The sequence below is a fragment of the Microcaecilia unicolor genome, chromosome 3 (genome assembly GCF_901765095.1).
Source record: "Microcaecilia unicolor chromosome 3, aMicUni1.1, whole genome shotgun sequence".
In the NCBI taxonomy this organism is placed as follows: domain Eukaryota; kingdom Metazoa; phylum Chordata; class Amphibia; order Gymnophiona; family Siphonopidae; genus Microcaecilia; species Microcaecilia unicolor.
The window spans coordinates 150,918,906-151,132,808 of record NC_044033.1 but is presented as its reverse complement, the minus strand read 5'-3'; the positions used below and the strand labels follow the sequence as shown (position 1 = coordinate 151,132,808).

The following is a 213,903-nucleotide window of genomic DNA, read 5'->3' as shown; positions in this document are numbered from 1 at the left end:
AGAAAATGGAAGAAGGAACCGACTGAAAATAATAATAAAAAACAGTCGAATGCAAAGCGCTGATTAGGAAGGCTAAGAGGGACTTCGAAAAAAAAGATTGCGTTAGAGGCAAAAACACATAGTAAAATTTTTTTTTAGGTATATTAAAAGCAGGAATCTGGCAAAAGAATCGGTTGGACCGCTAGATGACCGAGGAGTAAAAGGGGCGATCAGGGAAGACAAAGCCGTAGTGGAGAGATTAAATGAATTCTTTACCAAGGAAGATTTGGGTGGGATACTGGTGCCAGAAATGGTATTCGAAGCTGACGAGTCGGAGAAACTTAATGAATTCTCTGTAAACCTAGAGGATGTAATGGGGCAGTTCTACAAACTGAAGAGTAGCAAATCTCCTGGACCGGATGGTATTCATCCCAGAGTACTGATAGAACTGAAAAATGAGCTTGCGGAGCTATTGTTAGTAATATGTCATTTATCCTTAAAATCGAGCATGGTACCGGAAGATTGGAGGGTGTCCAATGTAACGATTTTTTAAAAAGGTTCCAGAGAAGATCTAGGAAAGTTATGGACCAGTGAGTCTGACGTCAGTGCCGGGCAAAATGGTAGAGACTATTATTAAGAACAAAATTACAGAGCATATTCAAAAGCATGGATTAATGAGACCAAGTCAACATGGATTTAGTGAAGAGAAATCTTGCCTTATCAACCTACTACATTTCTTTGAAGGGGTGAACAAACATGTGGATAAAGGTGAGTCGGTTGATATTGTATATCTGGATTTTCAGAAGGCGTTTGACAAAGTACCTCATGAAGGACTCCAGAGGAAATTGGGGAGTCAGAGGATAGGAGGTAGTGTCCTACTGTGGATTAAAAACTGGTTAAAAGATAGAAAATAGATAGTAGGGTTAAATGGTCAGTATTCTCAATGGAGAAGGGTAGTTAGTGAAGTTCCCCAGGGGTCTTTGCTGGGACCGCTGCTTTTTAACATATTTATGAATGACGACCTAGAGATGGGAGTAACTAGTGAGATAATTAAATTTGCTGACACAAAGTTACATTAAATCGCGGGAGGATTGTGAAAAATTACAAGAGGACCTTACGAGACTGGGCGTCTAAATGGCAGATGTTTAATGCGAGCAAGTGCAAAGTGATGCATGTGGAAAAGAGGAACCCGAATTATAGCTACGTCTTGCAAGGTTCCACGTTAGGAGTCACAGACCAAGAAATGGATCTAGGTGTTGTCATTGATGGTACATTGAAAACTTCTGCTCAGTGTGCTGCTGCAGCTAAGAAAGCAAATAGAATGTTAGGTATTATTAGGAAAGGAATGGAAAATAAAAATAAGGATGTTATGCCTTTGTATCGCACCATGGTGTGACCACACCTTGAATATTGTGTTCAATTCTGGTCACCGTATCTCAAAAAAGATATAGTGGAATTAGAAAAGGTGCAGAGAAGGGCGACGAAAATGATAAAGGGGATGGGATGACTTCCCTATGAGGAAAGGCTAAAGCGGCTAGGGCTCTTCAGCTTGGAGAAAAGGCAGCAGAGGGAAGATATGATAGAGGTCTATAAAATAGTGAGTGGAGTGGAATGGGTAGATTTGAAGCGTCTGTTTACGCTTTCTAAAAATACTAGGACTAGGGGCATGTGATGAAGCTACAATGTAGTAAATTTAAAACTAATCGGAGAAAATGTTTCTTCACTCAACGTGTAATTAAACTCTGGAATTTGTTGTCAGAGAATGTGGTAAAGCCAGTTAGCTTAGCGGAGTTTAAAAAAAGGTTTGGATGGCTTCCTAAAGAAAAAGCCCATAGACCATTATTAAATGAACTTGGGGAAAATCCACTATTTCTGGGATAAGCAGTATAGAATGTTTTGAACTTTTTTGGGATCTTGCCAGGTATTTGCGACCTGGCTTGGCCACTATTGGAAACAGGATGCTGGGCTTGATGGACCTTTGATCTGTCCCAGTATGGCAATACTTATGTACGATATAATTTCTATCCTGGTATGACAGTGTCCCACTGGTTATCCTCCTTCCACCAGTCTCAGAGATGCCTATTATACCTAATTTTTAATTTAGTGCAATATATTCTAACTTATCTTATTTCTTAGGCTTCTGGGATTCGCATATAGACATTTCAAACTCTGTTTGTTCTTATTTATATCTTGCTCAGCAGCTGACAGTGTTAATTTGCCATCTTTTGTCTGCTGTTTATTTAAAGACACCTGGTCTACTACGGTCTCTATTGCAAGCTCGCTATCAGGATATCCTATCTTCCCTGTTTTGGTGATATCTTTGAAAGATACCTTGTTCCCAAACCATGCGCTTTAGAATGACTGTCTGTCTTCCCCCAGGTTCTATTTTAAAAGCTGCTCTATCTCCTTTTTAAATGACGATGCTATCAGCCTGGTCCAACCCTGGTTAAAGCCCATCATTCCGGATTAGGCTCCCCCCTTCCCCAGAATGTTGATCAGTTCCTTACAAATCTAAACAACTCCTCTAAAAGCCTAAATTTAGCTTCCAGATCTGCACTCCCACATTTTCCTATGTCATTGGTACTCACATGTAGCAAGACAGCCAGCTCCTCCCCAGCACTATCTAAAATCCTATCTAGGTGACGCATGAAGTCCGCTACCTTCGCACCAGGCAGTCAAATGACCAGGCGATCACATCCACCAGCCACCCAGCTATCTACATGCCTAATAAGCAGTAACTCCTGGAGAGACATCCTCGGTGCAAGAAGATATTGCATCTCATGGTGGGCTGGTCCTGGCTACAGAATTACTTCCAGATTCACCAGAGTGATGCTCTCCTTTTATAAGATCTCCCACCCGTCCTCCAAGGCAGCACAGGGGCTGCCAGACTGGAGGTGGGACTTCTCTACAACATCCCTGTGAGCCTCCTCTATGTACCTCTCTGTTTTCCTAAAGCTCCTCCAAGTCTGCTACTCTAGCCTCAAAAGAACGGACTTGTTCACAGAGAGCTATGAGCTCTTTAAGTACATAAGTAGTGCCATACTGGGAAAGACCAAAGGTCCATCTAGCCCAGCATCCTGTCACCGACAGTGGCCAATCCAGGTCAAGGGCACCTGGCACGCTCCCCAAACGTAAAAACATTCCAGACAAGTTATACCTAAAAATGCGGAATTTTTCCAAGTCCATTTAATAGCGGTCTATGGACTTGTCCTTTAGGAATCTATCTAACCCCTTTTTAAAACTCCGTCAAGCTAACCGCCCGTACCACGTTCTCCGGCAACAAATTCCAGAGTCTAATTACACGTTGGGTGAAGAAAAATTTTCTCCGATTCGTTTTAAATTTACCACACTGTAGCTTCAACTCATGCCCTCTAGTCCTAGTATTTTTGGATAGCGTGAACAGTCGCTTCACATCCACCCGATCCATTCCACTCATTATTTTATACACTTCTATCATATCTCCCCTCAGCCGTCTCTTCTCCAAGCTGAAAAGCCCTAGCCTTCTCAGCCTCTCTTCATAGGAAAGTCGTCCCATCCCCACTATCATTTTCGTCGCCCTTCGCTGTACCTTTTCCAATTCTACTATATCTTTTTTGAGATACGGAGACCAGTACTGAACACAATACTCCAGGTGCGGTCGCACCATGGAGCGATACAACGGCATTATAACATCCGCACACCTGGACTCCATACCCTTCCTAATAACACCCAACATTCTATTCGCTTTCCTAGCCGCAGCAGCACACTGAGCAGAAGGTTTCAGCGTATCATCGACGACGACACCCAGATCCCTTTCTTGATCCGTAACTCCTAACGCGGAACCTTGCAAGACGTAGCTATAATTCGGGTTCCTCTTACCCACATGCATCACTTTGCACTTGTCAACATTGAACTTCATCTGCCACTTGCACGCCCATTCTCCCAGTCTCGCAAGGTCCTCCTGTAATCGTTCACATTCCTCCTGCGACTTGACGACCCTGAATAATTTTGTGTCATCGGCGAATTTAATTACCTCACTAGTTATTCCCATCTCTAGGTCATTTATAAATACATTAAAAAGCAACGGACCCAGCACAGACCCCTGCGGGACCCCACTAACTACCCTCCTCCACTGAGAATACTGGCCACGCAATCCTACTCTCTTTCCATCGCGCATTCACAGAAGTGGGAACCTGGCTACTCTGAGACTTGCACCCTGGCACCTCTATCAAAGAGAGGAAGCGTTCTTGGGTACCAGTGATGCCTATGCCCTGGAGCTCCCATAATCATGCATCAAAGAGGACTGATATTTTTGCTTCCTGGGCTTCCCCTGGTGCTCAGCCCCATTGTCCTTTGGTGCTGAGGATGATGTCGAACCCATATGCACCGTGTCAGGTCCATTGCTGACCTGTCCCAGGGCCTACCTTCGAATGCCCGATGTTGAGAGAGGTGGAAATCTCCTTGATGCTGGTGCAGTCCTAGTGGTTGTTGAAGTCTTAGCAGCCATTGAGGTTGATGCGTCCAGTGCGAAAGTCGATGGATTAGCCTTCGAGGAGCCAAAGTCTCTCCTGTTGGACCCTCTGTGTCCTCACTGCATTTTTAAACAGAGAGAACAAGAGATATGGTCATGGTTTGGTCTAAGGCTAAGATTTGTTTGCAATCTAAGGTGTGCAATACTCTTTTGTCAGGATGGGCATGTGGCTTTGGGAAAAATGCTGGTAGAAAGATGGGCCTGCACTCTTGGGGTCAATCAATCACCAAAATCACACGATTACATTGGGTAGACCGTTTGAATCCACTGGGGGTCTTCTTGCACACTGAGATAAGTATCATGGCCAAATTAAATTCCTCAATTTTGGACTATGAAAAGAGGCCTAAACGGGTCTAGCTAGCCACGAAAAAGAAAAAACCTGAAGGGTCAAAAACAGAGGGAAAAAATGAAAAAACAAAATTAAAAACAAAAATGAGGGAAATACTCACATGGGAAGGCCAAAAGCACAGAAAAATGCGCTGAGGGAGACCGTGAAATTTATCCTCCCTGCTCCGAATAAAATTGAAGACTGGGGGACTCGCACTCGCGCTCTGAGTGGGAAGACACCAGTGCATGATATTGCTAGAAACTTCAATCTCCTCACTAGTCAGTGCCTATACCAGACTCTCAGATGATGTCACCCAACTGTGAAGTTTTGGAAAAAGTTGGATAAACGTTTCCATGCTGGCTTCATCAGATGACATCACCCATGTCCGAGGAAGCCTATCCTGTCTTTGGAGAACATCTGTTACAAGTGAGTAACTACACATGGGGGATGTCACCTGATGAAGCCAGCATGGGAACCTTTCTCCAACACTTTTTCCAGAACTTCAGAGAAAATATCACTACCCATGCACACCTCTTCCTATCTGCTGGGACCCCCCCACCCCCCGAGTCCATTGCAAGCTTTTTATAATGCAACTTCTCAGGAAAAGGGGTGATATCTTCCTTAAGTGTCCTCGGAGAATACCTGCTAAATGTGAGTAAATGTGTTTCTCCAAAAACAAGCAGATTAGATGAATCCTCCCTAGCTACTGGTTGCCTTCAATAAGAAAAAAGGGGGAAATGTAATCAGAGGTGCTGAACTGGGCAAACACCAAAACTGTTTCTGGTAAAGGAAAACAGGAAAAATGTTCTTTTCATTTACATTTATTATCAATGTATACATTATTTTGCTAATTTTTTTCAAATCAGTATAATTTTTATTTTTTTTCTCTTGCTATTAATAAACATATATAGCCCCATTTTAGAGTCATAGAAGAAGGAATTAAGACATGCAGATTTCACCATTTTATTTTATTAAATTTTACATTTATATCTACAAACAAATGTATTAGAAAAATCAGAAATTATATTATAAGGCACTATAATACATTATATCAAAATAATATGATATAGAAATTAACATATTAATTTTGTCCAACATAAGTTGAATCAAGAAACTAAGAAATCATTTAAATGGAATACTATTATAGTAAAATTATTACAAACGGTAGAGAGAGAGACGGATGTTCACAGTCGGTTTAAACAGCATTTTTTTTTAACACAGGGAGGCACATCCGTAGGCGGAACAACCTTTTCTTTAGATTCAATAAATTCTAATTAAATTCTAATAATTTCTTGGGTGTAAAGAAAACATAATTCACCATTGCAAAGAGACATAGCATTTACAAGGAAATTTCAACAAAAAAGATCCACCTATTTTAAGGACTCTTGATTTATATATCAAGAATTCTTTTCGCCTTTTTTGTGTACTACGTGCCATATCAGGAAAAACTTGTATCTTTTGTCCCAAAAAAGAATCATTAATATGGCAAAAATATGTCCGAAGAATGTTATTCCTATCTGGTTCAAGAGCGAAGGTTACCAGTAATGTCGTTCTTTCCGTAATAAGTTCAAGAGAGCTCTCCAAGAATTCCGTCAAGTTTAAATTAGGATTAGGAACAGTTTGGGATTGATCTTTAGGCAATTTAGATATTCCAGTTATATACTGGGCCCTCGTTATAGGGGTATATCTTTCCGCATGTATCCCTAGTACATCACAGAAGTATTTCTTGAGCATATCCACAGAGGTAATCAAAGGAGATTTCGGGAAATTCAAAAATCTCAAATTGTTCCTATGTCCATTATTTTCAAGGTATTCCAATTTTCTATCTTGGATTTCTCTTTCTTTAATTAAAGCTGTAAAAAAAATTTTTAATTCTTCGATTTCTCCTGCCATCTTTGTAGTTTTTACATTCTGTTCCTGAACTTGATCAGACAGTTTCTGATTAGTCTTTTTTATTTCCATTATTTCACCTTTAACTGAGGTATTCATTAACAATAAAGTATTATTCACGCCTTGAATGGCGTCCCAAAGTATGTTCAAGTCACCACTGCAGGTCTCAATAATCCTCCGGTACTCACTGTTATGATCTCCCGAGTTGAAGGAGCAATGTCCTGCACTTGCTCCTGTTCAGATGTTTCCTTCCCTAGGGTTGAAGTGCCCATAGGTCCTCCTTCCACAGACGTCACAGGCCGTGAGGCCTCGAATTGTCGTGACCCCATAGGCATCAAATCGTCTCCGGGTCGCGGGGGAGCTGTGTAGGAAGGAGGACTTAACGTCACTCCTATGTTGTGCTCTAGGCCCAAAAAGGCTGAGTCTGCCGAAGTGGGCATCTGCTCTCCAAGGGTCCCTACTCCGAAGCTCTCCAGAGTCATCTGGCGAGTGGTGGGTGTCGGCGGCGGTACCACGGAGGAAGGGGCCGCCGTCTTTCCCTTTCTCTTCCCCATCATGCAATCGGGAAGACAAACCTCTCGCCGGAGCAGAGTCAAGTCTCGGGAGCAACAGAACCACACATCCGTTCAAGGTGCCATCTTGATTCCCCTCAGATTTCACCATTTTAGAAGAATCTGCTGATGTAGAGGCTGTTCTAAAACAGAGAAATGGATGTTTGCATAAACATCCATTTTAGAAAAATAAACATATATAATATTGATGGATTCATAGCTAGCCCATAGCCAGTTATGTTGTACAATGGCAACATAAGCCAGCACACAACTGGTTATCTTTGCAACCTTAGAAACATAACTGAGAATTATCCCAACACTATCACAATGGCCGGTTTCCCTTGCCAATTTGGCATTGTGTGTGTGTGTGTATGTGGGGGGGGGGGGGGGGGGGGGGCACAACCACCAGGGGATTAAGGGAGCAACACCTCTAATTCCTCCATAGCAGCTGTTTAGAAAATCCTAAATGTTCTTGGTAGAGGATGTAACTCCCAATGTCAATCTTTTAGGACAGATGTTTAGTTCCCTTCTAAAATAGGGTATAAACGTCTATGAAATTGCCATTTCTTTGTATTGCCCAAAACATGCTCAGACTTTGCATCCACCCCCCCAAATCTTATGCACTTCGGTTGGCTTTGTAAAATGAGGACATTTACTGAAGATAAATGTTTAAGTGCTGGTTTATATATGCATCAAATGCGAATAGAACTTGTAAAATGAGGGCCGTATTATTAGTTTGAATTTGTTTCACATAATTGTTCTACTAAAAAACTTTTAATACACACTAATCAACTTAACATGATAATTCATTGATGTGTGCTAGCAAATGCACATCCCTAATTGTCACTGGATTTCTCTCTTGCTGTGGAACGGACTCCTTAAGATCCTGATGAGGATGTTTTGAGTCATCTATGCATAGTAAGATTATGACTGCTAAATGGAAGCATGCAGTCACATTTGCACACACCACCTTTGAAGCTCCAGAAGAGGTATGGGGTACAGTGGCTACAAAGGGAAGGAAAGTGGGAGACTATGCTGGTCATGGGACCCAGAGAGGGACTGGGAGATGAAATACTAGACTCCAAGGGAGGGGAGAGGGGAGATGCTGGCCAAAGGACTTCATACAACTTATACACAAGTCATCACATTTTCTCAGTATTTAAGAGGAAAGTTAGGGATTGAGTGACTTTTATGTGGAGACAACCTATGTGAGTATCCATGGTATATCAAAATTCCCTTTCACACTTCCAAACAAAGTAACATTCAGAGCTGCACTAAATTTGATCATCAAGACATCATAACGCAGATTAGCAAAACAAACCCATTAAAAGATAAGAGAATCAAGTCAGCCTCCAATCTATCAGAATAATACTTTAATGACTGTAAATGGTCTTTATACAACATTGAGACTCAAGGGCACACCTTTTATTTGCTTTTTTCTTAAAATGCTTCAGTGTCTTCTATTAAATAATTTACAAAGAATAGTTTTCTATATGCTGTACACTTATAATTAAGGATCCAGTGCAGCGCTTTCCTGAACAGGATGTGTCACACCAATTTGAACAGCATTATAAAATCAAGCTTCTTTCTTCTTTTCTCTCACCCCCTCCCTTCCTTAATCATTAGTCAGAGAAGCAGCTGCTGTAAAGAATCCAGAGAATGAAGAGGTAAACTATCTGTGCAAAACTGCATTCATTATTTTTGAAAACCTAAAAACTCAAGAGAAATAACTCCATTAAGGGCAGGAAAGACAACAAAGAGAATTTAAAAAAAAAAAAAGGAGAACCACAGTGTTGAAGATTATTCCAAGTGAGAATGTCAGAGAATTGATTGGATATTTTCCCCATTAGGGTAACATAAAATGGCATTAGAATAGCAAGTGTCATTGTGAAAAAACATGAATGCCAACATGACCAAAGGCCTGAAATATTTTGCAAGGTATTTCATCTGTTCAAGTTTTTGTTTTTTTCAGAGCAAAATTGTTGCCACCCTTAGAGGCCAACAGTAGGTATCAGAAATCCCAGTTCTGGCATTTGCTTCTCATGCAGTGCCTCATGTATCCATCTTCTTTTCTTGGCAAGTTACTAATGATACAATTAAGAATAAGACACTTTTGAGGAGTGTGTATCTGTAATCCTTAGAACAGCTGAATCATGGACTCTCTGGATTTGCCTACGCCGATCCATTTAACTGGGGAAAGAAAAAGAAAAATTATTTTGAAGTGTTCATTGTTTGGATTAGTTATAGCATTGCTTTCTTGGAGAACAAACAAATGAATGTATAAAGGAACATATTAACACAGAGGAAGATGTGCTGCAGCAGTTCAGTGGAGGTTATCTTCATGTACAAAAAGCAGTTAATATGGGGATTATTTTATAACAGGATGCCTATGTTAAAAATGTCAAAAAGGCACCTATTTTAGGCCCCCAGATCCAGCCTCAATAGTGTGCAAATGCCAACACAGACATTTATATCTGCTCCAAAGGTGTAACGAGTGCTCTGGCCATTCCCAGAAGAAAGCAGTGTACCGCCTGCCTCTCTAAAGTCAGTTAAAAAAAAAAAAAGGAAGAAGAATAAGTAAACCTTAACAAGAGACAAGGCAGTCCTAAGCTTCAAACTGTCCTTTTTATTTTTTTTTAAACATGTCTCTGCAGTCCCACTTGTCTGGAATGGTCTAGCACAGGGGTGGGCAACCTCAGTCCTCAACCCAGTCGGGTCTTCAGGATTTTCTCCATGAATATGCAGGAGATCTATTTGCATGCACTGCTTCCATTATATGGAAATAGATCTCATGAACATTCAGTGGGGAAATCCTGGAAACCCAGCTGGGTTGCGGCCCCTCAAGGACCCAAGTTGTCCACCCTGGGTCAAAGAGGATGATAGGGAAGGAGGGTTTTTCTGAAAGGCCTGCCCATTTCTTTTTCTCCCATAAACAACTGGATACTTAAAACACTCGGGCCCCTCTACAGCCCCATGTTGATGTACACAGTTATTCATGGTATTTAATGTGTACTTTCATTGTGGCAAAGCCATAGAAACCAACCAACCCTCAAGCAAGAAAGAAAAACAAAAAAAGGATAAAAATGATAAAAACAAAGCAAGGCAAACACTGCGAGTACTAGACCACATCTATGTCAAGAGTCGAGCAGCTAAAGTGGACAAGTGGAAGACTCAAAGCACGCCAATAAACCTACTTGAACCTCATGTGCAGTGGTGTGCGGTGACATTCATAGAAGGGGATTCCGTAGATGTACTAAACATTTATGCAACAGATACGCCGTGTCTCAAAAAAGATATAGTGGAATTAGAAAAGGTTCAAAGAAGAGTGACCAAACTGATAAAGGGATGAAAACTCCACTCATATGAGGAAAGGCTAAAGAGGTTAGGGCTCTTCGGCTTGGAAAACAGACGGATAAGGGGAGATATAATTGAGGTCTACAAAATCCTGAGTGGTGTAGAATGAGTAGAAGTAAACTGATTTTTTACTTGTTCTAAAAGTACAAAGACTAGGGGACACTCAAGGAAGTTACATGGAAATACTTTTAAAACAAATAGGAGAAAGTATTTTTCACTCAATGAATAGTTAAGCTCTGGAACTCTTTGCCAGAGGACGTGGTAACAACGGTTAGTGTATCTAAGTTTAAAAAAAGGTTTGCATAAACTCCTGGAGGAAAAGTCCTTCGTCTGCTATTGAGACAAAAATAAATCTGAGGAATTGAAATTCCATTACACAAAAAATAGAATATTTTGAATTTTGGATATATGACAGCAGATACTACTACTACTATTTAGCATTTCTATAGCGCTACAAGGCGTACGCAGCGCTGCAATGCCCATTTTGCCTCCCTCCTGTAGTATTGAATATCCAGCTTGATGTGATACAATCTGTGCATCCTCACAACCAATAATACCCTGTACTGATTTCATGCCATCCCAAAACCTGTCACTGCTTTTGCATCTTCTTTCTTGCCTGCCACTACATGTCTCCATGGCCCCCTCTGCAAAACCTCTCCTGGCCTCATCCTCTCTCAGCCCCATCTCATGAATTCCTGCTCCAGATTCTTTTTTACTGAAATATTTACATTACATTATTATTTCAGAGCAATATTCAAGGAGAAATTATTCTTACCTGTTAATTTTCTTCCCTTTACTCCTACTAGCCTAGTCCAGAATCTGTGGTTTATGCATGTTAACCAGCAGATGGAAACAGAGATTAAAGACTGGTGGACTCTACTCTATAAGAGCACCATGCACCCTTAGATATTTAATTATTTCAAATGACAAACAGTGAATATAGGTGATTTGCTTTCCATTAAATTGGATAATAAACTTCAACCAATAACAACTTCAAAAACATGAGAAGATAGTTTATCCATGGAGTCAAAAGTTAAACTGTAACTTTAAGGAAAGATGTGACAGAAGTTGGGCTAGAACCCGTGGGACGTAGCAAAGCAATAAGAGTGAGATTCAGTTATACCTCTAGTAGAATGTGCCCTTAAACCTCGAAATACTGCTTGCCCATGAAGATTATAAAAAGAAAAATCACTTCATTTGAGCACAATGAGAAATAGTAGGCTTAGTCGTTTCTTCACTTTTCTTTTTCCCAACAAAGAGAATAGACAATCTATTGGATCTTCCAACCTGTTAGTCATTTCTACCATATCTGAGGACCTTAAAGCACATCCAGCAAATGTAGCATTTTCCTTACCATAATCATCTTCTATAAAAGGAAACAGAATAAAAACTTAATTAAATGGGGAAAAAAGGAGGAACTGTCTTGATGAAAATACTGGCTTCCACTAAATTGAAGACTGTGCTTTTTTAACATTTTTATAAATGATCTAGAGATGGGATAACTAGTGAGGAGCCTTAATTTCAGCTGACACAAAGTTATTCAAGTGTAAATAGGCAAGAGGACTGTGAAAATTACAAGAGAACCGTATGAGACTGGGAGACTTGGTATCCAAATGGCAGATGACGTTTAACGTGAGTGTGATGCATGTGAGAAAGAGGAACCCAAACTATAGCTACATGATACAAGGTTCCACATTAGGAGTCACAGCCCAGGAAAAGAAATGAGGTGTTGATGATGATATGTTGAAACCCTTTGTTCAGTGCAGCTCCTTCGTGTGACCTCATCTTGAATACTGTATGCACTTCTGGACATCGCATCTCAAAAAAGATACAGTGGAATTAGAAAAAGGTACAGAGAAGGGTGACGAAAATGATAAAGGGGATGGGATGACTTCCCTATAAGGAAAGACTAAAGTGGCTAGGGCTCTTCAGCTTGGAGAAGAGATGGCTGAGAGGAAATATGATAGAGGTTTATAAAATACTGAGTGAAGTGGAACAGGTAGAGGTAAATAACTTCTTTACTTTTTCCAAAAATACTAGGATTAAGGGGCACGCAATGAAGCTACTAAGTAGAACATTTAAAACAAACCAGAGTAAATATTTCTTCACAACGTGTAATTACACTCTGGAATTTGTTACCAGAGAATGTGGAAAAACCAGTTAGCTAAGCAGGGTTTAAAAAAGGTACGGATAATTTCCTAAAAGTCCATAAGCCATTATTAAGATGGACTTGGGAAAATCCCCTGCTAATTTCTAGGATAAGCAGCATAAAATCTGGTGTAATGTTCTCAAGATCTTGCCAGGTACTCGTGACCTGGACCGGCCACTGTTGGAAACAGGATACTGGGCTTGATGGACCTTTGGTCTGACCCATTATGGAAAAACTTATGTTCTTATATTCTCTGAAGAATAGGGCTAACAACTCTGAAATAAGTCTAGCTGAAGAGACAGCTAACAAAAATGCAGTTTTTTTGTGACATTATTGATTGTAACTCTTTTAGGGGGTTCAAAATAAGTGAAAATCAGCACTTTTATAACTAAATTCAAACTTCACTCTGGACAAATCCTGTGAAAGGGGAAATGAATGTGAGGAACCCCTTGAGCAAACGAATTAGATCCGAACAATCTGCTAAGGAAGACCCTTGCAATCAACCTCTAAAACAAGAGGTGTCGTGAGAGGACTTCCAGAGAGGGAGAGATCTTCACTAATAAGAATTTGCTGGGAAATTGTTTTTAAAGTTGAGGAAAGGTATACTCAGAATTAAATAGGTAACCTCGGGGACTTTACAGATATTATAGTTATCAGTATAAAGCACAGCTAATAGACACAGGCATATTGGCTGGATAAAAATAACATCACAGGATGCTAGGGAGGTAAAATTCCTTGATGAAATCAAGAAGTGCTTTATGGAGCAGCTGGTTCAGGAACTAACAAGATGGGGAACAATTCTAGACCTAGCCCTTAGTGGAGTGTATGATCTGATACAGGAGATAATGGTGCTGGGGCCACTTGGTAATAGTGATCACAACATGAGCAGATTTGATATCATCTCTGGAATAAGTACACACAAGAAATCCAATACGTTAGCATTTAATTTTCAAAGAGGAGATTATGATAAAATGAGAAGAATAAAAAAAAAATCAAAACAAAAAGACCTTAGAGGAGCAGCTGTAAAGGTCAAAAATTTAAATCAGGTGTGGATGCTATTCAAAAATACCAGCCTAGAAGCCCAAACCAGATATATTCCATGTATTAAAAAAGGAGGAAGGAAGGTCAAGCAACAGTCAGCATGGTTAAAAAGTGAGATGATGGAAGCTATTAGAGCTAAAAAAAAAAAAAAAATCCTCCAGAAAATGGAATAAGGATCCCACAGAAATTAATAGGAAACAGCATAAGGAATGACAAGTCAAATGCAAAGCGCTGATAAGGAAGGTAAAGAAAGACTTGGAAAGAAGACTGCGTTAGAGGCACACACACATTGTAAAACTTTTTTAGGTACATTAGAAGCAAGAAGCTGGTAAAAGAATCAGTTGGACCGCTAAGATGACCAAGGGATAAAAGGGACAGATCAGGGAAGACGAGGCCATAGCACAGAGATTAAATGAATTTTTTGCTTCCGTCTTCATCAAGATGTGGGAGAGATACCAGTGCCAGAAATGGTATTTAATGCTGATGAGTCAGAGAAACTAAAACAAATCTCTGTAAGCCTGGAAGATATATGTAATGGGGGCAATTTGACATATTGAAGAGTGACAAATCGCCTGGACCGGATGGTATACATCCCAGAGTACTGATAAAATTGAAAAATGAGCTTGAAGAGTTATTTCTTAGCTATATGTAATTTAACTTTAAAATCAAGCATGGTACCTGGAAGATTGGAAGGCGGTCAATGTAACACCAATTTTTAAATAGGGTTCCAGAGGTGATCTAGGAAATTATAGACTGGTGAGCCTGAGACTATTATAAAGAACAAAATTATAGAGCATATGCATAAGTATGGATTAATGAAACAAAGCCAACATGGATTGAGTCAAGGGAAATCTTGCCTCACCATCTACCACAATTCTTTGAAGGGGTGAATAAACATGTGGATAAAGGTGAGCCAGTCAATGCTGTGTATATGGATTTAAAGTACCTCATGAAAGACTCCTGAGGAAATTAGAAAGTCATGGGATAGGATATAATATCTAAATGCAGCACCACCAGCTTCAAAGGGATGACTTGTTTTACCAAACTAATTTCAAAGCAATCATTTTGGGAAATCCCAATTGTGGGAACAGCAAAAGAAGAAAGCCAATTTCATTTACCAGGAACACCAAGCTCCTCTTCTATAAACCGAACGTATCTCCGTGCGTTTTCAGGCAGCTCTTCAAATGTCCTTGCATTGGAGATATCTGTATTCCATCCTGGTAGGGTCTCATACTGCACCTCCACTTTATTTAAAACTTCCTGATTTGCTGAAAATTTAAAGTTCAAAGTTATGACTTGTGCACTTACATACAGGAGAGGTATCAACGTTGTCTCTCTGTTCCTTTACAGGGGCCAACTTTCAAAACAAGCCCTCATGGGCTCTACAGTTTTTCGAAAAGAAAGGCCACATGTACCTTCCCTTTGAAAACGGTTCATGGGTACAACTGGCCTACAAACTTTGTACTTACTTTTTGTGTGAACTAAATCTGACTGGAAAATAGCATACATACATTCCTGAATCCTGCCCAAAACACACTTCCAGAAATGCCTCCTCTTAATCTGGCTAACATGGCATGTGTTACAATACAATACAATCAGTGCTTATATACTGTCTGCAACCATTTAGTTCTAAGTGGTTTACAAAAAGGACTAAATTACATCATTAAAACAAAATGTGTGTATAACACATATATTGAGTCAGAGACTCTCTCAAACAACCAAGTTTTCAGCATCTTACAAATTTCAAATAATTTTTCAGAATGCAATACTATAGGTACAGCATTTCAGTATTCTGGTGACTTTCCCTTAAAAGATCTATTATTGTTGTCAATCTAAAATCAGAGACAGCACGTAACTATTTTATTAATGTGAATTAAACGAGTTGTACAGGAAGAAGTTCTAAATTTCAAATACGGAGATAAACTGATCCTAACCCACGCAAGAGTTTATGAGAAATTCAAAAAATTTTAAACTCTATTTTAGCTGTAATTGGCAACCAATGCAGATATACTGTCTGCAACCATTAAGTTCTAAGTGGTTTACAAAAAGGTCTACATCTAGATTACATCATTAAAACAAAATGTGTAATATATACAGTGGGGGAAATAAGTATTTGATCCCTTGCTGACAAAGACATGAGCAGCCCATAATTGAAGGGTAGGTTATTGGTAACAGTGAGAGATAGCACATCACAAATTAAATCCGGAAAATCACATTGTGGAAAGTATATGAATTTATTTGCATTCTGCAGAGGGAAATAAGTATTTGATCCCCCACCAACCAGTAAGAGATCTGGCCCCTACAGACCAGGTAGATGCTCCAAATCAACTCGTTACCTGCATGACAGACAGCTGTCGGCAATGGTCACCTGTATGAAAGACACCTGTCCACAGACTCAGTGAATCAGTCAGACTCTAACCTCTACAAAATGGCCAAGAGCAAGGAGCTGTCTAAGGATGTCAGGGACAAGATCATACACCTGCACAAGGCTGGAATGGGCTACAAAACCATCAGTAAGACGCTGGGCGAGAAGGAGACAACTGTTGGTGCCATAGTAAGAAAATGGAAGAAGTACAAAATGACTGTCAATCGACAAAGATCTGGGGCTCCACGCAAAATCTCACCTCGTGGGGTATCCTTGATTATGAGGAAGGTTAGAAATCAGCCTACAACTACAAGGGGGGAACTTGTCAATGATCTAAAGGCAGCTGGGACCACTGTCACCACGAAAACCATTGGTAACACATTACGACATAACGGATTGCAATCCTGCAGTGCCCGCAAGGTCCCCCTGCTCCGGAAGGCACATGTGACGGCCCGTCTGAAGTTTGCCAGTGAACACCTGGATGATGCCGAGAGTGATTGGGAGAAGGTGCTGTGGTCAGATGAGACAAAAATTGAGCTCTTTGGCATGAACTCAACTCGCCGTGTTTGGAGGAAGAGAAATGCTGCCTATGACCCAAAGAACACCGTCCCCACTGTCAAGCATGGAGGTGGAAATGTTATGTTTTGGGGGTGTTTCTCTGCTAAGGGCACAGGACTACTTCACCGCATCAATGGGAGAATGGATGGGGCCATGTACCGTACAATTCTGAGTGACAACCTCCTTCCCTCCGCCAGGGCCTTAAAAATGGGTCGTGGCTGGGTCTTCCAGCACGACAATGACCCAAAACATACAGCCAAGGCAACAAAGGAGTGGCTCAGGAAGAAGCACATTAGGGTCATGGAGTGGCCTAGCCAGTCACCAGACCTTAATCCCATTGAAAACTTATGGAGGGAGCTGAAGCTGCGAGTTGCCAAGCGACAGCCCAGAACTCTTAATGATTTAGAGATGATCTGCAAAGAGGAGTGGACCAAAATTCCTCCTGACATGTGTGCAAACCTCATCATCAACTACAGAAGACGTCTGACCGCTGTGCTTGCCAACAAGGGTTTTGCCACCAAGTATTAGGTCTTGTTTGCCAGAGGGATTAAATACTTATTTCCCTCTGCAGAATGCAAATAAATTCATATACTTTCCACAATGTGATTTTCCGGATTTAATTTGTGATGTGCTATCTCTCACTGTTACCAATAACCTACCCTTCAATTATGGGCTGCTCATGTCTTTGTCAGTGGGCAAACTTACAAAATCAGCAAGGGATCAAATACTTATTTCCCCCACTGTATATATACATATATATATATATATATAGCGAATGATACATACCTGTAGCAGGTGTTCTTCGAGGACAGCAGGCTGATTGTTCTCACAACTGGGTTGACGTCCACGGCAGCCCCTCCAACCGGAACAAAAATCTCGCAGGAGGTCCCACATGCAGGGCACGCCCACCGCGCATGCGCGGCCGTCTTCCCGCCCGTGCGCAACCATTCCAGCTCAGTTGAATGACAAGCAAAGGAATGAGGAAAAAACGCAACTCCAAAGGAGAGGAGGGAGGGTAGGTGAGAACAATCAGCCTGCTGTCCTCAGAGAACACCTGCTACAGGTATGTATCATTCGCTTTCTCCGAGGACAAGCAGGCTGCTTGTTCTCACGACTGGGGTATCCCTAGCTCTCAGGCTCACTCAAAACAAGAACCCAGGTCAATTGAACCTCGCAACGGCAAGGGCATAACAGAAATTGACCTACGAAGAACAACCAACTGAGAGTGCAGCCTGAACAGAATAAAATCGGGTCCTGGAGGGTGGAGTTGGATTCAAACCCCAAACAGATTCTGCAACACCGACTGCCCGGTGTATCCTGCTGGAGGCAGTAATGTGATGTGAATGTGTGGACCGATGACCACGTCGCAGCCTTGCAAATCTCTTCAATAGTGGCTGACTTCAAGTGGGCCACCGACACTGCCATGGCTCTAACACTATGAGCCGTGACATGACCCTCAAGAGCCAGCCCAGCCTGGGCGTAAGTGAAGGAAATGCAATCTGCTAGCCAATTGGAGATGGTGCGTTTCCCGACAGCAACCCCATTCCTATTGGGGTCGAAAGAAATAAACAATTGGGCGGACTGTCTGTGGGGCTGTGTCCGCTCCAGATAGAAGGCCAAAGCTCGCTTGCAGTCCAATGTGTGCAACTGACGTTCAGCAGGGCGGGTATGCGGTCTGGGAAAGAATGTTGGCAAGACAATTGACTGGTTAAGATGGAACTCCGACACCACCTGTGGCAGGAACTTAGGGTGAGTGCGGAGGACTACTCTGTTATGATGAAATTTTGTATATGGAGCATGGGCTACCAGGGCTTGAAACTCACTGACTCTACGAGCTGAAGTAACTGCCACCAAGAAAATGACTTTCCAGGTCAAGAACTTCAGATGGCATGAATTCAGTAGCTCAAAAGGAGGTTTCATCAGCTGGGTGAGAACGACATTGAGATCCCATGACACTGCAGGAGGCTTGACAGGGGGCTTTGACAAAAGCAAGCCTCTCATGAATCGAACTACTAAAGGCTCTCCAGAGATGGCTTTACCCTCTACACAATAATGGTAAGCACTAATTGCACTAAGGTGATTCCTTACTGAGTTGGTCTTGAGACCAGACTCTGATAAGTGTAGAAGGTATTCAAGCAGGTTCTGTGCAGGACAAGAACGAGGTTCTAGGGCCTTGCTCTCACACCACACGACAAACCTCCTCTATTTGAAAAGGTAACTCTTTTTAGTGGAATCCTTTCTAGAGGCAAGCAAGACACGGGAGACTCCCTCAGACAGACCCAGTGAAGCAAAATCTACGCACTCAACATCCAGGCCGTGAGAGCCAGAGACTGAAGGTTGAGGTGCAGAAGCGCTCCGTCATTCTGCGAAATGAGAGTTGGAAAACACTCCAATCTCCACGGTTCTTCGGAGGACAACTCCAGAAGAAGAGGGAACCAGATCTGACGGGGCCAAAAGGACGCGATCAGAATCATAGTGCCGCGGTCTTGCTTGAGCTTCAGTAAGGTCTTCCCTACCAAAGGTATGGGAGGATATGCATACAGGAGGCCGTTCCCCAAATGGAGGAGAAAGGCACCCGACGCCAGTCTTCCGTGTGCCTGAAATCTGGAACAGAACTGAGGCAGCTTGTGATTGGTCTGGGAGGCGAAAAGGTCCACCGAGGGAGTGCCCCACTCTTGGAAGATCTTGCGTACCACTATGGAATGGAGCGACCACTCATGCGGTTGCATGAATCTGCTCAGCCTGTCGGCCAGACTGTTGTTTAATTTTTTAAAATCATTTATTTATAATTTTTTCATTTTACAAGGATCACTTGCAAAACAGTAAAACAGAGATGATTGTACATTAAAACAATATTTGAAGAAAACAATCTCAACAAGATAAATGGATTTTGTACAATCTTTCTCTTTCTTAGACCACAAAATAAATAGGGAGAGTGAAACAAGACAAGGAGATCAATTTAAGCAACAGCAAACAAAGAAACGTGGTATTAACCCGATTATCCCCAGTTATTATTATCTAAATCATTTTTCCACATTGATCATCTGGTTGGTTTCTTCAAGACCATAACGGTGCATAGTCCATCAATTTCATTGGAAACATACTTATTGTCCAATATTAGTGAAAGTAATACACCTGATTTCATTTTTTTTCCCTTTTAAAACCAGAAATTGTTTAACAATACAAATCCTTGAATCTCCAATCCAATTCCCGCTGATTAAAGTAATCCCAGTTTCACAGGCTTCACTCCTTTTGAATTAATATATTAAGAGGAATCATTTCAGAGGAAAAAAAAACATTAGGAGTCATACCTGGAACTCTGGGAAAACAACAATCTACAACAATATTCATTTTGTTCAAATTTTTTCTGGTCTTATTATCATTTTCAAATCTTAACCGTTTCCTACTTCAGTAGAACTTCATTTGCTGTATATTCTCAAATGATTCGATTAGATTATCCATGTGGCTCATTAACAAGACTATATCTGAAGCAAAGTCATTCTCTACCACCGTCAGGTCCTGGAGCACCCTCCAGATGACATTCAATGCAACCTCCACGGGAGCCAAAAACTCCAAGCTGATAACTCTTAAGGGTTTAGGAGTAGCACCGCCGACACGGGTTCAGCTGTAAACGACTTCCGTTTCAGCATACACTCCTGACTCACTCCTCCACCCCTTTGGGCATGGTGGTTAAATGATTTTTGAGCGATGAAGTTGTTTCCAGGTCCAAGAGCATCGACGCTCCTTCGTCGGCGCTAATCAAAGGACTCATCAACCCAGTCATCTATGGGCAGCTCGTCATACAGCGGTCCCACACTTGCTGCACAGGGGACAAAACGCTGGTCATCGGCGGCTGACCCCCCATTGTCCCCTTCCTCTGTTAAGGCAACTGCAATGCAGAGAGGAAATTTTAAGTGAACAAAAACTGAACTTCAGAGGACAGCTGGGCCGTTGAATGTACGAGCTTCAGGTCACCATCTTTCCCCTCTCCCTAATTTGGGACACTCTTTGTCTGGTTTCTCCTCAGAGGCCTGTCTGATATGGGTAACCCTTCAGCATAGCCCTCTGAGTCATTGAAACATGGAAGCCCCTCCACCACTTACAAGGTGGTGTCCCTTCGGAGGGGGGCCAGACTGTTGTTTACGCCTGCCAGGTATGTGGCTTGGAGGAGCATGCCAAACTGGCATGCCCAACGCCACATCCTGACGGCTTCCTGACACAGAGGGCGAGATTCGGTGCCCCCCTGCTTGTTGATGTAATACATTGCAACCTCATTGTCTGTCCGTATTTGGATAATTTGGCAGGACAGCCGATCCCTGAAGGTCTTCAGTGTGTTCCAGACCACTCAGAGCTCCAGGAGGTTGATCTGAAGATCTTGTTCCTGGGGGGACCACACTCCCTGGGTGTGGAACCCATCGACATGAGCTCCCCACCCCAGACGAGATGCATCCGTCGTCAGCACTTTTGTGGACTGCGGAATTTGAAATGGGTGTCCCAGAGTCAAATTGGTCCAAATTGTCCACCAGTGCAGCGAATTGCGGCAACTGATGGACAGGCAGATGACATCTTCTAGATTCCCGGTGGCTTAGCACCACTGGGAAGCTAGGGTCCATTGAGCAGATCTCATGTGAAGACGAGCCATGGGAGTCACATGGACTGTAGAGGCCATATGGCCCAGGAGTCTCAACATCTGCCGAGCTGTGATCTGCTGAGACGCTCTGGTCTGGGAAGCGAGGGTCAGGAGATTCTGAGCTCTCGCCTCGGGAAGATAGGCCTGAGCCGTCTGTGAATTCAGCAGAGCTCCTATGAATTCCAGAGATTAGACTGGCTGGAGATGGGACTTCGGGTAATTTATCACAAACCCCAGCAGCTCCAGAAGTTGAATAGTGCACTGCATGGACCGAAGAGCTCCTGCCTCTGAGGTGCTCTTCACCAGCCAATCGTTGAGATACGGGAACACGTGCACCCCCAGCTTGCGTAGATACGCCACAACCACCACGAGACACTTTGTGAACACCCGTGGTGCAGAGGCGAGCCCAAAGGGCAGCACACAATACTGAAAGTGACATGTCCCCAGACGGAATCGGAGATACAGTCTGTGAGCTGGCAGTATCGGGATGTGAGTGTAAGCGTCCTTTAAATCCAGAGAACATAGCCAATCGTCTTTCTGAATCATGGGGAGAAGGGTGCCCAAGGAAAGCATCCTGAACTTTACCCGCACCAGATACTTGTTCATTTATTTATTTTATTTTTTTATTACATTTGTACCCCGCGCTTTCCCACTCATGGCAGGCTCAATGAGGCAGGCAATGGAGGGTTAAGTGACTTGCCCAGAGTCACAAGGAGCTGCCTGTGCCGGGAATCGAACTCAGTTCCTCAGGTCCCCAGGACCAAAGTCCATCAGGCCTCTCACGTCTAGGATGGGGCGCATCCCCCCTGTTTTCTTTTCTACAAGGAAGTACCTGGAATAGAATCCCTGCCCTTCCTGCCCGGGTGGTACGGGCTCGACTGCATTGGCGCTGAGAAGGGCGGAGAGTTCCTCTGCAAGTACCTGCTTGTGATGGGAGCTGAAGGATTGAGCTCCCGGTGGACAATTTGGTGGGGTGGAGACCAAATTCAGGGTGTATCCGCACCACACTATTTGAAGAACCCACTGGTCGGAGGTTACAAGAGGCCACCTTTGGTGAAAAACTCAACCTCCCCCCGACTGGCTGGCCGTCCGGCACAGCTACTTTGATGTCGGCTATGTTCCCATGGATCCAGTCAAAAGCTCGTCCCCTTGCTTTTGCTGTGGAGGTGCAGGGGGCTGCTTAGGCGCACACTGTTGACGGGAATGAGCGCGCTGGGACTCTCCATGAGCCTGAGGAGGCCTTCGGGCCGGCTGGGTGTACCTACGCTTGTTGTAGGCCTAGGGTACAGCCTGCCGGGCCCAGGAAAAACGTCCACCTGCAGAGGTGGATGCGGAAGGCGCCCGGTGGGAGAGCTTGTCGAGAGCAGTTTCCCGCTGGTGTAGTTGGTCCACCAACTGCTCGACCTTCTCGCCAAAAATGTTATCCCCCCGGCAAGGGACATCCGCCAGCCGCTGCTGGGTGCGGTTGTCCAGCTCAGAGGCACGCAGCCAGGAGAGTCTGCGCATCACTATACCTTGGGCCGCAAGCTCTGGATGTCACATCACAGGTGTCATAGATACCCCTGGACAGGAATTTTCTGCACGCCTTCAGCTGCCTGACCACCTCCTGAAATGGCCTGGACTGCTCCGGGGGGAGCTTGTCAACCAGGTCCGCCAGTTGCTGCACATTGTTCCGCATGTGGATGCTCGTGTAGAGTTGGTATGATTGTATTCTGGTCACGAGCATGGAAGACTGGTAGGCCTTCCTCCCAAACGAGTCCAGAGGGCGAGACTCCGCCCAGGGGGCACCGAGGCAGTATCCCTCGAACTCCGTGCTCTCTTGAGAGCAGAGTCCATGACCCCGCTGAGTCATGAGGCAATTGAGGCCGCATCAACTCCGGGTCTTAGTGGATTCTGTATTGGGACTCCGCTTTTTGGGGAATGGTGGGATTAGATAATGGCTTTAACCAGTTCCGAAGCAGTGTCTCTTTGAGGACATTGCGCAATGGTAATGTAGAAGACTCTCTAGGTGGTGATGGATAGTCGAGGACTTCGAGCATCTCCGCCCTCGGCTCATCCACAGTAACCACTGGGAAGGGAATGCTGATAGACATGTCCCGAACAAAAGAGGCAAAGGAGAGGCTCTCAGGAGGTGAGAGCTTCCTCTCCGGTGAAGGCCCGGGGTTGGAGGGAAGGCCCACAGACTCCTCGGAGGAGAAATATCTGGGGTCCTCCTCCTCCCCCCATGAGGCCTCCTCCTCGGTGTCGAACATGAGCTCTCTCAGCTCAGACCGCAACCGGGCCCGTCTCAACTGCGAGGAACCACGTCCTCAATGATAGCGTCGAGAGGTGGACTCCCGCGCCGGCGGGGACGAAGCTCCCTCCATCGACGTCGACAGGGATTCCACCTGAGTGGCAATCGACACCGGTGCTGCAAGCGGCGCCGAAGACCTCACCACCAGACCAGAGCCCACCGGCGTCTCCATCAACAGCACCGAGGGCGCAAACACCCCCGGTGCCGGCAGGTCCTGGCGCATCAGCCCTTCCAGGATCCCCGGAAGGATGGCTCGGAGGCACTCGTCTAGGCCTGCTGTCGGGAAAGGCAGGGGGGCCAGTGTGGGCATCGGTGCTGGAAACTGCCCGGGTCCAGGAGACGGTACCGAGGTACCCGACGACCTGCGCATCGACACCTCTTCAACAGAGGGGGAGCGCTCCTCCCGGCACTGCCGCTTCCTGGGGGTCGAGTCTTCTCTCAACGTCCCAGAGCTGCCAGCCCCTTGTGCCGTGGGCGACCGATGACGGTGTTTCTTGGCAGCTTTCTTCCTATGCCCGTCATCGGCGCTCCGCAGCATAGACGAGGAGGAGGTGGAGTCTCCACGGCCTCGAGGTATCGGATCCGACAGGGTTCGGTCCCGATGGCCCTTAGCAGTGGGAGTGGCCGGGGCGGACAGCCCACGCGGTCGCTCACCACCGCCGTCGCTGGCAGGTCATCGGGCCAAGGGAACCTGTGCTCCTGGGGCCGATGCCATAGTCAGCGCCGTCAACATCGGTACCGGTACCGAAGACCCGGCTGTCGACACCGATGCCGTCGAGGTCGACGTCGAAGGGGCGGCGCAAGTTCCAAAAAGACGGTCCCGAAGAACTTGCCTCGCCACCTGTGTCCGCTTCCGTAAGCCGAGACACAAGGTGCACGCCTTGGAATTATGCTCCAGGCCGAGGCACTGGAGGCACCAAGCGCGAGTATCGGTCTGCGAGATCTGCCGGCCGCACCAACCACACTTTTTGAATCCGCTCGGGACCTTTGAGGACATCGACGGAAAAATCGCGTCGGCGAAATCAAAATCGTCGATGGTGGCGGTGAGAAGCACACCAGAAAAAAATGAAACAACCGTGCGGCCACAAGGTCGCGACGAGGCGACCCCGCAACTAAAGAAACGAGGGGAAACAGAAATTTTTTTTTTTTTTAACGAAAGGGAAGAAAATAAAGAAATAAAGCGCGGACTAGGCTGCAAACCGGTTTTCCGGGACTGACAAGGAGAGGGACGAACACGCGTCTCTCTCCAGTGCGGAAAGCAAAAAACTGAGCGGGAACGGTCACGCATGGACGGGAAGACGGCCGCGCCCTGTGTGTGGGACCTCCCGCGAGATTTTTGCTCCGGTTGGAGGGGCTGCCGTGGACGTCAACCCAGTCATGAGAACAAGCAGCCTGCTTGTCCTCGGAGAAATATATATATATATATATATATATATATATATATATATATATATATATATATATATATAGGCACCTGATCAAAAGAAACCAGACAAAAAAGTTCCAAACAAAAACAGTTCCCGACATAAAAGTCCCTGACAAAATAGACTCCTGACAAAAGGGCCTGATGAAATAGATTTATTTTTGAATGGTATGAATTTGAAGGGTACAAAGAAGTGGAGGAGCCATAAATTACTGAGAAAGTCCATGGCTTGTCACTTGAAAGTCCTGGCACCTGCCTACGGCTTGACTTCACTTGGTATCTAGTGAGAATCATAAATCTGCTTGAAAACATAACCCAGCTTTTAAAAGTCTATTTTGTCTTGGGTTGTTTTGTTGTGGGTTTTTTTGGTTTTAGGCTGTTTTGTTGGGGTTTTTTTGTCGGTTTTTTTTTTTTGTATGGTCTATTATGTCGGGGTGCCATATACACATATCCAGAGAGAGAGAGAGAGAGAGAGAGAAAGACCCTCCCAAACAACCAAGTTTTCAGCATCTTACAACATTTCAAATTATTACTTTCAGAATGCAATGCCTTTCCCTTAAAAGATCAATTACGTTGTTTTTAATTTAAAATCAGAGACAGCAGGTAACTCTACTTTACTTTATTAATGTGAATCAAATGAGTTGCACAGGAAGAAGTTCTAAATTTCAAATACAGAGATAAATAAATTGATCCTAGCCCATGCAAGATTTTATGAGAAACTTAAAGGATTTTAAACTCCATTCCAGCTATAACTGGCAACCAATGCAGTTGCTTCAACAAAGAAGTAACCCTAATTTTGCCTTAAATAAAATAAGATTCTCAACTATATATTGAAGCATTTGTATCCTAGTTAACACATTTTTAGGGAGAATCAGATATAGTGTATTACAACAATCCAAGCGTGACAAAATGGTTGCTTGGACTATTTTTATTTTTGCAAATTATCAAATGAAAAAAAAAATACGAATTGAATGAAACATTTGCAGCATACCAAATACTGATCTCATTAACTTGGTAATCTGAAATGCTATACCTAAGTTAGAATCAATCATTATCCCAAGACTTTGTATAGAGGTTTCCAAAGGAAAAGTGTTCCCACCAATTACTGGACCAGTCTCCAGAATGGGAGATCTTCCATCACCAACCTATAACAAGATAGTTTTGTGTTTTGAAAGAGCATAGATACTTTAGCTGGTTTAAGGGTGGGCAATATTCATAACTCCTTTTTACACATGTAAATGGCTTTTGAAAATTGTTCTTATAGTTAATTAGACCTGCTCACTACTACTACTACTAATCATTTCTAAAGCGCTACTAGACGTACGCAGCGCTGTACATTTACAGTGTAAATTGATGAACATTGTGGGTCAAATTTTCAAATTTTTGTTTAGGAATTAGATTCCCAGACAGCAACTGGCATTGGTTAAAATGGTCCCATTTTTATGCTACAGTATCTTTCACATCTAACTTCAGATGGCTAAGTGGAGGAATGATTAGCAGTGGTAAAAGACCTTAATTGCATTTTCTTTGAGTGAAACTGCTAATGAACACTTTAACAGCTATTTCTCCAAAACAAGCCAATCGTCAGCAGAAATTGTGACACCCAACTCCCGCTCTCAGTTCACCCAGTGAAGAACATACAACTTAATTCTTTTAGCCAAAAAAGCATAAAGGCAAGTAGTAAGCCCATGAATGCCCTTCCTCACACAAATCCTCCAAATAACTACTACTACTACTATTTAACATTTCTAAAGCGCTACCAGGGTTACGCAGCGCTGTACAATCTAACAAAGAAAGAAGGACAGTCCCTGCTCAAAGGAGCTTACAATCTAAAGGACAAAAAAGTGCAGTCAATCAAATTGGGGGCAGTCTAGATTTCCTGGATAGAGGTACAATGGTTAGGTGCCGAAAGCGACATTGAAGAGGTGGGCTTTGAGCAAGGATTTGAAGATGGGCAGGGAGGAGGCTTGGCGTATGGGCTCATGGTGTTTATTCCAAGCATAGGGTGAGGCGAGGCAGAAAGGGCGGAGCCTGGAGTTGGCGGTGGTGGAGAAGGGTACTGAGAGGAGGGATTTGTCCTGTGAGCGGAGGTTACGAGTAGGAGCGTAAGGGGAGATGAGGGTAGAGAGGTAATAAGGGGCTGCAGATTGAGTGCATTTGTAGGTTAGTTGCAAGTCTCCTCTTGCAAAATACAAGATCTAATCGAGGGAGTAATCAAAAAATGTTTCACTTGAACATAAGTATAACTATCAGAAGGTGAGAACTGATAATCTAGGGCATCAATAAAAACAAACTCCTCCTCATCAAACAACTGACCCAAAGTAGCCAACCCTCCCCTATGCCCATAGGGCAAAAGGACTTATTCTCATCCCCGGAGGAAACATCAGATTGTGTGTGATCAAGTATGATAAGATATGGGAGAAACGAAAGGCTGTAAAATAGAGTCCCAATAATAAAAAGTTGCAGAAATAGGACACAAACCAGCAAGTAAACTCCTATACTTTCCCGGGAGCCAAATAAGATGTTTCAACAAACGACTGCCCACCAAATGCTGTTCAAGGTGGATCCACAACCAGGCTTATTTTCAAACGAGAAGGGCGCCCATCTTTCGACACAAATTGGCATAATCGAAAGCCATATAAAAGGGAAGGAAAACTGATGTGTCTCCAACAGATGAAGGGCCAGCACAACTCCCAAACCCACAGACTTAATGGCATTCAGCTGGTACCCAGAGACAACCAAATAGGCCTCAATCTCTTTCATTAAATTAGGGAGAGAGGTCAACAGGGGTGTAATAGACAAAAGAACAACATCTGCAAAACATCGCTATTTTTTATGTTTTAACATTTTTTATTGACGACAGAGACACCATTACAAAGATAAGGATAAGAATTCAAACATTCCATCAAAGAAAAGGACAAAATGTACAAAATACTCGCCCAGAACATAATCTGCCATCGAACCTTTATGCATTTATCTCCCCCCCCCCCCCCCCCCACTAACTGTTAATACACAACAAATGCTATAATGGTAGAATATTGAAACCCATAGATTAATAGTCAATAACAAAATACGTGTACAAAGCCTGACCCCCCCAACCCACATCCCCAAACCACAAAAAGAAACATCGGTGCATCCCACAAATTCCTGATTCCATAACTCCCTGCTCGCCTAAACTAACATCAATTTAAAAAAAAAAATTTTTTAAGGTGAGAGCAAGAAAACAATCAATCTCAGGCAGTAGGTATGCACCGACTATAAATGGGACAAAGCCGTCAATAAACCCCTCACCCTCTCCCCTCAACCCAAACATCGCTATTTTAAAGCCCCGATCCCCCATTAGAAACCTTCCTATATCCAGGTTAGTCCTGATAGCCAGAGCAAGGGGCTCCATAACCATATTAAATAAAAGAGGAGAAAGGTGACACCCCTGACAAGTGCCCCATGAAATGGGAAATAAACTAGAATTCCTATCATTAACATGAACATCCTGCGCACATTATCCATAGCTTGTCACCTAATCTGGATGAATCAAGGCAGGGCGCAGCCCAGCCAATCAATTGGCCAATACGTTAGCTAAAATGTTTACATCGGTATTTAAGATATAGATAGGACGGTAGGACGCACAATTCGTTTTGTCCTTATCAAGCTTTGGAATGAAAGCCAGCCCAGCCTCCATCATCGAGAGGGGCAGCGATTCTCACTCACAATTTATAATTGAGACCAATATGGGCACCAATTCTACAGCAAAAGCCTTAAAAAGCTCATTAGTGAAATCGTTCAATCCAGCAGATTTGCCAGTAGGCGAATCTATGATAACCTGTAAAAACTTCCTGCACCGTGACCTGTGCCTCCAAGACCTCCCCCCCCCCTGCTGGGACAACGGCAGCAAAACCCATGTGTTTCAAATAGCTATCAATAGCCTCCGAATTGATAGTATCATCGGCTGTATATAAAGTCTGATAAAAATGATGAAACGTTCCTGAATCTAATTCTAATTAGACAGCCTGATGCTTCCGAAGATCCGACACCAACACAAAGGGCCAAGCTGCTCAAAACATTGAGTCAAATGGGCTCGCTGAGCCTTAGAATGCTGACTGGCTTTTTTGGAGAAAGTATCCCCAAGAAACCGCCTTAAAGACATCCCAGACCATACTCAAGGAAAGGCCAAAGTCCATGCTAAGATCAAAATAATCTCTCAAAACAGTGATAAAATCCTTACAGAGCTCAGCATCTTGTAACACATTATTAAAAGTTCACCTTCTTTCTCTGATCTCCTCACATAAAGATGGTATAGTGGCCTGCATCGGAGCATGGTCAGAGATAATAATATCACCTACAGAGGAAGAACGACCCACATCTGGCAAAGTCTTATCCAGAAAATTATTGTCTAAACGCGTAAGTAGCTTGTGAATGGGAATAAAAAGTATGGTTTTTAACAGATGATAACCAAACTGTCAAAAATCATATAGCCCCAGGCACTCAACAAGATGACCAAGTGCCTGAGATAGCTTATAATCAGCAGCCAAAGGGGGAATAGAACGGTCCAAACAGGCTGCATAGTAGCATTAAAGTCCCCAGCCAAAATAATCTGGTCCCTCGCAAAGGCCTGCATGGCCAATAGGAGTTGGTCAAAAAAAGGTATCCTGATGGTCATTGGGAGCATAAAAGAAAGCAAGGGTCACCTCCTCCTGCTCTAATAACGCATGCAAAAAGAGGCAGCAACCATCAGGCTCACTGCCTCTTTTTGCATGTGTTACTTTATTTATTTATTACATTTGCACCCCGTGCTTTCCCACATATAGCAGGTTCAGTGCGGCTTACATAGTAAAAAAAAAAAAAAAAAAAAAGCATTACAAAAGACATGTAAGAAGAATGTTATAACCTGTGATAAACATAATGGCAACAGTGCCCAAGAGTATATGAATTGGAATAGGGGAGGTAGTCAAGGAGAGGAGAGGATTGGTGAAGGAGATAGGGAGGGATAAGGTATAAAAGGATGGAGAAGAGAAGATAGGGGATTGAGTATAAGGGGATTTGAAAATAAGGTCAGAGGTGCAACTGGTGTCAAAGTCAGCGTCATCTTTAGAGCAGGAGTAGTGTAGGTGAGCTGGCAGAATTAAGTTGGTTCATTAGGGTAAACTTGCTTGAAAAAAATGGGACTTCAGCATTTTCCTGAATGGTAAATAGTTGTTAATTGCTCAGATGGGTCTTGGTACAGCATTCCAAAGTTGACTACCCAAAAAGGAGAAACTGGATGCATAGTAGGTTTTGTATTTGATACCCTTGCAATTGGGAAGGTGTAAATTGAGGTACGTTCGTGATGATATTGATCTATTTCTAATTGGAAGGTCTATCAAGTTGTTCATATAGGTAGGGGATTCTCCTGATATGATCCTATGGATCATTGTATGGACCTTGAAGTGTATTCTCTCTTTGATGGGGAGCCAGTGGAGCTTCTCTCGAAGGGGTGATAAATAAGAAATACTATTTTCATATGTTTAATTTACATTAAGTAAACTTGATTTGTTCAGAAATAAATAAAAAAACAAAAACAGAAAATTATGACAGGAAAGCTACTTGCATGCTGTTAAAAATATAAAAGTATGTACCTAAACATAAACTCTTTGCTAATCTTACCTTCTTCAAAATACAGATAACCTTAAGCAATTTCAGGCACCAGTACATAGGGAAGTAATTTTATAAATGCTCATTTCTGCAAGTAATGAACTATTTTACCCACAGAGATGAGTTTTAAGATAATCCTCTCTAGCTCGTGGTATAGCTATGAGAACCTCCAGGACACACAAACTCAAATCTTACCTGGAAAATGAGGTATAGCTTTGCCATTCAACTTATACGCAACTCCAACTTTGATTTCCGAAAATACATCCAAAATATCCAATTTGGTAAGTGCCAATCTATTTATAAAAGGAGACAAAACAAGTGTATCATAGACTTTCTTCCGTTCACGTCTACCAGTCCTTTTCCTCCACAGAACATAACTGGAGCCCAGTCACATAGAAAATGCATACTGTACTTCAACTCTCACTGTGAAAAACTATGACAAAGGAATGCCAATAAAAATTCAGGTGGCACAGATGAAACGGAACAGGTTCAGAATTTAGAATTGTCCGTACACATAAATAACAGCATGTCTTTAGTATGCTCTAGCTAAGGTTTACTGTATCAAGTATCTGTTTCAGAATCTTCTGCATTTAAAATGCTATAAAACTGATAATATATGTCCTCATTTTTCCAAACAGATACCAATACATTTATGAAAAAAAACCTACTAAAAATGAGAAAGGATCCAACACTGTTACCTCTTGTACTATGCCCCACATTCCACTATAATTAGATCCAAAATAGCAGCTCCTTTCGTTGGTTCCTGGACTAGTTGATCCAAGAAGCAGTCATTTATTACATCTAGAAATTTTACCTCCTTAGCACTCCCTGCTATAACATTTATCCAGTCAATATTGGGGTAATTGAAATCACCCATTATTATAATGTTGCCCAATTTGGTTGCAAACCTTTGGCCATGACTGTATGTTAGTCTAATTTTTTTTTTCTTATCTTACACAGAGGGTCCTCCATGGTTCATTGCTTGGACCATGCTTTTTAAATGTGGAAAAATTATGTCTTGTCTGATAATTTTCTTCCCTTTAGTCCTACCAGACCAGTCCAGTCTAATTGGTTATGTTCATTTACCAACGGAAGGAGACAGAGAAAAAACAGTTCCAAGTAATTTGCCATTAAGGGTATCATGCACACTGGAATGTTAAGCATTCCGAATAGCCAAGAAATGGTGCCTCTGAGATCTAAAATGAAGAACACTGAAAGTTTAACAGACCAGGAGGCCACCTGGCACTGGCTGCAGCATGCAGTGTGGGTCATACTCAACTGACATACAGAGATTTCCCCGAGTCAGGGAATGCTGCCTGAGCTGTAACAGGAAACATGAACTGTACTCAACCGATGTACAGATATTCCACTGTGTCAGTAGATGTGGCCTGAACTGTAACATGAAATGAGGCTTCTACTCAATTGATGTATCTTGACTTGTAATATGTAGTATGGCTCATACTCAACTGACATACAGATATTTCACTAACTCAAGAGAAGCGTGACAAAGTTCCTGCTTTTCCCGATCCTTCCTAAATTTACATTATCCAGATTGCAATGGCCTTAAATACAAATCTACCTATGCATCCAGCTTCTCCTTCATAGGCACACAGCTATGGAATGCACTACCCAAAATCTTAAGATCAATTCAGAACCATCTAAATTTCAGAAAATTACTGGACCACCCTGTTCAAGAAGGCTTACCTTCCAGCCTCAACCTAACTTACTTCTTTTCTTTGTTACAGCAAAATTCATGGACTCTTACTATCTTTAATTATCTTTTATTATCTCTGTTGTCTTATACGTTGCATATTCGATTACTATCTTATTATTACATTGTTTAATTGTATTTTACTAACTGTAGCCTGCACTACGGTATTGTGTAAGCCACATTGAGCCTACAACTAGTGGGAAAATGTGGGGTATAAATGTGTTAAATAAATAAAATGAAATAATACGGTAAGCTGAAGAAAGAGGAAAAGGTTGGGGAGAAGGCAGGCAAGGAAGAGGAGCCACACCAGTGACTCACTACCCGTCTCGATGGAATCAACTGTGGTGAATCTCTCTCAAAAGTTATTAGCCCCTGCAAAACTTTCTTTATTGTCTGAAGGGCTTTCTTTTGTTCCAGTGAATACTCACAATGCATTTCAAATATGGATGGAATTGGAGAAATTTGTAAGGCGTCTGCAACTTAAATTGTGTTTTTGCAAATACTGATGGCTGTGACTACTACTACTACTACTTGACATTTCTAAAGCGCTACTAGGGTTATGCAGCGCTGTACAATTTAACATAGAAGGACAGTCCCTGCTCAATGGAGCTTACAATCTAAAGGACAAATGTACAGTCAGTCAAATAGGGGCAGTCTAGATTTCCTGAAAGGTATAAAGGTTAGGTGCCGAAAGCAACATTGAAGAGGTGGGCTTTGAACAAGGATTTGAAGATGGGTAGGGAGGGGGCTTGGCGTAAGGGCTCAGGAAGTTTATTCCAAGCATAGGGTGAGGCGAGGCAGAATGAGCGGAGCCTGGAGTTGGCGGTGGTAGAGAAGGGTACTGAGAAGAGGGATTTGTCCTGTGAGCGGAGGTTACGGGCGGGAACGTAAGGGGAAATGAGGGTAGAGAGGTAATGAGGAGCTGCAGACTGAGTGCATTTGTAGGTAAGAAGGAGAAGCTTGAACTGTATGCGGTATCTGATTAAAAGCCAGTGAAGTGACCTGAGAAGAGGGGTGATATGAGTATATCGGTTCAGGCGGAATATAAGACGTGCAGCAGAGTTCTGAACAGATTGAAGGGGGGATAGATGGCTAAGTGGGAGGCCAGTAAGGAGTAGGTTGCAGTAGTCAAGGCGCGAGGTAATGAGAGCGTGGACGAGAGTACGGGTGGTGTGCTCAGAGAGGAAAGGGCGAATTTTGTTGATGTTAAAGAGAAAGAAGCGACAGGTCTTGGCTATCTGCTGGATATGCGCAGAGAAGGAGAGGGAGGAGTCGAAGATGACTCCGAGGTTGCGGGCAGATGAAACGGGGAGGATGAGGGTGCCATCAACTGAGATAGAGAGTGGAGGAAGAGGAGAAGTGGGTTTTGGTGGAAAGACGATAAGCTCGGTCTTGGACATGTTCAGTTTCAGGTGGCGGTTGGACATCCATGCAGCAATGTCGGATAAGCAGGCCGATACCTTGGCCTGGGTCTCCGCGGTGATGTCTGGTGTGGAGAGATATAGCTGGGTGTCATCAGCATAAAGATGATACTGGAAACCATGAGATGAGATCAGTGAGCCCAGGGAAGAGGTGTAGATTGAAAAAAGAAGGGGTCCAAGGACAGATCCCTGGGGAACTCCAACAGAGAGCGGGATGGGGGTGGAGGAAGATCCATGAGAGTGTACTCTGAAGGTGCGGTGGGAGAGATAGGAGGAGAACCAGGAGAGGACAGAACTCTGGAACCCAAATGAGGACAGTGTGGCAAGAAGTAAATCATGATTGACAGTATCAAAAGCGGAAGATAGATCAAGGAGGATGAGGATGGAGTAGTGGCCTCTGGATTTGGCAAGGAACAGGTCATTACAGACTTTAGAGAGCGCGGTTTCTGTCAAGTGTAGAGGGCGAAAACCACTCTATAGCAAGTGAGAAATCTCTTAGGTCCCCTCCAGGTCTATTGGACCCTGTCCTTCAGACTTTTAAATAATTGGTCTTGAAAGAAATTGAGGCTGTGGAACAGAATCCCCAATTTTGTAAATTTAATTTATCTAAGGAAGCGAGATCAGCTAATGATTGCATCAGGATAAGTCAGTGGTTATACGGAGAGCTGACAAAAGTGGCAAGATTGTTGTTTGGGACAAGGAGGACTATATGAAAGAAGCAAAGCCTAACTGTCAAAGGCTGAAAATTATTTACAGTTGGCAGATGATCCTTCTGATGAACTAGCTAACAGGGTTAAGCCTGTGGCAAGTGGTAGTTTGAATGAAGGTTTTTTGATCACGAAAGAATTTAAATTTTTGACTTATGTGAATTTTAAAACCCCTATTTTCTATCTGTTGCTGAAAATACAAAAAAATGAGCAGTACCCGCTAGGCTGCCCTATAGTCTCAGCTAGGAACTCCTTGTTAGAAAGATTATGCAAATGTATAGACAAATTCCTACAGCCCTCTCTTACAGAAGTGAAATCTTATGTTAAAGACTCTATGTATTTTCTGCAAATTTTGCAGGATAAAGGAAGAGATATCATCGGTTTGTCTCCTGGTGACCTTTGATGTGTGCTCTCTATACATGAATATTCCACAGGAAAAATCACTAATATCCGAGATGCTACAACGGCATCAACGTTCTCATCAGATCCCTACAGAATGTTTGGTGGAATTGAGCAGTATTGCTATGAAGAAGAATTTTTTTTATTTTTGGAGCCAGGTTCTATCAGCAGGTATTTGGAACAGCCATAGGCACATCATTTGTGCCTACTGTGGCCAATTTGTTTATGACTGCATTTGAAGAATGATAGATACATCCCTCCGTTTTTTTGGTGATGTTCCCTGTTGGATCTAGTTCATTGATGATATTTTTTGTCTGTGGAAGGGGTCCGCTGAATCTTTGCAATCCTTTTTGAACTATCTGAATAGCTGTCATTAGGGTGTAAAGTTTGAAATGCAGAGTAAGGAGAATAAGATTCAGTTTTTGGATGTTCAAGAACAGAGGGTGCCTACTGGATTCCATACGACTGTTTTTTCTAATTCGTTGCTCCATTTCTTGAGTATGCGTCCTACTCATATGCAAGTGAATATCCAGTTTACTCAGTTCTTGCGCTATAGACGGATTTGTGGATCCAATGAAGAATATAAGATGAAGGCACAGGAACTGAGCGGGAAATTGCTTCAAAGGAGTTATCCAGAGAAGATCATCAAACAAGCCTTGACAAGGGCTTACTTTAATCACCATGAGCTTTGATCTCATCACATGGCTTTCAGTATCACCTTTACACTGATGACTCCCAGATCTACCTCTCCACAACAGTAATCTCGGCAGAAATCCAATCCAAGGTATCTGCCTGCCTCTCTGACATTGCTGCCTGGATGTTTCACCGCCACCTGAAACTCAATATGTCCAAAACTGAACTCCTTATCTTCCCTCCTAAACCAACCTCTCCCATTCCCCCATTCTCTATTTCTGTCGACAACACGCTCATTCTTCCTGTCTCATCTACTCGCAACCTTGGGGTCATCTTCAACTCCTCCCTCTACTTCTCTGCCCATATTCAACAGATTGCTAAAACCTGTCGTTTCTTCCTTTATAACATCGCCAGAATTCACCCTTTCCTTTCTGAACACGCTATCAGAACCCTCATCCACACTCTCATCACCTCTCGCTTAGACTACTGCAACTTGCTTCTCACAGGTCTTCCGCTCAGCCATCTCTCTCCTCTTCAATCTGTTCAAAACTCTGCCGCACAACTAATATTTCGCCAAAGTCATTATGCCCATATCAGCCCTCTCCTGAAATCGCTTCACTGGCTCCCTGTCCGTTTCCGTATACAATTCAAGCTCCTCTTATTGACCTATAAGTGCATTCACTCTGCAGCCCCTCACTACCTCTCCACCCTCATCTCTCCCTACACTCCTTCCATAGAACTCCGTTCGCTAGGCAAATCTCTCCTAGTTGCACCCTTCTCCTCCATCGCTAACACCAGACTCTGCTCCTTCTATCTCGCTGCACCTTATGCCTGGAATAGGCTTCCTGAGCCATTACGTCTAGCTCCATCCTTGGCTGCCTTCAAATCCGGGCTAAAGGCCTACCTGTTTGATGCTGCTTTCGACTCCTGACTTGTCACTTTTATCTTATCCTTGTGTCCTTCTGTCTGTCCTTCCCTTATCCTTATTGATCCTGTTTGTCCTGATTTAGGTTGTAAGCTCTTTTGAGCAGGGACTGTCTTTCTTCATGTTCAATTGTAAAGCACTGCGTACGACTGGTAGTGCTTTAGAAGTGATTTATAGTAGTAGTAGCCTTTATTACAATACTGAGTGAAAACAGAAGATGAGAATGTTTTGCCCTTTGTGATGAAGTATACAGCTACCTCTCAGAAATCATGCAAGGCAATTAAGTGACATTTTCCAGTGTTGACAGCGTATAGCTGTTTTCAGCAAGTTGTTTCTGATCTATCAATGTAATATGAATTTGAGTGATCGACTATGTGTGAATGATGTGGTCAGAGTGAACAAGGTGCCATGGAGAAAAGAGGCCATTGGAAATGTGGTCATTGCTCAGTTTGCCTGGTGATGCTGAAAGGATCTGTGTTAGAGTCAAGCCGTACTAGTAAAAAATACTATTTGAGGAGTACTACTACCTGTGAGTTCGCAGGAGAGGTATATCTGATCCAATGCCCTTGTGACTTTTTGTACATTGTTCAGACTTTGAGATCCCTTAAGATGAGACTGATTGAGCATAAGTCATGCCTGTGAGTAGGCGAGACGGGAACCCCACTGGTACCGCATTGTAAACAGATGCAGCACAAGTTTACCTCCTTAAGCGGCATTGTTTAGGAACAAGTTTTAAGATCACAGCATTAGGGTGATTTTGGAAACTGTCAAGACAGGGGGTAACAATAGATATACAATTTTTATTCTGTTGAACCGAAGGGATTGAATTTCTGTATCAAGTAGGCTGTCTTCTTCTGACTGGATAGGCTGCTATGTGTTGGTCCTATTGGAATCTTTCACATGTTGAATTTTTGACAAGGCAGTAGCCACATGTTGGCGTCTTGGAAGTCAGAGCGCCATTATTTGGATTGCTGTGGTCAGGTTATGGAGCAAGCCATTTTTCCCTGAAGCGGCTATTGTAAACAGTGATTCTCTATCATGTGTGAAGAAAGCTGAGCTTCTGAAAAAAGTGGAAATGCCAAGCAAGGTAAGTACTTGTGGATATTATTGAAACAATCTCTTCAGCTATCATTTGTGGTTTTGTTCTGATTCTACATTATTACAGTTTTTTCCTGTACCCAATAAAACCTGATAGACCTAGTAGAGTTTTTTTCTGATCTATGATGACTGACTAATTTGTGTTGCTATAATTTGGGCAACATATACAAATGCTGAGGTCTTTTTTTCTCCACTTAGTGCGTGCTGTATATTCAGTACAGGAAAATCTGCATTATTGGCTATGGTTTAACATTTTATTGATGACTCGTCAAGGAAAATACAGCCAATAGTTAAGTACACTGAAAATCAGTGGCGTTCCTAGGGGGGCTGACACCCGGGGCGGATTGCTGATGCACCCCCCCTCCCCCCGGTGCATGCCGCTGTGGGGGTGCCGCATGCGCCTGTCCTTCGTTCGTTCCATGCTCCCTCTGCCCCGGAACAGGAAGTAACCTGTTCCGGGGCAGAGGGAGCATGGAACAAAGGACAGGCGCGCGCAGCACCCCCCCCCCCCCCCAGCGGCGTGCACCCGGGGCGGACCGCCCCCACCTTGGTACGCCACTGCTGAAAATCAAAAAGAACCACTCATTGCATCCAAAATAATGCCTTGTGTCATCCAAATTTTTTGTTTCAATCCCCCTCCCCACTATTGAAAAGTTCAGGCTGATGATATACTCCACAATGTAATGAAACAAACAGTCATCATTTTACAACTAACAAGTCCTAGTACAAATTTACAACAGTCAAAACTGCCTCCAACAGTCCTTACTTTTAACTTCTCCCCCCCCCCCCTTTCTCCCTCCCTCACCCACACATTAACCACCAGTTAAGAACCTAAAATACACAATAACACCAACATCCCTTAAGAAAAAGAAGAAGAAAAAAAAAAACTTACACACGATTCAAAATAAAGCTGCGTGCTTTAGGTGATAGGGTTTGTATATAGAGCTCCCATATCCCCAAGAATGCTTTCCGTCTCCTCGGGGAGCATCCCACCACCCTACGCTCCTGTAAAAGCAGCTCATGCAGGCGATTCCTCCAATGCTAAAAATCTGGTGGCTTTGTCTGCATCCATGCAGACAGGATAAGCTTCTTCCCTATAATGCCCGCTTTGCAAATAAACTGTCGAACCCTTCTAGAACGTTGCACAAAAACCTCGTACCTGTCTAATAAAAACCCCTGTGGAGGGAAAGGACCCTACCATGCACCACTGACTCCAAATATTTTATAATTTGCCCCCAGAAGGCTTTTATTTTTGGACATTCCCAGAAGGAGTGAAACCACGTGCCCTCTCCCAGCCCACATTTGGAGCACAATGGGTCTGGAACTCCTCCAAAGTGAAACACTTGATTTTTCGTCATATATGCTCTATATAAGACTCGATACTGACATTCACGCAAGGTAGCACTACCCAACAAGGAGGGTATGCGTGCTATCAATTTCTGAAAGTCTAAATTCAGGTTAGGTCTCCGGAGATCATGAGCCCAGCGTTGCAGTATGCTCCATGTATCTTTCCGACCACTTTGTTCCCCTAAAGCTTCTGCAATCCCGAGACCGATAACCGCTCTCCGGGCACTGCTCTAAAGAACTCCCTGAGGCGACTCCCATGCCTACTCTGCAACTTACCCGGATCCGATGTCCAAATATAATGAGCTAATTGAAAATGGGCAAACAGGGAACCTTGTTCTATGCCCACCCCTAAAGCTCCTACTTCTAGTAGCTGACCCCTCGCTCCTGGATTCTTTTCCTTTGGGATTCCTCCTGGGCTACTTTTTTGCCACTTGAGTGTGGGAGCGATTGGCCATCTGTGCCATCCTTGGGAGCATACTTCTTTGGGTCCCTGCCTCACCCAGTGTCCCCTTTGCCTCCCAGACTGGCCAAGGATTCATCTGCTGCTGCGCTAAGGAAATTGTATTTTACAGTAATTTCAACTGTAATCTAGGCACTCTCATGTTTGTTTTCTCCCCAACCTTATTATTTTAGTAAACCTTTATTATTAATTATGTATACACTCTGAGATACACCTTTATTTGTGGTATATTAAGTAAATGTGAAATGCATCAAAAACCTTATATTAAACAAACCAAGGCTTGCCAGGCAAGCCTCCATGCAGATAAAAAGAATGATTATTTTTTTTAATATTCTAAAACATACACATTTATTTCAACGCGGCTTATTACTTTTCAGCTGTTCAGCAAGTTCCACAAATGTTTCCTTTAGATATAAAATGAAAATCTGCTGAAGAACTGGATATTATGGGGATAATTTTATATCAGTGCACGTGTGTCAAAGGAGGGTAAAACATACTTATTTTAGGATCTTTTTGTAGAAGCAACATAGGTACCTGAGTGCCTTAAAACTGGTTCACAGAATCAGCCTGAGTAGTGTGCAAATTCTCATGTAAGAATTTACACTGCTCTGAAAAAAAGGTGTAACACCACCTATTTTTATAAAACGTGTGTATACAACTCTGCCCAAACACCACCCTTGGGAATGCCTACATGTAGATCGCATGAAAGTAGGTGCACTCTTTCAGTACACCTAGCCAGGAAGCTAAGTAGGGATCAATATTGGGCCTATTTTATTTAAAAAAAAAAAAAACAGACACTTAAGTGTACTTATAAAATAACAGTATAAATACTGCTAAAAACTGCTGCTTGGAAACAGGTGCAAATGTCATGTAGAAATACATGCACAAGTGTGTATGTACTATGATGTTAATCTCTACTTCACCTGTGCTATGCCCAAAATCTGCTCTGAAACATGCATTAACAATATGTGTGTTCTTGTCACTGCACATAATTTTACACAGCGAGTGATTCTATAAGAGTCAGATATGTAAGAAAAACCTCTATAAAATTACCCCCTACATGCATATGCAATTTTATGAAAGTTCTTTTCCACATGTAAAACAGACTCAATATGTGGAAAAGGCTTTAAAAAAAAAATGCCCCCAATAAGCTTACATTTCCACCCCTGAAAATTACTCACGCGGTGAATCCATTAATCATATGAGCATAGCGCAGTAATACAAGATCAAGCCAGCCACATCTTCTTTTCCTGCCAGTTGTTACTCCATACTCGTGACCTCGTGTCTGCAGAAGTTCTCCAATTTTCTGTTAAAGGGCACACAATGATACATTTAAGCAAGCTATTACAAGGAAGCACTAAATGAGGTACAAAAGTCATATATGCATAAGGTTTAAGAGATAAAATACTGCCTGAAAGAATTTATAGTCTAATTAAGGCAGAGGCTCAGTTGTAGACTAGCACCAAGTAACAGGCAAGTGACTTGAATGGGTAAAAATGTAGGGGCAGGGATATATTAATTATCTGTCAGTAACAAAACAATCTAAAGCACAGGGCCATAAAATAGTGTACAGTAAATATGGCTAAGACCAACAAAAGCTCTTTTACTAAACCAATGTAAAATTTGTATTTACTGTGACTTACACCAGAATATACTGCATAGTAGTTACAATTTTACACAATGACCAATGGGGGCAGAACTAACATTTTCTTATTCTGGTCCTGGGTTAAAATGCAAATCAACGCTTAGCGTCTGGCCACAGTTAACACGGGAGTGCTTAGCATCTCCTATTTAGGAGGTGGTAAGTTCTTCCACATTAACTGTTCATTAGCCAGTTAGTGAGTAGTAAGTGTAGCATGCTAGCAGACTAATGCTTCCATGCCTATTCTCTGCCCTTATCATGCCCCTAACATGAAAGGCTCTTAATCCAGCTGTGCATTAGCAGCTACCACGCAGTTTACCTTGTATTATATGCTTAACACACTTTAGCAAAAGGGTTACAAAGTCGTTTTTCCACAAAATTTCATAAACAAAAAGTGCAAAAAGCGAAGATAGTTACCTGTAGCAAGTATTCTCCAAGGACAGCAGGCTTCATATTCTCACGGGTGGGTAGACATTGATCCATGTCAATCGGTCTGGCATTTATGCCCAAATACAAAAACAGAGCTTTGTGAAGTGCAAGCTGTGCTCCACTGCGCATGAGTGAATGCCTTCATGCCTGCCATGAGAATGCGGTCCTCTCAGTTTAATTTCAAAGCTTAAAGAACAAACATAAAACAAAATAATGAAAGAGACAACTCCAAGGGGAGGTGGGCGGGTTTCTGAGAATATGAAACCTGCTGTCCTTGGCGAATATCTGCTACAGGTAAGCATCATGGCAAGACAATCGACTGGTTCGGATGGAACTCCGACACCACATTCGGCAGGAACTTGGGGTGCGTGCAGAGAACTACTCTGTTGTGATGAAACTTAGTATAAGGTGCATCCACTACTAAGGCCTGAAGCTCACTGACCCTACGAGCTGAAGTAACAGCCACCAATAAAATAACCTTCCAGATCAAGTACTTCAGATGACAGGAATTCAGTGGCTCAAAAGGAGCTTTCATCAGCTGGGTGAGAATGACAATGAGATCCCATGACACTGATAGAGTTTGACAGGGGGCTTTGAAGAAAGCAAACCTCTCATGAAGCAAACAACTAAAGGGTGTCCAGAGATAGGCTGACTTTCTACACATTGATAAGCACTAATTGCACTAAGGTGAACCCTTACGGAGTTGGTCTTGAGATCCAACTCTGACAAGTGTAGAAGGTACTCCAGATAACCTTGGGCCCTGCTGTCACACCAGATGGCAAACCTCCTCCATTTAAAAGAATAACACCTCTAAGTGGAATCTTTCCTGGAAGACAGCAAGACCCTGGAGACACCCTCAGAAAGACCCAAGGAAGCGAATTCTAAGCTCTCCACATCCAAGTTGAGAGAGCTAGACTGGAGGGATGTAGGAGCAACCCCTCATTCTGTGTAATGAGGGTCAGAAAACACTTCAATCTCCACGGTTCTTTGGAGGATAATTCCAGAAGCGGAGAGAACCAAATCTGTCTCGGCCAATACAGCACAATCAGAATTCATGGTTCCGTGGTCTTGCTTGAGTTTCAACAAAGTTTTTCCCACTAGAGGTATAGGAGGATAAGCATATAGAAGACCTGTCCCCCAATTGAGGAGGAAGGCATCCGATGTAGTCTGTCATGGGCCTGAAGCCTGGAACAGAACTAAGGGACCTTGTGGTTGATCTGAGTGGCAAAAAGGTCCTCCAAGGGGGTGAACCCACTATCAGAAGATCTTGCAGACCATGCCCACATGGAGAGACCACTTGCACGGTTGCATTATCGTACTCAGTCTGTCGGCCCAGGTGTTGTTTGCACCTGCCAGGTAAGTGGCTTCAAGGAACATGCTGTGCAGGCAAGCCCAATGCCACATCTGGACAGCTTCCTGACACAGAGGGTGAGATCTGGTGCCCCCCTGCTTGTTGATGTAATACATTGCAACCTGATTGTCTGTTTGAACGAGAACAATTTGATGGGACAGCAGATCTCTGAAAGCCTTTAGAGCATTCCAGACCAATCGAAGCTCCAGGAGATTGATCTGAAGATTCGTTTCCTGGAGAGACCAGTTCCTTGAGTGTGAAGCCCGAGTCAAACTGGATTGAACTGTCCAACACTGAACAGAATGAACAAGCTATAGGGACACTTGGATGACATCTTCCAGGTTTCCCGTGGCTTGATACCACTGAGAAGCCAGGGTCCATTGAGCTGATCTCATGTGAAAATATGTCACTATGGAGGCCGTGTGGCCCAGCAATCTCAACATCTGCTGAGCTGTGATCTGCCGAGAGGTTTGAACCTTGGACTAGATTGTCCGCTCTGGCCTCCAGGAGATAGGCTCGAGCCTTCTGCGCGTTGAGCAGGGCTCCTATGAATTCTAATTTCTGGGCATGGCGAAGATGGGATGGGGTAGTTTAGAACAAGTCCTAGTAGCTCCAGCTCCCGAAAAGTAATCCACACGGACTCCCGAGCACTGTCCTCCGAGGTGCTCTTCACCAGCCAATTGTCGAGATACGGGAACACATGGACTCCCAAGTCTGCGTAGCGACACTGCAACTACTGATAGACATTTGGAGAAGACCCTGGGAGCTGATGCAAGCCCAAAAGGCAACATGCAGTAGTGAAAATGGTGTGTGTCCAGCCAAAATTGAAGATACTTCCGGTGGGCAGAAAGTATCGGGATATGAGTACATGCGTCCTTTAAGCCGAAGAAGTGTACTTATGCCTATTGTAGTAGTACAGACCACTTCTTGACTTGCCAAAAATCCTCCTGGATGAGGAGGTAGATGCGGAAGGCGCCCAGCGGGAGAAAAAAAGAGATATCAGCGTTTCTTGATCTGGTCAGCGAGTTCCAAGTCAGAAATGTGGAGCCATGAGAGTCTGTGCATTACTATACTCTGAGCAGATATCCTGGATGCCACATCAAAAGTGTTGTAAGTGCCCCTGGCCAAGAACTTTCAACATGCCTTCTGCTGCTTGACCAACTGGTGACAAGGCTCAGGTATGATTAAGAAGCTTGCTGCAAGCCAGGCTCCATCTTTTCCAAAATAGCCCCCTTCTTGTTGACTGAGTTCTCCCTATGGTCTTGCCACTGAGGAGAAGTACAAGAGCAGGCAGAACACTCCCCCACTTGTGACCGTCCAGCCCCACACAGGGAACACTGACTTACTCAGCTGGCGCCTCCATAGTCTCCAGAGCTAACTTATGCTAAAGAAGTGCCAACTACACTTAAAACTGAGAACAGTGAAGTAGAACTTCATTAACGGTGCAAATGCCAGCTCAGAGTCGGAATCACTCTGTCAGGATCCCCCAACTGCCAAAAGTCTGAACCCCCAGAGACAGAAAAGAAGGAAAGGATGTGCCACTTGGAAAATCTCCAACTGTCCACAGATCTGTCCTTCAGATCAGGCAACGCAGAAATCAATGCTGGCATTGGGTCGTGGAGGTGTAATTCAGGGCAACACCAGATAAATCTGGACCTCCTGCTTCACTGAGACTTGGACCTCCAACCAGTTCAGGAGATATAAAAGACCTGTTCAGGAGCTGTATGTTCTGCACAACACAACCTGCTGAAGACATAGAAACAAGCTTCTAGTCTCTGTCTCCATCTGCTGGTTGGTAGGCACAACCCACAGGTTCTGGACTGGTCTGGTATGGTATGGATGCTAAGGAATATGTATCAAACATACCTATCTACTTTTTCTAAAAATATGACCCCAATATTCAGCAGAGGTGACCAGAATACCATCTGCAGGAGCAATCAAAAGAGCAGTATAAGTGTATGGCAAAATAAGACAAGAACAAAGGACCCAATGTGGCCATATTTTGGCTAATGCCTGCATCAGGGGTGTGGTATATCATCCTCAAAAAAAAGTAAAAACAGCTTTTGACTTGAATACAAAAGAGTCAAAGCTACAATCGATAAAAGCCAGAGAAATCTGTTATCATTGCAAGTAAATAAATATCTGGGTAAATTAGGACTGCAAAAGAGTGAACATCAGATAATTGTTAACAGTCAATCTATCCCTGGATATCGGCCTATGCTACATATTCAGGTACAGCTTTAAACACAATTAAATCCACCACAGTGTTTAAATATCAGGTGGATATATATATACATACATATAAACATGCAATGTAATACTACTTACGTTATCTTGTTCAGTAGGAAAGGCACCGATTCCAACTCTGGTTGTGTATGCTTTCACAACGCCATACACTTCTCCAACATTCTGAGGTGGCATACCCAAACCTGTGCACACACCACCAACAGTGCAATTTGAAGAGGTCACAAAAGGATAAGTTCCTAGGTGGAAACAGAATGGATAAGCCTCTCATTTCTATAATACATCCTTTATTTCTAAACTTTGTCAATACTCCTTAGCTCATCCTAAGTTATTCCAGGTCATCAAATCTAAACTCAAAAAAATGCAAATGAAGCATTGACTGCTGAAATGCATTTTTCATGGCATTAGGACACAAAGTGAAAGAGGATTTATTTCTTTATCCCAGGAGACTGGAAAGTATTCTGTCAGAGCAGACTTTTTTCTTTTGGGCCTTCTCAATTTCAAAGTTGCCCGCCTCAAGGCTTTTGGGACTGGATGAAAAACTGAGCCTTCACTGATATTTCTATCTAGAGGACACTCCAGTGATACTGATGACAATAACTATCAGTTCTGGAAACTATGGTCTCCTAGACCAAAACAGATGATAAGATAAGAATGTTTTCTGAGCGTGACCAAGTAAGGGAAGAACATCACTGCTGTATAAAGGACTGCCGTGACCTGCTGAAAAAAAAGTTGCCAAGCAAAACCTGACAGCTGGATCTTCTTTCCACTCAGTGGATACATTCTGTCACAGCAACAAGCTGTATAGACAAAATTTATCTGGCCAACCCCCTCCCCCAAAATAACTTGTAATGGGAATTATTTCCAAGGTGTGGTTTCACATACACAAGTCAGCTGCTAGCCAGTCAAGTTGTCCAGATAACTCAGGCCAGCCACATAGTGGGTCTAAAGTTAACCAAACCACTCTGAATATTCAAACAAGTGGATTTGTAGGGGTATATCTCACCTCTTGTAGGCCTGAGTAGGCCATAAACCATCTTTTCTCAACCATTCGATCATGGATTCTGCACGATGTCCTGGCAGCACTGTGCTAGCTGACATCATTCAAGAACATGCAGGCCATCTGCACTAGCCCTCCTGTCTATCTCATGGGAAGGTGTTGAGGAGAGGGTTTCACAGAAACACAGAGCCTTACAGTTTATCTCATGTGAAGCTGTGAAGGAGAGAGTTTCACAGAAAGCCAAGGAAGAGGTCATGCTTGTTATTTACCACATTGGCGAGACATCCTGTACTACTGATAAGGTGGTCCTTCTGGAAGCCCAAAGGCCCCTCATAATAGTGACTATATGACACTGACAGATGTTTATGGTTCCTGATTGGTCCCGGATCCCCACCTGTGGACTCTGGGGGCAGTGCCAACCCAGGGTCTTCAGGGAGAGTTGGGCAAGAAGAAAAGAGGAGAGAGAAGGAAGAGAAGAGGATATGATGATGTAATGCATCTCTCCAAGAAGAGTGTTTGAATTGTCAGTGAGGAAAATGGTTCAAAAGAAGCTGAAAGGGTCGGCCACAAAGGTTAGGACTCTGAATCAGGCATGGACTTTGTTTAAAAATACCATTGTAGAAGCCCAAACTAGATGTATTCCACATATTAACAAAGGTGAAAAAAGAGCAAATGACAGCCAATATGGTTAAAAGGTGAGGTGAAAGAGACTATTAGAACCAAAAGAACATCCTTCAAAAAAAAAATGGAAAAAGGATCCAAATGAAGAAAATAAGAAGCAACATAAGCACTGTCAAGCCAGATGCAAAGCAAATGCTACATACCTGTAGAAGGTATTCTCCGAGGACAGCAGGCTGATTGTTCTCACTGATGGGGTGACGTCCACGGCATCCCCCTCCAATCGGAATCTTCACTAGCAAAGGCCTTTGCTAGCCCTCACGCGCCAATGCGCACCGCGCATGTGCGGCCGTCTTCCCGCCCGAACCGGATCGTGTTCATCAGTCCCATATGTAGCAAGACAAAGACAAGGGAAGACACAACTCCAAAGGGGAGGCGGGCGGGTTTGTGAGAACAATCAGCCTGCTGTCCTCGGAGAATACCTTCTACAGGTATGTAGCATTCGCTTTCTCCGAGGACAAGCAGGCTGCTTGTTCTCACTGATGGGATATCCCTAGCCCCCAGGCTCACTCAAAACAACAAACAAGGTCAATTGGGCCTCGCAACGGCGAGGACATAACTGAGATTGACCTAACAACTTATCCAACTAACTGAGAGTGCAGCCTGGAACAGAATAAAAAATGGGCCTAGGGGGGTGGAGTTGGATTCTAAACCCCGAACAGACTGACTGCCCGAACCGACTGTCACGTCGGGTATCCTGCTGCAGGCAGTAATGAGATGTGAATGTGTGGACAGATGACCACGTCGCAGCTTTGCAAATCTCTTCAATAGTGGCTGACTTCAAGTGGGCCACTGACGCTGCCATGGCTCTAACACTATGAGCCGTGACATGACCCTCAAACCCAGCCCAGCCTGGGCGTAAGTGAAGGAAATGCAATCTGCTAGCCAATTTGAAATGGTGCGTTTCCCTACAGCCACTCCCCTCCTGTTGGGATCAAAAGAAACAAACAACTGGGCGGACTTGTCTGTTGGGCTGTGTCCGCTCCAGATAGAAGGCCAATGCTCTTTTGCAGTCCAATGTGTGCAGCTGACGTTCAGCAGGGCAGGAATGCGGACGGGGAAAGAATGTTGGCAAGACAATTGACTGGTTCAGATGGAACTGCGACACTACCTTCGGCAAGAACTTAGGGTGAGTGCGGAGGACTACTCTATTATGATGAAATCTGATGTAAGGGGCCTGGGCTACCAGGGCCTGAAGCTCACTGACTCTACAAGCTGAAGTAACTGCCACCAAGAAAATGACCTTCCAGGTCAAGTACTTCAGATGGCAGGAATTCAGTGGCTCAAAAGGAGGTTTCATCAGCTGGGTGAGAACGACATTGAGATCCCATGACACTGTAGGAGGCTTGACGGGGGCTTTGACAAAAGCAAACCTCTCATGAAGCGAACAACTAAAGGCTGTCCTGAGATTGGCTTACCTTCCACATGGTAATGGTATGCACTGATTGTGCTAAGGTGAACCCTTACCAAGTTGGTCTTGAGACCAGACTCCAGACAAGTGCAGAAGGTAGTCAAGCAGGGTCTGTGTAGGACAAGAGCAAGGATCTAAGGCCTTGCTGTCACACCAGACGGCAAACCTCCTCCATAAAAAGAAGTAACTCCTCTTAGTGGAATCTTTTCTGGAAGCAAGCAAGACACGGGAGACACCCTCTGACAGACCCAAGGAGGCAAAGTCTACGCTCTCAACATCCAGGCCGTGAGAGCCAGAGACTGGAGGTTGGGATGCAGAAGCGCCCCTTCGTCCTGTGTGATGAGGGTCGGAAAACACTCCAATCTCCACGGTTCTTCGGAGGACAACTCCAGAAGAAGAGGGAACCAGATCTGACGCGGCCAAAAGGGAGCAATCAGAATCATGATGCCCCAGTCTTGTTTGAGTTTCAACAAAGTCTTCCCCACCAGATGTATGGGAGGATAAGCATACAGCAGGCCTTCCCCCCAATCCAGGAGGAAGGCATCCGATGCCAGTCGGCCGTGGGCCTGAAGTCTGGAACAGAACTGAGAGAACTTGTGGTTGGCTCGAGATGCAAAGAGATCTACCAAGGGGGTGCCCCACACTTGGAAGATCCGGCGCACTACTCTGGAGTTGAGCGACCACTAGTGAGGTTGCATAATCCTGCTCAACCTGTCGGCCAGACTGTTGTTTACGCCTGCCAGATATGTGGCTTGGAGCAACATGCCGTAACGGCGAGCCCACAGCCACATGCTGACGGCTTCCTGATACAGGGGGCGAGATCCGGTGCCCCCCTGCTTGTTGATGTAATACATGGCAACCTGGTTGTCTGTTTGAATTTGGATAATTTGGTGGGACAGCCGATCTCTGAAAGCCTTCAGAGCGTTCCAGACCGCTCGTAACTCCAGGAGATTGATCTGCAGATCGCGTTCCTGGGGGGACCAGCTTCCCTGGGTGTGAAGCCCATCGACATGAGCTCCCCACCCCAGGAGAGACGCATCCGTAGTCAGCACCTTTTGTGGCTGAGGAATTTGGAAAGGGCGTCCCAGAGTCAAATTGGACCAAATCGTCCACCAGTACAGGGATTTGAGAAAACTCGTGGACAGGTGGATCACGTCCTCTAGATCCCCAGCAGCCTAAAACCACTGGGACGCTAGGGTCCATTGAGCAGATCGCATGTGAAGACGAGCCATGGGAGTCACATGAACTGTGGAGGCCATGTGGCCAAGTAATCTCAACATCTGCCGAGCTGTGATCTGCTGGGACGCTCGTACCCTGGAGACGAGGGACAGCAGATTGTTGGCCCTTGTCTCCGGAAGATAGGCACAAGCCGTCCGAGAATCCAGCAGAGCTCCTATGAATTCGAGTCTCTGTACTGGGAGAAGATGGGACTTTGGGTAATTTATCACAAACCCCAGTAGCTCCAGAAGTCGAATTAGTCATCTGCATGGACTGTAGAGCTCCTGCCTCGGAATTGTTCTTCACCAGCCAATCGTCGAGATAAGGGAACACGTGCACTCCCAGCCTGTGAAGCGCTGCTGCTACTACAGCCAGGCACTTCGTGAACACTCTGGGCGCAGAGGCGAGCCCAAAGGGTAGCACACAGTACTGGAAGTGACGTGTGCCCAAATGAAATCGCAGATACTGCCTGTGAACTGGCAATATCGGGATGTGCGTGTAGGCGTCCTTCAAGTCCAGAGAGCATAGCCAATCGTTTTCCTGAATCATGGGAAGAAGAGTGCCCAGGGAAAGCATCCTGAACTTTTCCTTGACCAGATATTTGTTCAGGGCCCTTAGGTCTAGGAAGGGACGCATCCCCTCTGTTTTCTTTTCCACAAGGAAGTACCTGGAATAGAATCTCAGCCCTTCTTGCCCGGATGGCATGGGCTCGACCGCATTGGCGCTGAGAAGGGCGGAGAGTTCCTCTGCAAGTACCTGCTTGTGCTGGAAGCTGTAGGACTGAGCTTCCGGTGGGCAATTTGGAGGTTTCGAGGCCAAATTGAGGGTGTACCCTTGCCGGACTATTTGAAGAACCCAACGGTCGGAGGTTATAAGAGGCCACCTTTGGTGAAAAACTTTCAACCTCCCCCCAACCGGCAGATCGTCTGGCACGGACACTCTGATGTCGGCTATGCTCTGCTGGAGCCAGTCAAAAGCTCGCCCCCTGCTTTTGCTGGGGAGCCGTGGGGCCTTGCTGAGGCACATGCTGCTGATGAGAGTGAGCGCGCTGGGGCTTAGCCTGGGCCGCAGGCTGGCGAGAGGGAGGATTGTACCTACGCTTACTAGAAGAGTAGGGAACAGCCCTCCGTCCCCCATAAAAACGTCTACCTGAAGAGGTAGATGCTGAAGGCTGCCGGCGGGAGAATTTGTCGAAAGTGTTATCCCGCTGGTGGAGCTGTTCTACCACCTGTTCGACCTTTTCTCCAAAAATGTTGTCCACTCGGCAAGGGGAGTCCGCAATCCGCTGCTGGATCCTATTCTCCAGGTCGGAGGCACGCAGCCATGAGAGTCTGCGCATCACCACACCTTGAGCAGCGGCCCTGGACGCAACATCAAAGGTACCATATACCCCTCTGGCCAGGAATTTAGGAATTTTCTGCACGCCTTCAGCTGCCTGACCACCTCCTGAAACGGCTTGGCTTGCTCAGAAGGGAGCTTGTCCACCAAGCCCGCCAACTGTCGCACATTGTTCCGCATATGGATGCTCGTGTAGAGCTGGTAGGACTGAATCTTGGCCACGAGCATAGAGGAATAAAAGGCCTTCCTCCCAAAGGAGTCTAAGGTTCTGGAGTCTCTGCCCGGGGGCGCCGAATCATGTTCCCTTAGCCTTCTTTAGGGCCAGATCCACCACACCAGAGTCGTGAGGCAACTGAGTGCGCATCAGCTCTGGGTCCCCATGGATCCGATACTGGGATTCGATCTTCTTGGGAATGTGGGAATTAGTTAATGGCTTGGTCCAGTTCGCCAGCAATGTCTTTTTTAGGACATGATACATGGGTACTGTGGACGCTTCCTTAGGTGGAGAAGGATAGTCCAAGAGCTCAAACATCTCAGCCCTGGGCTCATCCTCCACGACCACCGGGAAGAAGATGGCCGTAGACATCTCCCGGACAAAGGCCGCGAAAGACAGACTCTAGGGAGGAGAAAGCTGCCTTTCAGGGGAGGGAGTGGGGTCAGAAGGAAGGCCATCAGACTCCTCGTCAGAGAAATATCTGATGTCCTCCTCCTCCTCCCACGAGGCCTCACCATCGGTATCAGACAAGTTCACGGACCTGCGTCTGAAGCCGTGCCCGACTCGACTCCGTGGGAACACGGCCACGGTAGGAGCATCGAGAGGTGGACTCCCTCGCCAGCACCGGCGAAGCTCCCTCCGCCGACGTCGTCGGGGAGTCTGCCTGGGAGGTGGCCGTAGCCGGTACCGCAAGCAGTACCGATACTGGAGACCTCACCTCGGGCAAGGGGCCAGCCGGCGCCTCACTCGACGGTACCGGTGGCGCAAGCACCCCCGGTACCGGGGGAGAAGGGCGCAACAGCTCTCCCAGAATCTCTGGAAGAACGGCCCGGAGACTCTCGTGCAGAGCGGCTGTGGAGAAAGACTGGGAAGCCGATGCAGGCGTCAAGGTCAGAGTCTGTTCCGGGCGTGGAGGCGGTTCCGGGCTGTCCAAGGGGGAGCACATCGACACCTCCTGAATAGAGGGTGAGCAGTCCTCCCGGTGCCGACTCCCTCGGCGACCCAGAGCTCTCGGTACCGAGACGGGAAGGAGACTGGTGTCGATACTTCTTCGACTTTTTCAAGCGAAGCATGTCACAGGAGCTTCCCCGGTACCGACGAGGAGAACGTAGAATCCAACCGTCGCTTCCTCGGGGCCGAGGCCAAAGAAAGTCGGTCTCGGGGGGGGCTGTACCGCAGGAGCCCTCAGGGCAGGGGGAGACCCACCCGAAGGCTCACCGCCACCAGCAGGGGAATGGACAGCCCTCACCTGCACTCCAGACGAAGCACCACCGTCCGACGACATCAGCAATAGCGGAGGTCCCGGTACCACCGACGTCGATACAGCCTTTCGATGTCTCTGTACCGACGATGCAGGAGGTAGAAGCCTCGATGCAGTCGATGCCGATGCAGAAGCCGAAGACTTCGATGCTGTCGACGTCGATGCACTTGACGAGTCCCGTGCTGTTGTCGTCGAAGAGCCTGAGAACAACGCGTTCCACTGGGCCAATCTCGCTACCTGAGTCCTCTTTTTCAAAAGAGCACAAAGACTGCAGGCCTGCGGGCGGTGCCCAGCCCCCAGACACTGAAGACACGAAGCGTGCCTATTGGTGAGTGAGATTACCTGGGCGCACTGGGTGCACTTCTTGAAGCCGCTGGAAGACTTCAATGACATGGGCGGAAAAATCACGCCGGCGAAATCAAAATTCGCGATGATGACGAAAGGCACCAAAAAGAAGGAAGAAAAAACCCATACCGAGGCCAAATAGGCCGGTCCCGAAAGCGAAAGGAAACTTCGCGGGGAAAAGCTGGAAACACGGGAAAGGGGTAAAGACCGGATCGGTATCTTTTTTTTTTTTTTTTTTTTAGCGAAAATCGCGAAGACGTGCGAGGTCAACTTGAGGGGCACGAAACGGCGCAAAACACGACCGTCCCGAGCGCGGACAAAAGAAGACTGATGAACACGAGCCGGTTCGGCCGGGAAGACGGCCGCGCATGCGCGGTGCGCATCGGCATGCAAGGGCTAGCAAAGGCCTTTGCTAGTGAAGATTCCGATTGGAGGGGGATGCCGTGGACGTCACCCCATCAGTGAGAACAAGCAGCCTGCTTGTCCTCGGAGAAAGCACTGATAAAGAAAGCTAAAATAGAAAACGAAGAAAAACTTGCAGCAGAGATGAAAACTCGTAACAACACTCAGGTATATCAGAAGCAGGAAGCCTGCGAGGGAATCTGTGGGACTGTTAGATCAGGAAGGAGTAAGAGAAGCACTCAAAGAGGACAAGGCTATAGTAGAGAGACTGAATGAATTCTTTGCTTCAGTCTTTACAGAAGAAGATATAAGAGATCTATCTGTACCATCTGGTTTTCAGAAGTGACGATGCGGAGGAACTGAATAAATCTCCGTGATCTTGGAAGATATACTGAGCCAAATTGACAATTGACAAGTTAAAGGGTGATAAATCACCTGGACCGGATGGTATACACCTCAGGGTATTGAAAAAACGTAAACATGAAATTGCTGATCTGCTGCTAGTGATCTGCAACCTGTCGTTGTCTGTAGTACATGAGGACCAGAGGGTGGCCAATGTGACGCTGATCTTTAAAAAGGGTTCCAGAGGTTATCCGAGTATTTATAGATCAGTAAGCCTGACTTCAGTGATGGGTAAAATAGTGGAAACTATTATAAAGAATAAAATTACAGAACACGTAGACAAACATGGTTTAATGGGACAGAGTCAGCACAGATTCAGCCATGGGAGGTCCTGCCTCACCAATTTGCTTCATTTCTTTGAAAGCATGATTAAACATGCAGATAAATATGAGCCGGTTGACGTAGTGTATCTAGAATTTCAGAAAGCTTTTGACAAAGTTCCTCATGAGACTCCTGAGAAAATTAAAGAGTTGTGGAATAGAATGCAATGTTCTACTGTGGATTAGGAATTGATTACTGGACAGAAAACAGAGGGTCATTTTTCTCAATGGAGGAGGGTGAATAGTGGAGTGCCACAAGGATCTGTACTGGGACCAGTGCTATTTAACATATTTATAAATGATCTGGAAATTGGAACGACGAGCAAGATGATTAAATTTGCGGATGTCACAAAACTATTCAAAGTTGTCAAAATGCATGCAGATTGTGAAGAATTGCAGGAAGACCTAGGAAACTGGAAGATTGGGCATCCGAATGGCAGATGAAATTTAATATAGACAAATGCAAAGTGATGCACATTGGGAAGAATAATCTGAGTCATAGTTATCTAATGCTAGGGTCCACTTTAGGAGTCAGCATTCAAGAAAAAGACCTCTGTGTCATGTCAGATAACATGCTGAAATCATCTGCCCAGTGTGCAGCGGCATCCAAAAAACCAAACAAGATGCTAGGAACTATTAGGAGAGTGATGCAAAATAAGAACAAAAATATTATAAAGCCTCTGTATCGATCCACCTCACCTTGAGTACTGAGTTCTATTCTGGTCACTGTATCTCAAAAAGATATAGCAGAATTAGAAAAGGTTCAAAATGAGCAACCAAAATGATAGAGGGGATGGAACTGCTACCATACGAGAAAAGGCTAAAGAGGTTAGGGCTCTTCAACTTGGAAAAGAGATGGCTGAGTGGAATGGGTGGAGGTGAATCGATTTTTCTGTCACTCAAAAAGTACAAAGACCAGAGGACACTCAATGAAATTTATTTATTTATTTAATATATTTTTATCCCGCGCATTCCCACACAGGGCAGGTTCAATGCAGCTTACATAGTAAAAAAATAATTACAAAGTCATATAAGGAGAATCTTACTAACTGTAGTAAATATGGTTATAGAAGTGAGATGAATATGGAGAGGTGCAAGGAGATAGGATAAACAAAAGGAAGAGGAATGAGAGGAGTAAGGTGTAGGGAACAGGTAAGGAAAAGACTAGGGGATAAGCATGAAGGAGAATTGGGAGACAAGGACAGGATATAATGATCTTCAAAAACTGGAGTCATTCGGGGCGTTAGGGTAAGCTTGCTTGAAATTGCATGGAAAATACTTTTAAAACAAACAGGAGGAAATATTTGTTTTCACCCAAAGAATAGCTAAGCTCTGGAACTCGTTGCTGGAGGATGTGGTAATGGCAGTTAGATGATCTGGGTTTAGAAAAAGGTTTGGACAAGTTCCTGGAAGAAAAGTCCATAGCCTGCTATTGAGATTGACACGGGGGGGGGGGGAGCCACTACTTGCCCTGGGATTGGTAGCATGGAATGTTGCTACTAATTGGGTTTCTGCGAGGTACTTGTGACCTGAATTGGCCACTGCTGGAAGCAGGATACTGGGCTGGATCAACCTTTCTGTGCTAAGTTCAGCACAAGGAAGGATCCAGGAGCTGATTTATGACTTCTACCAGACAGAGAATCCAGTTGCCTTTGCAGGGCAAGGACAAGTCAGACTATACCTGATACTGTCAAGTGGGGTTCGCTGGGGAACCAGCTCAAGTCCTGAAGAGGAAACAATTCATCACTCTATGGATGCTGAAGCTACAGAACTCTAAGGGCGAGAGAAAGGGATTTCCTTGATGGTTCATGGTTAGCCAGCTACTGTTCTTTTGCTAGCAAAGGACTGGTTATTACTCAGACACATGATCTATAAGCCTAATATAGCTGCTAAGTTGTCATTTCTTCTCAGGAGAGTACTGTGGTTGTGGAATCCTCAATATATTTTTGTCCTCAGTATCCTGCTTGCCATATTTGCTTATATTTATTTTCTATAATGAATAATATATATTTCCACACTGGCATTATTCCATCATTGGGGACAGCTTAGCGAGGACTTTAGGGCCACCTTAGGTGAGGTCATACTTCTAGCAATTTGAGTCTAGAGTTACTACAATGAGTGATTTCCTGTCATTGTATCTGCACCTACAGATTCAAGCTGAACATTAGTCTCAAGGGTACCAAATTTCAGAAAATGCTCAGCACTTTGCTGCCAGATTTTCAGAGCAAATGTACGTGCTTACCCGCACTACATAAACATATGCACACCCATTTACACCTGATGCTGTTGAACTACACCTCATCTCTCACCTATATAACACCTATGTTCACGTCCCTCTGTTTTTCACCTCTTGTCGCTACCAGCCCTCCATTTTAACTTCCTTCAATTGCATCTGCATCATGACCTTTTCCCTCCTTTCCCTACCTCCACTGTCAACCATCCTTCAGCATCTGGGCTGGCACCACAAACATTTTTAAAAGTCATAGGTCAACACTTCCTAATTGCTCTTTCCCAATACACAAAATCAACAGCCAGGAAATGCCAACCTGTGAATTTTTAAAATGCTTGCAGTGTTGGCAAAGTAGAGGGACAGAAGACTTTAGTCCCTTTTCATCTCCAGTCCCTATAAGGAATAACCCACTGTTGGCAAATCTGGTGATGGTACAGCGGTCTAAGAAACATGGTTTGTCGTGCTTTTTGAAAACCACTCACAGTGCCTGAAGTTAAAAGTCTGCACACTGTGGAACAACACTGAACTTTAGCCAACATCTTCATAGGTGCTGTGGAGGACTTGCAGCCCTTCTGCATTTCCTCACAGCTGTATCTGGGGTGACTCCAGTTCCACCCCGATCTTCCCAGGGCCCTCGCTCCAAGTGCACAGAGTTTCCAGGTGCTTTTTGGCTAGGATCAGGCGAGCCTCAGGGGGAGGAATGCTGGCTTCGGCCTAACCCCTGGTAAGCCTTTCCTCAGCTGAGAGGTGCCCAGCTCTACCACCGGCTGCCTTTCAGGTGCTATGGAGGACTTGCAGCTCATCTGCATATCCTTACAGCCTTCTCCGGGGTGACACCCAGGTCCACTCCGATCCACTCAGGGCCTCCGCTCTAGGTGCCCAGCGCCGGGGCATTTTTCTCTTTACATCTAATCTTCTTCCCAGTTGCTAAAGTACCTCAGTCATTTATGGCCGCTATTCACATTCTCTTCCTAGCCCTGTCCCTTCCTAATCTTTTCCCTCACCCCCTACCTCTCTCCACTACAGGAACTCACTGCCCATCCATCGACTTCATCACCTCACCTTCTCTCCTACCCTCTTCCTCCTCTTGGCTTTTAATCTCCGCCTCTTTCTTCCGTCCATTTTGCCTTCCCCATTCCACCTAAATACCTCTCGCCTTCGTGGCCACACCTCTCCTACTCTCCTCCGCTCTCTTTTACTCCTTCTCTTACTCTCAGCCGGTGACATCAATCCCAATCCTGGCCCCCCTCACCAACTATTATCCCAACTCTACAGATCTCACCGCGACCTCTCTAACCTCATCTCTATTTCTCTACTCCCCTCCTCGTCTCTGCCCTTCTCTTGCGCCCTATGGAATGCCCGCTCTATCTGAAACAAACTCGCCTACATCCAGGACCTCTTTATCTCACGTCACCTCCATCTGCTCGCCATAACAGAAACCTGGCTCTGCCCTGATGACTCTGCTTCAGTCGCAGCCCTGTGCCATGACGGTTATCTATTTTCACATACTCCTCGCCCTGCTGGCCGTGGGGGCGGTGTTGGACTACTTCTCTCTCCCTCCTCCAGATTTCAACCCCTTCTTCCACCTCAATCTCACTGTTTTTCCTCCTTTGAAGTCCACTCTATCCGCCTTTTCTCTCCTCTGCCTCTTCGAATAGTGGTCATTTATCGTCCCCCTGATAAGTCCCTTTCATCCTTTCTCAGTGACTTTGACGCCTGGCTTGCCTTCTTCCATGATCCTTCCTCCCCCTCTCTCATCCTTGGTGACTTTAATATTCCTGCTAATGATCCTTCCAACTCTTATATTTCCAAGTTACTCGCTTTAACGTCCTCCTTTAATCTCCAACTATGCTCCACCTCCCCCACTCATCAAAATGGTCACTGCCTTGATCTCATCTTCTCCTCCAACTGTTCACCCTCTAGTTTCCTTGCCTCTGATCTTCCCTCCTCTGATCACCATCTTATAACTTTCACACTTAAATCTCCTCCCTCCCAGTTCCGTCCTATCTTATCTAATTTATCTAGGAATCTTCACGATATTGACCCTTCATCTCTATCCTTCCATGTTTCAAACCTCCTCTCTACTGTGGCACCATCCACATCTGTCAACGAGGCTGTTTCTTCTTACAACAATACTCTATCCTCTGCCTTAGACACTCTTGCACCTTTGATGACCCGCCCTGTAAGGCGTACAAAACCCCAACCTTGGCTGACTTCTAATATCCGCTACCTACGTTCCTGTACCCGCTCCGCCGAACGCCTCTGGCGGAAATCTCGGGCCCTTGCTGATTTCTTACACTTTAAGTTCAAGCTGACCTCCTTCCAATCTGCTCTTTTACGTGCCAAACAGGATTATTATATCCAACTGACCAACTCTCTTGGCTCTAATCCTCGACTTCTCTTCACCACATTGAACTCTCTCCTCAAGGTGCCCCCTCCCCCAACTGCCCCTTCATTATCTCCTCAGACCCTTGCTGAATTCTTTCACAACAAGGTTCAAAAGATAAACCTTGCTTTCTCTACCTCACCACCTCTCCCCTCCACTAGTCCGTTCCCCTCTCTCTCCTTCCCCTCATTCCCTTTCCTCCTTTCCTGAAGTTACTATTGAGGAAACTACACTTCTCCTTTCTTCCTCAAAATGTACCACCTGTTCCTCTGATCCCATTCCCACCCACCTTCTTAATGCCATCTCTCCTGCTCTTATTCCTTTTATCTGTCACATTCTCAACCTCTCACTTTCCACTGCGACTGTCCCTGCTGCCTTTAAACATGCTGTGGTCACACCTCTCCTTAAGAAGCCTTCACTCGACCCTACTTGTCCCTCTAATTACCGAACCATCTCCCTCCTTCCTTTTCTCTCCAAATTACTTGAGCGTGCTGTTCACCGCCGCTGCCTTGATTTTCTCTCCTCACATGCTATTCTTGACCCACTACAATCTGGTTTTCGCCCTCTCCACTCAACCGAAACTGCGCTTACTAAAGTCTCCAATGACCTATTACTGGCTAAATCCAGAGGTCAATATTCCATCCTCATTCTTCTTGATCTTTCCGCTGCTTTCGACACTGTCGATCACAGCATACTTCTCGATACCCTGTCCTCACTTGGATTCCAGGGCTCTGTCCTTTCCTGGTTCTCTTCCTACCTCTCCCTCCGCACCTTTAGTGTTCACTCTGGTGGATCCTCTTCTACTTCTATCCCTCTGCCTGTCGGCGTACCTCAGGGTTCTGTTCTTGGACCCCTCCTCTTTTCTATCTACACTTCTTCCCTTGGTTCATTAATCTCATCCCATGGCTTTTCCTACCATCTCTATGCTGATAACTCCCAAATCTACCTTTCTACCCCTGATATCTCACCTTGCATCCAAACCAAAGTTTCAGCGTGCTTGTCTGACTTTGCTGTCTGGATGTCTCAACGCCACCTGAAATTAAATATGACCAAAACCGAGCTTCTCATTTTCCCCCCCCCAAACCCACCTCCCCCCGTTTTCTATTTCTGTTGATGATGGCTCTCTCATTCTCCCTGTCTCCTCAGCTCGAAACCTTGGGGTCATCTTTGACTCTTCTCTCTCCTTCTCTGCTCATATCCAGCAGACCGCCAAGACCTGTCGTTTCTTTCTTTACAACATCCGTAAAATCCGCCCCTTTCTTTCCGAGCACTCTACCAAAACCCTCATCCACACCCTTGTCACCTCTCGTTTAGACTACTGCAATCTGCTTCTTGCTGGCCTCCCACTTAGTCACCTCTCCCCTCGGTTCAAAACTCTGCTGCCCGTCTCGTCTTCCGCCAGGGTCGCTTTACTCATACTACCCCTCTCCTCAAGACCCTTCACTGGCTCCCTATCCGTTTTCGCATCCTGTTCAAACTTCTTCTACTAACCTATAAATGTACTCACTCTGCTGCTCCCCAATATCTCTCCACACTCGTCCTTCCCTACACCCCTTCCCGTGCACTCCGCTCCATGGATAAATCCTTCTTATCTGTTCCCTTCTCCACTACTGCCAACTCCAGACTTCGCGCCTTCTGTCTCGCTGCACCCTACGCCTGGAATAAACTTCCTGAGCCCCTACGTCTTGCCCCATCCTTGGCCACCTTTAAATCTAGACTGAAAGCCCACCTCTTTAACATTGCTTTTGACTCGTAACCACTTGTAACCACTCGCCTCCACCTACCCTCCTCTCTTCCTTCCCGTTCACATTAATTGATTTGATTTGCTTACTTTATTTATTTTTTTGTCTATTAGATTGTAAGCTCTTTGAGCAGGGACTGTCTTTCTTCTATGTTTGTGCAGCGCTGCGTACGCCTTGTAGCGCTATAGAAATGCTAAATAGTAGTAGTAGTAGTAATAGAGGCACTCTTAGGCCACAGTTAGGGTGAGGGAGGCAATTATGTGTGTGGGTTTGCATTTTTAGAATCATGTGCTCTGTTTTTTTTTTTTTAAAAAGGACCCACATAAAAAGCAGGTGCAAAGCTCTGTAGGTACTTTTTTCTTGGGCTGCTTTGCAAAATGAAGGCTTGCTCATACTTGCACTATATGCCCTGAGCATAAACTACTTACCAAAATCAATATCCAGTAAAGCTGCATTTGCGCCTTCTACCAAGATTTTCTTTGGTGGACCATGCAAGGCTTCATGCATGAAATACACGCCATCCCTCACCATTGGTTTCACTCTTTCTATGTAGCCCTATGAAACACAAGGGATTTCATGCAATCCAGCCTGCTTGCAATATGCTAACACAACAGGAATCAATGCAATGAAAAGCTTAAAAAATAAAAAGAGGTTATCCAGCACTTGCACATCTCATTTCCTTACTCTTCCCAAGTCTTCAGTGATGTGCAATGATGATGAAGCAACAGCGAGCAATTCTGGGCTCTTCTTTTTCACTGACTACACCCCAAAGCAAAGCAATACAATCTTACCTTGAGTTTATTAAGTTCACCTTCAATGTTAATCTCCAAAGTAGGATACATAGATTTGTACTGGTTAGCCAAAAGTTTAAACCTGGAAAAAAAAAAAATAGTACGTGTCATCTAAATGAAAGTACACCAGAAATCACTTTGGGATAATTCTTATCACTATTCTTCCTTAAATTGTACCAATTACTTAGTAAGAATAGATTTTTTTGAATTTTATTATATATTATACAAATTATTACTTCATAGCTTTATGTAATGAGTCTCCTATACATAGCAGCACTATTACTGGAACAATCGAGTGACTAATCAACATTAAATTGACCAGATTTCTCTAATTACTCAACCATCCCTCCCATACCAGTCTCTGTATTGGCAACTGCTGTGTCCATCAAAGTCCTTTTAAATTCTCTTCAATAGCCATGGGTTATTATGATGTAAAGATCCATAGACCCTGATGTTACGATAACCATATATCCATTGTTGCAATACCAACTCTTCCATTCTTGTGTCTCTTTAGAAGTGTAGACGTTCAATCTTATACACTGTTTCGTCTTTCATACAGCTACAAACAGCTCTACACATGCTTGTGTTTCGCCTCTGGCGTCCTCAGGAGCCGTTAAAACATACCATCATATGACACCGGTTATTCTATCAATTTCAATGAAAACATTGTTCGTTCTTTACTTATTTTAACTTATACAAAATCAATTCCTTTTAACACTTACATTTCATCAGTAGTTTCTGTCTCAAAACTATGCCTAGCACAGTACTTTCGGATTGGAGCAAGCAGACCATCCGCCAAACCGATTGATGTCTGTGCCGCGGGGCAGTCCTTAAATACAAGGTACCCACCCCAACCAGACCTATATCATTACTAGCTTCAGATGTTCCCCATGATGGATTCATTACATGAGTTCAACCCATTCTACTTCCTTATTAAGACCGAGAGGGTGATAGGTCTGCCACGTGAATATTATACGTTGCTTTATTCTCAATAGTTTCTGTGAAAAGTTGCCACCCTCTACCCTTATCCAGTTGTTACAATATCGAAAATCTTAAATCCTGCTGTGTGTGTTGCATCTCAATCCAATGTGAAACCAGAGGGGCTTCTATGTGTTTCCTACGAATGTTACTAAGGTGCTCACCTATTCTTAGTTTCACTTTCCTACTGGTTTGCCCACATACCATTTCCTGCATGGGCACACTATTACATAGATTACTCCCTCTGATGAGCAATTAGTCAAATTCCGTATGTGGAACATTTTATGCATTTGTTGGTTATATATGGAATCTCCTATAATTGCATATTTGCAATAGCTACAAGATGAACAAGCCCCCTGACTTGGGGTTCTATCTCGTATCTTCCTGTTCACTGACGTCAATTCAGCCAAATTTTGACCCCTTCTGAATGCTATTTTAGGCTTTTCTTTGAAGATCGTATGTACCTGTAAAATGTCCCAGTACTTGTATATGGCCCTACGAATTTCCATGGCTTGAGAGGAATATGGTAAAACACATACCATAGACGTTTGTGATTTGGATTTCTGAGCTGTATGAAGAAGCCACTCCCCTTGTGCATTTTTGGCTCTCTTGTACGTCTTTCTTACTATATTTTTTGGATATATACATTGTGCAAACCTCCTTGACATCTGTCTAGCACTGTCATGGAACAGCTGAGTACTAGAACATAACCCTAAAAAATTGACCAATGGGGATGCTTTCCCTGAGGGCTTTCAGATGGTAACTCGAAAAATGAAGTAAGGCGTTTCGATCAGTGTCTTTTCTGTATAACGATGTCGATATTTGACCCTCACTGAAAAAAGTGGATAGGTCTAAAAAATGTATCATTTTTTTATCTGCCTCCATGCTAAATGTGATACTTGCATCACATGAATTTAGATATCCCACAAATGCTTCCAGCTCAGTTTTATCATCTGTCCACATGAACAATATGAGTCAATTTTTATGTGTAACTGTTTTATCATCATTTGTTTGGAAATTAATAAACGCTGGTTATTTTAATTTTAGTTTGGTTCCAATCTTTGGATAGCCTGGCTTTTAAGAGTCAATTTTTATGTGTAATTGTTTTATCATCATTGTTTGGAAATTAATAAATGCTGGTTATTTTCATTTTAGTTTGGTTCCAATCTTTGGATAGCCTGGCTTTTATATTCCCACCTTTTTTGTTTTCACATGAACAATATGTCATCTATAAACTGCTTCCAGATCAGGACACATTGGAAATATTGAGATGTATACACATATTTTTGTTCAATCTGTACCATGTACAGACAGGCGATGGTGGGAGCGATCGTAGCTCCCATTCCTACTCCCTTTGTTTGGAGGTAGTATGATTGCTCATACCTAAAATAATTATGTTCTATTACCAAAGCAGCCATATCCTTAATCAATTCTTTATGTGAAACTGATAACTCAGTTTGTGCCACATGTGTCTCCACTATTTGCTTCGCCCCTTCCTGGGATATATTTGTATATAAGAGATCAGGTGACCCTCAGGGGGAGGAATGCTGGCTTTGGCCTAACCCCTGGTAAGCCTTTCCTTGGCTGAGAGGTGCCCAGCTCTACCACTGGCTGCCCTTCAGGTGCTGTGGAGGACTTGCAGCTGATCTGCATATCCTTACAGCCTTCTCTGGGGTGACTCCCAGGTCCACTCCGATTCACTCAGGGCCTCCACCCTAGGTGCCCAGCGCTCCCACCAGATGATGTAGAGGACTTGCAGCCCTTCTGCATATCCTGACAGCTGTATCCGGGGTGACTCCCAGGTCCACCCCAATCTTCCCAGGGCCCTCGCTCCAGGTGCCCAGGGTTTCCAGGTGCTTTTTGGCTAAGATCAGGCGACCCTCAGGGGGAGGAATGCTGGCTTCAGCCTACCCCCTGGTAAGCCATTCCTAGGCTGAGAGGTGCCCAGCTCTACCACTGGCTGCCCTTCAGGTGCTGTGGAGGACTTGCAGCTGATCTGCATATCCTTACAGCCTTCTCCAGGGTGACTCTCAGGTCCACTCCGATGCACTCAGGGCCTCCGCTCTAGGTGCTGTGGAGGACTTGCAGCCCTACTGCATATCCTCACAGCTATATCCGGGGTGACTCCCAAGTCCACCCCGATCATCCCAGGGCCCTAGCTCTAGGTGCCGTGCGCCGGGGCATTTTCTCTTTACATTTATTTTTCTCCCAGTTACTACTTATGGCTCCAGTACACTTTTTCTTCTTGGTACTGTCCCTATCTGTTTCTCCATCTGAAACCACTGTACACTGCAGGAACACATTGTCCACCCTCTGTATTCATCATCTCACCATCTCTTTTTTCCTCTTCCTTTTTCTCAGCTCTCAACCTTCAACATTTCCTTCTTTCCATTCATCCATCTCCTTTCTATCCGAGTACATCTCACCTTCGTCGTTGTCGTCATACCTCTCCTACTCTTCTCCGTACTCTCTTGCTCCTTCTCCTTCTCTCCGCTGGGGACATTAATCCCAATCCTGGCCCTCAACATCAGCTCTTATCCTATTTGTGCAGGTCACACCGTGATATCCCCAATCTAATTTCTGTTCCTCTCCTACCCCCTCTTTCCCTGCCTTCTTCCCTGCTCTGTGGAATGCCCGCGCTGTAACAAACTTTCCTACATCCATGACCTCTATCTCTCATACTCTCCATCTGCTTACCCTAATTGAAAATTGGCTTTACCATGAAGACTCTGCTTCAGTCGCGGCCCTATGCCATGGAGATTATCTTTTCTCCAATTCTCCTCGCCCGGTTGGCCGCAGAGGTGGTGTCGGGCTACTACTTTTACCCTCTTGTAGATTTCAACCTCTCCTTCCACCTCACTGTTTTTCTTCCTTCGACGTCCACTCCATCCGTCTATTTGCTCCTCTGCCTCTCCGAGTAGCAGTCATTTATCGACTCCCTGATAAATCCATTTCTTCCTTTGTCACTGACTTTGATACCTGGCTTTCCTTCTTTCTTGAACCTTCATCTCCTTCCCTCATTCTTGGGGATTTTAACATTCATGCTAATGATCCCTCTGACTCTTATGCTTCTCAGTTTCTTGCTTTAACATCTTCTTTCAATCTTCAACTGTGCTCCACTGCCCCCACTCACCAGAATGGCCACTGTCTTGATCTTATCCTCAAACTGCTCACGCTCCAGTTTCTGTGCCTCAACTCTTCCCCTTTGACCATCATCTGATAACTTTCACACTTAAACACTCTCCTCCCCAGTCCCGTCCAATCTTAACCAATACATTTAGGAATCTTCAGGCTATTGACCCTTCTACTCTGTCCTTCAGTGTTTCAAATCTCTTCTCTACATCTATGTTATCCAAGTCTGTCAATGAGTCTGTCTTGTCCTATAATACTATTCTCTCCTCTGCTCTGGATACTCTCGCTCCTCCTATTCACCGTTCTGTAAAACATACCAAACCCCAGCCTTCACTGACCTCTAGAATGTGCTACCTACGTTCCTGTGCCCGCTCTGCCGAACGCTTTTGGCTGAAATCCCGTGCCCATGCTGACTTCATACATTTCAAATTCTTGCTGACCTCCTTCCAGTCTGCTCTTTTACTTGCCAAACTGGACTATTACATCCAGTTGACAAATTCTCTTGGCTCAAACCCTCGATGTCTCTTTGCCACACTGTCCTCAAAGTGCCTTCACCTCCAACTCCCCCTTCACTTTCTCCCCAGACTCTGGCTGAGTACTTTCATGATAACGTTCACAAGACTAAACTTGAATTCTCAACCAGATCACCTCCACCTCTCCTTCCCTTAGTCTATTCTCTCAACCCTCCAACCCCTACCTCCTTTTCTTCCTTTTCTGAAATAACTAAAGAGGAAACTACAAACCTTCTTTCCTCCTTGAAACTACCTGTTCCTTTGATCCTATTCCATCTACTTAACACTATCTCTCCTACTGTCATCCCTTTTATCTGTCATATCCTCAATCTTTCACTTTCCACTGCAACTATTCCTGATGCCTTCAAACATGCCCTAGTCACACCACTCCTTAAAAAACCTTCATTGGACCCTACCTGTCCTTCCAACTATCGCCCCATCTCCCTCCTCCCTTTCCTATCCAAGATACTTGAACGTGCTGTTCACTGCCGTTGCCTTGACTTTCTTTCATCTCAAGCTATTCTTGATCCACTTCAATCTGGTTTTCGCCCCCTTCATTCAACTGAAACAGTGCTTGCTAAAGTCTCCAATGATCTGTTCCTGGACAGATCCAAAGGTCTGTATTCTATCCTCATCCTTCTCGATCTGCTGCTTTTGACACTGTTGATCACAGCCTACTCATTGATATGCTGTCCTCACTTGGATTTCAGGGCTCTGTTCTTTCCTGGTTTTCTTCTTATCTCTCCCAGCGTACCTTTACTGTAGACTCTAGTGGATCCCCCTCTACTTCTATCCCACTGTCAGCTGGTGTACCTCAGGGATCTGTCCTGGGACCTCTTCTTTTCTTCATCTATACTTCTTCCCTTGGTACTCTGATCTCATCCCATGGTTTTTAGTATCATCTTTACGCTGATGACTCCCAGATCTACCTCTCCACACCAGGACTCTCAGCCGAAATCTAGGCCAAAGTATCAAGCCTGCCTGTCTGTGGATATTGCTGCCTGGATGTCTCAGCACCATCTGAAACTAAACATGACCAAGACTGAGCTTCTTATCTTTCCCCATAAACCAACCTCTCCTCTTCCCCCATTCTCTATTTCTGTGGATAACACTCCCATCCTTCCTGTCTCATCAGCTCATAACCTTGGGGTCATCTTCGACTCCTCTCTCTCCTTCTCTGCACATATTCAGCAGACTGCTAAAACCTGTCATTTCTTTCTCTATAGTATCACCAAAATTTGCCCTTTCCTTTCTGAGCACACTACCAGAACCCTCATCCACACTCTTATTACCTCTCGCTTAGACTATTGCAACTTGCTTCTCACAGGTCTCCCACTCAGCCATCACTCTCCTCTTCAATCTGTTCAAAATTCTGCTGCACAACTTATATTCCGCCAGTGTCGTTATGCTCATATTAGCCCTCTCCTCAAGTCACTTCACTGGCTTCCTATCCGTTTCCGCATACAGTTCAAACTCCTCTTATTGACCTATAAGTGCATTCACTCTGCAGCTCCTGAATACCTCTCCACTCTCATCTCTCCCTACACTCCTCCCCGGGAACTCCGTTCACTGGGAAATCTCTCTTATCTGCACCCTTCTCCACCACCGCTAACTCCAGACTCCGTTCCTTTTATCTTGCTGCACCATATGCCTAGAATAGACTCCTGAGCCGGTACACCAAGCTTCATCTCTGGCCATCTTCAAATCTAGGCTAAAAGCCCACCTTTTTGATGCTGCTTTTAACTCCTAACCCTTATTCACTTGTTCAGAACCCTTATTTTATCATCCTCACTTTAATATTCCCTTATCTCTTGTTTGTCCTGTTTGTCTGTCCTAGTTAGATTGTAAACTCTATAGAAATGATAAGTAGTAGTATATAGCGAAGTTACTTACCTGTAGCAGGTATTCTCCGAGGACAGCAGGCTGATTGTTCTCACATATGGGTGACATCCACGGCAGCCCCAGGTCCGGAAAATCTTCCTAGCAACAAAGGTTGCTAAAGTCATCAAGCGCGCGGGTACGCACACCGCGCATGCGCGGCCATCTTCCCGCCCTTCGCGCAAGAGACCCGCTTCAGTCAACTTATGAAGCAAACACAAAGAAAAGAACAACTCCAAAGGGGAGGCGGGTGGGTTGGTGAGAACAATCAGCCTGCTGTCCTCGGAGAATACCTGCTACAGGTAAGCAACTTCGCTTTCTCCGAGGACAAGCAGGCTGCTTGTTCTCACATATGGGTATCCCTAGCCCCCAGGCTCACTCAAAACAACAAACAGGGTCAATTGGGCCCCGCAACGGTGAGGACATAACAAAAAATTGATCTACGAAGAAACATCTGAGAGTACAGCCTGGAACAGAATAAAAATGGGCCTAGGGGAGTGGAGTTGGATCATAAACCCCGAACAGATTCTGCAGCACTGACTGCCCAAACTGACTGTCGCATCGGCTATCCTGCTGAAGGCAGTAATGAGATGTGAATGTGTGGACAGATGACCACGTCGCAGCCTTGCAAATCTCTTCAATAGCGGCTGACTTCAAGTGGGCCACTGACGCTGCCATGGCTCTAACACTATGAGCCTTGACATGACCCTCAAGAGTCAACCCAGCTTGGGCGTAAGTGAAGGAAATGCAATCTGCTAGCCAATTGGAAATGGTGCGTTTCCCGACAGCCACTCCCCTTCTGTTGGGATCAAAAGAAACAAACATTTCGGCGGACTGTCTGAAGGGGCTTGTCTGCTCCACATAGAAGGCCAATGCTCTCTTGCAGTCCAATGTATTCAACTGACGTTCAGCAGGGCGGGTATGAGGACGGGGAAAGTATGTTGGAAAAACAATTGACTGGTTCAGATGGAACTCCGACACCACCTTCAGCAAGAACTTAGGGTGAGTGCGGAGGACTACACTGTTATGATGAAATTTAGTAGACAGAGCATGGGCTACCAAGGCTTGAAGCTCACTGACTCTACGAGCTGAAGTAACAGCCACCAAGAAAATGACCTTCCAGGTCAAGTACTTCAGATAGCTGGAATTCAGTGGCTCAAAAGGAGGTTTCATTAGCTGGGTGAGAACGACATTGAGATCCCACGACACCGGAGGAGGCTTGATAGGGGGCTTTGACAAAAGCAAACCTCTCATGAAGCGAACAACTAAAGGCTGTCCAGAGATAGGCTTACCTTCTACACGATAATGAAAAGCACTAATTGCGCTAAGGTGATCTCTTACAGAGTTGGTCTTAAGACCAGACTCGGACAAGTGCAGAAGATATTCAAGCAGGGTCTGTGTAGGACAAGAACGAGGTTCTAGGGCCTTGCTGTCACACCAGATGGCAAACCTCTTCCATTTGAAAGAATAACACCTCTTCGTGGAATCTTTTCTGGAAGCAAGCAAGACTCAGGAGACATCCTCAGAAAGACCCAACTGGGCAAAGTCTACGCTCTCAACATCCAGGCCTTGAGAGCCAGGGACTGGAGGTTGGGATGCAGAAGCGCCCCCTCATTCTGAGTGATGAGGGTTGGAAAACACTCCAATCTCCACGGTTCTTCGGAGGACAAATCCAGAAGAAGAGGGAACCAAATCTGACACGGCCAAAAGGGTGCAATCAGAATCATGGTTCCGCGGTCTTGCTGTAGTTTCAGCAAAGTCTTCCCGACCAGAATTATGGGAGGATACGCATACAGAAGGCCTGACCCCCAATGTAGGAGAAAGGCATCCGAGGCTTGCCTGTCGTAGGCCTGAAGTCTGGAACAGAACTGAGGGACCTTGTGATTGATCTGAGTGGCAAAAAGATCCACCAAGGGGGTGCCCCACGCTCGGAAGATCTTGTGGACAACTGCCCTGTTGAGAGACCACTTGTGAGGTTGCATTATCCTGCTCAACCTGTCGGCTAGACTGTTTACACCTGCCAGATACGTGGCCTGGAGAAACATGCCGTGACGGCGGGCCCAAAGCCACATCTGGACGGCTTCCCGACAGAGGGGGCGAGATCCGGTGGCCCCCTGCTTGTTGACATAGTACGTCAAGCTGGTTGTCTGTCTGAATTTGAATAATTTGATTGGACAGCCAATCTCTGAAAGCCTTTAAAGTGTTCCAGATCGCTCGCAACTCCAAGAGATTGATCTGAAGACCTGATTCCTGAAGGGACCAAGCTCCCTGAGTGTGGAGCCCATCTACATGAGCTCCCCACCCTAGGAGAGATGCATCCATAGTCAGCACTTTTTGAGGCTGAGGAATTTGGAAGGGACATCCCACGATCAAATTGGATCGAACTGTCCACCATCTCAGGGAGTTGTGAAAAGCGGTGGACAACAGGATTGCATCTTCTAGATCCCCCGCAGCTTGATACCACTGGGAAGCTAGGGTCCATTGAGCAGATCTCATGTGAAGACGGGCCATGGGAGTCAAATGAACTGTGGAGGCCATATGGCCCAGAAGTCTCAACATCTGCCGAGCTGTGATCTGCTGAGACACTCTGGCCAAGGAAACCAGGGACAGAAGGTTGTCCGCCCTCGCCTCGAGAAAATAGGCCCAAGCTGTCAGAGTCCAGCAGAGCTCTGATGAATTCTAGTTGTTGAACTTGAAAGGAGATGGGACTTTGGGTAATTTATAACAAACCCGAGTAGCTCCAGGAGTTTGAGAGTCATCTGCATGGACTGTAGAGCTCCTGCCTCGGAGGTGTTCTTCACCAGCCAATCGTCGAGATAAGGGAACACATGCACTCCCAGCCTAGCAACACTGCAACGACCGCCAAGCATTTGGTGATCACCCGGGGCGCAGAGGCGAGCCCAAAGGGCAGCACACAATACTGAAAGTGCTGTGTTCCCAGACAGAATCGAAGATACTGCCTGTGAGCTGGTAGTATCAGGATGTGAGTATAAGCATCCTTCAAGTCCAGGGAGCATAGCCAGCCGTTTTTCTGAATCATGGGAAGAAGAGTGGCCAGGGAAAGCATCCTGAACTTTTCTCGGATCAGATATTTGTTCAGGGCCCTTAGGTCCAGGATGGGACGCATCCCCCCTGTTTTCTTTTGCACGAGGAAGTACCTGGAATAGAATCCCAGCCCTTCTTGCCCCGGTGGCATGGGCTCGACCGCAATGGCACTGAGAAGAGCGGAGAGTTCCTCTGCAAGTACCTGCCTGTGCTGGAAGCTGAAGGACTGAGCTCCCGGTGGGCAATTTGGAGGTTTGGAGATCAAATTGAGGGAGTATCCCCGCCGGACTATTTGAAGAACCCACCAATCGGAGGTTACGAGAGGCCACCTTTGGTGAAAAAATTTTAACCTACCCCTGACTGATAGATCGTCCAGCATGGACACTTTTATTGCAGCTATGCTCGCCTGGAGCCAGTCAAAAGCCCGTCCCTTGCTTTTGCTGGGGCACTGCAGGGGCCTGTCGAGGCGCACGCTGTTGACATGACTGGGGTTGAGCCTGAGCAGGCTGGCGGGAAGGTGGATTGTACCTACGCTTAGAGTAAACATAGGGAGTATTCCTCCTTCCCCCGTAAAAACGTCTACCTGATGAGGTAGATAGTAACATAGTAACATAGTAGATGACGGCAGAAAAAGACCTGCATGGTCCATCCAGTCTGCCCAACAAGATAAACTCATATGTGTATACCTTACCTTGATTTGTACCTGCCTTTTTCAGGGCACAGACAATACAAGTCTGCCCAGCAGTATTTCCCGCCTCCCAACCACCAGTCCCGCCTCCCATCACTGGCTCTGGCACAGACCGTATAAGTCTGCCCTCCACTATCCTCGCCTCCCAACCACCAACCTCTCTTCCCCCACCTGCTCCGCCACCCAATTTCGGCTAAGCTTCTGAGGATCCATTCCTACTGCACAGGATTCCTTTATGCATATCCCACGCATGTTTGAATTCCGTTACCGTTTTCATCTCCACCACCTCCTGCGGGAGGGCATTCCAAGCATCCACCACCCTCTCTGTGAAAAAATACTTTGACATCTTTTTTGAGTCTGCCCCCCTTCAATCTCATTTCATGTCCTCTCGTTCTACCGCCTTCCCATCTCCGGAAAAGATTTGTTTGCGGATTAATACCTTTCAAGTATTTGAACGTCTATATCATATCACCCCTGTTCCTCCTTTCCTCCAGGGTGTCCTCCAGGGTATAGATGCTGAAGGCGCCCGGTGGGAGAGTTTGTCGAATGCAGTTTCCTGCTGATGGAGCTGCTCTACCACCTGTTCGACTTTCTCGCCAAAAATATTATCCCCCCGGCAAGGAACATCCGCAAGCCGCTGCTGGACTCGATTGTCTAGGTCAGAGGCACGCAGCCATGAGAGTCTGCGCATCCCTATACCCTGACCAGCGGCTCTGGATGCCACATCAAAAGAGTCGTAAGTACCCCTGGACAGGAATTTACGACATGCCTTCAGCTGCCTGACCACCTCCTGAAAAGGCCTGGCCTGCTCCGAAGGGAGCTGATCGACCAGGTCCGCCTGTTGCTTCACATTGTTCTGCAAGTGAATGCTCATGTAGAGCTGGTAGGACTGGATTTTGGAGATGAGCATAGCTGACTGGTAGGCCTTCTTCCGAAAAGAGTCCAAAGTCCGAGCCTCCCGTCCCAGGGGCGCCGAGGCGAAATCTATCGTACTTTTGGCTCTCTTGAGAGCAGAATCCACAACCCCCGAGTCATGAGGCAACTGGGCCTTCATCAACTCCGGGTCCCCGTGAATCCTATATTGGGACTCAACCTTCTTTGGAATGGTGGGGTTAGATAGTGGTTTCATCCAGTTCCTCAACAGTGTCTGCTTAAGGACGTTATGTAGAGGAACAGTGGATGACTCCTTAGGTGGTGAAGGATAGTCCAGGACCTCAAACATCTCAGCCCTGGGCTCATCCTCAGTTACCACCGGGAAGGGAATGGCCATAGACATTTCCCGGACAAAGGACGAAAAAGACAAACTCTCCGGGGGAGAAAGTTTTCTCTCTGGGGAAGGAGTAGGATCAGAGGGAAGGCCACAAGACTCTTCAGAAGAGAAATATCTTGGGTCTTCCTCTGCCTCCCACGAGGCCTCTCCTTCGGTATCGGACAGAAGTTCTCCGACTGCAGTCCGAAACCGAGCCCGTCTCGACGCCGAGGAGCTATGTCCTTGATGGCGATGCCGAGAAGCTGACTTCCGTGCCAGCGGCGATGAAGCTCCCTCCATCGACGTCGAGTCAACTTGGGGGGCAGTCGAGGCCAATGCGACGTCGAGGGCCTCACCACAGGCGGGAAGCCAGCCGCCGCATCTATCGACGGTACTGGAACAGACGGTCGCAGCAGCCTTTCCAGGATCCCTGGAAGAATGGCATGGAGGCTCTCGTCAAGAGTGTCTGTCGAGAAAATCAGTGGCATCGGTACAGGAGTCGAGGCTAGAATCTGCCAAGGAGGAGGCGGTACCGGGCTGTCCGGAGACAGACGCATCGACACCCCTTGTTTGGAGGCTTCACAGGTGCCGAATCCCTCGACGCCCCGAAGCTCTCGGTACCATGACAAGAAGGGGACTAATGACGGTGCTTCTTTGCCTTTGCTCGAGGCACGTCACCGGTACCCCTCGGTACCGACGAGGAGGACGTGGAATCCACACGCCTCCTCGGGGTCGGTCCTGATGGGCCTTCACCGCAGGAGCCCTCAAGGCAGGTGGAGACCCACTCGATGGTTCACTGCTGCCAGCATGTGATGGTCTCTGGACAGCCATTACCTGCGCTCCAGAGGTCGATGCACTCTCCAGTGCCGACCTCGGTACCGCTGTCAACGTCGACGCCGAAATACCAGGCAAAGCTCCAAACAGGCATTCCCGTTGAGCTTGTCTCGACGCTTGTGTCCGCTTTTTAAGGCTAAGACACAACTTACATGTGTCTGGGCGATGGTCAGGCCCAAGGAACTGGATACACCATGCGTGAGGGTCGGTGTCTGAGATTGCCCGGTTGCACCAAGTGCACTTCTTGAAGCCGCTGGCGAGCCTCAATGTCATCGACGGAAAAATAGCGGCGGCGAAAATTCGCGATGGTGCCAAAGGAAGGGCACAAAAAAAGGGAGAAAACCTGTATGGGCGGCCAATATGGCCGCACATGATGACGAAAGGAAACTTGAGGGAAAAAACTAAGAAACTAAGAGGAAAACTTTTTTTTTTTTTAAAGAAAAAACGAAACAGCTAGTACACGAGCACGAAGGAGAAGAAAAAACCGTCGAAAAGCCGACTAAAACGAAGGCTCTTCTTTTCTGGGGCACAGAACCACTGTAAACAGCCGCTCTTGACCAGCGGAAAAAAGAAGACTGAAGCGGGTCTCTTGCGCAATGGGCGGGAAGATGGCCGCGCATGCGCGGTGTGCGCACCCACGCGCTCGAAGGTTTTAGCAACCTTTGTTGCTAGGAAGATTTTCCGCAGCGCTGTACACTTGAACATGAAGAGACAGTCCCTGCTAGACAGAGCTTACAATCTAATTAGGACAAACAGGACAAATAAGAGATAAGGGAATAACAAGGTGGGAATGATAAAATACGTATACTTAAACGAGTAAGGGTTAGGAGTTAAAAGCAGCATCAAAAAGGTGGGCCTTTGCCTAGATTTGAAGACAGCAAGAGATGGAGCTTGACGTACCGGCTCAGGGAGTCTATTCCTAGTCTAGACAATGTTCTTCATGACGAAGCATGTGGGGACAGACTTACGATCTCAATTTGTATACTTTGAAAGAAAGGTGGCAGAGGGTAAACATTATAGAGGTGTCCATAAATGGACAGGAGGCAAGTCTCTTTCACGGAAAGGAAAATCTGGAATGAGGGGGCATAGGATGAAGGTAAAAGGGGATAGACTCAGGAGTAGCTTGAGGAAATACTTAACAAAAAGGGTGGTGAATTTGTGGAAAGGCCTCCTGGTGGATACTGTATTTGAGTTTCCCATTCTATGCCTCAGGCTCTGTGAAGAAACAGGCCCGAGGGTACATGAACATAAATACTAATTAGTATTAATAACTTTGTTCTTGAACCACAGAGGTTTACCCTCACTACGACTCGATCCCTGTGAATAAACAAGCCTGGGAATTCATATTCATGAAAATAAATACTTATTTTTGTATTCTCCCTTTTATTCAGCTGTATTATTCTCTCTGGCCTCGCCCAACCCCCCTCGGGGTCCCGCATGTTGTGGCAGTGGTGGAATTCTGCGCTTGTCCTGCCGAAGGAAGCCAGATCTTGACCTCCAGGGCTATGCCGGAACAGCGGGTAAAAGGGGTTAGCCCAGCCTAGTCGGGGGAGGGGGGGGAGGATGTTTAGCTAGTGCTGGACAGGCTCTTATTTTTTGGTTTTGAAGTGTACTGCATGGTCCAACCCGCTGGCAGTAAAAACATGGAGAGGCTGCTTCAAGCCTCTGTAGAGAGCCAACAGCAATTTATGCAGGCGCATCTATAGCAGCAGCAGCAGCAGCAATAAGCGCAGCAACAAGTGTTGCAGAAGCTCATAGAGCTACAACAGGGCTCGCAGACCCAAGCAGGGATAAATGCCCAGGCACCCACTTTATCAGCAGCCCCGCTGGGTTCCATGTTGAAGAAAATGGTACCGGAAGATGATCCAGACTACTTCATGACTAACTTCAAAAGGACCGCTTGCTTTGCTGGGTGGCTGGAAACGTCATGGACCGTATATTTGCCCAACCTCCCAGCTGTGTAGTCCTGCAATGGTCCCACCTGCCCCTCTCATGCCTATGCCCCTTGTTGATACCCCATTTTTTATTTATTTGTTGCATTTGTATCCCACATTTTCCCACCTATTTGCAGGCTCAATGTGGCTTACATTATGCCGTAATGGCGATCACCATTTCCGGATTGAGAAATACAAAGTGGTATTGCATTAAAGTTCATAATGATAGGGTAAATTATAGAGTAAGTTACACAATCAAATATAGAAAGTTAATTTCCGGCATGAGAAATAAAGTGGTAATGCGTAACGTTCATTAGTGACAACATAAATGAAGCAGTCAGGTGTGGAGAGTTCGGTTTTCTCTAGTTTTGGTAGAGTTTCGTTGTCTAGTATTTAGGATGGATCATTGTGGTATGCCTTTTTGAACAGGTTGGTTTTCAGTAATTTTCGGAAGATTGTTAGTTCGTGCATTGTTTTTATGACATTTGGTAGTGTGTTCCATAGTTGCGCGCTTATGTAGGAGAAGCTGGATGCATATGTTGATTTATATTTAAGTCCTTTGCAGCTGGGATAGTGGCGATTCAAGAATGTGCGTGCTGACCTTTTTGTGTTCCTGGTCGATAGGTTTATGAGTTCTGACATATAGACCGGGGCCTCATTGTGAACGATTTTATGGACCAGGGTGCAAACTTCGAATGCAATTCGTTCTTTTAGTGGGAGCCAGTGTAGTTTTTCTCTTAGGGGTTTGGCGCTTTCATATTTCGTTTTTCCAAATATGAGTCTGGCTGCTGTGTTTTGGGCAGTTTGGAGGTTCTTAATGATTTGTTCTTTACATCCAGCATAGATGGCATTGCAGTAATCTAGGTGGCTTAGCACCATTGATTGTACCAGGCTGCAGAAAATTTCCCTTGGGAAGAAAGGTCATACTTTTTGAACGGATAGCAATGGACTGTGGAACCTCTGGAACATATCACCCGAGGCCATAAGTATATCCTGGTCATTTTGGATTATGTCACCTGCTATCCAGAGGCCATCGCATTGCGGAATATGAAAACTACCATAGTGGCTAATGTGCTGTGGAAGTCTCCTGGATGGGAATTCTGGTGGAGAAATTGACGGACCAAGGTACTACCTTCGTGTCCAGGGTGAAGAAGCAGGTTTGTGACCTACTCAAGGTGAAGACTCTATGGACCTCGGTATATCACCCACAGATGCCCTGGTTGACTGTTTCAATAAGACTTTAAAAGAGATGCTGAGGAAGTCCGTGGCCAAAGATGGGAAGAACTGGGATTCTCTACTCAAGTATATATTGTTCACCATCCGGGATGTGCCCCTGAGCTTGATGGGGTTCTCTCCATTCAAGTTGCTATATGGGAGAAGGCCTAGAGGAATCCAGGATGTCATCCGAGAAGCTTGTAAAGAGGAACCCAGTCTGGAGAAGAACTTGGCTGAATATGTACTCACCATGCAAGAGAGGATAAAGCAAGCAGGTGAAGCTGCCAAGATTTGCTTCAGGCGGGTCAAGCCCGAACCTATAACCAAAAGGCCGTTCAGTGAATTTTCCAGCCAGGGGATAGTGTCTTAATCCTTCTACCCTCTTCTGAAAGCAAGCTGCTATGTAAGTGGCATGGACCTTATGAGGTCATGGAAAAGACAGGGCCAGTCAACTATAAAGTGGCACAACCTGACAAGAGGGACAAGGCGAAGATCTTCCACATCAATCTATTAAGAAGTGGACCCCTGGCTGCGATGGGGGTTGGCAGCAGCCAAGTACCTTATAGCACAGCATTGGAAGAAGGTAGACCCCCCCCCCCCCCAGACTGGGCGATTGGAAGTGCAAATGGAGTCAGTTAATACAAATGGAGCGCCTTACGGCTTGGGTGGGTGGGCTCAATTCCAACAGCAATTACTACGCATTTAGGATGGTGGAGAATTAGAGGATGTTGATGGGCTTGGAGGGGGAGGGCCAGGGGGAAGGGGCGAGAGAGAATGCCTCGAAAAACCAAGGGGCATTCTCAAATTATGAAGGGGTTGGAGGGTTGGGGGGGGGTGGCGCATATTATTGGCGCACAGTCTATTTGGGGTGTGGAAGTTGTTTAAGGGACTAACTAATGTTATAACAAATACTGTAGAGGAGTTCAACTAGATAATAAGTTTGTGTGTGCTGTATTAGTCTAGAAATTGTTAGCCCCTGTGTGGGCTCGAGTGAGCAGGATGTGCTCTTTATGAAAGTAGACTGTTACAAAATTATTATAATAAAAGTTTAAAGTGGGGAAAAAAAAAAAGAATGGGTCCCTATGACAAAAGCTCTAGTGCAGCGCAATGACTTTGGCCCACAAGTCACAAGAGACTCCATACCCGTGCAAGTTCCATTGGATGACCCAACTCTTTGACAGCTGGCCTGGAGCAGTTAGTAAGCCAAAATTAAGGTGTGTTTTCTGACATGCCACTCATGACATGCAAATGTGGACTTTTTTGTCCCAGGAGGTGGTAAGCGCTCAACCGGATATGGTTGAGCTGAGAGGGAGGGTGTATAGGACACTGCCCCTCACCCTTAAGAGAAGTCCCTCTCTAATGAGCCCAGAACACTTTAAGAGAAAAGGTCCTGTCTCAGGAGGAAGCAAGCCGGGAGAGGCAGAGAGACAACCAGGGAAGTTTAAAAGACAGGACCAAGCAGAAGTTGAGGAGGCTCAGGGGAGAAGCAGGAAAATCCCCAGCATATGCCTTGACTGAAGACATCCCAATGCTGTGATCGGGCTGAGGTAAGCCCTTGAACTTTTGCATGTTTGCTGAAGGTCTGGCAGGAGCCAGACTGGAGACGTAGAACAGAACTGAAAGGCTGTGTTTGGCAAACCTGCAGCTGCAGACTGTGTTTGAGACTACCGCCAGAGGCGGCTTACTGCTGTTTGTTGAAACCGAAGGGGTTTTCCTAGTCTATGCCTCGGGCTCTGTGAACAAACAGACCTGAGAGTATATGAACATAAATACTAATAACTGTGTTCTTGAACAGCAGAGGTTTACCCTCACTACAACTCAGGCCCCGTGAAGTTACAGGCCTGGGAATTCCTGTTCTTGAAAATAAATGATTTTTGCATTCTATCTTTTGCCCGGCTATATTATTCTCTCCAGCCACACCCAACCTTCGCTCGGGGTCTCACACGCTACTAGATGTAGCTAGTAGAAATACATATTATATGCAGGTACTTCCTCTGTCCCTAGAGGACTCACAATCTAAGTTTTTTTGGAGCTGGAACAACGGAGGGTTAAGTGACTTGCCAAGATCACAAGGAGCTACAGTGGGAACTGAACCCAGGTTGCCAGGATCAAAAGCTCGTTGCACTAACTAGGTTACTCATCCATGTCACTTAACCCTCCATTGCCAAAGGTAGCACAAGTGGATGGAGAGGTTCTCCCACAGGCATTGTAGCAGCAGTTGCATTCCCTCCCTGAATGCACTGTCTCAGATATATACCCAGTGAAATTTCTTTAGATGGGGAATTATGATATAGTTTGTTTTGTAGTTTCTGTCATTTTTGATATGTATGTTTTTATGGAAGCCACTTAGGGTATAAGGAGAAATTAGACCTTACCTGCTAATTTGCTTTCCTTTAATCCCTCCGGACCGGCCCAAGGTTGGACTGATGGGTTGTGCTTGCCTACCAGCAGGTGGAGACTGAGAAAAAACTCTGACTCTAGCGAGCCAATAAGAGCCCTGGTCATGTGACCCCAGCCACAGTATTTGAATAACAAATAACTGTGCCGTGAGGAATCCAAGCAGCCAGGAAGCACTAGAGAAACGTGCTTAAACTACGGCTCAGCCGTGATACTAGGCTCACCAACAACTCGCTTCACAGCTGAGGTATGGCCAACTATGTACAGATTAATGTATTTTTTTAAACTGTTCAACATGTATAACATAGAGTTACGAAAACTCTGCAAACTGATCAACTTGCATAATATCATGAATTGTTTAGCAATTTCTTTAACTGTTTAACTAGCAGAACAGCTCTGTAGACGACAGTTGAATGTCTGTACACAGTAATGTTTAACTTCGCCTGAAAAATAGCACACGGGAGGGGCCTGGGCCGGTCCGGAGGGATTAAAGGAAAGCAAATTAGCAGGTAAGGTCTAATTTCTCCTTCCTTAGCATCCCTCCGGACTGGCCTAGGATTGGACTGATGGGACGTAACAAAGCAGTAGTCCTAAGGGAGGGACCCCAGCAAACCTGCTGTGAGTACTCGTGATGCAAAGACCGCCTCTTGACGACACTGGACATCCAGCCTATAATGCTTAGAGAAAGAATGGAGAGAAGACCAAGTCGCCGCCTTACAGATCTCCGCTGGAGGCACCAAGAAGCACTCCGCCCACGAAGCTGCCTGCCCACGTGTAGAATGAGCTTTGAGCGCCTCAGGAACTGGTCTGCCCGCCAAGAGATAAGCAGACGCTATCATCTCCTTAATCCACCGAGACAACATGGGCTTAGAAGCTGACAATCCCCTGCGGCGACCAGCAAAAAGAAGAAAAAGACGGTCCAATCGACGGAAGTCCTCCGTAACAGCCAGATATCGTTTAAGAACTCTCTTAACATCCAAAGTGCGCAACTTCTGCTGCTCCTGCCTACCAGAGGCCGAACCCAGAACAGGAAGAAAAACCGACTGGGACATATGAAAACGAGAGAGTACCTTAGGCAAAAAAGAAGGAACCGGCCGAAGGACCACCCCCGCTCTTTAGAAAATTTCAGAAAAGGAGATCTACAGGAAAAAGCTTGCAACTCCGAGACTCTTCGAGCAGAAGCAATAGCCACCAAAAACACTGTCTTAAGCATTAAATCCTTCAGAGAACAGGCTTATAATGGCTCAAAAGGAGGCTTTGTCAGAGACGAAAGAATCAGATTAAGGTCCCAAGATGGAAAGACCAATCTAACCAGTGGACGAAGAAAATAACCCCCTTCAAAAAACGAGCTACTTCGGGAAGACTAGCCAAAGACTTGCCCCGAATCCTGGCTCTGAAACAGGAAAGAGCTGCCGCCTGCACCTTCAAAGAAGAAAGAGACAGGCCCTTATCAAAACCTCGCTGCAGAAAATCTAACATCTGAGCCACTGACGCCCGAAAAGGAACAATGTCAGCATCTGTACACCAATCCTCAAAAATTCTCCAAGTGCGAATATAGTTTAAAGAAGTGGAACGCCGACGAGAATGCAGCATGGTGGAAATCACTGGCGCCGAAAATCCCCTCTTAGCTAAACGGGCTCGTTCAAGAGCCAAGCCGTAAGACAAAATCGAGCTGGGTCTGGATGTGGAACTGGTCCTTGTACCAGCAGAGCCTTGTGCACTGGTAGACGAAGAGGAGATGCCATGGAGAGACGTTGAAGATCCGCGTACCAGGGACGCCGAGGCCAGTCTGGAGCCACCAAAATTATCGGCCCCTCGTGCTCTTCGATTCTCTGTAGGAGGCGACCTATTAGTGGCCATGGAGGAAACGCGTAAAGAAGGCCTGAGGGCCACGGCTGCAAGAGGGTGTCTACCCCTGCCGCTCTTGCATCCCTTCGGCGACTGAAGCGAGGAACTTTGAAGTTGAGACTGGAGGCGAACAGGTCTAGTACTGGAAGAGTCCAGCGCTCTACTATCAACTGAAACGCCCGATCGCTGAGAGCCCATTCCCCGGGATCGAGAGTGTGGCAGCTGAGAACGTCTGCTTGAACGTTGTCTACTCCTGCTACATGCGAGGCCGAGATGGCCATGAGATGAATTTCCGCCCACGCCAGAAGACTCTCCGCTTCTCGACACAGAAGATGGCACCTCGATCTTCCCTGGCGGTTGATGTAGGCCACTGCCGAGGCGTTGTCCGAGAGATTTCACACCGCTTTGCCCACCAGAAGAGAACCGAAGTGCTGCATGGCTAACCGAATCGCTCTGGTCTCTAGAAAGTTGATGGATTGAGCTGCTTCCCACGGGGACCAGAGACCCTGGGTCCACTGATCTAGGCAATGAGCTCTCCAGCCCCGGAGACTGGCATCTGTTGTCAGTGGTATCCACTGAGGAGACTCCAATGGCATTCCTACAGTGAGATTTCGCATCCGTAGCCACCAAAATAGGGAGACACGCTCGCGGTGGCGCAGAGACAACCTCCTCAGAAGGGAATCTGTTTGAGCAGACCACCGGGCCAGAAGGGACCACTGAAGAGACCGCATGTGAGCCCTGGCCCAGGGAACTACCTCTGTCGTGGCTGCCATGGAACTGAGAACTTGAAGATAATCTCGAACACAAGGTACCTTCTGATGCATCAAATTCATTATCTGAGATCTGAGCTTTATAATTCTGCCCTGCGGAAGAAAAACTCGACCCCTCGCAGTATCGAAGGTGACCCCCAAATACTCTAGAGACTGAGAGGGAACCAGATGGCTCTTGGCTATATTCACCACCCAACCTAGGGACTGCAGGAACGCTACCACTCGCTCTGTGACTTGACAACTCTCTTCATAAGACTTCGCTCTTATCAACCAGTCGTCTTGGTAAAGGTGAACCAGGATCCCTTCCTTCCTGAGAGCCGCTGCAACCACAACCATAACTTTGGTAAATGTGCGTGGAGCCATTGCTAGACCGAAAGGCAGAGTGCAAAACTGGCAATGGCGTCCTAGAATCGCGAAACGCAAAACCTTGTGGTGAGCCGGACGGATAAGAATATGTAAATAGGTCTCCGTCAAATCCAAGGCTGTTAGATACTCTCCCTTGCGGACTGCCACTATGACTGACCGTAGGGTCTCCATACGAAAACTGGTGATCTTGAGGGCGCGATTGACAGCTTTGAGGTCTAAAATAGGGCGAAAGGAGTCCTCCTTTTTTGGCACCACAAAGTAAATGGAATACCGACCTTGCCTGCACTTGGAAAGAGGGACTGGACAAATAGCCTTTAGATCTAAGAGCCTCTGTAGAGTCTCCCGAACCGTTCGTGCTATGAGAGGAGAGGGACAGGGAGACTCCAGAAAGGCGTCTGAAATAGGCCTTGCTAATTCTAAGGCATAACCGTCTCGGACAACTTCCAAGACCCACTGATCTGAGGTAATTTGGGCCCACCTCTGATAAAACTGAGAAAGCCAAGCTCCGACAGGGATCAGAGGAGGGGCCCTCGCACCTTCATTGGGAAGCACGTGATGGGAAACGAAAACTCGCGCCTGAGAGTCTGCCTCCTCTGCGATAACCGCGAAATGACTGAGACCTGTTGAAAAACCGAGACCTCTGAGTCTGAGGACCCCTATCAGATTGCAATCTACTGAAAGAGCGCAGACGACTACGACCAAACAAAGCTCCGCGACTAGACTGCCGAGGCCTATCCTCCGGAAGACGAGGAACTTTAGCATCCCCTAGGGTCTGAACCAATTTATCCAATTCCTCCCCAAACAAAAAGAAACCTTTAAAAGGAAAATTTACTTAACTTAGACTTGGAGGCCGCATCCGCCGACCAGCCCTTCAACCAAAGAGATCGACGAGCTGTGACTCCCAAGGCCAAGGACTTAGAAGAAGCCCTCAACAGATCATACAGAGCATCGGCTAAAAAAGCAGAGCCTGTCTCAATCTTAGCTACCTCTACATCAATTGCACCTAGATCATCGGAAGAGCGATCCAAAACTCTTTCCGCCCAACGAAAGCAAGCTCTGGCCACCAGAGAACCACAAATGGCCACCTGTACTGCCAGAGAAGAAACATGAAAACTATTCTTTAGAAGAGTGTCAAGCCTTCTATCCTGAGCATCCCGTAACGCCGTTCCGCCATCTACCGTGACCGTATTGCGCTTAGTTACAGCCGAAACCACGGCATTGTTGGTGGAGGTGTACATTGTACTTATGAAGGCCTGAACCAAGCAGTTTCAGTGCTGCTAAGTATCTAATTTCTAAGAATTAATGTACAGACGATGAGAAGTGGAAATTTCTCTTTTTTCTGTAAATTACAATGATATTAAGCAGGCCAGGTGAAGCAAGTACCCCCACCTCTTCCCCCCACCTTCCTCTGACCAAGCAAGTGAAAGACAATGAGCTCCTGCCATTTGTTGTCCATTTGCTGTTCACATGAATGTGTGTATTAGCCTTTGAGAGACTTTTAGGATGCAGATCAAAGGAAGTTCCAGGTGTAGGGGGCAGGGTTGACAGAGGAGAGAGAGATAGAAATCCTGTAATAAGGACTGGATAAGAAAACATTATTGCAGAAGGGGGAGAATCTCTCCCTTTGAATATGGCCAAGAGACAGAATTCTTTCCCATGCGAAACAAAATTCTTTCCCATGAAGTAAGGCTACTATATCCAGGACAGAATTACCCTTTTACAACCACAATCAGGTAACACCTTATTTCCTTCTCTGCCTAGAACAATTCAAACACTATCTCCCTGGTCCCTGGAGTCAAAAGCAATAGTTCTATTGACAAGAGAAACATAACACCTCTATAACAACTCTATAAGGAAACAATAATTAACCTTTTTCTCCTCTTTCAGAATAGGAGAAAATACTAATTAAAAGGTTTGAGAAATGTATGTCCAAGACACTTGGACAGCAGACCAAATGCATCCTCAAAAGGAAATAGAAACAGATGCTATATATTTCTTTATTGTCAGGAGATCCTGCCTGAATATGGGATGCTAATTAAGGGGGGTAAGAAGAAACCCTTCCCCCTTCCTGTGCTCCTCTGGTATTGAAAGGGAAAAGAAATCCTATATAATATCTCTCTGCCAGACAGGAGGCAGGTCAGTGTGCAGTGCTCCTGTCTCATGCCAGAGAACTGGGAGTCTGCCCTGGCCAACTTTTCATTTGTAATTTCTATTTCTGTAATATGTTCTTATTTCTACCATATCCTAGACTATTCCTATGACTATATTCTTAATTCTTTTATCCTAATCTCTGGATAATTAAATAAACCAGTGTTAACCCCGAGAAGCGCTTCTCTGATCCTTTTTTTCTTTATTTCAGTCTAAATAAGTTTTATCCGCTGTCCAGCTCTTAAGATATCGATTGGGAGGAATTGGATTGTGTAAGTAGTGTGGACCGTGATTAGAGACTCTGGAGGCCACACGAAAAAGCACAAACAGCATCTACCATGGGAAGCGGTGCTGCATCAATTTAGAGGGACGAAAAGCTGCATCTGGGACCTCCTATTGCGCTTTAATAACCTCCCAAATAACTTGATGCATCGGAAAAGTTTTTGTGGAAGCTCTGGATCCCTTAACTAAGATATCCACCTTTTGCACCTCCGAGTCAGAAAGAGGAGCCTCAAAATGCAAAGTAGAGGATACCATAGCGATGAGATCCTGCAAGTACTCTCTATGGAACACTCGAGCCACAGTGCGGGATCCTCCCCCTGAGACAAAGGTCCCGCGTCTGGATCCAACGAAGAAGGATCTTCCCAAGAATGTTCCACTAATTCCTCTTCCTCCTCTAAAAGAGGCATTTCTTGATCTTGAGAGGAAAACAAATCAAATTGTGTGTCCCATTCCCGAAGTCTTTTGGGAGGGAGGATGGATGGAACAGTCTCCTCTGACACTCCTGCTCCTGAAGTGCCCTTCTGCATCAGAAACGCCTGATACATCTGCAAGACAAACTCAGGAGGAAAACCCCCTGCCTGAGTGCTTGCAGTCTGCAAAATAGCCCCCGATTCAGGATCAGCTAAGGAGGCCGAGCTGCGCAAAGCAGACGGCCCTCCTGCAGGAGAAATCTGAGCAGAACTTAAAATGGCCGCCGTTCGCGCCAAATTGCCAGTGCTACCCGCCGAAGCTGAGCCTGAGGCCTCTGCAGCCGGCGTCAACGACCTCGCGGGGGAAGAAGGAACCGCCGCCAAAAGGGACCCCGACGTCGCCGGAGGGAGAGGAGCAGAGGAAACTTCAAGCGCCGTGCAGAATTTACAAGCGCCTGAGGCATTAACGCCTCGACGCTGACAAACTGAGCACCTCTTCAACTTCTCCGATATTTCGGAGAAGACGCGGTTCGCGCGGATTTCCCTTTTTAATTAATTTCCGAACCGAAAACAAAGCAGCAGCCAAGAAAAAGCAAACGAAACACAAATACCGTATTGCCAGTAAAGAGGGCACAAACAAATGCTGCAAAAAGCTGAAATTGTTTTTTTTTTTTTTTTACACAGAGCTGCAACACAGCCAACAAGGCAGACCCAGACCATTCAACAGAGCTGTCTGCTCGTTCAGTCAGTGGGGAAAGTCTTTTTTTTTTTTTTTTTAAAGAAACACTGGCTGCCTCTCCCAAAGGCACAGCCCTCTCCTCAGAAAGGGAGACCCTTCCCGTTTTTTTTTTAACAATTAGAAATGATTTCTGATTCTTCAAACATTAGGGAGATGGGGAGGAATGGGGGAGGGACCCGAGAACACCCGAGTGTGACACCCCAGAGGCTGAGAAGTAAAAGAAAAAAGCCTCTAACAGTATTCCCCAGGCACAGAAGAGAAAAATAAGAGAAAACAACTAGATAGAGAGATATATACCAGAGAGACTAATAGGCTCACATCCTACCTGCTGGGAGACTGAGAAAATACTGAGGCTGGGGTCACATGACCAGGGCTCTTATTGGCTCGCTACATTAGATTGAAAGCTCCTTGGAGCAGGGACTGTCCTTTTTCTTCATCTGTACAGCGCGGCATAACCCTAGTAGCGCTCTAGAAATGTTAAGTAGTAGTAGTAGTAGAGTCAGAGTTTTTTCTCAGCCTCCACCTGCTGGCAGGCGAGCACAACCTATCAGTCCAATCCTGGGCCGGTCCGGAGGGATTATTTTATTTACATTTGTACCCCGCGCTTTCCCACTCATGGCAGGCGCAATGCGGCTTACATATACAGGTACTTTGGATGCTAAGGAAGCAGGGTAGATGTGTTAAAATAAATAAATAGAGATAGATATAGTTAAAGAAATGGAAAGATAGCACAAAGGGGTCCTTTTACTAAGGCACGCTAGAAAGTGGCTGGGGCTGTGATTAACATGCGAGTTTGCCACTTTCTAGCACGGCTGAAAAATGGCTGCAGTCTTTTTTTATTTTTTTAATGGCCTGCACGCACTAATTTCCCCATTAGTGAATGGCCATTACCGCCACCTATTTAGGAGGTGGTAAGGGCTCCGGCACTACTCCTATGCTAATAGCAGAAGGCACGACTACTCTCCGCCCCAGACACGCCTCCTGTGGAAAAAAGAATAATAATATTTTTTACCATAGGAGTAGCATGCACTGCTGCCCAAACTACCACAGGACGACTCAGAAAGTCCCGCCGTAGTGCCCTTTTACCACGCAATAGGTCCACATTAGGCCTATCGACCTTAGTAAAAGGGCCCCATAGTGAGCTAGCAAATAAAGCTCCAGCCAAAACTATTAACAGAACCTACACAAAAGCTAACTTTCGTAGGGAAAACATATCCACAGCCACTGATTTAACTGGAACACATTCCAAATCATCTAAGACAAATGCCAGAAGAGCAACATTTCAAATATCAGCACACATACCTCTCAGCAAATTCACTGAAGTCAGACACAAGGTCACACATTCTAAGGCCACTCCGTGCAGCTTTGGAAGAATACACTGGACCGATACCTTTCTTTGTGGTTCCCAAACTTAGAAATAAAAACAAAAAACACCAGCAAGTTATGTTATAGTATCCCTCATCAAGAACAACAGTTTTAGACACAAAGAGGGCAATTCTACAACTGGGTGCCTATATTTAGGTGCCCCAAGGATACACAGTACGAGTCTATTCTATAATGGCACCTAGGCACAATTGTAGAATACTAGCATAACCTGGTATCAGTGCATCTAACATTAACGCACCTGCAGTTATACCAACCATAGAGCTGGTTTAAATGTGAGCACCTAAATCCAGAACCGACACCCGTAGCTTACAGTATTCTGTATAATTGGAAGCCCCAACCATGTATACCTTCCCCCTTGCATTTACACGCACAAGGGGTGTGTAAATGTAGGTCCCAGAACTGCATTTCATACTCATCGATCAGTATATAAAAGACTATAAGGTCTCTAAATTGTCCCTTTCCATAGCTACTACAGTCCCTACTTTGCCTTTTAAATTAACTGCTCTGCCATCCCCTTCACAAAGCTACAAATCTTCCATGCACGGACCCTGCTTTCAGGCATTCTGAAGGAAAACCAATATGTTGCTTGAGAATACTGGAGCAAAAACAGGAGTAGGGGATGACACAATGATTTCCAGTGGGCGAACTCGATGTCAATTTAATCTTTATTAAGCAAGCACCATTACAGGACCCGATATGGGACCGTTTTCTAGTGGATAAGACTACCTGCCTCAGGAGCCAACAGCACTGTACATAAAAAAAATAAATAAATCATCAACAATAATAAACACAGACTGACCAAAATGTAACACCTCTAAAAAGACATTGTTAGAATCATTAAAACAATGAGGACTAATACAAGAATATAAATACAGACATCAAAATATAATTTTTTAAATAAAGAACGAAAGAAATATCTTTTGACATTTCTTTCTTTCGTTCTTTATTAAAAAATTTATATTCCACTCTACGTCAAATGTTCTAGGTGGATTACATAATCACACGCACAATAGTAAAAACTCATATATATTATACAACAATGTAAACAATACATAAATAAATATATCATACAAATCAGTCTAGGATAAAAAATATAAAGCATTAATATCAAATATATAAAAAGTTATACACTGATGTAAAAATTAGAAAAATTGTGTGAAACTATCAAACAAGTCCCGCCTATGCAATACATAAAAGGAACAGAGGGAGCTAAATATGAATGCAGAAAATTTAAATATGAAAACAGAATTTAAATCATAACCATTACATAAAAAAAGTAAAAGACAATTCTAATACTGGAGAAATTATATTAATACATTACTCATGATAAATATTCATATATTGTATAGGCAGGATTTGTTTTATATGTTTAAATGTTTCCACAAAATTTTTCTAATTACTGTTTGATATTGTTTTATTTACATCAGTGTGTAACATTTTATATATTTGATTTTAATGTTTTATATTTATATCCATTATATATATTTTCTAATCCTAAATAGATTTATAGGATATTTTATACATTTACATCTTTTGACATCTATATTTACATTCTTATATTAGTCATATTGTTTTATTGATTTTAACAGTCTTTCTAGTGGTGTTACATTTTGGTCATTTTATGTTTATGTTTATTATTTATTTTATGTACAGTGCTGTTGACTCCTGAGGCAGGCAGTCTTATCCACCGAAACATGGTCCCATGTTGGGTCCTGTATTGGTGCTTGCTGACATCACGTTCGCCCGCTGGAAGTTAACTGTGTCATTCCCTGCTCCTGCTTTTGTGACACGTCATAGGGATCCCTTTCCTGTCTTTTGTTGTGTATCTGCTTCAGAATACTGTACATCCTCACATATTTTTTGTATTCTGCCTCAGGCAACTATACATTTTATATTTACTAAAAATGTTTCAAATACAAAAGGTAACACAATTAACATCACATAGAAAAACTGCCAATACAGGCAATTCTAAAAAGAGAAAATGGAAAAACAGAACACAAGTCAGTAAGGGCCCTGTTTACTATGCTGCGCTAGAGGCACGCTAGCTTTTTTAGTGCGTGCTAAGCATTAGTGTGCGTTAACCATGTAGTTGCCCATAATATTCCCATGGGCGCCTAGATTGTTAGCGCATGCTAAAAACGCTAGCGCAGCTTAGTAAACAGGGCCCAATATAGATTTTTTTTTTTAAACAACAACAAATGTCAGAGGTAAAACAAACTAAAATAGTTAAATTGTGGAATTTATAAATGATTAAATTAAATGGGTCAGATATTAGGCCTGTGCAGTAGAGCACTAAATTAAGCATTGGCTTCAGTGCTTAACATTATTTAGCATTTCTATCCGTATAAGCTGTGATGCTGAATATACATATTGAGTGACGACCATGCCAGCAATATCCATTTAGTGGTTGAATCACTGTTAAACAGATAAATTCTAGCACTGCTTCTACTCCTCCCCTATCTAAGCCCATAATTGTATAGATATTAATCTGTTTAGTGATTTAAATAGTCCAATATTACCAATACAATTTTTGAAAATCTCTGGAGAGAGGAATCATATGCTTGCCACCTGTTGGTGAATGTAAAACGCCTGCTGAATATCGGCCTGAATGAATACAATTTGCTCCAAATAACTGTTAATGCTTCTTCTGAATACCACCGTACTCCCTGCCTTCTAACTGCTAGCACAGAACTTGGTTATCAAAATGCTAACGGACAAGGGCGGAGTGACTGTATAGTCTTGTGAACCCAAAACTATACAGGAAAATGGATTTTCTTCATATTATGTTTCCTATACAAACTATACAGCACTAAAAGATTACTGTAATACCCAAAGGGGCACATTTCAACAAAACTATTGCACTGAACAGCTGCTGTAAGTAATCTAGGCCTCAAACTATAGTTGGGGGGTCACAGACTAAAGAAACAGAACCAAATTTAGAAATCAGACAGAAGGTAGGGCAAACCGAGCACTTGAATAATTTCCAAGACAGTGCTCCTTTTCCCAAAGGCTTTCATTTACAGCAGTTTCTAGAAGATAGAATATGTGCAAAAAGTTTAAATTTACCCCTAGGGGCATTTTGTTTTGAGGAATTTTTGTATGTTTTCTTTTAAATTTATTTTTACTGATTTTCCAACATCAAAAAATACACTGCAGAACCACTTTAGATTGATCATACAGCACACTACATACCTTACATCAGGAATTATCCTCCAAGTCCAAAGGTCTGCACAAAACCCACCAAAGAGTAAAATAAAATAAAGAAGAAATAAAATAAAAGTAAAAAGAAAGCTAACCCCATCCAATGCCCACTTCAATCTATGCAGTATGGCAGGGGTAGGCAACTCCAGTCCTCGAGAGCCGCAGGCAGGTCAGGTTTTCAGGATATCCACAATGAATATGCACGAGATAGATTTGCATACCATGGAGGCAGTGCTTGCAAATCTATCTCCTGCATATTCATTGTGGATATCCTGAAAACCTGACCTGCCTGCGGCTCTCGAGGACCGGAGTTGCCTATCCCTGCAGTATGGAAATTCTTTCAACTAGGCTGCAGAGTTTAAGATTATATCATAGTATATGCTGAGGTTAACCAAGATACAGTTATCGGAGTACCACAAACCACCAAGATACCCCAAAAAAGACCTCTATATCAGACTATCTGAGAAGTTCACTCCAGCAGGTCTCGAGGATTAATCTCATACCATTTAAGAAAGGGTGCCCAGGTTCTCCGATAGTAGGCATCCCACAAGGCACCACACAACTGTTTCGGAGTAGGAAGAGCCAGTGATTTCCAACACTTGGCCACCTCCCTCCTAAGGACTGCAATGCAGGGGAGAAGAACCTTCACCACATCCGGGGCTATGGATACAGGAACTACTTGTAATAGAAACAGGGCAGGGTCTGCCACATTGAAGCAGAGAGCATGGTGGAAAAGACCCTTGCCTATTCAGTCCAAAAGGATTTAATACAAGGACATTCCCATCAGACATGAAAATAAGTTCCCACTTCCCCACATCCCCTCCAGCAGTCCCTCGAGCAGGTGGAAACACATTGAGCTACAGTCACAGGTGCTCTATACCATCTGCACAAGAACTTGGCACCATTTTCCTGCAAATTTGCTGAGATAGTTTCCCACTCCTGCGGAGAGAAAAAATGCTCCAAGTCAGCCTCCCAACTGCGCACATAAGAGGGGATCCGCTGAATGTGAGTAAGGTAGGGAGTCATATATAACGGAGATCATTTTAGATTGGCGAAGGCCCTTCCCAAGGAGCTCCTCAAAATGGGTGGGAGGATCCTGAAAACCCTCTCTATAAGGTGCACTGTAAAGCATATGCCTAAATTGCAGATGCATAAAAACATCTTTAGTATCTATGTAGAACATTTGCCGCAGTTCTGCAAAGGAGCCCCCTTCCTGCAAAATCTGGCCTATTACCACCAAACCTTTCTGTTCCCAGAGACGAAATGTATGTGGGGGTCAGCCATCTATGAGTGGGGCCAAGACGGAGAGTGGTGCACAGCGTGACAGCCAGAGTCCCTTAAACAGCACGCGAGTTCCCCGCTCCCACAGCAAGAAAGAACCCTGGATTATAGGATTCAAGATACGCCTTCTACTAGTCACTTCATGAGGCGTCCAAAAAAGCTGTAGAAGGTTCTGTATGGATTCCATCAATTCTCCCTCTATGCGTACCCAGGGCATCCCTGGCTTCTGCCCCCAAGCCAATATAGCGCGCAACTGTGCCACCCAGTAATAACACTGCAGATCAAAGACCCCCAACCCTCCCAGCTGTCTGCATCTCATCAAGACCCATTTAGCCACCCTTGGAGGCCGTTTCTTCCAAATATACTGGAACAGCTTAAGTTGCAGAGTCCCCAATACTTGTAATGGTACAAGGATGGGAAGAGTCCGGCACAAGTACAAAAACCTCGGCAATAACACCATCTTACACAGTGCCACTCTTCCCAGCCATGTACGGGTAAGACCATGCCAATGATCCAAGGCCTGGGAAAGCTCCTGGAGTACCCCTCGATAAAGCGAAGATACTTACCTGTAGCAGGTATCCTCCGAGGAGAGCAGACTGATTATTCTCACATGTGTGTCAATGTCTGCGTCGGCCCGGGAATCAGCATTTTGCAAAAGCAAAAAAACAAAAAGGTTTTGCCAGAGTCTTCTGGCGTGTGGACTAACTTCTCGCCCGCTGCGTGAGCGAGTACCTCAGTTAAATTAAATAGCATAACAATAACAACTCCAATAAGGGAGGAGGGAGGGATTGTGCTGTCCTCGGATAATATCTGCTACAGGTAAGTATCTTCGCTTTCTCCGAGGACAAGCAGGCTGCTTATTCTCACACTAGTAAAAAAGCCCCGTTTCTGATGCAAATGAAACGGGGGGGGGAGGGGGGGGGGCTAGCAAGGTTTTCTTCAGAGTGTGCATGTGGGAGTGTGTGTCCCTGCCCTCTGCCCTCTCTCCCTCCCCCTCCCCCCTTGGAGTCCAGTCCTTCAGTGTTAAGTTTCCTGCTGTTCTGTGTTACAGAGAGAGTGAGGGCATCTCTCTCCCCTCCCCCTCTGAGTCCTTCACTGTTACAGAGAGAGGGATTTCGTGCTGTGCTGTTTTCCTTCACTCATGGGGAAACCGGATATCTCTGGCGCTTCACACTTCCGGCTGGAGGCTTCAGAACGTTGGTCTTGCCTTTTATATATATAGATGTGGGGTATCCCTAGCATTCAAGCTCACTCAAAACAATGAACATTGTTCAATTGGGCCTCGAAACGGCGAGGACATAACATAGATTAACCTGAACCTATATACAACTAGCTGAGAGTGTAGCCTGGAACAGATTAAAAACAGGCCTTGGGGGGGGGAGTTGGATTATAAACCCCAAACACATTTTGCAGCACTAACTGCCCAAACCGACTGTTGTGTCAGATATCCTGCTGAAGGTAGTAGTGAGATGCGAATGTGTGGACTGATGACCACATTGCAGCCTTCCAAATCTCTTCATTATGAGCCGTGACTCAGGAGACACCCTCTGAAAAACCCAAGGAAGCGAATTCTAGACTCTCAACATCCAGGCTGTGAGAGCCAGAGACTGGAGGTTGGGATGTAGAAGTGACCCCTCTTTCTGTGTGATGAGGGTCGGGAAACACTCCAATCTCCATGGTTCTTCGGAGGCCAGTTCCAGAAGAGGTAACCAAATCTGATGCAGCTAGTAGGGGCGCAATCAGAATCATGGTCTTGCTAGAGTTTCAACAAAAATTTTTCCCACTAGAGTTATGGGAGGATACGCATACAGAAGGCCTGCCCCCAATGAAGAAGGAAGGCATTTGATGCTAGTCTGTCGTGGGCCTGATGCCTGGAACAGAACTGAGGGACCTTGTCGTTAAGTTGAATGGCAAAGAGATCCACCGAGGGGGTGCCCCATGTTTAGAAGATCTTGCAGGCTATGCCCATATTTAGAGATCACTCGCGAGGTTGCATTATCCTGCTCAGTTTGTCGGCCAGGCCGTTGTTTACGCCCACCAGATAAGTGGCTTGGAAAAACATGCCGTGACGACGTGCCCAAAGCCACATCTGGACGGCTTCCTAACACAGAGGGCAAGATCTGATGCCCCTCTGCTTGTTGGTTTAATACATTGCAACCTGATTGTCTGTTTGAATTAGAATAAATTGATGAGACAGCTGATCTCTGAAAGCCTTTAGAGCGTTCTAGATCACTCAGAGCTCCAGGAGATTGATCTGAAGATTTGGGACCAAGTTCCTTGGTGTGAAGCTCATCTGAGCTCCTCACCCTAGGAGAGATGCATCCTTTGTCAGCACTTTTCATGGCTGAGGAATTTGGAATGGTAATCCCAAGGTCAGATTGGATTGAATCGTCCACCACTGAAGAGCGTGTACAAGCTACGGGGACACTTGGATGACATCTTCCAGACTTCCCCGTGGCTTGAAACCACTGAGAAGTCAGGGTCCATTGAGCAGATCTCATGTGAAGACGTACCATGGGTGTATCATACACTTTGGAAGCCATGTGGCTCAACAATCTCAACATCTGCCGAGCTGTGACCAGCTGCGATGTCCGAACCTTGGACACAAGGGAGAGAAGGTTGTCTGCACGCATCTCTGGGAGGTAGACTCGGACAGTCTTTGTACCGAGCAGGGCTCCTATTGTAGAAATATGCTGTCACTTGTTCTCAGTGAAATACAGGCCAATGGCTCAGGCTAAGAGCTAGGCCTCTATAAATCAAAGATCATCTCTGACACAGATACATTTCACTGCAGCAAAAGCTGAAGTGAGTTCTTAGAGAGCTGACGGGGGGGGGGGGGGGGGGGGGAATCTGCTCTATCAACAATGGTGGGACTGGCACCTGCAAGAAGTCATGAGCAAAGATGTTTTGGCTAGTGGAAGATAGCAGTAGGTCAGGTGCAAGTAGGATGAGAACATCCAAAGGGGGGCTGGAGGAAGGCTTGGGAACATGTGAAGTCATTCTTATCAACTGATAAGGGCCAGAGTTCTGGTGAGAAAGTTAGGGTCCACTGGGATGAACAGAGCCAGAAGGGTATAAAAAGGGCAGTCTGAAGGGTATCAGGGCAGAAGGCTGGAGAGAGAGGACAGACTGCACCTGCCATGTGTCGTGAAGCTCTGTTTCACCATGTTCCAGATATGAATGCCCACTTGCCTGTACTGCCTTTGGGTAAGATACTGATGCTAATAAACCATATTATTATATCTGCTGACTACTGGGTGTCTTTCTGATTATGAAGCTTATTAGTGCGCATACGGTGTAAAACAATCTGAACAGATACTAGGTCAGAATAATTAATCATCTAAAGGGAACATGCCATTCTATTCAGGGTAGAAGAAATCCTATTGCTTCCCCTGACCAAACCGTTAATACTACGGCCCTATAGCTTCCGCAGCCCCTATTATATACACTATGAATTATAATTATTGAGTAGGTTAGAGATGGGACTTTGGATAGTTTACAACGAACCCTAGTAGCTCCAGGACCCAAATGTCATCCTCATGGACTCCAGAGCACCTTCCATCGAGGTGCTCTTCACCAGCCAGTCGTCGAGCTAAGGGAACACATGAAGTCCCAGTCTGCATAGCGATGCTGCGACTACCTATAGACATTTTGTAAAAACCCTGGGAGCTGATGCGAGGCCAAAAGGCAATAACGCGGTAGTGAAAGTGATGTGTACCCAGCCAAAATCGAAGATAGTTCTTGTGGGCTAGAAATATCAGGATGTGAGTGTATGCATCCTTTAAGTCCAGAAAGCATAGCCAATCATTTTCCTGAATCATAGGAAGCAGGGTACCCAGGGAAACCATCCTGAACTTTTCTCATACTAGGAATTTGTCCAGGCCCCTGTCTTTTTCTGCACAAGGAAGTACCTGGAATAGAATCCCTGCCCTTCCTCCCCTGGTGGAATGGGTTCGACTGCATGGGCCTTTAGAAGGGTGGCGAGTTCCTCTGCAAGTACCTGCCTGTGCTAAGAGCTGAAAGAATGAGCTCTTGGTGGGCAATTTGGAGGTCTGGAAAGCAAATTGAGGGTGTATCCAAGACAGACTATTTGAAGAACCCACTGGTCAGAGGTTATGAGAGGCCACCTTTGGTGAAAAGGCTTTAACCCCCCCCCCCCCCCCCCCCCCCCCCCCCACAGGTCATCTGGAACGGACACTTTTATAGCAGCTATGCTGTGCTGGAGCCAGTCAAAAACTCGTCCCTTGCTTTTGCTGGGGAACAGCAGGGGCCTTGGGTGCACGCTGTTGACGAGAACGAGCACGCTGAGGCTGAGCTTGAGCACGCTGAGGCTGAGCAGGCTGCCGAGCCACAGCGGTGTATCTATGCCTAGAATAGGAATAGGCAGCACTCTGCGACTTACCTAAAAATCTCCTGGATGAGGAGGTAGCTGCAGAAGACGTCCAGAGGGACAGAGAAGACACAGCCTCAGTGTGCTTCTTGATCTGGTCAGTGACCTCTTCGACCTTCTCTCCGAAAAGATTATCCCCCTGGCAAGGGGCATCTGCCATCCTGTGCTGGACCGAATGGTCCAGGTGAGAAACACGCAGCCACGCGAGTATGCACATTACTATACCCTGAGCAGAGATTCTGGATGCCACGCCAAAAGTGTCATGTCCCTGGCCAAGAACTTACGACACGCCTTCTACTGCTTGACCAACTGGCAAAACGGCTCGACCTGCTCCAGAGGGAGCATATTGACCAAGTCTGACAGGTGCCTCTCCAAGTTCCGCAAGTAAACATTCATGAAGAGCTGGTAAGATTGAATACGGGTGATGAGCATAGCAGCCTGATACATCTTTCTCCCAAAACAGTCCAGGGTTCTAGCTTCTCTGCCTAGGGGAACCAAGGCATAATCCATACTACTCCTGGCTTTTTTGAGAGCGGCATCCACTACCATGGAGTTGTGGGGTAACTGAGACCTTCTCCAACCCAGGTTCCCCGTGGATCCGATATTTGGTATCAATCTTCTTAGGCACCACAGAGTCAGACAGAGGAGATACCCAGTTCCTGACAGGACTTCCTTGAGTACCTCATGGAGAGAAGCCGTCACTGCCTCCTTAGGTGGAGAGGTGTAGTCCAGGCTCTCAAGCATCTTGGCCCTGGGCTCAACCTCCACTTCTAAGGGGAATGGAATGGCTGAAGGGGAAGGTGAAAGAGAGGCTCTCTGGTGGAGACAGTCTCATCTCAGGTGGAGAGGACGGCTCAGAAGGGATCCCATAGGATGCACTAAAGAAGTACCTGGGATCCTCCTCTGATTCCCATGAGCACTCCTCATCGCTATAAGACAGCACTTCCCTCATGGGACCGGGCCCACCTCAACATCAAGGACCCATGCCCTCGAGAAAAGTGTCGAGAAGCCAGCTCCTGCCTCGACTGCGGCAAAGCTTCCTCCACAGCTCGAAACCTTGGGGTCATCTTTGACTCTTCTCTCTCCTTCTCTGCTCATATCCAGCAGATTGCCAAGACCTGTCGTTTCTTTCTTTACAACATCCGTAAATCCGCCCCTTTCTTTCCGAGCACTCTACCAAAACCCTCATCCACACCCTTGTCACCTCTCGTTTAGACTACTGCAATCTGCTTCTTGCTGGCCTCCCACTTAGTCACCTCTCCCCTCTCCAGTCGGTTCAAAACTCTGCTGCCCGTCTCGTTTTCCGCCAGGGTCGCTTTACTCATACTACCCCCTCTCCTCAAGACCCTTCACTGGCTCCCTATCCGTTTTCGCATCCTGTTCAAACGTCTTCTACTAACCTATAAATGTACTCACTCTGCTGCTCCCCAGTATCTCTCCACACTCGTCCTTCCCTACACCCCTTCCCGTGCACTCCGCTCCATGGATAAATCCTTATCTGTTCCCTTCTCCACTACTGCCAACTCCAGACTTCGCGCCTTCTGTCTCGCTGCACCCTACGCCTGGAATAAACTTCCTGAGCCCCTATGTCTTGCCCCATCCTTGGCCACCTTTAAATATAGACTGAAAGTCCACCTCTTTAACATTGCTTTTGACTCGTAACCACTTGTAACCACTCGCCTCCACCTACCCTCCTCTCTTCCTTCCCGTTCACATTAATTGATTTGATTTGCTTACTTTATTTATTTTTTGTCTATTAGATTGTAAGCTCTTTGAGCAGGGACTGTCTTTCTTCTATGTTTGTGCAGCGCTGCGTATGCCTTGTAGCGCTATAGAAATGCTAAATAGTAGTAGTAGTAGTAGTAGTAGTAGTAGAATCGCATGGATCTTGGCTGCTGGGAGAAGTAGACATCGGCACCTCTTGAATGGAGGGGGAGCGATCCTCCCGGCATCAACGCTTTTTGGGTGCCAAGTCCCTCGGTGTCCCAGAGCTCCTGGCACCGTGTGTCGAAGGAGATCGGTGAAGGTGCTTCTTGGCCTTCGCCCAATGAACTTCACCCACAATCCTTGGTGTCAACGATGGATGGACCTGGGAGACCTGCACAGCAGGAGGCCTCGAGGCAGGTGAAGACTCACTCGATGCCTCACGGCTCCCAGTGTCTCGGGGTCTCACAGTAGCCACCCCTACCTTGACTCCCGATGCCAGTGCCTCCCTCGATGACACAGCTCCAAAAAGTTTTTTGCATTGAGCTTCTTGGGAAATTTGAGTCCTTTTCTTTATATTTAGACAAAGGACACAATTTGCCAGACTATGGTCGGGCCCACTGGGAGTCTTCAATGACATGCAAGGGAAAATGGCTATGGCAAAAATCAAAAGTCAAGAAGAGAGCCTTCCCAGCAGGTCTAAAAGCAGCCCATGCCAAAAAAGAAAGGAAACTTAAATGTGGGCCAAAGCTAAAGACTATAAGGGAAATTGTTTTTTTTTTGTTTGTTTTTTAACAACGAAATAAAAGGGGAAATAAAGAGTGCGGGAACAAAAAATACCACCAAAAGGCACGACAAAAGTTCTTTCCTGAGCGTGTGAGAAACGACAAGAAATACCACTTCTCACATGGATAAAAAAAGAACTGAGAGGCTCGGTCGCACTGTGGATGGGAAGGCATTTCCGGCATGCACGTTGGAGTGCTGCTCGCTCTAGAAAGCTCTTAGTCTTGAAGAAAGACTAAGGAGGCTAGGGCTTTTCAGCTTGGAGAAGAGATGGCTGATGGGAGCCATGATAGAGGTATATAAAATAATAAGTGGAGTGGAACAGGTGAATGTGAAGCGTCTGTTCATGCTTTCCAAAAATACTAGGACTAGGGGGCATGCGATGAAACTACAGTGTAGTAAATTTTAAAAAAATAGGAGAAAAAGTTTCTTCACCCAACGCGTAATTAAACTCTGGAATTCGTTGCCGGAGAACGTGGTGAAGGCGGTTAGCTTGGCAGAGTTTAAAAAGGGGTTAGACGGTTTCCTAAAGGACAAGTCCATAAACCGCTACTAAATGGGAAAAATCCACAATTCCAGGAATAACATGTATAGAATGTTTGTACGTTTGGGAAGCTTGCCAGGTGCCCTTGACCTGGATTGGCCGCTGTCGTGGACAGGATGCTGGGCTCGATGGACCCATGATCTTTTCCCAGTGTGGCATTACTTATGTACTTATGCCGACGGGGGATCGTCTTCCTACTTGTGAGAATGTAAGCCTGCATGTCCTTGGAGAATTGGCATTTACATGATTAAGTGATAGGTGCTATTCTATAAAAGCATGCACCGAATTCACTTAGCACATAACTGCAAGGGAGAAATAAATGAGGGCAAAGTAATATTCTAGGGCTACTCTAGGGTAGTGCTTCTCAATCTAGTCCTCGGGGCACACCCAACCAGTCAGGTTTTTAGGATATCCACAATTAATATGCAAGAGATAATTTTGCATACCAAGAAGGCCACTGCATGCAAATCTCTCATGAATATTAATTGTGGATATCTTGAAAACCTGACTGGCTGGGCGTGCTCTGAGGACTGGATTGAGAAGCATTGCTCTAGGGTATGGATCTCCTTTAGATATTACGTTAACCTAAAGCGAGCACCTCTCAATTGAAACATCAACAAGAGTTTTAGTAGTGATTCTTGATACATTATCTTTGGATCATCAAGTAAAACAGTTTAACTAAAAGGGCTTTCTTTAGGTGAAGACAATTACGTTCCATTAGATCAATGTTCAAATACAATATTTGAGGTCTTTAGTTCAAGCCATTATGTTACCTTAACTTGACTATTATAATTTGCTTTATATGCAACCATCTGTTGGAATGAAGCATAAAATTTCTCCTTTATAGAAATCTGTGTGCCGGCTCCAATCACATAATGGCTGCCACGATATCCAGCAGCAATCTCTAAAGACTGCTACTGGACATCATAGCAACAATTTTGAATGAGGAAAGGCAGGAGCGAGTGAGGATTGCTCCTGCCCTGACTCTTCACTAGACCACCAAGGGGAAATGGTAGGTCCGGAGGAAGGGGCAGCGACGGAGGGACACCATGGGGGGGAGGAGGGAAGGAAGGTCAGACACGAGGGAGGGAAGAAGGAGAGGAATGCTTGATATAAACCCTAGGATTACATTCAAATTAACATTTTTCCCCTAAAAGTGGAGAGGGGGGGGGGGGGGATTTTATCTTGGCTTATAATTGGATGAGTTTATATTCGAGTATATACAGTAATTTCCTTATTGGCATGTTTTAAGGCTCACAGAATATGCTGGAAGTCCTTAAGTTGTAGGCTCACAGAAAACTCAAGACAAAAAATGAAGAGACATTTTCTTTTCACTGAGGCAATAGCATTAAGAGTCACCACAGTCACTGAGAAACCAGGAGCTTAGCTCTTCTCATCTAAATCCTGAAAAGAAATCCAGAACTAAACTTCAGGGTCAGTTAAATCAAAATACTGTTATTATCCATTTCAGAAAAGGTGGCATACAGGCTATAGTTTTCTTTCTCTCAAATGAAAATGAAATACTCTATATTTCAAATCTTTTTAGCCTGATGTGTGGTATTTTCATCCAAAACAAATCACATACTTCTTTCCAGCTTGCTCTTGTCTTTGCTGCTCCTGCACACCATCTGCCGCTTGATGGAAGTCAAAAACTAAAAATGGGAAGAAAAAGCAAACAAAACATTTTTTTTTCCCAGACAAACGTAAATCCAACTGAGTTCAAATTATTACACTTCATTAACAAAAAAGAAAAAGAAAGATCTGATGCTTCTTGGAATTTCTAATCACTTGTGACACTTTCTGATAAACTGCAAGAGTCATCAGAACATGCCATCTGTCAGGTGGAATGGAGAGAATTCAGATGTCATCAGTATTCATTCAGCTAGACAGCCCCGTTCTTGAGTCCCAAATTGAAACACTGCACACTGTATTCCTCTGCAGTTAAAAAGCAAAATATGGCAGGGTGCCTGCATCCAGTTTTATTTTTATGTGAAATAGATTCTTGTTATGGGAACTGAACAGAAGACACGTGAAAATCACCTTTTACTCTTTTCAAAATGCAGTTTATAAGAATTAGATGACTACAGTTACCACAGAAATGGCTGTTCTCTTGATTTAGTACCATTAACATTTGTTTAAGGAGATGAGGTGAACTCATAGTGGCAGTGAAATTTACAATGTTGTTGGAAGGCTAAAAATTACTCTACACTAGATCCACCCACAACTAACACTTTAAAAAAAAAAAAAAAAACCTTACAGACAAAAATTTACCTAACAAATTTAGTGAATAAAAATAATCACATTATATGTTTCATTTCAAAGAGTCCATAGAACAACTGGATGAGTCCCTGCTCAGACAGCATAGCATACTACTACCTCAATTATGATGCACAAACCTCATTATGCTTTTCTCAGTATGCCCAGTTGGTCCCCTGGTTAAAGAGAAATTTTCTGGGCATGCTTCCACCTATTGGTGTTCATCTTTTTCAAGCAAGAAATTTAAAGACACGGCTAATCTGCCAAACCTATCCTGATACTTAGCTCCATTTGCCATGAGACAGGGCTGCTTGGATGTCAGTGCTGTCACCTGTTTCCCTCCCTTTCACGTCTCTGTCTCCTACTCAGTTTATTCTTGGATGGTTTTTGTTGTACAATGCATTCCCCACCCATTGCAATTGGAGAGCAAGTCTATAAAGGGGCATATATCTTTAGGTGCCAAATGTGGCACACCTATGTAGAATCTATTCTATAAAGGAAAGTCAGCGCTTTGCTATCCTTTATAGAAAACTAGTTGAACAAGTCAAATTCACACCTATATTCAACATGCAACCACACACTTACACTAGCTAGGACGCTGGTATAAATCTACACATTTTATTTTTAGCAATTTAGTTTACATGTGGGGTGATCTGATCCAACAGTTTGCATAGGAAAAGTTCTCTAGCTTGTTGACAACTTTTTAAAACGTTACCCCACAAACACATGCATGTCTTCCCACCTGCCGCAGTCACAGGAAACTTATCCAGTCAAATTTTTAAGCTGATAGATTTCAATTCCAATAGTGGAGGGAGGAAGGGTATGGAAGGTTATTTATCCTGCTGTCCTTAGGAGAGCACCTGCTATAGGTAAGTTTGCTTTCTCCAAGGACAAGCAGGATATAATAACCTTACATGTCGGACTCCCTAGCTACAAACTGCCTTCAACAAAAAAGGGAATATGCAATAGACCCTGCAACAGGCAAGGGTTAATAAACGATGATAACAAGAACTTACATTTTCTTTTACTTTCTTTTTCTCAGAAGGCAGCATGGAACAGAAAATAAAATGGATGTAGGGAGGTGGAGTTTGATTCTAAACCCCAAATAGATTCTGAAGGTCAGCGTGGCCAAACCGACTGTAATGGGATGTCAATGTGTAGACAAATTTCTTCTATGCTGTCATCACTCTGTCATTATGAGCTGTGACATGATCTTCCAGAAACAGCCCAGCTGGGTGGACATTCTATGGGCTTTAGTCCACTCCAAATAGAAAGCCAAGGCTCTCTTGGAGTCCAAATTATGCAATGCACATTCACCTTTATGGGCATCAGATCTTGGATAAAAATGTTGGTAGAACAATTAATTAGTTAAGGAGAAACTAGATCGTACCTGATGATTTTCCATTAGTCCTTCCCACTATTCCAGAACCTGTGGTATAGCTGTGTCCATCAACCAGCAGCAGGCAGGAGATAGAGAACTGAGCTGAGACACCTCTCTTTTGGCATCCAGTCCAGCTCCTTACTATTTACATAGATAAGCAGTAAGAACAAACTCAGAATAAACAAAACAAATTTAAACAACTTGATAATCTAACACTAACCAGATGAACAAACGTATGGAACTTTCCAATCTCTGGACAACTTGTAGAGAACAAGAGATATGCAGGAAGTACCATCCAAGGTGACAGTTATTTGACCCATTACTTTGCAACAACTAAACATCTCAGAAACCTCGGTTGGGCCTCTGGAATAGTGGGAAGGACTAATGGAAAGAAAATTATCAGGTAAGACCAAATTTCTCATTCCATGACGTAGCTTCTCACTATTCCAGAATCTGTGGGATGTTTAAAGGCAATCCCTAGAGTGGGTGGGATCCTGGTGTTGTTGCTGGCTTCAAGTGCATCGCAACGTGCACCCTGTAGTGCTTAGCAAAGGTATGCAACATTGACCATGTCGCCACCCCACAAATATCTGCTGGAGACAGTAAGGTAGTCTCCCCATCCAGGATGTTACTATATGCCTCGTAGAATGAGCCTGCTTCCTTGCAAGCAAATAAGCTGACTTCATAGTCTCCCTTCAGGGTACCCCGACATAATAGCCTGGACAAAACAGCTTTGTAACAAAATAGCCCTTGACAAAATAGACCCTGTAACAAAATAGCCCATAGCCCTTCACAAAATAAGAAGTATAGTAAAAACTCTGTCTCCCTTCCTCTGGCGGTCTAGCATCTCTTCTCCCCTCTATCCCCCACTGCCTCATCTGAGCTCTCTCTTCCTTCAACCCCCCTCTCCAGTGCAGCATCTTTCTCTCCCCACCCCATCTTCTGTTATTTCTGTCCTACTACCCCTTTCCCTGCATTCTGGCAACTCTCTCCCTTCCTCCCCTTCCCATGATCTGGAAATACATCTCTTACCCTTGCGTCCCACCCACTCCCCATTGGAAGATTGATGGGGGGGAGGGCGAGAGAGATAGACTACGCAGGGCAGGAAGGAACAGGGAGACATTCCGGACAGTGAGCATTGAAACTAAGGTGGCAAAGGGGAGACATATTCTGGCTCAAAGCAGCAGCAGGACTCAGAAAGTTACACAGTTGCAACAGCAGGAGAAGAACAGATAAAATACTCGGGGGTGGGCCCTTTTATTTAATTATTTGTTTATTAGGATTTATTTACCACCTTTTTGAAGGAATTCACTCAAGGCGGTGTACAGTAAGAATAGATCAAACACGAGCAATAGGAAATTACAGCAGTAAAAATATTCAACTAACAATAAAGTATGGCATGGTATACTATTTGCAATGTCTATTTACTTGTTGCATTTGTATCCCACATTTTCCCACCTATTTGCAGGCTCAATGTGGCTTACATTACGCCGTAATGGCGATCACCATTTCCGGACTAAGAAATACAAAGTAGTATTGCATTAAAGTTCATAATGATAGGGTAAATTATAGAGTAAGTTACACAATCAAATATAGAAAGTTAATTTCCGGCATGAGAAATAAAGTGGTAATGCGTGACACATAACACGTAACGTTCATTAGTGACAATATAAATGAAGCAGTCAGGTGTAGAGAGTTCGGTTTTGTATAGTTTTGGTAGAGTTTCGTTGTCTAGTATTTAGGATGGATCATTGTGGTATGCCTTTTTGAACAGGTTGGTTTTCAGTAATTTTCGGAAGATTGTTAGGTCGTGCATTGTTTTTATGACATTTGATAGTGCGTTCCATAGTTGCACGCTTATGTAGGAGAAGCTGGATGCATATGTTGATTTATATTTAAGTCCTTTGCAGCTGGGATAGTGGCGATTCAAGAATGTGCGTGCTGACCTTTTTGTGTTCCTGGTCGATAGGTCTATGAGTTCTGACATATAGACCGGGGCCTCATCGTGAACAATTTTATGGACCAGGGTGCAAACTTTGAATGCAATTCGTTCTTTTAGTGGGAGCCAGTGTAGTTTTTCTCTTAGGGGTTTGGCGCTTTCGTATTTCGTTTTTCCAAATATGAGTCTGGCTGCTGTGTTTTGGGCAGTTTGGAGTTTCTTAATGATTTGTTCTTTACATCCAGTATAGATGGCATTGCAGTAATCTAGGTGGCTTAGCACCATTGATTGTACCAGGCTGCGGAAAATTTCACTTGGGAAGAAAGGTCGTACTCTTTTGAGTTTCCACATTGAGTGGAACATTTTCTTTGTTGTATTTTTCGCATGGCTTTCTAGTGTGAGACTTCGGTCAATTGTGATTCTGAGAATTGGATAGCAATTTGGCTAGAGGTATCATCATTAGGTTAAAAAGGGTTGGTGAGAGCGGTGATCCTTGGGGTTCTCCCCATTCTGATTTCCATGGTGATGATGTATTTGAATTTGATATAACTTGATATGTTCTTGCAGTTAGGAAACCATTGATCCATGTAAGTACATTTCCTCCAATCTCGAAGTATTCTAGGATGTTCAATAATATTTTGTGGCTGACCATGTCGAACGCGCTGGACATGTCGAATTGTAGGAGAAGTACACTATTGCCAGTTGCAATTGTTTGTTTGAATTTGGTTAGGAGAGTGACTAGTACTGTTTCGGAACTGTGGTTGGATCGAAATCCTGATTGTGATTCATATAGTACCCTGTTTCCCCGAAAATAAGACAGTGTCTTATATTAATTTTTGCTCCCAAAGATGCGCTAGGTCTTATTTTCAGGGGATGTTTTATTTTTTCATGAAGAAGAATTCACATTTATTGTTGAACAAAAAAAATGAACATTTATTATATACTATACAATAGTTGTCATCACAAACCAGCATAACCAGACAAACTGTGAATCCTATCAAGAATTTCTTGTTACTACCATTAACGGTATTTCCATGTACAACAATCTATGGTACATTTACCGATCCCGATATTTATGAACACAAAGCAAAATTTATTCAATGACAATGATGTCATCATCTTCTGGAACATCATCATAACAATCCAAACCCTGAATTTCCTCGTGAATTTCTTGTGACTCCATTTCTTTCAGAATCATTGGCCCAAATCTCTCATGTCTAGCAATAGCACTGTCCTTAAATGAGTACTTCTTGTCAAGGTAGCCTGCTCGTAGTGCATTTGCAATGCAACTGTCAGTGATTTTCTCCCATGAATTCTTCACCCAAGTCACAACTTCTTGCAGTTTAGGCTTCACAAAGTTCCCACGCTGATTTCTCTCCATTCTATTTTCAATGTAGTCATTAATTTCCATGCGCAAATTGTCTTTGAATGGCTTGTTTATTGCAATATCAAGAGTCTGGAGATAGGCCGTCATTCCTGCGGGAATCATTATTTGATCTATTTTTCTTTCGTGAAGAAATTTCTTCATGTCTTTCGCGCGGTGTGTGCTGGCTGCATCCCAGACTAGTAGACCTCTTTGGCTCCCTCGCATAACAAGCGGCAGCATTACATCGACCCACTTCCTTATAACTGTTTGTGTGGCCCAGGCTTTTTCAGTTTCAAGAATAAAAATGCCTGAAACACGTTCAATCTTATCCTTCTTGCCCTTAGAAATTATTAAAGGTGGGACTTTAGTGCCATCCAGACGAATTGCCAAAATACAGGTAACACGTGCACTTTCGTAAGCAGTGGAGGGAATGTACACTGAGGAGGCACCCCGCTGTTCAATTGTTGTTTGAGATGCTTGGCCCATAAACACTGCAGTTTCATCCATAGCAATCATGTTGGAAAGATTGTATTTAGAGAAGTCAGCGTCATCAATAAAGGACTTGAATGCAAATGCACGTTTAATAATTTCAGCATCTTCCAGCCTAAACAGTGTTGTGGATCTTCTTAAAGACAGTTCACTTCGCTGAAGGAAACTATCCAGCCAGTGTTGTGATGCTTTGAATTCTTTGGAGGCTATTTCGAACTGTGGTGCCATTGCAAGGGCAAATTCTTGAATCTGAGCCCTATTCACAACCAAAGCCTTTGCTCTCCTGTCAACAACCCATTCACAGATCAGGTCTTCCAGCTCGGAAAATAATGGTTGCCGACCTGATCCACACTTGCGCTTTTTAGCATTTCCGTTGTCCACTTGTTGACTGAGGTTACCGTAATCTGCTCGCCATTTTCGGACTAATCGGATACTCAACATCTTCTCTTTGCAGAAAGCAGTAAGATTTTTGCCCCAAGAGTCTTCCACGATTCCTTTCTTGTACTCGACAGAATAGCTCTTTCTTTTTGCGCTCATGTCTAGGGCCAGGGCCATGCCAACACGGTAAGCACTGCAGGGGGGTGCCTGCCTGCAAGTTGTATTAAAAAAAAATAAACCTTACCGCGTTGGCAGCTGTCAACGGACCTCAGCACCTGTGTCACAACTGTAATCCCTCACTACAAGTTTGTGGTGTTTTCTTTTAAAGTGTTCTACTCAAATTCCCTTGAAAAAGAGCAAAAGTCCCTTGGGACCGACTCCTACCGGTACCGGTATGTTCTACCGTACTTTGGTCTTCCGAAATCCTCTGTCACCAGAGCTCACCTCCGCTGGACTGGCAGACACCTTCCTCCACCTCGGCTGCCATTGGCTCAGCCATACCAGGAGCCAACTTTTCAAATTGATTGGGGGTGCTGAATTAAAAAAAAAAATTATTTTTACAGGTGGTGCATTCCCCCTCCCCTCCCCCATTCCAGACCCCCTCCTACTGGTAGTTCCAGAGCCCCCTCCCTCCAGGCCTCCCCCCTCCGAGTTGCAGACCCCCTCCCTCTGTTGACAATTTTGTACGATATATCAGTAGAGTTTTTTATCATGTCATTTATCAGAGAAGTTATTGTCTTTTTCCGTAATTCAGGTATTTTCCCAAGTTCAGAATTAAATTTCTACGTTACCGTAGAAAGCTTCGAGCAAACCCCTATCTCTCCGAGATCTTCCCCATGTCATCCACTCCTCCGCTCGCACCACTTTGCCCGCTCCAGGAAACCCTATCGACGCTCGCTTGTCCGGGGAACTCTGGGCCGCAGTTGACGCCATCGCCGGCAACGGAGGAGGAAATCTCCTCCTCAAGCCGGGGGAACGAGGACCCTTCCCCTGAACCTCCCGGCAGCGAGGTTAGTCCCGTAATCACACTTGATGTTAGGAAGCGGTCCATACGGTAGTACAGGAGTCGCGGGTCAGATTCTCTGCCTCTTCGTTTAGGCCCCCCCTCCCCCCACAGCTGCAAGGCCCAAGGCCCCCTCTGTCCCTCCCTCCCTCCCAGCTCCAAGGCCCCTCCCCCCTTCCCAGCTGCAAGGCCCCCTGCCCTCCCTCCCAGTTCCAAGGGCCCCCCCTCCCCAGCTCCAAGGCCCCCTGCCCTCCATCCCAGTTCCAAGACCCCATTCCCTCCCAGCCGTAAGGGCCCCCTGCCCCCCTCCCAGTTCCAAGGCCCCCTGCCCCCCAGCTCCAAGGGCCCCCGTGCCTCCCTCCCAGCCAGCTCAAAGGCCCCCTTCTGTCCACCCCTCCCAACTCCAAGGCCCCATTCCCTCCAAGCTCCAAGGGACCCCCTGCCCTTCACTCCCAGCTCCAATGGCCCCCCTCCCCAGCTCCATGGCCCCCTCCCCAGCTCCATGGCCCCCTCCCCAGCTCCATGACCCCCTGCCCTCCATCCCAGTTCCAAGACCCCATTCCCTCCCAGCTGTAAGGACCCCCTTGCCCCCTCCCAGTTCCATGGCCCCCTGCCCCCCCCAGCTCCAAGGGCCCCCAGTGCCTCCCTCCCAGCCAGCTCAAAGGCCCCCCCTCCTAGCTCCAAGGCCCCCCTCATTCCCTCCCAGCTGCAAGGCCCTCTGTCCCTCCCAGCTGCAAGGCCCCCCCCCCCACACTCCCTCCCAGTTCCAAGGCCGTATTCCCTCCAAGCTCCAAGGGCCTCCTGCCCTTCACTCCCAGCTCCAAGGCCCCCCTCCCCAGCTCCATGGCCCCCTCCCCAGCTTGAAGGCCCCCCTTCTGTCCACCCCTCCCAGCTCCAAGGCCCCCCTCATTCCCTGCCAGCTGCAAGGCCCTCTGTCCCTCCCAGCTGCAAGGCCCCCCCCCCACACTCCCTCCCAGTTCCAAGGCCGTATTCCCTCCAAGCTCCAAGGGCCTCCTGCCCTTCACTCCCAGCTCCAAGGCCCCCCTCCCCAGCTCCATGGCCCCCTCCCCAGCTTGAAGGCCCCCCTTCTGTCCACCCCTCCCAGCTCCAAGGCCCCCCTCATTCCCTGCCAGCTGCAAGGCCCTCTGTCCCTCCCAGCTGCAAGGCCCCCCCCCACACTCCCTCCCAGTTCCAAGGCCGTATTCCCTCCAAGCTCCAAGGGCCCCCTGCCCTTCACTCCCAGCTCCAAGGCCCCCCTCCCCAGCTCCATGGCCCCCTCCCCAGCTTGAAGGCCACCCTTCTGTCCACCCCTCCCAGCTCCAAGGCCCCCCTCATTCCCTGCCAGCTGCAAGGCCCCCCCTGCACTCCCTCCCAGTTCCAAGGCCCCTTGCAGCTGCAAGGCCCCCCTCCGTCCCTCCCAGCCAGCTGCAAGGCCCCCTCAGACCTCCCATGTCTCCTGCCCCCCTCCCCAACGTCGCCGCCACCCCTCCCCCCCCCGGAGTCGCCATCGCCCCCCTCCACCCGGCCCAGGCCCTCTCATCGCTATTCAACTTACATCGTTGAAACCGCAGCAAGCAGATCAGCTTCAGCTGCCGTCGGCCTTCCTTCACTGCCTCTGTCCCGCCCACGTGTGACGTCACGTCGGCGAGGGCGGGACAGAGGCAGTGAAGGAAGGCCGACGGTAGCTGAAGCTGATCTGCTTGCTGCGGTTTCAACGATGTAAGTTTAATAGCGATGAGAGGGCCTGGGCCGGGTGGAGGGGGGCGGTAGCGACCTCGGCGATTTTCTCCCTCAAACCTTGCTAGGCCTTACTTTCGGGGGGAGGCCTTATATTTACAAAATAAGCAAAACCTCTACAGGGTCTTATTTTCGGGGGATGTCATATTTTCGGGGAAACACGGTATTGAGAATTTGTTTAAGTAGTCAGAAAGTTGCTTGGTTACCATACTTTCCATTAGTTTGACTGCCAAAAGGATGGATGCTACAGGGCGGTAGCTGGTTATGTCATTTGTTTTTTTCTTTGAGTCTTTAGGTATTAATACGTAATAGAACATTATAATTGATAGTGAAGGGTAAGGCAAAGTTGTAACATATAGATGGGTAAGAAAGAAAGGAAGAATTAGAAAGTAAGATGACTGATTTGAAGAAAGTTGCAAATGGGTTAGAGAGATGGTTAAATATTATCTCAGCTAGAGTAGGAGTGGATAAACATGTCCCGCTGCAGTATGTGCAGCCCTAGTCGGGGGGACTCATTTGTCAACGGCCAAACTGTGGGTAGGCCTTTTTGTTGGGGGCTATTTTGTGTTTGGGCCTTTTTGTCAGGGCTATTTTGACCAGGTACCCTCCCTTCAGCCAACTAGCAATTATGGGTTTGGAAGCCATAAGGCTACGCCTCTGTTTACCAAAAAGCACAGTCTGTCTGATTTGCGACTTCCAGATATCTAATGAGGGCTCTACGATCATCGAGAAACTTCATGGAAGAATACTAAGCCTCTTCATCCTCTCTGTGAAAGGACGGAAGCTCCACAGATTGGTCGAGATAAAATGTTGATACCACTTTCAGAAGAAAGGAAGGAACCGGGTGCAGGAAGACCCCGCCTCTAAAAAGTGGAGAAAGGTATCCCAACAAGAGAGAGCCTGAAGCAACAGCCACCAAGAATGATGTCTTTACCGTAAGATCTTTCAAGACAGCCTTACAGTGGCTCAAAAGGAGGCTCCCAACAAGAACCAAAAACTATCCAGGTAAACCACAAGAGACCTCTTCTGTAGTCAGCTCCAGAAACAGGCCAAAGTTGCAACCTGCACTTTTAGAGAACCCAACATGAATCCTTTCTGACCTGCCTTGAGAAACACTAGGAAGTACGCGATATGAGCAGAGAAGGGAGAAAGTCCACGCTCAGAACACAAGCATTCAAACGTCCTCCACACCCTCGCATATGCCATGGATGTAGAGCATTTCTGAGCCTGAAGCAAGGCACAATTACTTAATCAGAATAGCCTTTTCGTCTCAACCAAGCCCTTTCAATGGCCAAGCCATAAGATCAAAAGGGAAACTGATCCTCCATAAATACCGGACCTTCGTTGTATACCTGCGGAAGATGGAGAGAATCCCCATACCACAGCCTCAGCAGCCAATCCATGGCAATGAAAATTATTCGACCCTGGTGTAACATGAACCTTTTCAACACACAGGACTACCATTGGTCAAGGAAGGAAGACATACAATTGTGTCCCCAGCCAGAGCTGCAATAGGGCATCGATCCTATTGAAGCCCAGTTCTTTCCAATGGATGAAGAACTTGAGCACTTTGGCACTCCTTCTTGTTTCCATAAAGTCCAAAAGCGGAGAACCCCATCGGTCCACTACCAGCTGAAAACCCTGGCTGAATAGTTCCCATTCTCCTGGGTACAAGGAGTGCATGCTGAGAAAGTCCACCTCCACATTCCAGGACCCAGCATTGTGAGCTGTCGATAAGCAGAGAAGATTTTTCTCCACCCCACTCCTAAGGGAGGCTGCCTCCACTGCCACTGGATGGCTGCTGGTCCCACCTTGCTTCTTGATATAAGCCACTACCGTCACACTGTCAAATAAACTTGGACTGGGGTCTTCGCCAGAAAGAGAGTGAAGTTGCATAAGGCATTCCACACTGCCGAGCTCCAAGCGATTTATCAACCGCCGAGACTCCTGTTCCATCCAGGTGCCCTGTGCCAGACAGAACTTGTAATGAGCTCCCCGACCCTACTTGCTGGTGTCCGTTGTCGCCACCTCCCACTGTGTTATCAGAAAGGGAGCTCCGATGGTCAAATCCCTGGGCGACAACCACCACTGCATATCTTGCAACCAGGATCCAATAACGATGACAGTCATACTTCTGTGACACTGTAGATCAGCTGCTGAGAAGAGACTTCTGAAATGGCCGCATATGAGCCAGCATCAAGCTGCACCGGCCCTGTCAGACAGCCCGAAGTCCCTGGCATATTCGGATGCTGTGCCAAATCCAAGGATTGCTGCAGCTATTTCCTGAGTGTCCTGTGGGATTCCTGGCTTGCATGCACTGCAACAGCCCAACGCCAGCTGGCAGGTCCCACAGTGGGAACACAGCTTAACTGCCTCCACAGGAGTTGCCATTCACCCTGTCACAAGCGCAGCAGAATGTGGTCCCAAGCACTTTTCCATAGGTGACTTTAGTTCCACGTGTATTGGTTTTAGCAAATTGGGTGAGCACCCAAATTTACATACAAAATTTCTGGCAACTTTTATAGAATTAGGGGACTAGTGTCAACACTGCATGATGCCTTGGATCACCTCCCCACCCCCCCAAAAAAAGAAAAGGCTATGAATGCCCTTCAGGTTGGCCTGGTAGTGGAAGACCTGATGCATTAATGGAATCTTGACTTCTCTGCCTGGTACTGAAACTAAGCCACCAGCCCAGCCTTAAAATAAAACTTTGATAATTACTTCTTGTAAAGGAAAAAAAAATCTATTTATACAGTTGCTATTTTTGCACTTTTAAAAGTTTGGCATACCCAGACTCTCTTGGTAATTAAAATTCATACAGCATTTATTTCCTCAATTCGTAACTCTAATTTAGAATTTATTAACATCTTGAAACAATCCTAGTAATGGTCTCTCTTAATTGGATGGCAGCAAAGGAGAAAAAAGCTGGAACAAAGCTGGAATCAAAATCTTATGTCTCAGTCTGCCATTATAGGGCAATTTTCAAAAGACATTTATGGCTATTTACCTGGGTATAAGGAATTTTTTGACCACTGCATGTAGGTACAAATATAAATGTTTTTCCACAAACCACATGCTTTTACCAGCATTCTTTCTGGAGATATTCCCAACACAGAGTAAGGCCAAGAGAGACAATAATGCAAATAATTTTGCATTTTCAAATATATTCATACTGTTTCGTCCAGAAAACGTATGTGCAGAAGTGGCTGCAGATAGAGTAAAATTTGGGGGCTTTTTTTTTTTTTTGAAGGGAAAATATGGGCATTCTTTTCCTTTCAGAGCTGTGCAAGATATGCAAATGAAGTCCTCAACTTTGTACCCGGCCTCAGAGTTTTGAAAATTGCCCCATGAATGTGCAGAGATAATATGTAATCAAGTGTCAAAATAAGCCTAAAATAAATTCATTGCAAAGGAGTGACATGCTGCCATAAAGCTAACAAGATAGTGTTTGGGAAAGAGACGGAATGTTTCCTTCCCACACAATACTTATAATGCTCTACCATTTACAGAAAGCAAAGAAAAAAAATCACTGGTAAAATTTCTTCAATACATAGCACATAAAGGCCAGTATCTATAAATTTAAGCCTCAATTTTATTAGAAGCAACCATAAGTAAAAGTGGAAACTGTGAATCTGATTATTTTTTTAATTTGTATGAAGTCTTTATTTACTTTGATAACATGACAAAAGCTTCAATATGCAATACATACGACATATGAAAACTTGAGTGATACAAACATATATCGTTTTTTAAACTTTTCTTGCCCACATTATCAACATCCATATGTGGACCTGAAGGAACTTCAAACTTTTTTGTAAGTTTTAACTGAAGAGTAATTCTCCCCCTCCCCCCTTCAGTGGATGGGTCTCTAGCACATCCTTCCTTGCATCGGTCTTACAACTCTCACTGCTAACTCTGTACATTAAGAATGAAAAATTTCCATACAGAGTGCCATTTACTCTGCACTCGTCTATGCTCTGCCAAGAGCCTCTCCATTTCACAAATGTATTTCATTTTTGTAATCCACCTGCTAATTGGAGGCACCTTTTCCTGCTTCCAATATTGAGCTTTGACCACCCTGGCTGCACCCATTGCATACCTCATCAGTGCCTGCTGTGCTGGTGTGAGGCCACCTGACTGCACAGAGAATAGGAAAATTTCAGGTGTAATTGCGCACCCCATCCATCTCTGCAGCCTACTATGTACTGCTCTCCAGTACGCTCTAACTTTTACACAGTTCCACCACAAATGCCCCATTGCTCCCCTTTTACCGCACCCCCTCCAGCATAAGCCTGAAACTGCTGGGTATATATGTTGGAGGTGGTCCGGTGTAAGGTACCATCTAAACAGCACCTTCACTGCATGCTCTTGGAGTGGTACATGAGACGACACCCTCACCACAGCCCTTTCTATCCTCTCCCACTCAGCTTCCCCCAGGCTCTATCCAGTCTCCCTGCCATCCTCTCCTATGAAGTGTGTGAAGTGGGGCCTGTGCACTACAACATTTATACAATCGGCTGATCAGGCCTCTGGAGAGTATCTTCTTCTCGCATATCTCTTCCAATTCCAATGGTTCCCTTCGCATTACCTCTCATATCGCTGATGTCTGAAGAAAGTGTGACAACTGCCGATACGCAAAGCTATCCTTCCCCACCACTGGAAACCCTTCTGCCAAGGCCTGGAGTGACAGCATTTTGTCCGCGTCAAACATTTGCCCCCATGTTCTCAGGCCCTCCCCATACCATCGTGTAAATACCCCCCTTACATTTCCTGGCAGAAACAAAGGATTAAATGCTATAGGTGCCAATCGGGTTAGAACACACCTTCTGTTAGGAAAGACTATCCCAATAATGGAGGGTGACATTAATCGATGGACACATTCCCTCCCCCAACCCTCTGTACAACTTTGGAAGCCATATGAGTGCACCCAACAGCCTCGGGCCCGCTGAATGCTGCTCCAAGTGCACCCACTGTCTATCCGGGTAGTCCTGGTACCATTCAACCGCAGCCTTCCCTTGTGCTGCTCTATAATACAAGAGCAGGTTGAGTACTCCCATCCCTCCCTTTCTTCTCTCTTGATAAAGAAGTGTGCGCGACAGCCGCGGATGCTTGCCAGCCCCAGACGAATCGCACAATACGATCCTGTAATGTTGCTAAAAAACATCTGGGCATCATAACAGGTAGAACTTGAAATAAATACAACAGGTGTGGCAGTATATTCATCTTGTTACACTTTTAATATCTTAAACTTGTTTTTTATTTTATTACTTGTGCCTAATACCTCTACCCTCAAAACTCACATTCTCACATTGCATTCACACATATCTCACAGTGTCTTTACATGTTCCCTTGTTAATTAATTAACCATTTAAGTACTATATTCACTTTTCAATACAATACATTTACTATACACTCACTAGCCTTTCTCACACAGCGGGGTTCCTCATGGATCACAGGTTTAATTGCGTTCCAGCATAGCCATTTAAAAATACAAAGACACTTGGGCTTTGAATTTAAGGAATTGAACGGAGTAAATCAGTATAAACATTGATAGACATCTGAACTGGGACTTAAGAAGAATATCAGAAGTACATCGGAAGACATTGATTTGAAAATGTTCTGAAATAAGGCAGTGAAACTGCTGTATAGTAAATGTATTGTATTGAAAAGTGAATATAGAACTTAAATGGTTAATTAATTAACAAGGGAACATGTAAAGACACTGTGAGATATGTGTGAATGCAATGTGAGAATGTGAGTTTTGAGGGTAGAGGTATTAGGCACAAGTAATAAAATAAAAAACAAGTTTAAGATATTAAAAGTGTAAGGAGTACTTTATATAAGTAGTTCTAGAGTGTGTACTCTGGTAATAAACTAGGAACCTCAGGCAGTATAGAAGTATATTCATCTTGACAATTGCTATCCTTCCGAACCATGAAACAGCCAGCTCCCCCCACCTCTCCAAGTCCTCCGTGATTACTTTAGCCAGACCCCTATAATTAGCTGAAAAAAGCTCAGAAAGATTTGAAGTTAACCCCCAAATAGCGAATCCCCTTAGCAGCCCATCAAAACGGAAATGAAGACTTCAAGGAGTCTTCAAACTGTGGCAGAAGGGATACATTCAAAGCTTCCGATTTTGTCATATTTACCTTAAACGGCCAAGTACTTGTCAATAATACTTAAAAGATGAGGGAATGTAGTCGCTGGCCTAGTCACAAACAGCAGGACGTGAATCTGATTATAATGCCCAGTGTGTTTTGGCACCTCAGTGCTTGCTTCAGGGGTAGTTTTCAACAATTGCAGACATTAATTACACCTAAAAAATAACACTGAAACAGGGACATAAATCACTTAAAATATCTTAAAATGCAAAAAGGTGCTAGACAGGAGAAAGGAGAAATTATGCCTTAACTGATAATTTTCTTTCCTTTAGTCCTTAAGACTATTCCAGAAAAGTGGGTATTGTGTCTAACGACCAGCAAGTGGAGATACAGAATTTAGAATCCTGGTGTGATCTATAAGTTCTGTGAACAGCTCCCAGCATTCAGAATTTTTGAAAAGCAATGAATTAAGGAAATAACTTTCATCCTTTCCCCAATTTCATATTTTATGTCAAATTTAAAAAACAGCAAACTGCAAAGATCTAGATAGTGCTGGGGAGCAGCCAGCTGTCTTGGTACATGTGGGTACCAATGACATAGGATAATGTGGAAGGGAGGTTCTGGAAGCCAAATTTAGGCTCTTAGGTAGAAAGCTGAAGTCCAGATCCTTCAGGGTAGCATTTTCAGAGATGCTTTCCGTTCCATGTGAAGGACCCAAAAGGTAGGCAGAGCTCCAAAGACTCAATGATTAGTTGAGAGGACGGTGCAGGGATGAGAGATTTAGATTTGTTAGGAACTGGATGACATTCTGGTAAAGGGGGAGACTGTTCCAAAAGGATGGGCTCCACCTTAACTGGGATGGAACCAAGCTGCTGGTGCTAACTTTTAATAAGGAGATAGAGCAGCTCTTAAACTAGAATGTGGGGGAAAGCAGACAGTCGCTCAGGAGCGCATGGTTCGGTGTGGAGTATCCTTGAAGGATACTACTGAAACAGGACATTTAGGGAATCCCAGTAGAGAGGTTTCAACAATGCTGAAAGTAAGCCAAGTGTGCTTAATGAGAAAGCAGGATAAAGGATGTGAATTAGTCCCCTCAATTTCTAAGCAGCTTGTAGATCAAAGGAAAAAACACAATTTGAAGTGCCTGTATATAAATACTAGAAGCCTAAAATATAAGATGGGAGAGTTAAGAGTATGTAGCACCAAATGATGAGGTAGATATAATAGGCATCTCAGAGCCTTGGTGGAAAGAGGCCAATCAATGGGACACTGTGTTAACAGAGAACAAATTGTATTGCAATGATAGAGAGGATCAAATTGGAGGTGGGGAGGGGGTGCGCTATATGTTAAAGAGGGAATTGAATCAAATAAAATAAACATTTCACATGGAACGGATAGAAGCATGGAATCATTATGGATAGAAATTCCATGCATGAAGGGAAGGAGTATTCTTGTAGGGCTGTACTACCATCTGCTAGGTCAGAACAAACAGACCAAAGGTTTTCAAACCCAGTCCTCGGGGCACACCATGCCAGTTGGGGTTTTCAGGATATCCCCATTGAATTCAATGGGGTATCTTGAAAACCCTGACTGGCTGAGTGTACCCCAAGGACTGGGTTGAAAACCTCTGGGACAGACGAAGAAATGCTTACAGAGATTAGGAAAGCTGGCAAATTGGGCAACACTATAATAATGGGTGATTTCAATTACCCTGATATTGAATGGATAAATATTACATCAGGGAGTGCAAGGGAGACAAACGACTGCTTCTTGGAGCAACTAGTCCAGAAATCGACGAGAGGGGGAGCCATTTTAGATCTGGTGCTTGGTGGCATGCACGGTCTCCTGGGAAAGTGATCATAACGATCAAGTCAGAGATACTACCTGGGATGAACCCACAAAGGAAATCTACTGTAGTTGCATTTAATTTTCGAAAGGGTGACTATAATAAAATGAGGAAAATGGTTAAAAAGAAACTAAAAGGATCGGCTGCTAAGGTTAAATCAGGTGTGGACGTTATTCAAAAATACCATCTTGGAAGCCCAGTCCAAATGCATTCCACATATTTGCAAAGGTGGAAAGAAGAGAAAATGACAGCCAGCATGGTTAAAAGGTGAAGTTGGAGTGGCTATTAGAGCCAAAAGACTGTCCTTCAAAGAATGGAAAAAGGATCCAAATGAAGAAAATAAAAAGCAACATAAGCACTGGCAAGTCAGATGCAAAGCATTAATAAAGAAGGCTAAAAGAGAATATGAAGAAAGGCTAAAACTCACAGTAACAACTTTTTCAGGTACATCAGAAGCAGAAAGCCTGCGAGGGAATCCATGGGACCGTTATATCATGAAGGAGCAAAAAGGGGAGCTCAAGGAGGACAAAGTCAAAGACAGCAGAGAAAGGGTATGATACATACCTGTAGCAGTTGTTCTCCGAGGACAGCAGGCTGATTGTTCTCACGACTGGGTGACGTCCGCGGCAGCCCCCACCAACCGGAAATAAGCTTCGCGGTACGGTCAGCACGCAGGGCACGCCCACCGCGCATGCGCGGCCGTCTTCCCGCCCGTGCGCGACCGCTCCCGCCAGTTGAATGACTAGCAAAAAATATGAAACACACAACTCCAAAGGGGAGGAGGGAGGGAAGGTGAGAACAATCAGCCTGCTGTCCTCGGAGAACAACTGCTACAGGTATGTATCATACCCTTTCTCCGAGGACAAGCAGGCTGCTTGTTCTCACGACTGGGGTATCCCTAGCTCTCAGGCTCACTCAAAACAAGAACCCAGGTCAATTGAACCTCGCAACGGCGAGGGTATAACAGAAATTGACCTACGAAGAACAACTAACTGAGAGTGCAGCCTGACCAGAATAAATTCGGGTCCTGGAGGGTGGAGTTGGATTTACACCCCAAACAGATTCTGCAGCACCGACTGCCCGAACCGACTGTCGCGTCGGGTATCCTGCTGGAGGCAGTAATGAGATGTGAATGTGTGGACAGATGACCACGTCGCAGCCTTGCAGATCTCTTCAATAGTGGCTGACTTCAAGTGGGCCACTGACGCTGCCATGGCTCTGACACTATGAGCCGTGACATGACCCTCAAGAGTCAGCCCAGCCTGGGCGTAAGTGAAGGAAATGCAATCTGCTAGCCAATTAGAGATGGTGCGTTTCCCGACAGCGACCCCTAGCCTGTTAGGGTCGAAAGAAACAAACAATTGGGCGGACTGTCTGTTGGGCTGTGTCCGCTCCAAGTAGAAGGCCAATGCTCTCTTGCAGTCCAATGTGTGCAACTGACGTTCAGCAGGGCGGGTATGCGGCCTGGGGAAGAATGTTGGCAAGACAATTGACTGGTTAAGATGGAACTCCGACACCACCTTCGGCAGGAACTTTGGGTGGGTGCGGAGCACTACTCTGTTGTGATGAAATTTGGTATATGGAGCATGAGCTACTAGGGCTTGAAGCTCACTGACCCTACGAGCTGAAGTAACTGCCACCAAGAAAATGACCTTCCAGGTCAAGTACTTCAGATGGCAGGTATTCAGTGGCTCAAAAGGAGGTTTCATCAGCTGGGTGAGGACGACGTTGAGATCCCATGACACAGCAGGAGGCTTGATAGGGGGCTTTGACAAAAGCAAGCCTCTCATGAATCGAACGACTAAAGGCTCTCCAGAGATGGCTTTTCCTTCCACACGATAATGGTAAGCACTAATCGCACTAAGGTGATTCCTTACTGAGTTGGTCTTGAGGCCAGACTCTGATAAGTGCAGAAGGTATTCAAGCAGGTTCTGTGCAGGGCAAGAACGAGGTTCTAGGGCCATGCTCTCACACCACACGACAAACCTCCTCCACTTGAAAAAGTAACTCTTTTTAGTGGAATCCTTTCTAGAGGCAAGCAAGACCCGGGAGACACCCTCAGACAGACCCAGCGCAGTGAAGTCTACGCCCTCAACATCCAGGCCGTGAGAGCCAGAGACTGAAGGTTGGGGTGCAGCAACGCTCCGTCGTTCTGCGAAATGAGAGTCGGAAAACACTCCAATCTCCACGGTTCTTCGGAGGACAACTCCAGAAGAAGAGGGAACCAGATCTGACGGGGCCAAAGGGGCGCGATCAGAATCATGGTGCCGCGGTCTTGCTTGAGCTTCAGTAAGGTCTTCCCCACCAAAGGTATGGGAGGATAAGCATACAGGAGGCCGGTCCCCCAATGGAGGAGAAAGGCATCCGACGCTAGCCTGCCGTGTGCCTGAAGTCTGGAACAGAACAGAGGCAGCTTGTGGTTGGTCTGAGAGGCGAAAAGGTCCACCGAGGGGGTGCCCCACGCTCGGAAGATCTTGCGTACCACTCTGGCATGGAGCGACCACTCGTGCGGTTGCATGACTCTGCTCAGTCTGTCGGCCAGACTGTTGTTTACGCCTGCCAGGTACGTGGCTTGGAGGAGCATGCCGAACCGACACGCCCAACGCCACATCCCGACGGCCTCCTGGCACAGGGGGCGAGATCCGGTGCCCCCCTGCTTGTTGACGTAATACATTGCAACCTGATTGTCTGTCCAAATTTGGATAATTTGACAGGACAGCCGATCTCTGAAAGCCTTCAGTGCGTTCCAGATCGCTCGGAGCTCCAGGAGGTTGATCTGCAGATCCTTTTCCTGGAGGGACCACAGACCCTGAGTGTGGAGCCCATCGACATGGGCTCCCCACCCCAGGCGAGATGCATCCGTCGTCAGCACTTTCGTGGGCTGCGGAATTTGGAATGGGCGTCCCAGGGTCAAATTGGTCCGGATGGTCCACCAGAGCAGTGAAGTGCGGCAACTGGTGGAGAGGCGGATGACATCTTCTAGATTCCCGGTGGCCTGGAACCACTGGGAAGCTAGAGTCCATTGAGCAGATCTCATGTGAAGACGAGCCATGGGAGTCACATGAACTGTGGAGGCCATATGACCTAGAAGTCTCAACATCTGCCGAGCTGTGATCTGCTGAGACGCTCTGGTCTGCGAAGCCAGGGTCAAGAGATTGGTGGCCCTCGCTTCGGGAAGGTAGGCCTGAGCTGTCTGGGAATTCAGCAGCGCTCCTATGAATTCCAGAGACTGAGTTGGCTGGAGATGGGACTTTGGGTAATTTATCACAAACCCCAGCAGCTCCAGAAGTTGGATAGTGCACTGCATGGACCGGAGGGCTCCTGCCTCCGAGGTGTTCTTGACCAGCCAATCGTCGAGATATGGGAACACGTGCACTCCCAGCTTGCGTAGATAGGCCGCTACCACCACGAGGCACTTGGTAAACACTCGTGGGGCAGAGGCGAGCCCAAAGGGCAGCACACAATACTGAAAGTGCCGTGCGCCCAGTCGGAATCTGAGATACTGCCTGTGAGCTGGCAGTATCGGGATGTGAGTGTATGCGTCCTTTAAATCCAGGGAACATAGCCAATCGTTTTTCTGAATCATTGGCAGAAGGGTGCCCAAGGAAAGCATCCTGAACTTTTCTTTGACCAGGAATTTGTTCAGGCCTCTCAGGTCTAGGATGGGACGCATCCCCCCTGTTTTCTTTTCCACAAGGAAGTACCTGGAATAGAATCCCTGCCCTTCCTGCCCGGGTGGTACGGGCTCGACCGCATTGGCGCTGAGAAGGGCGGAGAGTTCCTCTGCAAGTACCTGCTTGTGATGGAGCTGAAAGACTGAGCTCCCGGAGGACAATTTGGAGGCAGGGAGGCCAAATTCAGGGCGTATCCGCACCGCACTATTTGGAGAACCCACTGGTCGGAGGTTATGAGAGGCCACCTTTGGTGAAAAAATTTTAACCTCCCTCCGACCGGCAGATCGTCCGGTACGGACACTTGCAGGGCGGCTATGTTCCCGTGGATCCAGTCAAAAGCCCGTCCCCGGCTTTTGCTGTGGAGGCGCAGGGGGCTGCTTAGGCGCACGCTGTTGACGAGAACGAGCGCGCTGGGGCTGTCCCTGTGCCTGACGAGGCCTTCGGGCCGGCTGGTTGTACCTACGCTTTGCAAAAGAATAGGGTGCAGCCTGCCGTGCCCGGGAAAAACGCCCCCCCGTGGGGGCGGGTGCTGAAGGCGCCCGGTGGGAGAGCTTGTCGAGAGCGGTTTCCCGCTGATGCAGTTGGTCCACCATCTGCTCGACCTTCTCACCGAAAATGTTATCCCCCCGGCAAGGGACGTCAGCCAGTCTCTGCTGGGTGCGGTTGTCCAGGTCAGAGGCACGCAGCCATGAGAGCCTGCGCATCACTATACCTTGGGCCGCAGCACGAGATGCCACGTCACAGGTGTCAAAAATCCCCCTGGACAGGAACTTTCTGCACGCCTTCAGCTGCCTGACCACCTCCTGATAAGGCCTGGACTGCTCCGGCGGGAGCTTATCGACCAGGTCCGCCAGCTGTTGCACATTGGTCCGCATGTGGATGCTCATATAGAGCAGGTAAGATTGGATGCGGGTCACGAGCATGGAGGATTGGTAGGCCTTCCTCCCAAATGAGTCCAGAGTGCGAGACTCCCGCCCCGGGGGCGCCGAGGCGGTATCCCTCGAACTCCGTGCCCTCTTGAGAGCAGAATCCACGACCGCTGAGTCATGGGGCAACTGGGGCCGCATGAGCTCTGGGTCAGAGTGGATCCTGTACTGGGACTCTGCTTTCTTGGGAATGGTGGGATTAGTTAGTGGTCGCACCCAGTTCCGGAGCAGCGTCTCCTTCAGGACATTGTGCAGCGGTACCGTGGAGGACTCTCTAGGTGGTGATGGATAGTCGAGGACCTCGAGCATCTCGGCCCTCGGCTCTTCCACAGAGACCACGGGAAAGGGAATGCTTATAGACATATCCCGCACAAAGGAGGCAAAGGAGAGACTCTCAGGAGGTGAGAGCTTCCTCTCCGGTGACGGCGTGGGGTCCGAGGGAAGGCCTGTAGACTCCTCGGAGGAGAAATATCTCGGGTCCTCCTCTTCCCCCCACGAGTCCTCGTCCTCGGTATCGGACATTAGCTCATGTAGCTGAGTCCGGTACCGGGCCCGGCTCGACGTCGAGGCACCAAGGTCTCGGTGTCGTCGAGCGGTGGACTCCCGCGCCGGCGGGGACGGAGCTCCCTCCATCGACGTCGACGGGGACTCCACCTGCGTGGCTGTCGAGACCGGCACCGCAAGCGGCGGCGGTGTCGACTGCCCCGGCGCCGGGCTAGAGCTCGCCGGCGCCACAGTCATCGGCGCCGAGGGCGCAAGCACCCCCGGCGCCGGCACAGCCTGGCGCATCAGCCCTTCCAGGATCCCCGGAAGGATGGCTCTGAGGCACTCGTCCAGGCCCGCTGCCGGGAAAGGCGGTGGGGCCGGTAAGGGTGTCGGTGCCGGAAGCTGCTGGGGGCCAGGAGATGGCACCGAGGTGCCGGAACCCCGACGCGTCGGTACCCTCCACCACCGACGGAGATCTCTCCTCTCTGCGATGACGCTTCGGCGTCGACTCCTCTTCAGGGTGCACCGGGGGCTCCCGGTGACGGCGCTTCTTGTCTTTTTTCCGGTGCACGTCACCGGTGCCGGAGGGCATGGAGGAGGAGGAGGTCGATCCCCCTCGGTCTCGGGGTACCGGGTCCGACAGGGTTCGGTCCCGTGGCTCACGAGTTGAGGGAGTGACCGGGGCCGACTGCCCACGCGGTCTCTCTACCCCACTCTCGCCGGCGGACCGGCGGGCCGACGGGACCTGTTCTCCTGGGGTCGCTGCCATCGGTGCCGATGTCTCGGGCATCGATACCGGTACCGAAGAACCGGTCTTCGATACCGATGCCGTCGAGGTCGACGTCGAGGGGCCGGCGCAAGTTCCAAAAAGACGGTCCCGCAGAACTTGCCTCGCAACCTGAGTCCGTTTCCGGAGACCGAGACACAAAACGCACGACTTGAGATTGTGCTCCGGCCCGAGGCACTGGAGGCACCAAGCGTGGGTGTCGGTCTGCGAGATCGGCCGGCCGCAGCGACCACACTTTTTAAATCCACTCGGGACCTTCGAGGACATCGACGGAAAAATCGCGTCGGCGAAGTCAAAGTCGGCAATGGTGGCTAAAATCACACCACGAAAATTGTAACCGACCGAGCGGCCACTAGGCCGCAACGAGGCGTCCCCGCTAGAAAGCGAGGGAAAAGAAGGAGCGCGTGCTCCACACGCGCAAAATTCTTTTTTTTTTTTTTTTTTAATAAAAGAGAAAGAAGAAAAAGAAGAGGCCGAACAGGCCAAAAGCGACGATCCGCGTAAACGCGGTCGAAAAAATCCGGCGGCTGAAACGAGAGAGAGGGGAAAACACAACTCTCTCAGTCGCGGAAAAAAAGTAACTGGCGGGAGCGGTCGCGCACGGGCGGGAAGACGGCCGCGCATGCGCGGTGGGCATGCCCTGCGTGCTGACCGTCCCGCGAAGCTTATTTCCGGTTGGTGGGGGCTGCCGCGGACGTCACCCAGTCGTGAGAACAAGCAGCCTGCTTGTCCTCGGAGAAACTGAGTGAATTCTTTGCTTCTGTCTTTACGGAAGAAGATGTAAGAGATCTGCCTGTACCGAGTGATGATGTGAAGGAACTGAAAGAAATCTCGGTGAACCTGGAAGATGTACCGAGCCAAACTGACAAATTAAAGAGTAGTAAAATCACCTGGACCAGATGGCATATATCTAAGGTACTCAAAGAACTCAAGCATGAATTTGTTGATCTGCTGTTTGTAATATGTAACCTGTTGAAAATCGTCCGTAGTACCTGAAGATTGGAGGGTGGCCAACGTGACGCTATACTTTTTAAAAAGTGAGCTCCTCAGTCTGACAGATTGGCACCTGTTGCAACCACTTTCCAATTGGCAATTGATAAGGGAACCTCCCTGGCCAGATTAGCAGGCCGAAGCCACCACACCACACTGCGCCTGATAAAAGTCCGCAATATAGGTTTAAAAATATCGATTTGGACATTTTGAGAAGAAAAACATCCAAATGGTGCTTTACGACACTTTTTGAATGTTTTTCTCTTTCGAAAATGAGCCCCATAGGAATTGTCAGAAGCTTACAACTCTGGAACAGAGGAGAAAGCCTACTGATGGGAAGACAGGCATGCCTTAGCCACAACGGAACTACAAATAGTCACTAATAGACCACGCAAAGTCACCTCAATTGACTTCTTTAAAGCCGCCTCATTTTTACAGTCTTGAAGATCCTTGAGAGATATTCCCCCTTCCATGGGAACAATAGTTTTCATCATTACCACTGTTACCAAGGAATCTATTCTGGGCAACTGAAGTTTTTCCTTTTCCTCAGATACCAGTGGGTATAAACATGCTATTGCCCTGCCCACTGTAAGTACCACATCTTGGGGTTACCACTCAGCTAAGATTAAGTCTTGGATAGCTGGATGCACAGGAAAGACTTTGGAAGAACCTCTGAGCCCGGATCAATAGACGGGGCAAGAGTAGTAGGAGGCAGCTGATGCAGGGCCGCCGAGAGGGGGGCACAGGGGGGACAAAATTCCCCAGGTCCGGACCTCCAGGGGGGCCCGGCGCCGCGCCGACTCCGTGGGTGGTACGGACAGACGCTCCCTCCCTCCCAGGGCCCGCCCGCCGTCCCTCCCTCAGAATTTCAAAGGCTATCTCCTACCTCGTCCTCGTTTGGGTTGGTTATGGCGACAGCTGCCTGCACGCAGTGAAAAGCGTGCAGGCTCGCGCTTCAGCCTTCCCTTGTTGTCTGTCTCTCAGCTCTGGTCCCGCCTCAACAAGGGAAGGCTGAAGCGCGAGCCAGCACACTTTTCACTGCGTGCAGGCAGCTGTCGCCGTAACCAACCCCGACGAGGACAAGGTAGGAGATAGCTTTTGAAATTTGGAGGGAGGGACGGCGGGCCTTGGAATTCGGACAGAGGGGAGGGGGGAAAGGCAGTGACCTCGGGGGGGGGGGCGCAATGACCTCGGGGAGGGGGGCCCCAGGGGCAGCCTTGTCCCGGGCCCGGCCCAGTCTCTCGGCGGCCCTGAGCTGATGGATCTAAATTGTTAAGCACTTCTAGAGTCTTGGTAATCAAAGTGGTAAGCTCTTCCTTATGACACAAGTATAGAAGCTTCGGATCATCCGCCTCCTCTGGAGGCAATTCCCCTTCCTCAAAAGGTTCCTCCAAGGATAAGGATCTAGATAAAACAGACACTTGAAGAATCCAAGGAGCAAACAGATTCAGTGTCCCCTGCATTAGTGTGGTCCAAATGTGCCCTTTTCGAAGCAGAGTCTTACTTAGATTGCAAGCTCTTTGAGCAGGGATTGTCTTTATGTGTATGATGTACAGCGCTGCGTATGCCTTGTAGCGCTATAGAAGTGATAAGTAGTAGTAGTAGTAGATGGAATGAACTGAGAGGAAGGAACACTAGCAGAAGTAGCAGTGGGCTTCCTGTAAGAAGTCTGATGCATCAGTAAGACAAACTCAGGTGAAAACTAAGATTGACAGCCACTTTGAGCTCCTCTGTAGTGCGTCTGGGTTGCACCTGTCCTTTGCTGTCACTGATTTTTGCTTGTGCTGCTGATACATTTTCCTTGGCACCATGGAAACTCCCACAGAAACAATTAGCTATTCCCACCGTGGATCACATCGCATGACTGCCAGAAAATGTACCTCCTGCAACTTAGATATACCCTCCCCTAGGTCAGGCATAGGTTGTAAGTGTTTGTGTGCAGTTTTGCAGGAGGTAATCAGTGGCAGCAAAGGGCAGGTGCAACCCAGGCGCACTACACAGGAGCCTGGAGCCACCACAAAAAAAAAACAAAAAAAACATAAATACCAGGCAGTAGAAAGAATTTAATAAGGTAAAGGCAGACTTACCACGGCTGTCCCATCAGCCCTGCCACGCGAGTCTCTAATGCAGAAGAGGTCTCCAAAGTGGAAATGAATTCTTTTTTTTTTTTTTTTTGTGGGAGAGTACAGTAGCTGCAGCCAGAACTAAGAGGAGGAAAAAGAAGGGGAGGGGGCCCGAAGAGGTAGGGGGAATGCCAGTGGCCTAAAGACTTCTAGGTATGAACCCCAATGCCAAAAGCAATCCCCCAGTTCAACTGGGAGCCACCTGACTAATTAGACCAGGAGCAGTTCAGACAAATCCAGGAGCTGCCTGGTACACCAACCTCCACCTACTGGAGATAGAAAATACTGAATGCTGGGAGCTGTACACAGAACTTATAGAGCACACCAGGATTCTAAATTCTCTATCTCCACCTGCTGGTTGATGGACACACCCACTTTTCTAGAATAGTCTTAGAAACCAGCTGGTACAGGTCTCTTGACAAAATCCATTCCCTCTACCTGAAGGTTCTACTACATATTCAAGAAATTGGAGAGTCATGGGATAGGAGGTAGTGTCCTATTGTGGATTAAAAATTGGTTAAAGGATAGAAAACAGAAAGTAGAGTTAAATGGTCAGTATTCTCAATGGAGAAGGGTAGATAGTGGGGTTCCCCAGGGGTCTGTGCTGGGACCGCTGCTTTTTAACATATTTATAAATGACCTAAAGATGGGAGTAACCAGTGAGGTAATTAAATTTGCTGACGACACAAAGTTATTCAAAGTTGTTAAATCACGAGAGGATTGTGAAAAATTACAAGAGGACCTTACGAGACTGGGAGACTGGGCGTCTAAATGGCAGATGACATTTAATGTGAGCAAGTGCAAAGTGATGCATGTGGGAAAAAAGAACCTGAACTATAGCTACATAATGCAAGGTTCCACGTTAGGAGTCACCGACCAAGAAAAGAATCTCAGCGTCGTTGTTGATGATACATTGAAAATCTTTGCTCAGTGTGCTGCGGCAGCTAAGAAAGCAAATTGGACATTAGGTATTATTAGGAAAGGAATGGAAAAAAATGAGGACGTTATAATGCCTTTGTATTGGTCTATGGTGCGACCGCACCTCAAATATTGTGTTCAATTCTGGTCACTGCGTCTAAAAAAAGATATAGTGGAATTAGAAAAGGTACAGAGAAGGGTGACGAAAATGATAAAGGGAATGGGACGACTTCCCTATGAGGAAAGGCTGGAGCGGCTAGGACTCTTCAGCTTGGAGAAGAGACTGCAGAGGGGAGATATGATAGAGGTCTATAAAATAATGAGTGGAGTGGAACAGGTAGACGTGAATTGTTTGTTTAGTGTTTCCAAAAGTACTAGGACTAAGGGGCATGCGATGAAGCTACAAAGTAGTAAATTTAAAACGAATTGGAGAAAAGGTTTCTTCACTCAACGTGTAATTAAACTCTGGAATTCGTTATCAGAGAATGTGGTAAAGGCGGTTAGCTTAGCAAGGTTTAAAACATGTCTGGACGGCTTCCTAAAGGAAAAGTCCATAGACCATTATTAAATTGACTTGGGGAAATCCACTGCTTATTTCTGGGATAAGCAGCATAAAAGGTATTGAACTTTTTGGGGATCTTGCCAGGTATTTGTGACCTGGATTGGCCACTGTTGTAAACAGGATGCTGGGCTTGATGGACCTTTGGTCTGTCCCAGTGTGATAATACTTATGTACTTATCTATTATTTTTGTAGTAATGTCTGGGGTCTGAGAACCCCTTACGTGCAACCACAAAAACACTTTAGGTTGGTCACCTTAGGTAAAAGCTTTTTCTAATTTTATATTATTCTTTATTTTCACATATGGGGTTCACAATTGCATCATGATAGGGTATTTTATAAAAGGAAATGTGTTTTAAATCACTTATGTACCAGTTTCTGTTGTATTTTATAGGTGGAATTACTGTCTGCAATTGTTGAAAACTGCCCCCGAAGAAGGCAGTGAGGTGTCTAAATATGATGGCCATATGGACATTATAATTAGAATCAGTTTCCACTTTTACTTATGGTTGCTTTTAATAAAATTGAGGCTCAAATCTATAGATACTGGCCTTTGTATGTTGCTTTGTGTTTTGCTGATATTCTGTGTGTAGCTGCTTTGGACCTGTTTTTTGCTATTATGTTGGTAAAGTTTCATGGCAGGTACTTGAGCCTAGACAAAAATTCAAGAATGTTGGTTGATATTTACAAGAATATGAAAATATAATATATGACCTTACCTATATGAGCTCGATCAGAAATAATGAGTCTCTTCTCCCAGCCTCGCAGCCCTCAAAAACAAAATACACAGAAGGAAATTTTATGTATTCCGTTATAGCTCACTTATAACAAGGATAAATGGAACAATTTCATTTTGTTAATTTACTGCATATTTTGACACATCCAATTGATTTAAAATAGATACAAAAGCAGTAAGCACATTCATAATAGTACAAAAACTAAACCTCAATGGGTACTGTAAAAATAATCAAAGATACAGTAAATATATAATAAATTGTATTGCTTATTGAACAAATTGGTTCTTAACTTCTTTTGAAATATCACATAAAAGTGTTCCTGATAAGTTTAAGGCAATGAGTTACACACACACACACACACACACACATAACCTTGTATGTTGACAGAAGTATTCTTAACCATCACTGCTAACAGCACAACTAGAAGTTCATGAATGCTGGAACATAGAAGTCGTGAAGGCATTTAAAGATCAAATAAAGAGGTTAATTCATTTTGATCAATGTGTATACAATCCTGAACACTAAACACAAACACCTGAACTTCAATCTAAAAACAACTGACAGCAATCCAAGGTAGTATGATCATATCTTCTACCCCCTGTAACGATTCTCACAGTCACATTTTGCACTGTACATAGTTGGTTTTCCTCCTTCCTATCAAACCACATTTTTAAAGTCATTACTTGGGAATCTATTTCAGAAACTCAATCAATGCACTGTGGTGTTCCACAAGGCTCAATACTGTCCCCCCATCCTTTTAATCTATTTCCGAGTTCGCTGGCTTCACTTATTCAATCAAAAGGATGATTTTTTAGGGAAGGGATGCATAGAAGCTCATTTCAAATTATCTGGCATACATTCACTTAAAGAGACATTAATAAAATATCTAATTAATAAATAAATTATAAACAACCACCACCACCTAACTCCCTTAAATATTTCACATGCACCCTTACTAATAAATCAAATGGAAAAGTAACATAATTTATGCCCTGGATTATTGAAAAGTGGGCAGCATCCACTAGTGCAAAAAGAGTCCCAGTGTTCAGAATCAGTGACTAAGGAAGATACAGATTCCTCTTGCAATAATGGCATAGAAGATGACTAACCATTAAAATGAGTGGCTATTCTTTGGACAGTCTCCTCATTACCAGTCACAACAGAAGTATTTGAAAGCTTTCAGACAATAACAAACTCCTCTACTTGTAATGCCAGAGTCTCTTAATTTAGTCAAAAAAATACTCTTTTTGTGGTATTAAGAACTGCCTTAAAATCGCCCATGAATGCTAGTTTATACAAATCACAATCTTGAGGCAATCAGCCATTCAACAAGTACACAAAGTTTCTGTGGAATTGCTCATGGAAGACAATAAAACACAGAGAAACCACAAAAATGCCATATCTGAACAATTAGTATGAAACTAAGAACTAGTCTTCATCTTTAAATCCAAACAGTTAATCAAAATGACTTATCCCCTCTCCCATTTAAAAATGGGTGTGAAAAAAAGTGTACCTTGGGGGACATACTCATTATGGGATTCCTTAGTCTCTCTGTTTTCTTTCCTAGCTGTCCCTTGGTCAGACCACTTTATAGTCTCCTTTACCTTAGCATTTCCTGCTTCCCCCTCCTTCTGCTATACCCATGACCGTCCCTCAATCCATTCTCATATGTCGACCCTCTTCCCTTGCTCCTTCATGTCAAAATTATGCCTTAGCTGATAATTTTCTTTTCTTTAATCACAGCAGATGAGTCCAGAAAATTGTGGGTTATGACCATCTACCAGCAGGTGGAGATAAGAAGACAATAAAGTGAACTAGAATGGTAAGAAGCCAGGTCAGACAGAATTTCCAATAATAAAGCTGGAGTAACATATAAAAGCCATTAAAAAAACCTTTTCATTCCCACAAAATAGAGGAACAAAGAACATAGTATGGGAAAATTAAGTTCTTACCTTGGTAATTTTTTTCCTTTAGTCATAGCAGATGAATTCATTACGAGTGGGTTGTGTCCATCAACCAGAAGGGGGAGATAGAGAGCACTGAAAAACCATAGTGCCTCATGGCCAGCTAGCTCCATCTGCCTCTTCAGTATTTGAAGCTTCCAAAGCAGTGTAACACCGCAAAGCATAATAACATGAACTTTCCTCACAGCTGATGAATGCCCCAAAACTGGAGCTATAACTCAAAGGAGGGAATGAACTCATCCTCCTGTGACTGAACAGAAATCCTGAAGACTGTGTTCCAACTTCTCCCAATGAGAGAACATATCTACAGGAAAAACTGAACATAAAAGTAACATGAATCACACAATGAACCACTGAGGGGGGGCTCATGGATTCATCTGCTATGACTAAAGGAAACAAAATTACCAAGGTAAGAACCTAATTTTCCCTTCCTTGTCATCAAGCAGATGAATCCATTACGAGTGGGATGTATTTTTTATTTTATTTTTATTACATTTGTACCCCGCGCTTTCCCACTCATGGCAGGCTCAATGCGGCTTACATGGGGCAATGGAGGGTTAAGTGACTTGCCCAGAGTCACAAGGAGCTGCCTGTGCTTGAAGTGGGAATCAAACTCAGTTCCTCAGGACCAAAGTCCACCTCCCTAATCACTAGGCCACTCCTCTACTCAAAGCAATCCCTAGATAGAGTGGGAACAAGCCACACCACACGCCAGCACTTGTGCTCCAAAATGCGCGTCTCTCCTGGCAGCCACATCCAGCCTGTAATGTCAGGCAAAAGAGAGCTTCGAAGCCCAAGTAGCTGCACTACATATCTCTTAAAGAGAGAGTGCTCCAGTTTCAGCCCAAGAAGAAGAAATCGCTCTTGTGGAATGTGCCTTAAAGGCTTCAGGCGGAGGCCGGCCAGATAACAGATATGCTGAAAAGATAGCTTCTTTGAGCCAACGGGCTATAGTGGCCTTAGACGCTGGAGACCCTCTGCGCAGACCTGACAAAAGAACAAAAAGATGGTCAGAGGTCCTGAAGGTATTTGACATGCGCAGATATTGCAACAGAGCCCTTCGCACATCCAGAAGGTGCAACTGCCAATCGGCTTCTGGAAACTCCTCTTTAGAAAAGGAGGGCAGGAAAATAGGCTGGTTTAGGCGAAACGCTGAAAGCACCTTAGGCATGAAGGAAGGCACCATACATACCATTACTCCGGACTCTGAGAATTGCAGAAATGGGTCTCGACAAGACAGCGCCTGGAGCTCAGATACCCGTCTCGCCGATGTCATGGCCACCAAAAAGACCGTTTTTAAAGGTCACATCCTTCTCCGAAGCTCACCTAAGTGGCTCAAAGGGCGAACACTGAAGGGTCTTTAAACTAACTCCAGGTTACAGGCCGGACATGGGGCCCGCACGGGAGGACGGAGCCGAAGCACCCCTCTAAGAAACCGTGTCACATCCGGGCAAGCAACCAGAGAGAGGCCAGCGACCTTCCCTTGAAAACATGCTAAGGCTGCCACTTGAACACGCAGGGAATTATAGGCCAAGCCTTTTGTAAATAATCCTGCAAGAAGTCAAGTATCGGCGAGACAGAAGCACGCATGGGTGTGATCGCTTTAGAAGCATACCAAGCCTCAAATTGGCGCCAAATCCTGGCATAAGCCACCGAAGTGGAACACTTGCGGGCCTGTAGGAGAGTGGAAATTACTTTACTGGAATAGCCCTTGTCTCTCAATTGCGCCATCTCAATAGCCATGCCGTAAGATCAAAGCGGCAGGCGTCCTCCAAAGTTACCGGGCCCTGTGACAACAGGTGCGGTACCAGAGGTAACGGCGATCCTCTACCAGCATCCGCCGAAGGTCTGCATACCACGGCCTCCTGGGCCAATCCGGGGCAATGAGAACCACCTCTCCTTGGTGGAGCCGAATCCGCAGGAGTACTCGCCCTATCAAGGGCCATGGAGGGAACACATACAGGAGGCCCTGAGGCCAGGGTTGAGCCAAGGCATCCAACCCCGCCGAGCGAGGATCTCTCTGTCTGCTGTAGAAGCATGGGACTTTGGCATTTGTGCTTGACGCCATAAGATCCATTACGGGCTTTCCCCATTTGGCACATATCTGCAGGAATACTTTGTCTGCAAGTTCCCACTCCGCTGGGTCGATTTGATTCCTGCTCTGACCTGCAATATGAGCTGCTGACAGAAACTGCAGATGAAGCTCGGCCCAGTGGCAAATCTGCGCGGCCTGCGCTGCTAGTGCAATGCACTGAGTGCCTCCTTGGCAATTTATGTAGGCCACTGCTGTCATGTTGTCCGACAGAACTCTGACAGTCAATCCTTCCAGGGTCAATTGAAAGGCCGGAAGTGCCTGGAAAATCGCTTTCAATTCCAAGCGATTGATGGACCACTCCGACTCCTCGGGTGTTCAAAGACCCTGGGCATGCCTTCCCCGGCAATGTGCACCCCAGCATTCCTCGCCACAGCATGCTGTCTGAGAGCCACCACTCCATACTGAGCCGGGCCGCAGGGAGCCACGCGAGTCTGCATTGATAATCCTGAGATATAGGAGACCACCGTTGAAGCAGGAAACACTGCAGAGGTCTCAGGTGCGCTCTCGCCCAAGGCACCACTTCCAAAGTGGCCGTCATCGACCCCAACAGCTGGACTATGTCCCAAGCTCGCGGGCGAGGCATCCTCAGGAGCAGACGGACCTAGTTCTGAAGCTTGCACCGCCTTTGCTCGGGTAGGAAGACCATCCCCGAGGCTGTGTCGAACCGGACCCCCAAATAGTCTAGAGATTGAGAGGGGGTCAGGTGACTTTTGGCTATATTGACGACCCAGCCCAGAGATTGCAGTACTGAGACCACTCTGGCTGTGACATGATGACTCTCTTCTGCAGAGTCTGCTCTGATGAGCCAGTCGTCTAGGTATGGGTGAACCAGAATACCCTCTCGCCTGAGAAAGGCAGCTACTACCACCACTACCTTGGAAAAGGTTCGAGGAGCTGTGGCGAGGCCAAAAGGTAAGGCCCGAAACTGGAAATGTTTTCCCATCACCGCAAAACGCAGAAACCTCTGGTGCGGGGGCCAAATTGGTATGTGCAAGTAAGCTTCTTTCAGGTCCAGACACGTGAGAACCTCTCCTGGCTGTACCGCCGCTATGACGGAGCGCAGGGTTTCCATGTGAAAATGCTGCACGCTCAGAGACTTGTTGACTTCTTTTAAGTCTAGGATAGGCCGAAAAGACCCTCCTTTTCACAGCACCACGAAGTAAATGGAGTAACGGCTAGAGCCGCATTCAGCGGGAGGCAAGGGGGAAACCGTCCCTATGTGAATCAAGCCTTGCAAGGTCTCCTCTACCGCTGCCCGTTTGGCGGCAGAACCGCATCGTGACTCCACAAACACGTCTCTTATAGAGGCATTGAATTCTATTCTGTAGCCTTCTCTGATCAGGTCCAAGACCCACTGATCTGAGGTAATCTTGGCCCACTCCTCGAGAAAGAGGGAATGTCGTCCTCCTATCACAGGAATCGAGGAAGGGGCCGGAGCACTATCATTGAGAGGGTCGCCCTTGAACTCCAGGTCTTGAGCCTGCTGCTGCGGAACGTTTGTCCAAGCGAAAGGAGTTCCTCTGCTGAAAACGGGCACGCGAAGTGAACCCAGAAGAACGCCCCGGGCAGTACCTTATAGCTTCACGGAAGCAAGGTCTGTAAGAGGAGGGAACCTCCTGACCCTTGGAAGAAGGCCGCGGCCTATCCTCGGGTAAGCACTGGGGTTTAGCATCCCCCAGGCCTTTCACAATTTTCTCCAACTCCTCACCAAACAGGAGAAGGCCTTGAAAGGGCAACTTCATCAACCTTTGCTTAGAGGCCATGTCAGCTGCCCAATGCCATAGCCACAGAAGACGGCGAGCCGCCACCGCTACAGCCATCGGTTTAGCCGAAGCTCTGACCAGATCATAAAGGGTGTCAGCCAAATACGACAAGGCCGACTCCATCCGCGGTGCCACCTCCGTAAGGGGCTCCACTCCATCTCCGGGCTGTTCCACTGCCTGTTGTAACCAAGCGAGGCAGGCTCGGGCAGCATAGCAGCTGCATGCAGATGCCCATAAGGATAGGCCTGAAATTTCAAAGGACCGTTTCATAGCTGCCTCCAGGCAACGGTCCTGCATGTCCTTCAGGGCAACTCCTCCTTCCACTGGGAGTGTAGTTTTCTTTGTCACAGCCGTGACTAGGGCATCCACTTTAGACACTGCTAGGCGCGCCAAATGCTCCTCACTTATAGAGGGTATAATTGCCCCATAGCCCTGGCGACTTTCAAAGGCCCCTCGGGGTCAGCCCATTGAGCCATGATAAGCTCTTGGATGGAGTCATGCAAAGGAAAGGCTCGAGCAGGCTTCTTAGTACTTGCCATCCTCTGATTACCGGAGGAGGTCTCCGTACTCCCAGGGTCTTCTATAGAGAGGACCTGCAAGGCATCAGTAATAAGCGCTGGCAGCTCATCGCGGTTGAAAATCCTCACCGTGGAAGGATCATCTGGATCCGGTGGCAATCCTGCACCTTCTTCTGGCTCTTCAGACCACGAAGGCCTGCCAGACCCCTCAGAGTCCTCACATCCCGACCACGGGGGGGGGGGGGGGGGGGGGGGGGGGGGGGGGGGATGCGCCACTCTCTGAAGGGGATCCACCCTTCTGCGCTTGTCTTGCGGCCATCTGTCATGGGAAAACGCGCCTGACGGTAATCCAAGGCCAGACTCCACTGGAGGGGATACAGAAAGCAGGGCCGCAGGGGACCCCTGCGGAAGAGCTCTTTTTAACATGTATACATTATGCAGCAATAAAACAAATTCAGAGGAAAATGGCTTACCCTGGCCTCCCGGTTCCAGTCCGGGGGAAACAGCTCTTTTATTAGCCTCTACACGAGGTGCCCCTCCAGGCTCAAACCCCTCCGCCTCAGCGGGGGTCACGCCATGCTGCTCCAAAATGGCGCCCGCTGCCAGCTCCACTGAGCGGGAAGAAACATCGCTCGCCATGCTCGGGCCGGCTCTACTGTCTGAAAAGCACGCCTTACAGAGCCCCGCTGCAGATTTGCGTTTGCCACAAACGAACAGCGCTTAACTTTCTCAGCAGCCATCGCCGAAAGCGGCGGAATTCAAAATGGCGGATTCGCGCCAAAATCGTCCCGAACGCGGGCACTCCCCGGAGGAGCTACAAAATGCTCTTACCTCACTAGACTGAGTCTCCGAGCTCCGGTCACGCTGCACAATCAGAAGAAAACCTCTTTTCTGGGATTGCAGCACCAAAGCGCGACGCGGTTTTTGTTTTTTTTTTTAACGCTGTGAGGAACGTTTGAGGCAACAGTGAAAGAGGCAAATTTCCAACTCCGGAGGATTAGTAGCGTGGGAAAGGCAGGGAAAGTTCAAACCTATGTGCCTGCATCCACAGCGTGGGCAAAGACAGGGACAGGGCTTGCCTATTTGTCTACTTCCACATCGGGGGTCGGGTAAGGCAGGGAAAGGGCTAACCTATTTGCCTTTAAAGTGGGCACCAACAGCCACAACACCCCTGCTACAACTGGCAAAAGAACAGGAGCCACCCCAGGCAGATTTTCTGAAGGAGCTTAAACAAGGCACTATGGTTTTTCAGTGCTCTCTATCGCCCCCTGCTGGTTGATGGACAAAACCCATTCGTAATGGATTATCTGCTTGATGACAAGGAAACACAATCTCAACCAGCTCCCCTTTATCCACATGTTTGTTCACCCCTTCAAAGAAACATAGTAGATTGGTGAGGCAAGATTTCCCTTCACTAAATCCATGTTGACTTTGTCTCACTAGTCCATGCTTTTGAATATGCTCTGTAATTTTGTTCTTAATAATAGTCTCTACCATTTTGCCCGGCACTGACGTCAGACTCACCGGTCTATAATTTCCCAGATCTCCTCTGGAACCTTTTTTAAAAACCAGTGTTACATTGGCCACCCTCCAGCATTTTAAAACAAATGTGAGTATGCTATCAACACTGTGATCAGAGAAAAGATAGAAACAGAACCAGGAGGACTGAAACCTGGGTTTTCCTAGCTAGGCTTAGGAGCTTTTTAGATGAAAGGGGTTCTGGAGAGTGTGGTGGTGGTTGAGGAAAGGGGGAGATCCTGCAGGAAGAATTTTCCATTTGCACAGACTGGAAAGAGGGATGGAGTGCTGCCTGTACCATGTGTGATTCTGGCTTCGGGCAGATGGTAGGGGTTTGGGGAAGGGGATTTAAGTCTCCCCCAACATTTTAAAAGTAGTAGGGTGGAAGAGGGAATGGCTAGCAGCTCTCCCTGGATTAACTTTAAAATATAGGAGTAGAGGGAGAATGCTGGGAGACTGTCAGCCCCCTCACCATCTGCTAACATAATTTCTAAATGTAGCATAAAGGAAAGAGTTCATTTCTGCCAGCCAGGAGGAATATTTGAATTTAATTGTCCCTTTTCTGCCAAGGTTGAGCAAATAAATTTAGACGACCATATTTTGGCTGACTAAATGTGAATTTTTAGCTGAAAATTTAGACCCCCCCCCCCCCCCCCCCCAGACCAGCTGAAAATTCTCCTAAATTTAGGCAACCAAAATTTGACTGCCTAGATTACACATTTAGCCCTGCCGGAAATCAGCCTGTTAACATGTTTCTCACTGTGCTTAACATTATGCTCAGCAGAGAACACATAACCTTGTCAAAGTGGCTACAAAATGTAATCTTAGTTTTTTTTCTTAACCATTCCCTATATAAAAATTGAATGTTTTCCATCATATATGCATGTTTGAATTTTTTTTTTCTGAAACCCCACTATATCGTGGGAAAGTTGGATCTGTATATTTCTTATGACCACTGATAACAATCCTGCAAGGTAGAAGGTGATAAGCATGTTGGCTATTGTCTTGTTATCACGTGCCTTTCTCTTCCAGGACACAAGGTTGCTGCATCCAATGATTACGAATGAATGAATGGTTGTCTACTACACTGGAGGTTTTCAAAGACTGCTTGGGCTATAAACAGCTGGGCTGCCAAAAAATACTTTTAACGTGACTTTGCCAGCTCTATACAGGATATTCAGAGGCGACAGCTGCTTTTGGGCCAAGTACCCATTAAGAGAAGAAAAACTTCAGTCTCAAAAAATATTCCCACAATTCTTTTCATGTTCAGATTCCAAGTAAGAAATTAAATGAATCTACAAACTGTCCTTACCTCCTTTCTTCAGATTTTTCTCTGCCTCTTCGAACAATCCTGGTAAATGAATTACTACTCCATTGCCTGAAAGGACAGACAGAAAAACATTAAAGGGAATGTTATAACATGTTATTTTTATTAAACCAGTGGAGTGAACACAAAGATAAAGCTTCCACCCCCATCACTCTATAAATTGGACTTAGTGTGGGAAAGTGCAGCCAATCCTCTTTGTCGCACTGTGAAAAGGTTGCATCAGGACAACGGATATCAAAAGCCAGTGAACAGCAGACAAGAAAACACAGTTTTAAAAAATAAACTTACAGATACCTTTGATTTCATCTTTATAAGTGTCTCTGTTTACAAACAGCTTTTTGACAATCTGAAAATAAAATAGATTTGGTAAAATAATGTGAAATTTGATCTTACCTGATAATTTCTTTTCCTTGATTGTTGCTAGACCAGTTCAGACTAACGGCTTATGTCACCCTACCAGCAGATAGAGGCAAAGAAGCTCAACTCTTCCAGTGACATCACCAATATAAAGGAGAAGTAACGCCTGGAACTTGTCAATATGCAAATGCTAAAGCAAACAATCAACTATCAGTTAACTTGTATATAAACACTCACAAAAGATTTTTAAAAACCTATTTTATACAGGTTTTAGAATATGAGCTACTGAGAAGGGGAGAGGACCCATTAAAATGTATATATCATGTTTTTCTCCCTCTTCTCACTTATTTTTTCTTCCCTTTCTTTTATATATAACTAGTGAAAAAGGCCCGTTTCTGACAGAAATGAAACGGGCGCTAGCAAGGTTTTCCTCGGAGTGTGTATGTTTGATTGAGTGTGTGAGAGTAAATGTGCGAGTGTGTGTGTGTGACAGAGAGAGTGAGAGTGGGTACGAGTGTGTCCGTGAGAGAGAGAGAGTGTGTGTGAGAATCAGAGTGTGTGCCAGGGGCCCCTCCCTCCTCCGTCCCAGTTCCAGGGTCCCCCCTCCATCCCTCCCTCCGAGTTCCAGGGTCCCTTCCAGTTTCAGGGTCCCCCCCCCTCCCTCAGAGTTTCAGGGTCCCCACCCTCCCACTTCCAGGGTCCCCCTACCAGTTCAAGGGTCCCTCCCCCTCCCATGGTCCTGTCCCCTCCCTTCCTCCCTCCCTCCACGGTGCTTGGCGGGGGGGGGGGGGGGTTGCTATTTGCTGTCAACCTAAGGAGACATTGCTTCTGGCGTCCAGCAGCTGGAGCTCCCTCATACTCTTTCAGTGACACACATTGACAGGGAATGGCTGGATAAACTGTTTTAGTGATATGTAGTTTAGATTTCATTATATTGATATGTACAGATGTGTAGCTTTCAAATAAAAGAAAATGGTGTGCAGTAAGAAAACAAAAACAAAAACATTTTGTCCTTTACCTGTAAAGGCACAGTTTATCCAGTAGAAACAGCATCAGACGTGTTTCAGATGGAAGAAGGGGAAAAAAAAACGACAATGTGTATCAGCAGCTCGTAGGTGTGCTTGGTTTTGAGTGTATGGGAATGACGGCGGTGTTGGGGAGTGAAAACAGAGATTAACCAATGGGCCTCCTTGCTTACATTGTAGTTGATTGGGTCAGTTCCACTCGTGTGTAGTAATCGTCCTGCTGCATGGCCAGAGTCAGAGAGGAGAGGGGGGTGCAGTGGCGATTTTGTTTGGTTTTCAGTGTATGGGAATGACGGCTGCGTTGGGGAGTGGAAACAGAGATTAACCAATGGGCTTCCTTGATTCGTTGAGTGTGTTTGCTCCGCCCTCGACGTCATCACGTTGTGATGCGAGGGCAGGGCAGACACATGGCCAAATCGGATATCTCGGCCGTCTCAAGTTTCCGGCTTGAGGCTTCATTCGAACATTGGAGGTGCCTTTTATATATAGAGATGTTTTGTCTCTGTCTGAGTGGGGGGACAGGTTTGTCCTATATTTTCACTGGCATTCCATTCTGATTTTATGATTATTATTATATACTAGTAAAAAAAAAAGCCCGTTTCTCATTGAAAGGAAACGGGCGCTAGCAAGGTAATCACCTTCTGCCATTAATGTTTTTAAGGGAGGTTCCAGAGTCATCCCCCCCTCCCTCCTTCCCAGTTCCAGTGTTCCCCCTCCCTCCCTCCCTCCCAGTTAAAGGGTCCCCCCTCCCTCACAGTTCCAGGGTCTCCCCTCCCTTCTTCCCAGTTCCAGGATCGTCGTCCTTCCCAGTTCCAGGGTCGTCGTCCCTTCCTCCGAGTTCCAGGGTCGTCGAACGTCCCTCCCTTCCAGTTCCAGGCCCACTCCCTCCGAATTGTAAAAGTCATCCTGACTTACCTCGTCGGGGTTACGGCGGTTGGCAGCAGCGGTAAAAAGCGTGCAGGCTCGGCACTTACTTCAGTTTTCCCTTCTCTGTCTCTCAGCTCTGGTCCCGCCCTCATTTCCTGTTTCCGCAAGGGCGGGACCAGAACTGTTGTCAGAGAAGGGAAAACTGAAGTAAGTGCCAAGTCTGCACGCTTTTAACCGTGCGAGGTAAGTCAGGATGACTTTTAAAATTCGGAGGGAGGGACGATGACCCCCCCTGGAATTGGGAGGGAGGGGGGACGGACAACGACCCTGGAACTCAGAGGGAGGGAACGAACTTCCGGTGGGTGAATATTATAGGCAGCCTTCCCTGCCCTCCGAGGGCGGGGCACTGAGAGCAAGTGCGAGGTCTGTGGTTGGTCCCTTCTCCTTCTGACGTCGCGTTTCTTTTCCTGGCAACTATACAGAGTTCCCTCGAGAGCGGGGCGATTACAAACCCTACGAACACTACACGGCTTCACTGCCACAGAGTCAGCTTCAGAATGTTGGAGATGCGAATTATGGGAAAATTAGGTTCTTACCTTGGTAATTTTCTTTCCTTTAGCCATAGCAGATGAATCCATTACGAGTGGGTTGTGTCCATCAACCAGCAGGGGGAGATAGAGAGCACTGAAAACCATAGTGCCTCATGGCCAGCTAGCTCCATCTGCCTCTTCAGTATTTGAAGCTTCCAAAGCAGTGTAACACCGCGAAGTATAATAACATGAACTTTCCTCACAGCGGATGAATGCCCCAGAACAGAAGTAATAATCCAAAGGAGGGACGAACTCAACCTCCTGTAACAGAACAGAAATCCTGAAGACTGTTTTCCAACTTCTCCCAATGAGGGAACATATCTACAGGAAAAACTGAACATAAAAGCAACATCAATCACACAATGAACCCCTGAGGGAGGGCTCATGGATTCATCTGCTATGACTAAAGGAAAGAAAATTACCAAGGTAAGAACATAACTTTCCCTTCCTTGTCATCAAGCAGATGAATCCATTACGAGTGGGATGTAACAAAGCAATCCCTAGATAGGGTGGGAACAAGCCACACCACACGCCAGCACTTCTGCTCCAAAATGCGCTTCTCTCCTGGCAGCCACATCCAGCCTGTAATGTCGGGCAAACTAGAGCTTAGAACCCCAAGTAGCTGCACTACATATCTCTTGAAGAGAGAGTGCTCCAGTTTCAGCCCAAGAAGAGGAAATCGCTCTTGTGGAATGTGCCTTAAAGGCTTCAGGCGGAGGCCGGCCAGACACCAGATATGCTGAAAAAATAGCTTCCTTGAGCCAACGGGTTATAGTGGCCTTAGACGCTGGAGACCCTCTGCGCAGACCTGACAACAGAACAAAAAGGTGGTCAGAGGTCCTGAAGGCATTTGACATGCGCAGATATTGCAAGAGTCCTTCGCACATCCAGAAGGTGCACCTGCCCAAAGGATTCTGGAAACTCCTCTTTAGAAAAGGAGGGCAGGAAAAAGGCTGGTTTAGGTGAAACGTTGAAACCACCTTAGGCATGAAGGAAGGCACCATACGTACCATTACTCCAGATTCTGAGAATTGCAGAAATGGGCCTTGACAGGACAACGCCTGGAGCTCAGACACCCGTCTTGCCGATGTAATGACCACCAAAAGACCGTCTTTAGGGTCACATCCTTCTCCGAAGCTCGCCTAAGTGGCTCGAAGAGTGAACACTGAAGGGCCTTTAAGACTAACCCCAGGTTCCAGGCCGGACACGGAGCCTGCACGGAAGGACGGAGCCGAAGCACCCCTCTGAGAAACAGTGCCACATCCGGGCAAGCTGCCAGAGAGGCCAGTAACCTTCCCTCGAAAACATGCTAAGGCTGCCACTTGAACACGCAGGGAATTATAGGCCAAGCCTTTTTGTAAACCATCCTGCAAGTCAAGTATCGGCGAGACAGAAGCCCGCATGGGTGTGATTGCTTTAGAAGCACACCAAGCCTCAAATTGGTGCCAAATCCTGGCATAAGCCACGGAAGTGGAATGCTTGCGGGCCTGTAGGAGAGTGGAGATTACTTTACTGGAATAACCCTTGTCTCTCAATTGCGCCCTCTCAATAGTCATGCCGTAAGACCAAAGCAGCAGGCGTCCTCCATGGTCACCGGTCCCTGTGACAACAGATTTGGTACCAGAGGTAATGGCAGGGGAGCCTCCACCAGCATCCGCCGGAGGTCCGCACACCACAGCCTCCTGGGCCAATCTGGGGCAATGAGAACCACCTCTCCTTGGTGGAGCCGAATCTGCAGGAGAACTCGCCCTATCAAGGGCCACGGAGGGAACACATACAGGAGGCCCTGAGGCCAGGGTTGAGCCAAGGCATCCAACCCCGCCGAGTGAGGATCTCTCCGTCTGCTGTAAAAGCACGGGACTTTGGCATTTGCACTTGAGGCCATAAGATCCGCTACGGGCATCCCCCATTTGGCACAGATCTGCAGGAATACTTCGTCTGCTAGTTCCCACTCCGCTGGGTCGATTTGATCGATTTGATTCCTGCTTAGATAATTGGCTTGCACGTTGCTCTGACCTGCAATGTGAGCTGCTGACAGAAACTGCAGATGTAGCTCGGCCCAGTGGCAAATCTGCGCGGCCTGCGCAGCTAGTGCTACGCACTGAGTGCCTCCTTGTCGATTTATGTAGGCCACTGCTCTCGTGTTGTCCGACAGAACTCTGACAGCTAATCCTTCCAGGGTCAATTGAAAGGCCAGAAGCGCCTGGAATATCGCTTTCAACTCTAAGCAATTGATGGACCACTCCAACTCCTCGGGTGTCCAGAGACCCTGGGCATGCCTTCCCCGGCAATGTGCACCCCAGCCCTTCAGGCTGGCATCTGTTACCAGCAGGCACCAATCGGGGAGCGCTAGTGGCATTCCTCGCCGCAGCATGCTGTCTGAGAGACACCACTCCATACTGAGCCGGGCCGCAGGGAGCCACGTGAGTCTGCGTTGGTAATCCTGAGATACAGGAGACTATCTTTGAAGCAGGAAACACTGCAGAGGTCTCAGGTGCGCTCTCGCCCAGGCCACCACTTCCAAAGTGGCCGTCATCGACCCCAATGGCTGGACTATGTCCCAAGCTCATGGGCGAGGCATCCTCAGGAGCAGACGGACCTGGTTCTGAAGCTTGCACTGCCTTTGCTCGGGTAGGAAGACCATCCCCGAGGCTGTGTCAAACCGGACCCCCAAATAGTTTAGAGATTGAGAGGGGGTCAGGTGACTTTTGGCTATATTGACGACCCAGCCCAGAGATTGCAGTACTGAGACCACTCTGGCTGTAACATGACTACTCTCTTCTGCAGAGTCTGCTCTGATGAGCCAGTCGTCTAGGCACGAGTGAACCCCAATACCCTCTCGCCTGAGAAAGGCAGCTACTACCACCATTACCTTGGAAAAGGTTCGGGGAGCTGTGGCGAGGCCAAAAGGCAAGGCCCGAAACAGGAAATGTTTTCCCATCACCACAAAACGCAGAAACCTCTGGTACGGGGGCCAAATCGGTGTGCGCAAGTAAGCTTCTTTCAGGTCCAGAGACGTGAGAAACTCTCCTGGCTGTACCGCCGCAATGACGTAGCGCAGGGTTTCCATGTGAAAATGCCGCACTCTCAGAGACTTGTTGACTTCTTTCAAGTCTAGGATGGGCCGAAAAGACTCTCCTTTTCGCGGCACCACAAAGTAAATGGAGTAACGGCCAGAGCCGAGTTCGGGGGGAGGCACCGGGGACACCGCCCCTAGGTGAATCAAGCCTTGCAAGGTCTCCTCTACCGCCGCCCGTTTGGCGGTAGAACCGCATCGGGACTCCACAAACACATCTCTTACCGGGGCATTGAACTCTATTCTGATCCATCTCCGGGCTGTTCCACTGCCTGTTGCAACCAAGCGAGGCAGGCTCGGGCAGCATAGCAGCTGCATGCAGATGCCCATAAGGATAGGCCTGAAATTTCAAAGGACCGCTTCATAGCTGCTTCTAGGCGTCAGTCCTGCATGTCCTTCAGGACAACTCCTCCTTCCACTGGGAGGGTAGTTCTCTTTGTCACAGCCGTGACTAGGGCATCCACTTTAGGCACTGCTAGGCGCGCCAAATGCTCCTCATGTAGAGGGTATAATTGCCCCATAGCCCTGGCGACTTTCAAAGGCCCCTCGGGGTCAGCCCATTGAGCCGAAATAAGCTCTTGGATGAAGTCATGCAAAGGAAAGGCTCGAGCAGGCTTCTTAGTACTTGCCATCCTCGGATTACCAGAGGAGGCTTCAGCACTCCCAGCATCTTCAATAGAGAGGACCTGCAATGCATCAGAAATAAGCACTGGCAGCTCATCGTGGTGGAAAATCCTCACCGCGGAGGGATCATCTGGATCCGGTGGCAATCCTGCACCTTCTTCTGGCTCTTCAGACCACGAGGGCCTGCCAGACCCCTCAGAATCCTCACATCCCGACCACGGGGGGGAAATGGGGGTGTGCCACTCTCTGAAGAGGAATTTACCCTTCTGCGCGTGTCTTGCGGCCATCTGTCAGGGGAAAACGCGCCTGACAGCAATCCAAGGCCAGGCTCCACTGGAGGGGAAACTGGTAGCAGGGCCGATTGAGACCCCTGCGGGAGAGCGCATTTTAACATGAATGCTTTGTGCAGCAGCAATACAAACTCAGGGGACAAGGGCTCACCCTGGCCTCCCGGTTCCAGTCCAGGGATAGCAGCTCTCTTGTTGGCCTCCATATGAGGCTCCCCTCCAGGCTCAAGCCCCTCCGCTTCTGCGGGATTCGTGCCATGCGGCGCATCCAAAATGGTGCCCGCTGCCAGCTCCACTGAGCGGGAAGAAACATCGCTCGCCATGCTCGTGCCAGCTCTGACGTCTGAAGAGCACGATTTACAGAGCCCTGCTGCTGATCTGCGCTTGCCACAACGGGAACAGCGCTTAACAACCTCCGCAGCCATCGCCGAAAACGGCAGAAACTTCAACCGTCCCGAAGGCGGGCACTCCCCGGAGAAGCTACAAAATGCTCTTACCTCACCAGACCAAGTCCCAGAGCTCCGGTCACGCTGCACAATCAGAAGAAAACCTCTTTGCTGGAATCGCAGCACCAAAGCACGACATGACTTTTTTTTTTTTTGTCACGCTGTGAGGAAAGTTAGAGGCAACAGCGATAGAGGCAAATTTCCAACTCCGGAGGATTAGTAGCGTGGGAAAGGCAGGAAAAGGGTGAACCTATGTGCCTGCATCCACAAAGTAGAGCGTGGGCAAAGACAGGGACAGGGCTAGCCTATGTGTCTACATGCACATCGGGGGCTGGGTAAGGCAGGGAAAGGGCAAACCTATGTGCCTTTAAAGTGGGCACCACCAGCCACAACACCCCTGCTGCAACTGGCAAAGGCACAGGAGCCACCCCAGGCAGATTTCTGAAGGAGCTGAATAAGCTGCGTCCACACTGCTGGGGAGATAGAGAATACTGAAGAGGCAGATGGAGCTAGCTGGCCATGAGGCACTATGGTTTTCAGTGCTCTCTATCTCCCCCTGCTGGTTGATGGACACAACCCACTCGTAATGGATTTATCTGCTTGATGACAAGGAATATATTAGATTGTAAATCACTGTGATCTGTGAAAGCGAAGTTTAACAAACAAGATAACTCTTTAGGAGACCCCTTCTGTAGATTAAGAAGAATTATAAACAGATAGAGGGTGTCACGAAATGCCTAATCACTCGCCTGGGGTTACCCCGCGACCACTTAGAGGGTCTATCCCCAGCACAGCTCAGGTCCGCCTGCACTAGAACTGTCTACACTACACTCCTTCCACCAACTGGGTCACAACCGCCTCTGGGCAAGTCTCCGGGTTTCAAATTATCCCCAATGATTTCTAAGTAACTGTAGCCACGCTCCCAGTGATCGATCCCTCAGTTCCCAGAAAGCACTCACAGACCCAACATACAAACCTCCAGGATTCTTTATCAGTCCAGAGAGGCAATAAACTAAATATAGTTTGTCTTTAAAAAAAATTGAACAGTGGAACAAAATAGTGCAATTAGCAAACAACAGGTACTGAAATATAGATCAACTATAAAACACTAACTAAACATCTGCGTACTTCCTAGAAAGTACCTGGGGAGATCAGAACATATAGCTGTTCACCAGTTATCAAACGTAACTGTTTTTTTAACAGGGTTTCAGCAAACAGCTTTCTCTCCCTCTTCTCCTGGGCTGAAACTGAAGCAACCGCCAGCAACAACTGCTGGGTAATTTCAAACTCCAGGCCAAATAGAGCCCAGTCAACAAGTTTTAAAAGTATACTGCTCACAGTACTGTAGATTCACTTCTTCACCAAGTAAAACTAAAAGAGGGCATGCACTTTTCCATATCGCTCCAGTGGTCAGCTACTCAAATCAGAGCACCTTTTTATAAACTGGACATGACTGAAACAGGTCTAACTTAGGATGTCCTTTTTTTAGACCTGGAAGTTTTTTCCCATTCAGTAACCACTGTCAGATGTCCTTATTTTTGGCCCTCCCTAGTCCTGCCAAAAACAAGCCCATAATATGCCCCCTTGATATTTGGACGTACAGTAGTGTTGTCCGTCCCTATTCTGCCTTTGCAAAATCGGGATTTGGACATTCCAATCACATGGATGTCCATTTGGGCATTTCTGAGACGTCCATATGCTTCAAAAATAAGTTCCACAGAGAAGTCCCAACCACGACCAAGGCTGAATAAGGCATCTATTCCTGTTGAATATAGATCCTGTGACTGAAAAAACACCAGTACCTTCACATTCTGAGATGTTGCCATTAAGTCCATAGCTGGAAATCACCAGTGCTCCACTATTTCTGAGAAGGCTTCTTTTGCAAGACTCCATTCTCCCAGATCCACCGAATTCCTGCTGAGGAAATCTGCTTGAATGTTTTGAACTGTGGCTATATGAGCTGTAGAAATGTCCCCCAGATTCTTTTCTGCCCAGTTCATCAGCATCTTCACCTCATCTACAACTGTAGACTTCTGGTGCCCTCTTGTTGGTGGACATAAGCCACTAACTGTTAGAGAGGCCAAAAAATATATACATATATTAGAGAGTCCACAATCAGAAGACAGAGTTGGGGGGGCGGGGGGGAATCAAGAAAACAAAGCAGTATGGTAAACAAAAATATTTAGTTCATCTGCTGGTACAAAAAAAAAAAATCACCTGCCCGATGTGGACTGCTTCAAAAGGCGTATGATATTAAATTTGCGAACTGCAATTAAGGTTAATTTTCAAGATTTCAAACATCCAGCAATGAGATCTAATCAATTCTTTTCTGAAGATCAAAGAATCTATTGAGCAAATGTGCATTCCCTCACAGCTCTCACAGCATTTTTTAGCATGGGAAATGCCCCATTTGCTCAATAGATTCTTTGAACTTCAGAAAGAAATTGATTAGATCTCACTGCTGGATGTTTGAAATCTTGACAATTTAATTTGAGATTCCCTATTAAGGTAACATTATATGCCCATGAAGCAGGTACCAGGTGAACATGGCCACGTTGGGCAGGTGACTTTTGTACCAGCAAGTGAACTAAACATTGTTAAAGACTTTTTACCATACTGCTTTGTTTTCTTCATTTTTTCCAATTCTGTTCTCTGACTGATGAAATAAGCCAGTGCTACAAAGGAAGGCAAACTTTCTAATTCACAAGGAACAGAGACCACCTTACGGAGAAAGAAAGGGTCATGCAAAGCAGAAACTGATGTCACGTCTGTGGTCGTGACCCCTCACAGCCTCTACCTGATTTCTGGGGGTCAGCTTCTGAGCTGGCTTCTGCCTATCCTTTCTGGAGTAGTTCTGTCTTTGGGAAGATTTGTTTCGGTTTCCTATCTCTGGCCGCCGTCATCTGGGTTGGATCAATGGCGGCAGCCATCTTGGATGGCTCAAGAGTCATAGCCATCTTGGATAGCTCAAGGGGTACAGCCATCTTGGATAGATCATATCATAGGAAGCCATCTTGGAGTAATGAGGACAGGAAGGAAGCCCTTATTTGGTCCTTAGAGATCTCCTGTGGGAACAGCCTCCATTGTTACTCAGAGTTGCTGCAGCTGGCACCTCAGGTGTGGATGGGCTTTATTAATCACCTAGAGACTGCAGTCAGTTGCCTTTGCATTGCGTCTTAGGCCCTGGTATGTGGGTGCTGGTGCACTTCTGCCTGAGAGACTTTGTCTGGACCTGATTCTGCTTTTGCTGGTTTCCTGCCTTTTGAACCTTTGCCTGGACCTAGACTTTGCTTTGTTTGCCGCCTGCCTATTGAATCTTTGGCCTGGACCTGGACTTTGCTTTGCTTGCCGCCTGCCTTTTGAACCGTTGCCTGGACCTGTCTTCTGCTTGCTGGCTGACTGCCTAGAGACCTTGCCTGGATTTGCCGGTACGTCTGTTCTGCCTTGCTTCTGGTGTGGGGTGGTTTTGCCTGCCACTGCTGCTCCTCGGCAGTGGCCCAAGGGCTCACAAACCCAGTTTCCAGCTTTGAGTACGTGACAACTGAATCCTCCGCAACGGAGAGATATGGGTGCTGACAAGATAGTGCCTGCACCTTAGAAACTCTTCGAGCCAAGGTGATTGCAACCAGAAAGACCATCTGGTGAGTGAGGTCCCTAATGGAGACCAAATGCAAAGGCTCAAATGAAACCTGAATTTTCCTAAGACGACCCTTATTACATCCTAAATAAATATGATTACAATAATCTAATTGTGAAATTAGTACCTGAAATAAGAATCTGAACTGATCCACTTCAAAATAGCTATGGACACATCTTTTTTTTTTTTTTTAAATTTTTACTTTATTAACAATCTATAATTACAAGCACAAATACTTGAATAGGCAATACAGGCTATCCAACTGATTATTACATTAGTTCACATAATAATATGAAACATTGGAAGAAAAAATATTAGCCTTCTTTAGACCACTAATAGTGGGGAGAGAGTCACGCTATCAGGAGATATATAGAAGAAGAATAACTAATAATGAATATAGCTTAGCACACTATAAACCTGAACACACATTATATTAGCAATCAAACTTAAAAAGATATCAAGCCTTTCCCAACTTTTTAAGATCAACAAAAGCTTTTAAATGTTCTGGTTGAAAGAAAATGTATTTACGCCCTAAGTACTTAATCACACATTTGCAAGGATAGTTTAAGTAAAAGAGAGCTCCTATTGCAAGTGTTTCTTTCCTTAGGGTCAAGAACGCTTTTCTTCTTTCTTGAGTTTGCCTGGTAACATCTGGATACATCCATATCTGTTTCCCATAGAATGGAGTCCGATTTTCGAAAGAAAAGCCTTTTTATAGCTTCTACATCTTGTTCAAAGACAAGTGAGACTATTAGAGTCTTTCTTTCAGAGTTTTCAGACATGGATGAGTCGAGAATCTCTGACAGATTTAAATTTAGATCTCTTTCATCAACTTGTTGAAGTTGTTGAGGCTCTTTATCCAAGTCTGCTTCTGGGATCTTTTTTGTAGGAGCATAAAAAATGCGATTAATTGGCGGTATATGATCAGGGGAATATCCCAGTATTTTCTATGAGATATTTTTTAAAAACATCTAATGGTGTAATTCCAAACGTATAGGGAAAGTTAAAGAAATGTAAATTTAATCTGCAATTGAAGTTTTCTATTTGCTCAATTCTTCTATCAATCGAACTTTTATCCTTAATAGTCATAGTAGAAACATCTTGAAGTTTTTTCACCTCTACATTTATAGCTTTCATTTGATTAGTAGAGTCTATTTTAAAAGTCTCAAAAGATTTAGAAAGAGTTTCAATAGTACTCACAAAAGTCATTATTTCCGCCATAGAGTTGGTCAGCTTGGCATCTAACTTTTGGAGAGCTTCCCATATGCTCTCCAAACTAACCGACTCCGATCTTGTTATAGAGGATTTTCTTTCAGCCCTTGGGCCTCTGACCTCCGTCAGCTTGATTTTCCTCCGAGCCTCTCATCCAGGAGCATTTATCGCCGACTTGTGGTGCAATCATTCCTGGCGAAGAAAAAAAAGCTTTCGGGCGGAGGCGGTGGATTGCGCACCGGGGGAGATAAGGTGGTATCCAATCCCAAGTCACAGGGTTCTCCCTCCTCCTGTAGCAGCGGGAGTCCCTCCGGATTCTCGATCAGGCTTCCTCACGGCGAACTTCTCAATGCTGGGCTGGGAAGGAGAAGAGGTTCTGTTCGCTGAGGCTCCAGCTTTGACCAGACCCTTCCGCTTAGTGTGAGGCATAATGGAGGAAAAAGATTACACGCAGCTCGACTCCAGATGTTTCAGCCGCGAAGAAAGGGTGCCGCCATCTTGACTCTCGCCCCTCCCTCACCCGCTTTGGACACATCTTAACTTCCTCATTAGATTTTTAAAAAAAACACTTCTTAACCAAAAAGGAAACTTGATTTTCCAGTGATATAGATTCCAAGAATCTTGATTACTGGAGAACATTCATAAATAACTTGATCTACAAATAGTCCTAGGGATGTTCTCTAGAAAATGTGCTTTTTTTTCAGTATTTAATTCTAATTTATGACAAAACATTCAATTATCTAGTAATGTTATGCAATGTTGAATTTTGGAGTAATTTAAATCCAATATTGAGTTGAATGGTATTAAAACAGAAATGTCACCTGCATAAATATAATACAAAAAATTTATTAGCTTGTAATAAGTGACCTAATGACCGTAAAATAGCATTAAAAAGCAAAGGCGACAAAGGCGATCCCTGTGGAACCATATGCTCTTCCATGAAGGAGATAGACCATCCTTCATCTTAACCATAGTCTTAACCCTCTCAGGAAACAGGACACATCCCCATGAAAAGGCAGAGAGGTGTTTTTCATCTTACACCGAACAATGGACAGAGCTGCCACCGGATCCCTCAAAGCCCAACACCAGACCCTGGTCCAGTTCCTGCTGCGAGAATCCTAGAATTTCAGGGACATAAGCCATCCAAGGAGATAGAGACTGTCCCACATACCAGGTTTCAAAAGCCTTCCATACCCTGACATAAATCAGAGATGTGGAAGACTTCAGTTAGTGAACAGTGTAGAAACCACTGCAGGAGAAAAAAAACACACTTCTGTAAGCACCTCCTCTCAACAGCCACACCGTAAGCCAAAAGGGATCTTGACCTTCCATTTCTACCAGCCCTTGCCTGAAAAGGCCCCGACTTTTAAGCAAAAGGAGAGGTCACCCTTTAAGAGGCACACAAGGTCTGCATTATTTTCACGGAGAGAGTAGTGGATGCTTGGAATGCCCTCCCGCGGGAGGTGGTGGAAATGAAAACGGTAACGGAATTCAAACCTGCGTGGGATAAACATAAAGGAATCCTGTGCCGAAGGAATGGATCCTCAGGAGCTTAGTCAAGATCGGGAGGCAGGGCTGGTGGTTGGGAGGCGGGGATAGTGCTGGACAGACTTGTACGGTCTGTGCCAGAGCCGGTGGTTGGGAGGCAGGGCTGGTGGTTGGGAGGTGAGGATAGTGCTGGGCAGACTTATACGGTCTCTGCCAGAGCCGGTGGTTGGGAGGAGGGGCTGGTGGTTGGGAGGCAGGGATAGTGCTGGACAGACTTGTACGGTCTGTGCCAGAGCCGGTGGTTGGGAGGCAGGGCTGGTGGTTGGGAGGTGAGGATAGTGCTGGGCAGACTTATACGGTCTGTGCCCTGAAGAGCACAGGTAGAAATCAAAGTAGGGTAGACACAAAAAGCAGCAAATATGAGTTATCTTGTTGGGCAGACTGGATGGACCATGCAGGTCTTTTTCTGCCGTCATCTACTATGTTACTATATTATAGAATGAAACGGGGACGGGGATCTGCAGTAAAAGAAAAAAAATCTGGCCGTTTATCACAGATGCAGGAGCAAAACTTTTTACCGCCCTACAGGAGCAGTAAAAAGCTTTGCTCCTGCGATTTAAAAAAAAAAAACGAAACAGTTGCACAGTTGTAGTTACCATTCCCGGTCTGGCATCTCCGTGCCTGCCTACCTTCCCTCCCTCCCTCCTGCAGTAGCTCTACCTTATGCAGCCAGGCAGTGGTGTGCTGGAGCTGGTTGTTAAACTTTAACAACCGGTTTCCAAAATTTGGGCTCAGGTCCCTTCTCAGCATCGTTGTCCTCCTCCTCCCCTGTGGCTTGTTCCAGTGGCGTAGCTATATTTCTGTCTCAGGCCCCTCCCCCCAACAGTAGTGGCCAGCCAAGCAGTTTTTTTTGCTCCCTGCTCCCTGTCCCCACAATCAGGCTTGCTGAGCTTTCGCGCCCTTCCTTCGAGTCTGGCCGGCTATCTCTCCTCCCTGTTTCCAAGCAGTGAGACGTGGTACGGGCAGCGCTGAAGACAGCTGCTTACGGCTGCCCCGGTCCCGTCGCTGCTTCATCCAGCCTTTTCAACTTCCTTTGAGTGAGGCGAAGCAGCAAGATGGACCGGGGAAGCTGGAAGCAGGTGTCTTCAGCGCTGCCCATGCCGTAGCCCACTGCTGAAAACAGGAGAGATAGCCGGCCGGACCCAAAGAAAGGGAGGGAGAGCTCAGATACCTGACTGCGGGGACAGGGAGCCTCAAAACAAAGCAACCAAACCTGTGAGCTACTTCTTCCACATTCTCATTCTTTATTGTTGGTAGTGGTACCATTTTAATTTGATCCCACTTATATTTTCAAACATGCCGGCTTGTGTACCATACTGATGTACACACAGAGGAAGTATAACAACGGAATAACTTTTCATAGGCAGAGTAGTAATTTGCTATAAATTGTAATCAGTGTGTCATTTGGAGGGACTGGCTATAGGGACCCACAGAGAGGGGGAACTGGAAATGTGGGAGGGGGGTTGCTGGAGTGGACTCTTGGAAAGGGAGGGGGCTACTGGACCCCAAGGAGAAAGTGGAGAGAACGGAGAAATGCACTGGACCATTGGGGGGGGGAGGGCTGTCTTGAGGGAAGGGAGAGGCGTTGGACCCATGGTGGGGGGTACAGTTGGAGGGGAGGGAGAGAGGTTCTGGACCTTCAGGGGAGGAAGGGAGGGGAAGAGACACTGAGGGGCAATGCCAGACATGGGAGGGGGTATATGGACAAAGACGGAAGATGCTAGACATCGAGGAGAATAGGAACGCAGAAGGAAGATGCTGGACATGGAGGGGGGGCATAGGGACACAGAGGAGTGATGCTGGACATAGGTAGAGGGGATAGGGGTAGACTCAGGGCTCTCTCTGGCCAGGGGGCAGATGTCCTAGTTACACCCCCTAACACCATCTCTGGCATGTGTAATCATTATATTTTGCACCATATAGGAGGAAATGCATATCTTTCTATTCCTGTGGTGTGGCTTCTTGTGGTTTTAGGTTAATATATGTTTATCATTTTTGGTCAGTTATTATGTATTTGGCATTTGTGTTCTGTGTGTGTGTGACCAAGGTATTCTGTTAGCATGAATTTTCTATGTAGCATTCTGTAGTAATTTGGCCTGTTCAGTTTTCCTGATAGTGGAGGGGATATTTGTGAAGGGAGACAGGGATTTTGTTGACCCTTGTTCTGTATTGTTTGTGATTTATAAAACAACAGTTGAACAGAATATTGTTTCTTTTATACTTTAATAAAATGATTTAAATATAAAATCAAAAATGAGGCTTGTGCAGATTGGATCTGATAGAGCTCACGGGGACAGGGCGGGAACAGGGACAGAGCTCACAGGGATGAGGCCAAATTTTGTCCCCACATCATTTTCTAGTCTGCATACCATACCTGGCGAGGCCAATCCAAAGCCACTAGCAAGACTGCATGAGAATGACATGCAATCCTGTGCAACAAACAGCCTATCAGGGGCCAAGGAGGGAAGTCAGAGAAGTACCTCCACTGGCTAAGGTTGACTAGGGCATCTATCCCTCGAGAGGCTGGTTTCCTCCAAAGACTGAAGAAACACTGAGCTTTCGCATGGGCTGCAGAAGCCATCAGATCAAACCATGGAGGGCCCCAGCTGAAAGGCCTGTTGCCCCAACTTCCACTCTCCCAGACCCAGGAGAGAGCGACTGGGAAAGTGCACTTACACATTGTCTTTGCTCACAATACAGACCATCATGAGGGCCAGCAGATGTCTCTCGGCACACTGCTTCCAAGGCTACCAACTGACTCTTTGTAACTCCCTGTTTGTTAATGTAAGCCACCGTACTGGCATTGTCGGACATCATCCTGACCGTTTCACCTGAAGGAGCGGTAGGAAAGCGAACCACCAGAGTCTCCAGGAAGCCAAGGCTGCCTCCAGCGAGGTCCATGTACCCTAAGTCACATAGACCAGGCAATGACCTCCCCAGCCGAGAAGACTCACATTGTGGTTACAAGCACCCGCTGGGGGAGATCCAGTGGCATCCCCCTCAAGAGGTGAACTGTGCTGTCCCACCAGGACAGACTGACTTTGCATTGGGTGAAAGAGGCAGAGGAAAGTGGAAGTCCTGAGAGACTGGAGCCCACCGACAACAGCGCCCACTGCAGGGGCCACATGCGAGCCCTTGCCCAAGGCACTACCTCCAGTGTTGCTGCCATGGAGCCCAGGAGCTTCAAGCAGTTTAATACCGTGGAAATCAGAAGCTCACATGGTTTCAATTTTAAGTTTCACCACCCAGTCCCTCTGGGAGGAACACCATCCCCCAGGCAGTGTCAAAGCGAATGCCCAGGTATTGCAGGGCATGAAAGGGAAGCAAGTGGCTCTTGCTCCAATTCACGGACCCAGTCCTGGGTCTCCAACTGGGAGATGACTAGAGAAGTGGCTATATCAGTGACTACCATTATAACCCTAGAAAAGGTGCAGGGGGCTATAGCCAAACCATCTGAGATATTGGATCTTTCCAGGGAGCACCACCAGCTAATAACCGGTGAGGTCACTGGTAAAACTCAGTTTCTTCTCTACTTGCTCAGAACAGTGGAGCTGGCACCAAGGAATTTTGATTTAAAGACTGCCTACTTACCAATGAAGGCTGTGACATTTGGATTGATGATACCACTGGGTAAAAGGTGAAAATCGTATTCTACAGAATCCACGACAACAGTGTGACCAGCATTGTTTCCTCCCTGAAAATTAAACACAGTATATTTTAAAACTGCACTAAAACCAAGAGATGCCAGATAAGCTAAAAGCAATACAGGATTAAAAAGTTCTGGAGGAAACTATCTTGAAATGTGGATCCAGTAATCTTTATCTTGACGATGACAGACTTAATGAAACAGATTTTTTTTTGTTGTTGTTTTCAAATGCAGCACCCAATAAAATTAAAATATTACTGTTTTTCTGACAGCATGTAACATTCAGGACAAAATGTATCAGCAGTCATCATACGTCAACAAATCGCTATAAGTCATTTTCTGGAGGCAGAGCCAGTGCAATGCTGGTAGGTGTCCTAGGTAAACCTTCAGCCTTATTCCCTCTCCCCTCAATTAATTTTCAGGCACCTAACCTGAAGTGTCTCCAAGATTTTGAAAATTAAATGCAACAAATCAGAATATAAACATCCGATTGTTCTGCTTTGACTGAAATAGCTCTTTGCTGGCCTAGACAACCATCTACTCTTGCCTAATGGTTGGGCTAGCCCCATCTGGAAGCAGATACTATTCTATTTCAGTGATTCAAATTAACTGGCAAAGACTGAGATGCCAAGCTCAATTTTTTTTTTTAATAGAAGGATAATTTATAAAAATCCATAGGAGATTTGCAAGCAGTTTCAAAGGGAAACTCCAGAAAGAATTTTCCCTTGAAAATGCAAGGCCATTTTGCATTTAAGGGGGAATTCATCAAGCACCATTAGGGCCTTTGTGCTAGCATCAGGGAATTAATGTGCGCTAAATGTTAATAAGCCCATTTTATACCTATGGGCTTCTTAGCATTTAGAGCTTGTTAGGGCCTTCATGTGGGCATTACAGCCTTAACGGTGCTTAATGAATCCCCCCCCTAAATGTATAAACACATACACATTGAGATGTATAGGGCTTTTTGTTTTATCTGCAGCATAGCTGCAGCAGGGAACTTGCACAGATATTTTTACCTGTAGAAGGGAGTGGCAATTTTCAGCCCTCGATTTCACCCAGGTCTGCTAGATATTGGAAGGATCAAATTTCAAGTTTTGCCATCATTTCTACCACCCAGTAATTTGAATTCTAAAACTACCACCATCTTCACTCTTAGGGCCCTGTTTACTAAGCAGCATTATAGGTGCGTTAACATTTTTCATGCGCGTTAATCATGTACGTGCCTATAGGCATCTACAGGGCCGGTCTTAGGGCAAGGCGACTGAGGCGACCGCATAGGGCCTTGCGCTCAAGGGGGCCCCGCGCGGCGCGCCTGAAGTCGCACCGCCCCAACCGCCCAAGCTTCAGTCCCTCCGCCCTCTAAATTTTAAGTTACCTTGTCGTCGACATCGGAGCGGCCGGCAGGTAGCAGCAGCAGTGAAAAGCGTGCGAGCTGCTGGGCAGCGCTTCGGAAGCCTTCCTTTCCCTCGTTCAGCTCTGGTCCCGAGGGCGGGACCAGAGCTGAACGAGGGAAAGGAAGGCTCCCGAACTGCTGCCCAGCAGCTCACACGCTTTTCACTGCTGCTGCTACCTGCCAGCCGCTCCGACGTCGATGAGGTAACTTTTAAAATTCAGAGGGAGGGGGGCCTTGGAGCTGGTGGGTGGAGGGAGAGAGAGAGAGACCGGCCAGCCTTGGAGCTGGGAGGGAGGGGGCCTTGCAGCTGGTGGGTGGGTGGGTGGGAAGGGGCCTTGGAGCTGGTGGGGGGGGGGGGGAGAGAGAGAGAGAGAGAGAGAGAGAGAGAGAGAGAGAGAATGGCCTTGGAGCTGGGAGGGAGGGAGGGAGGGAGCTGGGGAGCCCTGGGGATGGCCCGGGAGCTCGGAGGGAGGGGTGGCTGCCCTGGAGCTAGGGTGGGGTGGGGCTAGGATGGGGCCCCATCAGATTGGTCTGCATAGGGCCCCGCACTTGCTAAGACCGGCCCTGGGCATCTACATGGTTAGCGCGCGTGCTAAGTGTAGGCACGCTAAAAACAATGACACACCTCAGTAAACAGGGCTCTTAGGGGCCAGTATACTGAAGGTTTGTTTCCATTTTATGTCTATGAAAAAATAGTAATTAATATATAAACCCCAAATCTCTCTTTGATTTTTCAGGTCTTTTGAAAAAGTCATAGAAAATTAAAAGTGGAATTCAATGATTCCACTGACAGAAAGCAAAAATGATACAAGGCTATAAGTATGTTATTCTCGTTCTTTAAGATCTGCATACCTGTGCCACAGATTTGTTGACAATGCATGCTACTGACAAACACAAACCCCATTTTATTTAGGATTTAGGGGCCCTTTTACTAAACCGTGTAGGCGCCTATGCGCACCCCACGCTCGTCAATTTGAACTTACCGCACGGCCCTTGCGGTAATTTTATTTTTGACGCACAGAAACCAGGCAGTAATCATTCCATGTATGCAGACTATTACTGCACGGTTACCGCGTGAGACCTTACTACTAAGTCAATGGCTGACAGTAGGGTCTCAGACCCAAAATGGACATGTGACAGTTTTTATTTTGCCACACATCCATTTTCGGCAAAAACGTTAAAAAGGCCTTTTTTTACAGGTGCGCTGAAAAATGGATCTGCAAGCACCTACACTACCGCAGCCCATTTTTCGGCGCACCTAAGTAAAAGGGCCCCTTATATTTCTAAAGAAAATACTGAAAATATTATGAAAACCTTAACACAAAGGGAGGGTAAGTCTCAAAGAGATTTCCACAGATAAAGCTATGCTTTATATGCAGAAATGTCATATTAAAAAATACATATGACTTTCTAGATCAAGATCTTTAGCTTACAGGAGGCCAATGGCTAAAAAATGAGTTTTCATCAGCTGGACCAGTACAAAGTTGAGGTTTCAAGACACAGAGGCTTGATAAAAAGTACTGAAGGAAGCCCCATTTAACCCTGGCAACTAAAGGCTGTATACAGATGAGCTTACCTTATGATGGTAAGTACTAATCACATTAAAATGAATCATTAGAGAAAAAATGTTTTCAAAAATAGACATATATATATATATATATCACATATCACATTCTGGTTTCTAAAAAGTTTCCTTTAGAAATTCTAGACGTTTTAAATTGCCTTATGGAATGAGGAAAGATCCTTTCTCCTGACCCACACAAAAACTAAATACTTTCTATATCCTTGAGTTAACTAAACATTTTCCCCAAAGACTTAAAATAGGTGTCTATTTTTGAAAACATTTTTTCTCTAATGATTCACTAATATTACATATCACATTCTGGTTATATACATAAGTATATAAGTAATGCCATACTGGGAAAAGACCAAGGGTCCATCGAGCCCAGCATCCTGTCCACGACAGCGGCCAATTCAGGCCAAGGGCACCTGGCAAGCTTCCCAAATGTACAAACATTCTATACATGTTATTCCTGGAATTGTGGATTTTTCCCAAGTCCATTTAGTAGTGGTTTATGGACTTGTCCTTTAGGAAACCGTCTAACCCCAACTCTGCCAAGCTAACTGCCTTCACCACGTTCTCTGGCAACGAATTCCAGAGTTTAATTATGCGTTGGGTGAAGAAAAATTTTCTCCGATTTGTTTTAAATTTACTACACTGTAGTTTCATCGTATGCCCCCTAGTCGTAGTATTTTTGGAAAGCGTGGACGCTTCACATCCACCTGTTCTACTCCACTCATTATTTTATATGCCTCTATCATGTCTCCCCTCAGCCGTCTCTTCTCCAAACTGAAAAGCCCTAGCCTCCTTAATCTTTCTTCATAGGGAAGTCGTCCCATCCCCGCTATCATTTTAGTCGCCCTTCGCTGCACCTTTTCCAATTCTACTATATCTTTCTTGAGATGCGGCGACCAGAACTGAACACAATACTCAAGGTGCTGTAGGGGTATGTCCCTGTGTCTCCCTTGCTGGTCTTGGCCTATACAAGCCTATGACATCTTGTTACTAGAAGATGGCTGCTGCAAACCTCTGACCTGCACATCTCTGTGTCAGAGTCAGCTTCAGTTTGTGGAAAATCACTGACAGGCTTGCTGAAGCCAAGGACACTCTGTGCTCCAATTATTCCCCTTCTATCTCGGAGATGATGAGAAGGGAGGCAGGCATAGCACCAGAAGTTACCATTTCCAAGGTCACTAAGAAAAAACAAGAACTCTTCTTGCCCATGCACAGGATGGTACAAGAGGATAATTGGTATCACCTGACCGAGAGGCGCTGGAAGAGCGGGAAGAGTTGGGGAGTTAGTGAGTCGGAATCCTTGGAAGAAGGTGGAGGTGGAAAGAAGACCAGTGACCTAAGAAGGTCCACCAACTGATGAACTGTGTATCTGGAAGAGTACCGTGTGATTCAGCTATCTACAAGGTGTGACCTGTGCCTTTGCTGACTGCTGCAGAGTGCCTGTCGTGGCTCTGACGAAGACTCGCTGATCTCTCAGCTTGAGTCTGGAAGTAACCTGTGCTACTCCTGAGAGGCGTCCCCGGAGGTTGCCTGGTGAGAGACACAGAGGCATATTTTCAAAGCACTTAGCCTTCCAAAGTTCCATAGAAACCTATGAAACTTTGGAAGGCTAAGTGCTTTGAAAATATGCCTCACAGTGATCTATCTCCTATTAGTCTGGGTTAGCGAGTGATGATTACCTGAGCATAAGGCTGGTGTTAGTCATAACCTTGGTCAGGAAAGAAGCTGCTAATTACCATACTACCTCGTAACATAGTTATTGCATTCTAATCAGTTGTGCAAGTTTACCTAGCAACCAGAAAGAAATGTGTGTAGTGTGAGAATATAGTTGTAAGAATTACTGCCAGTATTTTGTTCAGCCAAAGCTTTGCCAAATTTCTATTTTGTATATCTTTTTTTATATTATCCATAATAAAGCTAATATATATATCAGCCTGATTTCTCAGCTCTCTCTCTGACCGAAATAGTGGCATGTAGGGCCATAGCCAAGGTTTTCCCCCTTCCCCTAGACAGAGAACAGAATATTTTGCTTGCGGATAGTTCTGTTGGGAAACCTTGTTTCAGGTAATTTATTATCTGGGAACTCTGCCTACAGTGCGGTCGCACCATGGAGCGATACAACGGCATTACAACATCCTCACACCTGTTTTCCATACCTTTCCTAATAATACCCAATATTCTATTCGCTTTCCTAGCCGCAGCAGCACACTGAGCAGAAGGTTTCAGTGTATTATCGACGACGACACCCAGATCCCTTTCTTGGTCCGTAACTCCAACGTGGAGATTCAAAGATGCAAATAACGATCCTCACAACATGTAGCCTGAAGGGCCAGCAACTTGATGTTTAAGTGAAACTGTAAAAACACTGTAACCACACTGTAAACTGTAAGCTACTTTGAACCGAAACTTTTATGTTCTTTGGAAGCACAAAAAATAAAAGTTAATTTGTCTGTACTTTAGGGGTAAATATATATCCAGCTGGGTGTTGCTATGAAGTTCCAACTGCAGGCATTCTGATAAGACCTATCTAGAGACTGTGGAGCTATTCAGAAGGAACAGTTTCTGCAAAGTACTAAACTCAAAAACCTAGAAAACAACTTGCAAGTGTGTCCAGAACCAAATGCAAGTCTGATATAGCAATGGAGTTGTCAAAATATCCTATATAATCAGCAGATTTGTTAAAAACCTAATTAAAGAAGATTCAAGCAGTATTCAACTAACATAAAACTTGCTGTATTCAGATCAGCTTTAAAAAAGTGCTCAAACTAATATGCTCTTGATAAATAAAGGCTGGCAGACCACAAATATAAATTCTGCGCCAAAAAAAATAAAAATTCTGTGCACAAAACTTGCAAATTCTGCAAGATTATTTGGCATAAAGTAACCAATATTACCAATATTTTTTTGCAGCTCCCTCCCACCCACATCCCTTTTTTTCTTTTTTACAACCACCCACAGCATCCTCCTTTTATTTACAGCCCCTTCCCACTCACTGCATCCCCATTTTTTGCAGCCCCCTTTCACCCACCCAATCCCTTGTTTTTTTGTCACCCACAGGTACCCCCCTTTTTTTTTTAATAAAGTCCCTCCCCCACACATAACATTCATCTTTTTTGCAGCCTCCTCCCTCCCAGTATCCCCCTTTGTTTGCAGCTCCCTCCCACCCATCCACACCATCCATTTTTTTAGTCACCCACACCATCCTCCCTTTTTCAGTCCCACCCTCCCCCACACATAGCATTCCCCCTTATTTTTGCAGCCCCCTCCCTTCATCACGTCCCTTTTTTTGCAGTCCCACCACAGCATCCCCTTTTTTTCCAGTCACCCACAGCATACAGTGGTGGAAATAAGTATTTGATCCCTTGCTGATTTTGTAAGTTTGCCCACTGACAAAGACATGAGCAGCCCATAATTGAAGGGTAGGTTATTGGTAACAGTGAGAGATAGCACATCACAAATTAAATCCGGAAAATCACATTGTGGAAAGTATATGAATTTATTTGCATTCTGCAGAGGGAAATAAGTATTTGATCCCCCACCAACCAGTAAGAGATCTGGCCCCTACAGACCAGGTAGATGCTCCAAATCAACTCGTTACCTGCATGACAGACAGCTGTCGGCAATGGTCACCTGTATGAAAGACACCTGTCCACAGACTCAGTGAATCAGTCAGACTCTAACCTCTACAAAATGGTCAAGAGCAAGGAGCTGTCTAAGGATGTCAGGGACAAGATCATACACCTGCACAAGGCTGGAATGGGCTACAAAACCATCAGTAAGACGCTGGGCGAGAAGGAGACAACTGTTGGTGCCATAGTAAGAAAATGGAAGAAGTACAAAATGACTGTCAATCGACAAAGATCTGGGGCTCCACGCAAAATCTCACCTCGTGGGGTATCCTTGATCATGAGGAAGGTTAGAAATCAGCCTACAACTACAAGGGGGGAACTTGTCAATGATCTCAAGGCAGCTGGGACCACTGTCACCACGAAAACCATTGGTAACACATTACGACATAACGGATTGCAATCCTGCAGTGCCCGCAAGGTCCCCCTGCTCCGGAAGGCACATGTGACGGCCCGTCTGAAGTTTGCCAGTGAACACCTGGATGATGCCGAGAGTGATTGGGAGAAGGTGCTGTGGTCAGATGAGACAAAAATTGAGCTCTTTGGCATGAACTCAACTCGCCGTGTTTGGAGGAAGAGAAATGCTGCCTATGACCCAAAGAACACCGTCCCCACTGTCAAGCATGGAGGTGGAAATGTTATGTTTTGGGGGTGTTTCTCTGCTAAGGGCACAGGACTACTTCACCGCATCAATGGGAGAATGGATGGGGCCATGTACCGTACAATTCTGAGTGACAACCTCCTTCCCTCCGCCAGGGCCTTAAAAATGGGTCGTGGCTGGGTCTTCCAGCACGACAATGACCCAAAACATACAGCCAAGGCAACAAAGGAGTGGCTCAGGAAGAAGCACATTAGGGTCATGGAGTGGCCTAGCCAGTCACCAGACCTTAATCCCATTGAAAACTTATGGAGGGAGCTGAAGCTGCGAGTTGCCAAGCAACAGCCCAGAACTCTTAATGATTTAGAGATGATCTGCAAAGAGGAGTGGACCAAAATTCCTCCTGACGTGTGCAAACCTCATCATCAACTACAGAAGACGTCTGACCGCTGTGCTTGCCAACAAGGGTTTTGCCACCAAGTATTAGGTCTTGTTTGCCAGAGGGATTAAATACTTATTTCCCTCTGCAGAATGCAAATAAATTCATATACTTTCCACAATGTGATTTTCCGGATTTAATTTGTGATGTGCTATCTCTCACTGTTACCAATAACCTACCCTTCAATTATGGGCTGCTCATGTCTTTGTCAGTGGGCAAACTTACAAAATCAGCAAGGGATCAAATACTTATTTCCACCACTGTACCCCCCTTTTTTTTTTTTATACAGCCCCTCCTCCAGCCACTCCATTACTCACCTGTGATGTAGGAGAACTGCACCAGGAGAACCTCTTCAGGGCAGGAAAGAACCTCACTCTTTCCTACCCCGCTGCTCTCGTTGGTGCCATGCTTTTCCCAAATGGCCGCTGAGATTTCAAGCAGTAGTCTCACAAGATTACTGCTTGAAGTCTCATTTGCCATTTTAAAAAAAGCACAGCAACGAGACCAAGAGCGGCGGGCAGCAGCAAAGAGTGGGGTTCTGTCCTGCCCCCCAAAGAAGCCACTTAGACCACCAGGGCATGCTGTGTTCAGGTAGGTAGGCAGGCGGGGGTGGGGGTTGAGCAGTGGCAGCCGCGGGCAGGGGGTTCAGATATCATCGTCGGGCGGCAGTGGATGAAGGGATCAGGAGAGCGAGTAGGCAAGTGAGAGTGCAGAAAATGGGTGGCAGCAGCCGTGGGGGGGGTGGGGGAGCAGCAACGTCGGGCAGGTGGACAGCGCATATGCTGCACAGAACTATTGAATTCTGCATGACTGGGGAATTCTGTGCTCTGCAGTCACACAGAATTCTGGCAGGAGTAAAAAGTTGGGCAGACTGTCTGAGGATCTGATCAGCTCCATGTAGTAGGCCAATGCTCTTTTGAAATCTAAGATGTGCAAGGTGTTTTTGCAAGGATGGGCATGAGGTTGGGCAAAGAATGTTAGCAAGACAATCAACTGGTTCAGATGGAACTCCAACACCACTTTCGGCAGGAACTTTAGAGTGCATGCAGACAACTACTCTGTTGTGATGAAACTTAGTATAAGGTGCATCCACTACTAAGGCCTGAAGCTCACTGACTTTACGAGTTGAAGTAACAGCCACCAAGAAAATTACCTTCCAGGTCAAGTACTTCAGAAGGCAGGAATTCAGTGGCTCAAAAGGAGTTTCATCAGCTGGGTGAGAACATTAAGATCCCATGAGATGGACTGACATTTCATAGGGGCTTTGACAACAGCAAACCTCTCATAAAATTAACTAGAGGCTGTCCAGAGATGGGCTTACCCTCTACACATTGATAAGCACTAATTGCACTAAGGTGAAGCCTTACAATTCATGTCTACCCATTCCACTCATTTTACTTCTATCATATCTCCCCTCAACCGTCTCTTCTCCAAGCTGAAGAGCCCTAGACGCTTCAGCTTTTCCTCAAAGGGAACTCGTCCCAGCCCCTTTACCATTTTCGTCGCCCTTCTCTGTACCTTTTCTTATTCCACTATATCTTTTTTGAGATGCGGCGACCAGAATTGAACACAATATTCGAGATGCAGTCGCATCATGGACCGATACAAAGGCATTATAACATCCTCACTTTTGTTTTCCATTCCCTTCCTAATAATACCTAACGTTCTATTTGCTTTCTTAGCCGCCGCAGCACACTGAGCAGAGCATTTCAACGTATTATCAACGACGACACCGAGATCCCTTTCTTGGTTGGTGACTCCTAACGTGGAACCTTGCATTACGTAGCTGTAGTTCGGATTCCTCTTTCCCACATACATCACTTTGAACTTGCTCACATTAAATGTCATCTGCCATTTAGACGCCCAGTCTCCCAGTCTCGTAAGGTCCTCTTGTAATTTTTCACAATCCTCTTGCAATTTAACAACTTTGAAAAACTTTGTGTCATCAGCAAATTTAATTATCTCACTAGTTACTCCCATCTCTAGGTCATTTATAAATATGTTAAAAAGCAGCAGTCCCAGCACAGACCGCTGAGGAACCCCACTATCTACCCTTCTCCATTGAGAATACTGACCATTTAACCCTACTCTCTGTTTTCTATCTTTTAACCAGTTTTTAATCCACAATAGGACACTACCTCCTATCCCCTGACTCTCCAATTTCCTCTGGAGTCTTTCATGAGGTACTTTGTCAAACGCCTTTTGAAAATTCAGATACACAATATTGACCGGCTCGCCTTTATCCAAGTTTGTTCACCCCTTCAAAGAAATGTAGTAGATTGGTGAGGCAAGATTTCCCTTCATTAAATCCATGTTGGCTTTGTCTCATTAATCCATACTTTTGAATATGCTCTGTAATTTTGTTCTTTATAATAGTCTCTACCATTTTGCCCGGCACAGATGTCAGGCTCACCGGTCTATAATTTCCCGGATCCCCTCTGGAACCTTTTTTAAATATCAGAGTTACATTGGTCACCCTCCAATCTTCTGGTACCACGCTTGATTTTAAAGATAATTTACATATTACTAACAACAGTTCCACCAGTTCATTTTTCAATTCTATCAGTACTCTGGGATGAATACCATTCGATTCAGGAAAGGGAAGGGAAAGGGAAATGGGACTTGATATACCGCCTTTCTGAGGTTTATGCAACTACATTCGAAGTGGTTTACATATATTCAGGTACTTATTTTGTACCAGGGGCAATGGAGGTTTAAGTGAGTTGACCAGAGTCACAAGGAGCTGCAGTGGGAATCGAACTCAGTTCCCCAGGATCAAAGTCCACTGCACTAACCACTAGGCTATTCCTCCACTCCAGAGGAGATTTGCTACTCTTTAATTTGTCAAATTGCCCCATTACATCCTCCAGGTTTATAGAGATTTCATTCAGTTTCTCCAACTCGTCAGCTTCGAATACCATTTCTGGCACCTGTATCACTCCCAAATCTTCCTCAGTGAAGACCGAAGCAAAGAATTCATTTAATCTCTCTGCTATGGCTTTGTCTTCCCTGATCGCCCCTTTTACCCCTCGGTCATCTAGTGGTCCAACCGATTCTTTTGCAGTCGTCTTGCTTTTTTTTTTTTTTTAAATTGGTAGAAGAGTTTATTAATGTTGAGAAAGACAAGTACAACTTGAATGCAGCAAATTACAAAGGATGATAGTATTACACTATAAGCACACGTAAGTTGCAAATAACAATAGTTCAATCTAACCTACTAAAGTAGCTCTCCCAGCACAAAAGTGAGCTAACAAAATTCTCCTAATATTTATAACAAGTTTCCCTCCCCCCTTTAAAACCACCACCCTCTCCCTTCAACCACCCCTACATCTCCCATGATGCATCATAAACAGTGTGACACAAAAGGAGCCCAAATAGCTTCCCACTTGGACAATGTTTTATGACGTTTGGACCAAAGTCTCCATCTCACAAATATACCACAACTTGTTTACCCACTGAACCAGTGAAGGAACTTTAGGAGACTTCCAATGTGCCGCTAAAGTAACCCTAGCAGCGGACATGGCATGACGGACAAATAAGGATTGTGATGTAGTGCATTCAGGAGGCTTTTTAGGGAATAGAAAAAATTTCAGGAGACCACTTTATGGGCCTACCTATCCAGCTCTGGAGCTTATGCTGGACAGCTTTCCAGTAAGCCTGAGCTTTAATACATGACCACCACAGATGGCCCACTGAGAACCAGTTCACGAATGATCCAGACTCAAGGCCAGGAGGGAAAAGGGGGTTATTATCAGGCTGAGCTTAGAAAACACTTGATCAGGCTTGTCAAAGAGACCATCCCAATAATGAAAAGTGGACAGAATGGAAGGGCATAGAGCCTGGCCCAATAAACGATATTTCCGAGGAAGCCAAATTAATGAGTGTAAAGGGCAGGAGCCTACCATACTCTGTTCCAAATAAATCCAATGTTTTTGGATACTCGCATGAAACCACTCCATTGCAACCAAAGCCTGGGCAGCTTTATAATACCAATGCAAATTAGGGACTCCCAATCCCCCCTTTTTCTGATCCCTATATAGCAAATTCCTCGAGAGACGCGACTTTTTGTTCGCCCAAATAAAGCGGAAGAAGTGATCTTGAATACCTGACACAAATTTACACGGTAATTGAAGAGAGAGAACCTGAAAAAGATACAACAAATGAGGTAGTACATTCATTTTCAACGATGCAATGCGACCAAACCACGACAGTTCCACAGAGCTCCAAGCCTTCAAATCCTTGTAAATTTCTCACAGAAGAGAAGGATAATTAGCCAAAAACAAATCAGAATAATTTGGCATGAGGAGAATTCCCAAGTATTTAATACCCCACGTGACCCACCGGAAGGAAAAATGATGTTGTAAGGCTTCTAAATCTGTGCTAGGAATATTAATGGCCATAGCTTCTGACTTAGTCATATTAAGCTTAAAACCCAACACTGCAGAATATTCTGCCAAGAGCTTGAGCAAATTGGCCATTGATATGGAGGGCTTGGTTAAGGAAAGTAAGATATCATCCATGAACATAGCTATCTTGTACACCTGATCACCCACTTTAATACCCGATATGTCTACGTTAGACCTAATTGCAATAGCAAGAGGTTCCATGACCAAGGCAAAGAGTTTGGTGAGAGAGGGCACCCCTGCCTCGTCCCCCTAGACAAGGAGAACATCGATGAATTCCCTCCATTGATTCTTACACACGCCCTAGGGGAAGTGTAAAGAGCTTGAGTCCACTCCCTAAATCCTATTCCAAACCCCATTCTTTCCATAACACTGAACATAAAAGACCAGTGGACACGATCAAAAGCCTTCTCTGCGTCAAGCCCTAACAAACACACTAGAATTTTTGATATTTTAGCTACATGAAGCAAGTTAACCATTCTACGAACATTATCTTTCACTTGTCTCTGCGGCACAAACCCAACTTGATCTGGATGAATCAAATCCAGCAGGACTTGAGCTAATCGATTAGCTAGAACCTTTGCTATAATCTTAACACCTGAGTTGAGAATGGAAATAGGGCGATACGAAGCGCACTCAGTTTTGTCTTTACTGGGTTTCGGAATCACAGCTATCCAAGCCGCCAACATAGACGGCAGAAAAGCCCCTCCATCACGAACACCATTAAGAATCTCAACCAGGAGAGGAGCCAGTTCACCTCTAAACATCCTGTAAAAATCGTATGGTAGGCCATCTAAATCTGGGGATTTCCCACTGGGCAAGTATTTACTAACTTTAACAACTTCTTCTACCCGAATGACTCCCTCCATCATTTTATGCTGTTCCTCCATCAAGGAGGGTAGATTCTGAGATGATAGGAAGGCCTCAATAGCCTCTTGACGAATTGTAGAATCTGCCGAATATAATAACTGATAAAAAGATTGAAACCTCTGATGAATTAAAGAAGGTTTATATAACATTGTATTCCTACCATTCCCAATACGAAAAATTGTATGATCATATCTACGCTGCCTTAACTTCAAAACTAAAGAGCGTCCAGGCTTATTATAGCTAAAGTACCGATTTAATTGTTGCTGACCCTGCATAAATTGCAATTGATCTGTATAAATACTATCTAGTTTCAACCGTAAAGCCTGAATCTGCCTCAAGATAGTTGTCAATGGCGAGGATTTATGGATATTTTCCAGGTGAGACAATTGAGAGGTACACATAGCTATCTCCTTGCGCCGAGCACAAGCCCGTGCACTAGCCTGTTGTAAAAAATAACCACGGGAGACCGCTTTTAACGCATCCCACACAATCCCCAAAGAGGGTCCAGAAGTCAAATTTATATCCAGGTATTCCTTCAGAATTGTACGATAGTTGGCAACAACCTTATCCTCTCTCAAGAGAGAGACATTCAAAGTCCATGTACTATCTCGGCCTTCCTCACAAAAGGACGATAGCTGAACCCAAACCGAAGAGTGATCAGAAATGGTGATGGGGCTAATACCAGAAAGACAGCCACCTTGAGCTAATGACACATCCATTACTATATAGTCAATGTGAGAGTAAGAATCGTGTGAATACGAATAAAAGGAATAGTCCCTAACCTTCGGGTGATGTAATCTCCAGACATCACATACAGCTAACGTCCTAGCCATACCCCCCAAAGCCTTAGAATTTATAACATCAAGCTTTGACAACCCTCCAGATTTATCCAAAGTCGGATCAAAGGAGGCATTAAAATCACCACCCAAAACCAAATTACCATAAGGATCAGATTGAACAACTTTACCTAGCTTTGTAAAGAATTTCCCCTCTGACTCATTGGGTGCATCGCATCGACTGCTACCAAGGAAAAGGCAAAATTATTTAATAAAACCTGTAAATAGAGAAATCTACCCATAGGGTCCCGCCGTACCTTCTGCACTTGAACCTGCAAGGATGAATGTAACAGTATAGCAACTCCCCGCTTCTTTGATGCATCAGCAGCAGAAGCACAAAAGACACTTGGGTAATGATGATGGACCAAGAGCCTCTCATGTTCCTGTTTAAAGTGGGTCTCCTGGAGAAAGATAACATGCGCCTTTTGGGAACTGAGTTCCTTAAATATCTTCTGGTGTTTTTGTGGAGAATTAAAACCTTTTACATTATACAGTGGGGGAAATAAGTATTTGATCCCTTGCTGATTTTGTAAGTTTGCCCACTGACAAAGACATGAGCAGCCCATAATTGAAGGGTAGGTTATTGGTAACAGTGAGAGATAGCACATCACAAATTAAATCCGGAAAATCACATTGTGGAAAGTATATGAATTTATTTGCATTCTGCAGAGGGAAATAAGTATTTGATCCCCCACCAACCAGTAAGAGATCTGGCCCCTACAGACCAGGTAGATGCTCCAAATCAACTCGTTACCTGCATGACAGACAGCTGTCGGCAATGGTCACCTGTATGAAAGACACCTGTCCACAGACTCAGTGAATCAGTCAGACTCTAACCTCTACAAAATGGCCAAGAGCAAGGAGCTGTCTAAGGATGTCAGGGACAAGATCATACACCTGCACAAGGCTGGAATGGGCTACAAAACCATCAGTAAGACGCTGGGAGAGAAGGAGACAACTGTTGGTGCCATAGTAAGAAAATGGAAGAACTACAAAATGACTGTCAATCGACAAAGATCTGGGGCTCCACGCAAAATCTCACCTCGTGGGGTATCCTTGATCATGAGGAAGGTTAGAAATCAGCCTACAACTACAAGGGGGGAACTTGTCAATGATCTCAAGGCAGCTGGGACCACTGTCACCACGAAAACCATTGGTAACACATTACGACATAACGGATTGCAATCCTGCAGTGCCCGCAAGGTCCCCCTGCTCCGGAAGGCACATGTGACGGCCCGTCTGAAGTTTGCCAGTGAACACCTGGATGATGCCGAGAGTGATTGGGAGAAGGTGCTGTGGTCAGATGAGACAAAAATTGAGCTCTTTGGCATGAACTCAACTCGCCGTGTTTGGAGGAAGAGAAATGCTGCCTATGACCCAAAGAACACCGTCCCCACTGTCAAGCATGGAGGTGGAAATGTTATGTTTTGGGGGTGTTTCTCTGCTAAGGGCACAGGACTACTTCACCGCATCAATGGGAGAATGGATGGGGCCATGTACCGTACAATTCTGAGTGACAACCTCCTTCCCTCCGCCAGGGCCTTAAAAATGGGTCGTGGCTGGGTCTTCCAGCACGACAATGACCCAAAACATACAGCCAAGGCAACAAAGGAGTGGCTCAGGAAGAAGCACATTAGGGTCATGGAGTGGCCTAGCCAGTCACCAGACCTTAATCCCATTGAAAACTTATGGAGGGAGCTGAAGCTGCGAGTTGCCAAGCGACAGCCCAGAACTCTTAATGATTTAGAGATGATCTGCAAAGAGGAGTGGACCAAAATTCCTCCTGACATGTGTGCAAACCTCATCATCAACTACAGAAGACGTCTGACCGCTGTGCTTGCCAACAAGGGTTTTGCCACCAAGTATTAGGTCTTGTTTGCCAGAGGGATTAAATACTTATTTCCCTCTGCAGAATGCAAATAAATTCATATACTTTCCACAATGTGATTTTCCGGATTTAATTTGTGATGTGCTATCTCTCACTGTTACCAATAACCTACCCTTCAATTATGGGCTGCTCATGTCTTTGTCAGTGGGCAAACTTACAAAATCAGCAAGGGATCAAATACTTATTTCCCCCACTGTACGTCAAAAACTTTAAATCCATAGTCATTTAAACAACATTATATAAGCCCATTGTCATAAGCATAAGAGTGAAAAGTGAGAAAAGAGAAAGAAGAACTAACCCCCCTAATCCACCCGACCCCCCTCTCCCCCCAACCCTGCCCCCTTCCCCCAAACCCCAAGTACAACCCCACCCCAACCAACAAACCCCCAAAGAATCCCCCCCTCCCAAATCCTGACTGGGCAAATTGAAGAAAAGCCACCCACAAGCACAGCACCACTCAAATCAAACCCCCCACCCCCACCCCCCCACAGACCAATTTGTCTAAGCCCATGCAAATGTATCTTCAACTCTCAAACATCCTACCCCCACCCCCTTAACTCAGCCACACAACTTCCACCTCTCCCAGACCTCAACCAGCCACTATCCCATTTAGCAGACCCCATCAAAAGTGACCAAGTAAATATAGACAGCAATGAACTAAGCTGAATAAATCAAACACTCAACTATTCAAATGTTCTTAGATTTGCTGACAACTCTCTTCCACTGTTGAAGTTTAGCTCTGGCAGTTGAACTCAGATCGACCGTAGGCACCTCAGCAGACGTCAGGCCCAGCTCTTTTAAAATCTTCCAAATGTCAGGTAGGGAACGTAGCCGATGCATCTTCCCACCGGCTGTGAAACAAAGAGCAAAGGGGAAAGCCCACCTGTATGGAATTTTATTCTTAATCAAAACATCCAATGCAGGTTTCATTGCACACCTTAAGTTCAAGGTGAATTGAGATAAATCTTGAAAAACTGTTACTCTCCCCTCGTTGTATTCCACACTATTCAGCTGGCGGGCCCTCTGAAGCATCTGATCTTTCACTGCATAAAAACCAAAGCAGATGATAATATCCCGGGGACGATTATTAATCGGTTTACCTAAACCTCTGTGGGCTCTCTCTATCACAAAGTCCTCAGAGTCCAGAAACTTCCCACAAATCAGCCTGGCTATCACTGGGACGTCCTCTTTGTCACCCGATTCAGGGGACCCCCCCCCCTCCCCCCGTAGACGTAGATTGTTGCGCCATCCTCGGTTCTCCAAGTCATCTATTTTATGCTGCATTTCCTCGTAAGAGACATGAAGATTCTTAAGACGTGCATCTGCCGCGCTTAAAGCTCCTCTTGAGTCTCTGCACGTGTTTCAAGCTCTTCCACGCGGCCGCCTAGTTCCCGCAGGTCCACTGAGATAACGTCAATGCAATCTAGTATCTCTTCCTTGGAAGCTTTAATCTCATTACGAATTTCTTTAAGACAAGTGGTTAGCTCCTTAGGCAACCCACATGGAGCAGCTCCCAAGCATACCTCTGCAGTAGACAATGCCGAATCGGAGTCGGAGCGCGAAATGCGCTCAGAAGAGACATGGTGCCTCGGGGCTTTACCCGCCAACCTGCCGCTGATTTTCTTTGCGAACCACCAACATTTCAGCTTGTCACTAAACCGGATTGTTCCAACAAGTATTAAGTATTACTTAAACAGTTTTATGTCTAATTTAAGGCAAAAGACTGCCAATGTCGCCAATTAATAACGTGGGGTGCCACGGAACTACAGACTCAAGCAGCCATCTGCACTCGTGATGTCACTTCCTCCCCCCCCCCCCCCCGGCTTCTTGCTTTTAATAAAAAAAATTCTTATTTTGTGTTTTTGCCTCTAACGCAATCTTTTTTCAAAGTCCCTCTTTGCCTTCCTTATCAGCGCTTTGCATTTGACTTGACATTCCTTATGCTGTTTTTTGTTATTTTCAGTAGGTTCCTTCTTCCATTTTCTGAAGGATTTTCTTTTAGCTTCCTTCACTTCACTTTTTAACCATGCCGGATGTCGTTTGGTCTTCCTCCCTCCTTTTTTACTACACAGAATATATTTGGCCTGAGCTTCCAGGATGGTGCATCCACGCCTGATGTATTTATTTATTTTTGTTACATTTGTACCCCGCACTTTCCCACTCATGGCAGGCTCAATGCGGCAGGCAATGGAGGGTTAAGTGACTTGCCCAGAGTCACAAGGAGCTGCCTGTGCCGGGAATTGAATGTAAATTTTTGACCCTCACAGCAGCTCCTCTAAGTTTTTTTTTTTCACCATTCTCATTTTATCATAGTCTCCTTTTTGAAAGTTAAATGCTAACATATTGGATGTAGTTCACTTAATTAAATATAGCACTTTATATAAAATGCTATGAGAAAAGCAGCATTGCTTTTAAATCTCTCTTTTTAAATTTTGAATCTGTTAAAATTAGTTTTGAGGTTACTTTGGGGCTGATGGCTATAGGAAGTCAGGCCAAGTCAGGTTTTGCTCCTTAGCTGTTTTAAACCAGGCCTGCACTGTTTTTTTAGAGAACTGAGCTGTCAGCATGGATTGTTCCAAGCTGGTGCACCAGAGAACATGTTGATTGGGAAATATGAATGTTGACTCTAGAGTCATGGGACATGCAAGAACCATGGTGCCAGGTCAGCTCAACCCAGCAAATATGCTTATCCAATTGGGCGATCAGAAAATAGGTCTGTCGAGACTTTTCTTTAACAGGCCTATCATGAGTGATGGGTTGTGTATGCTTTAGAAAACCAGGCCTTTGCATCACAGGAGCAACCTCTCATAACTTATCATATCCCATTAAGGTAGATCATGAAGTGCCATGTGGGCACGCCACCTACTTGCATCTGTTTACAGCCAATAGTTTCCTGGACACAAGCCAGTTGAAGAAAGAGGACTGGAAGGACGTGTCATGGAGAGACAGGCTCCACCCAAGAAGGGAGCAACTGGGATCTCCCCTAGGCTTTGGTAAGAGACTTCCATTCAGAGAGAGAGCCAAATAAAATAAACATCTAATATGCTGTAATGTTGTAAATTTTGAATAACCGTCACTTTGAACAATACTGGCTGAACAGCAAAAGCAGAAAGAAACTATAGAGAGAAAACAGTTTAAGTAACATGATCCAGTATGGAAGCACTCTAGGATAACATCTTACTGAGAAACAGGAATTTTAACTTAATATGAACAAAACTAAATTGTGAATTCACCTGTAAATGCTAACTGGGATAAAGTGAAAAAAATCAATATTACCTATGTCCCATATTATAAAACCTTAGGCACTAATAAACTTATCTCTGTAGTGAACTGGCATAACAATCCTGTTTTGTAACAAATCAAAACAGTGATGTGGGCATAGGTACAAACGTAGGGCTAAGTTTGGCCATCTGCATCAATGCATTAACACACATGGTAAAATTATGTATAATCATACCTGATAATTTTCTTTCCATTAATCATAGCTGATCAATCCATAGACTGGTGGGTTGTGTCCATCTACCAGCAGGTGGAGATAGAGAGCAAACTTTTGCCTCCCTATATGTGGTCATGTGCTGCCGGAAACTCCTCAGTATGTCGATATCAAAGCTCCATCCGCAGGACTCAGCACTTAGAGAATTACACCCACGAAGGGACACTCTGCCCAGCTCACCACCGCCGAAACGGGGGAGGGGAATTAACCCAGCTCATCCCCACACAAGTGGGGGAGGGGAATCCGTCCAGCTCATCCCCGCGGAGCGGGGGAGGGACACCACACCCGCCGATGCGGGGGGATCTGGCTTATCCTGCAACCGCAACCGCGGGAGGAGCTGACTGACCCTAACACCGCCGAAGCGGGAGGGGTACAAAGCTGCCCTACAGCCGCACGAAGCGGGAGGGAGTGCCGGCAGAATTTATGTCTCAATCCAGCCCCGTAAAACGGAGGGGAGAGGAATGCAGCAGCTCACTGTAACACAAACTCGTCTCAACTCTTGAAGAATCCAAGTGAAAGAAGAACTTGAACACGAAGTCCTCCTGAAGTAACTGAAGGCTAAACTTGAACCTAAAATGCAACCAGAATATATATCTGGGATATCTGGGAGGGGCTATGGATTGATCAGCTATGATTAATGGAAAGAAAATTATCAGGTATGATTATACATAATTTTACCTTCCATATCATCAAGCTGATCAATCCATAGACTGGTGGGATGTACCGAAGCAGTACTCACCCAGGGCGGGACATAGAAATCCCTGACCTCAACACTGAAGCTCCAAACCGGGCCTCCGCCCGTGCAGCCACAGTCAAACGGTAATGCTTGGAGAATGTATGAGCCGAAGCCCAAGTTGCCGCCTTGCATATCTCTTCCAAGGAGACGGATCCGGCCTCTGCCATCGAGGCCGCCTGAGCTCTCGTGGAGTGAGCCTTCAGCTGGATAGGCAGCACCTTCCCCGCGGCCACATAAGCCGCTGCAATGGCTTCCTTGACCCATCTTGCCACTGTAGGCTTAGCAGCCTGCAGACCCTTACGAGGACCTGCAAACAGGACAAACAGATGATCCGATTTCCGGAAATCATTGGTCACTTCCAAGTATCTGATGATGACTCGTCTCACATCCAGATATTTAAGAGCAGAGTACTCCTCTGGGTAGTCCTCCCTACGAAAGGAAGGGAGACAGAGCTGCTGATTCCCATGGAAGCGAGAACCAATCTTGGGCAGGAAGGAAGGCACTGTGCGAATAGTCACTCCTGCCTCAGTGAACTGCAGAAAAGGCTCTCGACATGAGAGCGCCTGGAGCTCGGAAACTCTTCTGGCTGAAGTGATAGCCACCAAAAAGACTGCTTTCAACGTCAGGTCTTTCAGAGATGCCCTCGACAAGGGTTCCAAAGGCGGCTTCTGCAATGCTCTTAGCACCAGGTTGAGATTCCACGCAGGCACCACTGAGTGCAGAGGAGGGCGCAGGTGATTAACTCCCTTGAGAAAGCGCACCACATCTGGCTGCGAAGCCAGGGAAACACCCTTCAGGCGGCCCCTGAAGCAAGCCAGAGCCGCTACCTGGACTTTAAGGGAACTGAGCGACAGGCCTTTCTCCAGACCTTCTTGCAGGAACGCCAACACTGAAGAAATTGGAGCAGTGAAGGGAGAAAGTGAGCCTGCTTCACACCATGCTGCAAAGATACGCCAAACCCTGGCGTAAGCAGTAGAAGTAGAGCGCTTCCTCGCTCTCAGCATAGTGGCGATGACCTTGTCTGAGAAGCCCTTCTTCCTCAGACGCTGCCGCTCAATAGCCAGGCCGTAAGACCAAAGGGGGAGGGATCCTCCATCACCACGGGACCCTGATGTAACAGGCCCTGCTCCACTGACAGCCGCAGAGGATCGTCGACTGAGAGCCTGAACAAGTCCGCATACCAGGGACGTCTGGGCCAATCCGGACCCACCAGGATTACCCTGCCGGGATGCTTTGCCACCCGGTCTAGCACCCTGCCCAACATGGGCCAGGGCGGGAACACATAGAGGAGCTCTTGTGTCGGCCACTGTTGGAGAAGAGCATCTACTCCCAGGGATCGAGGGTCCCGTCCTCTGCTGAAAAAGCGCGGCACTTGGCCATTGGCCGATGACGCCATCAGATCTAGGCTCGGCTGGCCCCAGCGCTTCGTGATGTCCAAGAACGCCTGAGCAGATAGTTGCCACTCTCCGGGCTCCAAGGTATGGCGACTGAGAAAGTCCGCCTTGACATTCATGACTCCGGCAATGTGGGCCGCTGAAAGCTGCTCCAGGTTCGCTTCCGCCCACTGGCAAAGACTCATAGCCTCCTTGGCTAGAGGGGCGCTCTTGGCACCTCCCTGGCGGTTGATATAGGCCACAGCCGTGGCATTGTCCGACAGGACCCGTACAGGCTTCAACACCAGTACCGGGATGAACTCCAATAACACCAACCGAATGGCTCTGAGTTCCAGGAGGTTGATAGACCACTTGCCTCTGCAGGAGACTAGAGCCCCTGCGCTGTCCTTCCCAAGCAGTGGGCTCCCCAGCCCATCAAAGAGGCGTCTGTCGTGACGACAATCCACTCCGGGGTCACCAGAGGCAATCCTGCAGACAACTTGTCTGTCTGCGTCCACCAGCTCAGCGCCTTGCGCACTGCTGGGTCCACGGGAAGGCGCACAGCATAATCCTCCGACATCGGAGTCCAGCGCAGCAGCAGAGATAGCTGTAGTGGTCTCATATGAGCCCTGGCCCAGGGCACTACTTCCATCGTGGCCGTCATAGAGCCCAACAGCTGCACGTAGTCCCAAGCCCGAATAGGAGAGGCTACTAGGAACTAGTCCACCTGAGCCTGAAGCTTGACAATCCGATTGTCTGGCAGGAACACTCTGCCCACTTGGGTGTCGAATCGAACTTCCAGATACACCAGGAACTGAGTCGGGCGCAGCTGGCTCTTCTTCCAGTTGATGATCCATCCCAGGGAGCTCAAAAGAGCAATTACCCGGTCCATAGCTTTGCCGCACTCTGCATAAGAGGGGGCTCGGATCAACCAGTCGTCCAGATAAGGATGGACTTGTACTCCTTCCTTTAGCAGGAAGGCCGCTATGACCCCCATTACTTTGGAAAAGGTCCGCGGAGCAGTAGCCAACCCGAAAGGGAGGGCTCTGAACTGGAAGTGTCGTCTCAGGACTGTAAAACGCAGAAAGCGTTGGAGAGGAGGCCAGATGGGAATATGCAGGTACGCTTCCTTGATGTCCAAGGAAGCCAAGAACTCTCCTGCCTTCACTGCCGCTATAACAGAGCGGAGAGTCTCCATGCGAAAGTGCCTCACTTTCCAGGCCCGATTGACCCCTTTGAGGTCGAGGATAGGCCGGACAGAACCTCCTTTCTTTGGAACCACAAAGTAAATGGAGTAACGTCCCTTGCCAATCTGATTTTTTGGCACCGGAACGACCGCACCCAGGCGGATCAAGTTGTCCAAGGTCTGCTGCACTACCACAGCTTGACCGGAGACTTGCAGGGAGAGAGTACAAACCCGTCTCTTAAGGGTTGGCAGAACTCTAGCTTGTAGCCGTCTCTGATGACTTCCAGCACCCACGCGTCTGAAGTTATAGTGGTCCACTCGCCCAGAAACGAGGACAGCCGTCCTCCAATCTGCACTGGGGCGTGGACCAAGGCCCCGTCATTGGGTACGAGACCCTGGGGGAGGACCGGAGGGAGCACCTCCGGGACGGCGGTCTCTGCGAAAGGAATGCTGCTTGGGGGAGAAATTCCTCTTGAAGGAAGAGGGGGCAGAGGAACCCGACTTGCCCGGGCGGTACCGATGGGCTTCCTGCAACCGTCCTCTGGAAGTATCGGGACGAGTACTAACCCGAGCCCTGACCTCTGGTAATTTCTTGCCCTTAGACGTGCCGAGATCGGTCACGATTTTGTCCAGCTCGACCCCAAAGAGCAGCTTGCCTTTAAAAGGCAATCTAGCCAGGCGGGATTTAGAGGCGTGGTCAGCAGACCAATGTTTCAGCCAAAGCCACCGCCGCGCAGAGACTGTCTGAGCCATGCCTTTAGCTGAGGCTCTCCAGACATCATACAGCAAGTCTGCCAAATAGGCTAAGCCCGATTCCAGGGCCGGCCAATCAGCCCTCAAGGAATGATCCGAGGGGGAAGCCCGCTGCACCATAGTCCGGCACGCCCTGGCCACATAGGAGCCGCAAACTGAGGCCTGCAAACTTAAAGCAGCTGCCTCAAAGGACGACCTTAAGGCCGCCTCCAATCTTCTGTCTTGGGCGTCCTTTAGGGCCGTGCCACCTTCCACCGGCAACGCCGTTTTCTTAGTCACCGCAGTGATTAAAGAATCCACGGTAGGCCACAGATAGGCCTCACGTTCACTCACAGCCAAAGGATAGAGGCGGGACAGAGCCCTAGCCACTTTAAGGCTCGTTTCCGGGACATCCCATTGAGCCGCAATTAAGGTGTGCATGGCATCATGCACGTGGAAGGTTCTAGGCGGGCGCTTCGTCCCCAGCATAATGGCAGAGCCAACAGGGGCTGAGGGAGAGACGTCCTCCGGAGAGGAAATCTTCAAAGTGTCCATGGCCTGTAACAACAGGTTGGGCAAATCCTCTGGGCTAAAAAGCCGCGCTGCAGAGGGGTCATCCGCTCCAGCCGAGCGGGGATCTATCTCCTCCAAGGAATCCGCAAAGGATCGTTGGGAGACCTCAGACACGCTGCCCTCATCTACATCGGAGGAGACAAAAGTCCTCCAAGGCCTGGAAATCAACCCGAGGGCGTTTACCTCTGGGAACCTCAACCTCTTTATCAGAAGAGGGAGCAGGGGCAGCGTTTTGCATGAGGAAAGCCTGATGCAGCAGCAAAACAAACTCGGGGGAGAAACCCCCCAGACTGTGCACTTCCGCAGCCTGGGCAACAGCCCTAGACGCACTCTCAACCGGCGCTCGCAATAGCGGGGGAGAGACATGCTGCGCATCCAAAATGGCGTCCGGTGCGAAACTCCGTGAAGGAGCCGCGCGGGAAGAACGGCGCTTAACTTTAGCCGCTTTTGTGCCGTCGCCCAAATTAAGGGCGTTCATGGCATTAATGTCTCCAACCTCAAGGGCGGCCCCGAAGAAGCCGTCCGAGCCGCATGGCCGGCCAAGATGGCGGAGGCGAGGAACGGGGGATGGGCGTTTATGGCGGGAAAAAACCGCCACGCCGGAGGAACGACCGGGACATTCATCGGTCACTAAACTATCACCCATCAAGGGCGAATCAGGTTGTAAAACCCCCGCATCCCCTCTAGAAGCGCTCCAGCGATCCGGGGAGCGACCCTTTGCGCCCTCGCCCTCCGACGCCATTGCCACGAGGAGAAGAATCGGGGAACCCCCTGCCCGCTATAAAAAGGTAAAATTACCTGCTTGCCGCTCCGAGCTGTAACGAACTGGTGTCCCAGTGAGTAGCTGCAATGAACGTTTAAAGAAACGTCGAATTAAACGCCTTTAAAGACGTTTAAATTTTTTTTTTTTTTTTTTTTTTTTAAACGGAGCCAGCGGGAGGGGGGAGAAAAGGAGGGACCTGGCACCACCAGGTTTGCACTTGCTCAAAAGAGCCCTCAACCCCAGGCCTCAACAAAACCTAAGGATTAGGCTTGGAGGCCTAGCCAGAGCTGCTGCTGTGTGTGACCACCACCTGCTGAGATAGAGAACATACTGAGGAGTTTCCGGCAGCACATGACCACATATAGGGAGGCAAAAGTTTGCTCTCTATCTCCACCTGCTGGTAGATGGACACAACCCACCAGTCTATGGATTGATCAGCTTGATGATATGGAATACTGTATTATTAGTAAAAAGGCCCCACTGACGACAAGATGAACATTTCTCTTACCTGTTAATTTCCTTTCCTTGACTTATGCTACACAAGTCCAGACATATGGATCCTTATCAGCAGACAGAGGAAAAGAACTTGAAGATTCCAAATACATCATCCTTACAAGGAGAGATGTATTCAGGAACTTTCCAGTATGCTAATACCAAAGTAGCTCAAATCAAAGCATAAGAAATGGACAACCTACCTTCATAGTAAGTATCCCTTGTGAAACCAACTAACAGACAGGTGGCAGGCCAAGGCCCCAAGCAATCACTATATTCCCCTGGGACTGGTCCTGAACTGATCAAGCAGGATCCAAGAAAAAGATATTAACGGCTTTATTATCCTGCTAGACCAATCCAAACCTATGGAGTGTACATCAAAGCTCTCATCCTACAGAGGTGGGGGGGGGGGGGGGGGGGGGGGGGGGGGCTGGAGGAAGAGGAGGAAGACATAGCTCCTGCCAAATGTACTGTCTGTTCTAGTCCAGACATCAAGCTTGTAATTTTTGATGAAAGAATGTAAAAAACACCAAGTAAGCCAGAAGGAATCCAGATTTTCCAGAACAGGGCCTTGGAGAATAAACCCCTGGCTTCTCAGTAAGGGGAGGACCTATGAGGTCTGCATACCAAAGTCAATGAGGCCAATCTGGCACAATCATAATGATAAGGAATGGGTGCTTCACAAACCTAAGAATCACCCAATTCACAAGAGGCCACAGTGCAAAGAAGCGCAGCAGCTCAAATTCAGGTCACTGCTGTACCAGGATAGCCAGAGACTCAAGTTCCCCCTCCTGTTGAAGAATTAACACCTGGTTTTCTACTGAGTTCTCATCAAGCTGAAAAACAGGACTCCCATTCCTTTGGGTCCAGAGTCCATGGTACCACCTCCGGATTCTTTGTGAACCCTAGCAACTGCAGATAATCCCAAGTCTTTGGTGCAGAAAGCAAACTGAAGGCCTGCAGCTGTGAGCAAAGTCTGCTCAATTGAGCTTGCAGAAGGGAGACCAACCCCCAACAGGTATCAAAGAAAACCCCCAGATATTCAGGATCTGAGCTGGCTCCAGATTGGCAAAATTCACCACCCAGCTTTTGCAAGATAACCACCTGAGCTATTGCCCATCTGGACTCCAAGTCCACCCACATCAGCCTGTTGTTGAAGGAGAACTCTGATCCCATTTTTGCAAGGTCTGAGGAGCTGTGGGCTCTGAATTAAAAATGTTCTGCCAAGACACAAAACCAGAGGAAATGCTTATGAAAAATGGCAATGAGAAAATAAAATTCCACAAGATTAAGAGAGGTCAGATAATAGTGTGACCGAACAAAGAGTCTCCATCCAGACATGCAGGACCCTCATGGCAGAATTGATCCCTTGACACCCAGAACTGAATTAGTTGGAAAGTCTCACCTTTCTTGGGGACCTTGAAATAAACTGAATAGCGGCCCTAACCGCACTCCTGCAATGGTACTGGTTCCACAGCTCCCAGAGTTCAAAGTCATGACAAGGTTTCCCTTACTGCATGGGCCCTGCCCCACAAACAGAAATTATAGAAGTGTCTGAAATTAGTTCTGCAAGCCCTAGTGCACAGCCACACTGGAACACCTTAAGAATCCACTGATCTGAGATAAGGGACCACTCCCAGTGGAAGAGGCAGAACCTGCCTCCAACTGTTTCCCCTGAACTGCTGAATATCGTTGGAGCCCCTTAGTCCCTCCAGGAGGGTGCCAATGGAGATAGAGGAGCCTGAACCACTGTTTCCCTGCACACCGAAAGGGCTAGCCTTTTTCAGCCCCCCAATGAAGCCTCAAAGGAAGCCATCTTACTGGAACGCGGACAGTTCCAGTCTCTAGACCAGAGCCAAACAGAAGGCGGCCTAGAGCCTCTACTTCACCTTTTGGGAGATGTTGAGGCTGGCCTCCCCCAGATGCTTAACAATCTTTTACAACTCCTCGCTAAAACGTAGACAGCCCCAAAAGGGGTGCTTTATGAGGTGTGTCTCCGAGGCAGCATCCACTGACCAATTCTTGAGTTATAGCAAGCTGTGAGCCACTACACCAGAAGCTAGCAAGTTTGAACAAAATACAGATAAGGTCATATAAGATGTCTACCAAAATGGCTGCCCCCAACTTCAAGAGGACCATATCCAGAGATGGAGGAAACTGCTGAGCCCAGTAGAGAGCAGTTCACGCCACATAACCTCCACAGACCACTGCTTGTACTATCAACACTGGGGGCATAAAGAACTAAATCTCGGCTTAAAGGTCAAGCTGCCCTCCACCAGTATGGTGATCTTCTTGGTGACAGCTGTCAGCAGACTGTCCACCTTAGAGACTTTGAAAAACATCTCCAGATCCTCCATATGGAGCAGGTACAGCCTGTTTATCAGTCCACCCCCAGAAGGGTACTGCGAGGTCTCCATAGCTTCCCCTGCTGCAAAAATGAGCCCACCCAACTGCCAAGCCAAAGAGCCTGCTGTAATCCTATGCTGCAGAAGCCACATGGCCACCCACGCCCCCCCCTCATCACCCAGAGAAGCAGAAACTGCTGGTCTGGGGCTCAAAGAAAATGGCCTATACACAGCTGGGCAGCCTGTTGTACCTTAGCCTGCTCACCTGCCGTCACAAGTTGTTGCAAAAAAAAAAAAAGAGAGCCTTGCTCTTTCTGGCACTTTTTTTTTTCTTTTTTTAAGCTGCAGTGCCAGCACAGGTCAAAACCAGCCTAGAACCCCTTTTCTGGTTTTTTTTTTTTATAAGGTCAGGGGAGGAGGGACTTGCTCCTGCCACTAGACCCCTAGGCCCCCTAGCAGCTCAGTCTTGTGAACAAGAGCCCATAAGCTGATCAACCAGGAGACAAATCTCTTACGCCTCAACCAGAGGTCTAGCCGTGATCTCTAGAAGGAGTCCCCCTAGCTAGATGTCAACCCAAGACGAGCGCATTAAATTCAAGGCCTGGGGAGTCTAGCCACGAAAACGAATAAAAATAATAAATAAAATATTCTGCTACACCTATCCACCTGCATCACCTGCTGGAGGTAGAGACCTGGCTGTACCTCTCCTTATATTAGAACTACCCAAACTGGATTGGTACAAATGGCATCACAAAACCCACATTTGGGGTCGCATTCTGGGTAGGCTCTTCAAAGTTCTCGGGGGGGGTGGGGGTACACAATTTTATTTGGCTGCAGTCATGGAGTCGCAATCACAAAAAAGGTTGATAACCATTGCTTAACATTGGTGATGTCATCAGAACCTTTAAGTTTTCTACCTCCATCTGTTGGTAAGGCGATAAAATCTATAGGGCTGGACTGGTCTAGCAGGATAAGGAATGAGGCCTATATTAAAGAAAACATGTTAAACAGCAATAACACAACTTAGTTAATCTAGCTTTTGGACTGTAACCCTCTAGGGAGGGGGAAACACCTACGGCATCTGGACATAACTCACCTAGGGCTACCTATAAAAAGACATGCGCTAAATATAAATATATAAATGAAAAAAATAACAGCTTTTCCTTCTTCCTTCAGTATGCTTTCTCTGGTTATTGTTTAGTTTATTAAACTTGATACATTGCCCTTCAAGGGGTAAAATCAGAGTAGTGTACAGAAAGCAAAACTTACATATTTTACTTTCTATAAATTACAAGTAAAAACAATGGAAAGGAACGCCAACACAGTATAAACAGACATAACAGGTTAGAAATGGAGGAAAGGTCACTTTAATTTCTCTCAAGTATTGATTCTATGGGTTCACTTTCTATTGTGAATTAAGACCCAAATGGAATTTATAGTTTATTAATACTTGCTAAACATATCTGACAGGGCAGAGCCTGCCAGTAGGCTTTTGGTTTTGTTTTTAAGTTATTAGACTGTGTCTTAGCACTATTTTCTACTTTGAATTAGAATATGTACAGTTTTGGTGTAATCAACATTCTCTTCCTTCAGCCAGTCACAGATAGCACAAAAGCAGAGCCAAGTACCTCTGTGGAACACTACTGAGGAAAGCAGTGCCAAAAAGTAACCAAGAGGACTCACTGCAGCAATAGGAGAGCTATACTTCACTCTCTTGGCTACAAGGGGTTTACTGTAACATTTGATCGCTCATATCTTAAAACAAAAGCTGGGGAAAGACAGAGGCAAAGAACCACAGCTTAAGACATCCTGCCTTTAGATAAGCTTAAAAATTAATAGATTTAGGCATCACTATTATAGGGAAGAGACACATGAGGTTAAAAACAACCACAAATTAGCAAGCAAAATTCTTACTAGCTTCTGCTTTAGATTGAAGAAAATCTACTGCAGTTGACAATTCCTGATGGGTTATTAACAAGTTTACAGCCAGCGGTTGTTATTAAATTCTTGAGTAGAGAGGTGTGGTAGCCGTATTAGTCCACTTTTAAAGGTAATCAATAGAAATATAACAAAATAAAACATGGAAAAGAAAAGGGAAAATTAGGTTCTTACCATGATAATTTTCTTTCCTTTAGTCATAGCAGATGAAGCCATGGGTTGTGTCCATCAACCAGCAGGGGGAGATAGAGAGCACTCAATTTTTCACAGTGCCTCATGGCCAGCTAGCTCCACTGCCTCTTCAGTATTTGAAGCTTCCAAAGCAGTATGGCAAACCGCAATGTGAATAACATGAACTTCCCTCATAGCGAACGATGGCCCCTTAACAAGGGCATAAACTCCAAAAAAGGAGGGAATGAACTCATCCTCCTGGAGGGAATAAACTCATCCTCCCAAAACATGAACTGGAGGGAATGAACTCATCCTCCTATAACTGTAACAAGAATCCTGAAGACTGTTTTCCGACTCCCCAAGGAAGGAATATAACTTCAGGAAACAAGAACAGCATCTAAAATCAGAATCACTGCAATACAGACAATCATACAGGGAGGGCTCATGGCTTCATCTGCTATGACTAAAGGAAAGAAAATTATCATGGTAAGAACCTAATTTTCCTTTCCTTGTCATCAAGCAGATGAAGCCATTACGTATGGGATGTAACAAAGCAATCCCTAAATAGGGTGGGAACAAGCCACACCACGCGCTAGCACCTGTGCTCCAAAACCCGCATCCCTCCTGGCAGCCACATCCAGCCTGTAATGTCGGGCGAAAGAGAGCTTAGAAGCCCATGTTGCAGCACTGCAAATCTCATGGAGATAGTGCTCCAGTTTCCGCCCAGGAAGAGGAAATCGCTCTTGTGGAATGTGCCTTAAAGGCTTCAGGCGGAGCCCGGCCAGACAGCAGATATGCTGAAAAGATAGCTTCTTTGAGCCAACGGGCAATAGTGGCTTTAGACGCTGAAGACCCTCTGCGAGGACCTGCAAACAGCACAAAAAGATGATCAGAGGTCTTGAAAGAATTTGTAATTCGCAGATACTGCAACAGAGTCCTGCGCACATCCAAAAGGTGCAACTGCCCAAATGAACCTGGAAACGCCTCCTCAACAAAGGAGGGAAGAAAAACAGGTTGGTTTAGGTGAAACGCTGAAACCACCTTAGGCATGAAGGAAGGCACGGTCCAAACCGTGACCCCTGACTCTGAGAATTGCAGAAAAGGGTCTCTACAGGACAGCGCCTGGAGCTCTGACACCCGTCTCGCCGAGGTAATGGCCACTAAAAAGATGGCCTTCAGTGTCAAATCTTTCTCTGAAGCACGCCAAAGCGGTTCAAAGGGAGCCCCCTGAAGGGCCTTCAATACTAACCCCAGGTTCCAAGCTGAACAAGGTGCCCGCACGGGCGGATGGAGCCGAAGCACCCCTCTAAGAAACCGTGCCACATCTGGATGAGCAGCTAAGGACACGCCTTCAACCTTGCCACGCAGGGAGGCCAATGCTGCCACTTGCACGCGCAGGGAATTATAGGCCAAGCCTTTGTGTACACCATCCTGCAAAAAGTCCAGAATCGGCGAGACAGGAGCCCGCAATGGAGAAAGCACTCTTGAAACACACCAAACTTCAAACTGGCGCCAAATCCTGGCATAAGCCACGGAAGTGGAGTGCTTACGGGCCTGTAGGAGAGTGGAAATTACCTTATTTGAGTAGCCTTTATCTCTCAATTGCGCCCTCTCAATCGCCATGCCATAAGACCAAAGCGTAGTAGTAGTAGTAGTAGTCCTCCATGGCCACCGGACCCTGTGACAACAGGTGCGGAACCAGAGGTAACGGAAAGGTAGCCTCCAACAGCATCTGTCGGAGGTCCACATACCAAGGCCTCCTGGGCCAATCCGGGGCGATGAGCACCACTTCTCCTGGATGCAGCCGAATCCGCAGGAGCACTCGCCCTATCAAGGGCCACGGAGAGAAGACATACAGCAAGCCCAGGGGCCAGGGTTGAGCCAAGGCATCCAACCCGGCAGAGCGAGGATCCCTCCGTCTGCTGAAGAAGCACAGGACTTTGGCATTGGAACTGGTCGCCATAAGATCCATCACTGCCTTGCCCCATTTGGCACATATCTGCAGGAATACATCGTCTGCTAGTTCCCACTCCGCTGGATCGATCTGATGCCTGCTTAGATAGTCGGCTTGCACGTCGCTCTGACCTGCAATGTGAGCTGCTGACAGGGACTGTAGATGCAGCTCGGCCCAGTGGCAAATTTGTTCGGCCTGCGCGGCTAGAGCTCTGCACTGAGTGCCGCCTTGTCGATTTATGTAGGCCACTGCTGTCGTGTTGTCCGACATCACTCGGACAGCCAATCCTTCCAGGGTCACTTGAAAGGCCAGAAGAGCCAGAAACACCGCTTTCAACTCCAGGCGGTTGATAGACCACTCCGACTCGTCGGGCGTCCACAGACCCTGAGCATGCTTCCCCTGGCAATGTGAGCCCCAGCCCTTCAGGCTGGCATCTGTCACCACTAGGCACCAATCGGGGAGCGCCAGCGGCATTCCCCGCCGCAACATGCTGTCCGAGAGCCACCAACTCCATACTGAGGCGGGCCGCAAGGAGCCAAGAAAGTCTGCACTGATAATCCTGAGATACTGGAGACCATCGTTGAAGTAGAGAATACTGTAGAGGTCTCAGGTGCACTCTCGCCCATGGCACCACTTCCAAGGTGGCCGTCATCGATCCCAACAGCTGGACAATGTCCCAAGCTTGCGGGCGGGGCATCCTCAGGAGCAGACGGACCTAATTCTGAAGCTTGCACCGCCTTTGCTCGGGAAGAAACACATAGCCCGAGGCTGTGTCGAACCTGGCCCCCAAATATTCTAGAGATTGCGAAGGGGTCAGGTAACTTTTGGCCATATTGATGACCCAGCCCAGAGATTGAAGGACTGAAACCACTCTGGCTGTAGCTAGATGACTCTCTTTTTCTGAGTCTGCTCTGATGAGCCAGTCGTCTAGGTACGAGTGAACCCGGATACCCTCTCGCCTGAGAAAGGCAGCTACTACCACCATTACCTTGGAGAAGGTTCGGGGAGCTGTGGCGAGGCCAAAAGGCAAGGCCAGAAACTGGAAATGTTTTCCCAACACCGCAAACCACAGAAACTTCTGGTGTGGGGGCCAAACTGGTATGTGCAAGTAAGCTTCTTTCAGGTCCAGAGACGTGAGAAACTCTCCTGGCTGTACCGCCGCAATGACGGAGCGCAGGGTTTCCATGTGAAAATGCCGCATTCTTAAGGACTTGTTTAGCTCTTTTAAGTCCAGGATCGGGCAAAAAGACCCGCCTTTTCGTGGCACCACAAAGTAAATGGCGTAGCGGCCTAGACCTTGTTCGGCGGGAGGCACCGGGGTCACAGCCCCTATCTGGCACAGAGTGTGCAAAGTCTCCTCTACCGCCGCCCGTTTGGCGGCAGAACCGCATCGGGACTCCACAAACACGTCTCTCACCGGGGCATCGAATTCTACTCGGTATCCGTCTCTGATCAGGTCCCACTGATCTGCGGAGATTTTGGCCCACTCCTCGATAAAGAGGGAAAGTCTTCCTCTGGTGACAGGAAACGAGGAGGGGGCCGGCACACCATCATTGAGAGGGTCGCCCCTGAACTTCAGGCCTTGAACCGGCAGCTGCGGAATATTTGTCAGAGCGAAAGGAGTTTCTCTGCTGAAAGCGGGCACGCGAAGTGAACCCAGCAGCACGCCCCGGGCAGTACCTTCTAGCTTCACGGAAGCAAGGTCTGTAAGAGGAGCGGACCGCCTGACCCTTAGAGGAAGGCTTCGGCCTATCTTCAGGCAAGCGCTGAGGTTTGGAATCCCCCAGGCCTTTAACAATGTTTTCCAGCTCCTCACCAAACAGGAGAAGGCCTTGAAAGGGCAACTTCAACCAACCTTTGCTTAGAGGCCATGTCCGCCGCCCAATGTCGTAGCCAAAGAGTGCGGCGAGCCGCCACTGCTACAGCCATTTGTTTAGCCGAAGCTCTGACCATATCATAAAGGGCGTCAGCCAAAAAGGACAAGGCCGACTCCATCCACGGAGCCACTTCAGATAAGGTCTCCGCTCCATCACTGGGCTGTTCCACTGCCTGCTGTAACCAAGCCAGGCAGGCTCTAGCAGCATAACAACTGCATGCAGACGCCCGAACAGTGCGACCTGCCAAATCAAAGGACCGCTTCAGAGCTGAATCAAGCCTGTGGTCTTGAATATCCTTCAGGGCAACACCTCCTTCAACAGGGCGGGTAGTTCTCTTTGTCATAGCCGTGACCAGGGCATCCACTTTAGGCATTGCAAAGCGAGCCAAATGTTCTCACTCAGAGGGTATAATTGCCCCATAGCCCTGGCAACCTTCAAAGGTCCCTCGGGGTCAGCCCATTGAGCCAAAATAAGCTCTTGGATGGAGTCATGCAAAGGAAAGGCTCGAGCAGGCTTTCTGGTACTAGCCATCCTTGGATTAACAGAGGAGGCTGTGCCACTCCCAGGATCTTCAATCGAGAGGGCTTGTAAGGCATCTGAAATAAGCGCTGGCAGCTCCTCGCGGTGGAAAATCCTCACCGCAGACAGATCATCAAGCTCCTGTGGCAATTCTGCACCCGACTCTGGCTCTTCAGCCCAAGAAGTTCTACCAGACCCCTCAGAATCCTCATAGCCCGACCACGGGGGGGAAAAGGGGGGTGCGCCACACTCAGAAGGGGAATTAGCCCTTCTGCGTTTATCAGGAGGATAGGAAACAGGCAAAGCCAACTCCAAAAGGCCAGGATCCACCGAGGGGGCAGGCAGAGGGTCCGATGAACCCTGTGGAAGAGCTCTTTTAAGCATGTACACCCTATGCAGCATTAAAACAAAATCAGGGGAGAAAACCGCTCCCTGAACGCCCGGATCCTGCCCAGGGCTATCAGCTCTATTATTAGCCTCACTCAGAGGACCCCCCGATTCAGGGCTCTCCGTCGCAACGGAGGCCGTGCCATGTGGAAAATCCAAAATGGCGTCCACTGCCAGCTCAGAGCGCAAAAGATCACCGCTCGCCATGCTCGGGCCGGCTCTACCCTCTGTACAGCACGAATTACAGAGCCCCGCTGCTGATTTGCGCTTGCCACATTTAGAACAGCACTTTACAGTCTCCGCAGCCATCGTCGAGAATGGCGGTAAAATTCAAAAATGGCGGTTCGCGCCAAAAACGTCCCGATCGCAGGCCCACCCCGGAAGAGTCAGAAAACACTCTTACCTCACTAGACCGAGTATCACAGCTCCGGTCCTGCAGAAGAATCTCAAGAAAAAAAAAACCTCTTTTCCAAGATCGCTGCGCTAAAGCGCGACGCGACTTTAATTATTTATTTATTTATTTATTTATTTACGCTGTGACGAAAGCAGGGTCAAAAGAGGTAAATAAAAACACTCCGGAGGCTCAGATAAGTGGGAAAGGCGGGGAAAGGCGAACCAATGTGCCTGCATTCACTGAGTGGGAAAGGACAGGGAAAAGCAATCTAATATGTCCATATCCACGGGGGCATGGGTAAGGCAGGGAAAGGGCTGACCTATGTGCCTTCAAAGTGAAGCTGCTATAGCCTCAAACATCCCAGCTAACAACTGGCAAGCCAGGAGCCACCCCCAGGCAGATTTTTGATGGAGCTCGAAGAAGCTGCAGCCACCCTGCTTGGGGAGATACAGAATACTGAAGAGGCAGTGGAGCTAGCTGGCCATGAGGCACTGTGAAAAATTGAGTATTCTCTATCTCCCCCTGCTGGTTGATGGACACAACCCATACATAATGGCTTCATCTGCTTGATGACAAGGAATAAGATGATACCTTTTTTATTGGACATAACTTAATATATTTCTTGATTAGCTTTCGGAGGTTGCCCTTCTTCAGCAGACTGGAAATAAGCAAATACTGGTAGATGGCAGTATATATAAGTGAAACATCAAAGCATTTCAGTGACAGTCTAACAGGATGGGGGTGGATAGGTGAGAGACAGGAAGATATGCATGGAGACAGGAGGGTGACAAAGCAGTACAATTTTATGGTTTATAATGGGCTAGAAAACCCAGATCTTTGTTAAGTCCTGTCTGGTGGGTGTCAAAATATTTAATCATTCTGACTTCAAAGGTCTTACGTTCCTGTATTGTTTTAAAGTTCCCTTTCAGGATTCTTACCATGAAATCACTGGTACAGTGTTATGGTTTTGTGAAGTGCTGCCCCACAGGCATGACATCCTTATTGGTACTAGCATTTTTCATATGGTGTCTATGTAAATTAAATCTCTTCTTTAGCATCTGACTTGTTTCTCCAATGTAGCAGCCTTCGTTGCATTTTTTACACTGAATGATATATACCACATTGGAAGATGAGCACATGAAAGATTCCTTCATGTTGAATATTTTTCCTTTGTGAATGACCGTGGGGTCCTGTGAAATGTTTTGGCATAGTTTGCTGCTGGATATATTGCAAGGATGTGTGCTATTCTTTTCTTTTTGAGTCTGTGTTGGGAGCTTACTTCTAATTAGCTTGTGTTTTAAGTTGGGTGGCTGTCAGAAGGCCAGCACTGGTGGGGGTGGGAATATCTATTTCAGTAATTCATCCTCCTGGAGTACAGGCTGAAGATCTTTTATGATTTTTTCTTAATTTTTCCAGCTCTAGGTTGTATGTCACTATAAGGGGGATTCTGTGGCTTTTTTTTTTCTTTGTATTGTAGCAGATTTTCCCTGGGTATTTTGAGGGAGGAGGCAATATTCTTGGAGATTATTTTGGGGTTGTAGCCTTTCTGTTCGAAGGATGCAGTCAGGATTTCAAGGTGTCTGTCTCTGTCCCCTGGGTCAGAGCAGACACGGTGGTATCTTGTGGCTTGGCTGTAAATAATGGATCTTTTTGTATGTGAAGGGTGGAAGCTGTAGAGGTAGATTTGTCTGTGGGTTTCTTGTATATGGATGTCTGTATATAGCCATCATTGATTGAGACTGTGGTGTCCAAAAAATTGACTTTTTCTGGGGAGTAGTCAATTTGAATCTGATTGTAGGATGGTATGTATTGAAGGAATTGTAAAATTGTTTCAGAGTTTCTTCCCCCTCAGTCCAAATCATAAAAATGTCATCGATGTACCAGTAGTATTTTAGGGGTTTGGTCTGGTATGTATTCAGAAATGTCTCTTCCAGCTCAGCCATAAAGAGGTTGGCATATTGGGGTGCTGTCCTGGTGCCCATCGCAGTGCCCATTATTTGTAGATATCATTGTTAAAGCGGAAATAGTTGTGAGTTAAAATAAATTTAATTTTGTAATGATTTCTGGTGAGTATTGATGGTCCAGTGTGGGTGTTTTTAGGAGTTTCTTACAAGCAGCTATGCCATCCGCATGGGGAATGTTGCTGTATAGTGATTCTACATCCATCGTGACCAGAAGGGTGCTTGGTGTAAATTGCTTGATGTTTTTCAATTTATTCAGAAAGACTGTGGTGTCTTGTATGAAGCTGTTTGTTTTGTGCACGAGAAGTTTCAGAATTCCTTCCATGAGTGTGCCAATACCCGATATGATTGGTCTGCTAGGGTTTCCAGGTTTGTGGATTTTGGGTAGCATGTAGAATGTGCCTACAGAAGGCTGGTTTGGTATGAGTTTCTTCAGATGTGGCTGTACTTGTTTAGGACATGTTCTGATCAGGTCTTTCAGGTGCTTTGTATAATCCTGTGTGGGATCCTCAGTTTCCTGTAGTATGTATTGTCTGAGAGCTGTCTGTGTCCTTCGTCAATGTATTTTTTTGTGTCCATAATCACCACTGAGCCTCCTTTGTCCCCTCCTATACATGATTTCCTCTCTAAAATTTGTTACAAAGGCCATGTTGTATCACAATTTTACAAATTTTTTATACAAAAATGTTTACGCAGCAAACTAAGCCTATGTTCAGTTTGGGAAAACGATCTGCAAATTCAGATATCACCCAATCAGTGGTCATATCTCTGGTCTAAAGTGAGCAGGCCTATAGCTTCAGCCAGCTACGTACAGTCACATTTCTTTCGTCATAGGGCGATTTGGACTCCTCATAAATTGGCAGTAGCTGGTCTCTCGAATAACAACAAATGTTGGTCCTGTGGCTCGCAAACTGGTACTTAGCTTCATATGATTTTTTATTGTAGAATAACTTATGAATTTTGGTGTCAGGTGTGGTCTTATACTTCAAACGTTCTTCCTGTACAGGGTCCAATTACTCCTTCAATTATTATGTTAGGTTCTGTGCTATTCCAAGATCAATTAGATGTTTCCCAACAAAAATTACTGAACATTTTAGTGGTTGCTGCGCTAAAACTGGTTCTTCTGCATTGGAAAGATAATTCTAATCTCAATCCTACTTTTTGGAAGCATTCAATTTTACAGATTCAAAAATTTGAAACCTCTGTTGCAGACAAAACTGGTGAGATGTTTTACAGCTAAAACTTGGTTTCATGTGGATAATTATCTGAAATCTTATAATTTTAGGTAATTTTTTTCTCTCTCTCTCTCTCTCTGCTGTTTGAATTCTGTGTTACAGTTGATGTTATTACTTGATGTTATTGATTGATAAATTGTTTGTCTTTTTCTAAAACCAATAAAATTCTTGGACTTAAAAAAAAAAAACTAATCAAAAATACAGACCCCGAGTGCACTTATCAGTCAAGGCAGAGTTGAAAAACAATCTTTAAAATCTTCCACTACAACTGAGATGGCTTTCTTTTGAAGTCTCCCTAATACATCCATGCCCATTGCATCTCCTCCCTCTTATGGATAAGTTTAATTACCCCAAGTCCCTGAAAATTCTCAAAGTTTCAGCAGGTTCCTTGAAAGAATTACGAATTACCACCAAACATAAAATCGAATCTTTACAAGAAATACCTCAGTGGTACTCCTATTTGATTCCTCCATACTTAAACATCTGTGAGATTAATGGGAATCTAAGGGGATTTGGACTTTATCTCAATTGTACACTGCAGGGAACCTTTTGTCTCCAGATATGATATCCAGATTGTATAATGTAACTATAACTCCTACTTTCCCCTGGAAACAAGTCTCCTCACTTTTAGCTCCTGATTGCCCTATTTCCTTGCTCACCCGGGACTTATTAAATTTCTCATCATATTGTCTTGAACTATATTGTGCCCATAAAAGGGCTTCTGCACTATATTAAAAAAACTCATGGAATCCTTTATACAATGTGTGCAACAAATAGAAGCTTTGTAAGAGAACGATCTAAATATAAACACATCGGAAATAGACTGGACTACATATTGGTCAAAAACCTTACGTCCAACTAAATCAGCAGCTATTTCTCAGTCCTCCTTTGTACTTCACTGTGCATATTGGACTCCAATAAAATTGACCAAGATCTCCAAATAATTCTCCTCAACTTCATACTGGTCGTGCCACTCTGTTGAAGGCTGTCACACATGGTCTTTTATTGTCCAAATGCACGAGCATACTAGAATTATATTTGGTCAAGAATCTCTACTACTACTACTTAACATTTCTAAAGCGCTACTAGGGTTACGCAGCGCTGTACAGTTTAACAGAGAAGGACAGTCCCTGCTCAAGGAGCTTACAATCTAAAGGACAAGAATTATATTTGGTCAAGAATCTCTGACATCTTTAAATTACCTTCAGATCTACATATATCCTATAATATAGTCATCCTTCGGTCCTCCAGTGTGGACATTTCTTTACCTGAATCATCACAAATTATTTAACATTATACTGGCTTGTTGCTTTACATTTAATAATATGCAAATAGAAAGACAACACACTTCTTAATTTCTTGGAATGGTGGAGTCATGTTTGTATTATAAAGAAATATGAACTATTACTTCTTACAAACAACACTTGTGAAATCTGTGATGAATACCTGGGCTCCTTTAGACTGATACTTGAACTGTCCATAAATATGTCTTTATATCTCAATCCTATGTCCATATGTCATACTGCCCACTATATCTGATGCACTATTTGCTTATGTACACCAAAACACACTGTTAAGATTGTTTTGTTTTATCTGTTATTTCTACTGTTTAAAAACCTAAACAAAAATATGAAAAAAAGGCCCCCAAGGTAGCTGTGCAAAAAATATGAGAAAAAAATAAAAAGATCCCCCCCCCCCCCCCCAAGGTAGCTGTGCACACAAGTATTGCATAACACTACTGAGTGCATGGCTATCACATATGCTTGCTTGCCTTGAAGCTATAACAAACACATAAGTGCTAGCATTCTGTAAGTTACAGACATAATTGATGCCTAACTTTAGGTGACCTGTTATAGAATGAGGAAAATGAGGCCTAAATGGCTCAAGGGAATTATCACACCATCACAGCGCTTTGCCTTTCATCTCTAGGCCGTGGTTAAAATCGAGCTCAGGATGCAGGGAAAGGACCACAGCAGCTTTCCTACCAATCTGAATTATACCGTACTCTTATCATTTATTTGTGACAAAGGGTTGAGAAGAATAAAACTACCACATGCTTCCTGCCTTCAAAAAAGCCAGTATTTATTTGTAGTGAGGTACTCCCTATAACACCATTCAAACCATGGGTGTAGTTTGGGGGGGCACTGCCCCCCAAACGCAAGGCCAGCGCAGCGCTGAAGGCAGCTCTCTCTCCGTCCTGCCCTCAGCTCCGCGTCCGTCAGCCCTCCTCTCCCGGTCTCGCCTCCAGCTTCTCCCTTCCCTCACAGTGTCCCGCCCTCGCGGAAACAGGAAATGCATCAGCACAGAAGGTGGGACAATGTGTAGGGGAAGGGTGAAGTTGGAGGTGTCCCGCCCTCGCGGAAACAGAAAATGCATCAGCGCAGAAGGCGGGACACTGTGTAAGGGAAGGGAGAAGCTGGAGGTGAGCCCGCAGTGCTTTCTTCTTCACTGCCACTGAAAATAAAAAGGTTAAATGCGCTGGGGGGGGGGGGGGGGAGGAGAGGAGGGCTGTCGGGGAGCTGAGGGAGGGCAGGGCAAATCGCTGGACATGGATGGGAGGGCAGGGGGAGAGAAGAGATCGCTGGACGAGGAGAGGAGGGGAGGGCAGGGGGAGAGAAGAGATCGCTGGACGAGGAGAGGAGGGGAGGGCAGGGGGAGAGGAGAGATCGCTGGACATGAAGAGGAGAGATCGCTGGACGAGGAGAGGAGGGGAGGGGAGGGCAGGGGGAGAGGCCTTACTGGGCTCATTGACTGATCTTTATTGAGACTGTGCTCTGATGATACACAGAGATTGAAGAAACTGCAATTTAAGGTTTATGTTTAAAGTTCTTTGTGGGATTTACATATGTGATCAGGGTATAAGTTTGGTGTGGATGGCAGTGTGAGTAATGCACTGACTTGTTTTCACTAATAAAGATTTTGTAATTTATACAGAACAGGAGTACTGTTTGTTGATTTTTTGGGCATAACCATAATGAATATGTATGAGGTATCTCATACATATATATATATTATGGTTATTCCCAAAAAAGCCAGTTCTTTCTTCCTTCATTCCTCCATATTAGCATATTATATACACACACACATAAACTAGGCCCATGATTCAAACGTATAACAAGGCGTTTTACAATCAATTTAGGCGCCCGCGAGCAAAACGAACTCAATGTCATGACAGGAAAAGGTTACAAAAAAAAAAAAAAGTGCGGACAGCCGGGCACGCCGGGGAGGGGAGGGGAGGGGAGGGGCCACCCCCCCCCCCAAAAAAAAAAAAAAAAAAAAAACAACCTGTACATGCGGCGGAATATCCCGCAGACTTCTAGGGAACCGCCGCACAATGCGCGATTCCCGCCAAAACTAAGCTTCTTGCCTCCAGGTCCAGGAGCCTGCAGAAGAGGAACTCTGTATGCCTACGTATTCACTTAGCTTCCAGTCAAGGTGGCGCACATCCATTTAAATAGCTCACACCCAATTTAAACAACAACAAAAAAAGAAGACCCTAAAAATCTCTCTATAAGCAGGTCGGTCCCCCTAAACTGTATTTTAATACAAACACAAGACGAGATCAAAAGGAAGCTGAGCAAGTTTGAAGGCGATCGAGCGCATCCACACAGACACAGCGGGAGCCAGGTGCTTCATTTCCTTATTACTAGCACACTGCAGATTATGAGCGGCTTCGCTCCCTTTCCCCCCACCCCGCAGCGTTGTAACGAGGGCCGTGGGCCCACACCGATCTGCTTCCGCCCAGTAAGGCCTCCAAGATCCCGGAACCGGCCAGAAATAAGGAAAGCGGCGGCCCTCGGGTTTTACCAACGCGACGGACTAGGTCACCCTGCCTTATCCATCGCCGAAAGCAATGCGCGGATCGGGGTGGGGCGAGCGCAGGGCCGGCCAACACTAACGGCACCATTTCCTAATCCCCGAGGAGGTAGCGATCTGCCCAGGCCGCTTGCCGGTGTCAACCACTGCCAGGCGCGCACTTCCTCCCCCTCCCCGGACGGGGAGAGCGGGCCAGCGGCTCCCACTTTCTCTCCCTCGTTTAGGACTCCAACATAAAACCTGCTCAAGGTGACATTTCTGCAAGTTTTTAAAATAAGCCAGCGTAACTACTAGCGGTGCGCGCGCATGTGTTGCTTCCTTTCCCCTCTTACCTGGCATCTGCAGACGATATCGGCGTCCTGGGCCAACAGATCTACCACTTTCCCTTTCCCTTCATCGCCCCACTGAGCTCCGAGCACCACAGTGACCTTGTTGCCCACCTGGCCGGGGGTGCAGCAGCCATTGGCGATCCGGCCGGCCGAAGCTGAAGAGCCGCTTTCGGAAGACATGACGGCGGAGGTCGGTGTATAGACGTCCTGAATGATCGCACGCGTACGCTGCTCGGACACACAAACTCCTTCTTCCCTCCTCCTCTCCTCTTGCTCCGTAAAAAAAAAAATTGCTTCTCAATGGAGATGACAAAACGTACAGAGGAGGGAGACTGCCACCTGCCGGCCCGCGGCACTTCTGCCACCCTTCAGAAACCTCTGCCCTGCTGTCACTCTTCCATGCACCTTGTTTCGGGGGGGGGGGTGTTATTACTATTATATAGTTTACACCTTTCCAGTAGTAAGTGAATTATATTCAAGTTCTTCTAATTACGATACTTTTAGGCTCTAATACATTTGTACCTGAGATAATAGAGTATTGTGTGACTTGCCCAAGGTCACAAGGAATTTTGGAACCTTCACTTCCCCAAGGAGCCTGGGTTAAAAAAAAAAACGGATTTTACGGCCAACCTTTACAAAATTACGTTTTGGGTTTTTTTGTTTGTTTTCTGCCTGCCGCTGGTCTATATGGGGAGTTCCTAGAGCTGACGTGCCTGTGTTTTCTCAGCCGGTCCCGCCTCCACAGGACAGGAATGGTATAATGGGCGTGACCCGGTAGTGAAGGGCAGAACACGTCAGCGGGATTCTTTGGAAGAAGCCAAGGAGGTTTAATAGCCCTCCTTGGAAGAAGCAAAGCGCAACCATGAGGTTAGATTCAGAACCGGAGACGGTACGAGGGAATAGCCCATTATATGGGTTGAAGCCAGTAGGCGTAGCTTGCTGGCAGTAGGCGGAGTCACAAGTACACCCAAAACAATAGCAAACGCTATTGAAAGCAATAGTAAAAGATTATTAGAAACTAGTAAGATTAAGGCCTGTTTCTCAAACAGGCGCTAGCAAGGGTTTTATCTATTTGTGTTTGTTTTGACCTGAACTGTTTTAATATATGTTTTGGGTTTTTTATTGATAGTTTGTGTTTGAGCGGAGTTCCTAAGTGTTGTACATCATTGTTGTATTGACAGAGGAGGGGTAGTTGTTTGTGTAGTTCTTTGCTTTTTCAGTGTGTGTATATGATTCAGACAGTAACTGTTAGATTGCGTGTTTCTGACAGTGACAGTGGTGGGGGTGGGTTTGATGAACTGGGATGGTGCATGAGTGAGTGTGTGTGTGTGTGTGGGTAACAGTTACCTTGTGGGGGAGGGGGTTGGGGAACTGTGTGTGTTGTGTGTCACAGAGAGAGATCGTGTGTGTATGTGTGAGACAGGGGAGGTTTTCTGACAGGGTGTTACATTTTTTTTCTGTCAGAATGACAGGGGGAGGTTTTAGATGCTGCATGAGTGTGTGTGTGTGAGTCAGTATTTGTGTGGGGGGGGGGGGGGGAACTGTGTGTGTTGTGTGTTACAGAGAGAGATCGTGTGTGTATGTGTGAGACAGGGGAGGTTTTTTTGACAAGGGTTACTTTTTTTCTCTGTCAGAATGCTGCTGTTGCTTGGGCTCTCTGGATTACGTCATCCGAGGCTTCAGTCCCAGGCACAGCCAATCAGAATGGAGGCACGGGCCCAGGCAGCTTCATGGAATGTTCATGGTGCAAATTATTATATAGGATAATGGACTGCCTATGCGTGGTCCATCTGTAAAAAGTCAAAAGCTGTTCCAGTTAGATAGGCACTGCCTTAAAAGGTGGAGGACCAACATTGTTTTATTTTACTTATTTGACAGTTTTTTAATTTATTTGAAAACATGCCATATGTAGATATAAATATCATGAAATCAAAACTAAATATCAGTAAAATAGCTTCAAAATAATATAAATAAATATTTTCTTTCATGCAGATCTCTCATTTGTTTAAACATAACTAAATGGGCTATAAGCTCCTAATGCAGTCCATTGGTTTTCTTATATTTTGTTCTTGTAATGACTTATACAATGCCAAAACTGAAAATACAGTGAGACAGACTAATAGAATTCAGTAACATCTAAAACTTCATTAACATTATAATTGTGTTCGCATTTGGGTAATAACTGAAAAAAATGCTGTTGAAAACTGACTTGAATAAGAAATAAATATATAAATCACAGAACTGGAAAATGTTGGCACATTTAAACTGACTGGACTTCTGCATGAAGGTAGCAGTGCCCTCATTATTTAATAACTTTCTTTTAAATAGAAGTAATAAACAATATTAAGTGCATTTTTATAATCTACCACTGCATTCCACAAAACAAAAGGAGCACGTTCCCATAAACCATCTTTCTCTTTTGATCTAGGCACAGAAAAAAAATGTAAATGCTCCCAGGTTTTAAACTAATTCATGTTTAATGTGGGATATAACTACCATAAATAAGTAAGTAAATAAATAGATGGAAACTCTGAATATTGAACACCTGATTCTGATAACATGACATCTGTTTTAGTGGCCCTTTACCAGGAGAAAAAAATCTCTGCACGAATATAACAAGTGCTAGGGTGTCCCTATAACCAGCCCCTCCAAAAACAAATTACTACTCTACCTATGAAAAGTTATTCCATTATTATACTTCCTCTGTGTATATCGTATGCTGCACAAGCTGGCATGTTTGAAAATATAAGTAAGATTAAATAAAAATGCTACTAACAATAAAGAACGACAACATGGATGCAGCAGCTTATAGGTTTGTTTGTTTGTTTGCTTTGTTTTGACTGTACGCAGAACAATGGCTGTACGGGGAAGGGGAAACAATGACTGACCTAAGTGACTTCGACTATTTTGACGTCATGCTGTCTTCTGTTCTCAATCAAACCTCCTTGAGCATAACACAGGGATGGGAACACAAACCTTCTTGAAGGGGAATCTGTTGCCTGGGGTGGGGAGGTAAGAGAAGAGAGGGAGGGAGGGAATAAGCTGGCTAGTATAATTATTAACTAGTAAAGGGGAAAGAGATGTATGCTGAGGGAGAAGAGAGATTCTGTGGGTAACGGGGGTGGGGAGAGGGAGGGCAGACATTTATGAGAACAAGGGGCAGGACAGGAAGAAAAGATATGCTTTATTTCCAGTGCTGTCTTATGGATTGTAGTGTTGTGCAATATGCCTTGCCTTTTGACCCATCCCACCCCCTTCTGACGCAACTTCCTAATTTCAGAAAGGGGTGCCGGGTCAGAAGGAAAGGCCCGGTGCAGACTGAGGCAGCATTTCAATATGCCACCAGCCACTGCAGGGTGAAGATTTACTGTAAGACAACTGATAAGGTAAACCAGGAGGGGAAGGGAGGGGAGAGCTGCGGCTTCAGTCTGAGAGAGATGGTGGGTGGGAAAGCAAAGGAGAATGCGGAAGGGAGGCATATTAGAGAAGGAGAGAGAATGGGTGAAGGCACAGGGGGGCACATAGAGGGAGAGAGAATAGGTGAAGGCACAGGAAGAGAGAATGAGTGAAGTTTCAGGGAGAGACAGATTGAGTGAAAGCACGGAAGGTACATGGAGGGAGAGAGAGAGAATGGGTGAAGGTACAGGGAGAGATGGAAAATGGGTGAAAGCACAGGAGGTACATGGAGGGAGCGAGAGAATGGGTGAAGGCACAGGAAGAGAGAGGTGAAGGCATCGGGGCACAAGGAGGGAGAGAAAGAATAGGTGAAGGTGCAATGGGCACAGGGAAAGAGAATGGGTTAAGGAACGGGGGGGCACAGAGAATGGGTGAAGGCATGGGGGCACAGGGGAGAGAGAGTGAGAGAATGGGTGAAGGCATGGGGGCACGGAGAGAGGGAGAGAGAATGGGTGAAGGCACAGGGGGGCACATAAGAGACAGAATGAGTGAAGGCTCCCCCAAAGTTACAGTACCTGTTGAATGGCTGATGAGGTAGCTGAAGCCCCGCCAGCTGACAAAATCCACTTCCTGAGTCACCCTCTTCTTCCTCGTACTGCCTCAGGAGCAAGGAAGTCAGTGGGGTGCCTCAAGCCACCAACACTTGCACTCCCCAAGCATGCTCAGTTTGTGCATGAACTGAGCATGATCAAGGAGTGCCAGTATCAGCGGCTGAAGGCACTTTGTTGACTTCCTCACTGTTGAGGCAGCACAAAGAGGAAGGGGGACACTTTGGCAGTGGATTTCTTCGACTGGCTTCAGCATCCCCACCAGCAAAGGTAAGATATCCAGTGGGGGGTGGGGAAGAGGAAATGTACCCCCTCATGAACAGCTGGCTATGGCCCAACTTTAATTGTGCGATTAATCACAATTAAAAATTTTAATCTAAATGCAGCCTGAATAAAAATAAATATTTGCTTTCTTACAGATCTCTCATTTTTTAAACATAACTAAATGGGTTATAAGCCCCTAATGCAGTACATTGGTTTTCCTACATTTTCTTCTTGTGATGACTTATACTGTTTTAAACATGAAAACTTTTGTCTCTTCTATCTGCTTGATAATACATGAGCTCACTTGGACAAATATCTTGGAATCCGGGTGAGCTATTGTTTTCATATGCTGATGATATTTTTGTGCTGATTCCCATTAATCAAGTTACAGATTCTGTCTCCTTTGTTATTAATGACTATATTAGAAGGATTAGAAATCGGTCCACCTCTGTACACTTAAAAACTAAATGTTGATAAGACCAGAATCCTATGGTTTACTCTTACCCCCCTGTTTAAGCTGCACGGCAATGCCAACATAGCCCATTCAAAGTAACTAACTTGTTAGTCTCACTCACACACACAAGGAGTGACTTGGGCTACACATACTGCAGCGACAGTGGCGTACCTAGGGTAGTTGGCACCCGGGGCTGGTCATTTTTTTACACCCCCCTCCAGAATCCAGTACTAGGCATACTGAGAATACAAAACACTCAGGACCTATAGAGCAATTCTAGCATACCATAAGCAGTAATTTCTACAAGGAAAAGGAAAGCATCTTAAACACTACAGTGAGTACTAGAACATCAATTCACCTATTGTAAAATGAAACCAGACAGAATAGTACAGATCGTCGATCCTGCATAGTCAATGCCAACTGAAAGCCATGTCTTTTTCACAAACACAGATACACCCTAATCCACTACAGAATAAGTAATCATAAACTTTCTATTTAGACAACAGAAACATAAAATGTCCCCTAGTACTGTGCAAAATATAAAGACAGCAGATGTAAATTTGAAAAAAACTAACAAATACCAATCACCACTTTACAAATTAACAAATAGAAATAAAACAAATATAGAAAATAAAATAATACCATTTTATTGGACTAATACATTTAGCTGTCAGAGGCCAAAACCTTCTTCCTCAGGTCAGTACAGTATAGTGCTGTTACAGTATCCTATCCTGACCTGAGGAAGGGGGCTTTGTTCTCCGAACATTTGTCAAAATGTATTAAAATTAGTCCAATAAAAAGATTACCTTATTTACATGTTCTATTATAAACATTTATTAACACAGCTACAATACTACTTTATCCTAAAGCAAAAAAATAAAAATATATATTTTATTTACAGTTTGTTGTCTCTGGTTTCTGCTTTCCTCATCTTCTTTTCACTGTCTTCCTTCCATCCAGCATCTGCCTTTGTTCTTTCTCTGCCATCCGCCCTCTCTGCTGTCCCCTTCCATCCACTGTCTGCCCTCTCGCTCCCTTCCATCCAAATCTGCCCTCTATTTCTGCCCCTTCCATCTACTGTCTGCCCTTTCTCTCTGCCCCTTCAATCCACCATTTGCCCTCCCTCTCCTATCCATCCAGGGTCTGCCCTCCCTCTCACTCCCCCTTCAATCCAGGGTCTACCCTCCCTTTCGCTCCCCCTTCCACCCAGGATCTGTCCCCTCTCTGCAGCCCCATTATCCCACCTGCCCCCCCTTTTCAGACCCAGCCCTTTTCTCCCACCAGTCCCGAGCTTCAGCCCCCAGACACTAGTCGCTGTCCCCTTTTCAGCCCCAAGTCTCCAATTTCAACCCCAGCTCTTTTCTCCCACCAGTCCCGAGCTTCAGCCCCAGCCACTTCTCCCTGTCCCCTTTTCAGCCCCCAGTTCCAGTACTAGCCCCCTTATCTCACCTACCCTCCTTTTCAGCCCCCAGTTCCAGCCCCCCTTTTCATCCCCAGACCCATTCTCCCACCTGCCCCAGGCATGGCCCCATTCTCCCTCCTGCCCCCTTCCCAGTTCCAGCTCCAGGCCCCCTTTCCCATCTGAACCCTCCCTCCCAGACCCAGACCCCTTCTCCCATCTGAGCCTCCCCGACCCAGTCCTCACATACCTACCATCTCTGTCGTCAGATGACCCTCTTCTCCTGCTACCCGGCCGGCACCCAGCCTTTAAAAAAAAAAATTGTGAAGCGCCTTGCATCTGCTCTGCTGTAAATTAAGCAAATTGCCTCGTCAGCCCTTCCCTCATTGTGTCCCGCCCTCGCAGAAATAGGAAGTTACATCAGAGGGCGGGACACAGTGAGGGAAGGGCTGACGAGACGATTTGCTTAATTTACAGCAGAGCAGATGCAAGGCGCTTCACAGATTTTTTTTAAGTCTGGGTGCCGGCCGGGTGGCAGGATAAGAGAGTCATCTGTTGACGGAGCTGATGGTAGGCAGGTGGAGACTGCGGCGCCAGCGGAGCACACCCACCTGCTGACACCCGGGGTGGACCACCCCCACCGCCCTTCCCTTGGTACACCACTGATTTTTATAAATGTTTATTGGGGGTAGGAGGGGGTCAGTCAGCACTGGTGGAGTAAAAGGGGAGGGTATCTCTGATTCAACATTGAAGTTTCAGCCCTAGACATTTCTGTTTTGTTCCGTTATGGCTATAAAACATCCCAAGTGTTGGGAATACCCTAATCCCACCCCCATCCCCAAAACACCCCCTTGTGGTTTGGTTGAATTGCAGATGAATTGCATAGATAAATGCCTGCAAAAGAGGTTTTGAAAATACTGATTTGGGTGTTTTGTGAGAAAATATCCAAATGCTGCTTTATGCCACCCTTTAGACATTTTTCTTTTTCAAAAATGAGCCCCATAATCCCTCTTGTCTTGTATAACTACCATTTCACCTTTATCAGCCTTCTATCGTATAATTATTTCTCATAGTAGTAGTACTCGAAATTGCATCGACTAGAATTAACCATCCAAACTTAACAGGACACCTTAACACAGTCCTATTCTACAGGCCACCATGAAAATGGCAAGACTCCCAAACACAACTCATGGATTTCATCTCGAACTCCTGCGTATCTGCCTCAAACATCCTGATACTAGGAGATACCAACCTACACCTAGAAGATGACACCTTACTAAGCACACGAGAGTTCAAAGAATTCCTAAAACTCTGGGATCTGCAATCACCCAACATGCAACCAACTCACGAAAAAGGACACACACTAGATATCATAACGAACAAATTCGAATCGGACTCGACAATCATACTCACTGACACAAGATGGACACCTACATTATGGTCAGACCACCATAAAGCAAATGTCACTCTTGGCTGGCGAAAAACACATCTAAACACGACCAACAAACACGAGTGAACAACATACACAACAAGAGGAAAAATAGACCCCACAACATTCTGGCAACAGGTCTACCAGAACGAATGGACAACAAACGCTGACACCATTCAATTCCTCCAAGAATGGGACGATATATGCACAACAACGTTAGACAAAATCGCCCCAATCCAAACCAGAACATCACACAAGAAAAAAGCAAACCCAAGGATGATGTCAGAAGAAGGCGGGGCAGTGAGCAGCGAACAAGGGAAGGCTAGAGACGTCGGGACTGGGAGCGCCGCCTCCTTCACTGACGCTGCGCTGCCCGAGGAAGGTAAATTTAAAAGAAAAAAAAAAGGAACGGGATCTTGGGGGGGAGAAGAGGGCGGGCAGTTCCTACATGGGAGCGGGAGGGCAGGGGAGAGAGGGGAATCGCTGCCTTGGAGCCAGGCAGGTGCGGGGGGGGGGGGCGCCAACTGGTAGTCTGCAGGGGGGCGCCAGAGACCCTTGGCACGGCCCTGACCCTTATCTTATCATTCTCACTTTAATATTTCCTTATCTCTTGTTTGTCCTGTTTGTCTGTCCTAATTAGATTGTAAGCTCTGTCGAGCAGGGACTGTCTATTCGTGTTCAAGTATACAGCGCTGCGTACGTCTAGTAGCACTGTAAGCATTTATAGGTGAATAACTCTTCTGGGCAAAGCTACCCAATGAGTAATTCCCAGGTTCCGTTTACAGGAGTCTGGCTAAACCAACTTCCTAGCTCTGTCCAGGGGTTATATATTATAAAGGAACCTGGCTGTTCTGGGCCTACACCAGAACTTTACTTCTGTTAGAGAGAACTAGAATATAAGTAAAGTCTTGTCCAGCTCCTTCCCTGAGCAAGAAAAACCTTTTTTTTCTTCCAGTTATTACATTGTGGTATGCATTCCTGTCTCTCATCAGACTCGCTGGCACCATGGCCTTACCCCCTGTAGCTCATCAGGGAGGTGCAAGGGTCAGGTAGCCCACTGCATATCCTTGAGTTTTTTTTTTTTCAGACCTGCCAGTTATTTACCACAAGCAGAGCTCTGCCACAAACAGAAAGTTGAATCTGCTTGGTCACTGAAGTGCAGGGTCTTAGAGGTAGATGCACTAAACGTTTTTCATCGTTAAATGAGCCCTCAGGGAAGAATTTCCTATCCTTTCCATGCACTTAAGCCTATTTTCCGACGACAGTAGCAGCTAACGAAAACGGAATGGAGATGAGCAATTAGTGTGAAAACCCCATTGAAACGACATGCACTAACCTTTTCCGATTGCCTTTACGCAGGAAAAAGGCAGGAAAACTAACGAGAGGTCTGGACCTCTCGTTAGGACAGCTCCGTGGCAGGAAAAAGTGTTAAGTGAAAAAATAAACAAACTTTGAGCCAATCCCAGCGCATTAGCAGAGCTAAAAGCACTGTGATTGGTCCAAAGGACCTCAGAAAACACATAAAAAAATAAAAATAAAAAAAGGATCGGGAGGGGGCAAGGGCGCTCATCAGGAGCGTCCTGTACAGACGGCCTTGCCCCCCCCCCCCCCCGCTGCTTCCCACTTTCCGCCGCTCCCCCCACCCCGAAAAAGCAAACTTCTAGAAGGCGCTGCACGGGCCCGGTAAGAGGAAGGGGGGCCCGATGGAGGAGGGGAATGGCGGCGACGACCCCAAAAGGGGGCGGGGCACGGACGGAGGATGTCGGGAGGCGGAGCTGAGGTGAGAGAGTAGTGAGGAAGGAGGGGGGCAGGGGCTTCTAGAAGTTTGCTTTTTCGGGGTGGGGGGAGCGGCGGAAAGTGGGGAGCAGCGGGGGGGGGGGGCAAGGCCGTCTGTACAGGACGCTCCTGATGAGCGCCCTTGCCCCCTCCCGATCCTTTTTTTATTTTTATTTTTTTATGTGTTTTCTGAGGTCCTTTGGACCAATCACAGCGCTTTTAGCTCTGCTAATGCGCTGGGATTGGCTCAAAGTTTGTTTATTTTTTCACTTAACACTTTTTCCTGCCACGGAGCTGTCCTAACGAGAGGTCCAGACCTCTCGTTAGTTTTCCTGCCTTTTTCCTGCGTAAAGGCAATCGGAAAAGGTTAGTGCATGTCGTTTCAATGGGGTTTTCACACTAATTGCTCATCTCCATTCCGTTTTCGTTAGCTGCTACTGTCGTCGGAAAATAGGCTTAAGTGCATGGAAAGGATAGGAAATTCTTCCCTGAGGGCTCATTTAACGATGAAAAACGTTTAGTGCATCTACCTCTTAGTTTGCAGACTCCATTTTGACATAGTTGTATACACAGGCAGAGAGCAGCAGAGTGAGGCCTATAGATATGATAAGTAGTAGTAGTAGGATTATACCTTATATTCTGCTGTTCACTAATCCTACTGAAGGATTATGTGAATAATAGAAAAACTGTTAATAAAAGCAGTGTCTAAGATGGAAATTGGTTCCAGGGTAGGGTTGGACTATGACCCACCTGACACAGTCCAGAGAAAAGCAACAAAAATGGTATGAAATTGCAACTTAAGAAGAGACTTGAGGACCTGAATATGTATACCCTAGAGCAGATGTTCTCAACCCATAAACTTGCATTCACTACTTCCATTATAAGTAGATCTTTGTTGTGCATATTCATTGTGGATATCCTGAAAACCTGATTGGCTCAAAGTAGTGTTATTTAGATTTGGTCACACATTTGGTGGGAGGTCTAATTTGAAAACTCCGATGTTATAATTCAATAATTTAATAATCATGCAACTGTGTCAAAGTTTGTTTTTATGTTCTTAAGTTGTCTCCAATGATTTTTTTATGTTTGAAGCTGTTTTGTATATTTATGGTTTTACTTGAAATGTATTATTTTATTATGATTTTGTGTATTAGACTCCTGATGCAGGCTTAGTCGGCTGAAACACAGCTGTGTCAAGTCTTTTATCATCCTTAATAAACATTTGTTCATCTGGAGCGTCATCCATTGTTTTTGAGTCATCTATGCTGTTTTGCTCCGTACCTTTTACTCCTGTGGAGATTTTTTTTATTGTGTGTGTGTACATCGGAGATGGAAACAGTGACAGAATTTTAAAAAACGTGGGATAAACACAAAGGATCCTTAAAAGCAAAAAGGATGAAATCAATGCAAAACTTGTCAGTGCTTAGATGGGAATTCCAGTATCAGGAAAGATAGGCCAGTACTGGGCGGACTGTCCCAAATATGGCAAAACAGGACAGACTTTTATGGTCTCTGTCCTGATTATGGAAGGACAGATTTGGATAGGCTGGAATGGGCTTTGAAGGCAACATCAATGATTGGGAAGCAGGACTGGTGCTGGGCAGACTTCTATGATCTGTGACCTTAGAATAGCAAAGATAGATCAAGAATAAGTGTGTGGTTTTTTTGTGTCACATTCTCAACTTACAAAAGTTACATAGGCTACCTCTGTAACTTTGTAATTCTACACGCTTTGAAAATGAGCACCTTAATCTCATAAATATCAGTAAAGCTAGGAATTATAACTGTAATATCAGTGTACATAAATGCTCAAAAACCTGCAAGTAACAACTAGATTGGTGCTCTAAGACCCAGTGTAATATTTATAGTCCTGTCTTTTCATAGGTGGGTTAGGGTTGTTACGGTTTTGTAAGTAAGTTTGCTATATAAATGTTGACTGTCTTTTTGCAGAGCTTTGACTTATTTTGCAAGTGTCTGGCCCTAGCTAAAATCAGATCTTTGGCACCTAAAATAGAAATGCTGAAGACGACCCGATCAAGATGGCGGCGCTAACGGCTGTGTGAGCCCTGGGCTCCGCGGTTCCAGCGAACGTAAAAGCTGACAGAAGTTCTCTTTCCGATTTTAAAATGGGAAAGAGAAAGGGGAAAACGCAGGCCCCTACCTCCATGGTGCCAACGTCGACTCCAATCTTGAAGCAAACGACGTTGGAGAGCTTCGGAGTCAGGACCCCGGGCGAAAGAATGCCTACTTCGACAGGCTCGACTCCTTCGGGAACCGAGCGCAGCGCTGAGGGAGTGATGCTGAGTCCTCCCGATTCCACCCCCCCTCCACAACCTGGAAGTGTGATGGCGCCGGCAGGACCGCAGCAGCTGGGGAATGTAGCCTTGCTGTTTGCGGAAGGAGGATCTTTCGGCGCACAGGCTCCTGTGATGGAAACAACAAGTCGGGGACAGACGCTGGACGCTGCCCCTAGAACCCAGGATCTACCTTCCGAGGATATTGGAGATATGAAGAGACCAATGAGGGTGACAATGGAGATATTGTGGGAAGCAATCCAGGGGGTGAACAAGACATTACTGCAGATGAATGTTTCTCTTACTGGCGAAATTAAGGACTTAAAACAATCCTATCAAACATTGACTAAAGATGTTCAAGAACATAGAGGGCAAATTGAGGTGATTGAAAACAAAGTTAAACAATTAAAGAATTTAACAACTACTTTGATTAAAGATAAAGAAACCCAAGAGAGAAAAATAGAATATCTGGAGAATAATGGGAGGAGAAATAACCTGCGGTTTTTTAATTTTCCCAAGTCACCCTTAATTTCAGCAGTGGATATGCTCAAGAAGTATTTCAGTGAAATATTGGGGATTCCTATGGAGGGATACCCCCCTATAACGAGGACCCAATATATCTCAGGGATAGTGAAACAATTGAATGAACAACCACAGGTAACCCCAAGTTTAAACTTGACTGAGTTTCTTGAAAACTCTCTAGAGCTTGTAACAGAGAGAACCACCCTGATTGTATCATTTGCTCTTGAACTTGATAGAAACAATATTTTGAGACTCTACTTTCGCCATTTAAATGAAATGTTTTTGGGACAAAAAGTTCAAATTTTTCCTGATATGGCAAGCAAGTACACAAAAAAGGAGGAAAGAATTTCTCTCTTATAGATCTAGAGTTGTTAAACTGGGTGCTACTTTCTTGTTAAAGTTTCCCTGTAAATGCTTTGTAACTTTTGAAATTAATCTCTCTATATAAAACGCACCTCCAACGTTCTAATGAAGCCTCTCTTAGCAAAGTGAAGGGGGTGAGATCGCATTGTGTCTGCCCCGCCCACGCGTCAAACTTGATGACGTCGAGGGCGGAGCAATGACACAACCAATCGCATCGCTCGGCAGCGAAGCGTCAGGGAAGGAGGCGGCGCTCTCGACGTCTAGCCTTCCCTTCGCTGTGTTCCGCCTTCTTCTGACGTCAAGGATGACGTCAAAAGAAGGCGGAACACAGCGAAGGGAAACCTAGACGTCGGGAGCACCGCCTCCTTCCCTGACGCTTCGCTGCCGGAACCGCCACGGAGGTAAATTTAAAAACAAGAAAAAAAAAATAAACACGCATGTTGGGGGGAGAGAAGAGGGTGGCCAGTAAAGTACAACAATGGGAGCGGGAGGGCAGGGGAGAAACGACAGCATGGATGTGAAGGGGGGGGGGGGGAAAGAGGGTGGCCCAGGCTGGCACATGGGAGAGAGAGGAGCATGGATGCAAGGGGGGGTCATGGAAGGGAGACAGGGGACTTGCTGGAAAAGGATGAATGGAGGCGGCAGGGGACAGAGGAGCATGGATGGCCATGGATTGGGAGGGCAGGGCTCAGGGAGAGAGGGCAATTGCTGGAAAGGGATGAATGGAGGGGGCAGGGGACAGAGGAGCATGGATGGGCATGGATTGGGAGGGCAGGACTCAGGGAGAGAGGGGAATTGCTGGATAGGGATGAATGGAGGGGACAGATGGGCATGGATGGATATGGATTGCAGGGCAGGCCTCAGGGAGAGAGGGGTATTGCTGGATAGGGATGAATGGAGGGGCCAGGTGACAAAGGAGCATGGATGGCCATGGATTGGAAGGGCAGGACTCAGGGAGAGGGGAATTGCTGGATAGGGATGAATGGAGGGGACAGATGGCCATGGATGCATATGGATTGCAGGGCAGGCCTCAGGGAGAGAGCGGAATTGCTGGATAGGGATGAATGGAGGGGCCAGGTGACAGAGGAGCATGGATTGGACTCACACTTTCACTCTGACTCTCAAACAGTCACTCTCACATACACTCTCCCAAACATACACACTCCGAGGAAAACCTTGCTAGCGCCCGTTTCATTTGTGTCAGAAACGGGCCTTTTTTACTAGTAATAAATAAATTATGTGCAGGGGAGATTCTCCAGCCCCTGGGCGCTCTTTTTGACTCCAGTGCTTGCCATATCTAAAAGGGGAAGCCACTAGCTTCTCACATCACACCTCCCGATAATACCCTCCTACTGACAACCCTACCTTCTCCGATCCCAGTCTGGAGAAGTCAGCTTTGATGACTTCTGATTTCAAAAGTATTCATTTATCTACCTCACTGCTCAGAGCTGAATTCTGACAGACAATATGGAAATCAATCTGTTTCACTAAGTGAAGTGAATAAATGCTATTTATGTCCCATTTTTCTACTACCTTTCCTTGAAGGCTGCAAAGCAGTTTACAATAATATTCATATGGTAACAAACCACACATGACAAAATAAAATAAAATATATCTTACAGTGTATTTTCATAGTAATTATGATTAACAATAAAGAAAATAATCACAAACTGATACTACTTCTTCCCCACATAGTTATAATAATCTTATATAATAAAACTCACCCTCAACGTTCTGAGGACACTGACGTCACTTCCGTCATCAAAACGGGTTCGAAGGGTTCGTGGTGGTGAAGCCACCGAAATTGCCGTCTCGAGGCCCTGCCCTCGCATCAAACGTGATGACGTCGAGGGCAGAGCAATGGCGTCACACACCGAGGGCGGAGCAATGGCGTACGGTGCGTTCAGGAGGTGTGGAGCAATGGCGTCAGAACGATGAAGGGGTCGGTAGGTAGGGAGGGAGGGAGAAGAGTGGGTGTTGGGGAGGAAAACCTTGCTAGCGCCTGTTTCATTTGCTGCAGAAATGGGCCTCTTTTACTAGCAATTATATATTTTTTCCCCTTTGAAATTGTTAGAATTTATCTCATCTAAAGAAAATGTTGTCGCCAACTGTTTTGCCTCCCTAATTACAGTGCTGTAACGTCGGCTGTAGACATCCGTAGCCCCTCCCGTTTTATTTTTGATTTATTATATAGATTTAAATTTCCTAGTGTCTTGATCCACCTATTGGGGACAAATGTAAACTCTTTTTTCCTGTATAATTTAACCTGTTCTAGGCTATAGTAATTTGATTACCTTTATTTTCATTGCTGATATTTCAAATTTATATTAGTGGATGTAAACAAAAAATTGATAAATAAAAAAAAAAAGAAATGCTGAAGACTTGTGGTCTCCACATCCTGAAGAGTAGAGCTTCCCAGATGGGGTCACAACTTGGGCAGGCTCTCCATAAGAGCATCATTATGTACTTCCTGGGGTCACACAATCTGATTTGGCTAGGCCCATGGGGTCATAGCAAAAAAGATTGACAAGCATTGCAGTAGACAAGAATCACCACACATACAAAAGCCCACCTGATTTAAACAGTGTTTGGCAGTGGAAGGAGCATGTGTTGTTCCTCAGGTGATAATCACAATCTGAATGTTTTTTTTTTTTTTTGTATGGTGAGTTTTAAGGAGGATGGGCTCCATTTTAGGAAATATGGAGTTTGTGATACAAAAGTGGAGGTGCAGGGTTTCTATTGAGATTCCGTCCAATCCTATAGAAAATCCACACTGTACTTCCACAAAGAATTTATTAAATGATGCTATCAGATTTAAGTAGTAGCTGACACTAGCTGGAGGTGGTGGGGGGGGGGGGGCCTCTTTATGTATAGAAGGCCCTAGTGTCTTACCTTGCTAATTTAACAGGAACATGTGTGTGTGTGAGTGGGGGTGGGGGGGGGGGCGGTGATGTGGTGTAAGGCATAATATGTAGAAATGTCATTCTGGCTTGCCTTCTTGTTGTCACCGCATATTTTCTGTGTATAGACACCACTTACATAATCTACTCTCCAGACCCATCAGCTCACAGCAGCAACTAAAACACGAATAAGTGCAGGAGAGTCTTCCAGCATACGTGCTCACATAGGGCTACTATACATCTTCTTATGAGGACATATCCTCTGTTTGGACATCTTCATATATGTCCTGCAGTTTTTTTTTGTAAATTCTTTTAAGTGCCTATAACCCACATCACAAGAGAAACCATCGCTGGCCTATTAGTCAGTCTGGAGTGGACACATGGGGGTGGCTAGAGAGAGGACAGCACTGCTCATCTCCTGTAGCTCTGCTGGACGACTCTGTCAAAGGAATTGTGTTTGTGCAGCACAACATTAAGCATATGCTACACAAAGACTTTCAGACATATCTCAGAAGCCAGATACAGTTGTTAAGGGATATCTGCTCTTCTGTTAAGTGCACTCTGACCCAGTCAAACTTAAATCTAGTTTTTAAAAAGTAGATTGTCTACTGCTATACTGTAAGCCAGGCACTGTTTGAGATATGTTTATTAACTAAAAGCTATTTACACATTTGCTACAATTAAATGCTTCGTTAGCAAAGGTAGCAACCATTTTTATTTTTTGTGTCCTCTTTTGTCTCCACAAATATGGTAACCCTAAACTCACAGCTTATGAAGACCCCGCTGCTCTTTTCCGCTTGGCAATGGAAACTATGCAGCAGAGGGGACAAGGCAAGGCGGCCTTCACAAGCTGCAAGCACATGGGATAGCAAGCTATCCTGCACATATTGGTGTTTTGGTTGCTGCTGTGAGCAAACAGGCCTGGAGGGATGGCAGTGGGAGGCAGCAACAGCAGCAGAAGGGAGGGAGGTAAAGAGGTTTGAGGGGAAAACGGTGGGTGGGAAGGAGGAATTAAGAAAGGGCACTGTTGGACTGGGGGAGGGGAGACTGGGTGAGTGGTATGGGAGAGACTGAACAGGAGGAAGTGAGGGAAAAGAGGAGATGATGCAGCGGGGGGGGGGGGGGGGGGGGGGGCACAGAAACTCTAGCACCAGTCATGCAGTTCCGATTGCCAGAACAGCTTGTATTTTGGTAGCTGCTGCTTGGAAACAGAACTAGCACAAACTTGGGTGCTAGTATTATTGAAATTCCGGAACAACTTACGGTATTTGGTACGATTCTATAAAACCATGTGCAACTTTTTGGAATGCCTCTGCCCCTCACCTGGCCACATCCTCTTTTGAGTGGTATGGTAGGGCAGGGGCTTCAGTACCCAGTCTTACAGAATAGTGTACAAGCAGATGCACAAACAAATCCCAATTACTGCCAACTAGAGAATGACACAGGGATCCACAGTAACCACAGGGATGGGGCAGGAACAGATGACAAAGACAGAGCCCACGAGGACAGGGACAAATTTTGTCCCCATGTCAATTTCTACTTTGAAGCCTGTTAATGAACTGGACTGTTATTTATGTTTGATGCAGACAACAATATTTTTATTTTTTGGAAAAACAAGCAAAGTTGTTAGCCACAGCTAGCAAAATTTGCATAGGGGATCCTGTACATCCTGCTACCAGCACATCTTCTAAGAAGACATCTTCTATTGTAGGAGGGACTGTGGAAGACAGGAGAGCTAGACTGAATCCTGAGATTGTTGACTTCTTATTCGTCCACAGATTAAAAAAATATCCACTCTAGGGCATTCAGTATGGATTGTACTTTGTACCCCTGGACAATTTAACAGGGTGGATTAGGATTCCTTGGGATAGAAGAAATCA

The 213,903-nt window shown here is 46.1% G+C and overlaps 1 protein-coding gene across 1 annotated transcript; it reads right to left on the bottom strand.

Moving 5' to 3' along the window:
- Nucleotides 1-8,609: 8,609 nt before the first annotated feature.
- On the bottom strand, nucleotides 8,610-196,913 carry ADSS2 (adenylosuccinate synthase 2). Its single transcript, XM_030196473.1, has 13 exons — nucleotides 196,622-196,913; nucleotides 154,661-154,763; nucleotides 137,386-137,451; nucleotides 128,198-128,248; nucleotides 100,104-100,170; nucleotides 86,532-86,639; nucleotides 60,805-60,886; nucleotides 60,442-60,568; nucleotides 45,151-45,305; nucleotides 40,582-40,706; nucleotides 30,895-30,992; nucleotides 14,921-15,070; nucleotides 8,610-9,448 (listed from the first exon to the last, which is right to left on the bottom strand). Exons 1-13 carry the CDS (start codon nucleotides 196,796-196,798, stop codon nucleotides 9,396-9,398), a joined length of 1,362 nt encoding a protein of 453 aa, XP_030052333.1. The 5' UTR covers nucleotides 196,799-196,913; the 3' UTR covers nucleotides 8,610-9,395.
- Between the last annotated feature and the right edge of the window lie 16,990 nt (nucleotides 196,914-213,903).

Coding starts and splice junctions, on each gene's coding strand:
- ADSS2 (XM_030196473.1), bottom strand. CDS start 196,798: ATGTCTTCCGAAAGCGGCTCTTCAGCTTCGGCCGGCCGGATCGCCAAT. Junction 154,764..196,621: donor ATATCGTCTGCAGATGCCAG/GTAAGAGGGGAA, acceptor TTTAATTTTCAG/GGAGGAAACAATGCTGGTCA. Junction 30,993..40,581: donor ATGATTAATGGATTCACCGC/GTGAGTAATTTT, acceptor TTTTATAAATAG/ATTGGCACTTACCAAATTGG.